Source organism: Phoxinus phoxinus, assembly GCF_949152265.1.
Source record: "Phoxinus phoxinus genome assembly, chromosome: 1".
In the NCBI taxonomy this organism is placed as follows: domain Eukaryota; kingdom Metazoa; phylum Chordata; class Actinopteri; order Cypriniformes; family Leuciscidae; genus Phoxinus; species Phoxinus phoxinus.
Window position 1 is genome coordinate 43,897,060 of NC_136876.1, and position 288,358 is coordinate 44,185,417.

Genomic DNA, 288,358 nt, shown 5'->3' on the forward strand with positions numbered 1-288,358 from the left:
CACAGACCGTTCACCGTTCTGCCCTCCTGGGTGGCACCCCAGCCTGTTAAGGACGCATCTGTCGTCACAACTTTCCGCATCATAACCGTCCCCAGAGGGGTTCCCTGTGCGTAAAAGTCTGCGCTCTACCAGTGTCGCACGGCTGCCGAGCAGGCGCGCGTCTCTATTACAGAGCGGCAAAGATCGCGAATTGGGCTGAAATGTAGTGACAAAACCCATTTCATGAACGCTCTCATTCTCAGGAGTCCCAGTGGCACAACTTGGATGGATGAAGCCATAAGCCCCTGCAGCCTGAGGCATGTGCGATATTGCACTCTCGCCCCCTCTCTGAACTGCGACAGACAGTTCATTAGAGAGAGAACACGCTCTTGAGAGAGACGCGCTCGCATGGAAACTGAGTTCAACTCCAAGCCCAGGAAAATGACATTCTGACTGGGTGTAAAATTGCTCTTGCTCACATTCACTCTGAACCCGAGAGATGTGATGTGCGCGAGCACACGGCAGGTGTCCTGCAACACTTTCTCCTTCGATTTGGCTATTATGAGCCAATCGTCTATGTATGTCAGAATCCTCAGACCAGACATTCTCATGGGTGCTAAACCCGCCTCAGCACACAGACAGAAACTGCGAGGGCTTAGACTGAGCCCAAACGGCAGAACTGTGAATTCGTAACATATGCCTTGGTAGGCGAAACGAAGAAACTTCCTGTGTGGCGGATAAATGCTTATATGGAAGAAAGCATCTTTCCGGTCTACCGATGTGAACCAGTCGTTCTGTTTTATGGTGCGGGCGAGCGAGCCATGAGTTAGCATTCTGAAATTGTATTTCCTCAAATGTTTGTTCAACACACGAAGGTCCAAGATAGGGCGGAGAGAGCCCTCCTTCTTTGGGACCAGGAAATAACGAAAATAAAATCCCTGATTCATCAGACTGGGGGGCACCACCTGAATAGCTTCCTTGTTTAGGAGGGAGGATATTTCCTCTTTCAGAATGTGTGAAGCGTTCTCTTCCGTGTGTGAAGAGAGAACGGCGTTGAAATGCGGGGGTTTCATTGCAAACTGCAGTCTGTAGCCCTGCATTATAGTACGCATCACCCACTCGGGAGCTGAAACAGCTTGCCAAGCCCGTTCGTGACTCGCGAGTGTTCCCACCCGAGCCGAAGCGGGGCTGTGTAAGCCCAGCTGACTCATTTGTGATGCAATGGCGCCCTCTAGTGGACGAACTAGGGGTGACATGCCGGGGTTTAGAAAGATTTTCTCTCTCTGCAGGGAGATGAACTCTCTCTGCGGAGAGAGATCCTCTCTCCGTAACGAATTCATTTGATTCGTTTGTTTTATTGTGTTTTTTGTTTTTTTTGTGTGTTTTGTGTTGGGGGAACACTGGGGCCGAAGCCTTTAATAATTTGGTGAGGGGAAGTGAGTGTGTGCGGTGTGGTGACACTGCTTTTTGACTTTTCCTCACAACAGACCCCTCGAACGTGAGGGGGGAACACACAACGTTCACCAAACACATGGGCTGGGCAGCCTCGCGAGAGACCCTGCGTCTTTTGGACAGGGGTTCTTGGACATGAAGAGAGTCCAAAGGGCTCGTAGCCCGTGAAAGTGGACTCGATGCCCCCATCGGCCGAACATCAGGCAGGCCTCTTGCATTTCGAGTCGGTGGGGGTAGGGTTAGATGGTCTTCCAGCCGCGGCCGCGGCGGGAGTAGATTTTCCCCAGTGCTTAGCAGGCGGTGGGTTATTCTGCCGTGGGGCGGGGGGTCTTTTGCGGGGCCTTTCCTTGCCCTGGTGGAAATGTCGTCCCATGGCAGGTGGGTTAGGCAAACGCGCAGGGGGTGCCTGGCGGGGGGTGCCTTCCTAGGAAGGCATAACTTGAAGGCCTCATCCTCCTTCTTTTTGTCGTCACACCGTTGTTGCATCAATGCGACGGCGGGGCCGAAGAGAGCCCGGCCGGGCTCCACCGACGCGCCCGCGATGCGCCGCTTCTCACTGTCAGGAAGGCCCGACAGGTTAAGCCAGAGCGCGCGCTCTCCCACCACAGAAAGCGCCATAGAGCGCCCACAGGCTTGGACGGCCTGCCGAGCGTTACGGAGGACGAGGTCGTTCACCGTGAGGATCTCCTTCCACAAGGTTAGAGAAGGAGTTCCCTTTTCCAGCTGTTGCCCTAATTCGTCCAAAATCTCCGCCTGGTAAGCGGAGAGGAGTGAAGAGACGTTCAGGGCCCTGACAGCCAAGGCCGAGGATTTGTATGCGGCCTGGTGAACTGAGGCAGAAAAACGGTCCATCTTGTTGGGCAAGACCGGCTTCGGGGGAGCGAGCAGCCCTCCCTGAGCGGGGTTAAGGTGCCTGGCGATGGAAGGATCGATAGCGGGGGGGTCACCCATACCATGAGCTGCCATGTCCTTCACCTCAAGACCAGTGAGACCGTGTTTGAAGTCGAGGGGGTCGCTCCAATTGTGCCTCATGTGCTTCGCGCACGCTGGAAGGACGGGGAAGAGTTGTTTTCTCGGACCGGGAGGGGGTCCCAGCACTTTCCCGTCGTAAATATCCCTCTCCTGGTCGGTGGCGCTCTGTGGAGCCGGCCATTCCATGTTGAGGCGAGCGGCCGCTCGCTCACAAACTTCCAGGAGGATGGACTGAGGCAAGGCCGTGTGGGCGCTTGCCTGGGGAAAGCCAGAGGGCGGCCGGTTCGTCGACGAGCGTGAGGTTGCCCGCGAAGATGTCCTCTTCGGGGAATGCGGGATTGGGCTGGTCAGCCCAAATGAGTGAGGTGGCGCCCCGGGAGTCCCCCGGTAGCGTGTCGTCGTCACCGTGTCCCCCATCCGAGTCAGAAAGGCCGAGCTCAGAGCACTGGGTCGCTGCAACTTTCAGACGACGTCGTAAAAGCTTCTTGGGCAGAATAAGGCAGTGACTGCAATTTTCCGGGTTCTCCAAGGCTTCTTGAGCGTGTTTAAGGCCCAAGCAGACCACGCAGAACGGGTGAAGGTCCTTAGCGGCGATGAGCGCACCACACGCGGCCGGGCAGGCCCGTTATAGGCTGTTCCCCGGAGAAGCGGCAGGTTTAGACAGCGACATTCCGGAGAAGAACTCGGAAAAATCCGTGGCGGGCAGCCGTGGAAGGAGGAGCAGGTGAAAACGGCGAGAGCGCGGGCGGCTCCGAATGCAGAACACAGCAGAAAGGCTGAAAAGACGACTGTCGCGTCTGACGGAGGCTGATCAGGCGATATGTCCTCCTGAAGACACGAAGGTGAGCAGCGTAATCCAACCGAACTGTGTCAGTGCAGAGATCGCAGAAGCGAATGTCAACTGGAGAATAGCAGCGCTTGCAGGCGTTATATGCCCCTAGGTAAGGGGGCGGGGCCTTACCTGGCATTGGCTGCGCGCTTCTGTCTGTCTAGCCAGACTTGGTGCAATTGGATGCTTCTGCAGAGGTCAGGTACGGATGCCCTTCCCATAGGTGGATCTCGAACACGAGATGATGAAAGAGAACCTTTAAGGTTATGTCACACGTAATTTAAAGGTGATGGGTCATATAAATCCCATTACATAGAGACTCTTTCACCTAGATATCATCAAATTGAGACTGTGTCTGTTCCCCGAACAAGGAAATACAAAAAACTACCAAAACCCATTTAAGGGTAAAAATGTGATTGATGTTTCAACAAATAAAAAACAAATATAATGCAGATGAACAAATGATAAGCTCTGGTTACTGGATATGCGATCCCATTCTTCAAAAGCACTTTTTGTTTAATGATATGATTACAGATCATAACCTAGATGTGCTGTGTCTGACAGAAACTTGGGTAAAACCAGACAATTACATTACTTTAAATGAGTCCACACAAGGCTTGTTTAAAAGGAAAGGGGGAGATATTGCTGTAAATTATAGCAATATCTTCAGTATTACTCAGAAATCTAGTTTCAAATATAATTAATTTGAAGTGATGGTGCTTTCTGTAACGTTATGTAGCGTAAGTGATAAATCCCGTTCGACTTTTGTGCTGCTAACTATATACAGGCCACCAGGGCACAATTCAGATTTTATCAAATGATTTGCTGATTTTCTATCAGAGTTAGTACTGGCTGCAGATAAAGACCTAAAAGTTGGTGATTTTAATATCCATGTAGATAATGAAAAAGATGCATTGGGATTGGCATTTAAAGACATTCTGAACTCAATGGAGTTAGACAACACGTGTCAGGACCTACTCATTGTCGTAATATTGTCACATGGAATAAATGTTGATGCCGTTGAAATTCTGCAGCAGAGTGATGACATCTCAGATCATTATTTAATCTCATGTATACTTAATTTAGCCAAGGCTGCAAAGCCGACTCGTGTTATAAATATGGTAGAACTATCACTTCTGCCACTAAAGATTGCTTTATAAATAATCTTCCTGATCAGTTTCATCTCATCAGCATCCCAGATAGCTTAGAAGAACTCGATGTTGCAATAGATATTATTGACTCTCTCTTGTCCATCACTTTAGACACAATTGCTCCATTGCGCTTATAGAAGATTAAAGAAAATAGTCCAACACCGTGGTACACCGAGCACACTCGGGCCCTTAAGAGAGCAGCCAGAATAATGGTAGCTGGAAGAAAACATTGAAAAGTCATGTATTCGTGCTAGTCAAGTGGTGGGGGTGGGCAGACACCCTTAAAGACTTAAATCATTTATGGTAGGGTTGGTGTCATTTATGAGAATCATTGCCATGCAAGGCATCAGCAACAAACTCAGGCTTGGCGTCTGTTGAGAATCCATATGCAGAAGTTTATTGAAGCAGAAAATCCAAATCGACAGGAGAAGCAATGGTCAAAGATACAGGCGGGGTTCAGTGAACAAAAATAGACAGTCCAAATAGGCATCCAAGTCAACAACAGTAATCCAAAAACGTGATATCCAAAAGGCAGGCAAAAGGTCATAACAAGAAGCAGTAACAATGGCAATGGATAGAACGCTCATTAAGGCAGGTAAAACTGGCAATACTTCGCAAAGTGTTAGTGGAAAGCATGGCTCTTTATTCAGTCAGTATTCAGGTGAAGGCTCCCTCTGCTGGTTGGAGGGAGCAGATGTTACAGAATGTACAGATGTCCGTCGGTTACGATCATGTAAAGAATAAGGTTTTTCTAAAAGCACTTCAGAGAGTTTCACTAACGTTTTTTTGGAAAGTTGGCTGTTATCCTGGGGTTAAAACCCGGCGTTTCTATAGAAACTGTAAACAAACCCCATGAAAAGCAGGACAGTCACAACTACAGCATATGCTCCATTTCAATCTGGTATAAGAGGAGGGTTTTACACACTGTTCGTGTACACTGATATAATTGACTACCAATCAGTCGGCGACTCATATGTACCTTTATTAAGCACAGTACACATTTATTTCTATTATGCATTATTGACATTTCTTATTCAATGTTAAAAACCGTTGTGCTGCTCAATATTTGTCTGGAAACCATGATTAATTTTCTCTGGATTCTTTGGGGAATGGAAGATTCAAAAGAACAGCATTTGAAATTGAAATGTTTTGTAACATTATAAATGTCTTTACTGTCACTTTTGATCAATTTAACACTGTATTGTAGGTTATACGGTAGTTCTGATTGGTCAATACAGTCATGCTTTAGTAGCCTACATCGTCTAAACTAGTGGTGTGCAGTGGTGTTTTAAAATGAGGAGGCAAAGTCCTCACATTTTTTTTAATATAGCCGAGCAAATCTATGTCCCTGTTACACTTAATTTTCCTGGTTAAATAAACATTAGGCCTACATTAAAAAGAGAGACCAAATTTCATTTTATTTATTTATATAGCACAAATTAACAACAGAAGTTGACCACTGTGCTTTACAAGGCAAAAGTCCAGGAAACCATAATTGAGATTTAGTGAAATGCCCAGTCAAAACTATGTATAATTATGCAAACGATGCCAATAGAATTCTATTTAGCAGTTTTAACTAATAACTAAAGGCTGTAACAACTGAAACAACATATATTACTTGTGAACTGATGTTCAGCTTTCCTTTTTACTAGTCAACTTATTGTCTGCAGTCATCAAGCTTGTACACACTGGTCACAGACACTAAGATTCACCTTTCATTTCCACAAGCTGATTGCTCACTAAAACCTCCACAGTCATCATGTTTTCAGGCCATTTCAAGTTTGATTTTGAAGAGACAAAAAGCGGTGATCTAACTGACTTGTTTACTTACTTTTAATTAACACTGTATTGTTCAAGAGACAACAAATAAAGAGAAAAGGAATGGCTGGTGCTGGCGTCTTTATTCCACGTTGAACACACAGCATATCTCAATTACAACTCTCTTCCTTAGCAAATGCACTTCATCTTATAGGCCTACAACACATTACTGCCACCTGCTGGACTAAACCAGTTCTCATCACATAATAGATGACTCATTACAAACACCATCATTTTGTTCATTCAGGCTGATTTGAGAATGAAAGTAAAAGGTGGAATTTATCACAGAATATATCCAACATCATCATAATACATAATACATCATAATACATAATATATCCAACATATGATCGTCACAACCGATCATATCCAATCATAGCGTGATGAAAGCATTGCCTCCTCGTGTGACTGACTTTCCCTCATTCATTCATTCAGAGGAAGGCTTCTACGTTACACTGCCATGCAACGCATCAGTAACAAACTCAGGCTTGGCGTCTGTTGAGAATCCATATGCAGAAGTTTATTGAAGCAGAAAATCCAAATCGACAGGAGAAGCAATGGTCAAAGATACAGGCAGGGTTCAGTGAACAAAAATAGACAGTCCAAATAGGCATCCAGGTCAACAACAGTAATCCAAAAACGTGATGTCCAAAAGGCAGGCAAAAGGTCATAACAAGAAGCAGTAACAATGGCAATGGATAGAACGCTCATTAAGGAAGGTAAAACTGGCAATACTTCGCAAAGTGTTAGTGGAAAGCATGGCTCTTTATTCAGTCAGTATTCAGGTGAAGGCTCCCTCTGCTGGTTGGAGGGAGCAGATGTTACAGAATGTACAGATGTTCGTCGGTTATGATCATATAAAGAATAAGGTTTTTCTAAAAGCACTTCAGAGAGTTTCACTAACGTTTTTTTGGAAAGTTGGCTGTTATCCTGGGGTTAAAACCCGGCGTTTCTATAGAAACTGTAAACAAACCCCATGAAAATCAAGACAGTGACAACTACAGCATATGCTCCATTTCAATCTGGTATAAGAGGAGGGTTTTACACACTATTCGTGTACACTGATATAATTGACCTCCAATCAGTCGGCGACTCATATGTACCTTTATTAAGCACAGTGCACAGTACACATTTATTTCTATTATGCATTATTGACATTTCTTATTCAATGTTAAAAACCGTTGTGCTGCTCAATATTTTTGTGGAAACCATGATTAATTGTCTCAGGATTCTTTGGGGAATGGAAGATTCAAAAGAACAGCATTTGAAATTGAAATATTCTGTAACATTATAAATGTCTTTACTGTCACTTTTGATCAATTTAACACGTATAATGCAATATTCTCAACTGTATTGTAGGTTATAGTTCTGATTGGTCAATACAGTCATGCTTTAGTAGCCTACATCGTCTAAACTAGTGGTGTGCAGTGGTGTTTTAAAATGAGGAGGCAAATTCCTCATATTTTTTTTTAATATAGCCGATCAAATCTACTTAATTTTCCTGGTTAAATAAACATTAGGCCTACATTAAAAAGAGAGACCAAATTTAATTAAATTTATTTATATAGCACAAATTAACAACAGAAGTTGACCACTGTGCTTTACAAGGCAAAAGTCCAGGAAACATGAAAGGAAGAGCAAAATAGGCTACCATTAACACATAATGTAATAACCATAATTGAGATTTAGTGAAATGCCCGGTCAAAACTATGTATAATTATGCAAACGATGCAAATAGAATTCTATTTAGCAGTTTTCACTAATAACTAAAGGCTGTAACAACTGAAACAACATATATTACTTGTGAACTGATGTTCAGCTTTCCTTTTTAATAGTCAACTTATTGTCTGCAGTCATCAAGCTTGTACACACTGGTCACAGACATTAAGATTCACCTTTCATTTCCACAAGCTGATTGCTCACTAAAACCTCCACAGTCATCATGTTTTCAGGCCATTTCAAGTTTGATTTTGAAGTGACAAAGCGGTGATCTAACTCAGCGGTCCCCAACCTTTTTTGCGCCATGGACCGGTTTGATATCAGACAATTTTTTCACGGACCGGCCTTTAAGGTGTGGTGGATAAATACAACAAAATAAAATGATATGATCGGCATAAAAACTGGGGTATTATTTAAATATAATCAGGGTGCGATTTGTGAAAAAAACAGAGGGGGGGATGTTTTGAAACATTTTTATTCATAAAAATAGATCATGAGAACATGAACTTCATCACTGCATTTGGAGGAATTGTAAAATCTTTTTTCTTATTAACTGAAGTAGCCTAACGTAATATTTTTACTCTAATAGCTTATCTTTCCCCACACATATGAACTGTGATCATGCAATAGCGTTAACTTTACATCGCGATCAGTGTTGTGCATGAACGCAATGAACGTGAACGAGAGCGGCGCTCTGGCAGGAATGAGCAGCACGCGCAGTTCACGTTCACGCTCATTTGAAAAGTCAGGTTTTACCAGGGCTTAATCCTCGATCGTTTCACTCAGTGGAAAATGTCAAAAAGACAGGAAAGTTTGCTTAACTTTTTCAAATACGCTGGACAGTCAGATCCCAAACAAGCAAACATCGTTTCCGCTGATCAAAGAGGAGACCACGGTGGACACAGTAGCCTAGTGTCGATATCTCGTTATTTCGACATAAATAAGGGGACGTTCTAATCTGCATGAAGCCACATTAAGCGTTCTTATAGCCTAATGGTTTTCTATGGGAGGAAAATGCTTAACCGTTCATATTATGGGCTCATCTGATTTTTTTGTACATAGCATCGCCTATTTGTTAGGATTTTAGTATCATAATGATTAGGCTAATAAATGCATGCACAATTATCCGTGAACTTGATTTGAACAAATGCCTTTCAACTTGTGTGTGCAAAATTCAGAATTAAATTAATGTGCAGAAATGTGTACAAATAGGCTAGAGAGTAGGATATGTAGGCCTACTGTTGTAGCCATTAAAAAAAGCGCGTTTCATATTTGTTAAAATATTATAATGTTTTTTGTTTTTTTTTCATTGATTTCCATTTGATTTATGAAAAGTGAACAGCACGACCGAGATAGGATGCGCAATATGAGACATGCGCGGGTCAGACATGATTTTAACCGTTGAAGTTGAAGTTGTTATAGAAAGCCTTTCTTTAAAGTGAATTTCGTTTTGTATAAATTGTATCTTAATTTTAATAAATTTTTCATCAACCAATTGCCTGTATTTAATGAATAGGCCGACGAAACAAATATAGCCTAACGGAGGCGCCCGCGCGCTCACTTGCATTGCACGTGAAGCACATCCTAACTTAACGAAACTCAGTGTAGGCTATGCTTTACACAGACATGACAAATACATCAAATACACAAAGCTTGAAATGTCTTTAAACGAAATAATTAGAAAAAGGCTACTCTCTGATTATGTAATCCATTATTAGGCTTATGTTCATTTCTCTCTATAAGCGCGTTCACACGGAGATGGCGATCGTCAACTTCATCTTTGCAGCTGAGTCGACACTTTTAGAGAAAACACTTGTTTATTAGCCTAATAAAAATCAATACACGCGTCACCGGATTTACAGATGCACGCACACATATTATTTCGAAATAACGAGATATTGTGTTGAAATAACATTATTATTAATAATAGCCTACATCTTTGTTAAAATAATTTAACAAATGAACGTGAACTATTTCATTTTTAGATGTGAACTTAGTTCATTTAAAAAAAAAAAAAGAACTATGAACATGAACTAGTTCATTATCATCTGTGTGAACTGAACTTTGAGCTAGTTCTTTTTAAGTATGAACTGGCACAACACTGATCGCGATGCTGAGCTACAGTGAAATGATAGAAAAGACATGATCTGTGTTAGCAATTCGCCTCATTCGCGCAAACTGGATGCGCGTTGCTATGCGCCAAGAGAGATTCATAGACGGATGTAACGGAGAGATTTTATTATTTTAAAATGTATTCTTTTTCTAAATAAAACATCGTTCAGACTCAGATAATAAATAAAATAAATAGCCTAAATTTTTTTTTTTTATTTTTTTTTTTTTTGGGGGAAATAATGCAAGTTATTTATTCTTTTTGTGCGGCCCGGTACCAAATGACCCACGGACCGGTACCGGTCCGCGGCCCGGGGGTTGGGGACCGTTGATCTAACTGACTTGTTTACTTACTTTTAATTGTTCAAGAGACAACAAATAAAGAGAAAAGGAATGGCTGGTGCTGGCGTCTTTATTCCACACAGCATATCTCAATTACAACTCTCTTCCTTAGCAAATGCACTTCATCTTATAGGCCTACAACACATTACTGCCACCTGCTGGACTAAACCAGTTCTCATCACATAATAGATGACTCATTACAAACACCATCATTTTGTTCATTCAGGCCGATTTGAGAATGAAAGTAAAAGGCGGAATTTATCACAGAATATATCCAACATCATAATAATACATAATACATCATAATACATAATATATCCAACATATGATCGTCACAACCGATCATATCCAATCATTGCGTGATGGAGGCATTGCCTCCTCGTGTGACTTTCCCTCATTCATTCTCAATTACCCCCCATAAAACAATCATCATTATTTTCAATCACATGTGTTAATTTGTCATCAATTGTCATGGAAACTCATCTAATCATCACACCTGTTTGTTATCATCTCATTATCACTGTGTATTTTAGGGTACGTTTTCACGACAATGCTTAAAAGCGGAGATGTTTTTCCTTTGAGTTTTGTCAAAATGATCCCCATTCACACAGATCTGCGAAAATGACTAAAAACCCTGTATTCTGCTGCCAGGCTACTCGTAGTACGCATGTGCATGACGTTATCGTCTTCAGAGTTTTTGTTTACATGGAGACTTGCAAACTTGCACTTTGAAACTCGTTTTTAAAACTTTGCATTTTCAGGCACCCAAACCGCCGTTGTCGTGTAAACAAACGGTCAAAACGCATAAAAGGTTTTAGTTGAAAACAGTGTTGTGTAAACAGCCACTTTTGAATAAGAAACGATATCAAGTCTATAAAACACGTCAAAACTCCGCAAATCACAAGCGTATATCGGTGAGAACACTCGTTTAAACAGCATCTGAACTTGACTGCACATCATTTTTGACATTATTAATACTGCTTTCAATCGTAATGCAACGGAAAACTGCTCGGAAAGCAACATGTTTCTTGTCAATAGCCGCATTTCCGTTACCCTTCAAATTGCGCAAATTGAAATTGCGAATTGAAAATGCGCTCAATGGAAACGCGGCAATTTCGCAAAAACTCCCATTTATCGCAAAAAAAGTTTTTATGCTCGCATGAGGTGGTTTTTCAGGCAATTCGAAAAATAAATATTTCACAAAACTGCAATGGAAACAGTTTTTGGGCATTTAGGTCACCTGACGTAGATGACGCGAGGTGTTTGGACAGAATACGAGACTGAGTTCTTTATTAAATTCATAAAAGACAAAAGAATTACAGGAATACTGGATTCTAAACATCAAAGAAATGCCACAATCAAGACCTCGAAGCAGAAATGAGGGAGAAACTCCCAGAAACACCTCATATGTGCAGCTCTCAAGTAAGGGTCTTTCCTTGCCATTAATGATTGGATAACACACATCTGTCTCCTTCCATTAAAGTAGTGGTATAATGCCCTTTTCACAAGATGTAAAATAAGTGTTTGATGTCCCCAGAGTGTGTATGTGAAGTTTTAGCTCAAAATACCCCACAGATATTTTTATTTAACATGTTAAAATTGTCACTTTTTGAGGGCGAGCAAAAACGCACCGTTTTGTGTGTGCCGCTTTAAATGCAAATGAGCTGCTGCTCCCGGCACAAAGGGCGTTCCTGCCCAATTGGGCGTTTTTTAATTTGATTGTGTGGGTAAAAAAGGGTTTGGGGGGCTGGACAATATTGGTTGGCTTGGGGTCAGTTCGGCGGTTTTCAAACATCTACATTTTAAAGTAGAATTGGTTAAAAAACTGAACTAAAGTGTGCAAGTAGTCCATAAAATCAGTCATCATGACATTACAACACACACACATGCAGGGCAGAGTCAGCTGGCAATCAGCAGGAAGACGCGATTTAGCGCGATAACTTGTAGCTGTATATTCAAGTGATCGCTAATGCAAAAGTGACACACACACATACAGTAAGTTGTATCTACAGTAAAGAGTGAGATAGTGAGCAACTCTATAAACGTACATGTGGTGGGAGATGACTCGATGGTGAATAACTGATGAGGAGAGCACAGTTGAATGACTTGAATTGAAATTGAATATGGGACGACTCCTGTCCATGACCATGTGCACACTAGCCTAACCAGACATCTCCAACTTCTACACCGTCCAGACTGCATGCACTCTACTTGTCCCTGACAGCGGCTGACAAAGGTTTGAATCAACGATGAATCAGTTTTGACTGCTAAATTCTGCGTTATGTTCTGCAGTGTGCACTTCCGAGAGTTAAAGTCATCGGTTCATTTCTTGATTGCCGTTTTGACAGTGTCACCTGGACATTTTAGTCATATTTGCTAATTCTCCCTAATTATTTCCGTTTTGATCTGTTTTCCTGGGATTTTTTTTTATTTTTTATTTTTTTTTATCATCATTATTTTGTTTTAAGGAGAAACAAATTGTGCTTATCAACCTTGAATGACATGGTCATAAAATTAAATCACATTATTTTGGTAGTAAAATTTTGGGCGTTTTTTTTCTTGGAGTAGGCGGGTTTTGGTGAGCTTTTGGCCTGGAAATCACCATCCCAATCTGGCAACACTGAAAGGGCAGAGCTTCAAGAGCTTGCACTCACACACACATGCACTGAAAATTTTTAAAACTTTTATGTTCAAACTGGATTCAGACAGTGATGGAGAGACTCAAGAAGAAGTGACAACATGTATAAGCAACAGAACATTTCTGAATGGTTAGTTGACGAATTTATGTGGCTGATGTGTAGTTATCTTCTAGTCATTGATTAGCATATTCTGTCTTGATAATCTATAAATCGTGTTCAGGGGGCGGGGTTTATGTAAATTTAGGGTTGGTGATGTCACTAACCCGGGAGGAATGTAGTGTAGTCCATATGCCAGCCGTTTGTTGTACTCCTTAAACTATTTCTTTAAAAGCAAATATCTCCCGTTGCTTTGAACTTTGAGCGTTGTAACTTTGCAGATGTTGTTTATGCTCAACCAGCAACATTACACACTAACTGAAGAAATCATAATCAACCACCCCTTTAATAATAATGGCTATTGTGGTGGCTGGGATATACATAAACCTAATGTCCGTTGCCATGATTTTTGCAATGACTTATCGCGAGAGGGGAAAATTATGTTTTAGTCGCACAAAATCGGTTAATGGAAACGCCGCCGCATTTTTTTGTCGACATTTAGAAAAAATCGCAAAAAGTTTTGCGCAAATCGGTAATGGGAACGCGCCACGACACGACAACATTTTGGGAGTCAAAATCGAGTAATCTGACAGTGACTACAGACAAAAAAATTGTGTAATCTAAACCAGGCATTAGGCCTTGTACACACTTATGGTTTTCTTTGAAAACGCCGTTTTCGCGTTACTTTGTGGACTGTAAAACCGGAGGTATTTAAAAACGATGACGTAAGTGTTATATGTACATTAGGCTATATTCCTAATGATATTCATATTTATACACCGGTATGTGCCTGTTATGTGCTATTCACTTTCACACGGTTGCTAAATGTTGGGTCAAGCGCATAGACTGTAAAAAAATATGGAAGTAGTGTCCGTGACGTCACCCGTAGGTTTCTGAAGAGCATTTTTTAAGCCTAAAGTAGGCGGAGCCGGCCGTTGCCATCTTGGCCTCGCGTCACCGCTCGTCACTCCCGGATAACAGAATATGGGCAAAGGGTGGAGCCTGTGGAGCCTGGCTATCTGAAACCACGCCCACCTAGCGCGACGTTATGGAGTTAGCTCCATGATTAGCTCAGGCTTGGGAGCTAATGCTATATGCTACTCACAGTACCAAGTCTGCGACTGCACAGGGGCTCGCGCTAAAGTGACACTGACAGTTGATGATTAAAATCAGAATGCCAATTAAAAGGTCCTGTTTTTGCCCTTCGAAATATTATAATAGTTAAAAGACATAGCTACAAGTGAGACTGTGCATCGTGATTCTGTAGAGCTATTCTGCTAGTTGAAAATGTATTATGCAGTAACTTTACAATATTAGGCTACTCTGAGAGTGTGTGTGACCGTGATTATGTGCATACATGTCAGTCACTCTTTTATTACAGTCTATGGTCCTTCAGCGCGGCATCGCTCGTCAAGTTCGTAGAGAGCTTTATTATTCAGTCCATTTTAAATTCTGATTTTGGCCGCATCTCAATTCTCAAATGCGTCAAAAACATAGATTTAGTTCAAGTAAATGCGCTAGAAATCCACGCTCATTCAAGGATGTGCATTTATTGCATGGACGGAGAAAGCGCCGACACTTGCAGGATTTTATCTGACGGTACATAAGCATATTATAATCTGTTCCAGAGCAACGGCACCGCAGAACGAGTGTAGCCTTATATCTATAGACGTTTTTAAATCTGAAAACTCCAAAAAGCAACGAAATTGTCAGACATCCATTAGTGCATGTGCACAGAGGAAAACAACTGGAATACAGCGCTGGTTGTTCTCTCGAACGATACTCGACGACAACGGCGGAATCCAAAGCCGTGGGCGAAGTAATGGGTGTATTAAATTATATGAAATAATCCCGAAAAAAAGCACAAACACGGCAGAGATGGCAAGTTCAGCAGCTGGAATTTGCTGAGGTGAAGTGACGGCTAACCGGCTAGCATTTACATCAGCGGGAATCCACCTGTCACTCAAAAGTGGACACACCCTTAATTTTGCAGAACTTTAAATATGAATCAACTAAACGGGTGAGTTATGAAAAAAATTCACCCCCCTCACAGTTGTTATGAAGGGCCAAATTAGCTGTATAGACCAAAGCCACAGAGAGAACCAGGCTGTAAACATGTTTTTTTCTGCTGTAAAGTTGGGCATTTTAACATGCGGGAGATACAGATTTGACTCCCTTCTGCAGCCAGCCTCAAGCGGCCAGTCGATGAATTACCGTTTAATTCACTTCCGTGTTGGTTTCAAGAGAGAGACAGGGAGGTTGCCGCTTGGTCAAGCGTCATGAGAGGCCTCGCATCTGCTGCTTTTGCCGCAGAGCAGCCAATAGGCATGCAAGCTGTTCCGCCTGAGGCTGTATGCTGCTAGCGTTTTACATTAATACAAAATTAAGGATTAATTTTTTGTCTTCAATATCTCGAGAAAGAATCTTTCCCGTAGCGTCTTCGATGCAGTACTCGTTTTCTGGGATTTTTCAAAAGTTTCTCATCCACATCCACTGAAACGTCGGGAAACACCTGAAAACGCTAATGTGGACTGAGAGTGTTTTTAAACGAAAACGTCGTTTTCAAATGTATCCAGATTAATGTAGACAACCTAGCCTTATTGCTCTGTTTCACCCTTCAGTTGTCGGTTGTTGTTCGTGTTTGTGTGCAGATGTTACTTTGCAATCATCTCGTGCATTACCCGAGTTTGTTTTCATTAAAGAACCCTTTTTGTTAATTGAAACCTTTTTGAACTCTCCTTCATCTTCTTCGTAACGCCCATTACACGCTTTAGTTTAGGCAGGGGGTCTGTTTAAAAGCAAACCTCCCAACTATACCTGCGGGTGTCACTGTTGGACAGTGTTACTGTAGAAAAACTAGTGACTTTTACACCTTTTAATGTCACATTTTGTAATATTTGCATTTTTTTTCAGTTATGTTAAGGATTATTTTCTCATCCAGTATTTTTTGTGTCACCTTTATTCAGAGTGGGGGAAACAATTAGCACATTCATAATGGTAATTCAAGAAGAGAGATTCAACAAACAGAATATCAGCAAGGCACCATTTGGTCGATCGATATATTTACATAAGAAAAACAGCATGCAGTTTGGTTAAAACCTACATTGAATTCAAGTTAATTTCCATTCTCTCCGACTAAAACAATGATAAAATCTGGTCTATCTAAAAAAAATCTAATTTAGCAAAAAAAGACTAACTCTCATACAAAAGCACATAATGATTACATATGATGAAACGGTAAAAAACAAACAAACAAGAAATCTTCCCTGTAATGTCCAAAACATGGCTTCAAATGTCCTTTTTAAGCATATAAATCGGTACAGAATATCAATTGCTACTTTGGTATGAGATGAACCGGCCATCTCTGAAAAATGAAACCTGAATAGACTTTTATTTGCTTCCTTAATAAATGTCACTACAGTGTTATTGTGTGTATATATATGTATGTGTATATATTACACATATATATTAGTTGGTATCAATTATATATAACATTTGTAGGCGTGGAAAAGTCACGTCAGTATATTTCTATATAGAAGCAGTTTGATGCTGGTGTTAACAGAGACATAGAACTTAAATTCTTGCATAATCTTGTTCTCTCCCTTTTTCCAGTAGTGATGCATTATATTTCTCCTCTCATTTAGTGTGCTAGTGCAAGTTATTGCATAGGTCAAGTTTTGTTGGTGTCTTTTGCAAGCACGGCGTCCACACACACACGTCTGCTCCTCCAGTGTCAGGCTGAGCGATCACCGATAGCTCAACAGCTGTTCATTTCCACGCCGAGGACGGACTGCATTCTTCCCTTTTCCGTGAGTGCGTTTAATGAACAGGGTTATTGGGATCCTGTGAGTCTGTGATGGGAGGTAGAGCTTCATAAGCAGGTAAATCTGTGCCGGGCTCAGAGAGCGTAACCGGACGCTCCTCGAGTGACAGGATGTCAATGGACTGGACGGACTGACGAATGCTTTCCTCGTATGTGGGAGGCAGCTGTGGTGAAAACAGAGATAAAGCACGACTTAAACCTTTATGCTTGACACACAAGACAAATGCTGAACACATTTTTAGTGTTTAACCAAAAATACAAAACTCGCATGCTTCACGAATTACATTTAGGATTGAAGAAATGATTTATAATTATTGAAAATTCTCTTTATAAATCCTCACATTTGTCTCCACCCTGAAATAACCATATATGGATCTTACAACGCCTAGTTTTACTAAGCATAGCCTCATCTGCATATCATTTGCATATGCATATTCATCCATGTGATACAAACAGTTCAAGACTCATTACTCGTCACATTACCTTGCTTAAAATCATTTAGTAGCTTATCCTTGCCTTGTTTTTGAATTAATAAATCAAATAGTATAAAATACAATTTCAGAGAAAGTTTTTCTCAATCTTTTCCACTGGCCAAATAGTAACTTTGTAATTTTAATAGAAACAGATAGGCCTTATTGTGCATTATTGATCATTCTCAGACCATGAGTTCTGCTATTATCATGCGCTAAGCAATCCTCGCCGTAGTTAAAACGTTAAAACACAAATGCAGCGCATCCACTACAAATATTTCTACTTATTAGAATATAAAAATGGTGTAACTTCTTGGTAATGATTTCATATAATCTAAGTGCTTAACTCCATTAATGAGAATGACATATTTAATCTAAATGTGTATATCAGATCTAAAGCATAGTTTAAACTTTCTTTTTTTAATTTAAACTGTTATTGTGAACATGCGCTGTATTTATGATTAGGACTCATAATGAAGATGAAGTGGTCTTCCTTTATCTGCCGTCAGTCCCTCAGCTCACCATCGGTGTCTCCAAACCGTGTCCAAAATGTTTGTGCGCATGACTCAGAGTTTGCGTGCAGCTGCCTCGCAAAACTGTAGGAGGAGTTTGTTCATGTTATCTTAAGGCCTTTGTGACGTTAAATTGCGAAGATCTTGAGTTTTTGGCGGCCTGACAAATGTAGATGTGCACACCCAAATTTCATCCTTTGGGTGATATATGCATCATCAGATAAGTTCTATATTAATATTGCTTGCAGTTCCGATGTTGCTAAGCAACCACAAACAGCCGGCAGTAACACAGGCATACAATGCCCAATCTGCCCCAAACTTCACATGTTTCATAAGAGTCCTGTCCTGAACACATCTAAATGACAATATTTAGTTATAGTAATAGCGCCACCTGCTGGTAGCAGAAAGTGTGGCAAATACAAATGACTTTAACCAGAGCCCGTCTACGGAGAGCCTGTTCACTCCCTATTAAGTCCTATTGTACCGAATTTTGGTTGTAGTTCCACCAGAGTTCCACTGGGGGCGATCACCCGAGTGCAAAATGAATGGGAGTCTATAGGGCTAGACGGCTAAATTTGTCCCTTTCAGCCGATTGCCGTTGAGAAATCTCAGATTTGATTGTAGGTTTTGCAAGTTCAACATGGGTTATAGGTCGAAAATTGAATGAACGAGTACTTATGTCCTTTCGATTTCTTACAGGTTGAGTTGTTGTTGCCCATAACACGCTAGCATTCTGCTTATGAACGCTGATTGGTCAGTGAAGGACTGGTTACGACCAGAGATACCGCTTGATGTTATCGTGGCATCCGAAGCGGGAACAGAATGTATTCTAGCAGAAACTCTTCTAGCACGTGTATTTACCTGTGTCAGCTGTGCTGGCGATGCCTCGAGAGAAAATAAAGTCCAGAGCGCGAAAGCACCACAGTGACTGAAGGATTGCCGTAAAGCAGTATCTCTGGTCGTATGATGTGTATGACGTCATTGACATTTTGAAAGACTTTTTAAAGCAAATAAGTGACTCTAAAAAATCTAACACCCAGCAATGTGCAATTTCTTTGCATCTCCTTTCGAATACAACATTCAAATTACTAGACAAAAAATTATATCTTGAGAAAAGTGGATTTTGAGGGGTATAGCTCCATAGACCTCCATTCATTCTGCACTCGTCCTGTGAGCGCCCTCATATGGAATCAGAGTGGAACTGCAACCAGTCAGAAGCCGGAAGTGTAGCGAGAGTGAACCTTCTCCCCTTATTAGACATTCTCTGCTTTAACATAGTCCTCCTATATTTACATCCTGCTCACCGTGCTCTGTTTTCCTAAAGCCACCGGGTGGCAGTGGCACGGGTGCGAGGGCCCTTTTCATCGCTGCTTGCAATGTACGTTGTAATGAATTAAATAATTTCATAAATAATTGCAACCAAAGTTAAAATGCATTATAATATTTGCACATTCTTTGTTACATCTGAAATTGGCTGTGTGTCATGTGTTTTCCTGCATTATACTTTATAAAGGTGTAACAATGTATTACAATATAACTGCGGTCACGCTTATTCATGAAATCATAGAATGCGTGATACGGTGCATTACAAGGCATAATTAATGCATTCAAAATACTTTTACAATGCATTATACATAAAGGCTTTAAATAAAGTGTTACCAAAATATATTTTCTTATTATGTAATATTTCTACAGCTTAGCAGGTCAGGACTTTCCCACAAGATAAAGACCTTTGCACTATGCTAATTCATAATACAGCGCTCAACATTTATTTAAACAAATTCAGCTGGTGATATTACTGCCATTTTATCTGTCTCTCCTTCACTATCTCTTTTAAATGTTTAATCTGTGAGCTCCGAGCCTTCCCTTTAGCCTCCTAAAAATAAACAGAGCTATTATAGGACAGACAAAACTGTAGCCTTTAGATGAAGAACAAGCTCTCTTAGCTCAGGAACATGGTTAATTGGAGAGAACGATCCACCCATTGAAACTTGGGGGAGTGCAGGAGAGGACAGACAGACAATGAGCCGTACTTTCTGTCATTGTTTACCTTTCAAGACAGTTATTATGTTTGATGTGCATCAATTTCCCTTAGTGTGTGTACTCATGCGTTTCCTGGCACTGAGTCAACATAAAAGGGCCATGAAAAGCGGGCAGCATGCATGCGTCACGGCATCAGCGCAGGTGATGGATACTGGGCCTGTCTGTGCGGCACTGAATGGCCATTTACATGATACGTGATCATGTTACGGAGCAGAAAATAGAGGGTTATTCATATTGAAAACCTATTGTTTCGTTAATTCAGTTAGACTACACCTGCCGTAGATAACCAGCTTATACTGCAGCCACACACTGCTAATAGACAACACTGTCACAGCTGGCCTTCAATAAAGCAACTACTGCTTAGTTGCCAAACATTAATCTTTTTTATTTTTTTTGCATTATCTAAAGTTTATATCTGAATGTATATTTGTAAAAGTGTATTTTTTAGATGCTGTGACAAGTAATAAACTTTGATTCCAGCAGTTAATTTCAAAGGTCCTCCGGTGTAACAGTTTTAAAAAGTGCTAATTTTCCATTTAGTCTATTTAACAAATTAATTTTCACAAGGGATCCACAAGGCTCCATAATGCAATTGTGCAGAATTTTTACAGTTTAAAGTCATTTGTAAATTCATGACCAGTCATACTTGTGTAACGCTTTGGTTTCTGTATGGAGTTTTAGGCCCCGTTTACACGATGGGAAAACGCAGATATTTCTCGGCGTTTTGGCCTGTCAATTACACGAAAACGCCGTTTTTATCCCAGAAAACGATTGTTTCTAAAAACTCCGGCCAAAGTGGAGATTTCTGAAAACGCCGGTTATATGTTGTCGTGTCAACTGGGAGAAACGGGGTTTTAGGTTCTCTCTTGTCGATTCTGAGGATTCTGATTGGCTTGCATGCCTTTATCCTTCTCCCTCTACACTGCCGCCCATTAGGTTTGGCATAGTTATAATGGCGCTCGACGGCGTATTTATGCGGGTTGTGTGCACGATGTTATTATTGAAAACGGAGGGGGGGAAATATTCGTTTCTCTAAATACCCGGCTATGTGTAAATGTGGCCTTAGTTTGTAACTCTTTGTTTTCTTTTTGTTTCTAAGGATTCTAGAAGGTTCTCATTTGTCGTCATGGCAACTCATTGTTTGATTGATTTGAACCACCTGATCCTTGTTTAGCTTTTTAGTTACTCTGTGTATATAGCCCTCCCAAGTAAAAAAAGTATACTTTAATCATGTAATGCGTTATAATATTGCGTTACTCCCTAAAAAAAGTAACTTATTGTATTACTCAGTTACTTTTCATAGAAAGTAATGCGTTAAGTAACTTTTGCGTTACTTGTTTTATTTTTTTAATAACAACAAAAAAGAGAGCAAAAGTTATATTTTTTTGGCATTTGTAAAGGCCCTTTCACACCAAAATTGATATTAATAAGCTTTAGGCTGAAGGAAATGCAAATTCACACCTGTACACTATCTACTAAAGCTCATTCATTTCACTTATGGTGTGAAAAGGCCTTTACATTTGCCAAAAAATATAACTTTTGCTCTCTTTATGGGAACACATGGGAAATCAAATCAATGTAGCTTACCTTACTTATTTGAAAAAGTATCTGTAATGTGTTACTTTACTAGTTACTTGAAAAAAGTAATCCGATTACGTTGCTCAGGTTACTTGTAGCGCCACACCCCAACACTGAATATGATGACTATGGCTAAATGATTCACCTCCGTCACAATAGGTCCGCTGAGGCCGAAGCGGTCGGCTATCATCATGTGGATCTGCCGTTGTCTGTCTTTCTTGCGCACACTCTCGTACGAAGGCAGGCGAGGATGAGGAGGCTCCAGTGAGGACAGGTAGTAGCTGCTGGGCACACCGATGAGGAACAAAGAGCCTGACTGACAGCCACAAGCAGAAACAAAACGGATGAAATGAGGAACTGAAAGTAATGACGACAAGCTTTCACCCTAATGTTGTTCCAAACCTGCATTCCCATCAAGACAATGACCACACACAACAAAAGTGAATGTCTTTCCATTCAGGAAAAGTATTTTGGTGCCTATTGGTCATACAGGTTTATAACTAAATGAGGGTGAAATACAGTACAGGACGCAGGTTCTTTCATAGCGCTTACCTGTGCATTGACGTTATCATGACCGGTGTCGTGTGTTTGCTCAAAATCAGATGAACCAACTAGAGTCTGTCTGCTGTGGTAGTACTGAGGAGGAGCTTCCTGTTCAACCAAGAAATGACAAGCCACTGTTAATACACTGTAAAAATAAAATAAATAATCCTGGCAGCTGTGGTTGTCAGAATAATCCTGTACAAAAATACAGTAAACATATTTACAGAATGACCGCCAAATTTTACAGTATACACCTGTAATTTACAAGAACATTGCAATGTAAACCGGTAAATCCATGACGCACACTAGTAAAATCTCTTTTGTACCTTTAACATGTACTGACAACCAGCATAATAACAGTTGGTAAAAGAGAAATTCATCACACAAACACAAAACACCATCATGGTAACACACAGACACTATAACAATGTAATAAACATTCATTAAACAACAGATGTCGTCAAATACAACCCAAATAACTGGTAAATAATTATTTAAAGAAAATACTTTTAAATGTGAAGTGTTACACAGGAAATTGTGGGAATGCCAGTTTATAGTTTTTCGCAGTAAATTATTATTTGATTAGCTTTTTTATTTCTAAAAAAACAGCATTTAACAGTATTTTACTGTAAACATGACATGAGATCTTTTACAGTCTTTTCCCTGTATATAATAAGAGAACTGTTAACCTATAAACAAGTTTCTTTTTTTACAATATTCTACAGTTAAAATCACAATTATTTTTTTTATTTTATTTTTTACAGTGTTTGACATTTACCGTTCAAAAGTTTGGGTGAGATTTTTTTATGTTTTTGAAAGAAGTCTCTTCTGCTCACCAAAGCTGCATATAGTATATGTGATCAGAAATATAGTAAAAACGATAATATTGAAAAATGCTTATCAGTTTTTTTATGTGAATATATTGCGAAATGTAATTTATTCCTGTGATCAAAGCTGAATTTTCAGCATCCAGTCTTCAGTGTCACATGATCCTTCAGATCCTTCAGCTAATATAATTATTTGCTGCTCAAGAAACATTTCTGATTATTATTATCAATGTTGAAAATGGACTGCTTCATAGTTTTAAGCTTTATTGTCATTTCTGGAGCTCAACCACCAGCATAATAGTTGCGATGTTTTCATATTGATTGCGAGTCAAACCATCACCAAAATCTTGATTTAAAGTCTCACACCCCCATCTTTGTCTTCTGCAATGTCTCTCCTCCTCTTCCTACTTCTGCTACGTTTGGAGCCAGACCTCTGGATGGTCATAAATTACGCCGCTAAGGAGAAGACCACCAAGCGACTTCCTCAACGGCTCCCTCCCCTCCCATCCAGCGCTAGATTAGGCAGGCGGGCCCCGCGTGAGGCCGAGGAATTCCTCCAGCCCAGCCGGACACCCAGTGAATACCCATAGATGCCTTTGTGTCCCGGGACAATACAGTGTCTTACTGCGTCATCAGGGTGCTGAGTAACAATCCCCACACTGGCGTTTTAACGGTCTGCCTCTGTTTTGCACCCTTGTTTCTGCGGCAGGTACTACTAAACGAGCGCACTCCCTTTTACAAGCCCATATGTCACCCGGACAAGTCAGTTTACAGTGTTACAAGTCATTAGTGCGCTAGTTGGACAAAATATGCAGAGAAGGGTTGGAAATTAACCAGGGCTTGAGGTAAATGCAAGCAACAAAATGCCACTTGATGTTTTTTTATTGTTTTTTTTTCTGTTATTTACATAATTTCACATCAAAAATTTTAAGAAAAAAAAATAAGAAATTATATTTTGGTCCTGTTTTAAGACCATTAAGACGTTATTTTTTCTTTACAATTACTTTGTGTGATAAATTTCTACCATGACTGTGTGAGGACATTTTAATTTGAGTGAGTTATTCCCATTATTACATTATTATTTTTTCCTTAAATAATGTAATACATTTTTACACGAAGTTCTACCATAAATATACTTTACCAATGAAATATTGTCACAACGGCAAACATTTTTTTTTAATAGATTTCATTTACTTAATTTCAAATATAATTTTTTGTAAATTTGTGTACAAAACATGTAGATGAGATTCAACCTTATGTAAAAAAAAAAAAAAAAAAAAAAAAGTTTTTTATTTTGCAATAATAAATGTCTGACTGCATCAAAAAGTGCATGGTTTAAAAAGTTTTGCTTTAAAGTACATTTTAAATCACGTTTTAATAATTATTTTGATGTGTTGACTACCAAAGCAGGCTAACATACTAAAGTTCTTGATTATCATTTTAACTGTAGTGTGTTATTCAATATTACATTTAAAGTATATTTTAATATATCTGTGTCGAAGATAACAGAAAAAAATTATGAAACTACATATGCAGATGTACTTAAGTCTCTCAAAAGTTCAGCTAATAGCATTTAATGTAAATTTAAACTATAATACATTTTCATTTCAATTAACATGCATTTAATATCAGTTCACACTGATGTATATTCTTAAAAATATACCAACAAAAAAAATACTAAAGTTTATTCTTTTAAATAGACAACATGCTTTGTGTTTATAAATTGTTAGAAAAAAATGCCCCTGTCAATCAATTCCACTAGTCAAATATCGTCCCTTAAAGAAAGCGGGCCCTAATCTGAGACACAGCTGATGTCTTGGACTCAAGGCAAGAGCTCCTGACAGCTCTGACATCACTCAGAGTGACGTATTTTGACCTTTCCCATCACCCCTCTTATTCGGGACACCGGGAGACACGTTTAGTAAATGTGAGGTCAGGGGTCACCTTCCCTCGCTGGTTTTCCCTCTCAACAGTCCCGGAGTCCCCCCAATAAGAGAGACGTTCTTTTGTTTGCTCCTCTGATTCAGGCAGTGTGAAAAAGCAAAAAGCGTGTAAAATCAGCCCTGAAGTCGGGGGAGGACCTCTTCAGCGGTGTGCCTTTTTCAGTGCCTGACCTAAAGTAAAACCTTTGTCTCCTGTGATCCCCCCCACCATCAAACCACTGAACCTAACGATCAGATGGTGAAGACCCCTCAGTAAGAGGACATATGTGACCCTGGACCACAAAACCAGTCACATGGGTACATTTTTTTCAATTGAGATTTATGCATCATCTGAAAGCTGAATAAATAAGCTTTCCATTGATGTGTGGTTTGTTATGATAGGACAATATTTGGTCGAGATACAATTATTGAAAATCTGGAATCTGAGGGTGCAAAAAAATCGAAACATTGAGAAAATCGCCTTTAAAATTGAACATTTATGTTCACGATTGTGCTGCATCCACTCACAAAAATAAATGTTTTATATATTTAAGGTAGGAAATTGACTAAATATCTTCATGGAACATGATCTTTACTTAATATCCTAATGATTTTTGGCATAAAAGAAAAATCTATAATTTTGACCCATACAATGTACTGTTGGCTATTGCCACAAATATACCCGTGCGTCATGTGACTGGTTTTGTGCCAACAGCATCCCAAAGTTGTGTGGTCTGAACGACAGCTCTCGACCTGTGGCTAGAAGAAGCAGGGTTTCTTGTTTTCATGACATGTGGACTCAATAAATCCTTATCTTGAGCAATAAATAAGCAAGCTGACGTTCAGTACAAATACAATCTGTATATTTTATTTTCAAAATATATACAAATGTCATTTATGTCTATTAGTGTGTCAAGAGATTTAAATCGCCGCTTTTGAAGAGTGCACGTGTGCGAACGTGCTCTAGTACGCAAGAACGATACAATCTGTAAATAAAGCGAAATAACTAAAAAAAATTAGAAATAGTCCCCAGATGCCATGTCCGTAATTCTTTAGCAAAAATTCTGCCATTAATTCAATCTCAAACGGATTCATTAAAAGATTAATTCCTTCACCATGTGCGTGACATCATTAACCAACATGGTTAAACAAAATGGCGACAATAAGGTTTCGGTTACGGTCGTGATGAGCTAGTTAATTTCTTCAACGTTACATCATATGCTATAGTAGTTAAGCAGCGAGTTACGTCGTTGTACTGGAAATGCAGCCCTATTTAGTTCCTGATTTTTAGCCCCTCTTGCTGAAAAGCAAACTGTGCTCTGATTGGTCGGCTGGATCAGTGTGTTGTGATTGCTCAAGCGTTATGAGGGTGTTTGGGAAATGTCCCGCCCTATTACCATAACCGCGAGTTTCAATGCTCTACTAACTCACTCAACCAGGCCCCACCCCCTTTATCCTGTGTATTAACTATTTAAATGAGAATTTTTGTGATGTGTTCGTTCCCGGGAAGAAAACTCAAGCCTACAATTCACCTTTGGCTAAGCCCCAAAATCAAGGAGCAACACTGTTCATGCAAAGTTGGGTAGGTCTCTATAACGTTACACTTCTATAATCGTTATTACAAAGCAAACGGACTACGCAAGTATAGTTGTATTTATTAGCAGCGTGTGCTAGCGTATCAACAATTAGGGCAGAGAACCGAAATCATAACCTAAAACTGTCTAACTAGTATAACTTCACAGTAAGGTTAAAAGCAAAATTTATCTTAGAGCACAAAAGTGAGCTTGTTGATCCTTGAGGGGTTTCGCTGACTGAGGACGTCCACACAGTTTAATCCAAAGACGACACTTGTCAGGATTTGATTTCGGTTTGGGAAGGGAAAAAAACAGACACCCCCCTCCAACCTCTCTGGGAAACGCGTATCTGTGTTACAAATGCCCCAGGCACAACCATATTTTTTATCAAACTACGACGGTAATAGCCTGCCGAGACCAAAAATATGAGACGCCTGTGTTAAAGTCAATGGAGCGCTGTGAAAAAGTGTCGGACCGCTGTGGGAGCTCGTTCTTGCCTGCGCTGTGATTGGTCAATCTACATTCTAGGGCGTGGCTTAGCCAAAGGGGAATTGGAGGCGTTTCAGGGAGTTCAGAAACACTTGCAGATGTAAAGAACAACTCCCGCTGGAGGGACCTTTTTCATGCTCAAAAAGCAACTTTACGCACTAAAGACAGCTGAACATGTAAAAAAGCGAAACAGCAATTTCTTGTTCACAGCCTTTGCGGTGGTAAACCATTTCAGAAGTGACTGCTGTACATTGTGCACACATGCAATGATACTTTAGATCAGGGGTGCACAGTTTTGCTTCTGGAGATCTACCTTCCCATAAAGCCTTCAATGAGGTCATGTACAAAGCATGTAACCGTTCTCCTTTATCAATTTGGGGTCATAAACGATCGACAGATAGATTTCACCCGCATATAAACACCTTTACCAGCGTTCTTTCGTCTTATTGAAGTGCACACGTGTGAAATGTGACAGGAAAGCGCCCTTAAGCGCATCTAACTGGAACAAGTGTTTTGCGGTGAGGAAGAGCAAATAAACTGTACATGCTGCGGAGATATGGTACAGTCGTAGAAATGGCATGCATGAGAGGAAAATGTGAGTCTTTACACGTTTCTCACTGACATTTAGCAAAACTGGGGGTTTAATGCTTTGTTTAACACCAAAATGAGTGCAGTTGAGAGCTGCAGGGATGATGTATTTCCGTAGACCAAAACCCAGAACCGAGTTGCATTTTAGCACTTCAGTTCCAAGTCAATGTAAGGTTTTTTGGGGTTAAATGGCGGAAATAATGTCTGTGGTGAACACAAGCTCAAGGGATTTCAATGTTTTATTCTACTACATAAAATAGATCAGTAATTAGCCTGGCTCCGCCCTCCTACGTACTGTACTTCCGCTCAATTTTCATTTTCCTTCAGTACTAGGTCTGGGATTGTGGTGTATTCTTGGGTTTTCTCCGGTCAGTTTTTTACCGGTCCAATCAGCGAACAGAGGGAGTGGCTGAGAACGATGACGTTGAGGTTGTGCGCTAGTTTGAGTCGTCATACGTCACGACCAAACGTTAGCGATTGGTTATGGCAGATCCAGAGTGACTCTGGGCAGATCCAATAGTTTTAAACTTCAACTGAGGACCCGCCTTCAAGGAAGTTAACGCTGGTCAATGGAGAGACTCTCTGTACAAATGAAATTTACGAGAGTCTGGTATAACCAGGCTAGATCAGTAATGCCCTCTTGTGATTGTTTAAGCAATTACTTGTCTTGTAAAAGGCGGTTGATAACAAGTGTCTAAATGGGACTATACAGAGGTTGTCTGGGACATTAAACGCCATCATCCGAACAGGTATAAACTCATCATCTCACTAGTCGCTTTCACAGCCCTATTGTGAGCGCCATCGCGCGCTTGCAAACTATTATAACTCCAACTTTCAAGCTTAATGAAAAAGCTTTTGACTTCTGCCGATTATATTTAGGTTTCAAAGTTGTGTTCATTTGTGAAGATCACCATGATGGACAAAACGTGCAAGAGTCATAAACCTTTGGTCAGATCACAGAGCTTATTCACTGCAATAATCCAAACCCCAGAGGAAAAATCAGGATGATGCTTAACTTACAGTTTGCCCAACAAAAATAAATCTATACATGAAAACTGACAAATAACATTCAAGTCTCGTAAACGTGCACTTCTTGCTTTGCCAGGTTATTGGTTTGCATGAAAGCTGGTAAAACAGGCCATTTCAATTAACAGATTTTTGTTGTCAGCGTATTGGTGTGCGTGTAAACATGCTCGTTATCTTATAAGTGTTTTTTGTAATGTGTTTTAAGAGAACAAAAATTCATAAGTCGACACCATTGCTGAGTATTTTCTCCTTAAAACTGCAGTGAACCAAAGACAGTCTCAAAAACGCGGTTCGCAGGTGTTTCTGACGTCACACACTACCTTGTAACCAATCAGACCAACGTGTGATCGTCAACCAGTGGATCTCTGAGCTGGTGTGAGTGAGTGGAGACGGGGCTCATTTGCATATTTAAAGAACCACGTATATAAATGAGGCAAGGGTGTAGAGTTACATTCAAGCTATTTTAAGACATGAATATTTTTTTTCCAAGGAAAAAAAACTTGTATATATGTTTTTTGGTGATCAACGATTAGTTTTAAGGGATCAAATTATTGACTACATGGGGACTTTAAACCTTGAGGAAGGCGGGTCTCTAGGAACGGAATGGGAATGGGAACCATTGATTTAGTGGGTTTAAATATGGTGGTCACTCCCGAAACTTTACAGTGCGTACATGGTCAATTGTGTGTGTGGCTACCTCATGCCTATCTTCACCACAGGTTAACTTAGCAGACATGCATTTGCATTTCCTCTCTGTGGAGGCAGTTTCCCTGTGTTACTAAGATAAGGTTAAAGTTCCCCCAGGGGGGACGATTAGGCCTGAAAGTGAACAGGAAAAGGAAATGCTGAGGATGAGGCATGACTTCAGGCTGAAGTGTGAGCAGATAAACGCCGCACTCTCTCTCGGTCTAATCTAACATCTGCTCTCACGACACACATCCTGAGCACTGGGCACATTAGAGGAGAAAAGCTCTGACATGAGGTGAGGCTTCACAGCCCACATTGGAAGGTTCCTGCACTTTACTTATGTAATTAATTACTCAGTAATGAGCTACACCCAACACTAAAAGTGAATATATTTTAAATGTACTAAATTGATACTTTGTCTGTCATTACAATACAAACGTGTAATTACAAACATATTTTAATACACGACATACATCTTTCAGCAGAAATTACATTAGTATATTTCAGTTTGCCGTTAACGCTTGTCATTTTGAAGCTCACTTTAACTATATTTCAAAGACAATGTACAGGTGAAACTCGAAAAATTAGAATATGGTGCAAAAGTTTATATATTTCAGTAATTCAACTTAAAATGTGAAACTAATATAGTATATAGACTCATTACATGCAAAGTGAGATATTTCAAGCCTTTGTTTGTTATAATTTTGATGATTATGGATTACAGCTTATGAAAACCTTTTCACAATATTCTAATTTTGAATTTGGGGGTTTTCATAAGCTGTGAGCCATAATCATCAAAATTATAACAAATAAAGGCTTGAAATATCTCACTTTGCATGTAATGAGTCTATATAATATATTAGTTTCACATTTTAAGTTGAATTACTGAAATAAATGAACTTTTGGACCATATTCTAATTTTTCGAGTTTCACCTGTACATATAATTATGGAATTACATAGAAAGATGTCGTACTTGAGTGTGTCAGAAACACTCTACAGGTCAACTAATTGCAATTTAATATAAATTTAAACTATTATACATTTTAATTTAATACAATTTATATGCAATTATTTTTTAGAAAACATTGTATTTAAGTACCGGTATATAATTTCCAATTTCCAGTGCTTACATTTTTTATTTTTTTTTAAGTGTACGAGGTCAGACAGCTTTACTCCTCCACTAAGTTTAAGATCTGATTACTGTGTAACTTCTCCAGGGCACTTGTGACCATGTTAGTCAGGGGAACGGTCACGCTGTATTGTGCTCCTCTCTAACAGAACGGCTTGTTTGTCTGACTCACGTAAACCTGGACAGTTTGTGCTCTTCACAGTCAAATCTTTGAGTTTTTGGAAGCTTTCTTGCTTACGTTCCCTGAGTTTGTTTTGCTTAATATCGCAGCTGACGCTGACAACATGCAAACTGAGTCACGGTGTTTGCCGAAGCACATGAAAGTTTAGCAGCACAGAGAAAGATAATATGTAATCTCTGATTGTGTGTCGGTGTACTGAACAGTGGGAGATGTTCTTCATTCGCACAAAAAAATATCAAACTAGGTCAGCTGTAACTCTTCAACTACATTTGACACTTTCATTCGCTGATTTCATGTCCTATTGGAAAAGAAAATAACAAATGGCATCTTATTAATATCTCAATAGTCCCTCATAGGACATAGAGATGAAGTCTCCAGCCTCTTATATTTTATTTTTCCCTCAGTAATCTCACATGTCTCCTCTAAAGTTTTAAGAAGAAATCTCAACAATGTCTCAAACTGTGTTCAGAGAAAGCCAGAGGTATGATTTGTACCGAGACTATGTGCAAGCCTTGGGTTTGTAGGAGAAACACTCGACCTATAAGGCACTCAATGAAAGTATGAAAGCTTTGACGAATGAGATTTCCCTCACCATGTCAGTACGAGATTCCTGGCAAACCCTCATTTTGCAGCAGAGAGGAACCTTCCGGTACAGGATCAACAGCAGTACCACGATCATGAAGAAAAACACCAGACAACAGACTGGAGAAAGACAACACACACACCGAACACGTCAGTCCGTCTGCAGCGTGTGCTTTCGGAAACACTCGGGCTGCTTTTTCTGTTTTGAACTTTAACATTAAAGTGTACATTTCTAGATTCGTAAAGATTAAAAGACAGGCACAATTTATACAATTTCAAAACATTTAAGCATAAAGCATGAGTCTTTACAATCTTGGCAAACATATTTTCTGCATAATAAAGTGTCTTAAGGACTCATGTTATATATATATATATATATATATATATATATATATATATATATATATATATATATATATATATATATATATATCAAACACACACACACACACACACATATATATATATATATATATACAAACACACACATATATTTACATAGTTTTGTTAGATACAATTAATCGCGATTAATCGTTTTGACAGCACTAATAATATATATATATATATATACTGTATACACGCACATATGTATACATATATATAGTACATACACACACACATATAGATCTAATTACTTCTATTGTCTTTGAAATATGGTTAAAGTGAGCTGCATAATGATAAGCGTTAATGATAAACCGCTGAAAATGATAAGCTGCTGAAAGATGTATGTCATGTATTTACATATATTTTTAATTTCACGTTTGTAATGACAGTTGCAATTTAGTATATTTAAAATATATTAACTTTCAGTGCTGGGTGTAGCTCATTACTAAGTAAATAGGCTAATTACTGTAATTTAATTCCTTATTTGAAAAAGTAAAGTACGGGATTATACTGAATTTTTTTGTCATTTAATTACAGTTACTTCTGATTTAATTGCATTAAATACTGTATATAGAACAACTGTATATAAAAACAATAGTATCAGAATGTAACGTCTAATATTAAAATGTATGTTTTTATTGTAACCTTCTCCCTTTACACACTTTGGTCAGTTCAAGAATAATTAATGCAATTTTATATTATTTATCTGAAATAATTAAAATGTCTATCCTTATTTTGCTCAACTGGTCGAGATTGAAATGTGTTTAGAAAGTAATTAGAAATCCAATACTTTTATAGAAAGAGTAATTAATACAGTAATCTAATTACACTGTTGAAGATGTAAGTATACATTACTTTTACAGTAGCTTACCCAACACTGAACACTGTAGTAAGAACAACCTTTAAGATATTTTACAGTAATTTATGGTCTCAACCATATATACAAATAGAAAATACTACTTGACAAATGATAGTATCATTTTCAAGGAAATTTTGCGACATCATCAGCCCAATTAAGACATGTAACATCGAGAAATACAGTATTTATATGGATATTAAGTACCCATCTGAAGGTGATACTCACATGCGCCCACGACGACTGCCCGCTGGTCCGCCGAGAGGCTCGAGGTGGAGGCGACAGTTGGGGACACAGTGCTGGACATCTCGGACAACAAATACAACTCTCCTAACAAGCTGTCTCATAGCAAGCCATCACGAGAGTCCTCTTTCCTTCTTCCCAGCTTCATCTCAGATTCAGAGAGACACGAGAGGACTTCAGCTGAGTGAACTGGACGTCAGTCACGACTCACATCCTAGTCATCGGTATAGATACATTGTTGCCGTCGGTGAATGAACGGAGAATCCTACTATGGGGAAGGCGTGGCTCATGAATATTAATGAAGCTCGTGACTGGACGCTGCGGGGAAGTTGCTAGACAACGGCTGCAATGACTAATTAATATTCATGAGCTGAGACTTCGCCGTAGTAGGATTCGTTCATTTCGGCTAGGGAGCATGTGAAATAGACACAAATAAAGTTGGGAATTTTGTTTATGTCTTAGTTTAGGAATACATAAACTTTATTGTCTTTAAAAATAATAATAATAATAAAAATGATAATTAATTATGCCATCTCAGTCTCTTGGTCTCTTCCGTATCGCTCAAATAAACGAGCTGAAACATTCCTTGAACGTTTACTGGTTGTCTTGGAGATAAGCAGGACTTTGCGCTTTTATAGAGCGCCACCTAACGTTAGAAAACTAGCAGAGCTAGCAATATTTATACGTTCATTGATTTATCTTTCTCATTCGAATGTTTTAATTCTTCGGAAAATACTTAATATATTTAATATAACTACATGTTGATACTTAAATATGTGAGTATTAGGATGACAGGAGGAGTTGAAGAATTGTGCATTTAAATTGTTTATTTGTTTATTTTAAAAAGCAACATTAGGCTATATTTTAAATCAGTTTATATTAAAAAAATCCGTCGTGAATTTGTTAATCGTACACTTTATTTATAATATTTTCACAACCACCTCGGCATCTCCTCTCTGAACATGGAATCCGATCAGTTTGATTCAGTTGAATTAGAATCTTTTGGTTAAAAGACTCTGAACCGCGAATCTTTCTCAACGGTTATTGACCGGTTCACAATCTGATTCACTGAGTCGACTCCCTCCAGTCTGCGACTCGCGGCTAACATGACTCGCTGCTGTGTGTGCGATTCAAGGGGGAAAGATGGTCGCGAGCACCCGTGTACAGAAGCTCCTTAGACGGTATAAACTCCCGATCGCGGCCGGTTTAACGATCCTGCTGATCCAGGGGCTGGTGGTATGGAGCCTGCGGAGTCTGGAAGAGGGAGAGACGGAGGTAAGGTGCTGTTTCATGCGGGTAAATCTGTCCTCCGCGTCTCAGTTGCGCCGTTTGATCTGAAGGTTTATGATAGCATGCTAAGCTAAGCCAAACACGTCACTCCAGTCTCAATAGATGAACTGTAATTCCAGTAATAGCGACACCGAGCGTAAACAAGCATGTTTAATGCATTACCTGAAAAAAGTCGTAATGTATCTATGAAACATATTTGAAGTTGTTGTTGTTGTCAAGTGTTTTGTAGGGCAGGCGGTCATTTAGAGTGGTTTGTTTTGACCGGCGTCAGGTTTTAAATGACTGGACTGACTTCACCCATAAGAAACTTAGTGAGATGTCTACGTAGGCATCATTTTGTGTCGTCTTAACCAAGAGGGCCACATACATAGACAGCATTTTTAGGCATCATGGTCTTATATTCCTGCCTTTACACTCAGGATTTTTTTGGGCTTCAATGTATGCAACATTATGCAACTCTAGTGAGCCTCCTACCTTGGCCATCCCCTGGCCATCTCTAGGGCTAGTCTAAAGTGTCCTACCTAGACAGCACTTTTTTAACACCATAGGTCACTGACTTTGACTATGATTCCCAGAAATGCTGACTACACTCCTAAAAATAAGGGTCCCAAAAGGGTTGTTTTGCAGCGATGAAAGAAGAACCGTTTTTGGTTCCCCCAAAAAACTTTCAATGAATTCTTCTTAAAATAACCTTTTTTTTCTTAGTGTGAAGAACATTTAGAAAATCTGAATAACTTTTTTTTTCACAAAGAATCTTTTATGGAATGGAAAGATTCCATGGATGTTAAAGCGTCTTAATGGAACGATCAGTGCCGATAAAGAACCTTTATTTATTGTTTTAAGTTTCCGTTAACTGAAGTTTTTTAAAAGTTAGCCTTTTCTATTTATGACGTATATATGAGAGTGAAACGGTGAACAAGAACAGATGTAGGGCGGGGCTTGATTTTGTCCATGGGGAATTGATTGGATGGTTGTGGTTTGCTATTGGCTGATCTCATGTGAGTGACAGGTTGCCCCGCCCTCACGCCAGTAAACGCATCATCAGAGAAGAGAAGAGCTGCAAGAGGGAGGGGAAGGGGAACTTATTCTTATTAAAAAATATGAGGCACGTCATGAATTAATGATGTGCATGGAAAAATCACTACTGTACCAGCAGCGCAATGTTATTACGCAGCGCCTGAAAATAGTCCCCAGCTCAGTAACTTCCAACGTGGCCGGCACTAAGTTTGTAATATCATAATATCATATCAGTTCCTTGATTATTACACAGGAATGAGAGTATAGTGCACTGTACGAGCTTTGATGACTCATCTGTCTCTCATAATTATTAATGATGAGACTGAGCTTTCATATCCTATGAGAAGACACTGTCTCTTAATTATTCATGACACCACGTGGATCTTTCCAATGATAGACATGTCAAACTGTGATATTGCGTAGTCGATGAGCGATCATGGGACGCAAGTGTTTGTATTCGTGGTGCAATAGTTCAAGTGCGTTGCATATCTTTCCCCGCGATGCTAGGCTTGACTCTGGCTCCGCGCGGTTGGTTGGCCGGCCATCCACCGCGGACACTTCTGTTGCAAAATTAGACGTTAATGAATAAAAACGTTATGCTAATTTCCGGTCTGACTTTTGCCTGCAGAAGGGTTTTTGTTCTTCTCTGATTAGTTACCCACCATTCTGACACTTCTCCCATCCGCGCGGCCTCCGGTTCGTCCATGTTTTCCTCCACAGTCACGGCAGTGGCTAATAATGGTTCAAATAGATAGGGCTGTACATTTCTATGTCACTGTGTCCATCTTTATTATTGGGGTCCAGGGGGCGCGTAGATCGAGGCTATATGCACGGAAAGTTTATTTTTTTTTAAACGGAACATTTTTTATTTTCAAATATATGCATTTATAGTGTGTATATAAACAACTACCGTATTTTCTGGACTATAAGTCGCTCTGTAGTATAAGTCGCATCAGTCAAAAAATACGTCATGAAGAGGAAAAAAACATGTATAAGTCGCACTGGACTGTAAGTTGCATTTATTTAGAAATTTAGGCCTATTTCACAAAATCCAAGACCAAGAACAGACATGTAACGTTAATCTGGAAAGGCAAGTTATTCAGCTCCACAGTAGCACACAGAACAACAGCTGAATAGATGTCCTTTACACATTAACAGTTATTCAGCTGCACAATAGCATAAAGAACATATATCTGGGAGGCTGAATAGACTAAATTAACATTAGCCAGCGAGTCCAACAAGTTACCGGTAAGCAAGTTCACCAAGTTCACAACACTGAATCCATTGAGTTCTTCCTCGGTGTCGCTTCTGAACAACTCCGCCAACTAGAGCGCCCTCTCACGGCTGTAGACGGCAATGTTTTCTCTTGGTTCATCTCAGTCAGAATGAATTAAAGTCGCACCTGACTATAAGTCCCAGGACCAGCCAAACTATGAAAAAAAGTGCGACTTATAGTCCGGAGAATACGATATATATTTTATAATGACATTGTAATTATACATGTACATGTTTTATTCAATATAATTAGATTACAGGGCGTTCAGTTACTTTTGAAAGGACAGAAATAAGATGTGTCAGTGTAATTCATTAGACTTTAACTTTGCCAGCTGTAAAAAAAAAAAAAAAAAAAAAAAGGCATTTTTTAACTCACGTTTTACCACAGATTTTTAATGACTGTCGATAATGACGTTATCCCTGCCGTGCCACACCCACTCCACTCCCTTCTCACAGCCATCCACGCACATTAAGTTGCATTTTTCTAAAATATTGCGAGCTAGACTTGAGCTGAAAGAGGGGGGGTTTCATGACCCTTTAAAAACCGATAGTGAACTACCTTTCTAGACTAAAAATGCAGCTGACAAGGAATGTGCCTGTGTGGCCCAAATCCGATTTTGTGCTTATTTGTGTCCGTTTTTGTCATGACCGTGTGAACTGCACAAACCACATGATGGAATCTGATCTTTTCAGTTCTGATCTGTGCCACTTCCATATGTGGTGGTACTAAATTACTTGCGTATCTCTAGACCAACATTCATAACAATTCTGCGCTCATCATGGGTGTCATTTCAAAGATATTGCATACCTGACGTTATCAAGACAGTAGTGAAAGATAGTCAGTGACAGACAGTGATGTGTCAGAACTCATAAGTATTATAGTGACAGCTAAGCAAAACACGAGGGCCTGTGTCTTAAATGTTTACAACTGCTGACCGTGATCTATTCACACTGGAATCTGATATTGGCCACATTCGCACTAAGGCTTGCAGTGTGAACATAGCCAAAGTTGTTGTCTAAGAGCTTGCTTGTTTTTTGAGACACAACCGACAATTAAATCCAGCTGTTCATAGATTCAATGTCCTCCTCAGGCTTTATTAAAATTCACCCTTAAATGGATGTTATAGATATTATTCTGAACAATTGACTGTGCAAATGGCAATGCGAATTAATATAAAAACATATGTGACCCTGGATCACAAAACTAGTCACAAGTCGCACGGTTATATTTGTGGCAATAGCCAACAATAATACATTGTATGGGTCAAAATTATCAATTTTTCTTTTATGCCGAAAATCATTCGGATAATAATTAGTAAAAATCATGATCCATGAAGATATTTTGTAATTTTTCTACCGTGAATATATAAAACATTTATTTTTGTGAGGGAATGCAGCAAAATCGTGAACATAAATGTTCAACTTTAAAGGCGATTTTCTCAATGTTTCGTTTTTTTTGCACCCCCAGATTCCAGATTTTCAAATAGTTGTATCTTGGCCAAATATTGTCCTATCCTAACAAACCATAGCATCAATGGAAAGATTATTTATTCAAAAAATGGACCAATGTGACTCGTTTTGTGGTCCAGGGTCACATGAATTATTTTTTTTTAGAAAAAAAGTAAGGGTAAAGGTCCACCCCTTAACCTAAATCTCAGTGGCGCAAACAAGCAGATTGTACGAAAACGTACAAATGAGATCGTACAAATTCATACAAATTAGCCTCCAAATCTTGGCCACCCGGAATGTGGAAGAAAAGATCTGTCCCTACTTATTTCATCACGACTTTAATGCCCGGTTCACATTGTATGATTTTGGGCTGTCCCAGACGAAAAATGACAATTGTGGCGATTTATATTTTTTAAATATAAAAATGTATATAATACGTGTAAATATTTTTTAAATATATACATACGTGTGTATAAATAATTTCATTATTTTACACAGTACACTACACGCATATATGATGTAAACAAAACTTTTATTCTGCAAATGATCAGTTGCGATTAATCGTTATGCAGCCCTAATATAAATACACACACACGCATGTATATATTTGAGAAATATATTTTTATATGATTTATATTATATATAAATAGAACAATTTTATTTATAAATAACACATTTTTCTCAAATATATAAATGAAGGTGTGTGTATTATATACAAAATAATTATACACACACATATTATGTAAACACAAACTTTTATTTTGGATTCGATTAATCGTTTACAGCCCTACTACATCGTACAGTGAGAGCGGTTCAAAGACGGACGTTGTCACGGTTTTGCGACCAAAGATTACCTGCGATCATTTTCTGTGAGAAATTCAGCAAGATCATCTCACAGTGTGTGTTTGCTGCTACGACCTACGTCTACTGACTAGCCAATATACAAATGCGACATGAATTGATTCAACTGGAGATGGTGCTACAACTTAAACTGCCAAAGTGCGCTTCATCTTACTCTATTTGTTTACCACTAGCGCACGCGTTTTATTCTTCTATAAACTAACTTGCGGTTCAATAGGTGTCGTCATCATCGTACAGTCTACATGCATGTCGTACCCAAGTTTATCAGATCCATGTCGTAGTCTGATGTGTAATGATCTTATAGGATTGCCGGAATTTCTTTATTTCTATCGTCACAGACAGGGTTTGTAAACTGCTGTTAATTAAATGAATCATGTGTGACCGTTTTGCTGCTCTCGTCTCGGATGACTGCAGCTAATAATGTGGTGTAGTGTTTAAACATCCAGGCGGATCAAACCCCAGCAGGGGGGTTTCAGGAATGATAATCATTGTGCTCTTGATCAAAACACAACCTCAGGTTAGTCCGGGATGACTGATCCGGTAATAAATTAACTGTAAGTAAACTTTAAAGAATCCTGCATAGCTAATTAGTAAATGTTTAACTGTCTGCTGTTCAAGGGCTCTAGAGCAGCCATTCCCAATCTGTGGTCCGCAGACAACTAGTGGTCCGTGAGGGTACTGCAGGTGGTCCGTGGAAAGGCAAAATAAAATATTAAATTATATATTTTGTTACCTTCATTTTACCAGGAAATACCCATAAATAGTAAAAAGAATATGTAGGCCTATATTGATATAAAATTAAATTGTCAAGTTATTGTGTGATTACTAATATAGGCTAGTGGCGCTCGGCCGTGACGTTCAAGTTCAGTGCCGTTAGAACCACAACATGGATCGGTGGATAGCAACATGTTCTCTGAAGAGAAAAGAGGCAGAGGTTACCAATAATGAAGAGATTGACAGCGAGTCGGAGACATCTACGAGCCAGATTCCTCATAAAAATAAAAATAAATGGCAAACATGTTCTCATTATCACATCACACGCATAGCCTTTAGGCAGTTTATATGAAACGAAATGTTTATGAATGAAATGAATAAGGCCTGTTATTATTTTAATTTCCAGTTAGTTTCTTGATCTCGCGTTTCTGAAATGTTTTGCGGATGTGCTGTTAAGTGGGCAAACTCAAGCCTACTTTTTGAGGATTTGTAAAACTCTGAAGATTAATAATCCCCTAAAATCGCCAAAGGTTTTGAAATTTTGACTATATCCAAGTGTTCTTATCATACTCCATTGCTATGGAAATATACGCCTGTTGTTCAAATGAACCTGATTATGCCCTCGGGCGCTTGAGTAAATGCATACATAAAATATGTGGCAGCTGTTGTGTGCAGTAAACTTTCTTTTAACAAGCCTGTTGTACTGATGTGACGACCAGTTATAGTTTTAGTGCTAGTAAGCCTATTTAGAGGTGCAGATTAATTCAGGTAGGACTGTGTGTAGACATATTTTATTGATAATTTATCATTTATCCATGAAAATTCTTGATTACAAATAGTGGTCCACACTCAAAAAAAGTTTGAAAACCCCTGCTCTAGAGCAATATGTGAATACATTTGGGAAAGGAGGTTACGAGTTGTGACGAGTATCAGGAATGTGCTGTTGTGTCTGGATTCCTGATCCATCTGCACTTCAACCTGCAGTCGAATAGATTCCCTACATGATCAATGAATGTATTGAGCAAAAAAAGTTCTTCAGTAAAAAAAAGTTCTTCAGTAGTCAAAAGTAAACTGAGGGTACGTTTACACGATAACGATCTGCTTAAAACGGAGTTTTTCCTTTGAGTTTTCCCGCGTACAGACGACACCATTGTCAAAACGATCCCTATTCAACGGATGATCCGCGGAAACGACTAAAAGCGCTGTATTCTGCTGCCAGGCCAGTAGATGGCGATGAAACACTATAGACTGAACACGTAATACACATGTGCATGACGTCATCGTCTTCATTGATTCGCGTTTTTGCTGTTTAGGCTACACGGAGACCGTTTTCAAAAACATGCACTTTGAAACCCGTTTTTAAAAGTTTGCGTTTTCAGGAACCCAAAACGCCGTTGTCGTCTAAACGAACGGCAGAACTAGAGATGCTCATTTCGGTTCATTTTCCCGACCGACAACCGCCGCTCGTTATCCGATTATTAACCGTTAACTGATAAGATTATAATATTGAATTGGCATTAAATAAAAAATTAAATAAAATAGGCCTACACTAAATATATTATATTTAGTGTGGTTGCATGTGCCGACGCACCCCGTGAGTTAACAAATATAGGCTATATAGTTTTTTTTTTTTTTAACCATGCAGCAAACAAACAACTACAAAAAAAAGCTAAAAATATATATTTATTTTTTTACTTTTAAACCATTTAACTGATAGTATTAATCGGTCAAAATTTTGACTTTCAGTTAACGGTTAAACGGTCAATATGAGCATCTCTAGCCAAAACGCATAAAAAGTTATAAGTATAAGTATTATTTTTTTTCCATTATATTTTACAGAAAACGTATTCCATCGTTCACATGTTTGGGGTCAGTAAGACCTTTAATGATTTTGAAAGTCTCTTCTGCTCACTAAGGCTGCATTTATTTGATCAAAAAGCACAGTAAAAACAGTAACTGCTTTCTATTTTAATGATAATAATAATTCATTAATAATCCGTTACATTTATATAGTGCTTTTTCTGAGACTTTACATAGAAGGGGGGGAATCTCCTCAACCACCACCAATGTGCAGCTCCAATTGGATGATGCGACGGCAGCCATATTGTGCCAGAACGCCCACCAGACACCAGCTTACTGGTGGAGAGGAGACAGTGATGAAGCCAATCAGTATATGGGGATGATTAGGAGGCCATGATGGACAGAGGCCACTGGGCATATTTTGGCCAGGATGCCGGGGTTACACCCCTACTCTTTTTCGAAAGACATCCTGGGATGTTTAATGACCACAGAGAGTCAGGACCTCGGTTTAACGTCTCAGGACAGTGCTTTTTGGCAGTATAGTGTCCCCGTCACTATACTTGGGTGTTAGGACCCACACAGACCACAGGGTGAGCGCCCCCTGCTGGACTCACTAACACCTCTACCATGTAATATGGTGGCAAAGCTGAATCTAATGCACCATCACTCCAGTCCTCAGTGTCACGTGATCCTTCAGAAATCATAGACTCTTTTTTTCCATAGACTCGAGGTTAAAGCATTAGTGAAGTAAACAAAAAAAAGCTTACAGTACCTGGTATTCCCAGGCGGTCTCCCATCCAAGTACTAACCAGGCCCGACCTTGCTTAGCTTCCGAGATCAGACGAGATCGGGCATGCTCAAAGTGATATGGCTGTAAGCGAAATCTGCTGCCAAAAACGGGCTATTTAAACGGTTAAAACATTAGTGAAGTAAACAAAAAAGCTTACAGCACCTGGTATTCCCAGGCGGTCTCCCATCCAAGTACTAACCAGGCCTGACTTTCCTTGGCTCCCGAGATCGGGCGTGCTCAAAGTGGTATGGCCGTAAGCAATATCTGCGGTCAAAAACAAGTGACTGAAATGTAATCGAGTACACTTGTTTCTTCACATTGAGTTGACAGTTTGAACATTCTTGTTGGCAAAAAACCCTGATTCAAAAGGAAAATATATCCTTACCAGAAAGATACATTTCTTTGATGAATAGAGACCAAGGCCAATAACGGGCCACGTTGAGATGCTTACGTGTGCACAAGTCTAGGAAATTTGGTTTAAAGATGTGTTAGATGTGCCACCCTGAGAAGCTCCCAAAGTTTCTGTCACACACACACACACACACACACACACACACACGGCACCGGCGCCGCCCTTCCACTCACGTCACTTTTTTTAAAATCCCCAACAGCGTGAAACATGAGTCCCGCAAACGCGGCGCCGAGGAGCTTGTATGTAATCGGCGGACAAATGGCTCCTTAGTTTCGAAATGGTTTGGGTACAAGGTGATCGCGTTGAAAATAAAGGCGTTTGTCTAGCGTTAGCAGCTCATTTGAAACATTGCCGCGGCTCATTTCAGAAAATGACAGCTCCGAACCGAAGAGACGCGCGCTTTAGTTTGAGGTAGTGCTAACAATAATAAAGAAAGATGATGATTATCATCACCTTATCTGTTACCACTGAAATGTATTTGTAATGTATTTTCATATTTAAGCACTGTATCACACAAGTTGCAACTTACGTTACATCTGTGTCATTCTGTTTGGTGAAATGGTCCCACACACTACTATTTTCTGCATGCTTCCTCCTGTCGTCTGCCCTGGCGCTAACCTCGAGTGTGTTAGCCTGTAGCCTTTACTTTCTGCAAACCTTGTGAGCGCGCGAACCCAAACGCTGTGACCTCGCGCCGAATGTTTTTATTGGTTTATTAAGTACAAACGGGTGAGTTATGAAAGATTGAGTGAGAGGGATTTGTTCACTTCACACAAAAAGATCTTGTAATGAGATGCTAACTGTAGTAGCGTTTAGTCCACTGTCTATAATAGACTAATTTAGAGATCACTTTTTTTTTTTTTTTTAACCGACGGCCGAAAACTTTGATCGGTTAACGTTGATACGGTCAACCATCGGTCAAACGGTCATCGGTTAACATCCCTATGCTGGACACCTACTGCAGATATTACAGCCGTACTGTTGCAGTACGAGTCAGTGTTCTCTGATTCTTTCAGGAACAATGCTTGTTTGATTAAGAAGTATGTTGTGTCATTCAGCCTGTAGGAATCAGCCTGCAAAATGTAAAGCTCACAACAGGATTTAAGCCCAAACTATACTTCAGTTTTTACGTGAACGTTTATTGACGCGGTACTATGTTTTTCAATTTAAGTATTGACTTGGTACCAAAGTGCGAGAGCTGAGTCACGATTCTTTTGTTTCAAACAGAGATTTCTGCATAATTTCACCACTTCCTAGATGCATTTAATTTTTTCCTGCAACTAACTGACTAATAAAATCTTGGTTGACGTTTAGTCTACTATTAGGGGGCAGCCCTAGTTGCATGCATACATTGTGTGCATACTAGGCTATGTTGATAAGGAAATCTATGGCTGTATGCCTAGCGCATGTGTAAAACATTAAGTACTTTAGACTTTCCAGAATTAGGTTTTAAAGGCACATTTGCCATGTTTTCTTTGAACAGGAGGTGCAAAATAGCCAATTGGCAGTGGCATTGTTGGGGAATGTTAAGTTTTTTTGTTACTCTCTTAAAAATGAACTAATTCACCAACTGTCACTGAAAGACTTGTTGCCGCTTTGTTAGCAAATTGCTGTTTGTGTGAACTTATTGACCATTAGTAGCACGCTGAAATCCCCTCTGAATGACTCTATATTCAGTCCTTTTACAACACCACCGCTAAAAAGTAATGAAGAACCTTTACGCACCAGCCGACTAACTGATTGTTTGATGACGAGTCAACCGTCCTAACTGATCCCTACACAAGAAGTTCTCCTTCTTCCATCCACAGGCTTCTTTGACCTCTGTCTCTCTCTCTCTGTGGCGAGTCTCAGTGTGATGTGAGGCCATTGAGTTTGCAGCCTTTGGTCTCTAAGACTGGAAGAATCAAATACTGCAGGTCATGTGATGTTGCTGTGACCTGTGCTGCTTAAAGGAAGTTAACGATTCTGGGTCCGATTCAGATTTCTCTTTAAAAGAAAAAGACTTCTTTAAAAATATTAGTACTTTCGGGAAATATTTCTTATCATTTTCATTGCATTTACGACCCTTAGACTGTTGCCAAGTGATGATCGTTTCAGATTTCAGCAAACCGGGTCATTACAATCAGAAATAAAGACTTTAATGATAAATCCAATCCAACATATGGCCATGGGTGTGTATTAAATGCAAATGCTAAAATAAAAATGCATTCATTAATTTATTTTCTAATGTACTGTCATATGAACAACTAGTCAACAACTTCACTGATTCAACTGTCTGACGCTTTTGCATGATTTGCCTTTTGCAAGTAATTTGCCTCTGGGCTCTGAATAAGATCTATTTCTTTGTTCCTTTGTCTATAGATAACGTGTAGGTTCCACCCAGTGTAGGCGCATTTGACAACAACTCAAACATTCCTGTTTTGTGGGTTGATTTTAAGGTTATGAAGTTTGGTGAGAGGCATGTGTGGACAGCTATCATCTGACTGTTAGCTATAAGAGGATGTTGTTTAAAGTTGCCCTTTTTGCTGCAAGTCTTGTGCAATCTTGTGGGTATAAAATACATAACACAAGCTTTATTCCAACATTGCTAATCTAACAGCCCAATATTCTACACGGCACATATTGGTAAAATCGTCAATTACAATTACATTATTTGTTATAGTACTTTTCTACAATTGAATGAATTATATTAATATCATGAATATTCATCCATCCATCCATCCATCCATCCATCCATCCATCCATCCATCCATCCATCCATCCATCCATCCATCCATCCATCCATCCATCCATCCATCCATCCATCCATCCATCCATCCATCCATCCATCCATCCATCCATCCATCCATCCATCCATCCATCCATCCATCCATCCATCCATCCATCCATCCATCCATGCATCCATCCATCCATGCATCCATCCATGCATCCATCCATGCATCCATGCATGCATCCATCCATGCATCCATCCATGCATCCATCCATCCATCCATCTATCAGCAAAATAAAGTAAACTCTGACATAGCCTATTATACCCAACAATCCTTCATACAGTGGACTACCAATAAACGGTATAAAAATTTGGGATTAAAAAACACGTTTTGCTTAAGTGTTTTTTTTTTATTGCTAATGTAACCTTTTTACACCACAGACTGAACAAATTTAAGCATTGCTTGGTGATAGTTTGACCTAAATTGGTAATATCTAATTGTGTACTCAAATTTAACAGCTGACCGCTATTCAACCGAATTCATTTGTGAGACAGTCTAACAGAAGGATTGCCAAAACCACTGAAATATCAACAGATTTAATAACTCTGAGTTCTTGTCATATTTTATTACCATTTTCTAAACCATAGCGAATAAACTGTGAGAAATGTTGAAGGTGTCTGAATAAATTTTGGTTTGTACATAAACACAGTAGGCTATATCAATTATGTATATGTATGTTTGTAAGGATTAATTTCCCTGAGCTGACTACATTGTATTCTGGGATCACCTTCACAAAGAACACATACAATGGTGCTGTGCTGTCCTTGTGAAACAGCTTTCAGCTTTGGTAACAAGTCTATGCTAACTCATGTTTTGAAACAACGATGTTGGTTCACTTTGAAACGATTGAGCTTAAAAAGCCAAACGATTGTTTTGTTTTTTGTGGGCGGCAGATGTGTGGCATAGACCCAAACTTGCTGTGTAATGATCCTATAGCAGGAAGTGGTGGGAATTGCTTGTTATTTCTCTCTCTCTCACATTACATACTTCCAGCACCACATTAGCATGCCATGCGGTGTTGTGGTTTGCTTTTTTTCTTAGCACAGGACTAGATTGTTTCAGTTTGTTTGCATATGTCCTTCTTTTTGCAACATTGGAAGCTAGTGGTCGACCAATATAATTTTTTTTGATGGCCGATATAAATCTCACACAAATAAATAACAATTTTGTGAATATTTGCTAGATGTCTGAGGTCCGATCAGGCCGAGCACCACAACACTCGTAGCCAATCAGCAGTAGGGGGCGTATTTGCCCATTGAGGGGGAGGAGAGAGAGTGAGCAAGTGGGATATTTGTAGAAAGACTGTAGAATGATAAAGCTGAGAATGAGATTACCAATGAGGAGAAGCTCAGAGGAATATCACTGGAAAAAGAAGGGTTATGATCAGGCAAGATCTTTAAGACTCGTGTTAATACTGGAGAGACCCAAGCGGGAAGGCCTGATAATAGTAAATGTGGAAGTGTTCATTGTTAGTCAACATTAACTAATGTTAACAAATGAAACCTTATTGTAAAGTGTTACCAATTTCTTTTTTTTCTTTTTTTAAATAAACATGGTCTTGGCAGGTTTTGTGAGATTCAGCCTTGCACCCCTGTAGATGCTGTTTGTGATAATGGCACTGAGTGTTTTTCTGCGTTGGCCGAGCTGTCTCTGATTCCCGCCACTAAACGATGCTAAAAATAACCACAACTAGAGACAGGGAAACAACAAACAGGAAATAATGCAAACATGTTGTGCCTCTGTGCTCCCTGAAACGTCAGCAAGTTTGTTCTCGGAGAGGAAATCACCTTGTCTGTTCTAAAACAGATTTGATCTTGTTTTCGCTGATGCGCAGATCTATGTGGAGGGATCACATCTCTGATTTATTTACTGATTTGTTTCCTTCTCAGCGGAAGCACAGGCGGTCGAAGTTGCCCGACCACAATGGGCAGGAGCAGAAAATGGACCCTGTGGCCTTTGATAGGCAAAATGCCCTCTCTGGGGCGAACCATGTCCATTGGAGGCAGCGTCAGGATCGGCCCGCCGTGACCACCATCATCAGGAGGGTGTCTAGACGGAGAAGCAAGCCTTTGTTGAAGGACAAGAGCCTTGGCGGGCTGGAAGATGGAGTGGCGGTTGAAAAAGTTGCCCATTACGATCCCTCAAGCAGCCGTAACTTCAGCGAGACTCAGCGAGGGGAAATGGCCAAGATCCATCTAGTGGCGCCTGGAGAGCCAGGCAGCGTCGAGGGTGCTCCTCAAGTCCCAAACAGTGACTTTGTGCCCAAATGTGAGATCTCGGGCAAGGACGCCCTGTCTGCCCTCCAACGTGCTGGTTCACGACAGTGCAGACAGGAGATCGCCAACATCGTCTGCCAGCACCAAGCAGGACAGCTCATGCCTCAGTCTCTGCCTCAGTTTTGCCCACAGCATGGTAACTGCACTCTTTCATCCGTCATATATCTACATCCAGTCATGTCTGAAAGGTAAAGGGATAGTTAACTTCAAAATCAAAAACATTTAAAGGACAAGTTCGGTATTTTACACTTAAAGCCCTGTTTACAGATCGTATCTGATGAAATAGAACGGTTAAGATTAAAATTTGGACACATGCTCCTGTCCCGAGAATTTTAGTTTTATTTAGCGTTTGTGGACCTATTTTGCCAAACGCGTCACACCCAGATTCTTCCGTTGAGAGCTTGAATAATAGACACCAGTTGGTGGCGATAATGCACCTTTGCCGATTGCAAGCAAACCGCTGGCATTTCATTTAATACACAGAAGAAGCAGAAGAAGAAGCGGCGGAGGAATAACGTACCTCACACAGCACATTCAATACAATCAATGGAGTTGGACAAACACTACGATAAAACCTGTTGGAATGCATCCTTTTCAGCGTTTTTTTTGGGCCCGTATCAGTGAACACCCCTGACCACTCGGTGAGTTTCACGTCTTTGTAAACGAAAGTTTAATGTGTTTTAGGAAGGAATCTTCCAGTGGCCATAGACAACCATTGTGTGGGGGTGGGGGGGAAGCGAAATAAACCCAAAATTCTCGGGACTGGAACATGTGTCCAAATTTTAAACTTAACCGTTCTATTTCATCAGATACGATCTGTAAATAGGGCTTTAAGTGTAAAATACCGAACTTGTCCTTTAATCACCCTCAAGTTGATATTTTGAAGAATGTCGGTAAGCAGACAGTTGATGTGCCCCATTGACTTCCATAGTAGGGAGAAAAAAAAAAGGTCAATGGGGCCCATCAACTATTTGGTTACCGACATTCTTCAAAATATCTTCTTTTGTGTTCAGCAGGAAGGAAGAAATTCATACAGGTTTGAAACAACTTGAGGGTGAGTTAATGTTTTATTTTGAAGTGAACTATTCCTTTAATTGACCGTTCGCAAAGACCCGCCCCCTTTAGTTACTGTCGCTATGTCCGACAAGCTACGCCGCTCTCACGCCACACCATGTTCTCACGCATTGAAAAATACATTGCGGAGCAGAGAGGACACTGACAACGCGCTGACAGACAGGACAGACCAGGTTACTTTTAATATGAAACAAAGTTTTGTGGCTCTTTAATGTGTCGTGACAGATCGCTGTAGAGCATCAGTTAAAGCTGCTCGTGAATCGATCATCTCCTCCTTCTAGTTATTTTATAGCATCAAATAAACACGAATGAACATGAGAAGGAATGTTGTCTTAACCGTGGAAAGGCGTCAGTACACTCCGGTTTTCAAGTTCAAATCCTCCCATGTTAATCATCTAACTCTCCTGACTGCTTTGTTAGACAAAAATGGTGGATGGCGGATTATTATTGGTCAGATTGCCTGTCAATCAAACTCCCTGCGAAGGGTCAATTGGCATGTAATTCAATGCTGAACTTACTTAAACTTACTTGAGCGTAAACAATCGTTGTTGCAATAATTTTGTATTATCACTGTAAACAATCTTGTAAAAAGCGTTATATTTAATAAAGGTGACTTGACTTGACATGTATAGTTTGTTTGTTTTCTCTCTGTCCATCTTTAGTGATCTCCAGTGCCATCCAGCATGCAGATTTTTCTGACACCGACCTCTCCAAGGTGGAGAACCCGGTCAGGGTGGTTTTCGTGCTGGTGGTTCATGGACGAGCAGTCCGACAGTTGAAACGTCTCCTAAAAGCCATCTATCATAAAGACCACTTTTACTACATCCATGTGGATAAGGTAAGTTGGAAGACCCCAACTAGATTTTTTTCCAAATTGAAATTTTGCTCAGAATTGATATGCATCTAAGAACAGCCTCATGAAACATTAATACAATTTAAGGTCTCGATTTGAGTTGGACATGACGAAAGTAACGATTTGCGGTTCATTGAGTAAAGCTGCAGTCACATTTACCGTTGTTCTGCAAAGTTCGATAGAAATCCACACTATTGGGAATTTCGCGTGAGGGCGAAAGATTTTTCCCACAAAAATTTCGCAAAGTTTTAAAGTTGTTCACGTGGTTTCGCCACATTGAAAGCTGCTTTGTTTGAGAGTGACTTCTGTGTGAGCCGAGCTTCATACATTGCTACACTGCTACACTTAGCCAAAGTTTTGCTAATGTGATCTTAAGTCAAGAACAATTGTAATTTATTGCGTCATTTCAAATGTTTATTTTTTTTATATGCAGTTATCTGTGAATTTAAACTACTTTAACATTTTAAAATGGTTAGAGCCTGTATGTTATAGACCTTATTCCGAGCCGCGCCATTACAGGAATGAAAGCGAGGGATACAATTACCGTGTTTTCAATGCCATCCATCCGCTGTATAAAGCACCAGGTCACTTATTTTGCACAGCTCATGTTGCATGGGGTTTTTTGTCTCCTGAAATTTCTCTGAAAGATATTTTTGCAGTTTTTTTGTCAGCAGAACAATCCAAAAACATCTTATATAACAGTACAATCCACTGAAGAGAATCATGTCTTTCCCTCACAGCCTTGTTTTCTTTCCCGCAAAAAATTAAGATGGCACTGATGTGAGTATGGCCTATTGTGAAGTAACACCAATTAAAGAGAGGTTGTGTAATCATTTATATATAAAATATAACAATAGTATAATTATATCACACAAAGGCTATTTTAAAATTAGCATTGGTTTCCGTTTTTGGCTCTGCAGGTCCATAATTTTTGGTTGCTTTTGATTTTGATGCATTTCTAGTTTCAGACTTACTGCGAACCACACCAGAGTTCAAACAGTCAGGAGTTCAGAAAGCCACTGTGACCCCAAAATAACCAAACTCTGACATCAAATGGATGTCTCCGTTCCATGCCAAAAGCTTTAGTGCCCTTAAAGACAGCACTGTGTGTTTGATTCGTGATTGAAACTTGAGTGTTGGAGACACTCAGTGGCCGTCAGCTCACATGCTGGAGTAAGAACAAAGGTGTGTGTAGAGCTGAGGTTCGTCACAACTTGTGGGAAACCAGGTCTTTCACTGGAGGAATACTTCTCACACCTTGATACGATTTGGCACAACATCTGCTCTGTCTCTCTTCCTCTCCACATGCCTGTCTCGTTTGATTCTACCATTTCATTTGAAGTTATTTCAGGTTTTAGCCTCTTAAAAGTAAAGTTCTTCAGAGTTAAACTAAACTCCTGTCAAGAAGTCTTCCCTCACCCAGCAGCAGAAGAATTATGATAGCAAAAACTACTCCGATGCAGTTACATGCTTGCTGAACATTTTCATCATAAACTCATCGTTAAAGGGTTTTTAAGGGCTTATTCACAGTCTTTCCTACATTTACATAGGTGGGCAAATGCATTTTTGTCTCAGTGCATGCATTGTTTTAGTTTGGCAGGGTCGCCGCTAGCTTAGCTTAGCTCACCCTAATATAGTCCCAAGTCAATATCTGCATCGCTATTTGTACTCGTTGTGAATACCCAGGCCACAAGAAGTAATTAGGTGTTTTTATTTATCACTTTTACTCAGGACATGCTAGCTGGCAACAAAGGATTCCATTCATTATGCTAAGCTAAGCTAGCGGTGATCCTGCCAAACTAAAACAATGCATGCACTGAGACAAAAATGCATTTGCCCACCTTTCTAAATGTAGGAAAGACGGTGAATAAGCCCTATTTAAAAAAACGGTGGAGAGTTCCTTTAAGATCATTAACCACAGTTATTTTGTCCCTTACAGCGTTCAAACTACATGCATCGGGAAGTGCTTCAGATGGCGGAGGTCTACTCCAACGTGAGAGCCACGCCCTGGCGCATGGTCACCATCTGGGGCGGGGCCAGTCTGCTGAAGGCCTACTTGCACAGCATGCATGATCTGCTGTCCATGTTGGACTGGAAGTGGGATTACTTCATCAACCTCAGTGCCACCGACTTCCCCACCAGGTCAGCATTGCCTTAGGTCAGGGGTGTCCAATCCTGTTCCTGGAGATCCTGCGAAGTTCAGCGCCAATCCTGATCAAACACAACTGAACCAGCTAATTAAGATCTTCTGGAGCACTTAATAATTAGAGGCAGGTGTGTAGGGGGTAGATCTGAACTTTGCAGGTAGGCAGATCTCCAGGAACAGGGTTGGGCATGCCTCAGGTCATGACAACTCTCTAACCGGCATTTATTGTGGCATGCAATGTACACGTGCTTGATTTTGGTAAATGAGATCTACTATGATTTGTTCAGCTTAGTTAAAATAACATGCGCAATAAGGAAACATGCGGCTGCAAGAAAATTAGAGAAGACCTATACAGGTGGAGCTGGGGAGGAGGAGGGTAAAACAAGAGTTTTTTATATCACGCTGCGGCGCTAGGGAATGGTAATACATTAATATGTGGATTAGGAAGTACATCTGATTGGCTACGTCAATGGGTTTAGAAGAGCCAATCAGTGCTCGGATAGTTTCATGACTGAACTGGATTTTCTTTAAAAGGGAAAAAACTAGATGAACTAGTTGACCACACTAATTGACTAGTCCAGGATTTCCCAAACATTAGTGTCAGTTGTAAACTTTTAAGTTAAGATTTTAATAATTTAATGACGGATATTCATGGTTCTCTAATGATGGTTTATGGTCACGGGACATGCAAGTAAACATAAAATATGTAATCTCTTTTGGTAGTTTTTTTAAAACCATTTTATTAATTTTTAAAATAGATATTTTTTAACAAATATTTAGTTTTAACTCCAATTGTAAGTGATGACAGAAATATATTACTGTTGTAAGTTAGAATTGCACTACAAAGCTACAAGTTACAAAACTCCTATTGAAGTCTTAAATTCTTCCCTTTTAAAAGTTCAAACCCTCAAGCTGTAAACATTCAAAATCCCTGAGCTTTTATTTCGGCGTAATACTGCTGAACTTCAGTCCACAAATATGTCTGGAATTATGCGATTGTGTAAATAAAGAGAAACTAGCACACATTGTTATGTGCATCTGGGAACACAGAGATGGCGTTTGAGAATCAGCACTTGATGTGAATAAAGTCGCTCTGAGATCACTGCACCATTAAATTGCTGCTTTCGGTTTGGTAATTGCACTAAGCTATTCCACAGTTAGATTAATTGTGCGGCTCTATTTATTTGTTGCAATTGCAATTGATTGGGAAAACCAAATTAGATGAAGCCATTCCAAAAAGATAAAAAGGGACGATGCCTTCAGTGCCGTCTTCCTGGAGAAGGCAATCCCAGAATTCATTGCAATGAGCTGAGTGGAAAAAAAAACACTATCTGAGATGGATTGATGATACTGATTTGAGAGATGTGTATCGAGGAGCCTTCTCGTGAGTTAATGCCTGAGCCGTTCTCATTGTGTGCGAGCGTGATGTTCCTGGCTAATCTGTTTCGGGAGGATTTCTGCAGCACATCAGAGCCTTATAATTTCACAATCCCTCCAGCTGTTGATGCTTTTAAAGTGAGCTAAATAAGCCAAATCTGTGTTCGTGGCCCGATGCACATGTAGACGTTGATACCGACCAAAATCCTGTCAGCAGCAGCTAATTCCTTCCAGATGAAGACTTCACCCACGCCACCCTGCAGTCAGCGCTTGGGCTTCTGACATAATCCCTCGTTTTTATCTCTTCTCTCCTCTCTCACTATCGGCCTAAAACAGGACCAACGATGAGCTTGTGGCTTTTCTCTCCCAGAACCGTGACAAGAACTTCCTGAAGTCTCACGGCAGAGAGAACGCAAGGTAAGCTCATTTTCAAATCAAACCCTGAGGTTATTCCAGGTAGTGTTAGCATATGGTATCAAATGTTAGCATACTGATATAGGCTACTGTCCACATCTAGTGAGGCTCTAAAATGGGTAGGGATTATGTAAATTTGGGATCAGAGTTATGAATTCATTCATTAAATCATAGAATGAATCAAACTTACCAACTCTTGCACTGATTTTGCTATTGAATTTTAAATCAGAATCCTTGTTGACAAAATAAATTTCTCGATTTTAAAAGCCTGAAACAAAGCACAATGCCTGCCATAAACTTAAAAAAAACCCCACCATCTTACCTCCCCTTTAGTACTAGTTACAGCATTAAATAAACATGGGTGAACATCAGAAGGTATGTTAAAATATACATTAAAAATAATTGAAATCCTGTCACATGTAATCGCTCAGTGTTTCGACCAGGGAAAGACGTAAATAAAACCGCTTGTAAACAATGCCACATAACGTCACGTTTGACCGTAAACTCAATAGCTAGAAAAATCAACTTTAGAGAGCAGAATTTAGCTAAATATATGCACTGTATTCCATATTTATTATAGTTTTACTTAACCTATTAGTGGTGTTTTCATTATTTAATATACGTTTGAATAAATCTGTCTTAAAAACAAATTATTACAGCCAACATTTAAATGCATAGTTCATTTTCACTTCTGAAATTTAATTTGTCCATCACTTCTAAAAAAAAAACAGTTTTCCATCACAGCAGGAATAGATTACATTTTAAAAAATGGTTTAAAATAGAAAACACTTATTTTAGACTGATAATATTTCACAATATTACTGTTTTTGCTGTATTTTTGATCAAATAAATGCAGCCTTGGTGCACAGAAGAGAAAATCTTAGTGAACCCACACTGTTGAACTGTAGTGCATATCGCCGCAACAATTTATTATTGTAAATAGGCTGTAAAATTATTACAATTATTCAGAAAAATCTTCCAGCTCCATTTGCGGGTCCATGATAAACAAGGATGTCCGAGACGATGAAAAGAAAAGGTTTAAAATCCCAATTCTTAAAAATGTGATCTTTCTTTTCATGCATTTGAAGAAAATAAAAGCACTACATTTGATTTATAGACTTACTAATTTATTTACAAGTGGTATAATAAAGTAATAACTACTTCATTACACATTGAATACACATTTTCAAAAAATATGAAATTTTTTAATCATGAATATCAAAGTTTTATTTTTTTCAAAAGTACCTTTAAATACTTAATGATCCTTTACACACTAGTCTACAATTTCCTGTTTGTTTGTGTGTGTGTTGGTTTTATGACACTGAATTTGGTCAGAATAAAAAAAGCAATCAAATAGCTTGAGAAATGCTAATAAAAGTCTGCACCGAACTACTTTTTGTTTTTACTCACGAATTCCAGCCTTTTAATGAGACTCCTGTTGTCATTCATTATGATTTCTAGATATTTCTACCGTCTTGACACTTTTGGCATGCCTCGCTTACATAATAATGCAGCCGTGACAGTGTTTGCGATGACATCAGTCATCATCCTGCTCTCTCCTGTCACGCAGGTTCATTAAGAAGCAGGGTTTGGACCGCCTGTTCCACGAATGTGACAACCACATGTGGCGCCTGGGCGAGCGCAGCATCCCTGAGGGGCTGGAGGTGTCAGGAGGCTCGGACTGGTTCTCCCTCACGCGGAAGTTTGTGGAGTATGTGGTGAACTCGCAGGACGAGCTGGTGACGGGGCTCAAGCAGTTTTACACCTACGCTCTGCTGCCTGCTGAGGTACTGCCTCACTTTGGGACACATGTACATCTTCTGGTCGTGCCGGGACAAAAAAAAATCCAACTTTTTTTTTTTTTCACATAGAGGTGAAACTCAAAATTTCAATATCGTGCAAAAGTTCATTTATTTTAGTAATTCAACTTAAAAGGTGAAACTAATATATTATATAGACTCATTACATGCAAAGTGAGATATTTCAAGCCTTTATTTGTTATAATTTTGATTATTATGGCTTACAGCTTATGAAAACCTTTACAGAATATTCTAATTTAGAATTTGGGGTTTTCATAAGCTCATCAAAATCATAAAAATAAAGGCTTGAAATATCTCACTTTGCATGTAATGAGTCTATATAATATATTAGTTTCACCTTTTAAGTTGAATTACTGAAATAAATTAATTTATCGATATTCACATTTTTCGAGTTTCACCTGTAGTAAAAAATATGCATAAAGAAAATGAAAACTATTTTAGGACTTTTAGGATATATAGGTGTGAATACATTTGACAGGTTTTTTTACAGTGGGGATTTTGGATGTCTCTACTTATCACGTAAAATGCTGTCAACAGCCAAAAATACATTTCCACTATTTTTTTAGGGAATCAGGAAAATTATATATTGACAAACCCCTCTGTAAAAACCTTGTTCTTGTATAGATAAGAATACAACGGTTAAGTTTGGTGTATGTAACTGCTACTGAAGTGGAGATTTCTGGCTCAATGTAGGAGGAAAAACTCATTTTGAGAAAACGGCCTTTAAAGATATACACTGTAATTAAAATCTACAGACGCAAATAGATAAAGTTCTCTAAAAGATAGTTAAATGTGTATTTTGAATGTTTTCTTTCCACTATTCTGAAAAAAAAAAAAACACCATGTAAAGCCAAAAAGCCCCAAATCTCAAAATTGACAGATGCATGAAAAACACTTTTTTACAGTGCCAAAAACAGTCTTTTTTATTTAATTTTTTCTTCAAAAAATGGTGAAATGACCCCTTTAAAGAAGCAAGTTGTATCATATCCTGCACATCTGGCCACTGTTATTGTGTATTAAATCTGACTCATAAATTCATAAGACTGTTGATGTGATACTCCATGTTAGTTTATTTAATTTAATTGGTACGGCAGTGAGGAAGTAAACATTAAGCGCTGTGTCCCTGAGGGTATATTATATAATTCCTCTCTTGTCTGGTTTTCAGTCTTTCTTTCACACGGTGCTGGGAAACAGCCACATGTGTGATTCTTTGGTTGACAATAACCTGCGTGTGACCAACTGGAACCGGAAGTTGGGCTGCAAGTGCCAGTATAAGCACATAGTGGACTGGTGTGGCTGTTCACCCAATGACTTCAAACCCTCAGACCTCATCAGAATACAGGTCTGAACTGATAAATGTTCCCTTCAGACACGCAGTATTTAAAGGATCACAGTGGGTCTCGTTCACTAAGTGCATGCGCATGAAATCTGCGTACAAATGTTTTCATGATTCATGAAATGTTTTCATTGATAACATAATCTGGGTGGCCTTATATCCATATTAAGATGATGTTTAATCGTACATATATTACATCATAAACAGTCGAGGCTATACGCTTACATTTCCTTTTAGAAGCACAGTCCTTTTTTGTAGGGACATTTTTTTATAACCTTATTAAATGTCATCTTTTATGTCAATTTCTTACATTTATATTTATTTAAATGAATTTTATTTAAATTATTTTGGATTTAGAAATATTAAATGTTTAAATTAATTGAAACGATACTTTAAACGTTTAACTTAAAACCGCCAGTAGGTGGCAACAAGTCACTGAAGCGCTGACTCAACCGATTCATTCAAAAACGCAAATTCATTCATCAAAACACCACTGTGTGCTTGCTTAGAGATGCTTAGAACTTATTTAATTGATGAAATTGAGCGAAATCAGACAATAATGTGCCTAAAATGTCACTTAAGTGTAACTTTGTCGATTTTGAACCTGCTCCGTATTTACACAGTGTTAGTATATGTAAATTGACAATATTTACTCGCTCTCCGTGTTACCTGAACCGATAAATTCATGTTTATTTGTTCGCAAAAGACTTTTGACAGCTCCAGGGCTTTTGTGGAAACTACAGATTATTGTTCTGTTATATATACACCTCAATTAAATACATTTTGAAATAAAATAATGATAATAAATGAGGCTCAACTTCCATTTTGTAACAGACATGCGTGTTTATTTGAGCACTTCCGTCAATGAAACAACACACTAAAGCCTGTAAAGCATTGAAATAAATATCAGTAAATAATATTAACTTAAATAATATAATAAAGTTTTTAAAAAAACATTTGTTTTATATTTCCACACAAACTCGCGTGATATAGCCTAAGCCTACCGCTTTGAGAGGGATGTGTTACACAAGCAGAAAAGAGACCATATCTTTCCTAATATCTTCATGTTTTCTACTTGTTGTAAAAAGTCTGAAGAGCGAATGTTATCTTCCACAAGGGCAAGACATTTGAGCTATGTTTGATTTTGCGCTGCCAGAGAAAGCGAAACTAAAATCACCCGCGCTTTAGAAAGAAACTTGACGCGCCTTACCAAGTATAACAACAAGCACAAACTGTGTTAAAAAGTATTTGACGTGCAAGTAAAAAGGTAGGCTATCTTTCCTACAGCGTTTTTTCTTCTTTACCACAGTAAAAAATGCGAATATAATAGGCCTACTTAAAAGCGAACCAAAGGAAGAAAGGTTTATAATCCCCTGTGAAAATGGTGAAGATTTGGAAAAAACATTTGGGAAAATTCCATGTCCAGTGGAATAACTAATGGAATATATAATGATAATCGGGTGATCGGATCGCAAAAACAAAATACAAAGCCGACAAATCTTAAATTTATGAGTTTAATTTATTAAACTCTCTCATTCTTCACGAATCCAAATGTTTCCATGGCTACGATGTAACATTTAATTGCTAACCTGTTACTTATTTTGTAAACAAAGCTGTGTGCTTCACTTGTCATATTCATGTAAAACAACATTCACATACAAAATAGTATGTGTTTTAAAATAATAGTTTTGGCGGACCACCGCCGGTGCTACTCAGCCACGCCGGTGGTGCTTTACAACCGCGGTGGTGTTGTCAAGTTTACCGGCACAGCCCTAGAGTCCTTCAACTGACAAAACACACTGAATCCTTCACTAGAAACCGAAAGAAACTCACTCCCACTAAACGTTTACTCTTTGAATTGTTGAATACATGTTGACGCCATTATGACTACAAGTTTACTAAGTATTTCCTACTAAAGCAAGGTGGTATTTGACTCAAATGAAGTTTTCAGATACATATATACATCAGGCTAATGATAGGTCTGTAATCTGTGTCTGTATAAAAAGGAGTTTTTGTGGTTTTGAGGATGGATCCTCAAGCTGCGCTGTGAGATCGTCTTTAGAAAATGACTTGTTTGCTGAGAGTGACGGAAGGCTGTAAAGGAAAGGTTGGGCTGAAAGCCCTTATATGGAGATTGTTTGGGTGAGTTATATGCAAATTACTAACCTCTGGCACATGGCCGCTTATTTAGAAAACTCTAAATTTATTTTTAGAACAAATTTAAGAACAAATTCATTTGTGTATGTGTTGAATTAGGGAAAAGTGTTTTTTTGTGAGAAGTTACAAATTATCCACACAATTATTAGTGAACGAGACCCAGTGTCTTTCTTGGAAATTGTCCTTACATCTGGCACCAGTTTAACCCCACACTTTTTTCCCCCCACAACAGCAACTAACACGGCCTACGTTCTTCGCCCGTAAGTTTGAGTCCACTGTGAATCAAGAGGCTATTGAGATCCTGGACAATCATCTGTATGGGCAGTACCCGCCAGGCACGGTGGCACTGAAAGCATACTGGGAGAGCCTGTTCGAACAGGCTGATGGGGTCTCATCCCTCAATGATGTGGCCCTCACGGCATACTCCTCCTTCTTTAGACTGGGCCTCCATAGGCCGGAGACCACTCAAAGCAGTTCTGAGGCCTGCAGGTGACAGTCCAATCCAATTACATTTCAGTCAATTCTAATTCAGTCCGGTCCCATTCCAGTCCCCTTCAATTCCATTCCAGTCCCATCCAATTTCATTCCAGTCCCATCCAATTTCATTCCAGTCCCATCCAATTCCGTCCCATCCCAGTCCAGTTCAGTCCCATCCTAGTCCAGTTTAGTCCCAGTTCAGTCCAATTCCATTCCAGTCCCATCCAATTCCATTCCAGTCCCATCCAATTCCATCCCAGTCCCATCCAATTCCAGTCCAGTCCCATCCAATTCCGTCCCATCCCAGTCCAGTTCAGTCCCATCCTAGTCCAGTTTAGTCCCAGTTCAGTCCAATTCCATTCCAGTCACATCCTAGTCCAGTTCAGTCCCATCCCATCCCACTCCAGTTCAGTCCCATCCCAGTCCAATTCCATCCCAGTCCCATCCAATTCCATCCCAGTCCCATCCAATTCCATCCCAGTCCCATCCAATTCCAGTCCAGTCCCATCCAATTCCGTCCCATCCCAGTCCAGTTCAGTCCCATCCCACTCCAAGTTCAGTCCCATCCCAGTCCAATTCCATTCCAGTCACATCCTAGTCCAGTTCAGTCCCATCCAATCCCATTCCAGTCCCATCCAATCCCATCCAATTCCGTCCCATCCCAGTCCAGTTCAGTTCAGTCCCATCCCAGTCCAATCCCATTCCAGCCCCATCCCACCATCCATGCATTTGATTAATGTTTTTTTTTACCCACAGGTTTGAACCCATTGGCTACCCCATCTCGGTGCACCTGTATTTTTATGATGACCGATTCCAGGGTTACCTGGTCAGGCAGGAGGTGCAGAATGGGGCGACCAGGTCCCGTGAGATGCTGGAGGTGTGGGCTGTTCCTCAAGCAACACTGCAGCTGGAACACAACCTTCATGAGTTTGAGCGCCTCAAACACCTTGAGGTGAGAGGAACAGGGATACAGGATTTTGCACACATCAAAGCGACAGATCATTTCTTCTGCATTGTGGCACACTGTAGTGAAACGGGCTATCGAAAAAGTAACAGGGTTGTTGATTGGATTGAGGCAGATCTGAATGTGAGGTCAGTTTTAAGAAAGTAAAGTCTTGCATATGCATTAGGAAAGAAATTAAATATTACAAGGTCAAAAAATGTAAATAATGAAACTGATTGATGGATGAATAATTCACGATAAGATCAATAACATGCATATAGAAAATAGTGGATTTCCATTTCATGCCAACTTTGCCAAAGTCAACATGAGAGACCATTCGCAACTCATTCTGTAACTCTCTAACATTAATTTATTGTGTAGGTCTTGTTATATTTCACTGTATTTTTTTTGTTCATGCTGTTTTGTACTAGGTCGGAACTGAGTGGGATCCAAAGGAGCGGATCTTCCGTAACTTTGGGGGCGTGATGGGACCTCTAGATGAGCCGGTGGCAGTTCAGAAGTGGGCTCGTGGGCCCAACCTGACAGCCACTATTGTGTGGATTGATCCAGCACAAATAGTAGCAGCCTCCTATGACATCAGCATAGACATTGAGGCAGAGTTCACGCAATACAAGCCGCCCCTACAGCGCCCCCTCAGGCCTGGAGTGTGGACGGTGCGTGTGCTGCGGTTGTGGGAGCGTGTGGCAGAAGCTCGCTTTCTGGTCATGCCTCTGGCCTTCAAGGGACGTGAGCCCCTGCGCACAGGTGAGAGAGACATTAATGCAGGGCTCAACATAAAAAAAAATCCCCACTGGCCCCCCGGGCCAGTAGATCAGAGTTTTGCTGGCCCCTTCTAGATTTTTACTGGCCCTGAAAGAAATGTAAGGAAAAGCATGGGAAACCATGCTTAAAAACGAGGTTACTCGCTGCATGCAGTTCACTCGCAGACTGCCGCGCAGAAGTGATACGCGGGTCAATGTATAAACAACCCGCACCCGACCGACGTTTTCAACTAACCCGCCCGCAACTCGGACCGCAAAAAAAAAGAAAGAAAATATTGTACCCGACCCGCTTCCTGACCTGCGTTTTTTTAAAGTAGCTATAGTAAATGCTCATCGCGTCATGGGCCATAGACGGAGGAACTAGGGGTGCGCATTTTTCAGAATGCTGTATGATCGCCTAGTGTTTTGTAATAAAGGCTTGATTTATTCATTTATTTCGTTTCATTTTCTTAACAATTAAGATGCTGCATGTGTTTATCCAGTCTAATCGAAGTGTGCGTCTCTCCCCGGACTTTCCCAACAAAAACTCTGCCCCCTCTCAGCAAATACATAAAACTGATATTACTGAGCTATATGCGTTTAAAAGTAGCCTATTAAAATGGCACAATGGCATTGCTCAGTTCAACGTGTTGGGAAATCGGGCATTTTGTCCCGCGTCAGCTTTTATTCAAAAGTTAATAACGCGCTCAACATTCAGGTAAATAAGGATTTCCCGCTGTCATCTCTGCTGCAGACTGAGCTCGTGCGTCATCCTCGCGCAGTTATTCAGCCAATAAAGTGTAGACCTATGTATTTCATAGAACATTATTGTGTCTAGTAGCTACTATATACATTACAAAGGTTTAATTGGCATCTTTATTTCAAACGACCCGACCGACTGCGACCCGAATATCATTAAAAATATTTTTGGATGACTCGTAACCCGCGGGTGACCGCAGGCACCCGCTCATTTTGGATCAACCCGCGCATCACTGCCGCGCAGGGGCGGACTGAGACCAAAAAGTGGCCCTGGACTTTCTGACCCACAGCAGCCCACCACATCCCACATCATAACACATTGGCTCATTAATGTGCAGAATAATTTTTAACACTACTTATAGCATAAAAATATTACACAATACAAAAATAAATGCTATTTAAACATATTGCGATATTGAGAACCATAACTCCAGGCTAAAGACAAAAATTACCATTCCATGATATTAATAATTTCACTATAAGCAAGCTTCATTACAAGTTGAAGTGACAAAAAGGTCACTTAGCTGCTAATATTTTATTCCAAAATTAGAACATTTCTGTAAACACAAAAGGAGAACACATTTTTAAATAAAACAGCAGCTTTACACCAACCCCCTGATTGGTTTACAACAATATAACTTAAAATAAATATATTTTTTATAAAACAACTTAAGCATTTTGGTTCACAATCTTTTAAGTCAACTTTTCTTAGCCAAAGTAAAACAGTGTTGGTGTTGGTCATCAATCATCATAATCATATGAAATAAACAAAATGATATCAAACTTTAATATATTTTGTATTAAATCTTCTAAACAGATTAGAGAACATGTTTCTGTAAACAGAAAAGCCGAACACATTTAAACAGCAGCTTTACCGCCTCTGTCAGCGTCGCCGCTCCCACCACGCGCATCAAGAGCTGAGGGAGCACCAAAAAAATAGCCTAATGAAAAATCAATAATTCTAATGCCGATATTATTATAGATACAGACATCCCAAGTCTCCCGGAAGTTCCGGGAGTCTCCCGCATATTGATAGCGGCTCACTGATGCCCGCGAATTAGTTAAAATCTCCGGAATCTAGAGCGAGCGCGCCCGCGAGACAGAGACTGTGCTCCAAACCGCGCAGCGCGTGCACGGCAGAGAGGGAGAGAGAGCAAGAGACCGCGCGCGTGCCTCATGAAGCGCGTAATATCTCCCGCTGGTGCTACTACCCTTCACATCGCATGTTCCGGTGATGTGACTATCGCTCACTCGCACATCGCGATGTCGATGTTAAAATCGAATATCGTTCAGCCCTACTTCGCGCCACTGTGTGTGACGAATTGCTGTTTGTTTTGCTGATGGCCAGTCACTGGCCCGCACGGGCCAGTGACTGGCCAATCAACTAGCCCGACATACTCTTTTACTGGCCCCGGGCCATCGGGCCATTGCTTATGTTGAGCCCTGATTAATGTGAAATATTATTATAATTTATTTAAAACTAGGGCTGCACGATTAATTGCAATTTACATGAAATCGCACTTAAATCAATTTGGCTTACCGCGATTTTGAAATCGCAAAGGCTGTGACTATTTTATTTTTATGTGCAGCTTGTCAGTGACGTACGGCTCTGTGATCAGCAGTAAATACTTTTGAGTCACTTATAACGTGCATTTGAAAAAGAAACCCGCGTCAATCATCTTTCCAAACATCAGACGCATTTATGAACCTCTTGTCCAGCAAAAGACAACATTTAATAACATGCTTTTACTCCAAACTCACTTCATTTGAAAGTTGAGCACCTTCTGTGAGATGATGTGGCTTCTTACACAGAATAAGGCAGTTGTGTGTTTATTAGTCATGTTTAATCAATCGATCGTGTGTGGTTTCATTGCAAATAATTGCGCAGCCCTATTTAAAACAACAGGTTTTTTTTTTAACTATTTTACTTGCATCAAATATTTTGAACCTACTTGGTAACACTGACTGTTGTTGGTACCTCTGAATATATGTATGAAATCTTAGAATAATTATATATTTACATTTAATCATTTAGCAGATGCTTTTATCCAAAGCGACTTACAAATGAGGAGAGCAAAAGAAGCAATCAAAAAAACAATAGGGCAACAATATGCAAGTGCCGTGACCAGTCCCCAGTTAGACCAGCGCAACACACACAGCCAGGGTTGTTGATGTTTTTAATAGATATAGAATAGTAAGTGTTCGTATTAATGGGTCAGGTGGGCAGGTCATTCCACCAGCTTGGAACAGACTCCGGGTAAAGGTCAGTGATTTTGTGCCTCTCTGAGATGGCACCACAAGGTGTCGTTCAAGCTTCTGGATGGCACGTAGGTCTGGAGTGATGAGTTAAGATAGGGGTGCAGAGCTAGTGGTTGTTCTGTAGTCAAACATCAGTGCCTTGAATTTGATGCGAGCGGCAATTGGCAACCAGTGCAATTTTTTTTAAAGTGACGTGTGCTCTCTTCGGCTTGTTAAAGACCACTCTTGCTGCAGCATTCTGGGTCAGTTGCAGAGGTTTAACAGTGCAAGCTGGAAGACCTGCCAAGAGACCTGCCAATAGTCCAGTCTGGATAGAGCAAGTGCTTACAATAGTACACAGGGTTTTTTCAGGCTCAAAAAGAGGCGGAGGTGGTAAAAAAATTGTTCATGACTCGTATTTTAAAGGTCCCATGACATGGGGTTATTATATTATTTTATAATGTTTCCTGGGTTGCCCTTATAATGTTAGTATGTTTTTTAGATAGAAAATAGTCATAATTTAGAAACAAAAGGCATTTTTCCTAGCCCAGTTTTAGCCTCTGATTTGAACGCTCTGTTTGAAGGGGCGTGTCTGTGTGAGACTTCAGTGTAACCGGCCACTGCTGTGATTGGCTGACATGCTTGCATATGAAATAGCTACTTATTACATGTGAAACTCTCTCGAATACTTTTACTACAGTTATTATACGTTTTTACTATTACAGCTATCGAGATTAACAAATCGTCAGAAGTTTTTTAAGTATTTAGATCTATTCCCATCACATAAAATGTTGCGATGAGCATTGCGCAAGCAGAGTCTGTTGTTGATCGCGAGAATAAAGATCTTATCATTGCAACGCAGTTTCTGCACTCTCTCTGCTTTCACCAATGCAAACACGATGATGTAAATACAGTAAGAGCTTCATGTGCAGTGTAACGTGCGTCATTGATTTCATAACGAGTTTGGCAAGTGTCAGATAAACTCGATCGCGCTGTGTCCATGAGAAAATGAGCTAGGAAGTAGGAATGCGTGCGCGCGATTCCTACAAAGATTGTTCTTTGATCGCTTTCTGTATATAATTTATTCACAATTTAAATACGATTATTTTCATCCTACTAAAAGAAACGATGTGAAGTTGATATTTTAGTCACTGGCTTGACTTACTGAGGCATAAACAGCAGTATTGAACGATTTGAGAGAAAGATTACCTGTCTGAACTTGAACAATTACACATCAGAAATTGTTGCTCGGCTCGATCGATTTATTTTCAGACGTTCGTCGAGGCCAGCTCTGTAGTGATCCAAGTTGAGGAAACAGTCGTCGGTGAAATGTGTGCCGCAAAAAACTTTGGGGAGTTGTGTCGGCGCATTTCCAGAGGAAATGAAATGAATCCACTGGTTCTTCTGGGGCTTGGATGAAGGAACTAAAAAAAGGCTTCGGTGTTCATTTGTACATCCAATTATTGAGCAATTATTATGCTTCGCTCGCTCAAAAGCCATGATATCTCCGTGGACAAACTAAAATCGCGTGCACGCGTTCCTACTTCCTAGCTCATTTTCTCATGGACGGGAAATATTCTCTGGGCGGGCAAAGCAGAGAAAGGGGAGGTAACATTTCCTCCGTATGACGTCATACGGAGGAGATTCAAGATCAGCCCGATTGAGCTTCCACTTTTTCAAAGGCAGAGAAAGATAGCAAAAGCTCGATTTACACCGATTGAAATTTCTAGAAACTTGGGGACCATATACAGGCTAGGGGAACTCATATTAATGTTAAAAAACCTGAAAGTTTTTTTTCACTTTTTCACCAAAAAGTGAAAATTTCATGTCATGGGACCTTTAACAATAAGGTAATTAGATTGTTATTTTAAGGACACTATCATATACTGTGTTTCCCACTGGATTTTGTGAAACTGTGGGTGGACCTTGTTCCTGCTATGGGGGTCAGGGGGCAAGAGAAGATGCTCTAGGAATGTTTTCCTCGATTGCATTTCCCTGAAGAGAGATGCGTTGTTGTAAAAGTGACGCACGTTCGTTGCGTTTTACCGTGAAATGAGAGTTCCGTGTCTTACATTAATGATTTATATCCCATCGACCCGCGACCAACCCACAATTAATTAGTTATTTTTTATAACTTGGCCCGTTTGAGCCGCAGATTATCTCCAGCATCCGCGGATGTAACCGCTATCCGCACATCATCATCGAACTTAGAGAAGGGACATAGGCCGGGAACCCAAAACAGAACCATGTCGGTGGAAAAGGGAGCATGTGACTGTAGTCCATAGTTTCGTCGATAGACGAAATACTCTGATAGGAAAAAAACCCTGGTCCAGTCTGGACAGAACAAGAGCTTGGAAAGATAGGAAGAGCCTGATCCTCCTAATGTTGTATATCTTGAGTATGATCAAGGTTATTGCATCCTGTTTTATTCTGAATGCAAATAAATATTCATATACTTATCTCTCCCTTCAGAAGACCACGGCTGGGTACACGCGGGTCCTCCAGGTAACGTGTACTTGGAGCAAAGCTTCCAGCAGCTCGCCCGCGTGTTGAAGCTGCCGCCCAGCGAGCCCGCCCTGCAGGAGGCGCAGAAGAAGACCTCCCTGGTGGGGAAGCCGCTGGAGGCCTGGGTGGACAGCTCTGTGGGGGCTTTCTGGGTCACTGGAGATATTTGCTCTGAGCAGACCTCCTCCTGTCCCTCCATTGGACTCTGCACCAAGACCTCTTGGAGCTCCTTGTCTCCTGACCCCAAATCGGAACTGGGGCCAGTCAAAAGTGGCGGTCGTATCAGGTAGCCTTACAAGCTCGAATAAACAGAGCAGAGCGGCGAAGGCCCTGAAGAACAGTCCGTAAGAGTGATGTTTACGAGTCGTGGTCTTTGAGACCATCCCATTACTAGTTGAGGCACCTCCTACCGAGGGTTTGAAACTGGTCGAGGGTGAATTTATGAGAGAAATTTGCACAAAAAGACTGCCAGACGTGGATATGTACGAGTCTTGCTTTTATAAATCAATGTTCAGATGTCACCTAAATACGTTGTTACAAGGTTCGGAGTCTTAGCACCTAGTTTTCGGTGTGGGTTTATGAAACAAAGACCCAAATCTCAACAATTTTACATTTCTATTCTTTGTTAGAAGAAAAAAAAAAAAAAAAAAAAACTGTGCACATTATTTTATTCTGTAAAAACAGTGGCCAAAATTCGTATTTGAAGCTGTTGGAGGCAAGTTGCTGGAAACCTCTGGCTCTATTGCTATGCTTATTTTGAAGCATTAATATCAAAACTTCAGAAGCAAATTGAAGTGCACTTTACTGTAAAGCAGAGCTTCCTTCTGATTGGCTGAATCTCAGCAGAGGAGGCGGAGCTTGTTGGATCATCATGAATTTCTGCCAATGGATCGGTGCGATTGCTCACTTAACATGTTTCGGATGCAGCGTTGCATGGAATTATTGTATACAGCGACACAATGAACACTAACGAAAGCCGCCTGTCAGGAAACAAGAATCTGAGTTTTGTAATACTGTGACTTTGTCTTTATGTTGAATGTCCTTTGAGTTGAAAAACACCTCATCTGGAGGACTTGCTTCGTCTGTTACTGCAAATTTTGCTCAGCCGCACACAGATTGCAAAGTACGAAGATGTGGATATACATATTTGAGACTGCCTGAACTCACCCTGCTGAACATCAGTCTGTGATCTGTCACTCACTGGTCTTGTTACAGTATTTCACACTTAATTCTGGTCTTCCACCAGTTTGGTTCTCAACTACGCATCGTTTTTCACTCTATTTCTTGATCTGCAGTTGGTGTTGAACAGCACAAGAGCTGGAGACTTAAGTTACGCTAGCTGCTGTTTTGTACCCCTTTTTTTTTTTTTAAAGGAATATTTCAGCCAAAAATGACACTCATCCTTATGTCAAATCTACATGACTTTCTTGTGGAACTCAAAAGAAGACCGTAAAAATAATGTTCACATTGTTGAATGGACAAAAAATGACTCGTGTGCAATATTTCAAGTTATTTGCTGAAAATCTCTCCTTACTCCATATCTACAAAATTGCATTCACACTAGTCTACATACTGCATTACGTTTAGTTGCGTGACGCGTGGAACAGCGGCATTTGGTGTCATTGGATGTAAACCCAGCAAAATTTGACCTTTTTAAGCACATTTTCTGAAAATGCAAGTTTCCATCACCGTTCACACACACCACCCATTTTCAAAATTTGCATTTTAATGGTTATGAACCTGCACAAAAGCAAGGTTTAATTTCAGTTTTAATGGAGAGTTAGCCATTTATAAAAGGGTGAGTTCACCCAAAAATGAAAATGCAATCAATATTTACTCACCGTCATGTCATTTTAAACCGTAAGACCTTCGTTCATCTTTGAAACACAAGTGAACAGTTTTAAAGAGGCCCTTTTATGCCCTTTTTTGGGAACTACTAGAAAAGGTTTTCATGCTTGAATGTTCAATAAAACACATTATATTTCCCATATTCGACATAGTTGGAGCTCCTCTCCCCCCAGTAGTTCCTCTTCTCTATGAAGCCCCTCCTTCTGAAAACACTGTGCTCTGATTGGTCGGCTGGATCAGTGTGTTGTGATTGGTCAACCGCTTCCAGAGTGTTTTGGGAAATGTCCCACCCCTTACCTTAACCACGAGTTTTAACACACTACTAACTCACTCAACCAGGCCCCGCCCCTTTATTTTGTGTATATGCCTTGGGCGGGAATTATTTAAATGAGGAATAATTTGTGACGTGTTCGTTCAAGACTACAATGGAGGCGTTTCAGGGAGTTCAGAAATACTGACACTGATATAGAGAATAACTCCCGCTGGAGGGACTTTGCAGACCTTTTTCATATTCAAACAGCAACTTTACACACTAAAGAAAAAGCATAACCTTCAAGGTTTCTCTTCTTTCAATGAAGGTACATTCAACCCAAATCTAAACCACTTCTACATAGATCGTTCACAAGAGAAGTGCACTCTTACATGCTCTCACTGATTTCTTTCAGCTCTGGTATTCAGGAATCTCACACTGCGAAAAATAAACGAAGACCTAAAGCTTCCAGGACAGTATCGTGAGGAGGGCATGACTCTCATGAGATCTATGGGGAAGTAAAGATATTCGCGTTATAAAATCGGGATTAAACCACTGGAGTCACAATTGCAATGACATTTTTTTAAGTGTGTGAAAATTTTGGTTGAATGGACTTTTTAATGGAGGTTTCATCAAAAATATCTTCATCTGTGTTTCAAAGATGAATGAAAATCTGATTTGAAATACAGTGCACGAGTCATATGAACTGTATGGGGTCGTCTTTTTTTTCTTTACTTTTTATTTTGGGGAGCCTGACAGCACCAGGATGTAAAACATCAGCTTATATACATTCTGCTTCCTTTTGCCTTCCACAGAAGAAAGTATTTAGGTTTGGAACAGGAGGCTGAGTAAATGATGGCAGAATTAACATTTTGGGAGAACTGTCCCTTTAAATAACAAAACAGTTGCAAAATATCCGTTTCTATTTAAATGTGTCATGGCTGGTTGCCACTTTTTTTTCTTTTTTTTTTAACCACCCACATTTGTCCATTTCTTGTTATGTTTGTGCTATTTTGCTTTCTCGCCTTCCAACGAAGACGTCACTAAGAAACATAAGTCAAAACAAATGTGTCTTGTGGGACATGCTGCTTTTATTTGACTCATTTCATGCTTCTTCTTTTTGCGGTAGATTTCAAGTGTCCCTGTGTTTCAAAAGGGGTTCTTTCAGGTTTTGATTTACTCGTCAGAAAACTCTAGTTAGGTTTTTAAAGTGTACTTTTTCTCTTCGTGTGAAGCTTTTGTGTTATCAAGAGAAACAAGTGGAATGAGGATGTAATGAATGAATGAATGCTATTTTTGTATTTAAAAGTCTTATTTTAACCCTGTCGGTGAGAGTTTTTGTTTTACCTTCATCATCATCATCATCATCATCAGTCTCACCGGGTCTCTGTGGGACGCAAACACCAATCCTAAACTAAAAGTTCGGGACACACTGACCCAGAGCCTTATTTTAGTGCTGATGGACGGCAACAGATGACACATGATGGCACAATAAAGATGTGAAATCAAGTCAGTCATGCCTTGTTTATTTGTTGTCTGGCAAAGTTGGACTGTAACCGTCAATCCTTCATTCATTTTTTAAAGCTTCCTTGTTCAAAAGGTTCAACACGGCAGGAATGACCCAGAACGTTTTGTACTGCACGCCACAGGAAGCACTACTGTTAAATATTCATCAGCGTAAACTTCGTCAGGTTATAAGAGACTCCGGCGTGAGTCACGCAGCAGAGACGGGACGAGATCAGAGATGACTGTGAAAGATCTGCTGGTGAGGAGCTCCTCGCGCATGGAGCTGGAGATGGAGAGCTCTTCGGACCTGGAGCCGGTGGAGACGGTGGGACGGGGAGAGCCGGTGGAGCCGGGAGATCCCGCTGATCCTGACAGCGCTTACGGCTCCTCTCCGGTGGACACCGACACAGAGGAGGGACAGACCAGCTCACTCTCCACCTGCTCACTCACACTCACATACAATGAGCAGCTCATGCATAAGGTGAACACTACCATCCTCGTATATCTGTCTGTCTGTCTATATGTATCTATATACAGGTGAAACTCGAAAAATTTGAATATCGTCCAAAAGTTTAAAACAAGTCCTGTGTTTTTGAAGCTTTGATTGGGTTTACAGTGTGCAATATAACATGTTTTGTGTGTAAAAAAAAACAGTATTTTTCACAAAATGTATTTATCTGTATACCGCTGTTTTCACTGTCCTAAAAACGGGCTGATGACTTCCTTGTTCCATGAAGTCCCTCCTTCAGAAATACGTAACGAGTTCTGATTGTGCCAGCGGTTCCTGTGTTGTGATTGGACAGCAGCTTAGCGCACGTTGCACGGAAAGGTCACGCCTCTTACCATAGTGGAGACGCATGCGCTCAGTGTTATTGTAAACATGGCCAAACAAAGGTGATTTGACTCCGGGATGAAAAATAACAGCGTCTCGACGACATGGCGACAAACACACTCTACAAACGCAACTCTTCATCTTCTCCGTAGGAGCGCAACAAGACCACGCCCCCTTTTTTTGTGTGTATTCCTGTGTGCGGAGGTTAGTCTAAAACTGTTCTAGTGACGTCATTAAAGCAGGAAGTAGAGGATGTAGTCCAAACCGGCCGTTCGCTGTAGGCTTCTTACGGGGACTAATGTTAAATCAAATATCTCGCTTGGCATTGAACTTTGAGCTTTATAATTTTACAGGTATTATTATGCTCTAACGGCAACATTACACACTAGCTAAAGTTAAAAAAATGGGATCACGAAGAACAGGACCTTTCATTTATTTCAGTAATTCAACTTAAAAGGTGAAACTAATAGACTCATCACATGCAAAGTGAGATATTTCAAGCCTTTATTTGTTACAATTGTGATGATTATGGCTTACAGCTTATGAAAACCCCAAATTCAAAATTTGAATATTGTGAAAGGTTTTCATAAGCTGTAAGCCATAATCATCACAATTGTAACAAATAAAGGCTTGAAATATCTCACGTTGCATGTAATGAGTCTATATAATATATTAGTTTCACCTTTTATGTTGAATTACTGAAATAAATGAACTTTTGCATGATATTCAAATGTTTCGAGTTCCACAATTGTCTGTCTGTCTGTTCTGCTAGTTTCTATTAAAAGCTGAATCATCTGTGATTATGGCTCTCGGGCAGGAAGTCACACTCCCACAGTCTCACACTACAGAGACTAAACCAGCACAGCACTGGACACGACTGCATGATTTACACACCGCCTTTATAGTCCATGGAGGCCAACTACTTATATACCCTAAGAAAAGATTCAAGTTCAATCCTAAAACAGCCCGATGTGACTGAAGAACCTTTTAAAGTTACTTAACTTCTTATTCTCTGGTTCTCTCTAAATAGATACCAATAAATTGGTCTGAAGAGTATACATAATGTAATGTACCTAATGTAATATCATGAATTATTCAACAGAAGAACCAAATTCAAGTTCTTAAGAAGATTAAATTTTTTAAGAATGTAAACCTCATATTGAGCTATTGTTTCCAAACTTGAGGTGTAGGCCCTACTGTGTTCACTACATATAACTACAGATGATTTGTTCCTTTTTTCAGCATTTGAACGTGGACGTGGTGAGGAATGACAACAGGAGATGAATTTATTAAAGAAACATTAGATGTGAAACACATCAGTTGCTCTGCGTGAGGGCGTTATCTCTGTTTCATGTTGTTGTTGTTTTCTATTATTTAAACGCTACATGGAAAAACTTTCACTAATCGTTCGTGACACTCGGTCAGAACTGCTTCGAAAACGTTTTGTGTAACGTTAGTTATTCAATTAAACAGCAAAGTGCACTGCAATGAGATTATTTTAGCTGAGATGATTGGCCATTCTTCACATATTACAATGCTTTAGAACAAATATATTTGGGTAGGCCTAAATATTGCTGATTATTCCTATGTATCACATTGTGAATGTCTATTTTTCAAGCTTTCAGGCCGTGTCACATTGTAATAATGAAGTATCTCAGCAATATTATCGACAGAAGCAGACTTCGACGCTCTGGCTGCGGAAAAGCACGCGTCGCCATGGTGATGGCATCCCGTGTCCCCCGTCACGTGCCTCGTGTGGTGGTTTGTTCCGTTGTGCTCTTCCTTAATCACGCATTTCAAAGCTGAATGAGTAATGAGGGATTTAAGGAATGTCAAGCATGGATGAGATTCGTATGAAATAATAATAAGAGCTTGAAAGCCCGTGGGCTCTGTGTTCGACACTCATCTCCTGAAAGCATCCCGCAGGTATTCGTTTGTTTAGCCGTGTAAAACAATGCCCTGTGTGACTCTCAAAGCTTCCTATATTCTAAACTAAACGATAACATCGTTTCTAAAAACAATCATCAAAGATCTATTCAACGCAGAAAGAGTCACCGAAAGTAATATTGTGGCTGCCTGCGGCATTACACTTGATTAAACTAAACGGAGAACCACAACAAATCTGCCCTCCAGATGATAAATGCCGTCGAACATGTGTTTTTGTGTGTGGTAACCATGGCAACCAGTACAGGAGGATGCCCACGTCCTCGGTCAGACCCCACAGAGATGTGGCGCTTTTAAAAGGGGGGCGAGTGTGAGACCTGGGAGAATTGAACCCTTGAAGGGCACTTCGGGAAGGGGACGCCATTTGAATGGGATTAATCGTTTCGCAGCCCTAATAGGGTGACCACGTGGTTACAGGACAGTTGATTATGGTTATGTGGGAGTGGGAGACGTGTGTGTGAGAGATACATTTACTATGGGGTTATTATTGTTGCAGTATTCCAAATAAATAGATTAATATTCACAAATAAATGTAAAGAGATTCACACAAATGTATCGAATTCACAAATAAATAGATTAAGATCCACAATGGATCTTCACAAATGTGTGCAGCGATTTACAAATGCACAGAAAGCGGTTCACAAATAAATGTCAGGCAGAGTTGTGTTTGTAAAATAATAAAACATTTGTAAATATTTTATTTATTTGCATATTGTGAATTTTATCATTTTTTGTGAAACTCTTTACATTTATTTGTGGATCTTAATCTATTTATTTTGGAATATTGCAACAATAATAACCCCATATAGCCTACTACTATTATACTATGTAAATAATCCCAGCAAGCAATGTTGCGTTTAAAAGACGTCTAATAGCCATCTAAACACAACGTCTAGGCTAAAACAAGGAAAGATTTGGGCTGCCAGTGAAAATGTAATTATGGACATCTAAACCATAGACCAAGAATAGACTAGTCATCAATTAGATAACAAAGAAATTAAATGAGTGAAGAAATGAAACCAAACACCTTGTAATCACTTTTTACTTTGCTAACATGATGAAATATCGTACATCTCACAAGTTATTTTGGCAAAAACGACATGTAACCAAATTCAATGTTATTTTGGCTAAAAGTGGGATAAATTATGTGTTAAATTATTCGCTTAATTGTCTCACTGACCTTAACACTGCTTCAGTTTTAGGCCTACTTATAAAACTCTGAGAGTGTGGATTATATAAACTCTGAGCAGTGTTAATTTAACACTGGGGATTTTGCTGTGTTGTTGCCAGGGTATTGCTATGCACACGTGAAGGTGTTCTGATGTTTCTAGGGGGGGTTTGATGGTGTTCCAGATGTTAGGGCATTTATTTGTAGTGTTAGTTTGGTTGCTAAAGCATTTATAAGGGGTTATGATATACTGGGTGGTTGCCAGAATGCCAAGGTGTTGCTATGCAGAATTGCAGATGTTCTCCAAATGCTCCTAGGGCATTTCTATGTGGTTGCTAAAGTGTTCCAGATAGAAATGTGGGCATTTTGAGGTAGTTTTTAGGGTGATGGGCATCGTAGTTGCTATGATGTACTGGGTGGTTGTCAGGGTGTTGCTATGCAAATGTCAATTTGTTCAGAAATTTGCTAGGGCATTTCTAGGTGGCTGCTAGATTATGCTTGGTGTTTTAGGGCATATCTAGATGGTTACTAGGGTGTCTCGCCGTGTTATGCTGTTTCTAGATGTTTTAGGTTGTTGCTAGGGCGTCTCCAAGTGGTTGCAAGAGTGTTCTGAGAAGTTCCAGGGTGTTGCTATGCAGATTCTTAGGTGCTTATGGTTCTGGGTTGTTGAAGTGATTGCTAACTGGCCCGAGTCAAAATAACCTGCCCTCAGGTCTCACAATCTATGATATTCTTGTCTGTAAATATCACACAGGTCCTTTTTAAAACTCTATGCCATGGTATGTTGTTTGGCTTGCTTAGTAAGGGACATTTAATTTCAATATTCAACAATATTATTGATCTGCCTGCATTGACACCATTAGAGAACTGAACTGAGCTGGACGATTACATTATGGTTTTCTCCAGAGCGATATAAACGAGGCCTGAAAATGGCAAAAAGAGAGGAAGTTCAAAATGGCTGACTTCCTGTGGTGTTTAGGGCTACGTTCCAAGAGCCTTTTTTGTAGGTATTGGGTCATTACATGTATGTTCTGAATTTCGTACACGTACGTGAAACGTAGCGGGAGGCGCACGCCGTTAAATGTTTATAGGTGCCGCTATCGAGCCATTTTGCCCCGCCCAATTCTGAAACCCATATCAGATGTAAATTTTCAATGTTCCCCAGTTCTGACGCGTGTGCAAAGTTTCTTTGCAAGAGTTTTCGAGCATGTTTAGGCCCTCAAAAATGCGATTCGCTTTGGAGAATAATAATAGCAATTCCAATAGGCTCCTCACACCATCGTTGCTCAGGCCCCAATTAACTATATTAATAACTTTTTTACAACAAAAATGAAACATCACTGAACTTACTTGCGCAGGACTGTGACGCTAATAATTTCTTCTGGAAAACAAACTTTGTTGTATTATTTTCCTGTTATCTCTGTAAAGCTGCTTTGAAACACTCTGTATTGTAAAAAGCGCTATAGAAATAAATGTGACTTGACTTTTTTCACCCACTTTATTATCCATCTGGTCGTGGTTATAGTATCTGAACATCCCTCTTCAAACGCTACATGATTTCATATGTTAAACCCTACGTATGAGCAACGGGCTAGTAGGAGTAATGCTTGCCTTTGAAAACCCCCGGACTGATCTCTAGATGAGAAAGCTGTGAGTGAGCAGAGCTGCTTTCTGTCCCCACAACTAATTCTTGTTGACGCCAGTGGTAGCAGGTGGCAACATGAAAGTGACTAATCTGTGTCTACAACACTAGCTATGATCATCCCTCCCGTCCTGAAGCTGACGCTCGTTTTTCTTCACATTTAAATCACGCTACGGAGATGAGAGAGCGCAGCAAAAGGGAAATTAAGACATTTGTGACCCTGGACCACAAAACCAGTCACATGGGTCAATTTTCTGAAATTGAGATGTATACATGATCTGAAAGCTGAATAAATAAGCTTTCCATTGATGTATGGTTTGTTAGGATAGGACAATATTTGGCCGAGATACAACTATTGAAAATCTGGAATCTGAGGGTGCAAAAAAATCTAAATATTGAGAAAATCGCCTTTAAAGTTGTTCATTTATGTTCACGATTGTGCTGCATTCACTCACAAAAATAATTTTGTAATATATTTAAGGTAGGAAATTTACCAAATATCTTCATGGAACATGATCTTTACTTAATATCCTAATGATTTTTGGCATAAAAGAAAAATCGATCATTTTGACCCATACAATGTATTGTTGGCTATTGCCACAAATATACCCGTGCGACTCGTGACTGGTTTTGTGGTCCAGGGTCACATATGATATGTTTCTGCATCTTCTTCACCTGTGCTTTGATCAGGAGTTCCTGTACTCTTTCAGAAGATGTGTAATAGCGCCCCCTACTGTATAAAGTGTCGTTCACACTGAGCGCGTTTTTCTATTCCAATGCGCTGCTTTTTCATTTGTTTTTTTTTCTATGTAAACACGCCGTTGCGCTCGTGTCTTGCGTCTTTTGCAGTATCTCGTGCGTGACACGGCGTTATGCCAAAAATCATTAGGATATTAAGTAAGTATCCATGAAGACTTGAAGGAAGTTCCATGAATATATTTTGTAAATTTCCTACCGTAAATATATATAAAAATATATTTTTGTGAGTGAATGAGAGTGAATCGCGAACATAAATGTTCAACTTTAAAGGTGATTTTCTCGATGTTTAGATTTTTTTTTGTCAAATATTGTCCTATCCTGACAAACCATACATACTGAAAATGGAAAGCTTGTTTTTTTTTGGTTTTGTGGTCCAGGGTCACATATGTAATCATTAACATTAAACCGTTTATAAATACAAAATGTCACTGAATGAAATGTCGACCCAGGACGAGCTTTAGGACTGTGAAGCTTAAGGGGTGTTGATGAACTCAATCTGACGTTACTCTCCATCTGTGTTTTGATCATAATTTTGAATCCCATCTGGATGTATTCTTTGATGTTCTTCTTCTGCTTTTTTTTTTTTTTTATGAAACATGCAAGTGTTGATTATACATGAATGCATGAAGCTAGAATAAAACGGGTTTCGTTGTTTAAACGCAGAGGCTCTGTTCTTTCTTTTATTATTTTATATATTGCATGTTCAGATATTCATACAACAAAATATTCCGGGGGCCATGAAAACTTTGTGAAAATGATCAAAAACGCGAGCAGGGAAAGAGTTAACTATGATCCACGAATGTTTGATAACCACAAAAAGTGTCACAATACCTTTCTCTTCTGTTGCATGCCTGTCTGTTGCAGACTATACTAGTCGGAGACAGTGGCGTGGGGAAGACGTCTCTGTTAGTGCAGTTTGACCAGGGTAAATTCATCCCAGGATCCTTCACTGCCACTGTGGGCATCGGCTTCACGGTGAGTCCCTCAGCGCACCTCGGGTTAGACACTGCAAAATAAACACATCCTCAAAACGAGATACTTTCACTCAAGAAGCAAAATGAACATTTAATATTAAAACTTCACATCACTGCTGCATCACTGTTATGCTTTAAACAAGACGTATATATATATATATATAACAATACTTTAATCATAATTTGCATTACAGGTGAAACCTGAAAAATTAGAATATGGAGCAAAAGTTCATTTTTTTCAGTAATTCAACTTAAAAGGTGAAACTAATATATTATATAGACTCATTACATGCAAAGTGAGATATTTCAAGCCTTTATTTGTTATGATTTTGATGATTATGACTTACAGCTTATGAAAACCTTTTTACAATATTCAAATTTTGAATTTGGGGTTTTCATAAGCTGTGAGCCATAATCATCAACTAACATGAACAAACAATGAACTGCTTTATTTTTATTAACTAAAGTTAACAAAGATTAATAAATACAGTAACAAATGTATTGCTCATGGTTAGCTCATGTTAATACATGAACTAATGAACCTTATAGTAAAGTGTTACCAGGTTGTTGTTTTTTCAGCACAATGCCATAGAAGAGCTATTTCGGGGTAATATTCAGGGAAATATTCCCCAAAGAATACTTTCAGTGAGCAGTGAACATTTTAATAATCTAAAGAATCTTTTTTGCACACTATTAAGAACCTTTTGTGGAATGGAAAGATTCCGTGGATGTTAACCACTTATATTGGCACCACAGCCATTACATATTTAAAACCGTAATATCCTATACTAAACCTAAACTAATCTTGACAAACTATATATCATTTGAAAGCTTACAATCTCTAGTTTACATATTCTGTGACTGATTTTCAAAATAAATTACAGAGGAGCCGTAATTTATCAATTTGCAACAAGAATATTGTCATACTCCTAAGGCGTGTTCAGACCTTTATTTTGAAATAGTGACGAACATGAAAAATCATGAAAGAATGGTAGAAACCTCAGTTTGTTTTCATGCCAAGAGTTCAAAAGATAGCATCCATTCAATTCTTTTAGAAAAAAAGGTCTGAAAATGATTTAAATATTAAGAAAATAATAATAGATTCAGCATTTGTGATGTGGCAGCGAGCTATAATGCACATACGTGTTCTTCTTGTGTTTCTTAGAGGTTGAATTCATTTCTAAATCTGCCAAACTTCCAATACTACTTCTGAATAGGATGTCTACTTCATAAATTGTATGAAAATTGTAAAAATAATGGTTCAGATCACTCAAACAACATATGGAAATGGAGGCGCCCTTATATGTGCAGTAATGTCAACTAGTGGAAGAGTTTGGTACTGCGCCCAAACTAAATCTCACTGAAAGCTTATTTTTTGAGATATCAACCTACAATTTGAAACACAACTTGTTCAGATTTTTGGCTTTGATTTTTTTTGTGTGCATTTTTAGAGTCCACCAGGTTTTGAAAATATATATTTTATATAAAATATGAATAATTACATTTTTAACATACATTTTCATAAACTCAAACTTCTATAACGTTTTTTCTGTTTAACTTTCTTAATTTATTTCACTTCTAAAAAAATCGGCCAAATGTCTTCTGTAAAACAAGACCAATCTTACATCTATATTCCAAAGCATTCTTGAATTACAACCATTTAAGTTCATAATGTGCATTTTCATGTCTATTAAAAAAGGGGGGTGCCGCTTAAGGGGTTAAGGGTTCTTTATGGAACTATAGGTGCCAATAAAGATCCTCCATTAAGTTTGTCTTAAATTTAAATTGTTTAATTCTAATTCTTTCAATTTAATTATTTGACTGTGATTTGAGTGACCTAAACTGTTTAATGTACTTTTTTTTTATATCGGACAAACAGCAGAGACCAATATTAGGCCTACAACAGAACTGCTGGGAAAGTAAGAAGGGAGCAGGACACAAAGTGCTTTTCCTCAAATATAAATAATATTATATTGTTGCATTTAAATTTAGGCTATATTAAGTATAAATTTAGGGGGGGGGGGGGGGGGGTGGGGGGGGATTATGATTTTCCCTATAGTAATCATATAAGCTAAACTCAGATATATGTGACTTTGAATAGTAAACACGTGCGTGTTTGTGTGTGTGTGTGTGTGTTCCCTCATCTTTCTCATATCTCTGAAAATGTTGATTGGCACACACATATCAATATCTTCCATGTTGGTTTTGCTTTTCCTTCTTCTGTCATAACTCCCTGCAAGGAGCCGGCGGGGTTTCTCAGCACACAGCGTCTGATTACAACAATATGATAACGATCACTTTACTGGGGGCTCTGATTATAATTACAGAGGGATCTGTCTGGCCTCGCTTGGATCATCGCTGTTTGTTGTTTTTCAGCATATTTTTTATAATTAGTCTCTCTCTGTGTGTGTGTGTGTGTGTGTGTGTGTGTGTATAACATTAGCAGAGTATATTCTGGAAATACATGATTAAATATCCTATTTAGGGCAGATTGTGCCAAGACTGAGCTTAAAGAAAGAAAAAAAAAACATAGTGGAGTGAGTTACTATATTCAGATATTGATTAGCTACAGTGCATATGAGAAAAATCATTTTTTTTAAATGGCAAACGGTCCTTATAGCCATTCCAGCACAATATTCCTGCAGATCATGGATCATAACATGATGAAAACATACTGTTAAACATCATCATCTATTATTAAAGTGCATTATTTTTTATTAGGACTATAACTTTGCTGTTTTATGTAGGCTATTTTATAAGATACTGGCACTGGATGTCATTCCACTTGTTGGTCAGTAGGGGGCGCACTAAACACGTGCTTTTTTTTTTTTCTTAAACAAAATTTTAATTAATTCGTAACACAAAGGCCTGGTTTCACAAACAGGGCTTAGATTAAGCCAGGATTAGGCCTTAGTTCAATTAGGGCATTTAAGTAGCTTTTCTAAACGTGTCCTAGACAAAGAAAACATTACTGATGTGCATCTTGAGACAAAACAATGGCACATATTTTATTAGGCCTATCTGTCAGTGAAGTTGCTTTCAGTTAAAACAGCTCAAACGTGCATTTTAGCCTTGGACTAGGCTTAAACCTGGTCTATGAAACCGGGGTGTTTATGTTGTGGAAGTTGTAAAATACACAATTTGAATAGCCTACCTCCCTACCACTACTTGATGGACTTAGTCGTGTTAGACACCTGCAGAGCAATTCCCTCAACACGAATGAAATCGCAAAGAGGTGTTCATGTGTCAGGTAAATTATATTAGTTATTCAAAACTACAGCTTTTCCAGATTTGATATTATTACCATGTTCTGCATTCTGTCAAACCTCATCTGCTTTGGCCGCAGGCGTCGCGACAAAACACAGATATTCGGCGAAACTCTCTCTCTCTCTCTCTCTCTCTCTCTCTCTCTCTCTCTCTCTCTCTCTCTCCTCTCTCACACACACACACGCACACACAAACACACACACACGCGCACACACACACACACACACACACACACACACACATACAGAATAAAAATGGTAGAATGGCCGTTGACATTACGAAGTGGGCGGGGCCTGGCATGTGTATTTTACTCTAATTGGTCAGCTACGATGATTCCAAACAATAATTATTATAATTTAACGCTTGGTGATTTATTTTAAAATCACAGAAAGTTATTAAATGTTATCTGGTTTATTATTCAGACATAAATAATTAATGTACAGATCTTCTGGTGCACCATGCAAAGACACTGTTGTCACGTGGTACGTGGTACTTTTCACAGCACTGTGTAGGATGGACCAACCACAGTCGTTTGTGGGGGCCTTTTTTACATCATATAATGTTTTAGAGATCACTTGGGAGGATTTTAATTTGTATGTCAGTTTTCAATGCATGGAATGAATAGATTCGAATGATTATAATTTATTGTGCGAAAATGCCTCTAATAAAGCGCAACCCCCCCTGAGATTTGGATGAGGTTGGATTGAGGATTTGGCTCTCGGGGCCCTTGAGCGCCCCCTGCCGAAAGAATGGGTTTACGACACACGAGAAAAGACGCTGGGCAGCGTTTGTTGCCCCTTGACAGACGCGACGCGACAAAAACCACAACGCTTTACATCAACATAGCCGTGCGCTCGCGGCAGCTTATAATGGGCGCGTCTAGTTTTGTCACGTCGCTTAATGGTTGTCATTGGTCGGTCTCCTCCTCTCAATCAGTGTGATCTCGCACCTGTCTGTGTGTATGTGTTTGAGTCTGACCCACGGGAGCCTGTTGCTCATGTGTGTTTTGGAGCGATCTGCTTCTTTGCCGTGCGTGATTATGCGCGCAACTGAGCGATAACGCTCACTGTGTTTTGCGTCTTTGCGCGTTAATAATTATGAAGAGGACGCTTTTCGGATAAATGCATGTTTTGTGTCTCTTCATGCTCATTGATCTCCATCCTCATCCTCCGCCAGCATCCGATGAAGTTTGGGCGCGTTTTAGATGCACTATGTGATGCATTTGTGATATAGTCTCCGCGGCGCGTCTCGAGAAGAACATCGAAAGCAAAACATCCTCGCTATTTGTTTCCGCGATGTCAATCAAAAAAGCAACATTGATGGATAATGGAGTTCAAAACGGGACATCGAGAAATATGCTGGAGCGATGCGCCTCGGTCAATGAGTATTTTGATGTTGCCTTCAAGGTGTGAGTTATTTTTTTATTGTCTGTATAATTCATTGTTGTTATCACGAGTGTTGTGTCTGAAACATGTGCCCTGTGTTAGTTGGCACCTGTGGCGCGCGTGTCTTCTACTTTAGTTTTCAACAATGCAAAGGCATGCTAAGTTAACCGCCATGCAACTATCAGTATTCACTTTAAATGGCTGCAAACATGGAGAATAAACATGTGCACTGTGTATAGCAGTTCTTTCAACTGGTTACTTTTGGACCAAACGCATAGCCTACTAAAATATGTATTGCACCAAAGTAAAGACAATTGTCCTGAAGATTACAATCAACGGCGCACAATGATTGACATAAAATAGTTTTTCTCCCTTTTAAAAGTACAGTACATCATTTGTCTTCATGCATGCTGTCTAGTATTTAAGTAATGTCCATATTTGACTTTTACTCACTGGAGGATAAATATTGACCCAAGGAGGGAATCATTTCTACTCATTTAAAACCCCATTGATGTACTCTGAAGAAACGCAATGATATATAACTAATTAAAAAAGTGTTGGTTTAACTTAAAAGTTACCCGTTTGCCTTATAATTGAGTTCATTGAAGTTAAAATTAATACACCAAAGGAGATTGGGTTAATAAATAGCAACTCAAAATATCTAATTTGATATGACAAAAGATAATAAGTTGTGAAAAATCACGAAAATAATTTTTTACAGTGAAAATTTAGTATTTTAGTCCAATAAGAGGAGCTGTTTTGTAATAAGGAGAGCGCATAGATTAAAAATGATGAACAATTTTTAATGTCGGAGTTGAGCAATAGGCTAGTAGTTTCTGAGAAGAATATTATGCAATACCATAAAACGCAATTGGGTAAACACTCATTTCACAATTTAAGTTTCCTGTTCGTTACAATGCATTTTCTCCTTTTAAAACAACTGCGTTGGTGTTAAAGTCAACATGAAGGCAGAAATGACCCCGTTTCAATACTTGTTCCTGGTTTTAGTGTGCATGATTTGTCATTAGCTGTTTTTACTTGGACTCTAATAATCAGATTGTAGTCGCATTGGGATAAAAAAAGTCGCATGCATCCATGTCAATCGAAATGAATTGGCCAAATCCGATTAAAATTTCATTCGGATTGAAGGGGTGTTTTAAACCTGTTCAAATCCGATCGATCGAGAGGACATGTAAACACTTGATAGTCTGATGTGTGGATCGAGCTTGAATAAAGTGTCATAAATGACTGTCGTGTCATTTTCAAATTCTCCTTCCACTCATCTTATGTGAAGTGCAGCAGGACAGCGTCCCAGCTTTCCTCTTTTCGGGCTCTCATCCTCAGGCGCCTTGTTTTGGACGCGGCGAGGGGCGTTTTTACGGCTTGATATGATATATAAGCAGCACGGCACAATGGTTCATGTGCTCGATGTCTCCTAATTAGGACCCGGGATAGATAAATATATTGCTCTTTATAACGAAGAAAAAAGCAATGTAGAAGAAAAGCATGCGCAAACAGCGGTAAACTCTGTATTCGATAGCATCCCAGACAGCAACATAGTGTCAGCCCACATCTGGTACGCATCCACATGTACCAGATGTGGGCCGGATCTGGGCCGACACTGTTGCTGTCTGAGATGCATATCCGGACATCATCTGGGCCAACTATGGCACATATGGCTCAGTTCTGGCTGTGGCCCACGTACATCAAGCCGGTTTTAGCGTGAATTGTGGCTTGCTGTGTGTGGCCCAGATACAGATAGTATGACCTTTTCCGCTGCCAGACCTGTGCCATAGAGACCGAGCGTATTTAGTCCACGCCCACCGTCCAATCGTCTCCATTGACTTTGCATTGCGAGAGGCTGACTCCTGGTCATTTATTGCTTCTAACTAAAGACAGAAAATTGCCTAAAAGCTGCTGTGTGACGAGGTGTACAGCAAACAAGCTAAGAAACCCAGAAATAAGTGTTTATAAGCTGTCGACCCCCAAAAACGAGTGTTTAAGGACATAAAAGTGGATCAGGCAGTTGCGACGGAGCGTAACGTGTCTCATTACTACCTAACGTACGCCCGCTGGAGGAGAACGTAATCGGCAACACAGGATCGCTTATCTTACAGAAATATAATATATAAAACTGACATTTGGATATTTGACTCACCAGTGACCAAATGTTGAACTCACTGCACACGTAACTGTATTTTTAGTGCATACTGAGTGTCAGGATCCCACAATTTACCCATTCGTTCCAGCCTGTATCCACTTTTAAGTCCTTAAACGCTTGTTTTTGGGGTCAACAGCTTATAAAAACGTTTTTCTGGGTTTCTTAACTTGTTTGCTGTACACCTCGTCACACAGCAGCTTTTAGGCATTTTTCTGCCAACCACACTTGAGTTATCGTCGTCATGCTATGCGGGATGTGGGCCACAACTGGACCAGATGTCATTTGCTATCGGGATTGTGACCAGTTCAGACTGTTAGTCCAAATCTGATTTTTGTGAATATCCAATTGAAATCCAGTCAGATTTAGCTAGTGTGAAAAGCCAAAAAAAATCACATGAAATACAAATCTGTTTCGAGCTACATTCCTTATGTGGTTTGAAATCCTATTTAAATCGCATTTCTGGAAATCAGTTTCAGTCCGATCGGATTTCGCATGGTGTAACGTTATGTGACTTGCTCACGCCGCGTAAAATGTAAACGTCAGGCGTTGTGATAGGAAAGTCACTGCAGAAACAAGATTGTGTTGTTACAAAGTGTCGAACGAGCAGAAAATTACAATATAACGGAGACTAGAGTTGTCAAATCTAAATGTACCAATTATGATGCTTTGAGCGCTGTTGAGCGGATTCATAACCGCCTCTCATTGGCCATTGTGTTCACGCGCTCATCGGATATGTCTGTGATTGCCTACAATAATCAACGCACGGGAGCGTGTGAAAGTGTTGAAAAAAACACGTTTGAATGGACTGGTACGCTGATATTTGTAAACTGACGGAGGCGACAGCACGTAATAAAGCCATATCATATCAGCCGGCTACGCACTGTCATGTTGTGAATAATACAACATCTCTATTGCAAACCCCCTCCATTTTGTTTGGCGTTTACCTACCAATCCAATGTCATTGCCATAGAAACCAATGCAGATATTTTGGAAAACGAAAGAGCGGCATGGACACTCATCGCATTTGCGATACACAATGTGGACATCAATCATCTTAGATCGGATTCTAATCGGATACAGAAATAATTGGATTTGGACTGACAGTAGTGTGAACATGGGGATATAACAGTTCACTATTATATCCCTATTATAATACTGTTGAGGTGAAGTCCATTATATGGGGTGACTTCACTCCAAACGGTTCAAGGTCCAAATGACAGTGCCGCTTCAAAGGGCTTTAAACGACACCAGACGATGAATAAGGGTCTGATCTAGCGAAGCGTTCGGTCATTTAAAAAATAAAATAAAAAAGTTTAAGTTTTATAAGCACAAATGCGCGCCCTGTTCTGTGATGCGCGTTCGTGACGTCACGTAATACGCAATTACGTTGACAAGGTCACGCTTGACGTAGGCGGAACCGAGTCACTGGCTGCTTCCGAAATCGCGTACTGTAAGTGTTTACAAGTTGGTTGAACATGCAAACAAAGTCAAATGCCGTTTACAAGCGTGACCTTTTCAACGTAATTGCGTATTACGTGACGTCACGAACGCGCATCACCGAACAGAGCAAGGCACGCATTTGTAATGTACATCTGGACATCTGAATTTGCGCATGTATGATTTGACGGAAGTAAAGTGGGTTGTGAACGTCATTTCATGTTGACTTTAACATGGTTTTGGAGCTCATTAAGCCAAAGCAGGATGTGTGTACTCGAGGGGTTGCAGGCCTAACCGCTGTCTCTGACCCTGGTGCCTTTAGGTGATGCTGCTGGGAGACTCGGCAGTGGGGAAGACCTGCGTCCTGGTGCGCTTTAAAGATGGTGCCTTTCTGGGAGGCAACTTCATTGCAACAGTGGGGATAGACTTTAGGGTGAGCTAGCAGTGGAAGGAGCTGGTTTGCTTCTCTTTTTACAACATTTCCATATTGTTTAAAGCGGTGGTTGATTATGATTTCACTTTTCTAACTTTAGTTAGTGTGTAATGTTGCTGTTTGAGCATAAACGACATCTGCAAAGTTACGAAGTTCAAAAGCAAAGGGAGATATTTTCTTTTTATTAATTGATTTTTAAGGACTACAACAAACGGCTGGTAGGGACTACACGACATTACACCCGGGTTAGTGACATCACCAAACCTAAAATTTGCATAAACCCCTCCTCCGGGAACGCGATTTATAGATTATCATGACAGAATATGCTAATCAGTGACTAGAAGATAACTACACATAAGCTACACAAATTCAGCTAACCATTCAGAAATGTCTGTGTTGTATTCTACATGTTGTCATGTATTCTTGAGTCTCTCCATCGTTGTCTGACTCCGGTTTGAACATAAACATTGACATTTTCAGAGCGTGTGTGTGAGGTAAAAGGACAAAAACTGTTGTAGCTCCGCCCCCTGTGCCGGGAGCAGCAGCTCATTTGCATTTAAAGGGACATACACAAAAACGGTTACATTTTAAAATGCTATATAAAAATATCTGGGGTATTTTGAGCTAAAACTTCACACACATACTCTGGGGACCTCAAAGACTTATTTGACATCTTGTGAAAAGGGCATTATACCACCCCTTTAAAGGGTCATATAGCCTACATTTTTTGATACCTTAAATAAGTGTGTTTGATGTATTGTAGCCTAAGTGTCGGAGTTCAAAGCTTTTCTCTAGTCCAAAAAATCGCAGTATTCCTGATTTGATGTTAACAATCAATTAGCAAATATTATTGGAACATTACTTTTGAATTTTCTCTAAATGTTCTGAAACGAGAACATTCTCTAAATTTTTTTCCCTTAAATTTTTTTTTGATGAACGTCCAGATAAAAAATCTCAGACTGAAAGCAAACCTTAAAAAATAACTTAAAAAAAGTTATAGATTTTTTTTTATTGTTATGAAGATTCACAAAAATAAGTTTGTACATTTTTACATGAAATGTATGTATTTTCCAAAACATGTTTTACTCTAAACCTGCCTGAAGATCAAAGCCATAAGTTGTGTTCCAAATTTGAGCTTGATATCTAAAAAAATTAGCTTTTAGTCAGATATTGTTCGGGCCTCAGTACCAAACGTCTCCACTTTTCAGTCAAGATGGACCGAATAGCACCAGAGGGTTGAATAGATAGATACTTCACCCAAAATTGACTGTTAGTCATTCCAAACCTGTATGATTTTTTTATCTATGGAACGTAAAAAAAAAAAAAAAAAGATATTTTGAGAAATGTCTTTGTTTTTGTCCATTCAATGGGCACCAAAACTGTTTGGTTACCAACATTCTTCAAATATATTATAATTGTATATTATATTCCAAAAAATGCCTCTTATAATCTTCAGGCTCAGTGAGAGGGAGGAAAATCTTCCTCAAAATCTAATATTACAAGTGGACCTCAATTATTAAAATATAATGCTTGAAAATGATCTGTTTCACACTTAGTGTCAGCATCTAATCAAAAAGCTGTTCAGACACTCATCATAGTGTGTGTGTGTGTGTGTGTGAGAGAGAGAGTCTATCAATTCACTGTCCATTGGCGTTTAACTGTGCAAATCTCTGTGGTCTTCTGAAGTGTTATTGGTCCAGCAGCCTCTCAAATCTGTGAAGTCTCTGTACCACTCCAGACGTCTTGTGTTCGGATCTAACAGGCCGATCTGATGCTCGTTCACGCTTCAGTCTGGCTAAATGATTAACCAGTCGCCCCGTGACATTTGGGGCCTTGAGCTGCACCTGCCAGCCCTTGTTGGGGAGGAAACGAGCTGTTTTTTGGTTAAAACTTACCTTGGGGTGTTTTCAAAGTTGGCATGAAATTAAATCCATTCAATTCATTCCAAATCTATTCATCCAGGCATATGTTTATTATTCATATTATTATTTTTTTACAAGTTTTTTTTTTTAAATGTCAGACTTCTCTCATCACGGCCCCCTGAAATCAAAAATACGTTGTTGTTTTTTGTTTGTTCTTTTTTAGCTTTTAGTTATGAATATGTTAGCCTTGAGGTTATGAATAAGCAGCTGTTGTGTTCCAAAACAATGGACAAAATTTGCATTAGGGAGATGCGAAAAGGGATCATGGATTTTTATGACATCACTGCGGACTTCAGCTTCTCATCACATCTTCTGTCCAATCAAATGCTCTCTAGAATCTAAAGCTCCGCCCCCTATGTTATAAATAACACCTGGCCAAGGCGACCGTTGAAACGTCACAGAGCAATATGGGTTGGATATGTGAGTTCGGTTGTTCAAAGGCTCGAGTTTTATTCCATTTTCCCACTGTACGTTGGTTAAATTAAATGGCTAAAATGTATTCACACCTCTGCTATTGACCTATGGCTAAGCCACGCCCCCTCCACTCACTCGGACAGACAGTCAACATTCGGTGACGGGCGCTATGGCAGCGGTCACAGTAGGAGACATTTCACATGGGGCAATTGATGATTTTGGAGACAGACCGATTATCATCTCGAAGTCACCAAAAGGGCCTTACCTATGCATTGGAGGGTTATATATTAATAATTTTATTGTTGAGAAGGACGATGAAAAGCTTCCGCTCCAGGCAAAAATGTACAGGTCACAGTGTAAACGTTCAGCACAACATTGCTAACATTTGTTATCTCGGTTATTTACAGATACGTTAATGAAGCTAAGTCAGTGGTTCCCAACCTTTTTTTGTCTGAGACCCCCTTTTTCCCAAGACAATATTTTAGGGCCCCCTTTCACATTTAATGATATTATCGCTCTTGTAAGCTTGTAGCAAGGATGACCAAATATGTTGTTTTCAAACAAACGGTATGTTTACTATAACCAGATATGTTTATGCACAAATAATAGCCTATAATATTGAAAATACAATAACAAAAACATCAGTAGGCCCTTTGTAATTTAAAAACGTAAGCCTATGAGTAGCCTATAAACTAACCCTATTTGAAATGCAATAACAAAATTATTCACACTGGTGTGTAATAAATAAATAAAAAGTATATAGGCTATTACCAAATGACTGCTGTCTGGGACCTCAATACTTGCATGTTATTTGTGAGGCTTTATCAATGTGAGGCTTTAGGCGCTATAGCGAGCGATAATAAACGTGCGTTAATAAACAGAATAATGCGTCTTTCGGAAGAACATTGTAGCCGGAACTACTTCTCTCTGTGTACGTCTATGACGAGTCACGCAGGTCCTGGGCTACTCCGCATCCGAACCAGTGTAAATTAGTCCCAATGTAAACACTTATTATAGGAGTACCATAGTGGTTCAGGATAAGACAGAAACACAGATTGGAAATAGGATTCATGATGAACTCGCACATTATATAAATTTTGTAAATTTTTAACAGAAAAAAGTTAAGGACTTTTACTTAATGCTCATTGGTTAACATTTTTTCAAAATACAACGCGACCCCCCACAGAGCTCGCTGAGGCCCCCTTGTGGGCCGCGACCCCCCTGTTGGGAACCGATGAGCTAAGTGACATGATGTACAACGCAGCTAGAAGCTAACGTTACCGTTTTCTAATGTTCGGCTAACGTTACGTTAGAGATGTTAAAGATAACGTTCAAATACGCTGTTGACTTTCCTTAGAACAGATCTTGAGAAGCGGACTGTACTGACGCCTTTCCGCGGTTAAAACAACATTCCTTCTGATGTTCATTCGTGTTTATTTGATGCTATAAATGAACTAGAAGGAAGAGTTGATCGGTTTACGAGCAGCTTTGATTGAGGCTCTACAGCGATCTGTCAGGACACATTAAAGAGCCACAAAACGCTATTTACTGTTTAAATTTCTTTTAAAAAATGACCAAATTTGAAAGCTGAGACTTTAATATGTTTAATATCAAAAGTAACTGAAAAGTAACCTTGTCTGTCAGTGTCCTTTCTGCTCCACTATGTATTTTTCACTGTGAGAACATGGTGTGGCGTCGTAGCAAGAGCGGCGTGGCTTGTCGGACATAGCGACAGTAACTACGGGGAGTGGGTCTTTGCGAACGGTCAATTGTTAGGGACATTCTCAGTGTAGAGAGCATCTGATTGGACAAAAATAATGTGTGTACGCCCCTAAGTGCAAGATGAGTCATCCCTATATTTTGTTTATTTTCTCAGAGAAAGAGAAAGCGTTTTGGTGGCTTTGTGTTTTGAGTCATCATGGTAAACACACCAACAGTTGTTATTGCAGAGGCCGTTCTGTCAGTTGGCGTTAACGCCATGTGTTTTATTGGAGGAAAATAAAGTTTGTCATGCTCCACAAATAGATATATGCCCTCAAGCCAAGACAGTCAGTTTGGTTTCACAGTATGTGTTTCTGCAGGGAAGTGAAGGTTGGCTAAAGACCTTGAAATGGTCGAGGTTTTGCATGTGGCGTGGAACGGATTCTAGCGTCAGAATCGAGGAGAAAGTGCCATGCTTTGAGACAGAAGGTGTCTTTAGTCTTTAGGAAGTTTAAAAAAAAAACTATTTTAAAGCCTCATTCTTTGATTGCCTGCCAACAACGTTTAAAATTAGTCGGAAATGAAGCATTTTATCTGCCGTGGCTCAGGGAAACAGTGAAGCGTTTCAGTGCTGGTATTTTTTTTTTGAATGGCACAGCGGCAGCACTATAGCCTGTGTCTATTTTGGGCTCTTCCTTGTAGCACTTGCTCAGCATGAGGATGTGTGGGAGCCAGAGCGGAGCAAGTCTGATGCCAGAGAAATGGAAAGCCATTACAACAAATTGATGGCTATGGTTGATTTATGCTGCAGAGGCCATGAAAGATGTATGCTTTTCATAAATCGATATCCTTTCCAGTGTCAAAAGGTCCTTGAAACTGATACCATTTATTTGTCCATTTCTCAAATAATAGGTTAAGGCTTGGATAGATCAAGCCGGTTCCTAGAGCAACTGTCTAAAGAAAAACCTATAGTCATATATCATCATCACTATTATGAATGGGAACGGTAAAGAAATGAATGATTCTGGCTTTGATCCCGGTCTCTTAACATTTCCATTATTGATTTCTTTAAGTACTTTCGAAGAAGTGCCCGTCGAATGGGCAACGATTAATCGCGATTAATCGCATCAAAAATAAATGTTTGTGTTTAAATAATATGTGTATTGTGTATAATTATTTTGTATATAAATACACACACATGCATGTATATATGTAAGAAAAATGTGTTATTTATATAAAAAAAAAAATATTTCTATATAATGTAAATTATGTATAAATATATAAATGCTAATATATGGTAATATATATATGTATGCATATGTGTGTATTTATATACAAAATAAGTATGCACAGTACACATGCATATATTATTTAAACACAAACTTTTATTTTGGATGCGATTAATCGCGATTAATCGTTGCCTATCCCTATTTGTTTCTGACCGACACTGATTTAAAGGGATAGTTCACAGAAAAATTACGATTCTGTCATTTTTCCTCAACCTCGTGTCGTTCTAAACCTGTATCTTTTCTCAATCCCCACTGTAAAAGAAGCACAATTATCCAAAAGACTCTCACAAAGTCATATAATACCAAAAACAGACCAAAAATTTTATTATTCACTGAAAGTATTGGTCACCATTCTGTTTATTTTATATGGAAGGGTAGTTTACAAAGATGGCGCGCGCACTCATATTACTTATGAATGGTAGAAAGTGCAACCCGTAATATGTTGGAATAAGTCCCGCCTTCTAAATTAAAGAGCCAATCACCAGTTGGTAGTGTCATCGTTGGAAGCTCCGGTTGCTAAAGAAACTGTGTTCTGAGGCGCGAGCTTAAGACTTCACACGCGCATTGGCTCGTCCAGGTCTTAATAACTATTCTACCCTAGAAAACTATTAAAACTACATCCCGTGACGCCATCATTTTACAAGTACGACTGTTGTTGTGTTTGCTCGTCCGCCATGACACTCGCTGTGAGAAATGCTGCAAGTGGAGTATTACAAACAGTGAAGCGGTTCCCATGGTGACACTAGAATATCACATGGCTGGAAAAGGCTCTCAGCCAATCAGATTCGAGAACCAGAACGAGAAGACTTTTTAGCACCGTCTGAGCATAAATTTATGAGACAGCTGTTGTCAGATTTCATTGGTGATTTCATATATGAAATTTAATCGTAAGCTTGGTGAACAGCTTTGAAGAATCTGATGTTTCCTAATTCTAAGAGATGGGAGCTGTGCTTGAATGACTGGAATAGCTGACTAAAGAAGACCGCTGAGTGAAATGACGTGCCTTAAAGGGACTTTGCTTATACCTTTGCATTTTGTGGGACAAATAATGTCATACGGGTTTGGAACAACTTAACAATAAATGAATGAAGAGTATTTAGTTTTATAATATAACTAAGTCATACACTGATACAAATTATTTTGTGGTGAAGTAAATACTATAGAAAAAACAATGTAATTTACATGAAAAAGTTCAATTCAATTGTGTAGAAATGAAAGCGTGAATATCAACGTTATAAAATTAAGTAAAATTACTCCACTTTTCTGATACTGGTGTTCCCATCATGCACTGGGCCTTGAATAATTAACGAGGTTGATTTTTCACTGTTTTCCAGGTTATTGACACTCTTTTATAATGTTTTTTGTTGTTGGGATTAGTAACTTGCCATTTTGTGACATTTGGAGTTTTCCATTTTCCAATTTTCTAATCAAAATGACACATTCAAACACAAAAACGATCTATCAATGTGACCATAATTGTGTATTGTCTACAGAGTGTATTAAGCTCTCTGCGTTCACACCCACAACTTTTGAAATGTAGATATGGTAACAAACAATATATCTATTGTATTAAATACTTCGATGTTTCTAAGTAAAGCATACACTTTGAAAGTGTGGTTTAATTAAATGTTATAGTGTCTGAGTAAAATGTATGGCAAAGGAAACTTCAACTAAATAGATATTACTCAACCTTTTACTAGCTAAGTTAAAATTACTTATTTTCTTCGTTACTTTCACTTAACTTAGTTAAGTAGAGTTTACTTAATTCCATATGTGAAATTTACTTAAAAAATAAGCGTGTGAAATTTACTTATAAAATATTAGTGCAAAAACGTGCCACTTATTGTTTTTTTCAGTGTAGGACACACACACACATATTGATTGTATTCATCTTCAATGCAAACAAGTTCCAGAAAGCATACAATCAAGAAGTGTTAACAGAACATTATGAACGGGAATGTTCCTGCAGTTTTTTTATAACCGAAACCGTTCTGAAAAAGCACTTCTCAATTCCCGAGCCTAATCATCACTACCAATTTTGTCACTGGATTTTCAATTTATCTTGTTCTGCAGCTTGTGATGGTTTTGCCCTCAGAGAAAGAATGAGACATCTGAGCTCCGCTGAACGCAGTTCTGTCAAGAGAAAGAATTGTGTTTTCATTCCCGTCAGATATGCATGAGCGATTGAAGGAACAATAGAGACATACCTGCGCTCTTATTGAACCGGTTCATGTTCTTCTCAAATGGCTTTGTGCTGTGCTCCGATTTCATCTTTAATGCAGAACTTCCTGGAAGGTGCTTTAATGCATTTGTGATTTGTTTTGTCATCATTTACTCCCCTGTTGCTCCAAACCTGAATCTGTGAATCACAAAAGGAGAAATTTAGCAGAATGTGAAAATCATATCTTCCACTTTAGTAACTGTAATTATACTGTGCCAGCTTTGTAGTTTAATTGATATGTGTAATTATATTAATGCAATATATATATCAAATTGGTTTGGCGCGATCACCGACTGTTACAATGAGATGAATTAATTAAAGAATACATTATTTATCGGTCATTTAATCCTGACATAATATTCGACCATGACTTGTTCCTGTGTAAAATAATGTATCGGGAACCGCTAGGTAACGCCGTTGATAACTACTCATTATTTCAAGGTAATGTCATTCCTAAATTTGACTCATTTGGACAGTCATGTCGAGAAAAAAGAATTGTGTAATAACAGTGTTGGGGTAAGTTACCATACTTTTTAAAGTAATGCATTATTTAGTTACTTTTGTGTCGTACTTGGTTATATTTTTATGGAAAGTAATGGGTTATGTTACTTTTGTGTTACTTTCTCTCACCTGAGCTGGGCTTGTTTGTTTATTAATAAGATTTTTTTTATTTTTTTTGGCAAATGTAAAGGCCCTTTCACACCAAAAGTAAAGTGAATGCGCCTCAGGCTGAAGGAAATGCAACTTCACGACTGTACAGGCGTTTTTTTATTATTATTGTGGTCTGTGTGGGAACTAACGCCCCAGTGTAGTGACGGGGACACTATACTGCCAAAGAGCGCCGTCCTTCGGATGAGACGTTAAACCGAGGTCCCGACTCTCTGTGGTCATTAAAAATCCCAGGATGTCTTTCGAAAGAGTAGGGGTGTAACCCCGGCATCCTGGCCTAATTTGCCCAGTGGCCTCTGTCCATCATGGCCTCCTAATCCTCCTAATACACTGATTGGCTTCATCACTGTCTCCTCTCCACCAGTAAGCTGGTGTGTGGTGGGCGTTCTGGCGCAATATGGCTGCCGTCGCATCATCCAATTGGAGCTGCACAATTGGTGGTGGTTGAGGAGATTCCCGCCTTCTATGAAAAGCGCTTTGAGGTCTCAGAAAAAGCGTTATATAAATGTAACGAATTATTATTTGAAAAAGTTGCTCAGATATTTTTTTGTAAATTTAAAAGTAATTAGTTACTTGAAAAACATAATCTGATTATTTTTCTTGCATTAATTTTACTGTAATGCATTACCCCCAACACTGGTAATAACCACTTCGGTCTTGTTTTATTCCTGGCCCTGGTTTGATGGAAAGTAAATGAACCCGAGGAATTGATTCTCACAACTCCTGCAGTTGGGAGTCGACTTAAAAAAAACTGGAATTGAACTAAATTTTTGTACTTTAAGTTAACATTATTATTTTTAGTTGCCGAGACCAATTTGAACTGTTCGCTTGACCCCTAAAGGCATGAATGTTTCGAAAAATCATTATTACTGTAGGCTATATATTCGGGTCTTTAGCGACCTGGATCTACATCTAACACGGATAGATCTATACCTGTCGCGATAATATAAAACTCTCCTGATATTAGAGTAACAATTACAGAAGAATAAAATAAAGCATATTTTGTTACCTTTAGAAGTTTTGACGGGTTCGGTTTGAGCAGATGTTATACACCATCATCACTGTCCTCATTTCCCAGTACATTCAACATCTGGCTCAGATTCGCCATCTCAAACATATTCTCAAAACTATCATTTTCAACATCTTCAAAATCAATATTCAGTGACACTAATATCTGATAGTGTTCAGTTCATGCTCTGCTGTTAATCACGGAGTCATTTCAAGTTTTGCTGATGATATTTCCTATTCTTTTGTTTTCTGCCTGCTGTGACTATGAGTGAAACGTCACTTCATCATTGTGTATCAGATATTGACTGTCATCAAAGTCATTAATTCGGTCATCAAAGATTAAATTATTGTTGTGCAGAAAAAATATACTCAAGTTTTTAGCGACCCTATACACTTTTTACGAAAAAAAGAAAGAAAAATAATTGGGAAAACGGGCATTCTTTTATCATTTTATTTTATTTTTCTTGAAATGGATTGAGGAATACTAAGAAGGTTGATGACCCGAGGTATGCCTTTAAGGGTGAAGTTTGTTTTTCATTTAAAATGTATATTTGATTTTATTTCAATTACCATTTCAATTTATAGTTTAAGTTTCTGTTAACTATATCAACACTGTGCTCGAAGTTATCATATGAACTGCCAAGAAACAAGTCATACTACAGTACCTCTTATTACATGCTTTTTTGGTTATATTTAGGGATTTGACCGCTTCCCCTTTACCTTTCAGCCGTGTATGTAAATGAGCAGCCTGAACGGTCTTCGAAATTTCTCCTTTTGCGTTCCACGGAAGAAGTCGCACACGTTTGAAACATGAATGTGAATAAACGATGGCAGAATATGATTACAGAAGAAAGCGATCTAAATCAACAAAGCAGGCTGTAGTGTCTCAGACGAGGATTTGAGTTACAACTGTTTGATAATGGAAATTACGGATGATGTACGGTAACGTTCAGTTGTGTAATTTCTATTCAAACTGGCGGCACCTACAGTCCAAATCCACATGCTTTTTCAGTCGTGTCTGCCAAGAAAAGAGAGAGTAGCGAACAAATGACACACTTCAGATTTAAACACCTACGCTTTTTGATCCGTCCGCATTAACTACGCTGAATGATTGGTCGGGCCTAAATGGGTTTCCTGTAGATGTATGTGAATGTCTGCGGATGATAATTATTCATCTCTGGAAATCTCACTTCCATTTGTGTGACTGACGTCTCTGATTGCACTGCCATTTGCTGCATGAAAACATCAGATAAGTCTGGTCCTCTCAGTGCAGGAGGTGCAATTTTTAAAACGTTTTGCTCACAAAGGAAGTAACGGCTGACGTCAACAGGAAATCAAGCAGGGAGCTGGTCTGTTATTTCATCTTCACTATATAATTAAGTCTGTGTGGAGAGACTGGCCACACAAAAGCAAAATAGCACAGTTAGAGATCTCACTTTAGTGTAGCTAAATTGTTTTCCTATTTGTGTGTGTGTGTGTGTGTGTGATTTCCTTGAATAGCAAAGAATCCACTGTTCATTATTGTGTGGTTTTAATGGGTGTTTCTTCTTCCTGTTTGCCTGTAGAATAAGGTGGTGACTGTGGATAACATGAAGGTCAAACTCCAGGTAAGCAAACACAAGTTCATAGTCTATTTACATATTTAAACCTCTAGTTGGTGGTGTTTGCTGACACAAGCATGTATTAAACTCGTCCTGAATGGTGTTTCAAATCATGTGACTTGAACAGACGTCTGCCGCCAGATAAAAAACGGATTACTAAAATCTCATCGCTGCTCTAATATCGTGGAGGTGTGTGTCTTGCACAGGCAAGCTCCACTCACATTTATTTCAGAAAACTGAATTTGGTTGGCCTCCTGCCGGTTCAAAGATAAGGTTTATTACATCAGGACAAAATATTCTAAATGCATTTTAGGTTTCCCTCTTTGCCACATTTGAGATCCCAGACAGCAACATAGTGTCGTCCCACATCTGGCTCGCGTTGAATCCTCATGTACCAGATGTGGCCCGGATCTGGGCCGACACTATGTTGCTGTCTGGTTCATGTTGGTGTGTGTTTGACGTGTGAATGAAGCCTCATCTGTTAACGCTCCTCTCCTGCAGATTTGGGACACGGCCGGTCAGGAGCGGTTCCGCAGCGTTACTCACGCGTACTACAGAGACGCTCAGGGTAAATATCACACCTTCACTGAGATATCACTGACACGCCACCGTCTGATAGGCTTCGTCACTGGTGCCGCGTCAAATGAAAGCCGTACGTCACGAGAGGCCGTGCATTATCAGGATTTTACCATGAGTCACGGCGGTTCTTGTGCCTGAAACAGTGGAGTACAAATAAAAGTGCCATTCTTGTTTTTTTTTTTTTTTTCTTTATTTAATTTTTCTTTCTTATCTTCTTTATTTTTTGTTTAACTTTGCGTTTTTGTTGTTCCTTTTTTTTTTTTTGCTCTGTTAATTTTTTTTTTTTTTTACTTTGCTTTAAGTGTATTGAATAAATATTGCTTAAAATAAATATTTATTCCTTTTCAGCAATTGTTAAAAAGTGTGTCATTAAAAATGGCTGTTCTTAGGTGCACCACAAAGAGGAGTAAACTGGTAAAATCAATCAAATATTCAGCCTCGAGTGAATTAATGCTTAAATAGTGGTAACAATAATATAATTTAATGCTTACTACCAATGTTCAGTAAAAAAAAAACCGATAATATGGTAATTTCCATTATTTTATTGTTTTCAAAGCGTTGTCGGGATAATTTCGGTTTCGCGTATCTACCCCTGAAGTGATAAAATTCTATTTAAAAATTAAGGCCAGACAAGTAGTTTGTTTAGGCTTGGTTTGTAGGGAAACCTGCGCACATATATTCAAATGTGCATAACTATAAAATTAATTCTTAATGCGCACTTGAGCGCCATCAGCGTTTCTCACAGGTTCCCGTTTAAAGTCTGTGTAGAGAGAACGATGTTGTCTTAGCGGTCTCTAATAACTAATGATCGTTGCGACGGAAGTGAATCAATTAAGACTAAATTTAGCTGGAAAATATATTTATTCAAGAACCGCTATAAAGCTAAAACAATCTCTGTTAGCCTACCTTAAAGTGTCCGTTTATCTCTGTAAAGCCGCTTTGAAACAATCTACATTGTTAAAAGCGCTATATAAATGAAGATGACTTGACTTAACTAAATATAGCCAAAAATGCATGTTCATTGCATTTGAGCAATTTTGTGTAAATTGTTCTCTTATTAAAATATGCATTTACACTCATTGGCGACTTAATTAGGTAGACCTCGCTAGTGCCGGTTCGGGACCCCCTTTTGCCTTCAAAACTGCCTCAATTCTTCGTGGCAGAGATTCAACAAGATGCTGGAAACATTCCTCAGAGATTTTGGCCCATATTGACATGATAGCATCACATTTGTCGGCTGCACGTTCATGATGCAAATCTCCCGTTCCTCCGCATCCCAAAGCTGCTCTTGGATTGAGATCTGGTGACTCACTGTGGAGGCCGTTTGAGTTTAGTGAACTCGGTCATGTTCAAGAAACCAGTCTGAGATGATTTGAGCTTTGTGACGCGTGTTATCCTGCTGGAAGTATCCATCAGAAGATGATTATTAAGTGATGGACACGGTCAGCAACAATACTCGGGTAGACTGTGGTGTTTAAACGATGATCAATTGGTACTAAGAGGCCCAAAGTGTGGCAAGAAAATATCCCACACACCATTACACCTCCAGCAGCCTGAACCGCTGATCCAAGGCAAGATGAATCCATGCTTTCATGACAAATTATGACCCGACCAACTGAATGACGGCAGAAATCGAGACTCAACGTTTTTCCAGTCTTCTAATGTCCAGTTTCGGTGAGCTTGTGTGAATTGTATCATCAGTTTGCACAAGGTGTCACCGGTGTGTGTCTTCTGCTGCTGTAGCTCTTCTGCTTCAAGGTTGAATAAGCTGTGTGTTCAGAGATGCTCTTCTGCAGACCTCGGTTGTAACAACTTGTGCCTTTCTATCAGCTGAACCAGTCTGGTCATCCTCCTCTGACCTCTGGCATCAACAAGGCATTTCACCCACAGAACTGGATATTTTCTCGGTTTCGGATCAATCTCTGTAAACCCTAGAGATGGATGTGTGTGAAAATCCCAGTAGATCCGCAGTTTCTGAAACGCTCAGACCAGTCTTACACTAACAACCATGACACAAAGTCATTTAAATGACCTTTCTTCCCCATTCTGATGCTCAGTTTGAACTTCAGCAGATCGTCCTGACCATGTCTAGATGCGTTGACTTACTGCTGTGTGATTGGTTTATTACACGCTTGCATTAACTCGCAGTTGAACGCTTGTACCTAATAAAGTGGCCGGCGAGTGTATATTGGCATTATATCAGTCATCATTAGCTCTGCTCTCTAGTTATTGGTATTTCTTCGATCAATGAAAAGCTCATAATTGGTCGTCCACTGGTCTGTTGCCATCAATCTTTACACAGTTTCACTTGAGTCTCAGTCTCTGTGTAAAACGTTCAGCGACATCTGTACAGTCTCAAATCCTGACGAGCACTGCACACTCGAGTCAGGGTTTAACTACGGATAAAGCTCAGCTCTGAATCATATACAGCGTGACTTGAACACGCTGTCCTTTGCATTTCAGCTCTACTGCTGCTGTATGACATCACCAGAAAGGCCTCCTTCGACAACATCAGAGTAAGACCAACAAACATTTCAAAATGTGTTCATTTGAGGTTCTTCTTTTGTTAGCGTGGGATGTGAAAAGACATTTCTACTGGAGATGCGTTTCTTGTCCTTCAAAGCGTGTGTGTTTGTTGCATGTCTATTGCTATGCAGGCCTGGCTGACTGAAATCTATGAGTACGCACAGAAGGATGTGGTCATCATGTTGCTTGGCAACAAGGTAAGTGGGACTTCCTGAAAGGAGTGAACCGAGATAAGCAGAGCCTCTTGAAAGGTACAAATAATGCTTTAATGCATATGCAGGCACAGAGCCAAAAATCTGTTTTTCACCTTTAAAAAGGAAAAAGAAAAAGTCCTTTATACTGTATTGTCATTTTAGAGAGTAATTAAATTTTGCCCTAAGCATTTTTACTACACGCCCTTGGTTATCTTTCTTTCATTGTTTGATATGTGGTTTGGGTGTGTTCTGGTGTAACTGCACTAACTGGTTTTGCGCTGGATTAGATAGCGCCCCCTAATGGACAGATTGAGCCAGAAAGCCTAATTTTATATAATAAATCACCGGTAGTGGACACACAATTATTGTAAAGGGACTGGGAATATATAAATGCATACATTGTCCACAAGACTTAATGTTATTTATGTCAACATGAGCATGTAAGTGTTGAATAATTGGAAACGCTGATGTTTTTTAAATTAATGACCGTACAAAAGATTGCTAGTCTGAGAAGGTCAAACATTGTATTGATATTAACATTACCAGAGGTTAACAAGTGATGTAAAGAAACATTGATCATTGTCAGTTTGTGCATTGATATTAACAAATGCGATATTAATGTTACCATATTAACACTTATAATAAGTTCGGGAATAAAGACAAAAACAGGATTTTAAAGATGGATTTATGATGTACATTATTTAACCTTTTATTAATTTTAAACAAAAAAACGTTACATAAGTGATTCCATCCATATTTAAGTGATCAAGTATCCGTTTATTGAAAACACAAAGGCACAATATATAATAATTTTGTATTAAAATATCCAAAAACCACTTGAACAATGGAAATAGTTGAAAATATACAACAAATATATTTTGTTGACTTGTGTACTTACATTATCCCAAATGTTTCCAACAACGTTTAAATACAGAGAAATCTGATATTTTAACCAGTGTAACGGTTAAAATGTTATTGCATCGCCTGTCAATGATGTCATATCCGCGCTACCCTCGATTTCCTGTTTACTTCTGTAGAAACACCAACAACGCTTTAAAATATTATGTTTTATTAGACAGGTGAGCAACTGTTTGGATACTTTTATCAACAGAAAACGAATCATTGTTATACATCTCAACACGGCTAGTCGTATTGTTTGAATCTGTTGACTAAAGTGTCCGTTACGAGTAGGAATTAAACGTCTGTTTAATTAAAATGAAATAAAATAATGAATTTAAGTGATCAAACGTAACTGTTATAAAATTCACGTTTAGGGACGAATGAGGCTACACATATTGTTAAAGCTACAATATGTAATTCTTTTTTTTTTCGCCGCTAGGGGTCGCTAACCTCTTACAATAACAAAGGTGTAGGTTTATGACGCAGTGACGAGCTGAATGCTGGGACTTGCCGTCAAGCTGATGGATCTAATAATGTTAATGGATGAGTGAAAACATTCATGTTTTTAATATGGTATGAAGCAGGTCGTGATTGCTAATAATAGATATCGTACGCAAGTCCCGCGGATATAAAGGACAAATTATTAATTCTACCGAACTACCCGCAACTGCTGAATTACTACTCACACAGGTCAGTTTATTAGACGAGTGAAACTTGTGAGGTAACGCAGCGCTGTTTCACTCGCTCTAATGTAACACTATCACACTAAACAGCATGTGTTGAAAGTTATAATGTTATTCGATGTGTTAGTTCGTTTGCTATATGAAACTAGCAGCTTACTAGTAAGCCAGATCAACATTAGAATAACATATAGATCATATTCTAACATTTCATCATGTTGACCTATATATACCATTGATTTGTTTTATGTACATTTGCTCACCTGTCTAATAAAGTATTTGCAAGAGCGGTGTCGCTGTCAAGTCCTGATTCGTGAAGCTCTGTCAAGTCCAAATTGGTCACGGACGTGGAGCTCTCAGCATCTCGAAAACGCCACGCCGATATTGAGCCTAATTTTAGTTTTTTGTCCCAAAGTCTGCTTGCCATGGTCCTTAATGTTTGAACGTAATAAGAACAGCGTGCCGCTAAACGTTATGCACTTCGCAGTTGTCCACGTCTGTCGCCATGGTTACGCCATGGCTATAGCAGTACGAGCGGAAATCGAGGATAGCGCGGATATTGCGTCATTGACAGGCAACATTTTTTTTCTGGGACGGGCCATTATTTAAAATTGGAATTTCTCGGAAATAAAAAATCTTTGGAGACTTTTTTGGGATATTGTAAATAAAAAACTGCTGGAAATATATCACACTGTGCAAGTGATTTTTGGATATTTTATTAAAAAATTCTTACATATTGTACCTTTAATCCTAACTCTAATCGTAAAATAAACATAACGAAAAGAAAGGAGCCACTGCGGCATATAAGCATAATAAAAACAGCAATGTAAAATGTCCTGCGGCTCTCGTTTTGACGATGTAAATAAAACAGATTACTGATTAATTTTACGTTTAATTCAGCGTGTTACTTGCCAACATTGTGAATGTTTAAAGAGAAAAACTGGTCATCATAAACTAAACGACTGAGGATGACATACGACAGACTTTTATGCCGTTCTGAAAACGAACTCGCGCAGAAGCGCACGCCTCGTTTCTAGGAGACGCACGACATATGACGACAATGCATGTTCTGAAAATCAGCTCAAAATAACAAATATGTTTAATATCCTATAACTGGATGAAATCAAAGTCTGAAGGTAGAGCATCAGAATCTGTGCCTACACTATTACCCTATTATTACATTGTGTATATGTAATGTTTATCTCAATGTTTCTTTAATAAAACCATAACAGCATATTAAAAACTGGACCTCTATTCACACTCTTGTTGGTTAGCTTGACTTTGTAGGATAACAAGGATATGTATATCGGTAATAAAATGTCTTTTTGATGTGTGCTTGTGTTCCTCCAGTCAGACATGGCTGCCGAGAGGGTCATCACACACGAAGAAGGGGAGAAGCTGGCGAAGGTACGAGTGGACGCGTGTATTTGACACGCATACAAATGATCAGTGAACTGTTATTTGTATTGAACTTCAACACTTTCTTTTTCTTTACTAAAGCAATATGGAGTCCCTTTCATGGAGACAAGTGCCAAGACCGGTGTCAATGTGGAACTCGCTTTCCAAGCCATAGCAAGGTCTGAGACTCTCTTTATTCATTATATGTGACCCTGGACCACAAAACCAGTCATATGGGTCTTTTATTTATTTATTGAGATTTATACATCATCTGAAAGCTTTCCATTTATGTATGGTTTGTTAGGATAGGACAATATTTGGTCGAGATACAACTATTGAAAATCTGGAATCTGAGGGTGCAAAAAAATCGAAACATTGAGAAAATCGCCTTTAAAGTTGAACATTTATGTTCACGATTGTGCTGCATTCACTCACAAAAATGAATATTTTATATATTTACTGTTGGAAATGTACAAAATATCTTCATGGAACATGATCTTTTTTTAATATCCTAATGATTTTTGGCATAAAATAAAAAATCGATGATTTTGACCCATACAATGCATTGTTGGCTATTGCCACAAATATACCCGTGCGACTCGTGACTGGTTTTGTGATCCAGGGTCACATATACTAAGTGATTTTTAACTTTTAAAACAAGTGTCACTATTACTATTGATCATATGTATAATAAAAATCTTCTGGTCTTTAGCAACTCTTAAAATTTGGTAAATACAACCTCAGATGAACAACAACACATGACACATTACACAGTGTCATTATTTATTTAACAAAAATAAAGCCAAAATGAAGCCATGTGTGAAAAACTAATTACACCCTATGATTCAATAGCTTGTAGAGCCACCTTTAGCAGCAATAAGTTTAAAGAATCGTTCTCTGTGTGACAGCATCAGTCTCTCACATTGATGTAGAGGAGTTTTGTCCCACTTTTCTTTACAATGTTGCTTCAGTTCATTGAGGTTTGTGGGTCTCTTCTGAGGTCTGGACTTTGACTGGGTCACTGCAATGAACTTGAACATTTCACATGTTAACTGAGGCCTGTAGAGTCTGAGATGAAGCTCTTGGGTGTTTTGTGTTTTCTCTGTTTGCTGGGACGTCCACTCCTGGGAAGATTAGCAACTGTCTTGAATGTTTTCCACTTGTGAATAATCTTCCTCGCTGTAGAATAATGGACTTCGGATGGTTTGGAAATGGCCGTATAACCCTTCTCAGATTGATGGCAGCAGCAACTGCTTCTCTAAGATCATTGCTGATGTCTTTCCTCCTTGTTATTGTGTGTGAACACACACACCTGAATGATCCAGACCTGCAAACTGACAACACTTCTGCTTTTATAGAGGAGATCACAATCAAAGACATTTGATCAGCAGAGACCGATTGATAATTACTCTCTTAATTCATATGGAAACAGTGAGGCTGTGCTTAGTTTGTCACACATGGCTTTTCCATTTTGGCCTGGTTTTTGTTAAATAAATAATAATTGGCATGCACGTAATGTCATGTTGTTCATCTTTTTCACACGGGCCTTCAAACTACATTGACTTAAAGGTGTTTTTAAGGCTTTGTCAAACCAACACTTAAAGTTTGCCACACAACATTTCAAAAGTCTCTCCGTAATCTCCACACAGAGAACTGAAGCACAGAAACCTCCAGCAGCCCCACGAGCCCAAGTTCAAGATCCACGATTACATCGACTCACAGAAGCAGAAGTCCAGCTGTTGCCGCGTGTGACGGACCTCCTCCACGTCCAAGATATTTCTATACGAAGATGTGTGTGTGTGAACGTTGTTTTGATGTGTCCGATGATCCCCCCCAGACCCCTCTTTGCTTTCTAGTCAGGAATATACAGCCAAAATACTGCTGAGGTACATCAGAGTAATAAGCCTCTGGTTTCTGCTTTATAAACCGCATTAATCCAGGTGTGTACAGTTTCCAGGTACGTCTGTCTGTGTAACATGATTTTTCTCTGATGGTTATAGCCTCTGTCTACACACAGCATCAAATATATTGGTGTTACATTACATTATACGCCACGCAAATGTGCCGGGCAGTGAGCTTGTGTCTAGTGTTTATAAAAGCCTGTATATTTGAGTGTCTTGCAGAGTCAAAAATATCAGCTTCTGTTCAGTATTATGTTTACAATCAGTGTATATATTGACTTGAAAACAATCATAGCACAGCTTGACTGAGTCAGGCCTTGATCATGACGTAATATGGGTTTCATTTCACATGTCGCACTCACTAGTATGATTGTCTGATATGCATAGGGATTTATGTGAATACTTGGCCTATTGTAAAATATTATTTTTTCACAGTGGTCACAAAGTGCCATGAGAAAGTTCAATGTAACCACATGTGTATTGTAAGAGAGGGCTTTTTGTTTTCAGTGCTTTGTTTGGGTGTTTTCCATCGATTCATTTGTTAGTATTTAAAGCCACAGGGGGGCGGTGTTACACACCGAGAATTACGAATAAATAATGAGTTTATCGATTTAATTGTTGCCTTATCTTTCAAGTTTATATGTGTCCTGTACTTTTAAATAAAGTGAATTAGGTGAACGTCAGGTTGACGGATGGGTCTCGGAGAAGATGAACAAGTCTTATTTGAATGAGCAAATGCTTGTGTTGTACTATGTACGTTGTTTTGCATAAAATCATCTGCCAGATTAATAAATGTAAACGTTATTTGAGCTTGGCGAGACATTGGTCTGTGGACTGCTATTGGTTATTTTGAGTCATGTGACCGCACTGCACCTGTTTGCTAAATATCTTGCGACTCCGTTTCTGTTTTACTGATCTCAGACTCAGTAAAGGCTTCCTTTCTTACACTAAATCTGACATGCGATTAAGACGATCATTTGGAAGATCGTGTTTTTATTTTATTTTGTTTTTTTTTACATTCGCTAATAGGCTTGAGTCACTTTTTCAAAACTCTTCACAGTCACACATTTCTCAACTTGCAGCTCGATCGGCACAACAGTTAATTTCACATTCAAAATGCACTTCGTACATGTCTCAAATCAACTCAATCTTCCATAGGCCTATAGCAAAGTTTTTTAAGCAACAAACACACTTAAAGCAAAATCATAAAACAATGGCCCAAAGGACATAACAGGAAGCATTATGCGCCGTTTTCTTTTGTAACGTTATTACAAAACAAGAATGACACCCTCTGATGTTTATCATGCATTGCAGTGTAAAAATGAAGAAGTTATGACAATATAGGCTATGTTTTTACATTGTTTTCATTACATGCATTGTTTTTACTCGTCAAAATAAGCAATTTCAACTTGTTTTAAAATAAGTTAACCAAGATTCAAGTATTTTTTCAAAAAATAAGTTTAATGGTTCATTGGCTCGTAATCATAGGGGAACTACTTTAAGTGCCATATAGCACCTCACCTTTGTCAAATGGTGCTATGTAGAACCATAAGAGCACCTCAAAGAACCGCTGAAGAACTGCTGAAGAACCAAACTGGGCTTAACAGGTTTTTAAAATGGCAGTGGTGCTATATAGCACCATAAGCACTGCAAAGAACCGCTGAAGAACCACTTTTTTTTAGAGTGTGGCATAATTTAAGTTGATTTGACTTAAACATCCAAGTTATTGGTACTAAATTTAAGGCAGCAACCTTTTTTTAGTGTAGGCTAGTCCATTAGTGCGACATGTGGTGCATTATGGTGTAAATTGTCACAGTGGAAACACAGAACCGTAGTTTGCCTCAGAACCATATTACTAGCTTATATGACAACTAGCTCCAGTTTCCCATAGCAGTATTGGAGGAATTCAGATAAGTATTGGGGCGTTCTAATGTGTAGCCTACATTTACTCCTTCATAGGGCAAGTCAGTGTGCACATTTTGATACTGTAGCCTATTAAAAACCCTCTGGTGTGATTTTTTTTTTTTTTTTATCGGAATGGTATGAAAGTTTTGACCCTTGCTATGTGAAAAAATAAATAAAAAATAATAATTCACGGACATGATTCGAACAGATTAAAATGTCCTGAAAAAAAAAAACAGTCACACTTGTGCTCTTTGCGATAAAAATTACAGCATTGGAAATTAATGGGAGACTAGTGACGATTTCACCTAGACGTTTTGGCGACCATACAAAAGCTCACTGAAAGCTCATTTTTTGAGATATCAACCTCAAATTTTGAACAAAGTCTTGTTTAGATTTATGGCTTTGATTTTCTCACAGTTTTAGAGTAAAACATGGTTTTGAAAATACATTTCATATTTTTCATAACAACATTCTGTAACTTTTTTTTTAAGTTCACTCTTTCAAACTTTTTTTCACTTCAGCAATAATCTGTCACGTGTTGTCTTTTTGTCTTTGGCTCTATTTAAGATTTATGACGAATTTTTCAGGTCTATGCTCAAAAAGTGAATAAATAGATTATAAATACAGCGTAAATATAAATGAGTAGGCTACCATAGAATCCCCTGAAAATACAAAATCTTAAAAAAAATCTTAAATTAACTTAATTAAAAAATGTCTGATTGCATGCTTGATGTGTTTAATTTCTGTAAAAGACGAAAAAACTGATTGTATGGATGACATCACAGTAAACAACAGTGCAAAATGGAAAGTGCGAGGGAAAAAAAAAGTCCCAGAGAATGAGAAGACCCCAGTTCACCCTGTCCTGACATCCTGAGCGTGCAGCAGAAGAGGAGGAGGAGGAGGAGGAGGAGGAGTCACTCCTCCATGGGCTGGATTTGTATATTGATGTGCTCTGTGCTGCCTATCAAACTCTCGAACACTCGAACTTTCTCTTCACACTTTATCAACAACAAATCCCTTCATTTACTGAGACTGCGCGGGTTAACATGCTTCACCCGTGAGCACCTGAGCGCAGGACCCTCAGTTATTCTTCATTTCTTATTTATTTAGGCTGTCAGATCCACAGGTGAACTCGCGTGATGCCCAGCCAGACTCAGCGCCCGCGCCTGTGCGTCCTGGACAAGGGCGAGAACGGATACGGCTTCCATCTGCACGGAGAGAAGGGCAAAAGCGGGCAGTTCATCCGCCTGGTGGAGCCCGACTCCCCGGCCGAGTTGGCCGGGCTGCGCGCGGGCGACCGGCTGGTGTTCGTCAACGGAGAGCGCGTGGAGAGCGACAGCCATCAGCAGGTCGTGGCGAGGATACGCGCGAGCGCCGGGAACCTGGAGCTCGTAGTGGTGGACGTGCACACCGACCTGCTGCTGAAGAAACACGAGCTGAAGTGTGTGAGGGAGTTCGTCACGGAGGGGATTCCGGTGCCCGAAAGTGACGATGAGCCCGAGATCAGCGACGAGATGATGCGGGACGACACGCCGCCGCCCCCGGTGCCGGAGAGGAACGGAGAGATCATCCCCGTTTACATTCCCGCGGTGGAGAAACTCAGGACATCCGTGAGCTCGGATACGGTGAGAGACCACGCGCTGCTAGGATGATTAAAAAGTACATTGGCATTCTTAGAAGTAAATTTAGTAATCATTCAGTAGGCTACTCTTGCAATATTACCATATTTACCATAATAACACTTTTTGCGAGGATGTGCACTGTTTATTGTAAGTTTTCATGAAATAACTAACAGAAATGCACCAGACTGGTATGTTTTTTGTATACTCGGTAGTTCCATGATATTCTTTTATGTACTTTAATGCATCATGTTTATGATTATAGTCATTTTACCATGGTGAATAGTGAACATAAAGGATCTAAACCCTTGTGAAAAAATAAGTGTGCCTTATTGTATTGGGCTTAATTGTATAATTGGAAGATTTAAAGTTTACTTGTAGTGTAGGCTACTTAAAATCATAAAAGTATGTATATTAAAAAAAAAAACTGATAATGCAGATAATATTACTGAAATAATAGTCCACTTAAGTGCACTTAAAGAGAGACACTTTCATGACTATTTTAAGTAGACTTAAGTGTAATAATGCCAAATTACAGGTTTTAAATCATTATGTTACAATAATCTTTTTGTCATGCTTTAAAGAAGTGCACTTATTTTGGTGCGTTCACTAACATGCCAAAGCACTTGATTATGATGTTAACTCGTGTGTTATTCGATATTACATTTAAAGTTCATATATTTTAGATGCACTAAACTTCATTGTTACAAATGTGTAATTACAAATATATTTAAGTGAACAATGTAAAGTACATTAAAGTATATTTTAGTTTATCATAAAAATGCCAGTCAGTACATGAAATGGTTATTAACCATATTTAGAAGACAATAGAAGTAATTATGAAGTTTTTTAAAGAGTCCTACTTAAGTGGGTCAAACCTGTGACCTGTAACTAATTTCATTACATAGACATTTAAACTAATACATTTTCATTTAATTGCACTTAACATGCAATTAAGTGTCTGAAAACATTACTGAAAAAAACAAAACATTCTTATATACACTTAAGTGTATGCTTGTTATATTCATAGTAAGTGCTCTTTTTAAAAGTATGCTAAAGTGTACTTCTTTTTCACAAGGGAAGTTATGTAATAATTAGAATCAACCATTGAACAAAAAGTATTGGTTGAACTCAAATCTGAATATCTGTGGGATTGTAATGTCCTTAATATATTAAAATACAATATTACGACAGTACTTTTGTGAGTGTACTGGTACATTCATGCAATGTCTCGTTAAAATACACCAACAAAGTACTATGATATGGTATTTTGTACATGATCCATGGTAATTCCATGATAGTCTTTGAACTAGTACCTTTGAGCACCATGCAAAAAGCATGGGTGGGTGATGAATATGGTAAATGTATATTAATGTAATCACTTTACCATGGTACTGCCACAGTTGAACCCTAAACCTAACCCTTAAATCTAAATTTGGGTGTCTTTACATCCACCATACTATTCAGTTTCATTGCTTTTATATTTTTTAGTTTTTTTTTTGTCCATGTGCAGTTGAAAAAATGGCTTTGTATTCCTCGAGCAATTATAACAGCGCTACAACTGTGAAACACACACCTACACACTGTAGTGCACTTGGCAGGTCGCACACCTATAGTGCTCCTTCAGTCATTGACTGTGGGTGGTTGGCATGTCGAGGACGACCTCCACCGCGGGAAGAGTTAGTTCTCACAGAAGACAAACAACTCCATTCTGCCTCCATCCTTGAGTAAACACTTTTAATACACAGTTCCAGGAGGAACATTATTACCGCCGTTTAAAGCCCATCGTATGATGAACAGATCATCTGTGTGTTCACAAGCTGGAGGATTATTTTGTCCAGCTGTCTGAGAAAGATCTTGTTGTGGTGTTCTCACGCGTCGCTCTATTTTCTGTTCAGACGGTTGTAACCGCGGTGTCTTGTGTGTGCGTGTGTGTGTGTGTGTGTGTGTGTGTGTGTGTGTGTTGCTGCCGTGGTAATGATTTGCACATTACTCAAGGAGGAAAAAGGCCAGACTCCAGAACAGCTGGGCTCCCCATGGTGACAGTCCTGTTTACCGCTTAGACCCCCTATTCATTCTCATGTCATCTGCATAACCAAATTACCCAGAATGCCCTATTGGCATGATGATCTGAGTGTGCGGATCTGTTCTGTAAGCCAACTGCCCTCGGTGAAATGTTAATTGCTGTAGTTAATTTCATTAATATGAATGATTATTTATTTTAAAATAGGGTTGAATGAATGATATAGGGCGCTTTCACACTAGCACTTTTGGTGCGGACACGGGTTCGAATGACGTCAGAGTTCGGTTCGTTTGGATGATGTGAACGCTGTCTTCCGAACTCGGGTGCGCACCCGCGAACTGTACTCGAGTCCGCTTAAAAAGGGTGGTCTGGGGTACGGTTCATGTGAACTCCAGTACGGTGTGCTGCTGATATGAACGCAATCGTACCAAATCGCGGAAGTGAACCGCTATTGATGACGTATAATGTATAATGTGGTCGACAGGACAGTCGTCAGTGTGTGTGTGTCACTTACCGTGAGAGATGATTTATGCGTGCTTGTTGCCTCCGCAAAAATTGTCTTCGGCGGACAGCCCGCTGTCTTTGGAACGATTTAGTACTTTTGCGGCAGACAGACGCAAGTGTGTTTCTGTATCTTTTCTTTGAAAAACCAAAGGTTTAAAAAAAGAAGAACAAATGTGAAGCGAGCAATTCTATCCATTTTGACGCCTTTTCATTCATAGCGGCGCCGGTTACCAAGCAACACGATTACGTGCCAGCTGCAGCTTGAATGAATGATTCAATGACTCACTCATAAAGACTTCACTTGTTTCATCACTGGATGAATCTGCGTTTCTGAACGAAGTTCTTGAATGAATGATTCAATGACTCACTCATAAAGAATTAACTTGTTTCATCACTGGATGAATCACTTGAATGAATGATTCAATGACTCACTCATAAAGACTTATGAATCAGCATTTCTGAACGAATCTCTTGAATGAATGATTCAATGACAAATACATATTTTAACAGTCACTTGTCGCCACCTACTGGCTTAACGATGTAATTGATACAATCTTTATTTGAAGCACAAAGTTACTTTCAAAAGGTGATTTGCTCTATTTTGATCGCTATCGTAGACATCAGTGTTTATATCCGAACTATAAACTTTTATCCCAGCATTTCTGTGGTCATTTAAATATTTGTAACACAGAAATAATGATACTATGTGGTTGAACATCTGTTTCATACCTGTACATGACAACTGCTCTCTCTGGCTCAGCAGCAGCGCCAACACGGATGTGTCAGTGTGATTTTGTCAAAGGTCAAGGGTTTAATAGACAAAGGCGAATCATTGTCATTTAGGAATGAGATCGCGTTGATGTTTGAATCGAGATCGCGATCTTTTAACGATTAATCGTGTGTTAGAGAGAATATAGAGAGAAGCTACAGTGATCACATTTTTGATACTGCTGCTTTAAACAATACAAACCTCCAATTATGTTGGCAAACGTTGCTTGCATCAAACTCGTAGCTGATAATCTAAATCTTTCCATTGAAATCTGGTGACTGTTACTCAAATCCAGTCTGTCTTATTCTCATCCTTTCAGAAGACATTTGCTATCGCTAATCAAATACAATTAAGCGCACTACTTTTTCTCAAGGGTGTACGACCTTCAAACTTGCCTCTTCAAAGATAAAACAGTTTGAAGGGAAGTTTGAAGGTCGTACACCCTTGAGAAAAAGAAGTTTGCTTAATGGTATTTGATAAGCGATAGCAAATGTCTTCTGTTAAAACGATACAGTCATGTTGTGTTACGACACATTGAGTCCCAATACTGTCCCTTGCGCTTCTCCAAATCTTTTCTCTCAAGTGGCAGAAGGCCAGAAATACACCATATAATGTACATGGGACTCCACAGGAGTTTATCCTCATTTAAAGAACCTGCTGATTTTGCAACTTCCATCTTTTGGCCTTTGTTGATACCGTATACAAGAGGTGTAAATCTCTATTGTGATACAACAGGAGTGACTGAATGAAAATAATTGAGAAAACCTGGTCTGTGTTCCGATGTTTTCCCGACCACCACACGACTCTTCCCATGGTTTTCCTTTTAAAAGCCTGTTGCTTTCCTGCACTGCTCCGAGGGGAAGTCCGAATGTGAAGATAGCAGGGCTGTTTTTCAGATGACTGGTCTTACATAAGCCGTTTCTCTGAGGCAATTACTTGCGTGGAAGTGCTTTTGTGTTGGGTGAAATCGACTGTGACTGTCCGGGTCAACTGCTGTTTCTTGCGTAACGCCTCTGTCAGGAAGAAACACGGGTATGTCACCCTGTGGCATATTTACTCTGGGATCTTAGTGAAGCTCCCTGATGTACTTTCTGTAAGAGCAGGTTGACACAAAAAGGTTTTGCCTTGATTTTGACTTTGATCTCGGACATTTCCTGTCATAAACCATCCTGGAGGCTGGGCTGAACTGTTGTTTTTGTTCAGAGGAACCACCAACAGACATCGATTCAAAATGAATCAATAAGAGCTAAAACTAAGATTAGATTAAACTGGAAATATAGTTGTCCACATTGTTTTTTTATTTTTTTATTAACAAAATGAAAATGTAATAACGTTTATTTTCCAATGTATCAAAGCAGGACGTGGCGATGAACTACAAAACTATATATGAAACTGTAAAAAATTCCACACAGAAACTTCTATGAACACTTTTCTGAGTGATGATTGAATCAGAGTTTTGAAGCAATTCAATTACATGGACAGTTTGAACTGAATCACAGAAATGAATCTAACTTTTCTAACTCTAATGACATTTTCAATTGTGTACACTATTAAAACTGTCCTACAGGTCACAAAACTAGTGTAATGATGCAGGCTATAAGAATTAATCACTAAATTTTTTTTTTTTTTAATCATCCCTATATTCATGGTCTTTCTCAATATTATATACAGCTACAGTAGCTTGCAAAATCAACACCATATTGTGAAAATTCAATAGTATTATACTGTAGATATTTCTAGTTATGCTTAGCACTAACAACATATTTATTTTCTAAAAATCAGAGTGGACAATGAATGGAAAATTATTGGTCCAAAGCAGTGTTATTGAGATTCTATCATAGTTTTTATTAACATTTCGATGTAGTTTTTTTTTTGTTATGTTAAGCAATTTTGTATGTGTTTTTGTCATTTTAATTTGATTTGATTTATAAACATACTCAAATATTTTAAATATATTTTATTTCAGTTTATTTTAGCACATGAAGTTAAACTCATTGAAAATGAGAATGACAGTGCCTTGTCAACTTGCTGAAATAAATTACTTTTTCTTTCTTTTTTTTCTTTTTTCAATTTACTATAATAAGGATAAAAGGTGTCGGGACCCTGTGGGATTTATAGGCTTCATTCTGTTTCAAATGAACTTCAATACATTTTGATTTCAAGCTCTTAAATATAATCACATTTATAGCATAAGCACTGCGTGGAGAGACACGATCATGTGATCAGGGTGTTTTTCTGAAAGCGGATCTTCAAAGAGGCTGTAGTCAGTCTGTGGGAATCTGCTCTTGGAGCCGCTGACAGAACAGGCACTCCAGAAAGCTGAGAGTGGTTTCCTCTGATTGTTTTTCATGGATGTGCAGATATCACACACTTCCCCTGTCTGTAAGCACTGATCTAGGAGCAGTGCTCCCACCCTCGGGCCACCAACAACGACAAGAACATCTGACCCTGAAGCTGTCCTTCTTATTAATTACAAACAAGCTCAGGATCCAGACAAAGGAAATACTTTTGGTCTTGGCTACATCCGTGTCACTTACATTCTTTAGTTTGTCTTAGTATTTATCCAGAAGTATTTGTTAGTTGTAGTGTGATCAGCAAAGCTTTTCTTTCCATGTAAATAAGTTTTATTTGAGAACTTGCAACAAACCCTTCCGTCTTCTGATGGTTAGTTTAGTTGGTCTAGTGCTTAATTTGACAAAGTTCACTTTTTAAAAATGTCCTTAAAAGACATAATTGGTCTGTACTTAAAGAACAGAAGGGGGCCATGTATTGAACCCTGGGGTACTGAACTGGTTTCCATCTTCTGATGGTTGGTTTAGTTGATCTAGTGCTTAATTTGACAAAGTTTACTTTTTAAAAATGTCCTTAAAAGACATAATTGGTCTGTACATAAAGAACAGGAGGGGGCCATGAATCGAACCCTGGGGTACTGGACTTTAAATGGTTTCCATCTTCTGAAGGTTGGTTTAGTTGGGAACTTTCACAATAGAGCTTTTGATCTGTTTGACATCAGAGATTGTTTTGTTTGGTTGGTATGAAACCAGTTTCTCTGTTGTGCACCAGCAAACCACACTAACTCTCACGCTGGTACTCACATTGATTGATGCTGTTCAGACATAAAGTACAATGTGAAACAACATAAAACTCAGACACATGCACACAGAGTGTTCAAACCAAAAGTATTTTATTCTCGGTGGTACATCTCGGTTTCATTTAGCCTAGAACATCTAGTAATGTTCATGTCCTAGATTTGTAGCTTTTATTTACGACTGGCTACAATGTTGTCATTGTGAAAGCAAATGATTCATGTTACACTGTACCTTTAATAAACAATCACCAGTCTCTGTGTGGTATGGCCTGAAACGGATGATTGTTAGCATGTAAACACAGACTGTATAGATAGAGTTGGGTGGATGCAGGTTCCTCTGAAGGTAGTCAGGATTTCATGCGTGTGTGTGTATGTGTGTGTGTTCTCTGTCTAGTGCCAGGGGTGGAGCTCAGGTCTTTCTATTGTGCCACTGGGCCAAACCCACCTCACATTCACAGGCAGGTCAGTGGTTTTGGGTGGCTGGTCAGAGGAAGGGCAGATGAATGGGGGTTTTGCCTCTTGGGGTTTGTGGATAGCAGCTACTACACTGTTACAGTCCATTTCCTCTTCTATGCAGGGTTCACAAACTTCTTCTGACAATAACCTTTTCCTTTAGAAAAGCCTGACTGGAAAGTGGAAGTCTATCAATAAATCAGCATCTCCACCCTGGTCAGTGGCACTGTTACAAGCACAGCAACATTAAAATAACTTGTATAGACCAGCTCAGGTCAGGATTATGAACACATTTGTGACCCTGGACCACAATACCAGTCATAAGTCGCACGGGTATATTTGTGCAATAGCCAACAATACTGTCAGGGTTTGAAACACGGAGAGAGATGACGTAAGTTGTAAACACACTTTTATTGAACAATGCAGTTGCGGACACACAGTGGAATGGTAAGTGAGACAGTCTATGGCAAATATGGAGAGTCTTAGCTGAATGATTGATTCCGTGATGTGTATTCAGGTGTGGATCCAGGAGAGGGAGTTGAAGAGAAGGAGCCTTGATGACTGGACTGAGACGAGACGATGGGATCCGAGGAGGAATGCAGGTAAGCTCGGGTAAGTAGCGGGTTAGCATAGGAGAGTGTTCACGGTGGGTCTGTGGTCAAGTAATGACGAGATCAGACCACGGAGGTGAGGTGAATGCTGGGTTATAAAGGGAACTGGTGAAGAGTCACAGGTGATGGGAATCAGTAATCAGGGGAGTGTGAACGGGTAATTGAAGGAGTGGGAGGAGTCAGTGATGATCTGGGAGGTAATGGAGAGTGATGTGAAGGTGGAATCCTGACAGTACCCCCCCCTCCCGAAGCGGCTCTTGACGCCTGTGAAGGATGCTGTCGGCGGCGAGGTCTACCCCGACCTCTGGGTGCTGGTCGATTGGGATGTTCCTCGTGAAACTGGGAAAGGAGAGTGGGATCCATTACGTCGTCGCGCAGCACCCAAGAACGTTCCTCCGGCCCGTAATCCTCCCAGTCAATGAGGTACTCGAGACGGGGACCTCGCCGCCTGGAGTCCAAGATGGAACGGATCCTATAGATGGGCTCATCCTCCACAGGCACCGGAGGAGGAGGAGGTACGTCAATGGCAGGTGTATCTGAAGGAAGAGGAAGGACAGGGTCAACGTACGGTTTTAACAATGACACATGGAAGGATGGTGAGATGCGATACTGCCTTGGGAGTGTGAGTCTGTAGGTGACCTCGTTCAACTGCCTCTCGATGGGGAAAGGTCCAATGAATCGAGGACTCAGCTTACGACATGGCAACTTGAGACGAATGTCCCTGGTGGACAACCACACCTTCTGCCCAGGCTGATAAGAGGGAGTTGGTAGTCTTCGATGATCAGCCTGGGTCTTGTGTCTCCTTATTGCCTGTTGGAGATGAACGTGAGCTGAGTCCCATACCCCCTCGCTCTGCTGGAACCAGAAGTCGACAGCTGGAACCTCAGATAACTCCCCAGACCAGGGGAACAGAGGAGGTTGGTAACCGAGAATGCATTGGAAGGGAGTAAGACCAGTGGTGCTTTGTCGGAGAGAGTTTTGAGCATACTCAGCCCAGGGAAGGTAACGGTTCCAGCTGTCCTGGTACTGGTGGCAGTAGGTCCTTAGGAAGCGACCGATTTCCTGGATCTTGCGCTCAGTCTGGCCATTGGTCTGAGGATGGTATCCGGAAGAGAGACTGACAGTGACCCCGAGGAGCTGAAAGAAGGCACGCCAAACTCTGGAGATGAATTGGGGACCTCTGTCAGAGACGATGTCCTCCGGGATTCCGAAGTTACGAAAGACTCCCTGGAAGAGGGCTTCGGCGGTTTCCAGAGCAGTCGGCAGTCCTGGTAGAGGGATTAATTTACAGCCCTTAGAGAAACGATCAACGACTACAAGTACCGTGGTGAAACCATCAGATGGAGGAAGGTCGGTCATGAAGTCGATACCGATATGGGACCAAGGACGCTGAGGAATCGGAAGGGGCACCAATTTACCCTCTGGCAGTCTCCTCGGGGTGTTGACAATGGCGCAGACTGAACAACCCTTGACGAACCTTGTTACATCCTCGGAGATGGTTGGCCACCAGTACCGTTGACGGAGAAGCGAGAGGGTACGCTTGCTACCCGGATGTCCAGAGCCCGGTACGGAGTGAGCTGAGTCCAGAAGAGGAGTTCTTAGATGTTCCGGTACAAAGGTACTCCCTTCTGGACCTCCCGGCGGAGCAGGATGGAGACGGTTTTCTTGGTGGATCTGATTGTCAATGTCCCACACAATCGGACTGAGAAATAAGGCTGGAGGGAGGATAGGCACAGGTTCACTATCTTCGTGAGGGACTTGATGAATTCTGGAAAGAGCATCAGCTCTACAATTCTTGCTGCCTGGACGATATGACACCTTGAAGTCGAATCGAGTGAAGAAGAGGGCCCAACGGGCTTGTCTCGGATTTAGTCTACGAGCTTCTCGTAGATACTCCAGGTTTCGATGATCCGTGATGACCTCAAACGGATGGTTAGCTCCCTCCAGCCAGTGTCTCCATTCCTCCAGGGCTAACTTAATAGCCAGTAGCTCACGATTCCCGATATCGTAGTTTAACTCCGCCGGGGCAAGCTTTTTGGAGAAGAAGGCACATGGATGAAGTACGGAGAGATCCCCCTGCCGCTGAGACAAAACGGCCCCCACTCCTGAGGATGAAGCATCGACTTCCACGATGAATGGTAGATCAGGATTAGGGTGAGTGAGTATTGGAGCAGAAGAGAAGGCTTCCTTGAGCGATTGAAAGGCCTGTAGAGCCGCAGGTGATAAGGACAGAGACTTGGGCCGACCCTTCAGAGCAGTGGTAAGTGGAGAGCTGAGTTGACTGTAATCTTGAATGAAACGTCGATAGAAGTTGGCAAATCCTAGGAAGCGCTGGAGTTCCTTTACAGTAGATGGTAAGGGCCAGTTTAGAATGGTCTCCACCTTCCTCTGGTCCATCTGGATTCCATCTTGGCTGATGATATAACCGAGGAATTGAACAGTAGTGATGTTAAACTCACACTTCTCCAGTTTGAGGAAAAGCTGATGCTCGCGTAGTTTCTGGAGCACTTGAACGACATGATGATGATGTTCAGCCTGGGAAGATGAGTATATAAGTATATCGTCGATGTAGACGATCACGAAGCGATTGAGGAAGGGGCGAAGGATCTCATTCATATACCCCTGGAATACTGCTGGAGCATTTGACAGTCCGAAGGGCATCACCTGATATTCATAGTGACCGGAGGGAGTCACGAAGGCGGTCTTCCATTCATCTCCGTGGCGGATACGGATGAGGTTATAGGCGCTTCGAAGGTCTAACTTGGAGAAGATTTGGGCGCCTCGGAGCTGTTCCAGAGCAGCCGGGACCAGAGGAAGAGGATACCGAAACTTCACTGTCTGAGAGTTAAGCTGACGGTAATCGATGGACGGCCGTAAGCCTCCGTCCTTCTTGGCCACGAAGAAGAAGCTCGAAGCGGCAGGGGAGATAGATGGTCGGATGAACTCTTGCTGTAATGCCTCTTCTACGTACTCCTCCATGGCCTTCTGTTCCGGGATGGACAAAGGATAGATACGGCCCTTAGGTAGAGTTGGATCGGGTAGCAAGTCGATTGCGCAGTCCCATGGTCGATGTGGTGGTAATTTGGTGGCCAGCGCCTTACTAAATACGTCCTGGAACGCCCGGTACTCCACTGGAATTTCATACTGACGTTGAGTCTCAGGGCTCTCCACTGAAGTGGAATGCAGTGACACTTCTGAGACATCAGACGAGGATGGAGGGATAATATCCGAAGAAACTTCTGAGGAAGGACTCTCTATTTCAGCGGATGACGGAGAAGGGGTAACCTTGGTGATAGTGGTTAGACAGGAAGAATGACAGTCCGAACCCCATTGGAGGATTTCACCGGTCTTCCAGTGGAGATGGGGTTGATGTTGTATTAACCACGGGCGTCCCAGGATGATTTCGGCTGTAGACTCCTCCAGCACCATAAAAGAGATCTCCTCAGTGTGTAAGCATCCAATCTGCAGAGTTAACATGGGAGAACTGTAACGGATTCGACCCCTTCCTAGCGGTTTACCTTGGATGGTATGAATAGCGAGATCGTACTCAAGTCGTTTCTTGTTCAGATTCATCTTCTGGAGACATTGGGAGGAGATGAAGTTTCCCGCGGAACCGGAGTCAATGAGGGCTTGTACTGGGAAACAGAATTTGGGGGTTATTAGATGGACTTGAGTTTTGATAAGATGTTCGACGCTAGGAGGATGGTAGATTGAGCTTACCGCAAGGCGCGGAGGTCGAATGGGGCAGCTGTTGAGTAGATGTTTGTCAGAAGCACAATATAGACAGAGATGGGCTTGCATTCTTCGTTGTCGTTCAGAACGGGTTAGTCGAGAAGAATCAATTGCCATAGGAATAGGTGCTGGAGGAGTAAGATGAGCAGGTTGGGACGCCGGGGGCGGAGGAAGTGCAGTGGGTATATTGACGTCACAAGCAGTTAGTAGTTGAGAGACTCTGATAGTTTTCTGAATGAGCGCTTCTATGCCCATGACGTCATCGTAAACCACGACCAGCTGACGGATCTTCGGAGTTAATCCTTGACGATATGCAGTAATTAAAGCGGGTTCGTTCCATCCACTAGCAGCAGCGAGGGTTCTGAATCGAAGGGAATATTCAGTCACCGAAGAACGGCCTTGTTTTAGATGGAACAGCTGATCGTGGATAGAGAGGGAAGCCACGGACTGTCCAAACACATCCCTAAAGTGTTGAATAAAATCCTTGCATACACGAATGGTCGGAGAATTGGAATTCCAAAGAGATTGAGCCCACTGGAGGGCGGAACCGGTGAGTAACGAGATGATGAAAGCCACGCGGGCGGCGTCATTATGGAATTGTTGTTCATTCATAGTGAAATATAAAGATACCTGGAGGAGGAACCCACTGCAATCCTCCGCCTCGCCGGAGTAAGGCGCTGGTTTGGCCATGGGACTGGAAGAGGCAGTGAACGAAGCAGCGGGTGAATGCGGAAGTGGATCCGGGGATGGACTGGTTGAAGCAGACGCTGATGCGGTGGGCACTGGGTGAGGAACAGCGTCTCGTGTATCCGATTGCATGTTGTTGGTCTGATCTTCTGTCAGGGTTTGAAACACGGAGAGAGATGACGTAAGTTGTAAACACACTTTTATTGAACAATGCAGTTGCGGACACACAGTGGAATGGTAAGTGAGACAGTCTATGGCAAATATGGAGAGTCTTAGCTGAATGATTGATTCCGTGATGTGTATTCAGGTGTGGATCCAGGAGAGGGAGTTGAAGAGAAGGAGCCTTGATGACTGGACTGAGACGAGACGATGGGATCCGAGGAGGAATGCAGGTAAGCTCGGGTAAGTAGCGGGTTAGCATAGGAGAGTGTTCACGGTGGGTCTGTGGTCAAGTAATGACGAGATCAGACCACGGAGGTGAGGTGAATGCTGGGTTATAAAGGGAACTGGTGAAGAGTCACAGGTGATGGGAATCAGTAATCAGGGGAGTGTGAACGGGTGATTGAAGGAGTGGGAGGAGTCAGTGATGATCTGGGAGGTAATGGAGAGTGATGTGAAGGTGGAATCCTGACAAATACATTGTATGGATCAAAATTTCTGATATTTCTTTTATGCCAAAAATCATTAGGATATTAAGTAAAGACCATGTTCCATGAAGATATATTCCTACCTGAAATATATATAAAAAAAATATTTTTGTGAGTGAATGCAGCAAAATCACCAACAGAAATGGACAACTTTAAAGGCGATTTTCTCAATATTTCGATTTTTTGCAGCCTCAGATTCCAGATTTTCAAATAGTTGTATCTCGGCCAAATATTGTCATAGTCTAACAAACCATACATCAATTGAAAGCTTATTTATTCAGCTTTGTATAAATAAAAAGAGATGATATAAATTAAAAATACCCATAAGACTGATTTTGTGGTCCAGGGTCACATGTAAATGCAGATTACCACATTCTTCGATCATTGTTCAATTCACGTTTGGCAAAATTGACACATGTCGTATTGCTATTACCCTTTATTATCATTGCAATTAGTTGAATTTAAGAGTGCTTTTTTACCCACTGAAGTAGGACTTATAATACATCTGAGCAATTCCATAATTACTTCTATTGTACAACTTTTAGTTTTACAAGGTGCACTTTTAAAAATTGTACTTAAGTGACAGTCACAATGTGTACTTTCTGAGTACAATTAAGTGGGATTTCATTTCATGAATAGATTATTATTTGCAAATACAGTTGTCTAAAAAATCTTTTAAGATTTAGGGTACATTACAAGTGCACATTCAATACAATTAAGCACACAACGCTATTAGAAGAATATCATGGAACTACCAAGTACAGAAAAAATACTTGTAGTACTTTATGGTACCTTTGTGTTATTAAGTTTGAAGTAAACTACAAGTGCACATTCACTACAGTTACTGTAAGCCCACTTCTTTTTCACAAGGGAAGACAGCAACATAAGAAGCACTACAATCCAAAGTGTTATGATATAAGAGATAATTAAGTAAATAACTGGTCCCAGAGAGTGTATATAAAGAAGATGAGGGGGCCATGTATCAAACCCTGAGGTACCACGAGTGGGTTTCTGATGAAATTTAGGTTGTTTTCTGTTTGTGCATTTGAGTCAGAGCCATGGTATGCTTGCTTCGTCAACTTGAATACTGCCATGAGGCAGTGCTAGTTTCCCTCTAAAGTGACTCAAAAACGCTAGTGGGAATGTACCCTTAGATACTCCTCCCTTCCAGGATACCATGAATGATCTACCCATGAAGTCGGACTCAAACTAGTCGAGTGGAAGGAGAGTGATAGATTTGCCCCAGATGAGAGGAATAGTCTCTGGGCTATCTAGATTCAGTTAAAGACACAATAGGGCTCAGTTGTGGGACATGTTTGCCTATTCAATAGCTCTGATATCATTCCCGGGAAAGATCAGAAATAGACCACCTGCTACCAGAACAAGAATACAAGATCATTATTGACTTAAGAGCACATGCTGTTTGTTTTTGATTTACGTCAGCTGTAGTCATGTAGTCTAGAGCTGGGCATGCTTGACAGTGAGGTTGATAATTTGCAGGCCATTTAGTCTAATATGGGTGAACTTTGGACCCGGCAGGGTGAAATGAAGCTGTTTCACCTTGTGGAGAAACATCTTTAATTTCTGTGAAGAAAGCTGTAATTTGACTTATCAAGCCTTGATATCTCTGAACAGATGTGACTTGTGTCATAGAGTCACTAGAGGCTATGTGTAAATATTTATTGTCAGCTGGTTTACTTGGTCAAGATTGTTGAATAAGAAAACCCACAGAGAATACAGTCATCACATCCCATCTACCATATGTGTCTAGATTATACACCAGTGTTTTTCCAACCCTGTTCCTGAGGCACATCAACAGTACACATTATTATGTCTCCCTCATCTTACCCATCCAATTCAGGTTTTAAAGTCAGCTGATGAGTTGAATCAACTGTTTGTTTAGGAAGGGTTTGAAAAGAGTTTGGTGTGCCTGTTAGCGTGCCTCCAGGAACAGGGTTGGGAAACACTGGTAAACCACCACAAATGTTTCCCATTTACTGCTTGCTCTATAGGGTCACAGTAATGCTGGAGCCTATCCCAGAGTCACGGGTCTTGGACAGGGAAACACCAGTGTTGTAGTCCAGACTCAAGTCTTGAGTCCAAGACCATATTTTCAGGAATGGTCACTCGGTCTGGACTCGGACTCATAGAAACTGGTCTCGACTGTTCATATAAAGTGTGGTCTTGGATTTGAGATGGACTTGAGCCACTTGTCCAAACTCGAGTACTACAACACTGGAGGGACAATTGCAGAGTTTAGCTTCAATCCAAATCAAACATACCTAAACCAGCTAACCAAGGTCTTCAGGATTAGTAGAAAATCCCAGACAGGTGTAATTGGTCAGGTTTAGTCCTTCAGGGAGTAGGGTATTACTGTAATACTGGAGGCTTCATTTTTTAGGACCGCAGTCCTAGGACCGCATTTCTAGGACCCTCTTTTTATTTACTAGCAGTTTATACCATTTGAGAGCACTTACTATTCTATTCTGTAGTTTTATTATTCATTTTTAGTAATGATTTAGTTGTTCAATTATTTCAATTTATTTGTTGTCCTAACCAACCCCTAACCCTAAAGACAACCTTTGGTAACCCTCTTGAAATATTTAGCCTAATTAGTTTATATATATATATGAGGCTCTATATTCTGGTTTTAAATTCAGTTTTGCTGTAAAGAGCAACCTTGTTTTTTTCAACACGTAATCAAGATATTTTCTGTGTACGTACGACACGGCGCCTCATCTAATGTGAGGCTTGAAAACGCAAACTTGAAAACTGGTTTCAAAGTTTTTGAAAACGACACCGTTATCAACTCTGCTTAAACTACAAAAACGTGAATTTGTGAAAACGGCGACGTCATGCGCATGCGTATTACGTGTTCAGTCTATAGGCACGTAGTGTTAGTGAAACTTTTTAGTGACATCGCCATCTATTGCCCTGGTACGAATAATACAGCGGTTTAATCCATTTTCACAGATCCGTGTGATCGGGGAACAGGGACAACGTTGTCACCTGTACGCACCTTTTTTATTGCAGGAAAATAGTATTGCCAGGAACAAAGGATGCAAACTCCACAGAGAATAGAGAACTTTTTTTTTTTTAAAGTTCACTTTAAAATGAAAATAATGTCATCATATACTCACCCTCAAGTTGTTTCAAACCTGTATGAATTTCTTTCTTCTGCTGAACACAAAGGAAGATATTTTGAAGAATGTCAGTAACCAAACAGTTAACCGGTCCCATTGACTTCCATAGTAGGAAAAAAATAATTGGTTACCAACATTCTTCAAAATATCTTCCTTTGTGTTCAGCAGAAGAAAGAAATTCATACAGGTTTGAAACAACTTGAGGGTGAGTATATGATGACATTATTTTCATTTTAAAGTGAACTATCCTTTTAAGTATGTAAGCAATGTAGGGGTTTCACATTCATTGATGACATGACAGTAGAATTAGACGACTGATAAACATATCACAGAGTAAACAGCCAGCTAAACACTAGCACTCCTTTGCTAAATGTTTGCCTAGTCAAAGCTGCATAGTATCGGGTACAGTCATTTGAATATGTAAAGCTATAATTAAGGCCGGTTTCAAACATTATGATTCACTGTGTCTACTGTGTTGAGTAATGTTCTGAGCAAACTTTAATCGGGGAAACTCCAGTTATCAAGGAATCCAGTTTAGCAAGAGCTATAGTAAATAGGTTTATTTCCACTCATCTGCATTTTTGCTAGTGCTGCATAGCATTAGTAAATAAAAGTTTATTGGAGGACATTTTACAAGATTTTTTCTTCAAAATGTCACATTTAATAGTGTGTTATACTTAATTGTAATTATTGAAATTTACTGGAAATTTCACACTGAAATTTGTTTCTACACCAATTCTTTCCAGTGTAGCAGGAAACATACTTCAGCTTTCCGTTGACATCAAATCAGCTGACTCAGTTTACAAAATATGATCTTGCTGTGTCATGAAATTCATGAAAGCCATGAGAACATATTATAGAATCTGCAGAAATGGCTTGTTTGGCTGCACAAAATATGATCTGCTCTTTGTCTAATTCATTGTAATAATACATAAATGTTGTTACTATACAGTATACAGTGAGTTAACTTGGCGGTCAGAATATCAACGGCCTCTAGACAGGCTACATAGGTATCGTAAATGCAGTGGTTTTATAAATTTTGGTTCTTTAGTGCTGATGCAGCAAAAATAAAAAATAAAAATTCGCAATGAATGCACATTAGTCAGACCAACCAAATTTTTATTTTTGCTGCATCAGCACTAAAGAACCAAATATTACTCTGTGTATGTTTTTTTCTCTGTTTATGCACGAACAGAGATTTACTACCATGTTTTGGATCTTTTCTTGGATTTTGTCTGGCCCAAACTCAGCTGTGTTTTCAAATCTTTAGGCTTTTTGACACAATTCATTGGTCCCCAAGTGGTTAAAACAACCCAAATGCCTGTAAGTACTTGCTCCCTCCATGTTTCAGAGTTTGTAAGGTCTTCTGGTGTTGGCAGCTGCAGTGATTGTGTCGGGTTGGCAGGGCTGATCTCAGGTCAAGGCCGAGGTTGTGTACACAGGATGTTCTGTTGGAGCCAAACCTTGGTTCCTCCCATTTTCTTTTCAATGGTTCCTCCTCACGAGATGGACAGGCTTTTGTGATTGCAGCAGATTCCTCAGATTCCCTGCCCTCTCTGAGATTCCTGCACACGAGACACACAACACATCCTCTGTGAATCGGGGATAGATGTAGAGTTGAAGCTGGGCAGTGGGATCTGTCTTTTCATTTTGATTGGGGGCCTGAACAATGAATCGAAACTGCGATATGGCTTAGTGACATTATCCAATAGCTGCGATTTAATTCAATAAATATATGCGCAATGTTCATTTGCACTAGCAGTTCATGATCTGGTGTTTCGACATCTCAGAGTGGCTTATTCACAGTAAATGCTCTAAACTGTGAGTTTGGGTCTCTTATAAAGTGCATTTGGGAACGCAACATGCAACTACCATTTCACCAGATTTATATTGAGAGGCGTTTATAATACTGTTGCCAACAAAGAAGAGGCTTGACCCCCTGTTGTTTTCTGCCAAAATAAAAGCTTGATGATTTCATCTTTGAAAATGAAGAAATTAAGACAGCCATAATTGGTACTGCGATTGTATTGTTATTCTGTAAAAAAAAAAAAATTATATATGTTTTATTCAATAAATGGCTGGAATTTTGTCAGTCAAAAGTAGTCGATCTCCGAATGCAACGTAATGAACTGACTCCAGTTCATGTTATGAGGAAATGTTATGAACTTGTAATTCCAATGAAAAGCATGATAACTTAGACACTTAGCTCATGGCAATATCTCATGGAAACAAGCTTTAAGAGCTTTCCATCTTTACTGTCCTCATGTTACGTTGCATTCGGAGATCGACTACTTTTGACTGACAAAATTCCAGCCACCGGAAACACTAACTGATAAAGTGAGTCGTACAAAGCCTTTCTTTTTAGTAAACTTTATGTACACAAACAATGTAGTCAATGCTGGAGTTCATGTGTAGAGCCGCTGGTGATACTTCAAGCACAGTTTCATGTTGTGTCGAGCCTTCTTAGTGTTTTTAAAATAGTGATTTTAATGCTATCATTGTAGTGCCCTTAGCACTCCCATTTAAAATGCATTTTGACCGAAAACGAAAATACGGTCAATCTTAAAAGTGGCGTTTCCATTCTAATTATGCTTTCACACGAATGTTTGACTCGGGTAGATCAACAAAAATAGCCTAGGTTCAATTTGGCGAGAGTTACTATTTAAGAGCTATTCAAGTCATTGGGCCCTATCATACACCCTGTGCAATGGCGTGACGCAAGTGTTTTTTGCTATTTTCAGTTTCGGTTATCATTGTTTAAATAGAAAATACATTTGCGCCCATGGGCGTGCTGGTCTGAATAACGAGATGCTATTTTGAGGGCAACTGAAATAGACTGAGCCATTGACCAACTAAAACCTGGTCTAAAGTCAGTGGTGCAGTCTATTATTTTGTCGTTTAAAGGGCGCATTAGTAATGTGCGCCTATAGGCGGGTCCACAACGCGTGTACACTTTGTCCCGTAGATGATCTGCTTGTACGCTTTAACCTCGCGCACGAGCAGATCCGTTTCCTCTCTGGAGACTCGTTCAGTTTTTCCGCTTGCAAATTCCTCCATGTAAATAGCGAATCCGCCATGGCTCGAGCGCAACTGGCTTTTAAAGGGAATGGGAGATGAGACTCTGATTGGTTTATTGCACGTTACGCCCAAAACACACCCATTGCTCATTACGAGAATAGAGACAACCCTTTTAGACCATGCGCTTAGATCATTAAAATAGGGCCATATATCTTTATCATTATCGTAATAGTTGTGGTGTGCTATTCTTTTACATTCAGAACCATTATTAAAACCTCATAGTTATAGACATCGTTCTTGGTGTGAATGAGACTTAAGAGTTATGCGATTAAGCGATATACATTATGTAACCAAATTTAGCACTGGTGTTTTCAATGCGTTTGATCCATAATTTTACAATCCACTGTGAAATGTCTGATTGGTTTAATCAAGTGGGGAGAATGATCAGCTCCTGTTGTGTTGTCATTTATTCGTAGATTGCAGAATTGAGGCGAAACGAGGAAGAAGCAGAAGCAGAGCTATTCGTCAGGGCAGGCTTCACCCCTCACAGACTGATTCGCCTCCACGATGTCCTGACTGACGGCGCTGTGCTGGAGCGTGTGAGTTGTGCCGTGGTTCAGGGCGGGCGGTGTTTCCGCATTGTTACTGACAGGTGTGGTCCTCAGGAAGTCCGGCTCTTCCTGCGCTTGAGCCGAACAGAGAGGAAACGCTGCCGTAAGCACTGTGTGTAAGAGTGACAATGCTGGGAGGATTGTAAATGCTAATCATGTTCAACTCACTGCGACCGTTGCTCATATTTGCAGTTAGCCAGACCAATTCCCCAAAGGATTCAACTTTTTAGACTCTCCCAGCATGGTCTGTGCTACACATATGAAGAATAATTTGCGTTTGCATCAAACTAAATATGGCGCAGACTCTGAATAATGATAATCGTACCCACCAGGGCTGAGTTGATCGTAGAGAACATAGATGGCCAATAATCTTGAAATCTGTGTGTTTTTGTTCATTGTACAGTTCTCTTGGCTAAATTTGATTTGATTTGATTTACTTTATTAATCCCCCAGGGGGAAATTTAAATGCAATCAACAGCGGTTAAAATGAGCAGTTAAAATGATCAAATAGCAGTTTGAATCACTGTCCAAAGAACTATAAAAAGACCCAACTTGCTGAACGTAGCGGAAGGGTGTTATTTTCCTGCATGACAATGCTCTGAACCGTGTGCCGCCTGAGAACAGTGAGGGGCGGCTCATGATCAGGTGACCTCATCTGGTGCGCCGTCTACTTCCATCGCGTTCAGGACAAAGAGAAAACATCCTTCTGTCTGAGGATGTTCTCAGACAGTAGTCTATTCCTCTGTCCAGTACAACAACCCTTGTGAAAACGAAGTGTGTTTCGAATGTGCATTTAGTGTCATTCCAAACTTAATATCATTTACAAAAATCAATGAAATAAAAGACCACTTAAGTGCACTTAAAGAGAGTTTACTTTCTTAAGTGTCCACAATAATGTCAAATTAAAGTTTGATTTTAAAGGTACGTTTTAAATCATGTTTTCTTTAAAGGGATGCTTCACCTCTGGACAGATGGATGTGTATTTAAAATGGGTAATTTATGTAGTAGAATTATTTTTGAATTTGGAGCCTTCTAGACTGAGAAAAGCCAGAAAATGTATTTGTGGCTTATGTGGATGAAAGACAACAACTCCCAGAATGCACTTGCTTCGCTGCCCTACGAGGCCACGCCTACCGGTAAGAGCGCAGCTAAACAACAAGGCTAGGCTACTAGTGAGTCTCCGTGACGAGTCTGCCAAAAATGTCCAGGATTCGGCTTTTGCGTTCTACAGTCGCCATTCATCATGTTTACTGTGGCGAGCAGGACGAGACTGACGGCCGCGGGAGAACGATATATATATTTACTCCAGAAGCTAACTCTTCGAACATGGAAAACAGTGATAGATACGTCTCTTAACCTTTACCCAACTTTGAGGGGACCAAGAGAAACATGATTATGTATTTCTGCTCAGCTAGCAACACATCCAGTGTTCAACCGCACGGCGTACGCTAATATTACTGTCTACTTTCTATGTATAACAGTTCGATCTAATAACGTATTAGACAGGACTGTTAGACAGATCGTAAACTAATGAACATGGAGAATGCGAGCACTGTTTGGCTCTGGCGTTCTCAGCGCCGTCAATATAAAAGTCACAACAACAAGCGCGGCTTACGTCACTTCAGAGTTCCTACTGGCGGTGCGAATGCAACCAGGAAAACTTTCCTACGAGAACCATTAGTTCTCTGGGAACCACCTTGGTGACAGAGCCTTCTCCGTATTTGCCCCTAAGCTGTGGAATCCGCTAGCTCAATCTGTTATCTGCTATCTTCTTCTTTATTATATGCATTTCACTCATCTCTGAAAATGTATATATTTTTTCTCAGGCCTATTCATAGCTTTGGATATGTTAGTCTTAGTGAGTAAAATTCTTAGTCTTGATTTTAAAATGGTTTTAGTTGCTAATTTAAATTTGTATACTTGTAAAATTTTTGTTTGACTGTTAATTTTATCGTGTTTTTGTGACGCACCTTGGTCAGCAGAATTGTTTGTTTTAAGGTGCTATATAAATAAAGGTGACCTTGACCTTGCTATTTGAGATAAGACTATATTCTATAAGATGAAAGGCACAGACATTCTGACGCCGAACTTCCTGCATTCCAGTGCCACCCGCTCGCTTGTGTTTCATTGTGCTGACTTTGTGTTTGTTGTGTTGTGTCTGTCCTGCAGGACTTGAAGCCCGAGCTCAGACCGCGGCTCTGTGCCATCAAGAAAGGCTCCAATGGCTTCGGCTTTAACCTGCACAGCGAGAAGTCCAGACCCGGCCAGTACATCCGAGCTGTAGATGAGGACTCGCCGGCACAGATGTCCGGCCTAAAACCCAAAGACCGGATAATACAGGTACAAGACACACTTTCTCAAGTCTAGCTTTAACCCTCTGGGGTCTAAGGTGTTTTTGGGGTCCTTGAGATGTTCTGACATGCCCTGACATTTGTGCTTTTTTCAGTTGCTTATAAACATATTAATGGCAAAGGTGTAATTACACTCTATTCAGTAGGGCTGTAATCTCCCAGTCGATTAGTCGATTATTGGTTGATGCGTTCTGGATTTTTTGCCGCGTTCATTTCATCAGTTTTGCCGCATTCATTTCATCAGGTGGAAAGCACTAATTGCTAATGGGGGTGTTTTCAGAGCACCGCTGTTTCACAGGTAACAGTCTGTCTTCAGAACACCCCCCTTGTTTTCACTTCTTTTGGATTAACCCAACCCACTGGAGAAGAGAGACAGATTGAAGAAAGTAGGCAAAGCACGTGTGCTTTAGTATATTAGTATTATCCATACATCAAAATATCAAAAACATTTGCATTGTTTTAAAATGTGCGTTAAAGTTAAACTTAATTAGACATTATTACAAAGTGCATTTAAAAAAAATGACACTTAAGTGTGTTAAGAAACATGCATGTGTGCTCTTTTTAAGTGCACTTAAGTGTGTTAAGAAACATAAACTTGTGTTCTTTTTAAGTGCACTTAAGTGTGTTAAGAAACATAAACTTGTGTTCTTTTTAATGCACTTAAGTGTGGTAAGAAACATGAACGTGTGCACTGTTTAAGTGCACTTAAGATATATAAATAGATTTTTTATTTGTCCTCGAGAGGAAATTTGTTTCCACCATAGATGCGTACATAATACAAACACACATAACATATTAAAAACTATATTAAGAAACATGAATGTGTGCTCTTTTTTAAAGTGCACTTAAGTGTGTTAAAGGGACACTAAGTATCTTTTTAGGTATTTTATTATCTAAAATCAATATTTTTATTCATAAATATGTCCTCAATGGTGTACAAATACCTCTGCCAATTATCTGACTTATCCTTATAAATGAAGAATTTATTATCTTTATAAACATGGGACGGGTAGGTCCACGGAGGCTTCCATGTAGTTCCGCCATCTTGCAAAACTATAATAGCAGAGAGGGACAAAAAGTACTAAGCCAACGCGTTTCCACAACGCGTTTTCGTTCAGAGCCAGCCGAAACCAGCAGAAACGCAGGTGCAGAGCAGTGAGAGGCGCTTGAAACTGCACCGGCAAGTTTAAAAGTCTGGATTGCATTGTTATTATGGACCATACATATGCCAAGCCACAGGAGAAGAAAACATCGTCGCCAAAAAAGTCAAAAATAGAACGTAAAATGCGTGGGATTTCCCCCTTTCTGGTCAATGTATCCCTGCCTCTGCTTAATTATTTTTATCCCCGGTGGGGATTTATCCTCCCATCAAAGTGATCATAGTGCTACTACATAGTGGCGAGACGAATCACAAAACTTATCACGGATCCGTGGTGATGATTACTCACTCTCTTGAGCGTCTGGCGCGAGTGATTTCAATGTAAAGACGCGTTTATGCGCATCTAGAGGTCCTGCGGCGCGGTGTTTAGCGCGGCGCGGTAGACGCGAGCCTCATTCTACTCCAGTTTGCGCGAATGAGGCGAATTGCTATCACAGATAATGTCTTTTCTATCATTTCACTGTAGCTCAGCATCGCGATGTAAAGTTAACGTTATTGCATGATCACAGTTCATATGTGTGGGGAAAGATAAGCTATTAGAGTAAAAACATTGCGTTAGGCTACTTCAGTTAATAAGAAAAAAGATTTTACAATTCCTGCAAATGCAGTGATGAAGTTCATGTTCTCATGATTTATTTTTATGAATAATGTTTCAAAACTTCTCTGTTTAAGTGCACTTAAGTGTGTTAAGAAACATCAACGTGTGCTCTGTTTAAGTGCACTTAAGTGTGTTAAGAAACATCAACGTGTGCTCTGTTTAAGTGCACTTAAGTGTGTTAAGAAACATCAACGTGTTCTCTGTTTAAGTACACTTAAGTGTGTTAAGAAACATCAACGTGTTCTCTGTTTAAGTGCACTTAAGTGTGTTAAGAAACATCAACGTGTTCTCTGTTTAAGTACACTTAAGTGTGTTAAGAAACATCAACGTGTTCTCTGTTTAAGTGCACTTAAGTGTGTTAAGAAACATCAACGTGTTCTCTGTTTAAGTACACTTAAGTGTGTTAAGAAACATCAACGTGTTCTCTGTTTAAGTGCACTTAAGTGTGTTAAGAAACATCAACGTGTTCTCTGTTTAAGTACACTTAAGTGTGTTAAGAAACATCAACGTGTTCTCTGTTTAAGTGCACTTAAGTGTGTTAAGAAACATCAACGTGTTCTCTGTTTAAGTACACTTAAGTGGCCTTTAATTTTAGTAGTATTATATTATCTAAAAGTACACTTTTTAAAAAGTGCACTAAAAGTAGACATTCAATAAAATTAAGCACAATTATTTTTCCCAATGGCTTGGTTTTACTAAATAACTTTGGTGAGAAAAGTCTTTGGTGTTAGAATAAAACATGATAGATTTACTGTATTCTTTTCCAAGTATAGTGTTATTATGACTTGGAAACACTGTTCCTGGAAGGGAAATTTGTACATTGTGCCACTTTTTTTAAAAGCGTATCCTGTTTGAGAACAGAGAAGCAGAGACAAATGGGACAGAAGTGGAACATGGGCAAGAGCCCTGGAATCGAGCACATCACCCTCATGAACATTAGAGAGTCAAACAAGAAGCCATGAGCATGACTCAATAATCATACTACTACTATAATGAAATCTGAGACTCTGCTTGTGTTCTTGTGCGTGTACTGTGTGTGTAGGATACACCACACCAGTCTGAATTTATGTCAGGGCTGTCTACAAACAAAAATGTATAGTAACTTGAGGATTGGCCACCTTTTTTCGATTTAACACTGCTATAAAAAACACTTATGATGACACAGCATAATGAACCAGTTTCAAAGCCGATGTGATGTAAACAATTTAAATTTGGTATGAAATCCTGCTTTTCAAATCCCTGTCAGATCCTCATATTAAACAAGGGTTTAAGGAAAGACACTTCTGGTGAATAGTGAGAATTTTAACTAATTGCTATCATCATACAGTACTTCCCTAGATAATCACAGTACATGGAAATTAGTATGGAAATTAGGCATTATCTAAGTAAATATGTACCAATTTGCATAATTTACCAGAACAGAAACCGGAACATTGAATAAAGCCAGGTTAAAAATTCACACGAATTGTTGATTCCTCTTTTTTTCACTCTGTCAACGGCCAGAAAACAAAAATATACAGGTTTTTTTTTTGGTATACAATCGATAACAAGCGAATGATATATACACTGTAAAAAACCTTCAGAATATAGATTGTAAAGAACTGTGAAGTTTGGTGTATGTAAGTGCTACTGAAGTGGAGATTTCTGGCTCAGCCTGTCAGGATAAAACTGTCATGAAACTCTAGAGGGCGCCGTCTGATCGGTCCTTTACCTGCAATCTGCAAGCAATCACATCATTACCGCATGGCACAAGCTGATTGGCCTCTGCTTATCCTGCAGCCAATGAGATTGCTTGCTCAACATTAAAATAGTCTGGTTCAGTGTTTGCTGTAGCTGCTCTGAACCCCTCCACCTCCCCAGCTCCACCTGCCTAGATCTGCTACTGGATTTATGTATATGTCTATTTATGCAGCAACAGCAGGAAATCTTACATGCTCACAGCAGTGTGTCTGTGTATCTATTAACAGTAGCAAGTCCATACTTGGATATCAGATCTAGTCCACAAAGACCAAATACACAAACATCGCAATGTTTATTAAGATGCTAAAACTATTTTGAGAACTGCCTTTAAAGATACTGTATGTACTGTAATTGAAATCTACAGATGCGTATAGACAACAGAATCACATGAACGAGTGCTGTGTTTCTGCTTAACGGAAAAGAAAACATGTGACATTGAATTTATATAGCCTACAGGTGAAACTCGAAAAAATTTAATATCGGGCAAAAGTTCATTTATTTCAGTAATTCAACTTAAAAGGTGAAACTAATGAATTATATAGACTCATTACATGCAAAGTGAGATATTTCAAGACTTTATTTGTTATAATTTTGATGATTATGACTTACAGCTTATGAAAACCCCAAATTCAAAATTTGAATATTGTGAAAAGCCATAATCATCAAAATGATAACAAATAAAGTCTTGAAATATCTCACTTTGCATGTAATGAGTCTATATAATATATTAGTTTCACCTTTAAGTTGAATTTCTGAAATAAATGAACTTTTGCACGATATTCAAATTTTTCGAGTTTCACCAGTATTACAGCCCAACAAACACACAAACAAACAACACAAACAAAAATTGTGTTTAATATTAAGAAACTTATATTTTAAACACAGTATTGTTAATATTGTCTGTTTTTGCTCTATTTCGCCAACGAAAATGGTTCAAAACAAAGCCACAGCAGAACTGTTGTTTGCCTTCGAGCACAGTGTGCATTTCGTTCCCTTCTACGTAATAATCCTGTAGACAATGCACATGATACTAAAAATACTAAAGAGTAGGTGTATGTTTCTGTAGGTTTTTCTCTGTCCGGTTCTTGTCCGAGATGTAATTCTTGAGTCTGGCCGCTCCATCCGGAGCGAGAGCCACGGAAAGGCCACCAGTGAACGAGTGAAGGGAGGGAAGGAAGCAGAGGGATGGAGGGGTCTTTGTTGTCCCCGAGGGGCCTCCGGGCCTCCTCCTGCGAGCCGGGCTCTTTGTGTCGGACAGGGAGCTATTGTTCCTGCTGAGCGCACATTGTCCGTTTCCTCTCTGGGACTGAGCTCCACTAACAGACACACCCTCATTCCACATATATAGAAGCACAGGCGGGCCGATCTGTTCCCATTGCGCCACCTAAACTCATTTCAACATTCCTTCATCAAAAATGAAACACTCTCAGAAAAAAAAAGGTACAAAAGCTGTCACTGGGAAATTCAAAAGGGTTCTTATATGTACCATTTAGGTACTAATATGTACACTTTTGGTACCAATACGTACCTTTGAGGGACTAATATGCACTCTTTAGGTACAAAGGTGTACCTTTTGAAAAGGTACCACCACAGGGACAGCTTTTGTACCTTTTTTTATGAGAGTGAAGATACTGTCTATAAACCACACTCTTAGAAGAGAAGGGTCTGTATGGGACCTTAAAGGGTTCTGTCAGGTGCTTCATATATAGAACAGGTCAGGTGCATTTCCTACGAGATCAGAGGATCATTTTAAGGATTTAGTGTAATTTATAACATTGACAGCTAGTGGTTGAAATGGGTACAGCAGTCCAAATTCAAAATATTGGAGAGTTGTTTCCACCATCCCCTCCTCCTCGACACTCATGCGGGTTGCCAGATTGAGGAAATAATGCAATTGACAATGGAAGGCGACAAGCCTTTTATCCGCATTTTAAAGCTACACTGTGTAGGATTTTCTCCCATCTAGCGGTGAAATTGTATATGACTACCAACTGAATATTACTTTCTAGCCCCTCCCATTCTGAGGGTGTTTTATTCCAAGATTAAAGGAGAACTCCGGTCAATTTTAACATTGAGCTCAATTTTTAGTAAATTTGGAGTGCTGTCAATACAGAGAACAACGACAAAAATCGGTGTTGCCTACACTGTGTTATCCTATTTTTAAAATTTGCACCCTATTGACTTGAATGGGGCAAGTTTTAAACCTGCTTTTATCCTCTTAACATATTTGATGTGTCATTACAAGTGCCCAGCCATGTTGAGTGATTCCTTAAGAGTGAACACGAGTGAATCTGACTGCAGTAGATGTGAAAAATATTCATAAAAATGATGTTATATCAGCCAGCGCAAATACCTGTATTTAGTTCCGGTTTTCGGTGGAAGTCCAAAGTAGTCGATTGTCGAGTTCACGCGCGTGATCATAGTAACTAAACCTATGCGCGTGAACTCGACAATCGACTACTTTGGACTTCCACCGAAAACAGGAACTAAATACAGGTATTTGCGCTGGCTGATATAACATCATTTTTATTCATATCTTTCACATCTACTGCAGTCAGATTCACTCGTGTTCACTCTTAAGGAATCACTCAACATGGCTGGGCACTTGTAATGACACATCAAATATGTTAAGAGGATAAAAGCAGGTTTAAAACTTGCCCCATTCAAGTCAATAGGGTGCAAATTTTAAAAATAGGATAACACAGTGTAGGCAACACCGATTTTTGTCGTTGTTCTCTGTATTGACAGCACTCCAAATTTACTAAAAATTGAGCTCAATGTTAAAATTGACCGGAGTTCTCCTTTAACATGGGTTCCTGTTCAACTTCGTCCATGAGTGTCCCTTCAAGTGATGAGGTTACCTAGACGTCGTTCTAGCGTTATGCACAACCATGCTATAGTTAGCCGAGCAACTATAAAACGTTGAATTGACACAAATAGGCTGAATTACCTGTCGAGAAGAAGGCAGGCAACTTCGGCGCTTCGGCCCTTTTAAAATCCTTGCTCCTCATGAGCTCTTTCCATCTTGGAAAAGCCACTCCAATATTGACTTTGGTCTTGTTGATTTGCCTGCCACTGAGTGTAAAAGCGTGAAAGGCGAAGATTGAATTTCCAGGTATGTCCCTCTTTGTCTAATGTATTTTCAAGATGGAGGCGCAACATGGCTTCCGCCGTTCGAGCGACTCGCTCGTATGTATTATAAATGGCAGATTCTACGCTTACGAGAATACTTGATTAGTTGGTGGAAGTAATTACATATGAATGAGCACATATCATTTTGAAAGAACAAAGTGTTTTTTGCTAAGAATCAACTTAAGGCGAGACACGGCAGGCAATGCATTTTTCTGGCTATTTGTCATCAATAACATGTCTTCTTTCAGACTTGTGGTGAAAAAAAGTCCAGAATACACATTTAGGTCTTTATTTTACTACACTTTGTCTATTTGCGTCTGTAGATTTCTCCTAAATTCAACAAAAGTTGGCGTTCTAAATCATCTCGCTGCTCTGCGATTTCTGTCTGCTCCCCGTCATCACACACCGTTGGGAAGCTCTCTCTCTTCTGTACAATGCTCTCGGATCCAAATATGGTCATTTCCTTTTTATCAGCAACCAATCGTGAAAGTACAATGGGCATTTAATTCTAAAAGCGAAATCTCATTGGCTGATGACAATTTCTGACAACGTGATTCGTTCAGATGCATCATGTGACGTGCTCTGACATTCAGATGTGTTTGACTTCCTTTCTGTTCAGTTGAAGGCCATAAATGCTGTGTTATAAGTTTTTATGTGATTTAGGTGCTTTGTATTGTTGTTGCTAATGATGCCTTTTTCGCCTTTTTCTCAAAATGAGTTTTTTGTCATTCTCCAGTACAAACATCTAAGCCTATGTACTGTAGCACCGATGTACACCAAACTTTCCAGTTATACACTTAGCAGTACTCTGAAGATATTTTCAGAGGGATTTGTTAATAAATCATTCCTGGCCTGATTTATGTGTCATTTTAATAAAAAAAATATGGCGAAAATGTATTTTTTTAAGGCTATGGACAGTATATTTTGATTTCCTAGGTAATGAAAGCATATATCCTGCAATCCCTCTGAAATTCATCTTGTGTGTAAACAAAATGAAAAAATTATTATTTTGCACCTGGCTTTATCATATGTTCAGATCTATTTACCGAAAATATATGCAAAATTTCGCATATTTAATGAGATAATGCATAATTTGCATAATTAAACATACACATTTCAAAAACTTGTAATACTTTTTTATATATATACTTGTGTAAGTAATCAACTGAGGAAGTTTCATGGTGATATCTATTATTTTAAAATTTGACCCTATTCACCTGTAGTGTCTCGCCTTAAAAAAACATTACACAGTGTAGCTTTAATATGCCTCTGGTAATAGAGATTTCTAGATGAATGCCGAGGCTTTTTAGGTTGGGTTGAATCTGCGATCTCTGACCCAGTTTGTTTGCCGGCTTCCATCACTGTAAAACACTGTGTTTTCCACCAACTGGCAACCTGGGGTGTCGAAATAATATTGGGTAAACTGGCAGCTGGTGGAAGCACACAGATCAAAATAAAAACAGACATTCGGAAACAGAACGCACATTTCAAAGCAGAATAACAGGATTTAGCATTGTTTTTCAGAGAAACAAGTGTGAGCGGGTTTCCTAAATATCTGCAAACTTTTTTCCCATAACAGAACCTTTTTTGCAATTGAAAGGTTCTTCAATGCCAATAAAGAAACTTTATTTTTTTAAAGTGTGCCAAACCTTTTTGGCATAAAGGGTTCTTTAAAATTCTTTAAAAGAGACAATAACCCAAGGTTTCTAACTAGAACCCAATCAAACCTCCTTTTTTTAAAGTGAAACACGTACTATTAAAGTGAGCTCCTGTTTATTCCACCCCTGGCTTGTCTTTCTCAAAGTTTGGCAGTATATATAACCTTGTACTTTCTTTGTGTTTCAAAGAGGAAAGAAAATATTAGGTCAGAAAACCCAAACGATGAGTAAAGAATGACAGAATTTCCATTTTTGTGTGCACTTTTTCCTTTAAATACCACCTGAAATGAAACATACGTTGATTTCTCACTCATATTCATATTTTATGAATAATGAATCAGTGTTTATGAATATTTCATATTGTTAAATATTAAATGATAAATATTTCAAAGCACAATTTTCTACCAAACTCATGCCTCACTGGTATCCTGTCAGATTTGCCCTTGACATTCCTCCCCGTCTTTTTTTTTTTTTTGGCAAACGTGTATTGCATGAATGTTTGTGAACTGAAGACACGGGATATCCGTCCCTCGGACAGCAGGAAAGGAGACTGATAATGTTGAAAAATGAATCCAAGATTTGATAAACACTTTCTTTGTTGGAACAATGAAGATGTGAATACCGGTAATGCATCTAAAAATAGATTTCAGGGTGATGCCAAGAAGTAAGCGTTGTCTTATTTTGAGCTGAATAAAGAAATCTCTGTTGTAGAGTAAAGTAACTAGAGTAGAGTTGCATATACTATACTTATCCTACATACTGTATACTGTGCATAATATGCAATTTGTCTGTATGCATGGGACATCACCAACCCTAAAATGTACATAAACCCCGCCCCCGGGAACGCACAGTCCATGTTGAGAAGAGGAAAAGTTGTTGTATAAGAGCACATTTGTGAGTCAGCTCAAACTTTAGCATCCATCTTTTCACATGCAATAGAAAGTCACTCTGTGTGCATCTCACAACAGTTCCTATACAAGCGATTTATAGATTACCATGACAGAATATGCTAATTGAAGATAGTTAACTCCACATTAGCAACATAAATTCATCAACTAACCATTCAGAGACGTCCTGAAATGTTTTGGGTGAACTGTCCCTGTAAGCGTGAGTCAGTGACTGGTGCGTGTGAAGGTCTTCTGATGTGCTGTTTGTCCTCAGGTGAACAAGGTCTCAGTGGAAGGGAAGCAGCACGCAGATGTGGTGGCTGCTATTAAAGCCGGGGGGGAAGACACCACACTCTTTGTCGTAGATCCAGAGACAGATGCTTTCTTCAAGAAGTGTCGAGTGACGCCCGCTGCAGAACACCTCACAGGTACATGCACAAAACATGAAGCTGTAACTCTCCATGGCATCTCTCTAGGTGGCGTCTGACACCGAGTCATTGTCTGGCAGCGGTCGCTCAGGCAAGCGTGTCTCTCTCGCTGCGCTGGTTTTGGGTTTCCTATTAAGCAATTAAGTTTGTCCGTCTGGTTTCGTTACCCCGTGCCAACAATCTGCAACAGTGCCAAATGCAGCCATGGAAACTGTGTGTTTGTGTGTGTGTGTGTGTGTTTGACAACTAGATTAGTCATGAGTGAGTGGAGACACAATGTTTACTCGTTTTATTTACCTACAGTAGCAAGTTGTCGGCGTCAGCACTAGTGGAAACTCTCCTTCGCTGCTATCACTGCTAATACGTATTATCAGTTTGAGTAAACATCTGCGTGAGTAAAAATGTCAGGATTGACCAGATGAAGGCTTTTAGGACGTCTCAGGTGCTGCTGTTCTCGTTTAATACTCATGATCAGTCTGCTTTCTGCCAGAATCACTGGATTAGCTGTCAACAGGGGCAGGAGACTGGGAGCACTAGCTAACAACTAGCAACCCAGCTAACGGGGAACGTTCTCATAACTTTGGCTAACGTTCTGGCAAGGCTCTCTCAAAGTTATGAACAGTCTTCCAGTAATGTTAATAGAGTGTTTGTTCAATAGTATCTGGTATTCTGGTATAATGTTCTCAAAAGGTTAGCTCAAAAACGTTATTTATTTGTTTGTTATTTAGTTAGTTATTTAAATGTCTTCATTCTTTGAACGTCCTTCAAATATTAAAGTTCTCTTGTGGTGAAAATCAAGTTTTTAATGTTGTTTATATGTCTATGCGGGGCTCATTTGCATATTCATGGGTCCGCATATTTATTTGAAACAGTAAAAAATGGCCACAAGATGTCGTTAGTGTGCACTTAGAGTAATGAACCATTTTACAATACACTTGAGGAGAAAGCCTCAATGCTTCACACAGCTTAATTTCGCCATTACTAATAAAATTATTGACTACAGGAAGGATCACTAACTTTCTGGTTTAAACAATGGCTAAAGATTGGATGCTTCACAGCAAAATCCTGTTTAAAGGTACAATCTGTATTTTTTTTTGCCGCCAGAGGTCGCATTTTCAAAACAATAACAAAGGCGAAGCTTTATGACGCTGTGAAGGAGAGTGGAACGATGGGAGAATGTGTTTTCACCATCCAGAGAATTCACAAATCATATAAATTACATATCAGCGAATAAATTAGTTTTTTTATTACCTGTACGTTTGATCACACTCTTTTATGTCATCGTAATGAATTAGCTGCAAGGAACGTGAAACGTAATGCTATAATAGCCTGTTACTGAAATGTGACTATTTGTCAAATTATTTGGTGGGTTATTGCTTCGCAGTTTTACACATTTAAAACAATCGTACTAAAAGTACATTTGAACAAACCCATAGTATTTGCAAGTAATGGCTAAATATGTATTTATTTATTTTTTCACAATTTAACACATATTACACACATAAAACATTCACAAAAAACATCAAAGAGAATACTGCCAAATATATCGACAAGACACAAAAAAAGAAAAAAAAGGGAAATCTACACTACCACAGTCGGTTATTCCATGTAAGTTTATCATTTTATAGTCTCTGTATAATTTAGTACTAAGGCCTATGTGGATTGGAACTCTTGCAGTCTTGAATGCTGTTTACTTGTAATTTCTTCAATGGGCAACAAATCTATTATCTGCTCCAGCCATTGACCCAGTGTGGGTCCTGACTGGGAAATCCATGCAGTAAGTTTTTAGCAAATTAAGAAAACATTGAAAACATTTCTTATAAAAGGAAACTTATTGTCCATATCATAATTCAATAAATATAACATAGGGCATAGCTCAAAAGTACAGTTACACATATATCTTGGATTACTTTATGAATCTTCTCCCAAAAAGAAAAAACAGCTTTACAATACCGACACATATTTAATTTCACTGCCTGCCATAGACTTGGTCACCAGACTTGATAAAAAGCGTTACTGAAGTACAAACAAAGTGCAATATAAGAGTGTGTAGTAAAATATATATAATATATAATAATTTGCTTACCTGACTATTAAAACGCATGCGAGAGCAGTGTCTCTGTCAAGTCCAAGTTTGTTGTGAGCTCTCTCCATCTCGAAAACGCCACGTCGATATTGATCCTTGTTTTATTTCTCCGTTTGTCCCAAAGCCTGGTTGCCTCATTTGTTCTACGTTTATGTTTTTTTGGATTTTCTATAATCGCCAAGCAATAATCGTGAATCATGATGACTGAACGAGATACTGTATCATATATATATATATATATACATAGAGACCCCATTATAGTAGCTTACGTTAGCGGCCCATTGAAACTCCCTCTCATGAGGCATCTGTGTATTATGTCTATGGTTTCTATAAGGGGAAAGGCGGAAACCGAGGATATCGCGAATATTACGTCATTGGTATGCGACAATGACAAGGGACGAACCGTTATTTAAAACTTTAATTTCTCAGGATTTACAAATCCTTGGGAACTTTTGGGATAATGTAAGCACACAACTGGATGAAATATATGAAATATATCACAGTGTAAAGTGGTTTTTGAATATTTTATTACAAAAATCTTACATATTGTACCTTTAATGAACACTCACCATGACCTTTAGTGATGATGACGCCTGATGTTAATGAGTAAAATCTCTGAACAAACATTTGAAGTCACTATTGTGGTGATCATAGTTGGGATCTGGACCCTTGACTGTTCTGTTAGTTTGTTTCTGGCTGCTTCAATACTGTGTTCAGAAAAATTTAATTTGATGTTGGCTGTTAATTAATGGTGACATCATCAGGATGTGGTCTGATTCAAGGATCGCATTTGAAGTCTAATCACTGATCAGAAGTGTGTGTTTTGTTATTCATGCGTTTAAATATTGTGCTGCTGACCACGTGATGCTCAGACTTGTGACAATCAGACTTTCTGAAAAATGAAAACATGTAGTGAGCAGGAAGTTAGAAACTACAGTGTTATGTAGAGACTCACAGTCATCATCAATCAGCATATGAAATTCAGCAATCGTGACATGTTTCATGCAAGCATACACGACTCAGTCATGGCTCCCAGCATGCATTGCGGTATAAATAAATTATGCAGCTGAATTCTTTTACTATTTATATTTGAATATTTTTGATTGTCACCATTGTCGAGGTTTGCATGATGAGTGTTGATGTTAAGACTGTGTCTGGAAGTAAGTTGTAGTTTCTGTTCTTGTTGTTTCTCTTTCCTTCAGTGATTCTGCTTGTTAACAGCGGGTGTTCCAATGTTTCAGGAACATCATACTAACCTTTAAATTATATTCTATTTACATTAAGGAAACTGGACATTTTTATGTTCTTGGAACGTTACAAATCAACATTACTAGAATGTTGAGTTGTTAGTAAAGATTACGTTGAAAGAATGTATCAGGAACATCATACTAACCTTTTAAAAAACGTTCCACTAACATCAAGAAAACTGGACATTTTAACGTGTCCATTACCAAAACACAATGTTTGGAAAACATTCTTAAAACAAAATTATTTTTTTTCCAATTTTTCTATCTGAGTGTGTATGTGAAGTTTTAGCTCAAACTATCCCAGAGATCTTTTTATATAGCATGTTAAAGTTGTCACTTTTTAAGGGTGAGCAAAAATGCCTCGATAGTGTCTGTCCCTTTAAATGCAAATGAGCTGCTGCTCCCGGCACAGGGGGCGGAGCTTCAAGAGCTCTTGTCCTTAGCAGCTTCGCTTACCTCACACAGAGACGCACTGAAAATATCAACAACTTTGAGTCAGAAAGATGGAGAGACTCAAGAAGAAGTGACAACATGTAGAAAACATTTCTGAATGGTTAGTTGATGAATTTATGTCGCTTATGTGTAGTTATCTTCTAGTCATTGATTAGCATATTCTGTCTTGATCATCTATTGTGTTCCCGGAGGCGGGGTTTATGTAAATATTGAGGCTGGATGTCACTAACCCGGGAGGAATGTCGTGTAGTTCCTACCAGTCGTTTGTAGTCCTTAAAAAGCAATTTCTGTAAAATAAAATATCTCCCTTTGCTTTGAACTTTGAGCGTTGTAACTTTGCAGATGTTGTTTATGCTCAAACAGCAACATTACACACTAACTAAATTCAGAAAAGTGAAATCATAATCAATCACCGCTTTAAAATATGATGTGTTTTTTAAGAACTGTTCACTGAAAGATTCTTTGTGGAACCCAAAATGGTTCTTCTATGGCATGTGTTTTTCAGATTGTAGGATTCTGTTCTCTACACAGTCGTACATTCAGCTGTTTTCTCTTCTCTTTCACACACACACACACACACACACACACACACACACACACACACACACACACACACACACACACACACACACACACACACACACACACACACACACACACACACACACACACACACACACACTGCTGCTGCCTGTCAGCCAAGTTTAGGAGGAGGATTTGTGTGGTTTCCAAGGAGCTGGTCTGGAGTGGCTCTCAGATTGCCGTATTGGGACTGAAGGGCTTTTGAAGTGTCCAAACAGCCAGTGATGTGTGTTTTGTGCCGATCAGGGGCCAGATGGATCTGTGTTATCATACCTTCCCTGCAGTTTTCTTCCACTCGTATATCCTTCAGACGGCAGCAGAAAGATAGAGATTTAGAGACAAGAAGGCGGTAAGGGTGTCGGGATTATTTTCCAATTCTGTTATCTGCCGTACTGCTTTACTCTTCTCTCTAGAAACTCTCCGGAAAGAATAGCTGGTGGTAGGGACATCTTCCAAAACATATTTAATATTACATAAGTACAAAGTAATGTATATTTTTTATAATCCAATCACTTAATTACTTTACAAATGAAAGGTACTCATGATGATCACAATACATTTTTTGACTGCACATCAATTCAATTATTTTCATTCAGCAAATTGTGACACTTCAAATCTAAATAATCACTGACTATAATTTTGATTTGTCCTGTGTTTACAGTAAAAGACTTACAGTCGTGGCCTATCAGGCAAGTGTACAGCACCACAAGTACATGTTTTAAAGTCGCAACTCTCACACTGTTTGGAAAGTATTCTTACAGAGAAAATGCGGTATCATTTATTATAAGTGTGAATTTACATAAAAATGTATACATTCACACCAATGTATACCTATATGCAAACCATATAGTTTTACTGGGAAAAAGTATTTTTCTTAAAAATAAAGGCAATTGTCATGTGCAAAAATATAATTTTAAATCTGAATTTTTTTATCTCAGAGTTGGGGAAATAAATGTATTTTTAGGAAAGAAATGCGGTAAAATTTAATAACGATTTCACTTTTCTTTTTTACTGCTAACTTCCCCTAAACATACCGATATTCAGACCACTGCAAAAAGCAGGCTTTCTTCCTTAAATAAAGGTAAATGTCATGAAGTTTAACCTGAGATGTCCATAAATATACATAAATATAATGAAGTGATTATTGAGCATCAGTAAAGACACCTGATGATAACAAGCAGAATCACTGAAGGAAAAAGGAACAGCAAGAACAGAAAACAAGATTATTTTAACTTACCCCATTGGCAGATCATTGTGTTTGATTTAGGCAAAAACTAACTTTATTTATTTATTTTTTCTTCCGAAAACGTCATTTTACTTGTCTGGCATCTTGATTTAAGTTTTTATATATATATATATATATATATATATATATATACACAGTATATACCTACAACCGTGTTATTTGATATTACATTTAAAGTTAGTATATATTTTAAATGTACTAAATTGCAACTTTGTCATTACAAATGTGTAATTACAAATATATTTAATAAATTAATGACACAAGTTTCAATAGAAATTATATTGATAAATAATAATTATATAGTTTTAAGTATAAGTATTAAGTATAAGATGTTTGTCAGTACATTCAGCCGTAACTTTAACCGTATTTCACAGACAACAGAAGTAGAAGTATGTACTTCCTTTTCACAAGCGAAGTCTCCTCCGATCTCCACATACGTCCTTTATCTCTCATGTCAAGTTCATTTGTTGAAGTGTAATCCACTATGAAGGCCTCTAGATTTGGTTCCCGGTGGAGTTGTGGGGGTCGACGGGTATCACGGATCTCACCACGGTGATTATCGGCATCTGAATAATAAATGAAGTGAATACCTGTGCTGCAGTATGTAACAGAGTCGACATCTGCTTACCGCAACCCGAGAAGGAGTGGATGTCATGCTAGCTATTCTCTTGGTGTCCGGAAGCGTCTTGTTTAATCTTTGCGTCCTGGCCGTGTCTGATGAGGAGCATTCTTGGAGAAAGTGTCCCGTCTGACAGATGCAGATGTACTAGGGGCAGTCGTGTGGTCTGTGACTGACCTGTGCTGCTTCTCTCTGCCCGCAGGACCGCTGCCTGAACCCGTGGTCAACGGAGACATGGAGGACAAGGTAAGACAACCGATCAAATGACAGAATACTAGCAGGCCGTCTTAAGGGCATAATTCACCCAAAAAAATTTAGTTCTGTCATCATTTTCTCACTTTCAGTCGAAGATATACAAAATTATCCTGGCGTAGTATACAGTACTTGGTTTATAAATACAGTTTATAATGTAGTTAATTTCAAGTCTACTTTGAGTACAAAAAAAAAGCCCAAACCTAGTAGTATAGGCCGACTTAAAATACAAAAAACTATAAATATGCTTTTAAGTTCACTTAAAGAAAATGTACTGTAACCTTGCTGTGTAAAATCTATTAGTTTACTGAGAGTATTCTTCAAAGTGTACTTACAGAAACTAAAAAGGGAGCTTGAAGTATATAGCTTGTAAATGAACAGTATACCTGAAGTGTTCTTGTATTATAGTTCACCGTATAGTTGCACTAAAGAAGAAAATCTTAAAGTCCCCCTGTGGTGAAAATCCAGTTTTTAATGTTGTTTATGTGTCTATGTGGTGTTTTTAATATGCTTTAAGACAAACTATGTGCAAATTCATAAGTCGACACCATTGCTGAGTATTTTCTTCTTAAAACTGCAGTGAACCAAAGACGGTCTCAAAAACGCGGTTTGAAGTCGCTGGTGTTTCTGACGTCACAAACTACCTTGTAACCAATCAGATCAACGCGTGATCGTCCACCAGTGGATCTCTGAGCTGGTGTGAGTGAGTGGAGGCGGGGCTCATTTGCATATTCATAGAACCACGTATACTAAATGAGGCAAGGGTGTAGAGTTACATTCAAGCTATTTTAAGACATGAATAAGTTTTTCAAGGAAAAATCGCTGAAATATGTAATTTTGGTGATCAAAGATGAGTTTTAAGAAATACATTTATTGACTACAGTTTTTTTTGTTACAACTTTAATGTTGTAAATTAGTTGTGTACTAAATATATATATTTATACTACAGGGCCGTTGAATGCTTGAATCTGATTGGTTGACAAACGTTCTACGGTTTTCAGGGAACCGAAAGTAGTTCCGGCAGGTCTTGACCGCATTACAGTTCCATATCACTGTGCCTACTTAACTGTAATAATGGAAAATAGGATACAATTCATAACAAGAAAAACCATGCAGCCCCATGCGCTTGATCTGCAATTTTCAATGTCTAACTTCACAATCAATGGAAACATGCAGTTTAATTTTAATAAATAAAGTATAGGCCTACAGTCCTATACATAATCAATAGAAAATTAAACTGAATATTTAAATAAATTGATAGTCCTGTTGCACGGGTTTTCGCAATTATTGAAGATAATATAACAAATAAATAAAATTGATAGGCCTATACTTGTTAAAAGGGCTTTATGTTTCATTTTTTAGTCTAGTCTACTGTCACTAATAGAAAAAAAGAATGAACGAATTAATTAAAACGAATTGAATTAATTAATTAATAATAATATTGATGCACATGCTTCTCTCTAAGGCCGGTTATGAATGTAATTTGATACTTATGACTGATCATGCACGCGTTTTCAGCGCGTTCAGTCTGTGTTCACAGCGGTGTTTAAAATCTGCTGCATTCACAGTCAGAGAATGTTTCTAGTCGTTAAGTGTGTGTCCAGCATTACTCTGCTATCAGCGGCTCAAACCTCCGCTAACTCTACAATGACGTTTTGGGATTAGCAACGGAGCATGGGTTTAGATGCGCAAGGAATTAGTCATACATACAAGAGCGTTTTAATGACAAAAACTTTACAAACTTCTTGAAATACATCATCTGAACAATATTTCGAGGTGTGGTAACTGTAGTATAAGCACACCCGAGGAATATTGACGACAGGCCGTTGAATTATTAGAAAAATAATGCACAACTTCCTGTCGTCAATTATTCCTTACATATATATATTTTAAAGAATGTTGGTGCTGTAACCAGTTTTGGTTATTATTGACTATTATTGATTGATTTTTGACTATTATTGGTTATTATTGAGCCCCACCAAGAAAAAGGCATAAAAAAAAAATCAATCTCCTTAGTCGCTAGTAACCAGAATCAGTCTTTTTTTTTTTTTTAAACATACTAAAGATTTTCATGGCACCAAGTAACATAATTTTGTAAAGTTAGGGCTCTTACAGTGTAATATGTCCCAAAAATATGCTTACCTTGCAAAATTTCACCAAAAACAGTTCACATGGCAGGAGCATAGGGGCAGGAGTGATTTTTGTTTTGTTTCTGAAATCCATGTTTGAGGAAGTGCTGTTGATTGACACAGTGACATCTAGTGGATGTTTTGTCTTAACATACCTTATCTGACAGTAGAGATGGCTCAATCAGAGTCAATGAGTTGTCATAATTGAATTGCAAATATTTTAAAATATGCACACATTCACTCTTAATCATATGCCTAATATACTGAAACCGGCTCTGGTAATGTTTCTTGTCTTGTCAAATTCAAATTAGAGATTACTTATTTTCTTACACTTTACATGGTCAGCTGACCAAGAAAAGATAACATGGTAGCATCCTCACTGACTCCAGTTATCAACATTCAAGATAAACGTTGCTAATATTATAATGACATGGACAAAATCTGATTAGTTTGTGATTAAATATCATGCTTTCAAATGTTTTATTTAGTAAAAACTAAAAACTTTTGGTATTAGATGTTTTGAGTCTAACCAGCTAGAAATAAAATGAGCGAATACTGCATGGATATTGAGATCTATTTTGTTCTCAGTTCTTAGCCATGTACACTTTCCTGTTGGGGTTTTATTTGTTATTCCGTGTGCTCTTTAATAAATAAATACAGCAACTTGAATTGTTTGTATTGGCCTATGCCTGAACCTAGTTCTCAAACACAATTACAACAGCAAGTTTCTCAGAGGTTATTGGAAACCTTTACATGTTTTGCTATTAGCCTACGGTATTATTGAAATACAGTATTAGCCTATTATTGGGTTCAGTAAAGTCATCCCAAATATGAAGGGATGCCTGCGGCTAAAACTGTGTATCATACACAATTACCTGTGATTATGCCAATGACGAAAGTTAGAAAAGGATTTTGACAAAGGCATGACAATCCTTTATTCAGAAATTGACATGATTAATCGCTATCCGCTGGAGGGATTTCATTTAATAATGCTTTGAGCTGCTGCACAGTAAAAGGACTCCATGTGGTGACATGTGTGCAATATTTCTCACATTATGCCACCACAATGAAACCTAAGGAACATAATCATGATATATCTGTCCTTTTCTGTGACAGGAGCGGTTCGACTGCGAGACGGAGACGGCCTTGTATATGTCGCCGCTAGTGACACTGTGACTTGCGCTGTTCGACACTAATATGCAAGACACGCTGTCATGCAGGCTAAAAAAATATATTTTCAATAAAAATAAGACGAGATTATGAGGCAAACATACAACTTTGTGGCCGGCAATACTTATTTTACGTCAATTTTTCTGAATTCACCTTTTTGCGCTCATACCGCTTGAGTTGGCATGGACGGATCAGCCACTCATTGCTGGAGTTAGTAAGTTTTGAGACCGTGTCTCCAGAAAAGAGAGAGAGAGAGAGATAGATACACGCTGGGGACGGTTTCTCTAAAGAGGGAAAGTATTCTGCTTCTGGCTAATGGCTGACGTGTTAGATGTATCTGGCTGGAGGGAATAAGGGGGCGCTGTCAGCTGTCAGAGGAGGAGTATTGATGCCTGGCTAACGCTGCCCACTCATAGAGTTAATGAAGCTCAGTCTCAGAGACACACACACACACACACACACACACTGCAGCTGTCCCACGGTTCTACACAGGCTCAAGTCTGACCCCTAGTGCACAAACCACAGGATGGGCCCTATCATACAACCGGTGCAATGCAGCGCCAGGCGTGATGCAAGTGTTTTTTGCTAGTTTCAGCCCGACGCAGTTATCATTTTCACGTGGGTGTGCCCATGGGTGTGGGTGTGCCCATGGGTGTGGGTGTGCTGGTCTGAAAACGAGGTGTGTTCAGGTGTGTTCAGGCGCATTGTTGGCGTGTTGCTATTTTGATGCAATAATAGACTGAGCCATTGAGCAAATAAAACCTGGTCTAAAGTCAATGGCGCATTATTTTTATTGTTATTTAAAGGGCGCATTAGTAATATGCGCCTATAGGCGGGTCCTCAACGCGCGTACACTCTGCTTATTACACACACAGGGTAATATAACATCAGCAGCACACAAACATGCTAAATGTTAAACATTAAAGGAACACAATGTAATAGATTATTAGTGTGAACATAAAGATATGGTGGAACCTGGCTTGTCCCGTCGATGGTCTGCTTGCGTACCTTAACCTCGCGCACGAGCAGATCCGTTTGCGCTCTGGAGACGCGTTCAGTTAGCCTAGAAATCTAGACGCACCCTAGCGGCAGCAACATTTATTTTGCAACCAGGGTAGTCTAGTTGGCTTTCGAGCTGGAAAAAACAAACTTTAGTCAGGCCAATCACATCGTGTATAGAGTCGGCGGGCGGGCTTAACATAATGACGGCATAATGAGTTGCGACGAATCCCTGCTACTCGAAAACAAAGAATGGCGGCTGTGGCTGGCGAACAGCGGTCTTTCGAATCGCCTTTGGCCGCGACTCTGGAGGACTTGGAGTTAAGCTTTTCTTTGAGAAAAGATTAAAAAACGGCACTGAAGTCATTCTTAAAAAACGAAGATGTGTTCGGAGTTTTGCCGGACCGGATCTTTGCCGCTCTGGCTTGGTTGTAGCGCTATCCTATTGCGTGCAGAGGGAATTTGATAGACAACCGTTTATCCCGCCCCTCGGATTGAGCCCTGCCAATGGTGAGTTCCCAGACCCAACATCTTGATGTGGGTCCGGCTTGCCAGGCTACCGTTCAGTTTTTCCGTTTGCAAATTCCTCCATGTAAATAGCGAATCCGCCATGGCACGAGCGCAACTGGCTTTTAAAGGGAATGGGAGATGAGACTCTGATTGGTTTATTGCACGTTACCAAAACACACCCATTACTCATTAAGAGAATAGGGACAATAATAATTCATTAAATTTATATAGCACTTACATTTATATAGACAACCCTTTTAGACCATCAATTTTCCCCATTGTTTAACTGGCAAAAGTGGATTCGGACACGACCTAAGTGCACTTGCTTTAATGGTTAAAATAGGGCCCTATATCTCTCACAGGATATCTGACTGAAATCTGCCTTCTGTTTAGGTAAATGGGAATGTGGCCAAAGAGGTGGAACTGAAGGACTCAAAGCTGTCAGTCAGTCCGTCCCCTTCCAACGCCTCCTCCAACGCCTCCCTCGTGACTCCGCCCACTGGGACTCCGCCCCCTGAGGTGAGACTGAGGACATACTACTCTCGCTGTTTCTGCCTTAGAAAGACATGGGGGAAATCGGTTCTGAATTCAGCACGACTGTATGCACACTGTGTCCACAATACAAAGCGTTACATTTCCAGTGTAACGAATAAAGTGGAAGTAATAAATATTTTCTCATGTTTTTGATTCGGATATGATTACACAAAAATGAATGAAAAATGCAAAATAATGTTATAAACAGCTTACAAGACAGTAACCAAACGACACTTGCAGAATTAAACATGCACAATGCAATAGACATTATGAGATAACCATGCTCTTTATTTTTTTTAAAGTACTTAATAAGGAAATAATATACTTAAGTGCAATTTGAATGTAATGTTTTTTAGACTTAGTTGCATGATAATTGCAATTCAATGAAAATGTGTTATAGTTTAAACTTATTTTAAACTATATTAGCTGAACTTTCAATTGTTTTTTTTACCCAACATCATTATATGTAATTTCATAATTACTATTATTGTTTTTTAAATATGGTTAAAGTTACTGCTGAATAAACTGACACGCATTTATGATAAACTAAAATATACTTTAATGTCATTTCTATTGAAACTTGTATGTTATGCATTTAAATATATTTGTAATTACACATTTGTTATGAAGAAGTTGCAATTTTTATCACATTTTAAATATATGAACTTTAATTGTAATATTGAACACTACACACTACAGTTTTAATTATAATCAAGTACTTTAAATGTGCTTTAGTATGTGTACTGACAAAATGTTATTTAAACATGAAAGTTTTTAGCATTATTACAAAGTGCAGGCATAAAAGTCTACCTAAGTGTGATACAAGCCATGAAAGTGTCTATCTTTAAGTGCACTTAAGTGGTCTTTTATTTCAGTAATATTATGTTATCTGCACGTACGGTTTTGTTTAACAAAAAAATAGACTTTTACTATCTAAAGTGCACATTCAATACAATTAATCACATTTTTCACTCTTTGACATTTATGCATACTATTTTTTTTTTTTTAATAGTCAACAGTATACAGTAAAAACTTTCTGCAACTACCCTAATGAGATGTAAGGTTGTTTCACACACTTGTAGCAGATCCTGAAGGTGACTGTTGTAGGGTATTTCATAACTTTATGTTTGTCTGTCTCCGTCTCTGCAGACTGTGGAGCCGTCCATCAGAGATGCGATCCCAGAGCTCAGTCTGTCCTTACAGCAGGTGAAAGAGCGCGCGCACCAGAAGCGCTCCAATAAGAGAGCGCCGCCCATGGACTGGAGCAAGAAAAATGAACTCTTCAGTAATCTATAGACCTCCTGACCATTGTCCGTCCACTCATCCATCCATCCATCCATCCCAGAAGCAACGTAGTGTCGGCCCAGATCCGGCACACATCTGGGCCGTGTGGAATCCGTGTGTACCAGATGTGGGCCGGATCTGGGCCGACACTACGTGTTGCTGTCTATCAGCTCTGTTTAAGTCTTGATGAAACAGAGCAGATCTTATAATGAGGTTATCATTAAAGTAGGCTCAATATGATGTGTGTACAGTGTGTGTGTGTATATATATATATATATATGCACACAGATTTATATGTATTCAGAATTATGTATTTGAATTACTAACAGATTATATTAGTACATCAGCTACGGGGCAAATGGAATGTAACATTCTACAACTGTGATGTATTACAATCACTGGCTTTGTTCAGAATGGAGTACTTATTGTAATATTACCGCTCACTAAATACTGTGCATTACACATTGAATACTGCTTACCATAGTAAAACAGTAGTAGGAGCGTTATGCTGTTCTGCATACAGTGGTGTGCTATACTGTTGTCACATGACCACTACATTGCATGTTTAATTTAATGGCCAGTATCCAGTTGTCTTTTTGAAAATAAAGTTTATTTTTTATTAATTCAATTTTGTGTAAATATGTATTTTAACGTCTGGCAATTTGATTCATCCATGAGTAAAAACAGATGTTAAAACTCTTGCCTGTAGTATTCATTTGTCACACTGTAAATGTGTGTGCATTCAATACAGAATTAGTGGTATTATCTTAGTATGCTATTCTGAACAGAGCCTAATTCTCTCTCTCTCTGTGTGTGTGTGTGTTTGTGTGTGTGTGTGTGTGTGTGTGTGTGTGTGTGTGTGTGTGTGTGTGTGTGTGTGTGTGTGTGTGTGTGTGTGTGTGTGTGTGTGTGTGTGTGTGTGTGTGTGTGACTCAATTTAAAGAACCCTTTATGCCAAAGTTTCTATATATGAAGTGCCTGACAGAACCCTTTAAGGTTTTATATAGAACCGTATCTTCTTCTATTAATGATTTCTTGAGCCGCCCTAAGCTCATTTCTCCACCAGTTCTGTTGAGAAGGATTTCATTGTCTTATAATGAAGGAACAAATGAAGACTTGCATCCTAAACTCCCGACTGTCCCTGTATTCACAGGAATCTCACCTTTACTATTGTAAACAGACACAGTGGTGTCCAAAAGTCTGAGAAACCTATAAGCAATGAAGCATTTTGTATTAAATACAACATTAATAAGAGAATGGGATTTTCACTAGTGGCCTGAGACGTTTCCCAGACAGCAACATGGTGTCGGTCTAGATCCGGGCCACATCTGGTACATGTGGATTCAACGCGTGCCAGACGTGGGCCGGATCTGGGCCGACACTGTTGTTTTCTGGGTTGGAGCTGTAAATTCCTGTTAGTGTATCACGGTCTTGTTCCAACCAGTGATGTATTTTGAGACACCTGCTATTTGAATTTTTGTTGTTGTTGTTGTTATCCTGCACTTCTGATCACTGCGTTGTCATGTTATTTCATATTTATGTTATTTCTATATTATGTAACAATACCTTTATAGAGTGTCCCAGTTTGTTCAGAAATATATTATAGCCTAGTGGACAAATGATTTCTGCAGTGTATGCTTTTGATATACCAACACTGTAGGCTTGTTCGACTTGAACCGGCGCTGCACAGACCGATCGGTTTATGACATCAAATACGGTTTATGACATTTGCCGATCGGTCTGTGCAGCGCCGGTTCAAGTCGAACAAGCCTAATATCTACCAGAGATGGGAGAAACAAAACGAAGCTTTTTAAAGCTTCGAATCAATTTAACCAATTGCGTCACAAATGATTCACTGTTTCGAAGCATTCGAAACTCCAGACTCTGGTGACTCCTGCTGGTCAAAACAGTGTAAATACAACAAAAACTCAGGCCAAACATGCATAAAACACCTCTACCTAACCCACTGCAAATGTTTTATTGAAAGTAAAATCTAATAAGGTCTGACCTAATCATCTAATAAGAATAAATATCACGTGTCTGTAGCCTATGGGCCCTATTTTAACGATCTGAAACGCAAGTGTCAAAGCGCAAAGCGCAAGTAACTTTGTGGGCGGATCCCGGCGCTGTTGCTATTTTCCCGGCGGATAAACGACTCTTGCGCCCAGCGCAAATCTAAAAGGGGTTGGTCTGAAGTAGCTTCATTATTCATAGGTGTGGTTTGGGCGTAACGTGACATAAACCAATCAGAGCGTCCTCTCACATTCCCTTTAAGAGCAGACGCGCTTGTTCCACGGCGGATTGCTATTATAACGGCAGATTTGCCAGCGCACGCCAGGAGCAGTTCACAGCCAAACAGACCGACGTTCTCGTCAGGGCTGTAAAACACAGAGAAGTGACACTGGGGATGATGGGAGAAACCCACCCAAATTAGCTTCGGTTAAACAGGCGTATAATTCGGGTAAATGTGTAGCCTAATCTAGTTTTTTTTTTTATCTAGATAGATCTTTTTAACATCTTCACGGACACAACCTCCCTCGTGTGTTAATATTTTTCCTTGTAATAATGCATGATTTGCAAAAATGAAAACTGCTGCGTCTGTTTATAATTATTAGAGAATCAAAGTGGATGCGCGTTAACACACTGCATTATGGCCAAGCACGCGCCCTTAAAATACCACATCACTAACGCGCAACGCGCCACTGTCTTTAGACTGTTTTTTTCCTGGTCAGTGGCGCTATTGCTTTCTAAAACTGGAAAATAGCACCATGGAAGTTTTGCGCCGGAACACGCCTCCTCTTTGCGCTGAACCGTCCCCGCGAGCGCAAGTTCATTCCCTAATTTACCGACGTGCGTCTGTGGAGGGAAAAGTCCGCTGTGCGCGGGTGCAAAATAGGAATGATACATGCGTCGGTGTTCAAAGTCAATTGCGCTGGGTGCAAGATAGGGCCCTAAGTGTTCTTTTATAAACTCCCAGTGCTTGTTTTGTTTGTTCTGTGGATGGCTTAGCTAAACAGACCAATAAGAGACTATAGGCCTACTATTCATTTTAATTATGCTAATGTCTCATTAAAATGTCTACAAATGTAGGCTATAAAATCGACCAGAGATCAGGTAAGACCAGACTGTAAAAAAAAACAAGGTAAGAGACCCATAGACAGACACTTGAAACATGTAAAGCCTCGTTTACAGAAATCATGTGACTTCGGCAGTTTGATGCTCCGAAACGCTGATTCAAAACAAAAGGTTCGTAAAGGTTTGAGAAGCTTCATAAAGCAGTGTTTCGAAAGCGCTACTTCTGAACATGAAAGACAAATTTAAGAAATGTTATGTCTGATCTAAGGTTGTTTTTTTTTTTTTTTTCATAAATGTTCTCTATTGACGAAAATGTAGGCAACATTTCATCTTTTTCACGATACATTATTGACATTTAATCTGACTTTTCACCACATTAACTACTGCGGCAAATTGGCTCAAGGGAATATCAATAATTAATTATAGCCAAAGGATATGCTCTTTCATTTCATCTGGAGAAACAAACCTCATACAATGTATATTTATTTTGTTAATTAATTATCTGTTAAAGGATAATTCCGGTATTTAACACCTTGAGTCTATATTGTAGTTTGTTTTGGATGAACAAGAGTGGTGGACAACATTTTTTTGACAATGGTTCCTCTCTCGAGTTTTTGACTATAATAGAATTGGCCATGGACCCATTTAACATTGGAGTCAATGGGCATGTCCGAAAATGTCATAAAAACAACCTTTAACATTAGTTTTCAAAACTGTGCAACTCACCGAGTGATTAGTGATGTTAGTTGATGTTCCAGAAACAAAAAGTGTTGCGAAATACAGTTTCTGTCGTGTTTTATTCGTCATTTTGTAAAATCCCATTGAATTCTGTTGAAGGACTGAGTGCTCGTTATTATAAATGCGCTACCGGAAACGGAAACGGGGCTGTTTACATTTGGTCGATGTAGTCTTTTTGCTCGCTTCCGTTTCTCATAAGGCTAGCGAGCAGAGCTCTAAAGGAACTTTACCGCAGTTTTTGACCGCACAAATTCTAACCATATTGAAAGACGTGACCACTGACCAGTGCAATATGAAGTTGAACTCGACTGTGACCGTGAGTGTCCCGCGAGACATAAACATCGGTTATCGCCATCAAGTGGTCGGGAGTGTGCTAACGCTTCAGATTCAAATATTGAGCGGAAGTTACACGGTTGTGAAGTGTCTGAAAAAATAGTTCCACTATAGCAAAATAAACGGATTGGAATCATATATTGCGACGATATATTGTTTATAATCATCAACGAACACCACTAACCACTCGGTGAGTTTAACAGTTTTGTAAACGAACATTATTGGCTGTTTTAATGACATTTTCGGACATGCCCATTGACTCCAATGTTAAATGGGTCCATGGCCAATTCTATTATAGTCAAAAACTCGAGAGAGGAACCATTGTCAAAAAAATGTTGTCCACCACTCTTGTTCATCCAAAACAAACTACAATATAGACTCAAGGTGTTAAATACCGGAATTATCCTTTAATAAATTCCTTGTTAATAAATTATCTGATGGTGGGTTAAATGTTCTTGATTTGATTATTTTCAACCAGATTCTAAAAGTTAATATTAGGCTTAAAAACTTGTTTAACCCTAAAATGGGCAATGTGATCTGGGTGTAATAGTTTGTGTCGTCTTTTTTGGGGCGTAAGAATAATTTTTTCATCAAATCCTTTTATCATTTATCACAGCCTGGTCTGTCTTGAGTATGTTGGTTGTTTAAAATATTTTGTGATTGATTAGTCAGCCTGATCTAAATCCAACATGGCTGCCAGTGGTGCAGGACATTCAGATTTGGAGTACATATATATTAAACTTTGATTTTGAAAAAATCATACTAACACTGCAATAATTATGAACATTGTCTTAAGGTGCTGAAAAATAAAATTTATAAAAATGTTGTTCATGTTTTTATTTAGCACGTTTTGAAATATATGTTACACCTGAGTCACATCGCCACTTTTGGGTATAAGAAAGGGATTAACACTACTTTTGACCATCTTTGTATTCTGAGGATTTTTTTTTTATTTTTTTTTTACAAATTATAAAATTTACAGGTTAAAAATGCAAGAAAAATGGACCAATGAATATTTTTTTTGCTGCAAATAAAAAACAACAACAATATTACAAACCTGTCATCCCCCTTTTTGAGAATATATGTAATATTGCACTATCCAAATTTAAATGGTTGTAATTCAAGAATGCTTTAGGATCTAGCCACTGGGTGTTATTTGTAACAAAATAATTTATTTTTAGTCTCAATACAGTCTCAGACCTTTCCGACGATATGTGTTTTGTAAAGATTAGAAAAGTTTTATTATAAAGTAGTTAAAAGAAATGTTGTAATAAGAAACCTGACACCACCCACTAGGTAAGGAACTCGCTAAAAGGTGGTAACGCAAGGTCCGATTTCAAAACGGTTTTCACAGGCTGAATCTTGAGTTTGTAAGCTTTCCAATGATATATAATATGTCAACATTATATGAGTTGAAGTATAGGATATAATTGTTTTAAACATGCAATGGCAGTTACAATTATAGATTTGGTCCTTTTTTTAGGCAATGTGATCTGGGAGTCACAACTCATAAAGTCCTAAATTATTTTGGATATGATTTGCTTAAGTCCAGATGATATAAAAAATGACATGAAATTATTTGTTGCTTATCATTTTCTACTCTTGCCTGTTTAAGGGTTAAAAATCAAACAAGTAAATTCAATATAGTCCCATATTTTTTATTTGAAAGACTTGGAGGATTACATTATTTGTGGCAGTGTCCTTATATAACTGGTCAACTTCCAATTGCTTTGGTCAATTATCACAAACAAGCATTACTGTTCTGGTCACTTTTGTTCAGACACAATGTTTCTCCTAGCCGGTGTTTTATGTGGAACAATGCTAATATAATTCATAAGAAGTTATTGTACATGGAGAATTGGGTTCGGCGCAACATTTTAATTGTAAACCAGATTTTTGACAAGAATGGGGAATTTTACACGTACCCTAATTTTATTTCAAAATATGGTTTATTTGTAAATAAAAAATAATTTAACAAAGTAATTAATGCACTAATAATCTGAACCAAATTCTCAGATTTAGATATTAATAATACAACCTTACAAAATCCTCAACTCTTTGTAAATGGTCTCTCCTTATTTAAAAAAGGTTTTAATAACAATTTTATAAGAAATTCCTTTAATGTCGGATCCAGTCCTCCATGTAAATCAACATTGCTTAAACTTTATTGTATATTATGGCACAGCATTTGGACATTACCCAGTAAATATGTTATATATAATAAAGTAAATAAGTAATGTACAAAATTATTCATAGATGTTATCCTGTAAATGCAGCCATTAGTGGATATATTCACTGTTTGTGATAAATATACTTTTTGTAACACAACACTTGAAGATATTGAACATTTATTTTTGTATTGCCCTTTTTCTATTTCTTTTTAAAATAGACATGACAAAATTATTAAACAGAACTCTTCATTTAAAACCTCATGACATTTTACTTTGTTTTCAAAACCCATATTTTTCTGAAAAACTAAATTATATTATTAATCTTTTAATTATTTTGGCAAAGTTTTATATTCATAAGACAAAAATAACTCAAAGAAACCCTGGAATATTTCCTTTTATAACCCGATCTCACAATATACTTTGCAACTCTTTCAAACATGAGATCACAAAACAAAAAGCTTATAAAAAACAATACAAAATGTAAAGCTTTTCAAATTCATATAACTGCCCTGATATTATAAAGCACTTTTATTTCTGTATTTTATTACTATAATTTTTTTAATGTATTATTATGATTATTTTTTTTTACATATGTTCATTTTACTCTTTAGTTGTTGTTGTTAATCTTAGTTTTATACATTCTGAACTGACAGGAGAATAATGACGACCAAACAGCAATTAGAGTCATGTGTCTCTCCCTGCCCTCGCCACACACACACACACACACACACACACACACACACACACACACACACACACACACACACACACACACACACACACACACACACACACACACACACACACACACACACACACACACACATACATACACACACACACAGAGTAGCAAGAAGAAGACAGAACAGAAAAAGCACAGAGTGAATATTTTCGTGAAGCTGCACTTTTCTTTTCCTTCATTTAATTTGCATCTTTTTCATCTGGAATTTTTTCTTTTTATCCAGAACTAGAGATCACCGCTTTTACAACAACAACACTGACACACTTCTCCATATCTGGACACAACTATTTTACATCAACAACTTTATCAAACGTTGTGAAAGTCTTTCATTTCTTCTACAGAGTTCATGATTTCCCTTGAGACCCAATATCTAAGATCTCAGAAAGTGCTTCTTCATCCCTCATCTTCATCCCTCTTCTTCATCCCTCATCTTCATCCCTCTTCTTCATCCCTCATCTTCATCCCTCATCTTCATCCCTCATCTTCATCCCTCATCTTCATCCCTCTTCTTCATCCCTCATCTTCATCCCTCATCTTCATCCCTCATCTTCATCCCTCTTCTTCATCCCTCTTCTTCATCCCTCTTCTTCATCCCTCATCTTCATCCCTCATCTTCATCCCTCATCTTCATCCCTCATCTTCATCCCTCTTCTTCATCCCTCATCTTCAAACCTCATCTTCATCCCTCATCTTCATCCCTCATCTTCATCCCTCATCTTCATCCCTCATCTTCATCCCTCTTCTTCATCCCTCATCTTCATCACTCATCTTCATCCCTCATCTTCATCCCTCATCTTCATCCCTCATCTTCATCCCTCTTCTTCATCCCTCTTCTTCATCCCTCATCTTCATCCCTCATCTTCATCCCTCTTCTTCATCCCTCATCTTCATCACTCATCTTCATCCCTCATCTTCCTCCCTCATCTTCATCACTCATCTTCATCCCTCATCTTCATCACTCATCTTCATCCCTCATCTTCATCCCTCATCTTCATCCCTCATCTTCATCCCTCATCTTCATCCCTCTTCTTCATCCCTCATCTTCATCCCTCTTCTTCATCCCTCATCTTCATCCCTCTTCTTCATCCCTCATCTTCATCCCTCATCTTCATCCCTCATCTTCATCCCTCTTCTTCATCCCTCATCTTCATCCCTCATCTTCATCCCTCATCTTCATCCCTCTTCTTCATCCCTCATCTTCATCCCTCATCTTCATCCCTCATCTTCATCCCTCTTCTTCATCCCTCTTCTTCATCCCTCATCTTCATCCCTCATCTTCATCCCTCTTCTTCATCCCTCATCTTCATCCCTCATCTTCATCCCTCATCTTCATCCCTCTTCTTCATCCCTCATCTTCATCCCTCATCTTCATCTCTTCATCTGTTTAATTATTTCAAATGAAAGGTACTTTTAATAGTAATATTACAATTATTATGTGTCACTACAATAAAAACTAAATGAATATGATGTAGCGTTTGAGGGCGAACCAAACACAAATGAATTTTCCAGGTGATTCGTTCAAACATAATTCCACACAGAACTCAACACTCCAGACCCCGGCTCCTGCCAGTCTACCATAGCCAACGAAAACCCCCCAGTAAGGAATTTATGGCCTTAAGAGATGAGCCCAACAACGAAGAACGTTGTCAAGTTAGATAGTTTGGGAAAGACTGATTGGTTCAGAGATGGCACGGCTCTGGCACCCACCAAGATTAATGACATGTAAAACAGACCTCCTTTTCTTTGAGGACCTTTGAACGACCTCCTCAAAACCCACAGAGACTAAGACTTTACATATAAAATTACATAAAATCATCCCAAAACAATTCTTGATGAACTTCTTACCAAACATAATCCAACTACATAATTATATATTGTGTTTACAACCTCTATATGTGTGTCTATGCTTAGATCATATAAGTCATGTAATGGTTATAACTATTAGATGTTTGAATGAAAGTGTGTCGTGCTTCCTATCCGTACGATCATATGTTCGTAATTCAGAAGATGGCTTGATTGAAATCTGTGTAAAATGTTTTGTATTCTTATAATAGTAATGATGTCTAAACTGTGGCCTCTGTACTCTGTAGAGTAAAGAGATCACAGATAACGCATGATTTACGACGTGAGGTGAAGAAAATGCCACCTCTCAAATAAAGACAGTGCCTAATTGGCCAGAACTCATCCAGGAGGCTGGACAAACGTTTGAGCTTAAAACCCGAACAAAGATTCAAAAAAAAAAAGGAAGAGAAAGAAGTTTAGAAAGAAGGAAGGAGGAGTAGAAGAAAAAAGACCGTTAGCGGAAGAGCGGATTTACTCCCTCCAGACAAGTAACCATGTAACGTTAGACGAGCGGACGAAAGAACCCAAATCAAGATCAGAAGAACATGGGTTAAACAGCTTCAGTCAAGCCATCTAAACTCGCCTCACTTTTCTTTATTTCTCTTAGTTTTCTTTTCTTTCCCGTTGAAAGTCTCGGTTCTAAGTTAAGTTTTGCTGCAAAGTTTCGTTTAAACGATTCGACTGTGAAGCCCGCTTCCAACTTCAAAGACTTTCCATCCATCCGCCAACACACCACGTGATTGGCCGCCCAAGACATCTATCCAGACACGAGAAGACTGCCAGCCAATCAACGAACCCGGGAAACCCCCTTTTACGCCAACAAAAGGAATCCCCAAAGGAACGCAAAAACAAGCAAGTAACCTCCAGACTCTTAACTGAACTGGTGCATTAATATAAATTGAATAACCCGCCTAAGAAACGATAGAAGGGTTAAATTAAGGATTGATGGTTCGTTCAGGTCATGTCTTATAAGTGCATATAGAAACTTGGGATTTCATCACCTTGCTCTTAAAACTCATTCTTTCCTCACTCTCTCTCTTTCTGCAACTCGTATGAATGTGTGTGTGCGTGTGTTTGTGTTAGATATTAGTTTTATGTATTAGAATAATCAATAAAGTCTTGCTTTATTTGAAAGATAATTGTTCTTGTGTTATGCTTACGAATTTAATGTCTTAAACTGCTGATCTAAGTTACCTTGCTAATAAATAGTGTTTTCACTATAGTTTGGATACTTATATCCGCTGCAGAGCTGCAGTTACGGCCCGTTCAAATGAACGCTGAACGAGTCATTTGCTCGGCCGTATGAATGATTCTTTTGAAGATTCCCTATAAATTAATTCATAATTCCTTTGAGCTAAATTGACCCTTACAAACGTATTATACATAGTAAATGTTGTTACAGGTGTTTCATGTATTCAGAGTTGTTTACAGTGTTAAAGAGATGGATACTCATGCTAATAATGGCCAAAGTTTGAAAAGTTATTTTGAACGAATAACAGAGAATTTCTGTGCTGAAAATCATACTTCCGGGTTGCAACATGTTTCGGCTGGTTTTTTTCTATCGTAGATCTAATGACGTAGACCAGAGTGGAACTCCTTATATGAGCATTGCTCTCGGAAAAGCGCGTTCACGCACACGTCGACCAGAGGAGAGAAAGACCGCGCTCATCGACACGCTACTACTGGAAATCATCATCAGCAGCGCTAAATAGTAATGGTTGATGTCAAGAATGTCTCCAAAAAAGTGTGTTTTGGGATGTGAGGGAAAGTTTACCTTGTTCCGCTTCCCAAAGAACCCAGTGTTTGTTACTGCTGGCTCAAGCTGCTCCCGCTTGACTCTATAGCTCCGCCCACGCCCAGAATCAAGGACCTCGGCTTTTTCCGGATAGAATCGGAAAGGTGTATTTTTATTTTATAAATATGATGAAACTAAATACTTTTTGGAGATATGAAGGACGCACTATTACTCTATAGGTACTCAAGATTAACATGAGATTGACTGAAACTAAGTATTTTACCCCCCCTTTAATAAACACAAACACACACACCATTCTTACTGAAGGATTTAATACACACATTTATTCTGTTATTTCTGTGGCAGAAGTTACGCTATATTAAAGAAATTTAATAAGAGTCTCTGTAATATCTCACTGTTACTGGTTTATCGAGCAGCTCAAAGTATTCTGGGTAAAATCTCTACAATCTGTTCATCAACACAGTTTCACTGATGATCCAGGACAAACCCAAAACCCAGGATAAAGCGGCTGAGTGAATGTGGTCTGGACTGTGTGGATGAGGATCATTGTGTCAGAGACGCTGTAGAAGGACAGAGTTCCTGCACTGTGATCCACACACACTCCTATTCTTCTGTCATCCACACACACTCCTATTCTTCTGCTGGTGGGCTTTACAGGGAGATCAGTGTGTATGTTATTGTGTCTGAATGTGAAACTGGAGGAAGAGCAGTGCAAACTCCAGGACTGATCATTATATCCAAACAAACACTGATAACCCGATCCCTTCCTGCTGATGCTCTTATATGACACTGATATAAACACACTCATCCCAGTCCACTCAATCTCCCAGTAACAGCGTCCACACACACTCTCTCTACACAACACCTGACGATAATGATCAAATCTGTCTGGATGATCGGGATACGGCTGCTGTGTGTCAGTGTCAGTAATAACTCTGTTCCTCTCAGACAGACTGAGGTGTGTATTCGCTGTGTTCAGATCCAGAGTGAGCTGATGGGAATCTGATGGAGAGAAAACACATCAGAAACAGGAATTATGAATCTGTCTGATCTTTTAATGTGTCTGAACTCTTCATGAATCATGTTCAGTGTATCATCAGTGTCTCAGTGCAGCGGACCAAATATCCTGTGCAAATCATCATTTACATGATCAATTATAAACTCTTCTATCATGATTTATTTCTCCTTCTACAGGAAGAACATGAACACATTCAGGAGTTTTTCTGCTGGTTTTCTAGAGACTCACATTGTAGGAAGTCGTTCCTGGTCTTGGGATTCATGTTGGGGAAAGTGACTGTGGAAATAAACATGAACATGTGAAGAGAAATGACAAGATACAATACATTCATATCTGAGATATTTATAATATGATGCTCTATGATATTAGATGATGGACTCATTTCTGAATAATCTCCTCCATCATGTTTATATAAAAGACGACCTGTTATTAATAAACTGAGACGCATTTAACCTTCATATGCTCTTAGTTTCCTGTTCACACTCAGTGTGACCCCAACATTTATAGAGTGATTGCAAATAAATAAAAAATCTTTTTTATAAATAAATACATTTTTAATAATACACACAATATATATATTTTTGTTTACTTCTCATCTATACAGTAATGCTGTGTTTAGTAATAAAGTACTTTTGTACCTATTTACCACACAATTCCTCAACTATACCATTAGCTTGCATGTAAAATATACATTGTTATGACAAAAAAATGCTTAAATGATTATCTAAATGAAATATAAGTTGTGTCTGGATATGGATCTGGGTGTTGGGTGTATAATTCTGCCGTCTGTCGGTTAAAGGAATTATAATTTAATAAAGAAATAGTTTTGTGCATAAATACTCAGCAGAGGGCGATAGAGATCCGTTCATTTACTGGATGTGGCCGACTGCTCATATCATCATTTGTGTAATACATTTAGTGAATTTATATATGTATAAAAATGAGACATTACAAATAAATATTCTTTCAAATAGTATAATTTTTTAAGTTTTCGATGCGTTTTGAAATGTCTTTTTTTTTCTGCAAAATACAAAATGTACAATATTGTAGAGAACAATGCCACATAAGAAACACGGAAGGACAAGACTTAGAGTCAGATTGTAGTTGCATATTATTTATTTTAATGAACCAAATGTTAAAAAAATTGTTCTAATTTAGTGTGCTTGTGTGTGTGTGTGTGTGTGTGTGTGTGTGTGTGTGTGTGTGTGTGTGTGTGTGTGTGTGTGTGTGTATGGCGTTCCGATCGGTTCTTTAATATGACTTTGCAGCACGCACTCGTCTCAATGAACGTCTCACTCAACGTCTTAATTTTTTTTTTTATTCTGCTATGTATTCCATTCATTTTAAGACGCAGACGTGACGCAGACGTCACGCAGACGTCACGCTGACGTCACGTAAATCACGCGTAGCAGTGAAGTGTCAAGTCAGACGTTACACGTCATTCACGTGTGGCAGTGAAGTCATTTATTATAATTTTCTCTTACACGCACTGCACACGCTACTCAGCACTGCTCAGTGCAGTGCGCCAGCGATTGCGATCGGTTCTTTAATATGACTTTGCAACATGCACTCGTCTCACTTGCGTCTGCCTTATAACGTGACGTCTGCGTCTGTGATTTATAGGATTTATATATAGGATATTTTGTGTGTGTGTGTTCTTGTTTAACCCACATTTTGAGGGCCAAATGCCCCCACAAAGATAGAAATATGAAGAAACAAAATTGATATAGGCTATTTCATTTTTATAGCTTATTGTTGGGGTTGTTATTATGTTTTTAATTTTTTTATAGTTTTAAAAGGCCTATAGGCTACAGCACTAAACTAGAAAACAGACAACTCGATCGCACAACCACTGTTTCTGTAGATCCTTTAAATAGAAGAATATAGAATTGAAAAAGACTATTTTTATTTTTTATATAATCCGTTTATAAACCGTTCTCACGAATTCTCAAACTGTTCCCTCGGTTTAACAAATCGTGCCCACTGATTAATAACCCGTATTAAACATTTAAAATATTCACAAATTAATATGTTTTTTTTTTTTGTTTTTTTTTACTGGTTATCTAATGCCACATTTATTTTCCCCGCAGTGCTGAATGAGAATAGCCATCTCTGGAACCATACAGAGAGGTGATTTATAGGTGGTTTATAGGCTAATGATACTAAATGTGTCTGAAAAGAAAAAATAACGAGGCATATTGTTTTTTATTAATAAACAAGTAGCCTAGGCCTATTTTGTAAATCAGTGTCGGCTGCAAACATATCTCCATCTCCGCTGTAAAGCAGATGCGCCTTTATAGAAATGCACCGTTCACGGATTACATAATCAGACAGTATTTGCTTTCGATTCGAATTTGTTCGTTTAATAGTGGACATTTCAAGCTTTATTTTGTTTCAGTTCATTTTTGAGACGCGCTCATGTTCACGGAGATCATGAAAGCACGCCTGATTGTTTTCTTTTATTTTCTGTATGACCATAAATTATGAGTATTTTAAGTTGTTTACTTTCCACTGTTGATAGGAAAATACAAGTGTTCGCGCCCGCGCCTCCGTGCCATGCAGTGCGCGCTCCACACCGCACAAACCCTTGGATATGCGTCAAAATCTCGTGTTTGTTTGTGATAATCAAATAAAACCCTGTATTATTATTGTCTAACCTTTATTATGACTGACATTTGACCAATTGCTTGTTCCTTTTTTGGATAAAAGCGTCTTCTAAATATTGTTTGTTCTTTATTTATTTGTATTTTTTGTCATTCTTATAAATAACAACGAAATAACATCAGATAATCCTACAATAGGCTATAAGTGCAATAAAAAGTCGATAAAGTGCAATCCGTTATATCACCAGTCGACAGGGACATAACAATTAATGTCCGTATAAACAATATGTGAGATGTAGTAAATAGTACAGCAATGCATTCCCAACTACTAAAGTTGTGTATAGAGAGAATTGTGGTGTGTTGTGGCGGGCTGGGTATAAATATTCAACAGTCTCACTGCAACTGGGATAAAAGCTGTGGGCCAATCTAGCTAAATATGTAGCCTTGGGCTGATAATATTAATGATAGGCTAATTATTATTATTATTAGTATAAGCAAAGACATTTAGGCTGAATAATAATAATGAACTGTGCTCGCATTTCTCCTGAGGTGCAGGCCTATCTGTTTTTAAGTATAATTCTGATGATAACTGTCAGACCGCCTGTCAATCAAACTTCGGCGAAAATCTAAAACTAAATATTACAACTCTAAAATTAAACATTACAAATATTATATATGTTAGTTAAATCAGCCCAAATGTTTACAACTACGTTCTTTTGTATTGGTCAAGAGACTCCTAGTGGTGAATAGTAGGCTACATACATGCTTTTTTATGATTTATTCATAAGTAGGCTATCTGTGGATATGTTGACAAGAAACAATGGAAAACACAAATTTTAACATGATCATTTGTGTAAATTAATATTTACTATTTGGAATAAAAAGCTATACATAAGCAAGGTAAAATCACTTAATTGCTAATGAAAAATACAATTGAAGATCAGTGGGGAAAAATAATAAAGAACGAATAAGTGTGTGGAATGTGCTGGAAACCAGCAGACGCAGACGAGACGAACGAGTGATGTGGCAAACGCAGACGCAGACGAGACGTTCGGAAGACGCAGACGAGACGTTCGGCAGACGAACGAGTGATGTGGCAGACGCAGACGAGACGTTCTGCAGACGCAGACGTCACGTTCGGCAGACGCAGACGTCACGTTCATTGAGACGAGTGCGTGCTGCAAAGTCATATTAAAGAACCGATCGTATGGCGCTCCAAATGTGTCATTCGCCGACGAGACTGACAAGCACGACAGATAACACACGTGAATACGTGCGTGTACGTCTCCATTGGTTTTATATGGAGACGTACACGGAAAAATCACGTCACGTAGACACGTCAATAACGTGTACCTGTTGATCTATACAGACGTCACGGCGGCGGTACGTTAGAAGTTAACGTGTGGAGAACGTCTGCCCGTCTGCCCGTCTGCACGTCTGCCCGTCTGCACGTCTGCACGTCTGCCCGTCTGCACGTCTGCACGTCTGCCCGTCTGCCCGTCTGCCCGTCTGCACGTCTGCACGTCTGCCCGTCTGCACGTCTGCACGTCTGCCCGTCTGCACGTCTGCACGTCTGCCCGTCTGCCCGTCTGCCCGTCTGCACGTCTGCACGTCTGCTATACGATCTAATAATGTATTAGTTTACAAATGTTCATTGACTTGGAGCTAGGCTCTGCATTGGTTTTAGCCTGAAATTGATATTAACTGTGAACTTATTCCCCTGAATGTACTTTTGCAGTTTTTCTCAGTCACTTTGGTACATTTTTGAATCATCCTTAAGATTTTTAAACCAGTAAATGTATTTAAAAAAATAATTCATACTAGCAGCACCACACAATGGAAGTAAACCTGTTAAAAAACCTGCTCAAAATCCCTAGTTCATCTCTCAAAAGTAAGTATTTATGTGAATGAACATACTAGTGCCATCAGAATGAATAGTCCTTGTGTCATTGTTCACAAACAAGATAGTCAAAATGCTTCGTCATGTTGTCAATAATAAAGTGTTCAGTATTTTCAGATTTAAACTATGGCTACGATTTATATTTATATTCTTTAAATCACAATACATACATTCATATACAGTATATAGCCTATCCTGATGACATCGCTAGGCTATCATTATGGAGGGTATCACTGGTTGTTCCCTCATCATAGGTCACACAATCACTATTCAATTAAAATGTATAAAGTTTATTAAATGGCAAAACAGAGAGAACAAAAATATTTAAGAGAGATAGAGAGGGAGGCTTATATCCAGGGCTTCCAGTGCAATGCACTTGTGCAAAACGAAAACGCTTGTATTTTTAAAGCGCAAAGTTAAACAACAAAATCTTAATTTGAACTATAGGCTACACCAAATGCTGCGCAAAAAAATACATATAGACGAATTTTTGTTTATGACTTATTGCCCCTTTATTAAACATTTAAAATATTCACAAATTAATATGGATTTTTACTTTTTTTCTAGGACAAAATTAGAACCTGGAAATTATATTTTTCCCGCAGTGCTGAATGAGAAGAGCCATATACAGGCCTATGTCTCTGAACCACAGCCTACAGAAAGGTGATAGGCTAAAGATAATAAATGTGTCTGAAAAAATAACGAGGCATTTTAATTGTTTATTAATAAACTATTGTTTTCTAAATCAGTGTCGGCTAAAAACATCTCCATCTCCGCTGTTAAGCGGATGCGCCTTTAGAGAGAAATGCTCCTTTCATACGCATTACATAATCAGAAGGTATTAGCTTTCGATTCGAATCGAATGTGTTCGTTTTAAAGTGGACATTTCAAGCTTTAGCCTATATGCTATATTTAGTTTCAGTTCTCGCGCTCCAGTTCACGAAGATCATGCGCGCCTGATTGTTTTATATTATTTGACAAAAGCACAACGCTTTCTTGTTATTGTGAGTTTACACAAATAAAAGTAGTTACGAATAATGTATTATTATTTTCTGTACGACCAGAAATGATAAGAGTAGGCTATTTTCAGTTGTTTCCACTGTTGATAGGAAAATGAAAGTGTTCGCGTCCGCGGCTCCGTGCCATGCAGTGCGCGCTCACACTCCGCTCCCCACAAACCGTTGGATATGCGTCAAAATCTTGTGTTTATTTGTGATAATCTTAGTCCTATATTATTATAGTCTCACCCATATTATGAATGACATTTGACGAATTGCTTTGTTCCTTTTTTGGATAAAAGCGTCTCTAAATATGTAGCCTAATAAATGTTATAATAATGATGATAATTATTAAATTATTTTTGCGTACACTGACCCCAAACACACCGCGTCTTCCAAGTCAGGTGACTGTAAATGCGCAAAAACTGAAATATTCCTTTTTCGAATTGGCTGATAAACGCAATTTAGAGGTGGATAAACGCAATTTAGAGGTGGATAAACGCACTTTAGAGGTGGATAAACGCACTTTAGATGTGGATAAACGCACTTTAGATGTGGATAAACGCACTTTAGAGGTGGATAAACGCACTTTAGAGGTGGATAAACGCACTTTAGAGGTGGATAAACGCACTTTAGATGTGGATAAACGCACTTTAGAGGTGGATAAACGCACTTTAGAGGTGGATAAACGCACTTTAGAGGTGGATAAACGCACTTTAGAGGTGGATAAACGCACTTTAGAGGTGGATAAACGCACTTTAGATGTGGATAAACGCACTTTAGAGGTGGATAAACGCACTTTAGAGGTGGATAAACGCACTTTAGAGGTGGATAAACGCACTTTAGAGGTGGATAAACGAAACACATAATGTTTCACTGCTGGGGAACAGAAATATATATATTTAAATGTAATGAAAATTAATTACCAACTGAGACACAAAGTTGAGGAAAAATTACAAGTAAAACACAAATTTGTAAATATTTGTTTGAATGTTTCTGTGTAATGAGCAGTTTTTAGCTTAAAAAAAATAATATTAGGAAATCATTGTCTAAAAGGAGTAGTTGTGTCCAAGCCTGCGTTTTTTAAAACAAAAAACAGTAATATTGTGAAGTAATATTACACATTAATATAACTGTTTTTTATTTGAATATATGTTAAAATGAATAGGTTGAACATTAACCAGTCATCTCAATAGAGCAGGGTCTTGGCGCCATCTACTGGCGATTTTATATTTATATTTGGTAGTTTCATATTTATTTAGCCTCCTTTCATTTCGGCATTTACAACTCGGTTTAAAATAAATGAGCTTGCTAGAAGTTCATAGAGCGATTTTTTATAACATAGAAATAGTTAAGTAGCCTAATGCATCCACTCATAGAGCTTTTTATTATTATTGTAGCCTATAGCCTATCTTATTCCCATGCATGATCGTGCATAATTTATAATGTAAAATACATTCAAATCTTTTTACTGTTGACATTCGTTGATTTTTTTATGTATACAAACCTAAATAGTATTTTCTTAATATTGTTCGAGGATAAAGATATAGGCTAAGACCTATGTTAAATAGCTATTAATGTGATTTTCTCTGTTGAAAATTCTACTAGCCCACACTGTTTGAACAGTGTCTCAAATAAGAAAAGTCCATCATACAAGTAGCTGCATAAAAATACCTGCGCTATTTTTATATTAACCAAAGGCATGTTAAGTATTGCGTTCAGACGTGCAGACGAGCAGACGTGCAGACGGGCAGACGTTCTCCACACGCATATCACACGCACGTTAACACGTCTTTAAGCTTGGTTAGGAAAGGAATGACACAAAGCGAGAGCCATAATCGGAACGCCATATGTGTGTGCGTGCGTGCGTGCGTGCGTGCGTGCGTGTGTGTGTGTGTGTGTGTGTGTTAGGTCTCACCGGTATAGATAGATAATTTAGAAAAAGTCACAACATTGTAAATTGTAATCCACTGAGATGAAGGGAACCATGTTTTTATAATTAAAGAAAAGTCGATCGGGATCATACTGACCCCAAAGCAAAAATGAGGGTTAAGCACATTTTTGTGAAAATAGACGTTTTATAAATTGAAGGAACATTTCATAAACTGCTGTACGTTCAGATTTGGGATGTTTCTACACACGTCTGTATAAACGAGGCGCAGGACTTTACCTCCGTCTGAGATCTTCTTGATCTCCTCTTTGCAGAAATCCTGCAGTTTGTCTCTCAGCTGACGGACAGATTCTCTCACGCCATCAAAAGAGGAGAGAGAACTGAAGGAAACGTCGGGTTCGTCTGTAGATTCAGGAGGTGCTGAGAGAGACTGGAAACTCTACAGAAAACAGAAATCATAACTCATCATCTCCACACTTCAGCCAATAACCTGCACTATATCAGATCTGAGCGGCTCTTGTGGACTCGACTTCTCTTCAGTGACTCGCTTCAATCCAGCACTTTCACACACTCAGATCATTCTTCTCATATTCAGCATTTAATGCTACACACTCTAGTATTTCACACTGATATATAATAAAATAATATATATAATATAATATATCAGACCATCCATTTAAACAAATTTTCCCCAAAAAGATAAAAAAGTTTATTCCAAAAATCAGATAGGTATATACAATTCCTTTAGATTTAACTTTGTAAGTATGTCAATCATGATTAATTTCTTAATTTTTGCTATAAATTAGACTTTTCTATGTGGGACATGTTTTGTCCCGACTCTCAAGAATCAGTGCTTCTCATATTCAGCATTTAATGCTACAAACTCTAGTATTAGACACTTATATATAATATAATATAATAATATAATATAATAAATAATACAATTATTTTAAAATTGTAATTAAAATAATTATTTTAATTAAATAAATGTATTACAATTTAGTCAAAATTTATATTAAATGCAATTAGCTAATATTTAGAGAACTTTTTAACCCACTTAACTAGGTATTAAGTATATTTAAATGTAATTTCAGAATTACTTCTATTGTCTTTGAAATATGGTTAGTTTTCTGGATGAACTGACACACATAAACAGAAAACTCACACAAAAACTCGTTGATACTATATACTTGGTATATCAATTAGCCTGTTGAACATGAATTAGTTCTGGTTGACGTTTTGTGCACGGTTAGGATTATTCCTTTGTTAATAAAGTCTTTTGTATCAATCTTCTTCGTCGTGTGGTTAAGTGCACATTTAATTAATGACACTTCTTTTTCACAAGGGACTATGTGTGAACTTTCCAGGTGTTTGGATGATAAAACATCTGCATGTTGAGAATTGAGGAAAAGCAGTTCACAGTTTCACTTCGTGGACTTGAGCAAGATCCAGTTATGACAGAGAAACATTTCATGAGAGCAGAATGAGCCGTTGACTGAGATGTTGTCAGGAGTTCAGTCAGATTCAGTCAGTGTTGTGTTATCATATAATCATCAGTCAGACTCTCATCTGATCATCTTCTGTTTAAAGAGACACACTTACAAAGCCCTGGGGAATTTAACATTAAATATTGACTCAATGTTCCTTCTGGTTTCTTCTGTCTTCATGAAATCAGTGAACTTGATTGGCATCAATATCCAGATTTTTCATGCTCTTTTTAATTAAATCTTTTATTTCTACTAAAATATTTTAAGTAATTGTCTCCAATTTTGGGTCAGGTGATCTTTAAAGCTGATAATATTGATTTTTATGTTGATAACTGTTTACCTAAAACACTGATGAATTTGCCCACAAAGACTCCAGACAGGAAGTGAGGTGTAAACAATGCATATAAAAACCCAACAAAAGCTGACCTTGGGATCCTTAAAAGTCCTTGTGAAGTTTCAGTGTCACTAACCAGCCAAAAACAACATATGATATATGATCCTGTTCTCCTAGATCTGTGTTACCTGCAGGAACTGGATGTGATGGTGTGTGTGTGAAAGCTGCTCCAGCTCAGCGTCTCTCCTCCTCAGATCATTGATCTCATGCTCCAGTCGCTCCAGTCGTCCTTCAGCTCGACTCACTGCAGTCTTTTCCTGATCTCTGATCCGCTGTGTGACCTCAGAGCGGCTTCTCTCAATGGAGCGGATGATCTCAGTGAAGATCCTCTCACTGTCCTCCACTGCTGTCTGTGCAGAGCGCTGTTACACACACATCACAATCACACAGTGGCTTCAGCAGGACTGACAGAGTCCAAACTGAGACGTCTCACACTTCTCTTCTTCTCCAGACTCACCTTATGAGACTTCACAGCCTCTCTCAGATGCTGAAGATCTTTCTGTCTCTGCTGGATCCTCTGCCGGATCTTCATCTGCGTCTCCTTCAGCTGTTTCTGGAGGACACACCAGTGACCGGGAATCACACATAAAACTACTGTCACACACACATTAAAGTTACATGAATCCAGAGTTGCTGAAGTGGTTAAAGATCTTGCATGGTAAGTTTTTACTGTCTGGTTCAAACCACAGATTCATGGTTTCCTGAAATGTCAGCATTATTTCATCAGTAGTTTTATATCATTAGTATCATCATTTACTCTTCCTCAAGTCTCTCCAAACCTGTATGACTTTCTGTCTATTGTGAGACACAACAGAAGATATTTAGAAGAATGTCTCGCTGTTTACAGAGACAAATAAAATATGGTGACTATTTGTGAATCACAACTTGGCTCTTTTAAAAGTAGCATATTTTGGAAATAATATACTAATATAATTGTGAAATAAGTGTGAACTGAACGTAATGTTTTCAGACACATAATTGCATGTTAATTGCTATAAAAATAAAATAAAAAAAGGAATTATAGTTTAAATTTAAAGTAATTAACTCAACTTAAGAGTGACATTTTGACCTTAAATATAGTATTTATGTAAACAATGTAATTTCATAATTCTATTGAGTTAAATTTAAATATTAAATATTATCAAAATGTTCTCTAAAACAGAACTTAAGTAAAACTTTTAATTTTACATTATAAAAAGGTGTACTTTATAAAGTGTACTTATGAAACAGTCATGAAAGTTTACTATCTTTAAGTGCACTTAAGTGGCCTTTCATTTAATGTAATATTATATTATCTGCAAGTACACTTTTTTAAAATATACTTTTAATTTGAAGTACTCTACAAGTGCATGTCAATACACTTAAGCGTACTTCTTTCTTTAACCACAAGTTGTTTAGATTACTTTTATGCTTTTTCTCCTTTTTGGAGCTTGAAACTTTTTTATTCCATTGACTTTCAATGTATAAACTAAAATATATGAGACATTTTTCAAAATATCATCTTTTATATTCCACAGAAGAAACTCAGTAAAACCGGTTTGGACCAGCATGAGTAAATGAGGAAGTAAATAAAGACACTTTCATTTCTGTGATCAATCGCTCTCAGTTCATACCTGTGTCTCTGTCCTCTGTGCTGCAGTTGATACAGTGTTGTGGTTTTTATGTTCACTCTCCTTACACCACACACAGATGCACTGTTGATCAGTAATACAGAACATTTCTAGCTCTTTATCATGTTTACGGCAGATCATGTCCTGCAGTCGTCCAGTGGCATCGATCACTTTGTGTGGTTTACGAGAGTGATAGTCCTCATGACGGTCAAAATGAGTTTGACAGTAAGATTCCTGACACACCAGACAGGACTTGACGGCTTTGTGTTTTCTTCCAGTACAGACGTCACACTCCACGTCTCCAGCTCCAGCGTAACAGTCAGCAGGAAGTTTAGTCTTCTTCAGTTTCTCCACCAGTTCAGCCAGAATGGTGTTTTTAGCTAAAGCAGGTCTTGGACTGAAGGTCTGTCTGCACTGAGGGCAGCTGTAGACTCTCTTCTCATCCTCCTGATCCCAGCAGTCTGTAATGCAGATCTTACAGTAACTGTGTCCACAGGGAATGGCCACTGGTTCCTTCAGGAGATCCAGACACACTGGACACATGAACTCATTCTGATCCACTGAAATTCTGGCTTCTGCCATTTTACTGCATGAATACAGCGAGATACAAACACACAACAGCTCAACAATACTCCAGTTTCGTTTTCTCTGAACTGAGGAGTTGAAATAGTTCCTGCTTGTGTGTTTGAGTGACGTGTGTAAAACAGGAGTGTCTGTAAAGCAGCTTCCTCATTCCTGGTCGAGGAGAGCCACTTTACTGCTGTGTTTATGTGCTCTTCAAGTGGAGTCGAAAACATTGTAATTACGAGTTCATAGTCAAGTCAAGTCACCTTCATTTATATAGCACTTTTAACAATATAGATTGTTTCAAAGCACCTTTACAGTGATCATAGGAAATTAAAGTAACAGAGATTGTTTTGGCTTTACAGCAGCTCTAGAGTAAAGTTATTGTCCAACTAAAGTTAGTTTTGATTGATTCACTTCTGTCGCAACGATCATTAGTTGTTAACTTAGGGGCCGCTAACACGACACCGTTTTAACAGAAAACCCTTAATGCGATCCGGCCGCTCATTTGCACAAAACAGTGCCTGTTGACTCGAGAACGCCTTGAACAAGCCTTGAAAAATGTATAATACAGAATTTTTTTTATCACTTCCGCGTAGCTACGTTAACTGGAATCATCCCGACAACAAGTACATCAGGATTTATTGGAAGTGTTCCCGGTTCTGGCTGACCTAATCTATGCAGCCTAACATTGAATTATAGAAGTCTATAATGCATTATGTGAATGCTAGGTCAAAGAGATGTGTTTTTAGTCTAGATTTGAACTGACAGAGTGTGTCTGCTTCCCGGACAATGTTAGGAAGACTGTTCCAAAGTTTTGAAGCTAAATAGGAAAAGGATCTACCGCCAGCAGTCGATTTTGATATTCTAGGTATTATCAACTGGCCGGAAATTTTGTGGTGACAGACTTTAATGCGTTAAGAGCTCGCTCAAGTACTGCGAAACTAAACCATTTATTCCTTTGTAAGTAATCAGAAATATTTTAAAATTTATACAATGTTTAATAGGCAGCCAATGCAGTGTTGACAGAACCGGGCTAATATGGTCATACTTCCTAGTTCTGGTAAGAACTCGAGCTGCTACGTTTTGGACCAGCTGTAGTTGGTTTATTAAGCGTGCAGGGCAACCACCCAGTTGAGCATTACAATAATCTAGCCTTGATGTCATGAACGCATGAACTAACTGTTCCGCATTTGTCATTGAGAGCATATGACATTATTTAGACATATTTTTAAGATGGAAAATGCAGTTTTACAGATACTAGACACGTGACTTTCAAATGAAAGATTGGTATCAAAGAGCACACCCAGGTTCCTAACCGACGACGAAGACTTAAGAGAGCAGCCATCAAGTGTTAGACAGTATTCTAGGTTATTACGTGTGGAAGTTTTTTGTTCAATACTTAGAATATCTGTTTTTTCAGAATAAAGTATTCAGAATCCAGTTTTTTATATCACCTATGCATTCCGTTCATTTTGTGAATTGGTAAGTTTCGCCAGGGCGTGAAGAAATATAGAGCTTAGTATCATCGGCATAACAGTGAAAACAGTGAATGCCATGCTTGCTAATGATATCTCCCAAGGGTAGCATGTACAGAGTGAACAGCAACGGTCTTAGCACTGAGCCTTGTGGTACGCCATACTGAACTTTTGATTGATATGAAATCTCTTCATTTACTGCTACAAACTGATAACGGTCAGATAAGTATGATTTAAACCATGCTAATGCAATTCCAAGGCCAACATAATTTTCAAGTCTATTTAAAAGAATGTTGTGGTCAATGGTATCAAAGGCAGCACTAAGATCAAGTAACACTAATAGAGAGATAAAACCACGATCAGATGATAAGAGCAAATCATTTGTGACTCTGATGAGAGCTGTCTCAGTACTATGATTCTGTCACGACACGCATACAAAAAGGGTGATAGTCCAAGTGCAGTTTTATTGGGTAATCCGTAATCATAAATCCAGGAACAGGAAAAAGGTCAAGGTCCATGTAAGCAGTCAACATATCTCTGTACCATGCAGTGGCGGACTGGGACAATAATTCAGGCCGGGAATTTGACTCCACTGCCAGGCCACCTCTGCTGCTGCAGTCACCACCACCCTATTCATGTAATCTACTGGACTGATAAACTTGTAGGCTAACCCTATTAATGTAACAGGTAGACTACCAGATGCAATATAAATGAATAAAAAAATAACCCTTAAAAACTCACTGTCCACCACCTCTAGCTCAACAGCAGGAGCATTGGCAGCTCTAGTGCTACTGTTGCTTCCTTCGTCACCTTTTCAAAATAAATAAATAAACAAACAAACATTGTAGGCTACATATTGTAGACTAGAAATGAAAAATCTAAATAACTAACACTGTATTCTTTTCCATACCATCTACTTGATTTATTTATTATTTAAACAATTTGACCCACTAACACTATTCTGTCTACTTTTTATAATTTTTTATTTATTATATAAAAAATATGCTACATGTAGACGAAACGAGACTTGACACAGCACCACTTACATATTGTTGCTCGTTTGTTGGTTTAATTTTATCTATTGTGATTATCTAAGTGATTTGTATGTAGTGTTAATTTTGTCACCTATTTTTAATTTAGTCTTAGTCTTGTGCCAAATGTCTTAGTTAGTCTTAGTTTTAGTCAACTAAAAGTCTCGTCATTTTAGTCTAATTTTAGTCAAAAGAAACTCAAGGTATCTTAGTCAAGTTTTAGTCGACTAAAAGTCTCGTTATTTTAGTCAAATTTTAATTAGTCTTCTAATTTTAGTCAAAAGAAACTCAATATTTCTAAGTTTTAGTTAAAACATTTTAGTCTTTAACAAATTATTTCTGAGATTATTTCTGATAACCATTTCAGTCAAATAGTGTTTCACACATCTCAAATATTGGTTAAATGTCATAATTATCTGAAAAAAATGTAATAGATTTTTTTAATGCAACTAGTTTTTAACATTAATCTGTTCATAACAGATGAATATTCTATCTCCTGATGATGGCAAGTAGAGACGATTGGAGACGAAAATGAAGAGAGATTTTATCTTAGTTTTTATTTTATGCAAAACATTCTCGTCTTTTTTCGTCAACAATAATGCATGTTAATTTAGTCTTAGTCAGCGTTTTTGGACATTGGTGCAGTCTCGTCATCGTCTCGTCTCAGTCATGGAAAAAAGGTCGTTGACGAACATTTTTAGTCTCGTCTCGTCTGACGAAATTAACACTATTTGGATGAAAGCGTTCATCTGCCAAATTATTACAAATATAATGTAAATGTAATCTTGACCGACCTGTTCCCTTTACTGACGAACATGGGTGAGATTTTGCAGCAGTTTGCTGCGTCTGTGGCCAGGGCTTTTTTCCTTTTTAAACGCTCCCTCTCTGCTCCTCCTTTGCGTTTACGCTCCATTTTTTGAACTATTTAGTCAGATATTAGGCAGTGCTTCGTGACGTTGGGTGGGATTGTCATTTTCACTCCGCCAGTATGATTCGTCGATTGAGAGATCCGTCAATTAATTCGTAGTTGTACACCAGCCTATCACATGCCAGGCTGATCGTCTGCACTTTTTTTTTTTTTTTTTTTTGGCAGCCGGCAGGCCAGAGCGACCGTCAGGCCACCGGGAAATGTCCCGGTGCTCCCGATGGCCAGTCCGCCCCTGGTACCATGTAAAACAAGAAATAAACATTTAACCAAACCAAGACTGATTCTGGGAAGCGGGTGACAACATACAAGGATTCCAGAACAAGTGATTAAACAGACAGGGTATAAATAGACAGACACTAACAAGGTGAGTGGGAACAGCTGAGTGTGATAATGAACAATGAGTCTGACAAGGGTGGTGGGGATTGTAGTCCAAAAGTGACTGACACCTGTGGGGGAAGAGGACCTCTAGTGGCTACCCAGGGGACATCACCCAGACATTGTGACAGATTCGGTTTAAATCCTGAGTGGAAATCCTCGCAGATACCAGTTCTTTCTAAAAAAAGGCCCATAGCTGTCAGGATACTGCCTTTTCTAGTATCTTTGATAGAAAATCAGCCTGTAATTGACTAGTTCTGTAGGATTAAATTCCATTTTTTTAACAAGCGGTTTAATCATAGCCTGCTTAAACATTTTTGGTACGTATCTTAATTGCAAAGATGAATTAATGATATTAAGAAGAGGATCTATGACCTCTGGAAGCATCTCTTTTTATTAGCTTAGTCTAATAGGGTCTAACATACATGTTGTCGGTGAAGGATAACAAATTTTAAGAATTATTTCATTTTAGGTTTAACTGATGATTATTGAGTTTCCAGCAGTAGATTCCGGCAAGACTTGTAAATGAGTCAAATCATTGAGATCTCTCACCTTTTGTCTTTAATGGCTCTGGGATGGCCCTGGGAACCGGAGTTCCTGGCCAGAATCAGCATGTGAATAGTTATGCTGATTCCTAGCTCAGACGTTGAAGCATCAAGATGATTGGATTAGCTGATTGGTTCTGGAGCAATCCAGATGCAATACAGGTTGTTCACTAGAGAGAATCAACTCCTCCCTGCTGTCGCTCCACCCCCAGAAGTCTCCGCCTCTATGTAATCCCTCCCCCTTGGAATGTATAAATTTCAATGTAAACTGCTTTACAGTTAGACTGATTTTGGAACCCGCAGCTGTGCTCAATAAATAACAACTTCTGAACGCGATCCCAACTGTCTCACTGGTCCTTGCTTCGATGAAAGAAAAACTTTACAACATCGGTTTAGATGATTTAACGAGTTTATACAAATCTTCCTCTCCTATAGCAATGAATAAATCAAAATTTTCCTCAGGGAGACTACAATGCACTGCCTGATGCAATACTGTAGTAGACGGTTCCATAGTTATAATTTTCTCCCTGATATTATCCATCTTGTAAGTAAAGTAGTTCATAAAGTCACTACTGCTGTGCTGCTTGGAAACGTCTGGGGTTGAAGCTTTAATTTTTGTTAATTTAGCCACTGTTTCAAAATAAATACCTTTGTTTATTTTCTTCTAATAGGGTTGAAATATAAGCAGATCTAGCAGCTTTTAAGGCCTCCCTGTACGCAATCGTGCTCTCTTTCCATGAAATACGAAATACCTCCAGTTTTGTTTTCTTCCAGTTGTGCTCCATTTTTCTGTCTTCTCTCTTAAGGGCCTGAGTGTGCGCGTTGTACCACGGCGTTGGACTATTTTCTTTAATCTTCTTTACGCGCAAAGGAGCAACTCTAAAGTGCTGGAAAAGAGAGTCAAAAGTTTCTGTCGCAATATCGAGTTCTTCTAAGCTATCTGGGATGCTGAGATGATGAAACTGATCAGGAATATTATTAATAAAGCCATCTTTAGTGGCATATTTGTAACACGGAGTCTACTTTCCAGCCTTGGATAAATTAAAGGGCACCTATTATGACATTTAAAATGTTCCTAATGTTGGTTTGGGAGTCCCCAACAACAGTTTTACATGCATGCAATGACAAAAAACTAGGGCTGTCCGTTAAACGCGTTATTAACGGTGTTAACGCAAACCCATTTTAACGGCGTCAATTTTTTATCGCGAGATTAACGCCTAGCAAACTTTGAAGTTTTTTAACATGCTTTTGCAACAACTATAACGTTATTAAAACTACAACACCACACCGGATCTAGCTAGACCAGAAACAAAACAACAGACACGCCGCACACACTTGTTTGGGCTTGCGATCCGGCCAAACGAGAAGCGCAGCGCCAAGCCGCGTCTAGGACAACTGAGCGCGTCTAGCACATCGGACGCACACTTTCTCAGTTTATGGCCAGCAATAAAAACGCTGAATGGCGCCGCCGGTGTGTGTACAACACTCATAGAGAATGTGTTCGAATTTTAAATACGAGGTGCTGCGCGACGCGGCGTTTCTCGTCTGAACGTTACGTTTTGAGTGGATGAATGATGAGCGCGAGACGCCGAAATGCCAATAAGATTCTGAATGGAAAGTTTACTTTTAAAAAGTTGCCAAATGGTTCAATTGACAAGACCAAAGTGATCTGTGTGTTTTGTCGTTGTGAACTGAGCTATCATCGCAGCACGTCCAGTCTGAACATGGCCAAGCACACACACACACAGCTAATGCGTTTCTACATCAGTAACGTTACCTCATCAGTATTTCTTTCACCCTTTTATTGATGGACATTGTTACATTGTGTGAGAGATTATTTGCTCCAAGTGAGAATGTTAGTGTGAAATTGAACACAGTATATGCCAATGTTGTTTAAAAAAAAAAAAAAAAACATTTGCACAAAGCAAGCCTATCCACTTTTCCATGTTGATAAGAGCATTAAAATGAGAAAAACGTACTCGGTTACTAACGTAACCTCGGTTCTCTCTAGGAGAGGGAACGAGTACTGCGTCGAAGAACGCTACGGGAAAGATATTTCTTTGTCGAGATTGAAGCCAAAAATTAATCCTTAATTTTGTAATATTGTAAAACGCTTTTCTGAAGCATACAACCTAGGCGGAGCAATACAGCTCACCCATTGGCTGCTCTGCCAGAAAAGCACAGCCTATGCGAGGCCAGGACGCTGACCAATGAGGGCGCTTCGCGCCCTTCTGCGTCACCTCCCGCCCAAACAGGCGTGGCCTAGGCCTATAAATACGAGCATAGCTGTCTAACACGCCGATTTTCGTCAATGAAGCGACGCAGCGTGGACACGCACGGCATGAGACGCAGTACTCGTTCCCTCTCCTAGAGAGAACCGAGGTTACGTTAGTAACCGAGTACGTTCTCTTACGTAGAGTTCTCTCATACTGCGTCGAAGAACGCTACGGGAACCCCATGTAAAACGCCGTGCGTGCTCTTGGACCGACACAGACACCTAAGGGCGCGCGCGCCCTGGTATACAAGTGCCTACCCCAAGAAGTATAGGGAGAGCGGCTAAAATAGCATCATCCCTTATAGTAGTGCCTCTTAAGGCATAATAGCATATATATGTAAATATAGAAATATATGAGGGGTAATCGCATGCTCATGGGACACATTGTCAGTGAGTGATGCTTAAACATTGAAGTGACCTGGGCCGCAGCGCGGGGCAGGAACACTTATACATATTAGACATTGAAGTGACCTGGGCCGCAGCGCGGGGCAGGAGCACTTGTACATATTACCATCGAAGTGACCTGGGCCGCAGTGCGGGGCAGGAACACTTATACATAGTCTTCTAGACCGAGAGCAGTTTAGCCTGCAACGCAGGAACCTCTAGGTTATAGAACCTAATAAATGTAGACGGGGAGGCCCATTACATCATCGGCTGTGGCCGGGACACCGTGTAGCACAGAGAGTACTGTCTATCAGAACCGACTGACCGTGCATTCGTTTCGTTTTTACAGAAACCACGGGACATGCAGTGTGTAGTGATTGTGGGCACTAAAAAGCGGGCACGTTCACTAACTTACATGTATTGCACAATCGACACGAGTCGATTTTATGTGTGCAAGCCCTGTATTGTGCAGGGCTGTGCTTGTGTGTATGAATGGGCACTGAGTCGTGGGCATTACGGATACACACATTACACCATCGGCCGTGGCCGGGACACCAGAAAATACATTTTCAGATTTACCTGGGGCGTCGTGAAAACGGCGTTTGTGTGCAGGCAAACGAGCATTGATGCTGATTTGGTGACTGCAAAATACACTGGCACGGTCGCGTATGTTGGGACTGTGCGAGCGAGACATTTTAGTGAAATCCGGCCGCGGCGGGATTTTAACACTGTAGCTTCCCTCGAAGCAGAAGTGCGCATCCTGGCTAAAGACGGGGCTTTCCGGGACTCCGCGCTTTCTTCGTGAATTCAGGAAGAAAAGGGCGCGGGTCGTGAGGACGGTAACGTACGTTCCTCTGCAGAAAAACAGCCATCCAGCCGGTAAGCGCATCGATGCTGGTCTTTCTCCGTCGACGCTCATGAGCGGCGGGGGAGGGGAGATCCTCGGAGCTCGCCCATCCGAAGCGGGAGAGAAAAGCAGTCTTCCTCCACAGACGCGGCTTCACCTTCCTCGTTCATGACGGACGCGGCGGCACACAGCGGCCCTTGTCCGTCGATCATAGAGTCCAGCGAAGCGGGCGGAGAAGCTGGCGGCAGCAGCGGCGAGCACCTCGTGGTGAAGGGAGGTTCCGGGCTCTGCTAAGCACGGCGCTTTTCACGGCGCGGCACTACAGCAGGCGGAAAAGATGCAGCTTCAGTAAATGAACGCCAGGCGAGTCCGCAGAGTCACCGTAGGCATCAAATTACAGCGATGGCAGCCGCCATCGACGAGAGCTGAAGCTGCGTGATACTCACAGGCAGGAAACACAAGCACGTGGTCCCTGTCGCTGAGCGGGGCTCTACACGAGCCACAGGAGGTGCGAGGCATCTTGAAAAAGACGCTCGGCTCTTTTAGTGGTGGAAAAACTGTGTGTCGCGACGGCGAACACACACACAAAACACACACACATAATGTAAAGGATATTCCACGCCGGAGAAGCGCAGCAGGGAACGGCGGCTGAAGGCGGCGAAGACCAGCGGCTTCAGGTAAGAGGCGCGTCCTGCTGAGGTGCTTGTTCCAAACAGCTGTGGCGGCTCGAATCCAATCCAACGATGCGTGTAGCTCGTGAATTTTAGAAAATCGGCGTGTTAGACAGCTATGCTCGTATTTATAGGCCTAGGCCACGCCTGTTTGGGCGGGAGGTGACGCAGAAGGGCGCGAAGCGCCCTCATTGGTCAGCGTCCTGGCCTCGCATAGGCTGTGCTTTTCTGGCAGAGCAGCCAATGGGTGAGCTGTATTGCTCCGCCTAGGTTGTATGCTTCAGAAAAGCGTTTTACAATATTACAAAATTAAGGATTCATTTTTGGCTTCAATCTCGACAAAGAAATATCTTTCCCGTAGCGTTCTTCGACGCAGTACGAGAGAACTCTACGTAAGAGAACTAATGGGACAAAAAGAAATCAAGAGACATTTAGAATAGATAAAAATGTGCGATTAATCGCGAGTTAACTATGACATTAATGCGATTAATCGTGATTAAATATTTTAATCGTTTGACAGCCCTACAAAAAACACTTTTGTTGTCGTATAATATGCATTTATTTTTACCTGATTTGCTCACCGACTCCCAAATGATTCGTTCAGCGACTCATTTTCAAAACCCCTCCTTTGCGTGACGCTAATCTGCGTTGATTGGTCAGATGACCCAGCAGTGTTTACAGAGATATTAGATAATACTTATTGTTTAACACGGAGTACAATGATGCTTTTATCAATTAAATTGCGTTATAATAATGATTATAGTCCACTGCTTTGTAGTTTGTAGTAAAAAACTAAAAATAAGATAAAGAATTTAATGTTATGTTAGCGAGCATAGCCCAGAGTTCATATTATAAAAGCACAATCAGTCTTTGTTTGCGTTAGCCCGATGCATAAACATAACGTTTTTACAACAACAAAAAAATATGCAGTTATGTTACTAGCCTACGAGGTAAGACAACTCCGAAAACAACGACAAACACTTCACATATCTCAATACAATTGTCATAGATAGCAAACTGACATCGAATCAATGTGGAAACAACGTTTCTCGTGACATTGAAACAACATCGTTTTGCTCATCGAATTAACGTTGAATCAACGTCAGACACGCCATTCAACCGCATTTCAATGTTGAATCGATGTTTTATTTTCGGTGTAATAACGTTCTGAAGTTGATTCAATGTTGAAATTTGAAATTTTCACCATAGCAAATGTATTTTTAAGACACAGCTACCGCAGCCAAAGAAAAATTAATGTTCAAAGGTCAAGAGCCCAACTAAAGCAAACACTGATCACCATCATGGTAACATCAAATGAAAATAAAATGACATTAAACCTCTGCCACCTTTCAATAAGTCCTTCTGTAGATGTAAATAAAGTCAGGTTAGTAATAAGTGAATCTGGTAATGCTTTTTGTGGAGTTGTTTAATCCTCCTCTGCTAAGATCTTTTGCTAAGATTTTTATGTTCCTCTTGTTCTGATAGAGGAGTGATTCTGATTGTTAACAGCAGGTGTTCCTCAGTGTCTCAATTAACTTAGAAAATTAACTGAATTAACTATGAAATTATTCACTCAGTCAAGTAGACTGTATTAGTGAACTAGGCAATAGTGAATGAGGGTATAGGGTGTGATTTTGGAACACAGCCTCTGAGAGTCGACTTTGAGCGCTGTTAATTCACAGTATATTCCTGTAGGCTAGTTTCTCGAAAACGACAAATATCACCCAGAAGGCATTTTTTTTTACGGTATATTACTGTTTTAATGAAAAACAGTATGTTACTGTAAAATTTGGCTTTTTTTTACAGTGTAGAGATCACAGCTTTTACAACAACAACACTGACACACTTCTCCATATCTGGGGCCTGTTTCAGAAAGGAGGTTAAGTGAAAACTCTGAGTATATTAACCCTGAAATGAGGGAAACTCTGGGTTTTCCGTTTCAGAATGGGAGGTATATCAAACCCGAGAAAGCAGGGTAAGTCAAGCCCGTTTCTGAAAGAGGGGTAACTTATACTCAGAGTCAGTTACAATGGGAACTTACTCTGTGAACCTAACCTGGTCGGGAGCAGGTTTTCTTCGGTAAACCCAGAGTTTCTTGCGGTCTCCTCCCCTTTTTTAAAGAGGAAGCTGTAATATCTTGAGGTCCGAATAAAACACTGAAGACGGTGGTTGTAATAACTCAGTAACGTTTACTGAAGAACTGACAGAGAACAGCCGCATACATACAACACAGCTCTGCAGCTCACTTCTGAGCTTCCTGATTACACTGAGTCACGTGACCTTAAGAACTAATCACATCACAGCATTTCACAACATGAGAACCCCAAACATAAGAAACCCAGTCTATTACATTCCTCCCCTTTAATATTAAACCCTGTTTACCAAAAAATAAACAACCTTAACTTACTAGCTCTTCTTGAACCCGGAACAGTACTTCAACTATATATATTTTTTTTTATATATAAACCCTGCCTCTATCTGACATCTTACAAGTCCAGTCTCTTGGGAGCATTCCTGAGTCTCTCTGGATTTCTCCTTGGCTCCACTCCGGAAGATACAGCAGTGGTGCTGTTATGGCTGCCCGGAGTAGACGTCACATTGCCTGACAGTGCTGGACCCAGGCAGACTCCCTTCTCTGAGGAGTCGGAGTCCGGCAGTTTCACTCCGCAGGCCGATACTGGGTCAGGCTCTGGTGAAGCCTCTGAAGTAAAGTCTCGGCCCTCAAAAAGTGCACATGACTCCCGTTCCTTGAGTTCTCCTCTTCTCCACAGCATGTGGTCCACATGAACTGACCGCTGTCTGTTTCCTTCCCAGACACGGTATGTCACAGGACCTAAGCGCTTTATGACAGTCGCGGCAGTCCATTTCTCATCTCCTCCCCTGAAATTTTTCACTCGGACTTGGTCGTTTTCCTGAAACTCTCTCAATTTCAGTCTCTCTTTGTCATGATACAGCTTTTGTTTTGCCTGCTGGTTCTCTATAGTGCGCGACAGATCTGGTCTCAAAAGACTGAACCGGGTGCGAATCTCTCTCTTTAAAAACAGCTCAGCAGGAGAGCGACCTGTGACTGAGTGCGGCGTAGCCCTATACATGAGCAGAAAGTTTGACAGCCTGTGCTGCAGCGAGATGCTGGGCTGTCCACTTGCGTCCAGAACCTGCTTCACAAGAGACCGCTTCAATATTTGCACCGACCTCTCAGCCGCTCCATTCGATGCTGGATGATATGGTGGTACCAAAGTTTGTTTTACTCCATTTTTGTCAAGGAACTGCTTGAATTCTGCGGAGGCGAACTGGGGTCCATTATCCGACACGACCTCTTCAGGAAGACCATATGCAGCAAATAGGTTGCGCAACACCTCTATGGTTCGGCTAGACGTTGTGGAGGTCATGTGGAAAACCTCCAGCCATTTAGAATGACTATCCACTATCACCAGGTAGTACTGTCTATCCTTCTCCGCGAAGTCCAGATGGATTCTCTGCCACACTCTGACAGGCCACCGCCAGGGATGGAGCGGTGCCACTGCAGGTACCTTCTGCACGGCCTGACACACAGCACAGTTTTGGACTAAGTTCTCAATCTCGCCATCCAACCCTGGCCACCATACATAGCTGCGAGCTAGGGCCTTCATCTTACAGATGCCGGGGTGTTCATGGTGCAGATCTTTGAGAATCTGCGGCCGGTGCATTTGAGGAACAATGACTCTGAGACCCCACAAAACACAACCTTGATCGGCTGACAGCTCATGCCTCCTGAGAAAGTACGGTTTCAGGCTTTCATCATTCAGGTAGTTAGGCCATCCATTCATGGTGAAGCTCCAAACCTTGCTCAACAACGGATCTCTACTGGTGCCTACTTTTATGTCCTGAGCGGTTACTGGCAACTCTTCCACGTGTGAGAAGTAGAAAATGTTGGATTCCTGCGCTGTGTTGTCCAACCCGGTCACGGGAAGTCTGGACATCGCATCAGCATTCAGGTGGTCCGACGACTTTTTGTATTCTAGCTCATAACTGTAAGCCATGAGAATCAACGCCCAGCGCTGCATGCGCAAAGCTGCCAATGTAGGCACCGCTGATTTTGGCCCCAAAATAGCCAGCAAAGGTTTGTGATCAGTGATGAGGGTAAATTTGCGTCCATATAGATACTTGTGAAATTTCCTCACTCCGTAAATGATTGCCAGTGCCTCTTTTTCTATTTGCGCATACTTTTGCTCGGCCTCCGTAAGAGTACGCGAGGCGAACGCAACTGGTCTCTCGTCCCCATTGTCCATCACATGAGAAATGACTGCCCCCACCCCGTACGGGGATGCGTCACATGCCAATCTCAACGGCTTCTCTGTGTCATAATGTACCAGAACCGTGCTGCTCAGCAACATTTCTTTACCTTTCTTGAAGGCTTCCTCACATGCAGGTGTCCAGCTCCATTTTTCCTCTTTTTTTAGCAGAGTGTGCAATGGCTGTAGCACACTAGACAAGTTTCTCAGAAAACGGCCATAATAGTTCAACAGCCCCAAATAAGCACGCAACTCAGAGACATTTGTGGGCTTTGGGGCATTTACAATAGCCTCCACTTTGTGCTGAGTGGGGTGCAGGCCTTCCTGATCTATCCGATGCCCCAAATACTCTACACTTGACTGTAGAAATCTGCACTTGGCCAACTTTGCTCTCAAACCATAGCGTGCAAGAGAGCTCAACACTGCATCCAGCCTTTTTAAGTGCAAGGCTTTTGTGTCGGCTGTGATCAAGATGTCATCCAGGAAACAAGTCACCCCTTCTTGCCCTTGTAGAATCTGGTCCATCACTGATTGAAAAATTGACGGTGCGCTGGCAACCCCATAGCTGAGACGATGGTAGCGGTAAAGTCCTCTGTGAGTATTAATGGTTAAATACTCTTCCGAGTCTTTGTCCAATCTCAACTGCTGGTAAGCATGAGAAAGATCTAACTTTGAGAACCACTTCCCTCCTGCTAGAGTCGCAAATAAATCCTCAGTGTTGGGCAGGGGATAAGTCTCTACTTCCAGCTGGTTATTTATCGTGACCTTGTAATCCCCACAGATGCGGATGGATTTATCGGCCTTCGGTACAACTACGATCGGGGCCCCCCATTTGCTACGATCCACTTTGGAAACTATTCCCTCTTTTTCTAACCTATCCAGTTCTTTTTCCACAGCCTCTTTCAATGAATACGGCACCGGCCGGGCTTTGCAAAAGACTGGCTGCGCATCCGGCTGCATTCTTATTGTTGCTCTGAACTCCTCTATGGCACTGACCTTCTCCGAAAACACCACAGAGTGGCGCTGCAGTACTGCTTGTAATTCCGGGTCGCCGTGTTTAACTCCTTTTTCGATTGTGAAAATATTCCTCCAGTCCAGCGTCAGCTTCTCTAACCAATTTCGGCCAAACAGAGCCGGCCTATTTCCTTTCACTATGATGAGAGGCAGTGTAGCTTTCTGGTCCCCGTACTGCACTGGTGCCTGAACATAGCCAAGAAGGGGAATTATTTCTCCGGAGTACGCTTTTAATCTGATGTTGGACTTTTCAATGGGTAAATGCGGAAACTTATTTTGATGCAACACTTCAGATGCAAGAGACACTGCCGCACCTGTATCCAACTGCATACTAATGTCCTCCTCACACACTTTCACATTAACTTTAATGCCTCCATCTCCACTGGATGCCATGTAAACTGTAAAAACCCCTAACGGGTCATCTTCACTGTCTACATTGTGATCCTCCATTTCCACGTACTGGGCCTTGGCAGTCTGTCTCCTATTCCGACATGCTCTGGAAATATGCCCTGTCTTGGAGCACGCATGACATTTCTCATTTTTAAACCGGCATTCCTGAGGTGAGTGTCCCCCTCCCCCACAACGGTAGCATCTTTGTTCGCTGTCCCCTTCCTGATAATTTTTCAGTTTTGGATTCTCATTTCCATGTCTAAACTGGCGTTGTCCTTTGCTTCCAAGATATGATTTAGAGACTTGATTTACAGCTGCAGCCTGTACTTTTCCCAAGATTTCAAGAGAATTTTTCGACGCCATCTCCATTGTCAACGCTATCTCACATGCTCGGGCAAACGTCAGCTCTCTTTCCGCCAGTAATTTTCTTTGAATCGATTCAGCGGACAGTCCACTCACAAGGCGATCTCTCAATGCGTCATCTAAATGAGTTCCGTATTCACAATCCTTCGACAATTGTCTTACTGCCACTATGTAATCCGTCACTGACTCCTTCTTTTTGATCACGTTTTTGAAAACGGAATCTCTCCGCTATGACCAAAGGCTTCGGCTGATAATGTGATTTCAATGTGTCCGTCAACTCTTTATAAGTCATTTCTGCGGGCTTCTTTGGTATTACCAAGTTCTTCAGCAGTCCATAAGTTTCTGGTCCAATGCACGCTAAGAATACACTGACCTGTTTTTCTGCTTTTATTTCGTTTGCCAGTAGCCATAGTTCAAATCTCTCCAGGTAGGAAGCGAAATCCTCCCGCGACTCCTTGAACTCTTCCACTCGTCCTATTAGCGCCATCCTCGTCGCCAATGTAATATCTTGAGGTCCGAATAAAACACTGAAGACGGTGGTTGTAATAACTCAGTAACGTTTACTGAAGAACTGACAGAGAACAGCCGCATACATACAACACAGCTCTGCAGCTCACTTCTGAGCTTCCTGATTACACTGAGTCACGTGACCTTAAGAACTAATCACATCACAGCATTTCACAACATGAGAACCCCAAACATAAGAAACCCAGTCTATTACAGAAGCGGTGTTTAAACACCTCATTCATTCTTTCTGTACATTTATTCATTGCTGTTTTTACTGTTGTTGTTTTGTTTTTTTAAATATAAGATGAAGTATAACTCCTTAACTGGCAACTGAAAATACAGTACATTAGAGTTACATCATGTAGTTCTAAACAAATTCTACAGAATTAAACTGTGGAATTTACTGAAAATCACTTGGGGGATAAGAATGTCCTTTTATACTTAGATATAAACTTCGATTCTATAGGCTACGCCACATACAAATGTGAATGTGTAGATTGTCTGTGTAGACACATAATATTAACATTACCCTGTAGGCCTCTCTGTGGCGCAGAAACTGTTTCTTCATACCCATCATCCTGTGAAGATGAGCATGTGTACACTTTATAACACTATTTGTCATAATTTCTGGTGTATTGAGTAGGCAACTTAAAACTGTCTGGGGTTCTGTTGGGACATGAGGCTCCAAAAGACAGATATTATAGATATTAGTCCCAATAGATATCAGAATCTATTGGGACCAATGAAAAACCCAACCCAAAGTAAAATAAATGGAAATATCAAAAATACCCTATATAAAAAATAACACATAGACCTCTTACATTTTATGAAGGCCCTTGGATCTTCGGGAGTGACCGGCTCTGATGAAGGAATTCCCTCAGCCAAAAATGCTGCTGCACTGCTAGACACTGGATGCTATTTAGTTATGTAATATGTCAAATGTTTGTAAAGTCAGATAGCCTACACCCACGATATGCTCAAGCCTTACCTGATTGAATTATGTTTTTATATTTTTTTTATTTTCAGCTGCTGCCACATTATTTTAATGCCTGCAGGATTGCACCTAGCCTTCATGAAAATTAAAATTAGGTTGAATAACTGTTCTTCCAGTTTCACCTGATATTATAACAGTTACTCTAAAATAGTTATTAATTACTAACTACAAATGACATCTTCAACAGTGTAATTAGATTAATGTAATAATTACTATTTTTAGAAAGTATTGGTCTACTTATTATTAATTACTAAGTCCCATATCAACCTCAACCACTTGAACAATACAACGAGGAGAGACAAGAAACTGCACTTTTAATGCTTTCAAAATTAACAATATACAATTGCATGAATTATTCTTGAATTGACCAAAGTGTGTAGAGGGAGAAGGTTACATTCAAAATATACCTTTTAAAAATGTATGTTAAATCCACTGTTGTTTTATACAGAATTGTTCTATAGTCTATGCAGTAGCCTATTTAATGTAATTACATCATATTTTATTTTAAATTACAGAAGAATTAAGAGTAATCCCTTTAATTAAATTACAATATTTAGATTACTTGGTAATTAACTACACCCAACACTGTATAACAGTAATTCCTCTTTGTGTCTGGCGCTGTTGCCATGGTGACTCATAATATCTGCGCTCCATTGATAATGGCTTTTTATAGTTGTGGTGCACACGCTCAACTCAGAGTCAGTCAGAGTTGATTGAACTAACCAATTTCAGCTGATCTGAAACCGAAAACTCAGAGTTTCCCATCTCAGGGTAAGTCAACTCAGAGTTCAAGTTTTAACTCAGAGTTGGTTGAACCTCCTTATTGAAACAGGCCCCTGGCAGTGGCGGACTGGCACCAAAAAGAGGCCCTGGCAATTTTAGCAGAGAGGCCACATTTGTCTTCTCAAGTCATCATTCACTTGTCAGCTTGTTTGAGATGAGCAAAATATGCGCAGAACCGATCACCGGTGATCAGCGCGAGATGCATGCCGGTTAGAAAAGTGTCCGAGAGCTGTCCGCCTGGCTCTGATGTCATGCTGACGTATGTCAAAACACTCTCGCGATCGCAAGGCGCACGTGTCGGATTCTGCAGTTGCGCGCAGTTGCTCTCCACCGACTGCGCAAAAGCACGATGGGAAACGACTTGCTGACGACACAGCTTAATGCTCATTGGTTTAAACAACCGTGATGTATTGTTCTCTTTTAAAATGTTTGAATTTAAAACTCTGATTTCGTGTTTTTATGTATAAATTATGTGTGAGTATTCCCAAACTCTCTGACCAGATAGTGATCTCTATATGATTGTTGTCATATTTATTAATTTTTTTTTATAAAACATATGTAATTAAAGTAAAAATTATTGATAAACACGTCTTTGGTATGTAATTAAATAACAAGTACTTTGGTGTGTCTTGTTCATTATATTTATTTTCTTATAAAAGAAACAGAACTTAAATTAGATCAAGTTTATTAGCAACACTGTGCACGAGCGTGAATCCCGCGATATCCATCTTTGATCTCACAGGTGTCAGATCCACTACGGGAAGAGAGAATTGTCCGGCTTGCCTGCACTTTTTTCACTCCTCTCCTCAACGACGCCGCCTACTCTCGCATACATTTCAGGTGAGGCAAGGCGCATCTCAAACAAGCCTAGTATCTATCATCTCATCAGGTCAATGATCGCGAGAAATTCCTTCGCGAATTTCATGAAGTTGAGATCGCGAGAAATTCAAAATACCTTATAAATAGAGAGATTACATACATTTAGGCTATTTGTCCTTTACAGGAAAAATAGAAATAAAAAGTCATTATTATTATTTAGTTCATAAGGCTATTATTTTCCAGAGATAGGCCGTGGTGTTTGTTTGTTTGCTTTTTTCCTTGTTTTTTGTGGCCGCCTGCAGCTCCGCTTAATTTATAATTATTTTATTCATATTTACATTTACATTTATGCATTTGGCAGACGCTTTTATCCAAAGCGACTTAAATTGCATTCAAGCAAGGTACACATTTTTACATTTTGTCAGTTCATATATTATACTTTATTTATTTATTTAGCCTTTTTATATGGTTGTGATGAGCGGCGAGCGAGCCGCTGGTGGTGCTGCCGCTTGCAGCCATTGCGCCAATAGGCGGCCGCTTCCTCGCTTTATTTAGCCTATTTATTTGTTTGTGATGCGGCCACAACAAGTGATGAGACCAGGCGGCCGCAGTGGCATTTGCCCACATTGCCCAATGGCCAGTCCGTCACTGGCCCCTGGACAGAACTATTTTACATCAACAACTTTATCAAACGTTGTGAAAGTCTTTAATTTCTTCTAAAGAGTTTGTGATTTCCCTTGAGACCCAATATCTGAGATCTCAGAAAGTGCTGCTTCATCCCTCATCTTCATCCCTCATCTTCTGCATCAGTTTCTCACATTTTGAACTGATTGTTTTCCACTATTTTCTCCACTACTGATGTCATTTCCACATCTTCACTCCTTACATTGTTCACGACTGATTCTATTATTCATTATTCAAAACCACACTATCCTCAATCTGTTCAGTTTGTTTGTGTAATTATTGTTTATTATTGTAATTATTAATTGTACTTTTGATAGTAATATTACAATTATTGTGTAACTACAATAAAAAGGTATGATTTAATATACAATAAATTATGATTTCCAATACAATTACAAACACACACACACACTTTAAATAAGAGTCTCTGTGAAATCTCACTGTTACTTTTTTCAATATTCAAAACAACACTATCCTCAATCTGTTATTTTGTTTGTTTAATAATTTCAAATGAAAGGTACTTTTAATAGTAATATTACAAGTATTATGTGTCACTACAATACAAACTAAATGAATATGGTTTCCATCAATACAATTATAGCTTAATAAACACAAACACACACACCATTCTTACTGAAGGATTTAATACACACATTTATTCTGTTATTTCTGTGGCAGAAGTTACGCTATATTAAAGAAATTAAAATAAGAGTCTCTGTATCTCACTGTTACTGGTTTATCGAGCAGCTCAAAGTATTCTGGGTAAAATCTTTACAATCTGTTCATCAACACAGTTTCACTGATGATCCAGGACAAACCCAAAACCCAGGATAGAGCGGCTGAGTGAATGTGGTCTGGACTGTGTGGATGAGGCTCATTGTGTCAGAGACACTGTAGAAGGACAGAGTTCCTGCACTGTGATCCACACACACTCCTATTCTTCTGCTGGTGGGCTTTACAGGGAGAACAGTGTGTGTGTTATTGTGTCTGAATGTGAAACTGGAGGAAGAGCAGTGCAAACTCCAGGACTGATCATTATATCCAAACAAACACTCATAACCCGATCCCTTCCTGCTGATGCTCTTATATGACACTGATATAAACACACCACACCCAGTCCACTCAATCTCCCAGTAACAGCGTCCACACACACTCTCTCTACACAATACCTGAAGATAATGATCAAATCTGTCTGGATGATCAGGATACGGCTGTTGTGTGTCAGTGTCAGTAATAACTCTGTTCCTCTCAGACAGACTGAGGCGTGTATTCGCTGTGTTCAGATCCAGAGTGAGCTGATGGGAATCTGATGGAGAGAAAACACATCAGAAACAGGAATTATGAATCTGTCTGATCTTTTAATGTATCTGAACTCTTCATGAATCATGTTCAGTGTATCATCAGTGTCTCAGTGCAGCGGACCAAATATCCTGTGCAAATCATCATTTACATGATCAATTATAAACTCTTCTATCAGGATTTATTTCTCCTTCTACAGGAAGAACATGAACACATTCAGGAGTTTTTCTGCTGGTTTTCTAGAGACTCACATTGTAGGAAGTCGTTCCTGGTCTTGGGATTCATGTTGGGGAAAGTGACTGTGGAAATAAACATGAACATGTGAAGAGAAATGACAAGATACAATACATTCATTTCTGAGATATTTATAATATATTAGGCCAAGATGGGGTGCACAAGGAGGAAGCAAGTGGAGCAACGCACAGAACCAGTGCTAAGCACTGATCCTGGTGAGACGGAGGAGGAGCAGGAACCGGAGTCACCCCATAGTGTCCAGCACCTCCATGCTCGCCATGCTTCACCTAGCAAACCATCAGAACATCGTCGGGTATTATGGCCCGCTGCAAACAAGGAGGCCGAGTGGCGGCAATTTGACGAGGATGTTGAGGCTACTCTAGATGCATCATGCAGAGGAGAAGTTGATCAGCGATTGCAGTGGATGAGTACACTAATCATCAGCATCGGTGCAGAGAGATTTGGCATCAAATTACCGAAGGCTCAGAACATCGCTAGACCAAACCGGCGGGAGATCAAGATCTCCCAGCTCAGGAAAGAGCTGAAGGCCCTAAGGCGTCAATATAAGAGGGCGAGTGAGGAGGAAAAGCCAGCCCTGACAGAGCTCAGGGACATCTTGAGGCAGAAACTCATCTCGATGAGACGGGCTGAGAGGCACAGGAGGAGAGGCAGAGAGAGAGCTCGCAAGCGAATGGCGTTCATTGCAAATCCCTTTAGCTTTACGAAGCAGCTGCTGGGGCAAAAGCGGAGTGGGACCCTGCGATGCCCAGAGGAGGAGATCAATCAGCACCTCAGTGACAAATACAGTGACCGCAAGAGAGAGGAGAACCTGCCCACCTGCAAAGAACTACCCACACCACCAGAACCCGCTTTCCAGTTTAATACCAAGGAGCCCACTTTGGCAGAGGTCAGGAACATTCTACGAGCTGCACGCTCCAGCGCAGCCCCAGGCCCAAGTGGAGTGCCATACAAAGTCTATAAATATTGCCCGAGACTCCTGGAGAGGCTGTGGAGACTCATCAGGGTAGTATGGCGGAGGGGGAAGGTGGCCCAGCAATGGCGTCATGCAGAGGGTGTTTGGATACCAAAGGAGGAGAACACGAGTGACATCACGCAGTTTCGTACCATCTCTCTGCTCAGTGTGGAAGGCAAAATCTTTTTCAAGATTCTTGCCAACAGGTTATCTGAGTATCTTCTGAGGAATTCCTACATTGACACCTCGGTGCAGAAGGGTGGAGTCCCAGGCATGCCGGGCTGTTTGGAACATACAGGAGTGATCACCCAGTTGATCCGGGAGGCAAGAGAAAAATCGAGGAGACCTGGCAGTCCTTTGGCTTGACCTGGCCGACGCCTACGGATCAATTCCACACAAGCTGGTGACAACAGTTCTGACGTTACACCACATCCCTGAGAAGATCACTGAACTCATAAGGGACTACTACAACAGTTTCAACTTGAGATTCACCTCGGGAACAGTAACATCTGCGTGGCACCGCCTAGAGAAGGGCATTATCACAGGCTGCACCATTTCAGTGGTATTGTTTGCCCTAGCGATGAGCATGCTGGTCAAGGCTGCTGAGGTGGAATGTAGGGGTCCCCTGTCCAGATCCGGCATTCGCCAACCGCCAATCCGAGCCTACATGGACGATCTGACTGTCACATCAACATCAGTGACAGGGTGCAGGTGGCTCCTCCGTGGTCTGGAAAGGATCACGGCATGGGCAAGAATGATGTTCAAGCCCGCCAAGTCCAGATCCTTGGTCCTGAGAAAGGGGAGAGTGGAGGACAAATACCGCTTTTATGTGAATGGAGTCACTATTCCAACAGTGTCAGAGAAGCCCGTGAAGAGCCTAGGAAAGATCTTCGACAGCACCCTGAAGGACAAGGCAGCGGTGGAGGCAGCCCACATGGAGCTGAAGACTTGGCTATCAGAGGTGGACAAGTCCGGTCTCCCGGGAAAGTTCAAGGCATGGATATACCAGCATGGTAGACTCCTGTGGCCGCTACTGATTTATGAAGTCCCAGTATCCATTGTGGAGGGCTTTGAACGTAATATCAGCCAATATCTGCGTAGATGGCTGGGTCTGCCGAAGAGCCTGAGCAGCATTGCTCTGTATGGGCACAGCAACAAGTTGCAGCTTCCTTTTACTGGCCTGACTGAGGAGTTCAAAGTCACCAGAGCCAGGGAGGTGCTGCTTTACAGAGACTCTGCTGACACCAGAGTCTCTTCTGCCGGTATCAAGGTCAGAACTGGGAGGAAATGGCGAGCGCAAGAGGCAGTCGAAAAGGCAGAAGCAAGGCTGAGACATAGTGTCTTAGTTGGCGCTGTGGCAGTGGGAAGAGCGGGTCTAGGTAGCCACATAAAACCACGCTACGACAAAGCCCAAGGACGAGAGAGACGCCAGATGGTGCAGGGAGAGATTCGTGCTGAGGTGGAGAAGGATCGCCTAAGTAGGACCGTGGCAATGCGCCAGCAAGGAGCGTGGACCAATTGGAATCATGCAGCCGCCCGGAAGATTACCTGGACAGAACTATGGAAGTCAGAACCCGCAAGACTTAAGTTCTTGATCCAGTCGGTGTATGATGTCCTCCCAAGTCCATCTAACCTTCACATTTGGGGCCTAGCAGAAACACCAACATGCCCTCTGTGTCCGGCTCGTGGTTCCCTGGAGCACATCCTGAGTTGCTGCTCTGTAGCACTAGGACAGGGGAGGTACACGTGGCGCCATAACCAGGTGCTGAAGGTAGTAGCGGACACCATCTGCACTGCAATCCGGGAGTCTAAACATCAAGTCCCAGTGAGGCACAATATCTCCTTTGTTAGGGCAGGGGAGAAACCTCAGGGAGAACGTAAGGCCTCAACAGGACTGCTAGCCTCGGCCCGAGACTGGCAGTTGCATTCGGACCTTGGGAGGCAGTTAAAGTTCCCAGAGCACATAGCAAGGACATCACTGAGGCCAGATCTGGTCTTAACATCTGATTCAACAAAGCAAGTTGTGCTAGTGGAGCTTACTGTCCCCTGGGAGGACAGGATGGAGGAGGCATTCGAAAGGAAGAAGGCCAAATATCTCGAGCTGGTTGAGGCATGCAGAGGGAGTGGATGGAGTGCCCGCTGTGAACCGATAGAAGTGGGATGCAGGGGCTTTCTAAGTCAATCTGTGCATCGGGCATTCGGGCTCCTTGGCATCAGAGGGTTGCGTGAAAGAAGAGCCACTAAAAACATCAGTGAGGCCGCAGGAAAAGCCTCTAGGTGGTTGTGGATCAAAAGGGGAGAAGTATGGAGTAGCGCGCTGCTTTGACACAAACCGGGGCCTGATCAACCCCGGTTGGGTCGCCCAGATGAGGGTGTCTGAAGATCAAAGACCCGAAACACCCTATGACCCTGGGTCCTTCACTGAAGATGTGTCCAAGCTGCACCTTTAAGGTGTTTCAAAATCTGATGCTCTATGATATTAGATGATGGACTCATTTCTGAATAATCTCCTCCATCATGTTTATATAAAAGACGACCTGTTATTAATAAACTGAGACGCATTTAACCTTCATATGCTCTTGGTTTCCTGTTCACACTCAGTGTGACCCCAACATTTATAGAGTGATTGCAAATAAATAAAAAATACATTTTTAATAATAGTGTGTGTGTGGTGTGTGGTGTGTGGTGTGTGGTGTGTGGTGTGTGGTAGGTCTCACCAGTATAGATAGATCATTTAGAAAAAGTCACAACATTGTAATCCACTGAGATGAAGGGAACCATGTTTTTTTAATTAAAGAAAAGTCGATCGGGATCATACTGACCCCAAAGCAAAAATGAGGGTTAAGGACATTTTTGTGAAAATAGACGTTTTATAAATTGAAGGAACATTTTGGAAACTGTTGTACGTCCAGATTTGGGATGTTTCTCCACACGTCTGTATAAACGAGGCGCAGGACTTTACCTCCGTCTGAGATCTTCTTGATCTCCTCTTTGCAGAAATCCTGCAGTTTGTCTCTCAGCTGACGGACAGATTCTGTCACGCCATCAAAAGAGGAGAGAGAACTGAAGGAAACGTCGGGTTCGTCTGTAGATTCAGGAGGTGCTGAGAGAGACTGGAAACTCTACAGAAAACAGAAATCAAAACTCATCATCTCCACACTTCAGCCAATAACCTGCACTATATCAGATCTGAGCGGCTCTTGTGGACTCGACTTCTCTTCAGTGACTCGCTTCAGTCCAGCACTTTCACACACTCAGATCATTCTTCTCATATTCAGCATTTAATGCTACACACTCTAGTATTTCACACTGATATATAATATAATAATATATATAGTATAATAAATACAATTATTTTAAAATTGTAATTAAAATAATTATTTTAATTAAATAAATGTATTACAATTTAGTCAACATTTATATTAAATGCAATTAGCTAATATTTAGAGAACCTTTTAACCCACTTAACTAGGTTTTAAGTATATTTAAATGTAATTTCAGAATTACTTCTATTGTCTTTGAAATATGGTTAGTTTTCTGGATGAACTGACACACATAAACAGAAAACTCACACAAAATCTCGCTGACACTATATACTTGGTATATCAATTAGCCTGTTGAACATGAATTAGTTCTGGTTGATGTTTTGTGCACGGTTAGGATTATTCCTTTGTTAATATAGTCTTTTGTATCAATCTTCTTCGTCTTGTGGTTAAGTGCACATTCAATTAATGACACTTTTTCACAAGGGACTATGTGTGAACTTTCCAGGTGTTTGGAGGATAAAACATCTGCATGTTGAGAAGAATTGAGGAAAAGCATGTTCACAGTTTCACTTCGTGGACTTGAGCAAGATCCAGTTATGACAGAGAAACATTTCATGAGAGCAGAATGAGCCGTTGACTGAGATGTTGTCAGGAGTTCAGTCAGATTCAGTCGAGTGTTGTGTTATCATATAATCATCAGTCAGACTCTCATCTGATCATCTTCTGTTTAAAGAGACACACTTACAAAGCCCTGGGGAATTTAACATTAAATATTGACTCAATGTTCCTTCTGGTTTCTTCTGTCTTCATGAAATCAGTGAACTTGATGACATCAATATCCAGATTTTTCATGCTCTTTTTAATTAAATCTTTTATTTCTACTAAAATATTTTAAGTAATTGTCTCCAATTTTGGGTCAGGTGATCTTTAAAGCTGATAAGATTGATTTTTATGTTGATAACTGTTAACCAGTAAAACACTGATGAATTTGCCCACAAAGACTCCAGACAGGAAGTGAGGTGTAAACAATGCCTATAAAAACCCAACAAAAGCTGACCTTGGGATCCTTAAAAGTCCTTGTGAAGTTTCAGTGTCACTAACCAGCCAAAAACAACATATGATATATGATCCTGTTCTTCTAGATCTGTGTTACCTGCAGGAACTGGATGTGATCTTGTGTGTGTGAAAGCTGCTCCAGCTCAGCGTCTCTCCTCCTCAGATCATTGATCTCCTGCTCCAGTCGCTCCAGTCGTCCTTCAGCTCGACTCACTGCAGTCTTTTCCTGATCTCTGATCCGCTGTGTGACCTCAGAGCGGCTTCTCTCAATGGAGCGGATGATCTCAGTGAAGATCCTCTCACTGTCCTCCACTGCTGTCTGTGCAGAGCGCTGTTACACACACATCACAATCACACAGTGGCTTCAGCAGGACTGACAGAGTCCAAACTGAGACGTCTCACACTTCTCTTCTTCTCCAGACTCACCTTATGAGACTTCACAGCCTCTCTCAGATGCTGAAGATCTTTCTGTCTCTGCTGGATCCTCTGCCGGATCTTCATCTGCGTCTCCTTCAGCTGTTTCTGGAGGACACACCAGTGACAGGGAATCACACATAAAACTACTGTCACACACACATTAAAGTTACATGAATCCAGAGTTGGTGAAGTGGTTAAAGATCTTGCAACTTGGCTCTTTTAAAAGTAATATATTTTGGAAATAATATACTAATATAATTGTGAAATAAGTGTGAACTGAACGTAATGTTTTCAGACAAATAATTGCATGTTAATTGCTATTAAATAAAATAAAAAATGTATAGTTTAAATTTAAAGTAATTAACTAAACTTAAGAGTGACATTTTGACCCACTTAAATATAGTATTTATGTATACAATGTAATTTCATAATTCTATTGAGTTAAATTTAAATATTAAATATTATTAAAATGTACTTTAAAATAAAACTTAAGTAAAACTTTAAATTTTACATTATAAAAAGGTGTACTTTATAAAGTGTTCTTATGAAACAGTCATGAAAGTTTACTATCTTTAAGTGCACTTAAGTGGCCTTTCATTTAATTTAAGATTATATTATCTGCAAGTACACTTTTTTTAAATATACTTTTAAATTGAAGTACTCTACAAGTGCATGTCAATACACTTAAGCGTACTCCTTTCTTTAACCACTAGTTGTTTAGATTACTTTATGCTTTTTCTCCTTTTTTGAGCTTGAAACTTTTTTATTCCATTGACTTTCAATGTATAAACTAAAATATATGAGACATTTTTCAAAATATCATCTTTTATATTCCACAGAAGAAACTCAGTCAAACCGGTTTGGACCAGCATGAGTAAATGAGGAAGTAAATAAAGACACTTTCATTTCTGTGTGATCAATCGCTCTCAGTTCATACCTGTGTCTCTGTCCTCTGTGCTGCAGTTGATACATTGTGGTTTTTATGTTCATACTCTTTACACAACACACAGATGCACTGTTGATCAGTAATACAGAACATTTCTAGCTCTTTATCATGTTTACGGCAGATCATGTCCTGCAGTCGTCCAGTGGCATCGATCACTTTGTGTGGTTTACGAGAGTGATATTCCTCATGACGGTCAAAATGAGTTTGACAGTAAGATTCCTGACACACCAGACAGGACTTGACGGCTTTGTATTTTCTTCCAGTACAGACGTCACACTCCACGTCTCCAGCTCCAGCGTAACAGTCAGCAGGAAGTTTAGTCTTCTTCAGTTTCTCCACCAGTTCAGCCAGAATGGTGTTTTTAGCTAAAGCAGGTCTTGGACTGAAGGTCTGTCTGCACTGAGGGCAGCTGTAGACTCTCTTCTCATCCTCCTGATCCCAGCAGTCTGTAATGCAGATCTTACAGTAACTGTGTCCACAGTGGATAGTCACTGGATCCTTCAGGAGATCCAGACACACTGGACACATGAACTCATTCTGATCCACTGAAATTCTGGTTTCTGCCATTTTACTGCATGAATACAGAGACACGAACACACAACAGCTCAACAACACTTCAGTTTCTGTTTCTCTGAACCGAGGAGTTGAAATAGTTTCCTGCTTCTGTGTTTGAGTGACGTGTGTAAAACAGGAGTGTCTGTAAAGCAGTTTCCTCATTCCTGGTCAAGGAGAGCCACTTTACTGCTGTGTTTATGTGCTCTTCAAGTGGAGTCGAAGACATTGTAATTACGAGTTCATAGTCAAGTCGTCACCTTCATTTATATAGCACTTTTAACAATATAGATTGTTTCAAAGCACCTTTACAGTGATCATAGGAAAAGTAACAGAGATTGTTTTGGCTTCACAGCAGCTCTAGAGTAAAGTTATTGTCCAACTAAAGTTAGTTTTGATTGATTCACTTCTGTCACAACAATCATTAGTTATTAACTTAGGGGCCGCTAACACGACACTGTTCTAACAGAAAACCCTTAATGCGATCCGGCCGCTCATTTGCACAAAACATTGCCTGTTGACTCGAGAACGCAAACCATGAAATAGGTTCCAAGGTACAAGCCTTGAAAAATGTATAATCCAGAATTTTTTTTATCACTTCCGCGTAGCTACGTTAACTGGAATCATCCCGACAACAAGTACATCAGGATTTATTGAAAGTGTTCCCGGTTCTGGCTGACCTAATCTATGCAGCCTAACATTGAATTATAGAAGTCTATAATGCATTATGTGAATGCTAGGTCAAAGAGATGTGTTTTTAGTCTAGATTTGAACTAACAGAGTGTGTCTGCTTCCCGGACAATGTTAGGAACATTGTTCCAAAGTTTTGAAGCTAAATAGGAAAAGGATCTACCGCCAGCAGTCGATTTTGATATTGTAGGTATTATTAACTGGCCGGAAATTTTGTGGTGACAGACTTTAATGCGTTAAGAGCTCGCTCAAGTACTGCGAAACTAAACCATTTATTCCTTTGTAAGTAATCAGAAATATTTTAAAATTTATACGATGTTTAATAGGCAGCCAATGCAGTGTTGACAGAACCGGGCTAATATGGTCATACTTCCTGGTTCTGGTAAGAACTCGAGCTGCTACGTTTTGGACCAGCTGTAGTTTGTTTATTAAGCGTGCTGGGCAACCACCCAGTAGAGCATTACAATAATCTAGCCTTGATGTCATGAACGCATGAACTAACTGTTCCGCATTTGTCATTGAGAGCATATGACATTATTTAGATATATTTTTAAGATGGAAAATGCAGTTTTACAGATACTAGACACGTGACTTTCAAATGAAAGATTAGTATCAAAGAGCACACCCAGGTTCCTAACCGACGACGAAGACTTGACAGAGCAGCCATCAAGTGTTAGACAGTATTCTAGGTTAGTATGTGAGGAAGTTTTTTGTCCAATACTTAGAATATCTGTTTTTTTCAGAATAAAGTATTCAGAATCCAGTTTTTTATATCAGCTATGCATTCCGTTCATTTTGTGAATTGGTAAGTTTCGCCAGGGCGTGAAGAAATATAGAGCTTAGTATCATCGGCATAACAGTGAAAACAGTGAATGCCATGCTTGCTAATGATATCTCCCAAGGGTAGCATGTACAGAGTGAACAGCAACGGTCTTAGCACTGAGCCTTGTGGTAAGCCATACTGAACTTTTGATTGAAATGAAATCTCTTCATTTACTGCAACAAACTGATAACGGTCAGATAAGTATGATTTAAACCATGCTAATGCAATTCCAAGGCCAACATAATTTTCAAGTCTATTTAAAAGAATGTTGTGGTCAATGGGATCAAAGGCAGCACTAAGATCAAGTAACACTAATAGAGAGATAAAACCACGATCAGATGATAAGAGCAAATCATTTGTGACTCTGATGAGAGCTGTCTCAGTACTATGATTCTGTCACGACACGCATACAAAAAGGGTGATAGTCCAAGTGCAGTTTTATTGGGTAATCCGTAATCATAAATCCAGGAACAGGAAAAAGGTCAAGGTCCATGTAAGCAGTCAACATATCTCTGTACCATGTAAAACAAGAAATAAACATTTAACCAAACCAAGACAGACTCTGGGAAGCGGGTAACAACATACAAGGATTCCAGAACAAGTGATTAAACAGACAGGGGCTGCATTGCAAACCGCATACTTCCCTACTATTTAGTATGGGGAAAAGAGTAGGCGAGCGAAAAAGTATGTATGAATCCAAAAGAGTAGGCGAGAATTACCTGGGTGACGTATTAATTATCGCGAGATTCGGACTTAAGTGCGTTCCAATATGCCTACTTTCCTACTATATAGTAGGCGAAAACAGTACGTGAAGGAAGCAGTACGTTCGAAACATCAGTATTCATAAAAGAGTAGGCGAGGAGGTTCCCGGATGGTTTACTGCTTCCGGCCCGATTGTTGAGTGCTCAACCGATGGGTACTCTTCTATCCCAGGAGGCCACGCGAGGGGATACGTCATTATCAAACATCACGGAGATCAGCGACGCGCGGGGTTTCAAATGTGAGTAAACACGGTTCCTTGTGTTAAAATAGCATGTGTTAAACTACTATAGAGTAAACGTTTTAACTGTTAAAGGTGTAAAGGAGTTAGACAGTATAGTATGATTGTGATTTGGCTGTAAAAACACGTTTTATTATGTATAACGTTAGCTCTAGCTGACAGGGGAGTTCCAGTAAGGACACGTAAGTTATGTCTCTAAAGTGGATTTACATAAACCATAAACATCTTAAAGACGCTTATTTTAAACGTCTATTTACATCTGACAGGAACATCTTTTATAAGTATTGCAGAAGAGCACATCACAACATGAAATATACATCTGAGTGATATGTGTGCTATTATGTAGAACATATCTATAAATTAACTAAACATAAGTTATCTATTTTATTTGTCCATTAGTACTGTTGATAAATTGAGGAACATGTATGTTGGATAAAAAGTTAAAACAACCTCAACATGTAAATGTAGTGTTGAGCTCATAAATCACAGAGGTTATGTGAATCTTGTCTGGATGTTACAGGGACAGATGAACAGATGTGGGTTTATCCGGTGGAGAGAGGCTCATGAAGCTGATGCTGTCATTAAAGGCTTTGAGTGAGTATACTACAGAAATGAATAATAATTTAAATATTAAGTTGTAGTTTATTTTAATTATTGTAATTTCAAACAGAGCTATTACAGCACTTTTCTGATTCTTGATTTCTGTGCATTTGCTGCACAGCTGTTGTGGTGGAGCAGGACCTGCAAGGAAAGATGATGGCGGCATTTGTGGGAAAAAAACGTTCTTGTCTTCTAAATAATACTGAAATCAAATTACATTGTGCTGTTAAAATGACTGCTTTTGTGTTATGTTTGTTCATTTTTGTAGGATGTGAAATGTCAGCAGACTGGTGTGAGCACTGAGGATGAGGAGCACAGAGCTGAATCCTGGAGATGGTGCCATGGATGAGATCCTCCATGTACGAGTCCCTCCATCACTCCACCGGCCCTTATTGCCTCAGATTGTGAAGCACAACACATCACGCAACAACCTCCGGCACGGCTCACCTCTGGCGGTCCGCTGGTTCATCAGAATAAAGCCGCAGAAGGGGAACTGCTGTGTTGAGATGGCAGTAGATGTGGTTCAGCGCCTGTAGTCTACATACATGATTGTAGTTTGAATAAAGCTTTCTTTCATGTGTTGTCTTGTACCGGTATATGCATTTGTTTATTGTGTGATGGTGACTTTCATTCATTAATTTACTCATTTATTAATATTTATCATTGTTGTCAGTAAATAAAATATAATTAATATCATTAATTGTTTGAATGAAAATGTAGATATGTTCACAATATACACATCTAGAGTGTATTCATGCATAGCTATGTCATATGACATACATTACATTTTGTTTGTTTTATTGATTTTTTTCAGTAAAAAGTAATATAATTAAGTATTGGTCAGTATTTGTCGTTGTTATTATTGTATGGTTTGGGGTGGGATAGCAATGCAATTCATTCTGGGGTAATATTGATTTTTAATATTAATAATACGTATAAAATCAACAGTTTTCTCCAAAGGCTAATCTTCACACAGCTGCCCAACGTCTCCTTTGCAACCCGTTACAGACGCTGAGGAAAACCGTTCTGTAGGGCTGTCGAGTTACTGATGTTATGAGGTGTATATATATATATCATGGGTTTGCATACATAATATGAGATTTTATACACAGGAAAAAGGTTGAATATCTTAATATATATTTTCTTTAATAATTATTTACAATACATTCAAAAAAATGTTTTTTTTGTTATTTATAGGTCTGTCTGAGGGATGAAACGACAGAAAAGGAGGAAAACAGCATTAAGCCACTTTTGCTTGTGGATGAAAATGTTTGGATATAAAATAAAGAAATGAACAACATATTCAAGAGATGACAATTTTGGGATTTCGTAATAAAAATAAATAACATCGTTAAGGATAAAACGGTGGGTCACATAAGTAGGGTTAAATCAACCCTAAATGTATTCTCAAAATAAATGGGCAGCAGTTTCTTCAAAAAGACCATAAAATGAGCAAGTTTAATCAATATCAAGATATTTACAGATAGATTAATTAAACGTGTCGTTCAAATCTTTTAAAGCTACACTGTGTGATTTTTACCCCCATCTAGCGGTGAAAAGGTATATGACCATCCAGTGAATATTAGTTTCTGTTCCTCTCAATTCCGATTTCGTTTTAACTCCTACGGTGGCCAATGTAGTCCAAGATTAACATGGCTTCCAGTTCGACCTCGTCCATGAGTGTTCCTTCAAGTGATGAGGTTACTTTAGAAATCTATTATAATTTGCAGTAATTTAATTTGTCAGTTAACATATAGGTTATGACATCTATGTAAAATGAATAATAGTTTTATGTTTTCGTTATTTTTTTATCATTTCATTGCTAACATCAGCTATGAGGTTCCCAGACTCGAAGTTTACATTGTAGGCTATATCATTTTCTCCTTGAGCAGAGATCAGCTGATGTGACGGAGAGGGAGAGGGAGAGGAAAAAATAAAAACATGGCCGGTGCCAGTGAATTGCGGAGACGCAAAAGGCGAAGCTTGAATTAACGGGTATGTCCCTCTTTGGCTAATGTACTTTCAAGATGGAGGGGCAACATGGCGACCGACATTCGAACCCCTCACCCGTATGTATTTTCAATGGCATATTATACACTCACGAGAATACTTTATTACTTGAACGAAGTAAATATACATTAATGAGCACATATATTTTTGAAAGAACTAAGTGTTTTTAGCTAAGAATAAACTAAAAAAGTTACACAGTGGAGCTTTAAGTTGTTGCACTTGTGATAACGCGTCGTAGGTCACATGATAACGTCAACATGGCAGATGTCCGGTTCGCATTCATACTTAACGAGATTTGGCTATAAAGTACCTACTCTTTTAGCGCTCGTTAAGTAAGTACTCATTGAAATTAAGTACCTACTCATTGAGTATGCGGTTTGGAACGCAGCCAGGGTATAAATAGACAGACACTAACAAGGTGAGTGGGAACAGCTGAGTGTGATAATGAATAATGAGTCCGACAAGGGTGGTGGGGATTGTAGTCCAAAAGTGACTGACACCTGTGGGGGAAGAGGACCTCTAGTGGCTACCCAGGGGACATCACCCAGACATTGTGACAGATTCGGTTTAAATCCTGACAGGAAATCCTTGCAGATACCAGTTCTTCAGAAAATCAGCCTGTAATTGACTAGTTCTGTGGGATTAAATTCCATTTTTTTAACAAGCGGTATAATCATAGCCTGCTTAAACATTTTTGGTACGTATCTTAATTGCAAAGATGAATTAATGACATTAAGAAGAGGATCTATGACCTCTGGAAGCATCTCTTTTTATTAGCTTAGTCTAATAGGGTCTAACATACATGTTGTCGGTGAAGGATAACAAATTTTAAGAATCTATTTCATTTTAGGTTTAACTGATGATTATTGAGTTTCCAGCAGTAGATTCCGGCAAGACTTGTAAATGAGTCAAATTATTGAGATCTCTCACCTTTTGTCTTTAATGGCTCTGGGATGGCCCTTGGAACCGGAGTTCCTGGCCAGAATCAGCATGTGAATAGTTATGCTGATTCCTAGCTCAGACATTGAAGCATCAAGATAATTTGGATTAGCTGATTGGTTCTGTCCAGATGCAATACAGGTTGTTCACTAGAGAGAATCAACTCCTCCCTGCTGTCGCTCCACCCCCAGAAGTCTCCACCGCTATGTAATCCCTCCCCCTTGGAATGTATAAATTTCAATGTAAACTGCTTTACAGTTAGACTGATTTTGAGCCGTGCTCAATAAATAACAACTTCTGAACGCGATCCCAACTGTCTCACTGGTCCTTGCTTCGATGAAAGAAAAACTTTACAACATCGGTTTAGATGATTTAACGAGTTTATAAAAATCTTCCTCTCCTATAGCAATGAATAAATCAAAATTTTCCTCAGGGAGACTGCACTGTCTGATGCAATACTGTAGTAGACGGTTCCATAGTTATAATTTTCTCCCTGATATTATCCATCTTGTAAGTAAAGTAGTTCATAAAGTCACTACTGCTGTGCTGCTTGGAAACGTCTGGGGTTGAAGCTTTAATTTTTCTTAATTTAGCCACTGTTTCAAATAAATACCTTTGTTTATTTTCTTCTAGGGTTGAAATATAAGCAGATCTAGCAGCTTTTATGAAACTGATCAGGAATATTATTAATAAAGCCATCTTTAGTGGCATATTTGTAACACGGAGTCTACTTTCCAGCCTTGGATAAATTAAATATACACAAGACTAGATAATGATCTGAGATGTCATCGCTCTGCTGCAGTATTTCAACGGCATCAACACTGATTCCATGTGATAATATTAGATCTAGAGTATGATTACGACAATGAGTCGGTCCTGACAGATGTTGTCTAACTCCAATAGAGTTCAGAATGTCTAAATGCCAATCCCAATGCATCTTTTTATTTTATTTTTTTATCTACATGTATATTAAAATCACTAGCAATTATGAATTTATCTGCAGCCAGTACTAACTCTGATAGAAAATCAGCAAATTATTTGATAAAGTCTGTATGGTGCCCTGGTGGCCTGTATACAGTAGCCAGCACAAATCTCAAATGTTATTTATCATTTACACTAGATAGTCTTACATTAAGCATCAACACTTCAAAATAATTATATTTAAAACTAGACTCAGTAATTCTGAAGATATTACTATAAATTACAGCAGCACCTCCCCCTTTGCCTTTCAGACGAGGCTCATGTTTATAACAGTAATCTTGGGGGGTGGACTCATTTAAAGTAATGTAATTGTTTGGTTTTAGCCAGGTTTCTGTCAAACACAGCACATCTAGGTTATGGTCTGTAATCATATCATTAACAATAAGTGCTTTTGAAGTAAGGGATTGAATATTCAGCAACCCGAGCCTTATCATTTGTTCATCCGTATTATATCTGCTTTTTATTTGTTCACACCAATAAGAAAGGATTTTTTTTTTATGTCCTAATTCGGGGAACAAACACAATCTCTATATGATGATATCTAGGCGAAAGAGTCTCTGTATGATGATATCTAGGCCAAAGAGCCTCTATGTGATGGGATTTATCTGACCTCAGTGACGCATAGGCGTAGGTTTGATTTTGAGATTGGTGGGGACATCCCCGGAAGCTGAGGATTCAGGAAATGATTTTGTGTAAGACTGTAAAAATTGTACTACTCCTTAACATATTGTTAAATGACTCTCTTTATTTGATTATTACTTATTTAAGTTACAAATATTGTATATGCAGTTGCAGGGGCGTTAGGTTGTAAAACATTAGGGGCTGAGCCTGAATCATCAGGGCCTGGGGGTGGGTAATAAGATAACATTTATTTGATACAGTGAATGTATATTGTAGGCTTATACGCAGGGGCAGACTGGGTCAAAAATTCAGGCTTGGCAGCACTGAGCCACACCAGCCTACATTACTACACTCACGCACATTCAAACGCTAGGTAGTTAGTGGTGTTCGGGGGTTCTCCCCCGAGAAAATTTGGATTTCTCGGACCTACAGTTGTGCATTATAAGGTTTTTGAAGGCCAAAAAATTTGGATAACAATAACTTTAAAAGCATGTCAGTGCAGTAGCATAAATTATTTGGCAAGCAGATAACAGATTCTTGAGAATGAGGATAAATGTTGCAATGAATGATCCACACTACAAAATGGAAAATGCAGAATGTTTCTGCTTATTGTTGACAATACACAATCACATATTCCTAACAGGAATGGCCTCAAATGAGAAATCTTTCAAAGATTATTTTGCATAGATGTTACATTTCAGTCAAACACCAGTGCAATCTTTTTGTGTCCAGAGGCAAATCATGAGCAATTTATATTAGTATTAAAGATTGGTTTCAGCAACTTGTTTATTTCCTGAGATAATCAATGCTTTTGGCACTAATCAGTTCAATTAAAGCTTTGTTCAAAAGATTGTGCCACCATCAGTTTTGAACAAAACATTGTTAACCCCACCCCTAAACACAACCCTTACAGAAACTTGTGCAAAACACTACACACTAGAAACAAGAAACATTAGTCAGATACACCTTTTCAAATAGCAAGAACATATAAAATAGCCTGTTGTCATGATCTTTCACTGTAAGTGCCCATCACAAAGTTTACACACACACATTTTTTATACTGTAAAAACTGTCAAAATATTCTACATGAACCCTACCCATAACAGAAAATTTTGTGCATTTTTACATTTACAAAAAACATCACTTAGATAATTTATAGGCTGTTTTCCTCTAAGGACAAGGATTTCGGATATTGCCATTGAGGGGCATTTTGCCCCCATAAGGGTTTACCAGGACATACAGAAACAGAAAGACAAACACACACTCCAACACACACACACACACACACACACACACACACACACACACACACACAGTTAAGGTTTCCTAATTATCCAGCCATTGTCATACATTGAAAAAAACTGCACTGTCTCAGAATTTTTGTTCACAGAGCTGTTGATTTCTCCCAAACTTACCGGTTCTTCTAGGTTTCGGAGGAACTTTGCCGCTTCTCACAACCAAATTAAGCTACAGCCTCTCACAAGTTAGAAAGAAAAAGCAAAGCCAATCGGATTAGCGATGTAGGTTCGCGAGTCGGGACTTATAATAGAGAACGAGATCTATTAACCATTTGTGTACCAGGAATTTCGCCTTTTTCCCAGAACGCTCTTGTAAGAGTGGTTTTATATTCAAATATATTTTAATTTATATGTAAAATTGGTTTTATATATAAACATTTTTAAATGTTTGATCGAAATTATTGCAAGGGACAAATCAGTGGTCATTTGATATTGGTAGGGACACGTCCCAAGCATCCCTACTAAATTCTACGCCCCTGCAGTGACGTGAGACAGCTAGCAGACGGTCGGTTTAGCCAGTCTGTCAGCTTTCTGACCTGGGCCCCAGATTGTCATGTTTGAGCTCTAAGACTATGTGCCAAATTACTAGAGAGAAGCGCAGCACCATCCCATGAGGGATGAATACCGCCTCTTTGGTCAGGTCTGCCCCAAAAACTTTTCCAATTGGCTATGAATTCTATATTATATTGCGGACACCACTTAGACAGCCAGCCATTGAGTGAGCACAGTCTACTAAGTATCTCATCACTCCTGCGAACAGGAAGGGGGCCAGAGCAAATTACAGTGCCTGACATCGTACTTGCGAGTTCACAGACCTCTTTAAATGTTAATTTTAGTGATCTCCGACAGGCGAAGTCGAACATCATTTGTAACAGTCCAACTGAGAACTCCCAGAAGGGCACATCACACATCATTTTATAAGGGAGGACTCTATAGACTACAATGACTTTCCAGATTCAGAAACACTCAAACCATAAGTCCAAACACATAAGTAGTTGCTGAAGTGTTTATATTAAATAATGCACACAAAACCATACACACAGAGAGTTAACATGAAGATAGTCACATGTATGTTTTCTTTCACGTTTTGGTGAATAAAGATATAAAGAAACCAAGCTTATCTGGTCATTGTCCAAGAATTGGCTTTCCTTTAGAGGTCTTTGAGAATGGTGCAAGTGAAGATAGGGGTTTGTTAACCAAGAAAGGAGCAAACTGTCCGGTAGATCATTTCAAATCCTGGTTTCAATCTTCTCAGGCTTCAGTTTAGGGTACGTGCAAAAATGGTGTCCTTGTAGCAGTCAAACATCCCTGTTATCAGGTGATTTAATTTATCAATGATGACATCGGTATAACTCAGTAACATCCCATACGAAACAGTACAGCATAGGATAGAAGATGTCTCAACCAAGTAGAATAAGACATGAAACTTGTGGCTGAGGGATGTATGAGAAGTCCTTCTAATAGAAACATACAGGCTAGCATTAACACCAAACATAATCACATGAAGTGAGTCAAAATAAGATGTAGCCCACCAAATACAGTGTTAATAATACAAAAATGAACAAAACACTTACCGTATTTTCCGGACTATAAGTCGCACTTTTTTTCATAGTTTTGCTGGTCCTGCGACTTATAGTCAGGTGCGACTTATATATCAAAATTAATTCAAACTGACTGAGATGAACCAAGAGAAAACATTACCGTCTACTAGGGCTGGTATGGATTTTGTCTTACCGTGGTTGAAAAGCAAGAAATTCCCCTGGTATATAAATAAACTGCTTTAAATAGCTGTTGAAATAGTAAAATTTTCATCAGGCAGTAATTAAATTATATTCCATATTTATGTTTACATAATATAATGTTATTTTATTATTTTAATTTAATCTATGTTGATTACCGGTATATGAAAAGTGAACAGCATGAGTAGGATCATAAGATGGGTCAGATATTATTTTGACCACTTTATTAAGATTTGTTTTTGTAAAAAGCCTTTCTTTAAACCGTATTTCGTTTTGTATAAATTGTATCTTAATTTTAATCAATGTTTCATCAACCAGTTGCCTGGAATTAATAAATAAGAAGCAAATATAGCAGACATATAATCAGGACGCCGAGAGCTTTTCAAAGCTTCGAATCAATTGAACCAATTGCGTCACAAATAATTCACTGTTTCGAAGCATTCGAAACTCCACACTCTGGTGACTCCTGCTGGTCAAAACAGTGTAAATACAACAAAAACTCAGGCCAAACATGCATAAAACACCTCTAACTAACCCACTGCAAATGTTTTATTGAAAGTAAAATCTAATAAGGTCTGAACTAATCATCTAATAAGATTAAATATCACGTGTCTGTAGCCTATGTGTTCTTTTATAAATTCCCAGTGCTTGTTTTGTTTGTTCTGTGGATGGCTTAGCTAAACAGACCAATAAGAGACTATAGGCCTACTATTCATTTTAATTATGCTAATGTCTCATTAAAATGTCTACAAATGTAGGCTATAAAATCGACCAGAGATCAGATAAGACCAGACTGGGAAAAAAAAGGTAAGAGACCCATAGACAGACACTTGAAACGTGTAAAGCCTCGTTTACAGAAATCATGTGACTTCGGCAGTTTGATGCTCCGAAACGCTGATTCAAAACAAAAGGTTCGTAAAGGTTTGAGAAGCTTCATAAAGCAGTCTTTCGAAAGCGCTACTTCTGAACATGAAAGACAAATTTAAGACATTTTATGTCTGATCTATTTTTATTTTTTTTGTCATAAATGTTCTCTATTGACAAAAATGTAGGCTACATTTCATCTTTTTCACGATACATTATTGACATTTAATCTGACTTTTCACCACATAACTATTGCGGCAAATTCATTTAAAATATATATGAATCAGTTGTAAGCTGTGACAATCAGCGGCTGGAGTGCCCGCATGAGCCACTGGGGGGCACTCCTTCTCTATGTTTCACTCATTATTATGTTTTACTCTGGACTGATTAATGTTGATTTTATGCACCTGTGTTTTATTATCTTTATTAGCGCACCTGTCTTAAGCCTGAGTGGCCCGTTGCACCAGTGCTCAGTATTGTTTGTGTCTTACTGCATTACCCAGCGTTTTCCGAGTTCCTTTGTATTTTCTAGTTTCACGGTTCCTGGATTCTTTGCCTGTATTTGGTTTTCCCGTTTGCCTTCTCCCTGCATTGTACTTCTGATATTGGACTGCTTACCTGGTTTTGACCCCTGCCTGTTTCCTTGTACCTGTCTCTGGATTCTCCTCTCATTAAAGCCTGCGTTTGGATCACCTCTGTCTGCGTCCTCGAGCAGTTTATGACAGAATACTGAGCCACTACTGATCCAGCGGCTGAGAGAGACACGGACCTCGTCATGGATCCCACAGCGCAGATCGTATGCCTCCGTCAAGGGGAACGTCCTCTTAAGGTTTTTGTGACCGATTTTTTGAAGCTCTCTCGTCAGTCCTATTTAGATGATTTCTGTTTAATGATGTTCTTTCGGGGAGGACTGTCTGAACCGCTCGGCTCTGCTCTACCGTTTCCAAGTTCAAGCTGGACTCTAACCCAATATATTGACCTGGCCCTTTCCATGGGCGGTTCGCTTTTTACTGTGGATTTTTTGAAACTGTTGCTTCACAGAAAGCCAGACGATTCGCCATTGTACACTGAATCCACGCGTCAATTGTCTCCCGGTGTCGGTGAAGCAGCGATTCGTAAGGGGTCCGCCGTAACCACGCAACATGTGAATCCCGACGTTCGGACACTTCACGTGAGCTCAGTTGTATTCCTGCCTCAAGGGTTTTCTACTGAGTCTGAGCGCGTGCCAACCGAACCCACGCTTCACGTCAGCCCAGCCGAGACCGCGCTCGATGAACCAGAGCTTCACGTCAGCCTCGACGATTCAAGTGCATCCTGTGAGTCAACTGAGTCAAGTGCATCCTGTGAGTCAACTGAGTCAAGTGCATCCTGTGAGTCAACTGAGTCAAGTGCATCCTGTGAGTCAACTGAGTCAAGTGCATCCTGTGAGTCAACTGAGTCAAGTGCATCCTGTGAGTCAACTGAGTCAAGTGCATCCTGTGAGTCAACTGAGTCAAGTGCATCCTGTGAGTCAACTGAGTCAAGTGCATCCTGTGAGTCAACTGAGTCAAGTGCATCCTGTGAGTCAACTGAGTCAAGTGCATCCTGTAATGAATCAAGCCCAGTGAAGCGCCGTCGCAGAAGGAGGAGGACTCGTTGGGCTCGCCAGGCTCCGGAGGGCCTTCCCAGACTTCTCGCCCTGCCGGCCCCGCCTCTGCGCCTCGCCCTGCCGGCCCCGGCTCTGCGCCTCGCCCTGCCGGCCCCGCCTCTGCCGGCCCCGCCTCTGCGCCTCGCCCTGCCGGCCCCGCCTCTGCGCCTCGCCCTGCCGGCCCCGCCTCTGCGCCTCGCCCTGCCGGCCCCGCCTCTGCGCCTCGCCCTGCCGGCCCCGCCTCTGCGCCTCGCCCTGCCGGCCCCGCCTCTGCGCCTCGTTTTACCTGCGCCTCTTCCTGTGGCGGTTTCCAGCCTGGAGGCTTTAGCCTTAGACTTCCCCAAGTATTTTTTGGGGGGGGGCCGTAGGTACCCTGTGAGGGCCATGGAGGCGGCGCCTACATGGACCTTTGCACGTCCACCTTCGTCTGAGCTCTTGTCACTGGTCCTGTCCAGCCCTGTGCTCCCTACGTCTTGGTCCTGTGTTAAGTGTGCTCCGCCCTGGTCCCCTGTTAACTGTACTCTGCCCTGGTCCTGTGTTAAGTGGGATCCGCCCTGGTCGCCCACGCTCCACGGCCCAGGCCCGGTCTGCCTGTGTCCTGGTTCCGTTCCCCTGCACGGGCCTGGCCCTCCATCCCATCCCCCGTTGACCTCCCCCCGGAGCTCTTAGGAGCGTCTGGAAGCCGCTCCTTAGAGGGGGGGTTATGTGACAATCAGCGGCTGGAGTGCCCGCATGAGCCACTGGGGGGCACTCCTTCTCTATGTTTCACTCATTATTATGTTTTACTCTGGACTGATTAATGTTGATTTTATGCACCTGTGTTTTATTATCTTTATTAGCGCACCTGTCTTAAGCCTGAGTGGCCCGTTGCACCAGTGCTCAGTATTGTTTGTGTCTTACTGCATTACCCAGCGTTTTCCGAGTTCCTTTGTATTTTCTAGTTTCACGGTTCCTGGATTCTTTGCCTGTATTTGGTTTTCCCGTTTGCCTTCTCCCTGCATTGTACTTCTGATATTGGACTGCTTACCTGGTTTTGACCCCTGCCTGTTTCCTTGTACCTGTCTCTGGATTCTCCTCTCATTAAAGCCTGCGTTTGGATCACCTCTGTCTGCGTCCTCGAGCAGTTTATGACATAAGCTTACCGTAGCAGAATTATTGCAATTCACCTGTTCGTCCAGCGAACACTGCTTTAGGCTAATCATTTATCAACTCCCAGAAAGGTCATTTTCGTGGCCACAGAAAAATGACTCTTTATTGCTGGGCATTTACATGCTAGGATCATTTTGATTTGATTTGGAAGCAGTGACCACAGAATCAACACTCATTTGAATGTGCACAAATGTTTAAAATAAATCACAAACACTAATAGTCTAAACAAAGACATACACTCAAGCATACATGTATAGTTTGGGGGAAGTGAAAGTGAATAAATGAAACCGAAACAGGGGAATAAAGCATAGGCTAACAAGGTAAGAGCCAGGTAACCATCAACGGCCCTGATGGATGTCTCCAGTGTTTTCCACCCGACAGCAGCAAGAAGAAGAGAGAGGATCACTGAGATGCCCCTTTTAACTTCTGCAGAGGTCACACCTCTCGAGTTTGGCTTGACCAATGAAGAGGGTGTAATGAAGCTGACTCACTCATTTGCATGATCAGACTTTTGTGTGAAGCATGATCCCAGCTAACAGACTTTTGTTATAAGAACGTTCTCCAAACATTCAGTGTTGGTTCCGGGAATGTTAAAATGTCCAGTTTTCTTGACGTTAGAGGAACGTGTTTTAAAAGGTACACAGAAAAAACTCCAGTGTTAAATGGACTTTGGAGTCCATGGATTGGAGTTTATTTGGCTCCAGCCTCAAGAGTGTAAAGTGTTAAAATATGAGTGTTAAATTAACACTGAAGAGTATTAAAGTTAATGAGATAATCAAGTGATTAATTGAGTGATGAATGAGCATTATTGAAGACACCTGATGTTAACAAGCAGAATCACCAAAAGGAGAAAATATAATTGTTAAGTCACCATTATGGAGATCGGTGTTTGCTTTAGTTGGGCTCTTGACCCTTAAACTGCTAACTTTAAATTTTGTTTGGCTGCTGTATGAATTATGACAGCTGGATAAACAAAGAGATACTGTGATCAGGTGATGTTGGATGGAAATTTTCATCATTTGACCTGAGTCTGTCACGGTTCATGAATTCACTGGTTTCTTCGTGTCTCGTGTATTTGTTGTTTTGTGTGTGTGGATGTGTGTGAGTGGGCGTGGCTGCTCGTTTAGTTGATCAGCTCTCCACCTGATCTCATTCCCCTCATCAGCTACCATTAATCATCTCTGCTATATAAACTCATCGCACTCTCCTTTCCCTGTCAGATCGTTGGTTTTGGTGTCCTCAGTGTTTTGTCGTCGTCAGCTCTTCCAGTTCCTGTTCCAGTTCCTGATCGTGTCCTGTTCGGTGTTTTCGTGGTGTTCGTCGTGTTGGATGTTCACTTCACTGGATTCACCGTCACCTGTCTTCACCTCCACGCTGACCATCAAGTCCCTGCGCCACCAGCCCACCCGTGTGTTTTTGCTGTGTCTTCTGACCACCAATAAAGAGTTAACTTGCATATTGCTTCCGCCCCTGAATTATGACAGAACGATCTGACCAGACGATGGGAGCAGCAAGTGGATCCTCTTCGCTTGATGACTTCATCAGAGTAACCATTTCTCGGATAGAGGCTCAAGAGAGGACATCTATGGAGTCGGGTCGGGCCATTCAAGCTCTCGTGGCGCAGGTGTCCGAGCTCACCCAGCAGCTTCAACATATACAAGCTCCCACTGCGCCACCACCCACACCGGCCGCTCCCCCAGTTCCACCATCAAGCGCCTCCCAGTCAGAACCCCGTCTACCGGTCCCTGAACCCTACAGTGGTGAGCCGAATTTTTGCAGAGCTTTTCTAACACGCTGTACTATGCATTTCTCTCTGCAACCCAGAACCTTTGCCACAGAACAAAGCAAAGTGGCATTCGTACTCACACTGCTGACTGGGAGGGCAGCTCTGTGGGGGACGGCGGTGTGGGAGAATCAAGATCCGTGTTGTGCCTCGTTCCAGACACTCGCCGCCGAGATGAAGATGGTGTTTGACCGCGCGGTCGCAGGAAGAGAAGCAGCACGAACCCTGGCGGATCTCAAGCAAGGAAGCAGATCCGTATCAGATTATGCCATTGAGTTCCGGACCTTGGCGGCTGAGTGTCAATGGAACGAGGAAGCGCAGTGGGACATGTTCCTGCATGGGCTGGCTGACCGCGTCCTGAGAGAAATCTACGCGTTGGATTTACCCGCTACACTCAACGGACTCATCGACCTGGCGCTTCGCGTGGATTCTCGTCTCTCTCGTGTGGAACGGATGAAGTTACCGGTTCGGCCTTCAACCACCGTGGAGACCACGCAAGCCAGCGGCGGGGACGCGGTCAGCCCCGTCTACGATCACGAGCCCATGCAGGTCGGGCGAGCTCGGCTTTCCCGGGAGGAGAAGGAAAGGCGGAGATCCCAGGGCCTTTGCCTGTACTGTGGGACTGCTGGTCACTTCGCTTACAACTGCCCGGTAAAAGGGCAAGCCCGGCAGTAAATCTGAGGCTACTGTCGGGTGGGATCTCCGCTGAGAAGACCTCATCAACATCAACTCTCCTTCCGGTAAGACTTAGATGGTCAGCCAACACTCACGACTGTCTTGCACTTTTGGATTCCGGGGCAGAAGGTAACTTCATGGACTACACATTCGCTCACAAGATTCACGTTCCCCTGTTACCACTCACCCATTCCATTGCTGTGCACGCCCTCAATGGTCAAGCCCTTCCCACCATCGCATTCACCACTGGACCCATTACACTCACTGTTTCCGGCAATCACACAGAGACTACCTCGTTTTACATCCTGGACTCCCCCCTGGCACCTGTCGTTCTCGGTCACCCCTGGCTAATCAAGCATAACCCCAAGATTGACTGGCAGCAGAGATCAGTGTTGGAGTGGAGCAGTTTTTGTCATGAGTCCTGTCTTGCGTCTGCCTGTCCGTCTGTTATTGTTTCTGCTTTTCAGGAGGAGGCAGTGGATTTATCAAACGTGCCCACGGAGTATCTGGACCTGAAGGAAGTGTTCAGTAAGTCTCGTGCTGCTTCTCTCCCTCCGCATCGTCCCTATGACTGTGCAATAGATCTACTGCCAGGTACGTCTCCGCCTAAAGGAAAGCTTTACTCTCTATCTATTCCCGAGAGGGAGGCCATAGAGAAATACATTTCTGATTCTCTGGCATCCAAATTCATCCGACCTTCCTCTTCTCCTGCGGGGGCAGGGTTCTTTTTTGTGGGGAAGAAGGACGGTTCTCTGCGACCTTGCATTGATTACCGAGGGCTGAATAACATCACGGTAAAGAATACTTATCCTTTGCCGTTGATGTCTTCAGCCTTCGAGAGGTTGCAGGGAGCGTCGGTCTTCACAAAACTGGACTTACGTAACGCTTATCATTTGGTCCGCATCAGGAAGGGGGATGAATGGAAGACTGCGTTTAACACCCCCAGGGGGCACTTTGAATATTTGGTTATGCCTTTTGGGCTGTCCAATAGTCCAGCAGTCTTCCAGGCACTCGTCAATGACGTGCTGAGAGACATGGTCGATCAGTTCATTTATGTCTACCTGGATGACATATTGATTTTTTCTTCGTCTCTCCAGGAACATGTTCAGCACGTCAGACGAGTGCTTCAGAGGTTGTTAGAGAATGGTCTTTTTGTCAAGGCGGAGAAATGCGCTTTTCATGCACAGTCTGTTCCTTTCTTAGGGTACATTGTGTCGTCTGAGGGGATGCGCATGGATCCTGAGAAGGTTAAGGCTGTGGTGGATTGGCCAAGTCCAGATTCCCGTAAGGCCCTACAGAGGTTTCTGGGGTTCGCCAATTTTTACCGGCGGTTCATTCGCAATTTCAGCCAACTAGCCTCACCTCTGACCGCCTTGACCTCCCCCAGAACTACGTTCAGGTGGTCAGACGCAGCCGAGGCTGCGTTTGCCAAACTGAAAGGCCGCTTTGTTTCAGCCCCCATCCTAGTTACCCCTGATCCATCACGTCAGTTCATGGTGGAGGTCGACGCGTCAGAGGTGGGGGTAGGTGCAGTGTTATCCCAACGTTCTCCTACAGACGACAGAATGCATCCGTGCGCGTTTTTGTCTCATCGTTTGTCCCCTGCCGAACGTAATTATGATATTGGTAACAGAGAGTTGTTGGCAGTCAAGTTAGCATTGGAAGAGTGGCGTCACTGGTTAGAAGGGTCGGGGGTACCTTTTATCGTATGGACCGATCATAAGAATCTGGAATACATTAGAACCGCTAAAAGATTGAACTCTAGGCAGGCTCGGTGGGCACTTTTTTTCGGACGTTTTGACTTTACTCTCTCGTACCGCCCGGGCTCCAAAAACATCAAGCCCAATTCTTTGTCACGTATTTTTGACCATTCCGATCGCCCGTCTACTCCCGAGTGCATTTTTCCAGAGTCCCTAATTGTCTCCACACTCTCATGGGAGGTCGAATCGAAGGTCAGAACGGCCTTAGAAGGGGTAACGCCTCCGCCCGGTTGTCCACCGAACCGGTTATTTGTGCCAGAGCAATTACGGTCCAACGTCATTCAGTGGGGTCATTGTTCCAATGTGGCTTGTCATCCAGGAGTCAGTCGTACCACGTCTTTAGTTAAGCAACGATTTTGGTGGCCACGTATGGCTCGTGACGTTCACAGTTTTGTTTTGGCTTGCTCAGTTTGTGCCACTGGTAAGACTTCCAATCGACCCCCAGATGGGCTCCTTCAACCGCTGCCGATCCCTTCGAGACCCTGGTCCCACATCGCTCTAGATTTTATCACCGCCCTCCCACCCTCTCAGGGTAACACGGTAGTTTTGACCGTGGTGGACCGATTCTCGAAGGCGGTCCATTTCATTCCCTTGCCCAAATTACCCTCAGCCAAGGAGACAGCGGTAACAGTCGTTGACCACGTCTTTCGGCTACATGGCCTCCCGACAGACGTGGTCTCCGACAGAGGACCCCAATTTGTGTCCAAATTTTGGCAAGAATTTTGTAGATTACTGGGTGCGACTGTTAGTCTGTCCTCAGGGTTTCATCCCCAGAGCAATGGCCAAACTGAGAGAGCCAACCAGGATTTGGAGAGAACGTTGCGATGTTTGGTCTCCAAGAATCCTTCCTCATGGAGCCAACGACTGTCAATGGTGGAGTACGCCCACAATTCGTTACCAGTATCATCTACAGGCCTATCGCCGTTTAAGTGTAGTCTAGGTTACCAGCCACCAATTTTTCCTAGTCTGGAATCCGAAGTCGCGGTCCCCTCCGCTCACGCCTTTGTCCAGAGGTGTCGCCACACTTGGACTAGAGCCCGCGAGACTCTACTCCAAGCGGGAGCGCGCACCAAGGCTAAAGCCGATCGCCACCGGTCTAAGCCTCCCGTATACGTCGTTGGTCAAAAAGTGTGGCTTTCTACTAAGAACATTCCTCTCCGCTCCGTCTCTAATAAGCTAGCTCCCAAATTTATTGGCCCATTCACTGTCACTAAAATTATTAGCCCGGTGGCAGTCCGCCTCAAACTCCCTCCAGTGTACAGGAGGATTCATTCCGTCTTCCATGTTTCCAAAATCAAGCCCGTGTTTCGTTCTCAGTTTAATCCGCCCGTCCCGGTTCCCCCCCCGCCGCGTCTCGTAGAAGGGGAACCTACGTATTCGGTTAATCGCATTCTGGACTCAAGGCGGAGGGGACGCGGATTCCAGTACTTGGTGGACTGGGAGGGTTACGGTCCGGAGGAGAGGAGTTGGGTTCCTGCCAGAGACATCCTGGATCACTCTCTTATCGATGATTACAATCGACAGGTAAGGGAGTCTGGGGACGCCAGGAGGCGTTCCTAGGAGAGGGGGTACTGTCACGGTTCATGAATTCACTGGTTTCTTCGTGTCTCGTGTATTTGTTGTTTTGTGTGTGTGGATGTGTGTGAGTGGGCGTGGCTGCTCGTTTAGTTGATCAGCTCTCCACCTGATCTCATTCCCCTCATCAGCTACCATTAATCATCTCTGCTATATAAACTCATCGCACTCTCCTTTCCCTGTCAGATCGTTGGTTTTGGTGTCCTCAGTGTTTTGTCGTCGTCAGCTCTTCCAGTTCCTGTTCCAGTTCCTGATCGTGTCCTGTTCGGTGTTTTCGTGGTGTTCGTCGTGTTGGATGTTCACTTCACTGGATTCACCGTCACCTGTCTTCACCTCCACGCTGACCATCAAGTCCCTGCGCCACCAGCCCACCCGTGTGTTTTTGCTGTGTCTTCTGACCACCAATAAAGAGTTAACTTGCATATTGCTTCCGCCCCTGAATTATGACAGAGTCACTAAACCTATAGTCACATTGTTGATTAAAGCAGCCCTCTAATTCTACATCATATGGTTTTCAGCTTTTCTGTACAATCAAAAATAATGTTAACTAATAGTTGTTCTAATAAAAATAAAAAAACAGACTTTGAACCAGTTTATTTGTTTAAACACACTTGACATCAATAATCAGCATATGAATCTCAACAATGGTGACAATAATAAAGCATGTGCATTCTGGGTACCACCAATCAAAACTCATCCATTGGCTCCCATCATGCATTGCTGTATGAATAAATTATGATCTGAATTGTCTTAGTAATTTCCATTTCCTAATTGAATATTATTTTTGTCACCATTGTTGAGATACATACACTGATTATTGATGTCTGTGTGAGCCTAAGAGAAAGATTTTTTATTTATTTATCAGAATATTTTTTATAACAAATTTTTTGAATAAATGTATATCGTCAATGGATCTTATGATGTAGATTCACTGTGATGCTATAATCAATAATATTAATCTAAATCAGAGATTAGGCTCTAAATGAGGTCAAATGATTATTAAGTTAAGACACGACCACCATCACTTGATCACCTTTTTTTTGTCCATTTGTCTGTTATAACTCAGTTACAACAGCATAACAAAATCTAAAGTTTAACATGTAAGGGTCAACTGGCCAACTAAAGTAAACACTGATCTCCATAATGGTGACTTAAAATTCGATTGATTTTCTCCTTCAGTGATTCTGCTTGTTAACATCAGGTGTCTTCAATAATCCTCAATCATCACTCAATTAATCACATAATTATCTCATTAACTTTTACACTCTTGAGTGTTAATTTAACACTCATATTTTAACACTTTACACTCTTGAGGCTGAACCAAACAAACTCACAGGAGAGTTAATTTATAACACTGGAGTTTTTTCTGTGTACCTTTTAAAACACGTTCCTCTAACGTCAAGAAAACTGGACATTTTAACATTCCCGGAACCAACACTGAATGTTTGGAGAACGTTCTTATAACAAAAGTCTGTTAGCTGGGATACCATTGAGGCCACATTATCTAATAGTTCTATCATAAAACAGTGTACAATGGAAAAGACACTGTACAAGACAGTAATGATAATAATACACAATGTCCTGGAGATATGCATGTTCTTTCATAGAAAGGTTTGCCTGTGAATTAATGGAAAGAAGTCGTTTTTATGGGCCTTTATATATGGCCTGTGCTGTGGCCACCTTCCCCGATTGTCCAGCCATCCATCCCAGAAGCAACATATGTAGGCCGTGATCTTGGCCGTGTGGAATCCACATGTACCAGACGTGGGCCAGATCTGGGCCGACACTGTTGCTGTCTGGGTAAGTTTATTTACCATTAGCCATCACAACTGAATGGGCAGGCGAACTCATTCAATTGAACAAACTAAAGTGTGATTGTGCTCTCTTATCTTGTCTATGCTATCAAATGTAGCGCTATTTAGACATTTCAACATGTAGCTTAAAGGCAATGTTTTGCATAAACACTTTTTGTTATACTGGCTGAAACTCTCTTCACATCATAGCAATCAATAACAAGTGGTTTAAAAAAATTAAAATAAATAAATATACATATATGTACATATTATGTGGAAGTCTCAGGGCCAAATTTTTTTCGTCCGATCATTGCATTCGGTCTGAATACTACCTGCCAACATATATTTGCTTGTTTCGTAAGGTTATTCAGAGTTGTACTGTGGACCAGTCCAAATGAACTTGTCCACTTGCATTACGTATTTCCAGAGTTTTTCCAAAGTGTTCAAGTGTGCGTGAAGACCGCAAGTGTTTTAAGATTTGTATTTAATCAATCGGACACAATCAATCGCTGAGTGATTGTAGTGCTTCATTTTCAAATGTTTTACAAAATGTTTTACAAAAAATACATAATCTCTGCAGTCTCTGCACCAATACAATGTAAAACAATCTAATTAAAAATACTCTGGAAAGTTTTCCAAGACATGACAACAACAAAAGCATTTAAATGGCACCTATTATGACATTTAAAATGTTCCTAATGTTGTTTTGGGAGTCCCCAACAACAGTTTTACGTGCATGCAATGTCAAAAAACACTTTTGTTGTCGTATAATATGCATTTATTTTTTACCTGATTTGCTCACCGACTCCCAAATGATTCGTTCAACGACTCATTTTCCAAACCCCTCCTCTGCGCGATGCTTATCTGTGTTGATTGATCAGATGACCCAGCAGTGTTTACAGAGATAATACTTATTGTTTAACACGGAGTACAATGATGCTTTTATCAATTAAATCGTGTTATAATAATGATTATAGTCCACTGCTTTGTAGTTTGTAGTAAAAAAACAAAAATAAGATAGGCCTAAAGAATTTAATGTTATGTTAGCGAGCATAGCCCAGAGTTCATATTGTAAAAGCACAATCAGTCTTTGTTTGCGTTAGCCCGATGCATAAACATAACGTTTTTACACACAAAAAAAATGCAGTTACGTTACTACGAGGTATTATTCTATTCTTTAAGACAACTCGGAAAACCACGACAAACACTTCACATATCTCAATACAATTGCCATTGAAGACCTAGAAGCTAAACGGTGCTTACACAACAAACAAAATAATAATTAAGCATGCTACATAAAAGCAACAATTATTAATAACACTTACAGGTTGTGATACGGAGGAGGAAGCTGATGCAAATACACTTGGAACTGAACCTTCCTTCAATATCAGTCGGCTCGCGAATCCAAGTTTGATTGCATTTAAAAAGCAATCGTCTTCAAAATGGCGCGAACAAAGCACAAGGCTCGGACTATACTTCTGTGGTATAGTTGTATATATGAATTGTAGCCACTTAGTCTTCAAATGCTCCTCCTTGGGCAGATGAAAAAAGTTGGCTTTTGAGTCAGACTTCAGAAGTTCAGAACACAGCGTCTCGTCGCCATGATGTTTCCCTGCTGGCCTTGGAGCGCAATAAGTGGGCGTATCGTATTCAAATAACTTGACAAGTTGACGTCATCTAGTCAGAGAAAAAGCTTCGGTCTTCTAACGATTCATAAAAATGACTCCGAGTCGACTCTTACTTTTGAAAGACAATAACTTTATATACGGTGCACTTTCATATTTCAAACTTTGCAGGATGTTTTTGTTCACTTAGATCTATGTTACACACTACATGAAAGGTACATTTCAAAATTCCATAATAGGTGCCCTTTAACATCCTCATAGCTCACAGTTGTTCTGACTTAAAAAGTTGCCATTCAAAATCATTTCCCCTATTGAGAAAATGCATAATTGAAGGTAAATGTTGTATTATGCAACTATGGGCTACTTAAAAAAAAAAAAAAAACATACAACCTACTAGCTATTTTTTGCATTAAGAACAAATTGTGCAACTAAATTTAGAACAGAGTTACCACTAAAGTCCTCTAGTGTGGACATTAAGTTTCAATTTAAAACTTACAAATGGCTGACAGAAGACATTTCTATTTTGCAATGTAAATGCTGAAAACGAATGACAGACAAAAAATGGACAAAATAGCTAAATTCATTTAATAGAAAATGTTAACAAATTAGAACAAAGACGGGCTTGGTACTGAACAACCATATCAGTGTTATGTTCATCTAACCAAAAACATCACGAGTATATAGAATTAACATAAGTAAAGGTCTGTTCACAGCAAGGACTAAAACTATAATCACTATATTCGCATCCACAACAGTGGACGATAACCTTACATGTATGTCTGACAGTGATTCCAACAATATCGTTCCTCTGTGTCGTTATCATTATAGTTGTGAAGTGGACTTGGTGTGGCGGACACAATTCTCATAGAACGATCATTTTAATTTTTATAGTTAAAGTCCTTGGTGTGAACGGGCCTTAAATGCAATTCTAAAACTGGTTAAATGTTAAAAACGGCCTTCGGTTAAACAAATTACATCTTGGTTAATTGGGAGACAGAACCTGAATGTAACATCCGAATGGCACACAAGAACCGCGTGGAAATATTCCACATCAGATACGTCATATCAAATGATGTGCAAAGGGGAAATGCCACTGGGTTAAACTTCCATTAGTTTAGCTGCAAGATAAGTCTGCTAGCATTAGCATTATCCAACATTTGAATAAAAAATATACATATGCTTTGGTACAACAAACAGGTTTGCTTCCCAATCAAATATACCTTTAGTGAACAATATACATATTTTGATAAAGTTTAAATACTATTTGGACTAAAATAAGTTTAAAGATGTTCAAAAATAGTTCATGGTAACTTAAACCTGAATTGCTTGCTGTACATTGATCCTGCTCTAGTTACACACGGCAGTGTTACTGATTTCATTTCAACATGTTCCCTTTAAAAGCACACTTTCATACAAAAATAAATGTCAGTCATGTATTTTAACCTGCAAATCTTGCAATGTCATTAAGAAAAAATAAGACACAAGCACCAAAGGCAAGGAAATGGATACCTGGTTTACTTGCTGAAATGGATAAAAGTCATCTGTGTAAGTCTCCTTACAAAACCAGATGCTTTTTCGAGCTTAAATGCTTTGAAATGTAGTTATATTAAAGGAACAGTTCACTCAACAACAAAAAAATCTGTATTTTTGTCTGCTGTATGGAAAGGCAGCATACAATTAATTCAAAATGGTATGCTATTGTGTTACACAGACCGAAAAAAGACAATACAGGATTGGATCAGCATTAGGGCAAGTAAATGATGACAGAACTGTCACTTTTTGGGTGAACTGTCCCTTTAAACTTTCTAGAAATGTTTGGAATCAGTGTAGTGTTTTGAAATGTATATTGCTTTAGGAATGATTCTCCATTTCTTCTATCTGGGTCCATCATGTAAAGTTCATTGGGGTCACACTTAGTCAAGTCCATGGTTCAGCCCCAAAAAGAACAACAAATGACAGGACAAAATGAAAAACACAAAAACATATATATATATATGTATATATAAATGGAATATAAATGAACAACTACAAATGACACCACATTAGTCAGGTCCAAAAATGTATGTGTGGTCTTTGCAAATGGAGGTTCCCACTTTTGTGTTCGAGAGTTTTTCTCAGCTCTCCATCTGAAATATAAGGCAGAAGAACCCATGCTTCTTATACGTAGATCTCCACCCTTCTGTTTCTGGGCCAGCACAAAAAAAAAAAAAAAAAAAAAAGCCAAATTTTTAATCCAGCATAGCATCCAACTGATCAGCCAGGTCATCAAACATGTTCCCAATGTCATCCAGAATGTTCCCTGCAGTCTTCACTGTGTGAGAAGTGCTAAAAGAGACGCAACATAATGCTTAATTAGTGATACATTAGTAACAATTAGAGGGATATTTTAAAAACATGAAAGGAATAGTCCCCACCCCCCCATCATATTTGTGTGAAAGCTGGTGGAAAGTGTCTCTCACCCCACATTGTTGTTCTCAAGAGTGAGTTTCCTCTCCACAGCTTTTAGTGCTTCTTCAAGGGATGAGCTGGTCTTCTCCAGCCTCTGATGCTTCAGTGTTGACCCTTGACCATTTTCCACCAGAGCCTGGGGCCTTCCTGATGTCACACTTTGACTCTCTGCTGAGGGGGAGTACAGCACTGGAGACTGGGATGCTGCAAAGGCAACACTCTGTACAACACTGAGAGTGACACTGGAGCCGACAGCTGCAGACAGAAGAAACACAGAATAAATGCAAAACTTACAGTCCTCTGCATATACTGTAACTTACTAGCAAAGGGTTGCTCAAAGGGCCGAATGCGTCACAGCGGCACGATGAAGGCTGTCCCAATTCAAAGGCTCCTTCGAATGTTGTGAACCCTGTTTTGTTTTCAGACCAGTCCAGTACAAACTTTACAGCCGCTAGGCAACAAGAGAGGCTAGACCAGGGTTCCTCAAATCTGGCGCTGGAGGGCCGCTGCTCAAATCCTGATCAAACTCCCCTAACTGTGACTCTGAAGAGCTTTTATTAGCTTGTTTAGGTGTCTCTGATTAGGGTTAGAACTAAACTCTGTAAGGTAAGAACCCTGGGCTAGACCGCCCAATTAAACAATGCTCGGTTCGACCTTCGTAAATCTAACCATTTAGATGGACCTATTTGCTAAATCTAGCAAACAAATAAGGAATCTAAAATATGAGGTTTGAGGTAAATGAATTTTAGCAAGTTATCAACACTTCCCATGTAACAGCGGTATCGAGCCAGCTGACTTTATTTGTATCTGTAGGCTGTACCTGTTACAGGAGCAGGATGGGGTTTAGAGGTGTGCCGTGTTGGATTCAGGGGGCTGGGAGGTTTAGGGGCGAGAGGTGGAGGTGCTTTCACTGGTTTGGCTGGAAGATCCACACATGGCAGAGTCATATCCGTTTCACTGATGCGGAGCTTCACCGTGTCCTGAGTCTCTAAAACAGGTGCGCCATCTTCACTGCTGTCGGACGCTGTGTTTGACTGCTCTTTCTCCTTTGGCTTCTGCCGTCTCTTCACTGTGTCTGACTCTTTCAAGTTGAACTCCGGGACATCAGGGGTTTTGGCTGGTTTGGCTTTCTCTGGAGACTCTGAAGTGGTCTCCACCTTGAGTGGCCCGCCAACTTTGGGCCTCTGTTTGATGGTGAGGTTGCCTTCCTCCGCAAAGGGGATGCACTCACTGGAGCTGTTCTGGGGCGACGATGAGCTCTCCAGGCCAGAATCCTTCGTCCCATCATCTTCCTCTGAGTCAGACTTTGTTGCTCTATCAGTATCTGCTTTGGCTGCTACCTGGCTGGATTCACTCTGACTCAGAGGTCTACGCTTGGACTCTTCGTTGGTGCTAGAGACAGCTGTCGTGGTTTCCTGTAGGATGTCCACCGTAGGCACAGGTAGGACTGTTTCTAATGCAGCTGTGATGCTCTTTACACTCCCAGGTGTGCCGCTCTCGACTCCTCCAGAAGCTGGCGCTGGAGTTTCGACACTAGTGCTGCTGCTGACGGAGCTAAGGCGTTTCGGTGGCGGCGGAGGAGGTCCTTTACGCCGAGCCCTAATGGCGAAAGAGTGGCTTCGGCCGATAGACTGCTCAGGGGCGGACTGAAGACGTGCCAGCTGGCCCCGGGTAAGCTTGCGGCTCAGTGTGGCGTATGAAGGCATGGCAATGCTGGCTAGCTGAGCTGCTTCATCATCATCCTCTTCATCTGGTTCACCGTCTGACAAAGCATACCGGGACAGACTCTGTGTGCGCTTCTTGGTCACGCTAGGAGAGCGACGGTCGAGCGTGGCACTGTTATATAGTGCACGAGGATAATTGAGGGTTTTATGAGCAGGAGAACCTTGCGGAGAAGGAGCAGAGCCCAGTTTGGGTTTGGCAGGCACCGCTGGGTATTTAAAGCCTGCAGAAGGACTGAACGACAGCTGTTGTGGTAGCTGAGGACGTGGGACCTGGTCACGGCCTTCTGGAATGTTGCGCTCTTTACCAGGACTGCTGTCTGGGCTCGATAAGCTCTCTCGGGACAGGCTGTAAGGGGTCGCTCCTGAAGTGGAGGAGGGAGTGCTGGGGGGCTCCTGAGAGCGGCCGGAGCCTCGAGAGCGTGTGTCAATGCTCTCCTGACTGGAGGACATGCCTACTGCGTTCTTGATGGCTAGTCCTTCCTGGCAGCCACTGTACTGGGAGGACATGGCACTCTGTAGCTCAGTGCTCAGCTCACTGTCCTGGAAAGTCATCATCTTGGGCGTGTGGGGTGAGGGGAGGTCGATACTCTCAGGGGGCGGCTCGATAGTGACCAGGTCGAGGGCAGCAGGGGTTTTGCGCCGCAGAGTGCCGTGCCCTGATTCTGCCAGCAGAAGAGCCTTATGAACATCACACAACTTCTTCACCGCAAGCATCATCTTCTTCTGATGGCCTGTCAGAGACACACACATTTAATGTAGATGTCACACATGAACTTAACGCAACAGGATATACTTTACAGGATATATATAACTCACACCATGTCCTTAGCAGGCATAACACAACAACTTTTTCTCTCAATAAGTAATCTGTCCACATCAAAGGTGAGAATGCTGTGTGACCCTATACAATCTCAGGGCATATCTGATGCCGGATCAGTCATATGAAACTGGATCAATCGGATTTAAATGTGTACGGATCAACATAGCATGTTGCTGCAGGAATGGAAACCAAGTGAAACCTTGAACTAGAAATGTTGACTTGAAAATGCCATAGTCTAGGTAAGAACAAAAACAGGAAAAGCTACCCACCAGCTAAGACTGGTATATATACATACATACATACATACATACATACACAATTTTAACATATATGGAGGTTGAAGAAGAAAGTGTTCCCACACTTTTTGATCCATGTATTTCCAGCTATTTTTAATGGACTTTTCAATCGTTTATGACTAAGGGATAATGGTTTTTAAACGATCAAATTCACAATTCAAATTCTGACCATAATAATCATCCGAACCAGTGTGAACAAGTTCAACCTACTCAATGAAAAGAACTGACTCAAAAGAGTAATTTGTAAACAAATTGGACATTGCTTTAGTTTAAAATCAGGTTTTGTTCAACACAAAAGCTGTATTTAACAAAATAATGATTTAAAACAGCTCAACAAGAACACACAATTTTAACATTCCCTGTTATTCTTTGACTTTGCTAACCCTGTATTCAACTACACAATGCACTTAAGTTCTGTGTTCAAGTTAAGCTCACCTAGTTTGGTGATGCCAATCTCCTGTAAATCTTCCCATGTGAGATCTCGGACAATGTTTATCGAGTCATAGCCGTTCTCCGAGAGTTTCTTATGATACTGAGGCAGGCCTATGGCACTCAGCCACTCTCCAAGATCCTGCTAAGAGAAGAGATTTGACTGTGAGGGAACTGAAGACAACGCCATAGACACACATGTATGCATACAAGCTATAAATTACAATGACTTACTGGTATGTACTCTGGGAGCCATTCTGGAATGCTGAGGTTGCCGATCTCCAGGGAAATCTTCTTACGGTGGCCTGGTTTAGTCACACCAATAGCCGTGAGGTCCTGAAAAAGAGGCGTAATACTCAATCAACATCAACCCTACCTACGGCAATGAGACTGAACGGCATATCTCTTTAAAGCAACTGATCGTACTTCTGGGGTCATTCTGCTGATTGTAGGCACATCATAGCCAGCGTTGAGGAAGTTTGTAGTGTACTGCTCCAGCTGAAACTCACTCAGCCACTGATATATAGCCTCTGCGTCCTGATAAAGACATGGCATGACATGAAGGCAGCAAACATGATGCAGGAGAGAACTGCTGTTATATGAAACTTGTGTTCACTGATTCTGCTGTGTACAAAAACAATCGCAGAGCAGTTCTACTGGTACGCTGTACCATATTTGTGTTCAGGTTGGTGTTGTAATGGTGTTTCCTGACCTTTCCCTCTAGCAGCTGTTGAGGACGCACAAACTGTTGAGAGAAACCCTGCTCTCCTGCCCTCTGTGTGGGCAGCACAGGTCTGCGAGGAACTCCTTCGAAAAAACAACACACTAATATATGCACATGGATTCACCAAACAGCATTTTCAATGTCTTTGAATCAGCTGGAGTTTTGAAAGTTTTTTTTTTTTTTCTAACGCAACAATGCTCATACATTTTGCCCTATTCAGACAGGACTAGTTTTCATTTAGGACGTTAGAGAAATTTGTGTTTCACAAGCATACTTGTGTGATTTTAGTCCCATCCGAATCAGTGCTTTTCTCACACAACAACCCCAGTAACAAATTCCAGAACAAATTACCTACTGTTTTTCACCAACTCAAATGGTCCTCTGAGAAATTGAACCCAGTAAGAATGTGAATGTCTGTGATTGCCTATATTGTATTAAGGTGCACGCCATGCCGTAATTACAGTAATTACAAGACTTCTACTTGTAAAAAGCACTCACGTCCTTGTAGAACTCGTATTACAACTTGTAAGTTGGGAATTTTCGCCGATAGTGTTGCCATACAAATGCATAATTCCCAAATTACAAATGACGTTCAAAGTAGAAAATCACATGTTGTCATCTCAAAATTACAGTAATTACGACATGGTGTAATGCAGCATTACACTAACGCTTCTCCTCAAGTGTTTTTTGACCAACCTGAGCTACCGTTTGTGCACCAATGTTTCACATGCATTCACTTCATTTAGCCCTGTGTGAATATGGCTAAATGCCCAAATACTGTCACTTGCCTGGTCCAAATACCCACACTTGAGGTCTTGGCCACTTGAGAGCACGTGTACGCGACAGGAAGTATAAGTGTGCAAGACTGTCCCATGTCTTAAAAATGCCAAAGTGCAGTGTCCTTGATGCACACTAAACCCACACCATCTCTAGGCGTATCCCATCATGCATTATGTTCGGGAACTCACGTGCTCCGAAATCGCGAGATGTCAAGGAAAACATTCCACTGAAGTTTAAATTAATTAGATGCATATCATTTGGTAGTAAAAACATAAAGTGTTGCACATTTTATCGGCGCAAAGGTGAGTATGGTATGTGTGGGCCTATTTTGTACAACATTTGCAACTGTTTTTATCTCTTATTTAGAAGCACCACAATTTTAAATTTGTGTCTTCTGTTAGTTACATAGCGACTACTGAACAGACAGTTTATTTTAAAATGCAAAGTATTGAAAATATAATAAATAACTCTGTAAACACTTGCATTTTTTGCAAGACTATAACCATTGAGTAATCAAAAGTTCTACACACACTTGCAGTCTTTACGCCTACTTGAACACTTGGGACAAATAGAGGAAATACGTCATGCAAGTAGACAAGTGGTCAAGTGCAAAGACCGCAAGTGTGGGTATTTGGACAAGGCAAACGTAGGCTGTATACAGATGCACACAGTAAACATGTCACAGCTCATTACCTGTGGACGCGTCAGGATGTTTGTTTTGGTCTGGCTGTAGTAAATCCACAGCAGAGGGCGCCGCCTGCGTAAAATGAGAGAAAATGTACAAGACAAAAAAGAAAAACCTTAGCTATCAAACACATAGAAACAACAAGCATTGAAACTAAACGGGTTTGTTAACAGAAAATAACAGGTATTATAATAACTCTAATGACAGGGCTATAGTGCTTTTATAGCCAGGAGCAATATTTACTTTTACAGTTCCCAAAATGTGTAACCAATGAATTTCCTTTTTCCTTTTTCCAATTGAACTTTTCAACCATTTGTGATTACTGGATGTCCGGTTTGAAAGTGCAAGGCCGTACAGGGTTGGTCACTGGTTCATTTGTGCCATGTGTTTTTAATTATTGGGCATATAAGAGTTGACTTTTCATGTTCATTATGTTGTGAAGAAGAGTTATGGCTTCCAAAACCTTTCAAAGTAAAAATTTAACAAAATGGATGTATTTTTGGAGCTGTGATGTGCCGGCTTTTGAATTTCATTATAGTTATGTGTACAAATAAATTATAACAATATGATTCTTTTTGTATTGGAACAAAACATTTTACCTGCCAAAATAGCAACATTAGTACTTTGAGATGATCACCAAAATGTTTAATTTTTATTTGCTCTATCAATTTCATTTTCACATTTCATTATTTAATTTCACAAATGTCACAATAGCAACTGTCCTTAGATCATGACTCAATACTCTTAGGCTGAATCCGAAATTGCCCCCTAAACCCTCAATCCCTATTCCCTACATTAGTCCACTAATAGGCCTACGGTTCACTTGAGGGAGTGAATGAAAACGAGGGAGCGAATTCGGACGGTACATTGGCAGTACACTCGTTATCGCGTTGCAATGTGGGATTGAATGAGTGCACTCAATAACATCCACTATGGTTTCAGACACCACAACAAATGGTGTATATATGAGGAATACCGTATTTTTCGGACTATAAGTCGCACTTTTTTTCATTGTTTGACTGGTCCTGCGACTTATAGTCAGGTGCAACTTATATATAAAAATGAATTCATACTGACTGAGATGAACCAAGAGAAAACATTACCGTCTACAGCCGTGAGAGGGCGCTCTAGTTGGCGGAGTTGTTCAGAAGCGACACCGAGGAAGAACTCAATGGATTCAGTGTTGTGGAGTGAGATCGCGGGAGCTTGGTGAACTTGCTTACCGGTAACTTGTTGGACTAGCTGGCTAATGTTAACTTAGCATATTCAGCCTCCCAGGTATATGTTCTTTATGCTATTGTGCAGCTGAATAACTGTTAATGTGTTACGTTAACATGTCCGAATTCGCTAATTCCAAATGTCAAAACATTTACCGGTACTTGAATCAATGAACAGCACTAATAAAGCTCCAGTCTTACAGATCATTAACTAAAAAAAGTGGTTTCAGGGTTTAGTTACCCTTTGGATAGGTTAACATGCTTTAACAGGCAGACTGGGGCTTTATTAGTTCATTGATTCAAGTAAATGTTTTGACATTTGGGTGTAAAGTGTTTTAATTGTACAATATATGGTGTAAAATAGTCTGAGTGCTGCCCTCTTCAGGTTGAACGGTGGTTACTGCAGTTGAATTTTCCTATTGAAAAATACTGACTGTTGACTGTTATTGAAAAATACAAAAGAAATATAACTCATGATTAACAAGATCTTTCTATTCAAGGGAGAATTATTTTGAGTAAGGCAGAAGATCTTTCGAGAGCAGCGTATACCTTTTCTCTTCACTTATTGCCCCGAAGGATATATGCTCTTTCATTTCATCTGGAGAAACAAACCTCATACAATGTACATTTATTTTGTTAATTAATTATCTGTTAATAAATTCCTTGTTAATAAATAATCTGATGGTGGGTTAAATGTTCTTGATTTGATTATTTTCAACCAGATTCTAAAAGTTAATATTAGGCTTAAAAACTTGTTTAACCCTAAAACGGGCAATGTGATCTGGGTGTAATAGTTTGTGTCGTCTTTTTTGGGGCGTAAGAATAATTTTTTCATCAAATCCTTTTATCATTTATCACAGCCTGGTCTGTCTTGAGTATGTTGGTTGTTTAAAATATTTTGTGATTGATTAGTCAGCCTGATCTAAATCCAACATGGCTGCCAGTGGTGCAGGACATTCAGATTTGGAGTACATGTATATTAAACTTACTTTTCCTTTGAAAAAATAATACTAACACTGCATTAATTATGAACATTGTCTTAAGGTGCTGAAAAAGAAAATTTATAAAAATGTTGTTCATGTTGTTATTTAGCACGTTTTGAAATATATGTTACACCTGAGTCACATCGCCACTTTTGGGGATAAGAAAGGGATTAACACTACTTTTGACCATCTTTGTATTCTGAGGATTTTTTTTTTATTTTTTTTTTTACAAATTATAAAATTTACAGGTTAAAAATGCAAGAAAAATGGACCAATGAATATTTTTTTTGCTGCAAATAAAAAACAACAACAATATTACAAACCTGTCATCCCCCTTTTTGAGAATGTAATATTGCACTATCCAAATTTAAATGGTTGTAATTCAAGAATGCTTTAGGATCTAGCCACTGGGTGTTATTTGTAACAAAATAATTTATTTTTAGTCTCAATACAGTCTCAGACCTTTCCGACGATATGTGTTTTGTAAAGATTAGAAAAGTTTTATTATAAAGTAGTTAAAAGAAATGTTGTAATAAGAAACCTGACACCACCCACTAGGTAAGGAACTCGCTAAAAGGTGGTAACGCAAGGTCCGATTTCAAAACGGTTTTCACAGGCTGAATCTTGAGTTTGTAAGCTTTCCAATGATATATAATATGTCAACATTATATGAAGTATAGGATATAATTGTTTTAAACATGCAATGGCAGTTACAATTATAGATTTGGTCCTTTTTTTTTAGGCAACGTGATCTGGGAGTCACAACTCATAAAGTCCTAAATGATTTTGGATATGATTTGCTTAAGTCCAGATGATATTAAAAATGACATGAAATTATTTGTTGCTTATCATTTTCTACTCTTGCCCGTTTAAGGGTTAAAAATCAAACAAGTAAATTCAATATAGTCCCATATATTTTATTTGAAAGACTTGGAGGATTACATTATTTGTGGCAGTGTCCTTATATAACTGGTCAACTTCCAATTGCTTTGGTCAATTATCACAAACAAGCATTACTGTTCTGGTCACTTTTGTTCAGACACAATGTTTCTCCTAGCCGGTGTTTTATGTGGAACAATGCTAATATAATTCATAATAAGTAGTTATTGTACATGGAGAATTGGGTTCGGCGCAACATTTTAATTGTAAACCAGATTTTTGACAAGAATGGGGAATTTTACACGTACCCTAATTTTATTTGAAAATATGGTTTATTTGTAAATAAAAAATAATTTAACAAAGTAATTAAGGCACTAATAATCTGAACCAAATTCTCAGATTTAGATATTAATAATACAACCTTACAAAATCCTCAACTCTTTGTAAATGGTCTCTCCTTATTTGATAAAGGTTTTAATAACAATTTTATAAGAAATTCCTTTAATGCCGGATCCAGTCCTCCATGTAAATCAACATTGCTTAAACTTTATTGTATATTATGGCACAGCATTTGGACATTACCCTGTAAATATGTTATATATAATAAAGTAAATAAGTAATGTACAAAATTATTCATAGATGTTATCCTGTAAATGCAGCCATTAGTGGATATATTCACTGTTTGTGATAAATATACTTTTTGTAACACAACACTTGAAGATATTGAACGTTTATTTTTGTATTTCCCTTTTTCTATTTCTTTTTAAAATAGACATGACAAAATTATTAAACAGAACTCTTAATTTAAAACCTCATGACATTTTACTTTGTTTTCAAAACCCATATTTTTCTGAAAAACTAAATTATATTATTAATCTTTTAATTATTTTGGCAAAGTTTTATATTCATTAGACAAAAATAACTCAAAAGAAATCCTGGAATATTACCTTTTATAACCGATCTCACAATATACTTTGCAACTCTTTCAAACATGAGATCACAAAACAAAAAGCTTATAAAAAACAATACAAAATGTAAAGCTTTTCAAATTCATATAACTGCCCTGATATTATAAAGCACTTTTATTTCTGTATTTTATTACTATAATTTTTTTAATGTATTATTATGATTATTTTTTTTACATATGTTCATTTTACTTCTTAGTTGTTGTTGTTATTCTTAGTTTTATACGTTCTGAACTGACAGGAGAATAATGACGACCAAACAGCAATTAGAGTCATGTGTCTCTCCCTGCCCTCGCCACACACACACACACACACACACACACACACACACACACACACACACACACACACACACACACACACACACACACAAACACAAAGCAAGAAGAAGACAGAGACAGAACAGAAAAAGAGTAAATGTTTTCGTGAAGCTGCACTTTTCTTTTCCTTCATTTCATTCGCATCTTTTTCATCTGGAATCTTTTCTTTTTATCCAGAACTAGAGATCACCGCTTTTACAACAACAACACTGACACACTTCTCCATATCTGGACACAACTATTTTACATCAACAACTTTATCAAACGTTGTGAAAGTCTTTCATTTCTTCTAAAGAGTTTGTGATTTCCTGGAGACCCAATATCTGAGATCTCAGAAAGTGCTTCTTCATCCCTCATCTTCATCCCTCATCTTCATCCCTCATCTTCATCCCTCATCTTCATCCCTCATCTTCATCACTCATCTTCATCACTCATCTTCATCCCTCATCTTCATCCCTCATCTTCATCCCTCATCTTCATCCCTCATCTTCATCACTCATCTTCATCCCTCATCTTCATCCCTCATCTTCATCCCTCATCTTCCTCCCTCATCTTCATCCCTCATCTTCATCCCTCATCTTCATCACTCATCTTCATCACTCATCTTCATCCCTCATCTTCATCCCTCATCTTCATCCCTCATCTTCATCCCTCATCTTCATCCCTCATCTTCATCACTCATCTTCATCACTCATCTTCATCCCTCATCTTCATCCCTCATCTTCATCCCTCATCTTCATCCCTCATCTTCATCACTCATCTTCATCCCTCATCTTCATCCCTCATCTTCATCCCTCATCTTCATCCCTCATCTTCCTCCCTCATCTTCATCCCTCATCTTCATCCCTCATCTTCATCCCTCATCTTCATCACTCATCTTCATCACTCATCTTCATCCCTCATCTTCATCCCTCATCTTCATCCCTCATCTTCATCCCTCATCTTCATCTCTCATCTTCATCCCTCATCTTCATCTCTCATCTTCATCCCTCATCTTCATCCCTCATCTTCATCACTCATCTTCATCCCTCATCTTCATCTCTCATCTTCATCCCTCTTCTTCATCTCTCATCTTCATCTCTCATCTTCATCCATCATCTTCATCCCTCATCTTCATCACTCATCTTCATCCCTCATCTTCATCTCTCATCTTCATCCCTCATCTTCATCTCTCATCTTCATCCCTCATCTTCATCTCTCATCTTCATCCCTCATCTTCATCCCTCATCTTCATCTCTCATCTTCATCCCTCATCTTCATCTCTCATCTTCATCCCTCTTCTTCATCTCTCATCTTCATCCCTCATCTTCATCCCTCATCTTCATCCCTCATCTTCATCCCTCATCTTCATCTCTCATCTTCATCCCTCATCTTCATCTCTCATCTTCATCCCTCATCTTCATCCCTCATCTTCATCACTCATCTTCATCCCTCATCTTCATCCCTCTTCTTCATCCCTCATCTTCATCCCTCATCTTCATCTCTCATCTTCATCCCTCATCTTCATCTCTCATCTTCATCCCTCATCTTCATCCGTCATCTTCATCCCTCATCTTCATCCCTCATCTTCATCCCTCATCTTCATCCCTCATCTTCATCCCTCATCTTCTTCCCTCATCTTCATCCCTCTTCTTCATCCCTCTTCTTCATCCCTCATCTTCATCCCTCATCTTCATCCCTCATCTTCATCCCTCATCTTCATCCCTCATCTTCATCCCTCATCTTCATCCCTCATCTTCATCCCTCATCTTCTTCCCTCATCTTCATCCCTCTTCTTCATCCCTCTTCTTCGTCCCTCATCTTCATCCCTCATCTTCATCCCTCATCTTCATCCCTCATCTTCATCCCTCATCTTCTTCCCTCATCTTCATCCCTCTTCTTCATCCCTCTTCTTCATCCCTCATCTTCATCCCTCATCTTCATCCCTCATCTTCATCCCTCATCTTCATCCCTCATCTTCATCCCTCATCTTCTTCCCTCATCTTCATCCCTCTTCTTCATCCCTCTTCTTCATCCCTCATCTTCATCCCTCATCTTCATCCCTCATCTTCATCCCTCATCTTCATCCCTCATCTTCATCCATCATCTTCATCCCTCATCTTCATCCCTCATCTTCATCCCTCATCTTCTTCCCTCATCTTCATCCCTCTTCTTCATCCCTCTTCTTCGTCCCTCATCTTCATCCCTCATCTTCATCCCTCATCTTCTGCATCAGTTTCTCACATTTTGATCTGATTGTTTTCCACTATTTTCTCCACTAATAATGTCATTTCCAGATCTTCACTCCTTACATTGTTCACGACTGATTCTGTTATTCATTATTCAAAACCTCACTATCCTCAATCTGTTCATTTTGTTTGTTTAATTATTTCAAATGAAAGGTACTTTTAATAGTAATATTACAATTATTATGTGTCACTACAATAAAAACTAAATTAATATGATTTCCATCAATACAATTATAGTATAATAAACACAAACACACACACACCATTCTTACTGAAGGATTTAATACACACATTTATTCTGTTATTTCTGTGGCAGAAGTTACGCTATTTTAAAGAAATTTAATAAGAGTCTCTGTAATATCTCACTGTTACTGGTTTATCGAGCAGCTCAAAGTATTCTGGGTAAAATCTCTACAATCTGTTCATCAACACAGTTTCACTGATGATCCAGAACCAACAATAAACCCAGGATAGAGCGGCTGAGTGAATGTGGTCTGGACTGTGTGGATGAGGCTCATTGTGTCAGAGACGCTGTAGAAGGACAGAGTTCCTGCACTGTGATCCACACACACTCCTATTCTTCTGCTGGTGGGCTTTACAGGGAGAGAAGTGTGTGTGTTATTGTGTATGAATATGTAACTGGAGGAAGAGCAGTGCAAACTCCAGGACTGATCATTATATCCAAACGCACACTCATTACCCGATCCCTTCCTGCTGATGCTCTTATATGACACTGATATACACACACCCCTCCCAGTCCACTCAATCTCCCAGTAACAGCGTCCACACACACTCTCTCTACACAACACCTGAGGATAATAATCAAATCTGTCTGGATGATCGGGATACGTCTGCTGTGTGTGAGTGCCAGTAATAACTCTGTTCCTCTCAGACAGACTGAGGAGTGTATGCGCTGTGTTCAGATCCAGAGTGAGCGGATGGGAATCTGATGGGGTGAAAACACATCAGAAACAGGAATTATGAATCTGTCTGATCTTTTAATGTGTCTGAACTCTTCATGAATCATGTTCAGTGTATCATCAGTGTCTCAGTGCAGCTGACCAAATATCCTGTGCAAATCATCATTTACATGATCAATCATAAACTCTTCTATCAGGATTTATTTCTCCTTCTACAGGAAGAACATGAACACACTCAGGAGTTTTTCTGCTGGTTTTCTAGAGACTCACATTGTAGGAAGTCGTTCCTGGTCTTGGGATTCATGTTGGGGAAAGTGACTGTGGAAATAAACATGAACATGTGAAGAGAAATGACAAGATACAATACATTCATTTCTGAGATATTTATAATATGATGCTCTATGATATTAGATGATGGACTCATTTCTGAATAATCTCCTCCATCATGTTTATATAAAAGACGACCAGTTATTAATAAACTGAGACGCATTTAACCTTCATATGCTCTTAGTTTCCTGTTTACACTCAGTGTGACCCCAACATTTATAGAGTGATTGCAAATAAATAAATAATAATTTTAATAAATAAATACATTTTTAATAATACACAATATATATATTTTTTGTTTACTTCTCATCTATACAGTAATGCTGCGTTTAGTAATAAAGTACTTTTGTACCTATATACCACACAATTCCTCGAATATACCATTAGCTTGCATGTAAAATATTACATTTTTATGACAAAAAAATACTTAAATGATGATCTAAATGAAATATAAGTTGTGTCTGGATATGGATCTGGGTGTTGGGTGTATAATTCTGCCGTCTGTCGGTTAAAGGACAAGTTCGGTATTTTACACTTAAAGCCCTGTTTACAGATCGTATCTGATGAAATAGAACGGTTAAGATTAAACTTTGGACAGATGCTGCTGTCGCGAGAATTTTAGGTTTATATCGCTTTCCCCCCTCACCCCCACAATGGTTGTCTATGTGCACTGGAAGATTCCTTCCTAAAACACATTAAACTTTCGTTTACAAAGACGTGAAACTCACCGAGTGGTCAGGGGTGTTCACTGATACGGTTCCAAAAAAAATCGCTGAAAAAGATGCATTCCAACAGCTTTTATCGTAGTTTTTGTCCAACTCCATGACTTGTATTGAATGTGCTGTGTGAGGTGCGGTATTACTCCGCCGCTGGAGTGTCTATTATTCAAGCTCTCAACGGAAGAATCACGGGTGTGACGCGTTTGGCAAAATAGGTCCACAAAAGCTAAATAAACCTAAAATTCTCGCGACAGCAGCATGTGTGCAAATTTTAATCTTAACCGTTCTATTTCATCAGATACGGTCTGTAAACAGGGCTTTAAGTGTAAAATACCGAACTTGTCCTTTAAAGGAATTATAATTTAATAAAGAAATAGTTTTGTGCATAAACACTCAGCAGAGGGCGATAGAGATCCGTTCATTTACTGGATGTGGCCGACTGCTCATATCATCATTTGTGTAATACATTTAGTTAATTTATATATTACAAATAAATATTCTTTCAAATAGTATAATTTTTAAAGTTTTCGATGCGTTTTGAAGTGTCTTTTTTCTCTCTACAAAATACAAAATGTACAAAATTGTAGAGAACAATGCCACATAATAAACACAGAAGGACAAGACTTAGAGTCAGATTGTAGAGGCATATTATTTATTTTAATGAACCAAATGTTAAAAAAAATAGTTCTAATTTAGTGTGTGTGTGTGTGTGTGTGTGTGTGTGTGTGTGTGTGTGTGTGTGTGTGTGTGTGTGTGTGTGTGTGTGTGTGTGTTAGGTCTCACCAGTATAGATAGATAATTTAGAAAAGTCGATCGGGATCATACTGACCCCAAAGCAAAAATGTGGGTTAAGGAAATTTTTGTGAAAATAGACGTTTTATAAATTGAAGAAACATTTCATAAACTGCTGTACGTTCAGATTTGGGATGTTTCTACACACGTCTGTATAAACGAGGCGCAGGACTTTACCTCCGTCTGAGATCTTCTTCATCTCCTCTTTGCAGAAATCCTCCAGTTTGTCTCTCAGCTGACGGACAGATTCTCTCACGCCATCAAAAGAGGAGAGAGAACTGAAGGAAACGTCGGGTTCGTCTGTAGATTCAGGAGGTGCTGAGAGAGACTGGAAACTCTACAGAAAACAGAAATCAAAACTCATCATCTCCACACTTCAGCCAATAACCTGCACTATATCAGATCTGAGCGGCTCTTGTGGACTCGACTTCTCTTCAGTGACTCGCTTCAGTCCAGCACTTTCACACACTCAGATCATTCTTCTCATATTCAGCATTTAATGCTACACACTCTAGTATTTCACACTGATATATAATATAATAATATATATAGTATAATAAATACAATTATTTTAAAATTGTAATTAAAATAATTATTTTAATTAAATAAATGTATTACAATTTAGTCAAAATTTATATTAAATGCAATTAGCTAATATTTAGAGAACCTTTTAACCCACTTAACTAGGTTTTAAGTATATTTAAATGTAATTTCAGAATTACTTCTATTGTCTTTGAAATATGGTTAGTTTTCTGGATGAACTGACACACATAAACAGAAAACTCACACAAAAACTCGTTGATACTATATACTTGGTATATCAATTAGCCTGTTGAACATGAATTAGTTCTGGTTGACGTTTTGTGCTCGGTTAGGATTATTCCTTTGTTAATAAAGTCTTTTGTATCAATCTTCTTCGTCTTGTGGTTAAGTGCACATTCAATTAATGACACTTTTTCACAAGGGACTATGTGTGAACTTTCCAGGTGTTTGGAGGATAAAACATCTGCATGTTGAGAAGAATTGAGGAAAAGCAGTTCACAGTTTCACTTCGTGGACTTGAGCAAGATCCAGTTATGACAGAGAAACATTTCATGAGAGCAGAATGAGCCGTTGACTGAGATGTTGTCAGGAGTTCAGTCAGATTCAGTCGAGTGTTGTGTTATCATATAATCAGTCAGACTCATATGATCATCTTCTGTTTAAAGAGACACACTTACAAAGCCCTGGGGAATTTAACATTAAATATTGACTCAATGTTCCTTCTGGTTTCTTCTGTCTTCATGAAATCAGTGAACTTGATGGCATCAATATCCAGATTTTTCATGCTCTTTTTAATTAAATCTTTTATTTCTACAAAAATATTTTAAGTAATTGTGTCCAATTTTGGGTCAGGTGATCTTTAAAGCTGATAATATTGATTTTTATGTTGATAACTGTTTACCTGTAAAACACTGATGAATTTGCCCACAAAGACTCCAGACAGGACAATGCCTATAAAAACCCAACAAAAGCTGACCTTGGGATCCTTAAAAGTCCTTGTGAAGTTTCAGTGTCACTAACCAGCCAAAAACAACATATGATATATGATCCCGTTCTTCTAGATCTGTGTTACCTGCAGGAACTGGATGTGATCTTGTGTGTGTGAAAGCTGCTCCAGCTCAGCGTCTCTCCTCCTCAGATCATTGATCTCCTGCTCCAGTCGCTCCAGTCGTCCTTCAGCTCGACTCACTGCAGTCTTTTCCTGATCTCTGATCCGCTGTGTGACCTCAGAGCGGCTTCTCTCAATGGAGCGGATGATCTCAGTGAAGATCCTCTCACTGTCCTCCACTGCTGTCTGTGCAGAGCGCTGTTACACACACATCACAATCACACAGTGGCTTCAGCAGGACTGACAGAGTCCAAACTGAGACGTCTCACACTTCTCTTCTTCTCCAGACTCACCTTATGAGACTTCACAGCCTCTCTCAGATGCTGAAGATCTTTCTGTCTCTGCTGGATCCTCTGCCGGATCTTCATCTGCGTCTCCTTCAGCTGTTTCTGGAGGACACACCAGTGACAGGGAATCACACATAAAACTACTGTCACACACACATTAAAGTTACATGAATCCAGAGTTGGTGAAGTGGTTAAAGATCTTGCATGGTAAGTTTTCACTGTCTGGTTCAAACCACAGATTCATGGTTTCCTGAAATGTCAGCATTATTTCATCAGTAGTTTTATATCATTAGTATCATCATTTACTCTTCCTCAAGTCTCTCCAAACCTGTATGACTTTCTGTCTATTGTGAGACACAACAGAAGATATTTAGAAGAATGTCTCGCTGTTTACAGACGCCAGATACAATATGGTGACTATTTGTGAATCACAACTTGGCTCTTTTAAAAGTAGCATATTTTGGAAATAATATACTAATATAATTGTGAAATAAGTGTGAACTGAATGTAATGTTTTCAGACACATAATTGCATGTTAATTGCTATTAAATAAATTTTTTTTATTATAGTTTAAATTTGAAGTAATTAAGTAAACTTAAGAGTGACATTTTGACCCACTTAAATATAGTATTTATGTATACAATGTAATTTCATAATTCTATTGAGTTAAATTTAAATATTAAATATAATTAAAATGTTCTTTAAAATAAAACTTAAGTAAAACTTTTAATTTTACATTATAAAAAGGTGTGCTTTATAAAGTGTACTTATGAAACGTCATGAAAGTTGACTCTCTTTAAGTGCACTTAAGTGGCCTTTCATTTAATTTAATATTATATTATCTGCAAGTACACTTTTTTAAAATATATTTTTAATTTGAAGTACAGTACAAGTGCACGTCAATACACTTAAGCGTACTTCTTTCTTTAACCACTAGTTGTTTAGATTACTTTTATGCTTTTTCTCCTTTTTGGAGCTTGAAACTTTTTTATTCCATTGACTTTCAATGTATAAACTAAAATATATGAGACATTCTTCAAAATATCATCTTTTATATTCCACAGAAGAAACTCAGTCAAACCGGTTTGGACCAGCATGAGTAAATGAGGAAGTAAAGAAAGACACTTTCATTTCTGTGATCAATCGCTCTCAATTCATACCTGTGTCTCTGTCCTCTGTGCTGCAGTTGATACAGTGTTGTGGTTTTTATGTTCACTCTCCTTACACCACACACAGATGCACTGTTGATCAGTAATACAGAACATTTCTAGCTCTTTATCATGTTTACGGCAGATCATGTCCTGCAGTCGTCCAGTGGCATCGATCACTTTGTGTGGTTTACGAGAGGGAAATTCCTCATGACGGTCAAAATGAGTTAGACAGTAAGATTCCTGACACACCAGACAGGACTTGACGGCTTTGTATTTTCTTCCAGTACAGACGTCACACTCCACGTCTCCAGCTCCAGCGTAACAGTCAGCAGGAAGTTTAGTCTTCTTCAGTTTCTCCACCAGTTCAGCCAGAATGGTGTTTTTAGCTAAAGCAGGTCTTGGACTGAAGGTCTGTCTGCACTGAGGGCAGCTGTAGACTCTCTTCTCATCCTCCTGATCCCAGCAGTCTGTAATGCAGATCTTACAGTAACTGTGTCCACAGGGAATGGCCACTGGTTCCTTCAGGAGATCCAGACACACTGGACACATGAACTCATTCTGATCCACTGAAATTCTGGCTTCTGCCATTATACTGCATGAATACAGCGAGATACAAACACACAACAGCTCAACAATACTTCAGTTTCGTTTTCTCTGAACTGCGGAGTTGAAATAGTTCCTGCTTCTGTGTTTGAGTGACGTGTGTAAAACAGGAGTGTCTGTAAAGCAGCTTCCTCATTCCTGGTGAAGAGAGTCACTTTACTGCTGTGTTTATGTGCTCTTCAAGTGGAGTCGAAAACATTGTAATTACGAGTTCATAGTCAAGTCAAGTCACCTTCATTTATATAGCACTTTTAACAATATAGATTGTTTCAAAGCACCTTTACAGTGATCATAGGAAATTAAAGTAACAGAGATTGTTTTGGCTTTACAGCAGCTCTAGAGTAAAGTTATTGTCCAACTAAAGTTAGTTTTGATTGATTCACTTCTGTCGCAACGATCTTTAGTTGTTAACTTAGGGGCCGCTAACACGACACCGTTCTAACAGAAAACCCTTAATGCGATCCGGCCGCTCATTTGCACAAAACAGTGCCTGTTGACTCGAGAACGCAAACCATGAAATAGGTTCTAAGGTACAAGCCTTGAAAAATGTATAATACAGAATTTTTTTTATCACTTCTGCGTAGCTACGTTAACTGGAATCATCCCGACAACAAGTACATCAGGATTTATTGGAAGTGTTCCCGGTTCTGGCTGACCTAATCTATGCAGCCTAACATTGAATTATGGAAGTCTATAATGCATTATGTGAATGCTAGGTCAAAGAGATGTGTTTTTAGTCTCGATTTGAACTGACAGAGTGTGTCTGCTTCCCGGACAATGTTAGGAACATTGTTCCAAAGTTTTGAAGCTAAATAGGAAAAGGATCTACCGCCAGCAGTCGATTTTGATATTGTAGGTATTATCAACTGGCCGGAAATTTTGAGGTGACAGACTTTAATGCGTTAAGAGCTCGCTCAAGTACTGGGGAGCTAAACCATTTATTGCTTTGTAAGTAATCAGAAATATTTTTTAATTTATACGATGTTTAATAGGCAGCCAATGCAGTTGTGACGAGAGGCACTGCGGTAACTGACTACGCCACCCAGGGAGTTTCACCCCGGGAAGTAGAGTAAAGTTAGTTGGATAATTAAACCACCAAATTTACTAAAAGCACACAGGTTCGATTCATACACGAAGCCAGAGATGTAATTTCAGTAAAACAACAATAATTTTATTTATACCATTAAAATGAGCAACAAGAATAAAATACCATTCACACTAAATAAAGAAAACAAAGAAAAAGAGGGGAATGCTGAGGCCTTACCAGTGGAGGAGACCGGGTCAAAGGTTTGGGGTCTCAGGGGTTAAGGATTCCCTGATCACACATAAACACACCAAAAAATAACCAAACTCAAAATACACCGAAAGGGGAAAAACACAGCACACAGGAGGAGACACCACCACCGAGGACACCGACACCACCACTTCTGGCACTCAGCACTAAAAGAAAAACATTCAGTTAATAAAGAATCAAAAAAAAAAGAAAAGACATCAATCAATGAAAACAACCACAAAGAAAATCTTCTTTATAAACACTTGAATCAAAAGAAATATAAACTAATCAAATGTCACTCAATCAATAATAAAGTAAATTTCAAAGAATCAAACAAGAAACCATAAATCAATGAAAACAAACAAAGAAAATCTGTATCAGAAAGAAATATAAGCTAATCATAATCACTTAATCATAAGCAAACGACGAAACCCTCCCAAACACACACACACACACACGTACACATTAACGGACACAGGCGGGCCCCAGAAGGCAAAGCTATCTTGTATAGCAGTCACTAAAATACAAACAGGGCGAACGCCCAAATGCGCGTCGAGTCCCGCGCTGTATAGCGCGTCGAGGCGTTCAGAACCCCAGGAGGGCTCATATAGCTTTCTCCGTTAACAGTCCGTTGTCAAGCACAGTTGAATTGAAACTAAACCTCCGTAGAGACAAAACAGCAGCGAGGCGGGAAGGACGAGACTCGTGTAGACACCGGCAACAACATGTGCTTCACCGTCCTATCGTACATACAAAAATCACATTTAATAACAAAACACGATTAAACATACACGCAATGCCGGCTCGCATACATACGTACCTATCAGGGAGCTGCACGTCTATAGGCGATGTATATACCCCAATCGTATCGTTAGTACAGCTACACAAAGCATACAATACAACGGCCCATTAAACTCAGGTCCTGTAAATGTTTTAAAAAGGAAACGGATTCAACCTACCCGCAGCACAACCCGGTTCCGTTGCAGGAAAGGCCGGGTTTATGACAGGAGAAACACTGCAAAAGACATTGCACGTTGTAATGCCCATCGCGACACTAACAAAGTCTCTAAGCAGTGAGAAGGTTAACCACGCTACATTACCTGTCCAATAGCTACGACTGCCCCACGAACGCGAGAGAGAGGACCCACAGCGGAAATGCGCCTCTGACAACACCGTAGTGTCACGAGTGCTCACCCTCTGCCCATATAGCACGCAGCTACATCCTGATTGGTCCAAAGGGTGTGATGACGCCACTACAACCAATCAACCTGCTACAATCTACCCCACCCTTTGAATCGTCGCCCCGACGATTGATCACACCACAGGTTTAACCCCAGCTACTTCCATGGTCTAGAGAAGGCCAACACAGAATTTGCCAGGGGGTCTGGAAGGTCCACGGCACCACCCGCTGTTTCCCCAACAGCCCTTGGGAGGCGATTGATATTAGAATGGTGGCCTGCGGTTGATCGGGCTGTCCGACGAACTGCCGCATTACCGGAATCAGGATGGGTGGCCAGTGGAACTTCGTCCACAGTACTAGGAGCCCTAACGGGCTCCGGAGCCGGGGATACTGGGTTGCTTGGAGTTTGTTCTACCACAGGAGACCCCTGCCCAAGAACTAGTACCTCATTGTCACCAAAATACTCCTCTTCTGACTCGTAATGATCTAAGGGGGATGACAGAGGAGCAACGGGGTCTCCAGAAGGGTCTGACCTTACCACAGCCTTCAGAAGGGCACGATTAACATGCCTAATTTTAGTCAGATTATCTACCGGTGCTATGGTGTACACAGCTCCGCCTTCGGCTGGTGCCCTCAGGACCCTATACGACATAGAATCATACAGATCTTGGATCTTATGACGACCCCGGGTACTGAGGTTCCGCAACCACACCAGTTGGCCTACCTCCAAGGGACGATCTCGAACATGCTGATCATGATTCCTCTTGCGACGCTCAGCCGCACCCCTTAACCTTTCCCCAGCCCCTTCAAAGGCTATACGCAAGCGGGCCTTATGTTCCTGGATCCACTCATGAGTACTGCCACCACAAAGATCTTGTACTCGACCCAACAAAAAATCAACTGGGAGCCTGGGCTCTTGCCCAAACATCAACAGGAATGGAGACTCTCCAGTCGCCTGGTGAGGAGTGGTGTTATACGAGTACAGCACCTGTGGCAGACAGGAACTCCAGTCCCGCTTTCGAGACACCGGGAAGGTACGCAATAAATTGTGCAGAGTGCGATTGAAGCGCTCGCACTGACCATTACCACCTGGATGGTACGGAGTCGTACGAGACTTCTTGATACCATAAAGCCCACAAAGCTGTTGGATCAGAGCGCTCTCGAAATTGCGACCCTGGTCCGAATGTAAACGAGCAGGAACACCAAACTTAGAGAACCATTCCGTCACCAGAACCTGAGCCACAGTAGATGCTCTCTGATCACGGGTGGGAACAGCAAGCGTGTACTTGCTAAATACATCGGTCATAACAAGGACGTTCTCTAAGCCGTTATAAGTTGGTTCCAACACTGTGAAATCCATAGCCACAATCTCATTTGGCCTTGAAGCCAATAAATGCCCCATGAAACTACGAACGGCTGGTTGGGTGTCCTTAGCCACTTGGCACCTCTCACAGGCCCGACACCATTGTGCGACTGCAGAGGACATACCTGGCCAGTAACACCGCCTTCGTAAAAGCTCCAGTGTTCTCTCCACGCCCTGGTGACCATGGTCTTGGTGGACTTTGGTCAACACCTCTCCCCTTAAGGAAGCTGGCAAAATTAGCTGGAACACTACCTCAAGGCCATCAGGGCGGAAAGTCTGACGATATAAGACCCCGTCCTTTTCCATCAAGCGGTCCCACTGGCGGAGCAATGCCAAGGCAGGTTGTGAAGCCGCCTTTCGCTCCTCACCATTGGGACGACTTCCTTTCCGCCAGAAGACCAGGGCCTCTTTAATGACTGGATCTGCCTGTTGCAGGTCACTGAGGTCCGACAGAGTATATTCGGGCAAAGACACAACAGCAGATTGAACCGCTTCAACTAAGACATGCTGCAAAGGGTCTGGGAGTAACGTACCTGGAACCACAGTCTCTAGGTCCTGTCTACCAAAAGGATGTTGACGGGACAGGGCATCTGCATTTCTATTACTCCTCCCCGATCGATATTTTACTTCAAAATCAAAGGAGGCCAGCTGCGCTGCCCAGCGCTGCTCGGTAGCCCCAAGCTTTGCCGAGGACAAATGGCTAAGGGGATTGTTGTCCGTGAAGACGACACATTTATGGCCCAGCAGATACTCCCTGAATTTCTCGGTCATGGCCCACTTGAGCGCCAAAAACTCGAGCTTCATAGAGCTGTAGTTTTGCATATTGCGCTCAGTGGGCCTCAGACCTCGACTGGCATAAGCCACCGGCCTAACCTTGCCCAACTGCTCCTGGGAGAGCACTGCCCCAAGTCCCCCGTAACTTGCATCGACCTCAAGAATGAATGGTAATGAGAAATCGGCATAAGCAAGCACCGGTGCTGGACCTTGAGTGCCTCAAAATTACACTGACATTGCTCCGTCCAATGTCCTTCCATAGACAGTTCTGTTCTTCTCTTTGACTTGGTGCCCCCTAGTTGAGCTACCAGCCTATGCAGAGGGGCCGCCAGCTTGGCGAACCCCTCTACAAAACGGCGGTAATAACTAGCAAAACCCAGGAACGACCGTAACTCTGAGATAGTGGTAGGGGGTGGCCAGTTTGCCACCACCTGCACCTTACTGGGGTCTGTGGAGACACCTTTGTCCGAAATGACATGGCCCAAGTAGCGCACTTCCTGTTGGAAGAACGCACATTTGCTGAGCTTGGCCTTTAGGCCCTGTTGTTGAAGCCTTCCCAACACTACCTCCAACCTCTCCAGATGCTGTTCAACTGTGGACGAAAAAACTACAATATCATCAAGATACAAGAGCAATGATTGGCACTGTTGGTCACCAAATATACGTTGCATCAGCCTCTGGAAAGTACTTGGAGCGTTGCATAACCCAAACGGCATGCGGTTCCATTCGAAGAGACCAAATGGAGTACAGAAGGCCGTCTTGGGTCGATCCGCCTCAGACACAGGGACCTGATTATAGCCGCTGGCTAAATCCAAAGTCGAAAACCAGCGGGCACCCGTCAAGGCGTCCAGGGACTCATCGATACGAGGAAGAGGAAATGCATCCTTTCTCGTTTTATTATTGAGCTGTCTATAATCAACGCACATACGCATGCTTCCGTCCTTTTTCTTCACTAACACTATGGGACTAGCATAAGGGCTGCAGCTCTCCCGAATTACCTGTGCTTCCAAAAGTTGGTTGATGTGATCTTTAACTAACTCATATTCAGAAGGGGGGATACGCCTATGGCGTTGCCGAACAGGGACTTCGTCCAAAAGTGGAATATCATGAGCAATCAAATCTGTACAAACTAAGTCACCATCATGGGAGGCGAAGACAGATGTATATTCCTGTAAAAAGGACCGAACCCGGCCCTGCTCTTCTGCAGGTAATGGGGACAAGTCCATGATCTCAATCTGGTCTTGCACCCCGGAAGAAACAGCTTGGGACCTCACTGTGGCAACCACAGATGGCACCTCGGTGACCCCTGTAGGCAAGCTGACCACACGAACCTTATCCAGGGTGCCCACCACAGTACGCGGATACAGCATCACATCGATGGCTCCAACATTCACAATCGGGATATAGGCTGTACCTCCAGCCACTTGCACCAGAGCCGGGGAGGCCAACAGTCCAGCCGGTAAACCAGAATCCAGGGGCTCGAACAGTACTGGACAACCCGAGTACTGCTCGGAACAGGTCGCAGCGATGATCTTCATTGTGCCACCAGGGATGCGGCAGGACTTACTACCGCGAACCTTCACCCTACCTGGAACATCCTGAGGGGCCTGCTCACTGGCCTGGTGACACCACTGCAATGCCTTCACCACAGGCTCAGGAGCCCCAGATACCGAAGGTAAGTTGAACAAGGCCAACCCATACTGGCCGAACAGCTCTCTGTAGCACCTACGGATGATATTCATCCCCATCACACCAGGGACATGGAGTGGCATATCACCGGCAGGATCTTTAACCACCAACACCCCGCACCTTGTCATTAACTTGCTACAAAGTTTAACATTAGGGATGCACGATATATCGGCATAAATATCGATATCGGCCGATGTTCGTAATTTTTTTACCTATCGGCATCGGTCCGATGAGTAAAATTGGGCCGATAACCACAACCGATGTGTACCCATCTAGGGAGAGGGAGGGGGAGGGGGATTTGGTCGTGTGTAATTTGTTTGCGCACGTGAGACGTGACAGTGTCAGTGTCGACGACGGCAGCACATGATTGTGGGATCTTAAACTGAAGAGGAGAAAAAATGTCAGCGGTGTGGGCGTTTTTCACGGTGTCGAAAGAAGACACTCGAAAAGCAGTTTGCAACACCTGCAAAGTCGAGGTAATGCGAGGAGGGTGCCGCGTCAAGTCATTCAACACCACAAATTTAATATGTCATTTGAAAAACCGCCACCCAGACCTACACAAACAATTGCAGGAAAAAAATGCTGCTAACATTAGCCAGCAGGCAAAGACGAAAGCAGCTGCAGCTGGGAGTCCGATACAGCAGGTACTCGACAAGACCAAGAAATTTGCCAAGGACAGTGCAAAAGCCAGATCAATAACCGACAAGGTAATGGAAATGATTGCTCTTGACGACCAGCCTTTTTCCGTAGTGGAGGACCAGGGATTTCGGCGGTTGATAGAGCATATTGAACCCCGCTACAATCTGCCAAGTCGCCGCTACTTTTCCGACGTCTCCCTCCCTGCTTTGTACGAAGTCGTGGCCACGCATATCCACAAATTGTTGGACAATGTGACTGACATTAGCTTCACGACGGATATATGGAGCTCGGATGTAAGTCAGATGAGTATATTGAGCCTTACTGCTCAGTGGATTAATGAAAACTTTGAAATGAAGAGAGCCGTTTTACATGCGCACGAGTTTGCAGGATCGCATACGGGAGTCGCCATCGCTGGCGCATTTGACTGCATGTTTGCTAGGTGGAAAATTAAAAAAGACAATGTTCATGTTGTGCTTCGTGACAATGCGCGGAATATGCAGAAGGCAATGGAGGAGTGCGGCGTTAAAAGCCTGGGCTGCATGGCTCACACGCTACAGCTAGCAGTGCATGACGGAGTGTTAAGCCAGCGGAGCATTTCTGACTGTTTGGCGATCGGGAGGAAAATAGTCGGACATTTTCGCCACTCTCAACTCGCTACCTCTCGGCTGAGAGACATACAGCAAGAGTTAGGCATAAAAACCATGATGCTACAGCAAGATGTGGCGACAAGATGGAATAGTACTTTTCTTATGATGAAAAGTCTACTGGATCAGAAGCGCGCGCTTGGTGTGTATGGAGCAGATCATGAGATGCCTGTGTGTTTAAGTGCACATCAGTGGGGCCTCATTGAAAACATGACCACGCTTCTCGCTCCATTTGAACAATTAACGAAGGAGATCAGCTCACATCAGGCTACTACTGCGGACGTGATTCCGTCTGTTGTGGCACTGAAACGTTTGCTGAGCAAGACCGCTGACACAGACAGTGGGGTCCGCACAGCAAAGCACACACTACTGGAAGCTGTGAACGAGCGATTTGGAAGCGCCTTCTCTGAGCCGCTTTACTATTTGGCAACGATCCTTGACCCGCGGTACAAAGACCGTTATTTTGACACAGTCACCAAGCAAGCGGCGGTAAAGACGCTCCAGCAGCAAGTGGACAAAATGACGCACAGCGACAGCGCTACGGAGACACCAGACACAGAAGAACCGCAAGAGAAGATGATAAGAACAAGTGACGAGGGTGGAAAGTCGCTGCTTGACATGCATGATGAAATTCTGGAGGAAAACTCGACCATGGAACAGCAGGCAGGCCTGACAAGCCACATAAGTGTGCAGGTATAGTATTATCAGACCTAGTCTTTCATTCAAATAACGAAGTCTTATGTGCAGTTCTTTTTTATTATTAACGTGCTGTGAATTCTATAGAGTTATTAAAATAATAAATTTACTTAAATAAAAAAGCTAATTGTTATAAAGAATATTGTTTAATAATGCTTCTCTGCCCCCTTGATGTTGACCTTAAGCACTGGTCATCTCCTCAGAGCAAAGTTCATCAAAGCTCTTAAGGGGAGGAGAACAGTAATGTCTAGACTGCTGGTAATTGATCAGACATGCATAGTAATACACTTGTCTACCTTCCTGTAGGTGCATGGCTATCTGAGTGAGCCCCTCATCCCCAGAAATGAGAGCCCACTGCAGTATTGGAAAAGCAACATGTCTCGCTTTCCTGCCCTGGCTAAAGCAGCGCGCAAGTACCTTTCAGCTCCATGTACAAGTGTAGACAGCGAACGTCTCTTCTCTGCTGCATCACATATTGTTGATGAAAAGAGAAACAGGATCCAGTGTGAGAAAGCAGAAATGCTTCTCTTTGTAAAAAAAAACCTGCCTTTGGTGATGAAGTAGGTCTGGAGTCTCTGGACTATAACTTACTGCACAGTGTTAGGTGGAAACCCTGTTTGTTTGGGACATTTACTGTTGAGTAAATTGTTGCTGCTTTAAGTTGGAGAATGTACAAAGACCACCATGTCTTTTGGATTACGGTTATGTTACAGTTCTCATTTTTGTTTGAACATTTTTATAGATGGGTCTTAAAATTGACTTGTTTTTTTTTTATATTTGCTTGGTAGAAACCTTGTTCAGGGTTTGGACATTTACATAAAAATGTGCACGAACAGTCAGGATATGTGTTGGATATTTTGATTTAGCCTTTTTCTCAAATTTGAGTTTAGTGCACAGAGCTGAAAACATGTTGCCATGAATACTGGCATGCTTGATAAGTGGTAAAAGTTGGTTACTTATGTTTTATGGTAGCCCTGTAACCTTGTTATTTGGAAATAAAATACATTCTTTCTGAAAATAAAGGAAGAAATTCAGTATGTACAAACTTTTATCATCTCAGAAACATTTTTTAAAAACACATATCGATATCGGTAAATATCGGTCATCGGCCATAACAGAAAAATTAATATCGGATATCGATATCGGCCAAAATTTTCATATCGTGCATCCCTATTTAACATCCAACTCCAGGTAGCCGATATAAGGGATGGCCAACCCATTGGCCGCTCGGAGCTGCAGCCAGTGACACGACCGAAGTCTCTCTCCACCCCACGGCTCAAAATGCTGAAAGAAAAAGCTCTCCGTAACTGTGGACACCATTGATCCAGTGTCCACCAAGCAAGGGACATCAACCCCTCCCATCATCACGTCCAAACGTGGACAAGACGAAATCAACAGAGGACCTCCTTCCAAAACACTTGAACTACCCTCAGAGCCAATGACTGCCCCCCCCGAATTGTGACTCTGCAATTCGGCGGGCGCTAGTTTTCCGAAGACGGAAAATGACGCGACGGCCTACCGGGCTGTTGGGAGGCAGGCGAAACGGACGGAGCATTAGGTGGAGCACGTATCCCCTCACACTCCCTGGCAAAGTGGCCTGGTTGCTGACAGCGCCGACATATAACAGGGCCTTTATAAAATGGCCGGTTGCGCGGCTGGAAGTTCTGTAAGAGGGAAATACTATGAGTAAGCTGGTTTAACTGCTCTTGCTGCAACTTCAACATTTCCCTCATCTCACTCAACTCAGTGGCTGGACTAGTTGTACTCAAACCCTCAGGACCACACTGGACTCCAAACTGCATGCCCAAGGCAGAGGGGACAGAATGACTTCGACCCCTAGCACCTCCAGGCAACCCCTCGCGCTCCCACCGGATAGCCTCTCCCCTAACCTCGAGCAGTGTTGCAGTAGGTTTCCGACGCACCAACTGTTTTAACTCGCGGCGAAGAGCACCTTCAAGCACGTGCTCCACAAACTGGTCGCGCAACAATACCTCGGAATTTGGCATGCCATTGGGGGCACTCTGTTTTACGGAGGCCATAAGACTTAACAGGGCGAGCGAAAACTCTTGCAGTGTCTCTCCTTCCTGCTGCCGTCTAGAAAAGAAAGCTTCCTGAAGTGCTACATAAGACTCATAACAGCCATACATCTCCTTTAATACTGCTATAATTTTGGCTGGGTCACCTCGCTCTGTACTGGGGCGATGCTTTATTTCTTCGCGCGCTTCCCCCTCCAGATGGTCAAACAAGAAAAACGCCTGATCGAAAACAGACAGGTGGCGGGCCCTCATGCAGGCCTGCACCTCATCAAGCCACTCTGAGAGCCCTATACCTGATCTACCCTGGAACGTGGGACATTTTCTATCTCGAGGTACAACAATCAGTCGCTCGGTTACAGGGGCATTAACAATAGCATTAGTAGGAGCCGTAGCGCCAGGGCCAGGATTGTTGACATTCTGCTCCTGGCGCATCCTCTCATTATCCGCCTTCAGCTGTGCAACTAACTCCCTCAACTCCTGTAACTCCTCACCCATAACTAAACCCCACTAAGACAATGGAGCCGAAGAGGAAAAATAACAGCAGTTTGTCAAAAGCTGCAAGGAGAAGAGTAACGCCAGCTGCTGTTTTGTCTCTAAATCAAAAGAAATAATAAAAAAACAAGGTTAAACAATAACCCACAACACAATTACCCCACACAAATAAGACCGGAACAACGTCTCTGGCTTTCAAAAATGCACGATCCTGCCGACTACGCCAGATTGTGACGAGAGGCACTGCGGTAACTGACTACGCCACCCAGGGAGTTTCACCCCGGGAAGTAGAGTAAAGTTAGTTGGATAATTAAACCACCAAATTTACTAAAAGCACACAGGTTCGATTCATACACGAAGCCAGAGACGTAATTTCAGTAAAACAACAATAATTTTATTTATACCATTAAAATGAGCAACAAGAATAAAATACCATTCACACTAAATAAAGAAAACAAAGAAAAAGAGGGGAATGCTGAGGCCTTACCAGTGGAGGAGACCGGGTCAAAGGTTTGGGGTCTCAGGGGTTAAGGATTCCCTGATCACACATAAACACACCAAAAAATAACCAAACTCAAAATACACCGAAAGGGGAAAAACACAGCACACAGGAGGAGACACCACCACCGAGGACACCGACACCACCACTTCTGGCACTCAGCACTAAAAGAAAAACATTCAGTTAATAAAGAATAAAAAAAAAAAAAAAGACATCAATCAATGAAAACAACCACAAAGAAAATCTTCTTTATAAACACTTGAATCAAAAGAAATATAAACTAATCAAATGTCACTCAATCAATAATAAAGTAAATTTCAAAGAATCAAACAAGAAACCATAAATCAATGAAAACAAACAAAGAAAATCTGTATCAGAAAGAAATATAAGCTAATCATAATCACTTAATCATAAGCAAACGACGAAACCCTCCCAAACACACACACACACGTACACATTAACGGACACAGGCGGGCCCCAGAAGGCAAAGCTATCTTGTATAGCAGTCACTAAAATACAAACAGGGCGAACGCCCAAATGCGCGTCGAGTCCCGCGCTGTATAGCGCGTCGAGGCGTTCAGAACCCCAGGAGGGCTCATATAGCTTTCTCCGTTAACAGTCCGTTGTCAAGCACAGTTGAATTGAAACTAAACCTCCGTAGAGACAAAACAGCAGCGAGGCGGGAAGGACGAGACTCGTGTAGACACCGGCAACAACATGTGCTTCACCGTCCTATCGTACATACAAAAATCACATTTAATAACAAAACACGATTAAACATACACGCAATGCCGGCTCGCATACATACGTACCTATCAGGGAGCTGCACGTCTATAGCCGATGTATATACCCCAATCGTATCGTTAGTACAGCTACACAAAGCATACAATACAACGGCCCATTAAACTCAGGTCCTGTAAATGTTTTAAAAAGGAAACGGATTCAACCTACCCGCAGCACAACCCGGTTCCGTTGCAGGAAAGGCCGGGTTTATGACAGGAGAAACACTGCAAAAGACATTGCACGTTGTAATGCCCATCGCGACACTAACAAAGTCTCTAAGCAGTGAGAAGGTTAACCACGCTACATTACCTGTCCAATAGCTACGACTGCCCCACGAACGCGAGAGAGAGGACCCACAGCGGAAATGCGCCTCTGACAACACCGTAGTGTCACGAGTGCTCACCCTCTGCCCATATAGCACGCAGCTACATCCTGATTGGTCCAAAGGGTGTGATGACGCCACTACAACCAATCAACCTGCTACACAGTGTTGACAGAACCGGGCTAATATTGTCATACTTCCTGGTTCTGGTAAGAACTCGAGCTGCTGCGTTTTGGACCAGCTGTAGTTGGTTTATTAAGCGTGCAGGGCAGCCACCCAGTAGAGCATCAATAATCTAGCCTTGAGGTCATAAACGCATGAACTAACTGTTCCGCATTTGTCATTGAGAGCATATGACATTATTTAGATATATTTTTAAGATGGAAAATGCAGTTTTACAGATACTAGACACGTGACTTTCAAATTAAAGATTCACGAGTTCACACTTACGAATGATCAGAGAGTAAATGGTTATGCGTATTTGGCGTGCTGTCCGGGGGGAGGGCTCCGAGCTCGGAAATTGGGCCCGAACCCAGAGTACTCCCCCCGTCTCTGGTTAGGAAGATAGCCATGCAAGTGTGAGGAGATGGGGTGGTGGAGGGATGCTGAAAACTGTCGAGGAATAAGGGTGAGTTGACTGTGAATATTTATAGGTTTTACTCATGCTGATTGAGTGGATCTGTTGATTACTGATTGATGACAGCTGGTTGGAGTGACTTGATTGCTTGATCATTAGAACGTGTTCCTCCCGAACCTTGTTAATAAAACATCATTTAGTATCAAAGAGCACACCCAGGTTCCTAACCGACGACAAAGACTTAACAGAGCAGCCATCAAGTGTTAGACAGTACTCTAGGTTATTACGTGTGGAAGTTTTTTGTCCAATACTTAGAATATCTGTTTTTTCAGAATAAAGTATTCAGAATCCAGTTTTTTATATCAGCTATGCATTCCATTCATTTTGTGAATTGGTAAGTTTCGCCAGGGCGTGAAGAAATATAGAGCTTAGTATTATCGGCATAACAGTGAATGCCATGCTTGCTAATGATATCTCCCAAGGGTAGCATGTACAGAGTGAACAGCAACGGTCTTAGCACTGAGCCTTGTGGTACGCCATACTGAACTTTTGATTGATATGAAATCTCTTCATTTACTGCTACAAACTGATAACGGTCAGATAAGTATGATTTAAACCATGCTAATGCAATTCCAAGGCCAACATAATTTTCAAGTCTATTTAAAAGAATGTTGTGGTCAATGGTATCAAAGGCAGCACTAAGATCAAGTAACACTAATAGAGAGATAAAACCACGATCGGATGATAAGAGCAAATCATTTGGGACTCTGATGAGAGCTGTCTCAGTACTATGATTCTGTCACGACACGCATACAAAAAGGGTGATAGTCCAAGTGCAGTTTTATTGGGTAATCCGTAATCATAAATCCAGGAACAGGAAAAAGGTCAAGGTCCATGTAAGCAGTCAACATATCTCTGTACCATGTAAAACAAGAAATAAACATTTAACCAAACCAAGACTGACTCTGGGAAGCGGGTGACAACATACAAGGATACAACATACAACACTAACAAGGTGAGTGGGAACAGCTGAGTGTGATAATGAATAATGAGTCCGACAAGGGTGATGGGGATTGTAGTCCAAAAGTGACTGACACCTGTGGGGGAAGAGGACCTCTAGTGGCTACCCAGGGGACATCACCCAGACATTGTGACAGATTCGGTTTAAATCCTGACTGGAAATACTCGCAGATACCAGTTCTTTCTAAAAAAAAAAGGCCCATAGCTGTCAGGATACTGCCTTTTCTAGTATCTTTGACAGAAAATCAGCCTGTAATTGACTAGTTCTGTGGGATTAAATTCCATTTTTTTAACAAGCGATATAATCATAGCCTGCTTAAACATTTTTGGTACGTATCTTAATTGCAAAGATGAATTAATGATATTAAGAAGAGGATCTATGACCTCTGGAAGCATCTCTTTTTATTAGCTTAGTCTAATAGGGTCTAACATACATGTTGTCGGTGAAGGATAACACATTTTAAGAATCTATTTCATTTTAGGTTTAACTGATGATTATTGAGTTTCCAGCAGTAGATTCCGGCAAGACTTGTAAATGAGTCAAATCATTGAGATCTCTCACCTTTTGTCTTTAATGGCTCTGGGATGGCCCTTGGAACCGGAGTTCCTGGCCAGAATCAGCATGTGAATAGTTATGCTAATTCCTAGCTCAGACGTTGAAGCATCAAGATGATTGGATTAGCTGATTGGTTCTGGAGCAATCCAGATGCAATACAGGTTGTTCACTAGAGAGAATCAACTCCTCCCTGCTGTCGCTCCACCCCCAGAAGTCTCCACCTCTATGTAATCCCTCCCCCTTGGAATGTATACATTTCAATGTAAACTGCTTTACAGTTAGACTGATTTTGGAACCCGCAGCTGTGCTCAATAAATAACAACTTCTGAACGCGATCCCAACTGTCTCACTGGTCCTTGCTTCGATGAAAGAAAAACTTTACAACATCGGTTTAGATGATTTAACGAGTTTATAAAAATCTTCCTCTCCTATAGCAATGAATAAATCAACATTTTCCTCAGGGAGACTACAATGCACTGCCTGATGCAATACTGTAGTAGACGGTTCCAAAGTTATAATTTTCTCCCTGATATTATCCATCTTGTAAGTAAAGTAGTTCATAAAGTCACTACTTCTGTGCTGCTTGGAAACGTCTGGGGTGAAGCTTTAATTTTTGTTAATTTAGCCACTGTTTCAAATAAATTCCTTTGTTTATTTTCTTCTAATAGGGTTGAAATATAAGCAGATCTAGCAGCTTTTAAGGCCTCCCTGTACGCAATCGTGCTCTCTTTCCACAAAATACGAAATACCTCCAGTTTTGTTTTCTTCCAGTTGTGCTCCATTTTTCTGTCTGCTCTCTTAAGGGCCTGAGTGTGCGCGTTGTACCACGGCGTTGTACTATTTTCTTTAATATTCTTTACGCGCAAAGGAGCAACTCTAAAGTGCTGGAAAAGAGAGTCAAAAGTTTCTGTTGCAATATCGAGTTCTTCTAAGCTATCTGGGATGCTGAGATGATGAAACTGATCAGGAATATTATTAATAAAGCCATCTTTAGTGGCATATTTGTAACACGGAGTCTATTTTCCAGCCTTGGATAAATTAAATATACACAAGACTAGATAATGATCTGAGATGTCATCGCTCTGCTGCAGTATTTCAACGGCATCAACACTGATTCCATGTGATAATATTAGATCTAGAGTATGATTACGAAAATGAGTCGGTCCTGACAGATGTTGTCTAACTCCAATAGAGTTCAGAATGTCTAAATGCCAATCCCAATGCATCTTTTTTTTTTTTTTGTTATCTACATGTATATTAAAATCACTAACAATTATGAATTTATCTGCAGCCAGTACTAACTCTGATAGAAAATCAGCAAATTCTTTGATAAAGTCTGTATGGTGCCCTGGTGGCCTGTATACAGTAGCCAGCACAAATCTCAAATGTTATTTATCATTTACACTAGATAGTCTTACATTAAGCATCAACACTTCAAAATAATTATATTTAAAACTAGACTCAGTAATTCTGAAGATATTACTATAAATTACAGCAGCACCTCCCCCTTTGCCTTTCAGACGAGGCTCATGTTTATAACAGTAATCTTGGGGGGTGGACTCATTTAAAGTAATGTAATTGTTTGGTTTTAGCCAGGTTTCTGTCAAACACAGCACATCTAGGTTATGGTCTGTAATCATATCATTAACAATAAGTGCTTTTGAAGTAAGGGATTGAATATTCAGCAACCCGAGCCTTATCATTTGTTCATCCGTATTATATCTGCTTTTTATTTGTTCACACCAATAAGAAAGGATTTTTTTTTTATGTCCTAATTCGGGAAAAAACACAATCTCTATATGATGATATCTAGGCGAAAGAGTCTCTGTATGATGATATCTAGGCCAAAGAGTCTCTATGTGATGGGATTTATCTGACCTCAGTGACGCATAGGCGTAGGTTTGATTTTGAGATTGGTGGGGACATCCCCGGAAGCTGAGGATTCAGGAAATGATTTTGTGTAAGACTGTAAAATTGTACTACTCCTTAACATATTGTTAAATGACTCTCTTTATTTGATTATTACTTATTTAAGTTACAAATATTGTATATGCAGTTGCAGGGGCGTTAGGTTGTAAAACATCAGGGGCTGAGCCTGAATCATCAGGGCCTGGGGAGGGTAATAAGATAACATTTATTTGATAAAGAGAATGTATATTGTAGGCTTATACGCAGGGGCAGACTGGGTCAAAAATTCAGGCTTGGCAGCACTGAGCCACACCAGCCTATTACTACACTCAACGCTAGGTAGTTAGTGGGGTTCTAGAAAGTTTGGATTTCTCGGACCTACAGTTGTGCATTATAAGGTTTTTGAAGGCCAAAAAATGTGGATAACAATAACTTTAAAAGCATGTCAGTGCAGTAGCATAAATGATTTGGCAAGCAGATAACAGATTCTTGAGAATGAGGATAAATGTTGCAATGAATGATCCACACTACAAAATGGAAAATGCAGAATGTTTCTGCTTATTGTTGACAATACACAATCACATATTCCTAACAGGAATGGCCTCAAATGAGAAATCTTTCAAAGATTATTTTGCATAGATGTTACATTTCAATCAAACACCAGTGCAATCTTTTTGTGTCCAGAGGCAAATCATGAGCAATTTATATTAGTATTAAAGATTGGTTTCAGCAACTTGTTTCTTTCCTGAGATAATCAATGCTTTTGGCACTAATCAGTTCAATTAAAGCTTTGTTCAAAAGATTGTGCCACCATCAGTTTTGAACAAAACATTGTTAACCCCACCCCTAAACACAACCCTTACAGAAACTTGTGCAAAACACTACACTACCACAATGCGAAACATTAGTCAGATACACCTTTTCAAATAGCAAGAACATATAAAATAGCCTGTTGTCATGATCTTTCACTGTAAGTGCCCACCACAAAGTGTACACACACACATTTTTTATACTGTAAAAACTGTCAAAATATTCTACATGAACCCTACCCATAACAGAAAACTTTGTGCATTTTTACATTTACAAAAAATTGGCTATTGTCATACATTGAAAAAAACTGCACTGTCTCAGAATGTTTGTTCACAGAGCTGTTGATTTCTCCCTCACTTACCGGTTCTTCTAGGTTTCGGAGGAACTTTGCCGCTTCTCACAACCAAATTAAGCTACAGCTTCTCACAAGTTAGAAAGAAAAAAGCAAAGCCAATCGGATTAGCGATGTAGGTTCGCGAGTCGGGACTTATAATAGAGAACGAGATCTATTAACCATTTGTGTACCAGGAATTTCGCCTTTTTCCCAGAACGCTCTAGTAAGAGTGGTTTTTATATACAAAATATTTTAATTTATATGTAAAATTGGTTTTATAATTATTGCAAGGGACAAATCAGTGGTCATTTGATATTGGTAGGGACACGTCCCAAGCATCCCTACTAAATTCTACGCCCCTGCAGTGACGTGAGACAGCCAGCAGACGGTCGGTTAAGCCAGTCTGTCAGCTTTCTGACCTGAGCCCCAGATTGTCATGTTTGAGCTCTAAGACTATGTGCCAAATTACTAGAGAGAAGCGCAGCACCATCCCATGAGGGATGAATACTGCCTCTTTGGTCAGGTCTGCCCCAAAAACTTTTCCAATTGGCTATGAATTCTATATTATATTGCGGACATCACTTAGACAGTCAGCCAGCCATTGAGTGAGCACAGTCTACTAAGTATCTCATCACTCCTGCGAACAGGAAGGGGGCCAGAGCAAATTACAGTGCCTGACATCGTACTTGCGAGTTCACACACCTCTTTAAATGTTATTTTTAGTGATCTCCGACAGGCGAAGTCGAACATCATTTGTAACAGTCCAACTGAGAACTCCCAGAAGGGCACATCACACATCATTTTATAAGGGAGGACTCTATAGACTACAATGACTTTCCAGATTCAGAAACACTCAAACCATAAGTCCAAACACAGAAGTAGTTGCTGAAGTGTTTATATTAAATAATGCACACACAACCATACACACAGAGAGTCAACATGAAGATAGTCACATGTATGTTTTCTTTCACATTTTGGTGAATAAAGATTTAAAGAAACCAAGCTTATCTGGTCATTGTCCAAGAATTGGCTTTCCTTTAGAGGTCTTTGAGAATGGTGCAAGTGAAGATAGGGGTTTGTTAACCAAGAAAGGAGCAAACTGTCCGGTAGATCATTTCAAATCCTGGTTTCAATCTTCTCAGGCTTCAGTTTAGGGTACATTGCAATAATGGTGTGTCCTTGTAGCAGTCAAACATCCCTGTTATCAGGTGATTTAATTTATCAATGATGACATCGGTATAACTCAGTAACATCCCATACGAAACAGTACAGCATAGGATAGAAGATGTCTCAACCAAGTAGAATAAGACATGAAACTTGTGGCTGAGGGATGTATGAGAAGTCCTTCTAATAGAAACATACAGGCTAGCATTAGCACCAAACATAATCACATGAAATGACTCAAAATAAGATGTAACCCACAAAATACAGTGTTAATAATCCAAAAATGAACAAAACACTTACCATATTTTATAAGTCACACTTTTTTTCATAGTTTTGCTGGTCCTGCGACTTATAGTCAGGTGCGACTTATATATCAAAATTAATTCAAACTGACTGAGATGAACCCTTACTGTGGTTGAAAAGCAAGAAATTCCCCCGGTATATAAATAAACTGCTTTAAATAGCTGTTGAAATAGTCAAATTTTCATCAGGCAGTAATTAAATTATATTCCATATTTATGTTTACATAATATAATGTTATTTTATTATTTTAATTTAATCTATGTTGATTACCGGTATATGAAAAGTGAACAGCATGAGTAGGATCATAAGATGGGTCAGATATTATTTTGACCACTTTATTAAGATTTGTTTTTGTAAAAAAGCCTTTCTTTAAATCGAATTTCGTTTTGTATAAATTGTATCTTAATTTTAATCAATGTTTCATCAACCAATTGCCTGGAATTAATAAATAAGAAGCAAATAGGCTATAGCAGACATATAATCAGGACGCGGAGGCGCCCGTGCGCGAAACGAAGCTCTTCAAAGCTTCGAATCAATTGAACCAATTGCGTCACAAATGATTCACTGTTTCGAAGCATTCGAAACTCCACACTCTGGTGACTCCTGCTGGTCAAAACAGTGTAAATACAACAAAAACTCAGGCCAAACATGCATAAAACACCTCTACCTAACCCACTGCAAATGTTTTATTGAAAGTAAAATCTAATAAGGTCTGAACTAATCATCTAATAAGATTAAATATCACGTGTCTGTAGCCTATGTGTTCTTTTATAAATTCCCAGTGCTTGTTTTGTTTGTTCTGTGGATGGCTTAGCTAAACAGACCAATAAGAGACTATAGGCCTACTATTCATTTTAATTATGCTAATGTCTCATTAAAATGTCTACAAATGTAGGCTATAAAATCGACCAGAGATCAGGTAAGACCAGACTGTAAAAAAAATAAGGTAAGAGACCCATAGACAGACACTTGAAACGTGTAAAGCCTCGTTTACAGAAATCATGTGACTTCGGCAGTTTGATGCTCCGAAACACTGATTCAAAACAAAAGGTTCGTAAAGGTTTGAGAAGCTTCATAAAGCAGTGTTTCGAAAGCGCTACTTCTGAACATGAAAGACAAATTTAAGACATTTTATGTCTACATTTCATCTTTTTCACGATACATTATTGACATTTAATCTGACTTTTCACCACATTAGCACGTAGCAGAATTATTGCAATTCACCTGTTCGTCCAAATGAAACCGAAACAGGGGAATAAAGCATAGGCTAACAAGGTAAGAGCAAGGTAACCATCAACGGCCCGGATGGACGTCTCCAGTGTTTTCCACCCGACAGCAGCAAGAAGAAGAGAGAGGATCACAGATGCCCCTTTTAACTTCTGCAGAGGTCACACCTCTCGAGTTTGGCTTGACCAATGAAGAGGGTGTAATGAAGCTGACTCACTCATTTGCATGATCAGACTTTTGTGTGAAGCATGATACCATTGAGGCCACATTATCTAATAGTTCTATCATAAAACAGTGTACAGTGGAAAAGACACTGTACAAGACAGTAATGATAATAACACACACAATGCCCTGGAGATATGCATGTTCTTTCATAGAAAGGTTTGCCTGTGAATTAATGGAAAGAAGTCGTTTTTATGGGCCTTTATATATGGCCTGTGCTGTGGCCACCTTCCCCGATTGTCCATCCATCCTAGAAGCAACATATGTAGGCCGTGATCTTGGCCGTGTGGAATCCACATGTACCAGACGTGGGCCAGATCTGGGCCGACACTATGTTGCTGTCTGCGTAAGTTTATTTACATTAGCCATCATAACTGAATGGGCAGGCAAACTCATTAAATTGAACAAACTAAAGTGTGATTCTCTTATCTTGTCTATGCTATCAAATGTAGCGCTATTTAGACATTTCAACATGTAGCTTAAAGGCAATGTTTTGCATAAACACTTTTTGTTATACTGGTTGAAACTCTCTTCACATCATAGCAATCAATAACAAGTGGTTTAAAAAAAATAAAAATAAAAATAATAATTTATAGATGTCCAAATAAACTTGTCCACTTGCATGAGGTATTTCCAGAGTTTGGCCAAAGTGTTCAAGACCGCAAGTGTTTTAAGATGTGTATTTAATCAGTCGGACACAATCAATCGCTGAGTGATTGTAGTGCTTCATTTTCTAAATGTTTTACAAAAAAAATACATATAATCTCTGCAGTCTCTGCACCAATAAAATGTAAAACAATCTCTGGAAAGTTTTCCAAGACATGACAACGACAAAAGCATATACCATCGATTAACATCCTCATAGCTCACAGTTGTTCTGACTTAAAAAGTTGCGGTTCAAAATCATTTCCCCTATTGAGAAAATGCATAATTGAAGGTAAATGTTGTATTATGCAACGGTTACTTAAAAAAAAAAAAAAAGAAGCTTACAACCTACTAGCTATTTTTCGCTTTAAGAACAAATTGTGCAACTAAATTTAGAACAGAGTTACAACTAAAGTCCTCTAGTTAAGTTTAACTTACATTAAGTTTCAAATTAAAAACTTACAAACGGATGACAGAAGACATTTCTATTTTGCAATGTAAATGACAGACAAAAAAAAAGGACAAAATAGCTAAATTCATTTAATAGAAAATGTTAACAAATTAGAACAAAGACGGGCTTGGTACTGAACAACCATATCAGTGTTATGTTCATCTAATCAAAAACATCACGAGTATATAGCATTAACATAAGTAAAGGCCTGTTCACAGCAAGGACTAAAACTATAATCACTATATTCGCATCCACAACAGTGGACGATAACCTTACATGTATGTCTGACAGTGATTCCAACAATATCGTTCCTCTGTGTCGTTATCATTATAGTTGTCAAGTGGACTTGGTGTGGCGGACACAATTCTCATAGAATCGTAACGATAATTTTAAACTTTATAGTTAAAGTCCTTGGTGTGAACGGGCCTTAAATGCAATTCTAAAACTGGTTAAATGTTAAAAACGGCCGTCGGTTAAACAAATTACATCTTGGTTAATTGGGAGACAGAACCTGAATGTAACATCCGAATGGCACACAAGAACCGCGTGGAAATATTCCACATCAGATACGTCATATCAAATGATGTGCAAAGGGGAAATGCCACTGGGTTAAACTTCCATTAGTTTAGCTGCAAGATAAGTCTGCTAGCATTAGCATTATCCAACATTTGAATAAAAAATATACATATGCTTTGGTACAACAAACAGGTTTGCTTCCCAATCAAATATACCTTTAGTGTACAATATACATATTTTGATAAAGTTTAAATACTATTTGGACTAACATAAGTTTAAAGATGTTCAAAAATAGTTCATGGTAACTTAAACCTGAATTGCTTGCTGTACATTGATCCTGCTCTAGTTACACACGGCAGTGTTACTGATTTCATTTCAATATGTTCCCTTTAAAAGCACACTTTCATACAAAAATAAATGTCAGTCATGTATTTTAACCTGCAAATCTTGCAATGTCATTAAGAAAAAACAAGACGCAAGCACCAAAATTCCAAAGGCAAAGAAATGGATTCCTGGTTTACTTGCTGAAATGGATAAAAGTCACCTGTGTAAGTCTCCTTACAAAACCAGATGCTTTTTAGAGCCTAAATGCTTTGAAATGTAGTTATATTAAAGGAACAGTTCACTCAACAACAAATAAATCTGTATTTTTGTCTGCTGTATGGAAAGGCAGCATACAATTAATTCAAAATGGTATGCTATTGTGTTACACAGACCGAAAAAAGACAATACAGGTTTGGATCCGCATCAGGGCAAGTAAATGACGACAGAACTGTCACTTTTTGGGTGAACTGTCCCTTTAAACTTTCTAGAAATGTTTTGAATCAGTGTAGTGTTTTGAAATGTATATTGCTTTAGGAATGATTCTCCATTTCTTCTATCTGGGTCCATCATGTAAAGTTCATTGGGGTCACACTTAGTCAAGTCCGTGGTTCAGCCCCAAAAAGAACAACAAATGACAGGACAAAATGAAAAACACAAAAACATATATATATATATATATATATATATATGCTGGTTGATTAAAAAAATTGAATATAAACGAACGACTACAAATGACACCACATTAGTCAGGTCCAAAAATGTCTGTGTGGTCTTTGCAAATGGAGGTTCCCACTTTTGTGTTTGAGAGTTTTTTTCAGCTCTCCATCTGAAATATAAGGCAGAAGAACCCATGCTTCTTATACGTAGATCTCCACCCTTCTGTTTCTGGGCCAGCACAAAAAAAAAAAAAAACAGCCACATTTTTAATCCAGCATAGCATCCAACTGATCAGCCAGGTCATCAAACATGTTCCCAATGTCATCCAGAATGTTCCCTGCAGTCTTCACTGTGTGAGAAGTGCTAAAAGAGACGCAACATAATGCTTAATTAGTGATACATTAGTAACAATTAGAGGGATATTTTAAAAACATGAAAGGAATAGTTTCAAAAATCCCCCCCCCCCATCATATTTGTGTGAAAGCTGGTGGAAAGTGTCTCTCACCCCACATTGTTGTTCTCAAGAGTGAGTTTCCTCTCCACAGCTTTTAGTGCTTCCTCAAGGGATGAGCTGGTCTTCTCCAGCCTCTGATGCTTCAGTGTTGACCCTTGACCATTTTCCACCAGAGCCTGGGGCCTTCCTGATGTCACACTTTGACTCTCTGCTGAAGGGGAGTACAGCACTGGAGACTGGGATGCTGCAAAGGCAACACTCTGTACAACACTGAGAGTGACACTGGAGCCGACAGCTGCAGACAGAACAAGAAACACAGAATAAATGCAAATCTTACAGTCCTCTGCATATACTGTAACTTACTAGCAAAGGGTTGCTACGAATAGCTTTAACCGTTTATAAAATCAGAGCAGTATTTAGCTGCATCCCAATTCAGAGGCCGAATGCGTATTAAGGCTGTCCCAATTCAAAGGCTCATTCGAATGTTGTGAACCATGTTATGTTTTTTTAAGACCAGTCCAGTACAAACTTTACAGCCGCTAGGCAACAAGAGCTCCATAGGCTAGACCAGGGTTCCTCAAATCTGGCGCTGGAGGGCCGCTGCTCAAATCCTGATCAAACTCCCCTAACTGTGACTCTGAAGAGCTTTTATTAGCTTGTGTAGGTGTCTCTGATTAGGGTTGGAACTAAACTCTGGAAGGTAGGAACCCTGGGCTAGACCGTCCCATTAAACAATGCTTGGTTCGACCTTCGTGGACTTTGAAGTCTGTTTCCTTCGAAGGATGCAGCCTCTGAATTGGGACAGAGCTTCTGTCAAGGACTTCGGGGAACAACTAATAAATCTAACCATTTAGATGGACCAATTTGCTAAATCTAGCAAACAAATAAGGAATCTAAAATATGAGGTTTGATGTCCAATTAATTTTCCCCATGTAACAGCGGTATCGAGCCAGCTGACTTTATTTGTATCTGTAGGCTGTACCTGTTACAGGAGCAGGATGGGGTTTAGAGGCGTGCCGTGTTGGATTCAGGGGGCTGGGAGGTTTAGGGGCGAGAGGTGGAGGTGCTTTCACTGGTTTGGCTGGAAGATCCACACATGGCAGAGTCATATCCGTTTCACTGATGCGGAGCTTCACCGTGTCCTGAGTCTCTAAAACAGGTGCGCCATCTTCACTGCTGTCGGACGCTGTGTTTGACTGCTCTTTCTCCTTTGGCTTCTGCCGTCTCTTCACTGTGTCTGACTCTTTCAAGTTGAACTCTGGGACATCAGGGGTTTTGGCTGGTTTGGCTTTCTCTGGAGACTCTGAAGTGGTCTCCACCTTGAGTGGCCCGCCAACTTTGGGCCTCTGTTTGATGGTGAGGTTGCCTTCCTCCGCAAAGGGGATGCACTCACTGGAGCTGTTCTGGGGCGACGATGAGCTCTCCAGGCCAGAATCCTTCGTCCCATCATCTTCCTCTGAGTCAGACTTTGTTGCTCTATCAGTATCTGCTTTGGCTGCTACCTGGCTGGATTCACTCTGACTCAGAGGTCTGCGCTTGGACTCTTCGTTGGTGCTAGAGACAGCTGTCGTGGTTTCCTGTAGGATCTCCACAGTAGGCACAGGTAGGACTGTTTCTAATGCAGCTGTGATGCTCTTTACACTCCCAGGTGTGCCGCTCTCGACTCCTCCAGAAGCTGGCGCTGGAGTTTCGACACTAGTGCTGCTGCTGACGGAGCTAAGGCGTTTCGGTGGCGGCGGAGGAGGTCCTTTACGCCGAGCCCTAATGGCGAAAGAGTGGCTTCGGCCGATAGACTGCTCAGGGGCGGACTGAAGACGTGCCAGCTGGCCCCGGGTAAGCTTGCGGCTCAGTGTGGCGTATGAAGGCATGGCTATGCTGGCTAGCTGAGCTGCTTCATCATCATCCTCTTCATCTGGTTCACCGTCCGACAAAGCATACCGGGACAGACTCTGTGTGCGCTTCTTGGTCACGCTAGGAGAGCGACGGTCGAGCGTGGCACTGTTATATAGTGCACGAGGATAATTGAGGGTTTTATGAGCAGGAGAACCTTGCGGAGAAGGAGCAGAGCCCAGTTTGGGTTTGGCAGGCACCGCTGGGTATTTAAAGCCTGCAGAAGGACTGAACGGCAGCTGTTGTGGTAGCTGAGGACGTGGGACCTGGTCACGGCCTTCTGGAATGTTGCGCTCTTTACCAGGACTGCTGTCTGGGCTCGATAAGCTCTCTCGGGACAGGCTGTAAGGGGTCGCTCCTGAAGTGGAGGAGGGAGTGCTGGGGGGCTCCTGAGAGCGGCCGGAGCCTCGAGAGCGTGTGTCAATGCTCTCCTGACTGGAGGACATGCCTACTGCGTTCTTGATGGCTAGTCCTTCCTGGCAGCCACTGTACTGGGAGGACATGTCACTCTGTAGCTCAGTGCTCAGCTCACTGTCCTGGAAAGTCATCATCTTGGGCGTGTGGGGTGAGGGGAGGTCGATACTCTCAGGGGGCGGCTCGATAGTGACCAGGTCGAGGGCAGCAGGGGTTTTGCGCCGCAGAGTGCCGTGCCCTGATTCTGCCAGCAGAAGAGCCTTATGAACATCACACAACTTCTTCACCGCAAGCATCATCTTCTTCTGATGGCCTGTCAGAGACACACACATTTACTGTAGATGTCACACATGAACTTAATGCAAAAGGATATACTTCACAGGATATATATAACTCACACTATGTCCTTAGCAGGCATGACACAACAACTTTTTCTCTCAACAAGTAATCTGTCCACATCAAAGGTGAGAATGCTGTGTGACCCTATACAATCTCAGGGCATATCTGATGCCGGATCATCAGTCAAATGAAACTGGATCAATCGGATTTAAATGTGTACGGATCAACATAGCATGTTGCTGCAGGAATGGAAACCAAGTGAAACCTTGAACTAGAAATGTTGACTTGAAAATGCCATAGTCAAGGTAAGAACAAAACCAGGAAAAGCTACCCAGCAGCTAAGACTGGTATATATATATATATATACATACAAACATACACAATTTTAACATATATGGAGGTTGAAGTATTTGGAGGGTTCCCACAATTTTTGATCCATGTATTTCCAGCCATTTTTAATGGACTTTTCAATCGTTTATGACCACGGGATAATGGTTTTTAAACAATCAAATTCACAATGCAAATTCTGACCATAATAATCATCCGAACCAGTGTGAACGAGTTCAACCTATTCAATGAAAAGAACTGACTCAAAAGAGTCATTTGTAAACAAAGACATTGCTTTAGTTTAAAATCAGGTTTTGTTCAACACAAAAGCGGTATTTAACAAAATAATGATTTAAAACAGCTCAACAAGAACACACAATTTTGACATTCCTTGTTATTCTTTGACTTTGCTAACCCTGTATACAACTACACAATGCACTTAAGTTCTGTGTTCAAGTTAAGCTCACCTAGTTTGGTGATGCCAATCTCCTGTAAATCTTCCCACGTGAGATCTCGGACAATGTTTATCGAGTCATAGCCGTTCTCCGAGAGTTTCTTATGATACTGAGGCAGGCCTATGGCACTCAGCCACTCTCCAAGATCCTGCTAAGAGAAGAGATTTGACTGTGAGGGAACTGAAGACAACGCCATAGACACGCATGTATGCATACAAGCTATAAATTACAATGACTTACTGGTATGTACTCTCGGAGCCATTCTGGAATGCTGAGGTTGCCGATCTCCAGGGAAATCTTCTTACGGTGGCCTGGTTTAGTCACACCAATAGCCGTGAGGTCCTGAAAAAGAGGCGTAACACTCAATCAACATCAATCCTACCTACGGCAATGAGACTGAACGGCATATCTCTTTAAAGCAACTGATCGTACTTCTGGGGTCATTCTGCTGATTGTAGGCACATCATAGCCGGCGTTGAGGAAGTTTGTAGTGTACTGCTCCAGCTGAAACTCACTCAGCCACTGATATATAGCCTCTGCGTCCTGATAAAGACATGACATGACATGAAGGTAGCAAACATGATGCAGGAGAGAACTGCTGTTATATGAAACTTGTGTTCACTGATTCTGCTGTGTACAAAAACAATCGCAGAGCAGTTCTACTGGTACGCTGTACCATATTTGTGTTCAGGTTGGTGTTGTAATGGTGTTTCCTGACCTTTCCCTCTAGCAGCTGTTGAGGACGCACAAACTGTTGAGAGAAACCCTGCTCTCCTGCCCTCTGTGTGGGCAGCACAGGTCTGCGAGGAACTCCTTCAAAAAAACAACACACTAATATATGCACACAGATTCACCAAACAGCATTTTCAATGTCTTTGAATCAGCTGGAGTTTTGAAAGTTTTTTTTTTTTTTCTAACGCAACAATGCTCATACATTTTGCCCTATTCAGACAGGACTAGTTTTCATTTAGGACGTTAAAGAAATTTGTGTTTCACAAGCATACTTGTGTGATTTTAGTCCCATCCGAATCAGTGCTTTTCTCACACAACAATTCCAGAACAAATTCCAGAACAAATTACCTACTGTTTTTCACCAACTCAAATGGTCCTCTGAGAAATTGAACCCAGTAAGAATGTGAATGTCTGTGATTGCCTATATTGTATTAAGGTGCACGCCATGCCGTAATTACAGTAATTACAAGACTTCTACTTGTAAAAAGCACTCACGTCCTTGTAGAACTCGTATTACAACTTGTAAGTTGGGAATTTTCGCCGATAGTGTTGCCATACAAATGCATAATTCCCAAATTACAAATGACGTTCAAAGTAGAAAATCACATGTTGTCATCTCAAAATTACAGTAATTACGACATGGTGTAATGCAGCATTACACTGACGCTTCTCCTCAAGTGTTTTTTGACCAACCTGAGCTACCGTTTGTGCACCAATGTTTTGCATGCATTCACTTCATTTAGTCCTGTGTGAATATGACTAAATGCCCAAATACTGTCACTTGCCTGGTCCAAATACCCACACTTGAGGTCTTGGCCACTTGAGAGAACGTGCACGCGACAGGAAGTACAAGTGTGCAAGACTGTCCCATGTCTAAAAAAAATGCCAAAGTGCAGTGCCCTTAATGCACACTAAACCCACACCATCTCTAAGCGTATCCCCATCATACATTATGTGTGCTCCGAAATCGCGAGATGTCAAGGAAAACATTCCACTGAAGTTTAAATTAATCAGATACATATAATTTGGTAGTAAAAACAGTGTTGCACATTTTATTGGCGCAAAGGTGAGTATGGTATGTGTGGGCCTATTTTGTACAACATTTGCAACTGTTTTTATCACTTAATTAGAAGCACCAAAATTTTTCATTAGTGTTTTCTGTTAGTTACATAAAATGCAAAGTATTGCATAAGTGTGTCCCATTGAGTAATCAAAAGTTATACACACACTTGCAGTCTTTACGCCTACTTGAACACTTGGGCCAAATAGAGGAAATACGTCATGCAAGTAGACAAGTGGTCAAGTGCAAAGACCGCAAGTGTGGGTATTTGGACAAGGCAAACGTAGGCTGTATACAGATGCACACAGTAAACATGTCACAGCTCATTACCTGTGGACGCGTCAGGATGTTTGTTTTGGTCTGGCTGTAGTAAATCCACAGCAGAGGGCGCCGCCTGCGTAAAATGAGAGAAAATGTAAAAGAAAAAAAAGAAAAACCTTAGCTATCAAACACATAGAAACAACCAGCATTGAAACTAAAAGGGTTTGTTAACAGAAAATAACAGGTATTATAATAACTCTAGTGACAGGGCTGTAGTGCTTTCATAGCCAGGAGCAATATTTACTTTTAGGGTTCCCAAAATGTTTAACCAATGAATTTCCTTTTTCCTTTTTCCAATTGAACTTTTCAACCATTTGTGATTACTGGATGTCCGGTTTGAAAGTGCAAGGCCGTACAGGGTTGGTCACTGGTACATTTGTGCCATGTGTTTTTAATTATTGGGCATATAAGAGTTGACTTTTCATGTTCAGTATGCTGTGAAGAAGAGTCATGACTTCCAAAACCTTTCAAAGTGGACATTTAACAAAATGGATGTATTTTTGGAGCTGTGATGTGCCGGCTTTTGAATTTCATTATAGTTATGTGAACAAATAAATTATAACAATATGATTCTTTTTGTATTGGAACAAAACATTTTACCTGCCAAAATAGCAACATTAGCACTTTGAGATGATCACCAAAATGTTTAATTTTTATTTGCTCTATCAATTTCATTTTCACATTTCATTATTTAATTTCACAAATGTCATTATCACAATAGCAACTGTCCTTAGATCATGACTCAATACTCTTAGGCTGAATCCGAAATTGCCACTTAAACCCTCAATCCCTATTCCCTACATTAGTCCACTAATACGGTTCACTTGAGGGAGTGAATGAAAACGAGGGAGCGAATTCGGACGGTACATTGGCAGTACACTCGTTATCGCGTTGCAATGTGGGATTGAATGAGTGCACTCGATAACGTCCACTATGGTTTCAGACACCACAACAAATGGTGTATATATGAGGAATACCGTATTTTCCGGACTACTTCGCACTTTTTTTCATTGTTTGACTGGTCCTGCGACTTATAGTCAGGTGCGACTTATATATCAAAATGAATTCATACTGACTGAGATGAACCAAGAGAAAACATTACCGTCTACAGCCGCGAGAGGGCGCTCTAGTGAGCGGAGTTGTTCAGAAGCGACACAGAGGAAGAAGAGTTCAATGGGTTCAGTGTTGTGAACTTGGTGAACTTGCTTACCGGTAACTTGTTGGACTCGCTGGCTAATGTTAATTTAGTCTATTCAGCCTCCCAGGTATATGTTCTTTATGCTATTGTGCAGCTGAATAACTGTTAATGTGTTACGTTAGCATACCGGACACCTATTCAGCCTGTTGTTCTATGTGCTATTGTGGAGCTGAATAACTTCCCTTTCCAGATTACATGTCTGTTCTTGGTCTTGGATTTTGTAAAAATACATTTCTAAATAAATGCGACTTATAGTCCAGCGCGACTTATATATGTTTTTTTCCTCTTCATGACGCATTTTTTGACTAATGCGACTTATACTACAGAGCGACTTATAGTCCGGAAAATACGGTAATCGAATAATGTCCTATATGAGGGTATAGGGGGCGATTTCTGATTCACCCTTAGGGTTGTCTTTCTCTCAAAGCATCATGGCTGGTTACCTTGCTGGTGTCAGGGATGGTGGCGTGCTGGTGTTGTTGTGGTCCATTGGGGGTGCTGTTGCTTTCTGTGCTCTGGCCATTGCCTGCACTGCGGGTGCTGCCCACACTGCCAGTGCTGCCCACACTGTTCCTGTCCCCTGCTGCGAGATCGAGAGTAGGGAGAGAGAGAGAGAGACAGAGAGAGAGAGAGAGAGAGAGAGAGAGAGAGAGAGAGAGAGTAGGGAGAGAGAGAGTAGGGAGAGAGAGAGAGAGACGGGGGCATTAGTCCAATGAGTAACTGCAATCATAACATGCCCGCGGCTATGGCATCACAGCGGCCGTCTGCACTGCCATGCCAGCGTGCCACTCCACAGCCGTGAGGACACCGTACCCACTGGATTTCTACTTAAGCAGCAGGCAGGGTGGGGTGGGGGGAGCAGGGCAAAGCCACAGGCACGTGGTGATGGGGTTTACAGACGACAGCACACAACCTACGGTCTGCTACGGGAGCGGGAGGGTTCACAGTACGCTAACAGGGAATTGGCATCTGGAGAGACGGACACACCAGCTGGGTTTGTGTGGCGTCCGACAGGCCAGCCAATCAGGGGGTCTGTCTGTAGCAGGGAGGGGGGGTGACAGCCACTAGGGGGCGCAGGGGAGGAGCGTTTCAGGGAAAGGGGAGTGCAGCGGTTCTTACCAGCGCAGGAGTTCCGCAAAACCCACACGTCCTCCATGCTGGGGCTTATGTGCTGGGACAGACCGCCCTCGGGAGGCCCACCTAGCGGACACAAACACTTTTTTTGGGCCACTGGCCTCAGTCTAGTGGGGGAGGGTAATGTGGGTGTGCGTCCCAACTCAGGGCCTTCTGATGAGTGTGTGCCACTGTATAGTGTTTATATGCAAAGATAGTGTTTGTACAGAAGAACAAGTTGTACAGAAGAACCACAAGGTCTAAAACCAACCATTTGACAGCATTGGCAACCAATTGACCAACAAATTGAGAACACTTACTGGCTATAAATATGTCACAAGGGTCAATTTTTTTAAATTGAGATGTATACATCAACTGAAAGCTGGATAAATAAGCTTTCCATTGATGTATGGTTTGTTGGGATAGGACAATATTTGGCCGAGATACAACTATTAAATATATGAAAATATGCAATCTGAGGGTGCAAAAAAATCTAAACATTGAGAAAATCGCCTTTAAAGTTGTGCATTTATGTTCACGATTGTGCTGCGTTCACTCACAAAAATATTTTTTTTATATACATTTACACTAGAAAATTGACAAAATATCTTCATGGATTATGATCTTTACTAAATATCCTAATGATTTTTGGCATAAAAGAAAAATCTATAATTTTGACCCATACAATGTATTGTTGGCTATTGCCACAAATATACCCGTGCGACTCGTGACTGGTTTTGTGGTCCAGGGTCACATATGAGGTGACGTGCAGTTCAATGTTAGACGTATTTTGATACACCATATATATTGCTGTAGATATATTTGTGGAGCTTTTAGTAGGGCAGGACTTTTCTGCTATTTATAAGTGAGAGCAATGACAAATGCAAGATGTGTGGGCAACACCGCAACATAAATATAGCATTCAAAGGTATGTGTATATCGGCCATTTTACAGCTTAGTATGTATCTCGTCCAATCAGAATTTAGAGTCAGAACTATCTGCTTTAGTTGTACTGTTTTGAGCCTTTAGTTTTTAACTCAAGTGTTACATAATGTAAGACTGTACCGGTAATTCATTCATTATGAAACATCCTTTGGTTTGTATCCTTCACATATTAAAATGAGAAGAAGATGGTGCATATGATGCATTTTTATGTTTTCCTTTAGTGTGCGTGCATGTGTAAGATCTGCACAGTTACAAAGCTCATAGTCTCCCACAAAAGGATTTATTCTATCTAACAGAGAAAACTGATTCAGATCGAAGTTCAGATATTATTTTTGACTATTTGAACTATTTATACAAGTTCATATATTCCTCAAACATCTATGTCACAATGTGAAATATTAGCATAATGCCCACCAAAAGGCATACGCAAAGAAAGAAGGTGATGCTTCAGTGAACTGTGTTTGGATGCAAAAGCAATGAAAATGAATGAAATTACGGTACCAGTGGTGTTTAAGATTTATTTATAGCAGCTTCTTAAACTTAAGAGAGTACAACTTTGCCTAAACACACCTAAATAAAGTACAAATAAAGACAGACTGGGAATAGAGGTACTGCAAAATAATGTGTGTTTTAGCATTATTAAAGCATGTTAACCTATTCAAAGGGTGAATTTCTAAACCCTGAAACCACTTTTTTTAGTTAATGATCTGTAAGACTGGGGCTTTATTAGTGCTGTTCATTGATTCAAGTAAATTGATATCGGTAAATGTTTTGACATTTGGGTATAAAGTGTTTTAATTCTACAATATATGGTGTAAAATAGTCTGAGTGCTGCCCTCTTCAGGTTGAACGGTGGCTACTGCAGTTGAATTTTCCTATTGGAAGTTGTGGTGCCGCGTGACGAATGATGGCTCTGCCAGCGGCTAACTACCCACGCTCACGATTCTTTGCATTGTGAGAATATTCGTGTCACTAATATTATTTATAAACATTTTAAAATCTCTAAAATGACTGAATATTTCAAATATTGCCAGTGGGTGGAGTTAGGCTCTGACCAGGGGTTTAGTTAGCCTTTCAATTACACCCAAGAAACAAAACAATGAACTTTAAAAACTGTAATAGGCCTGAGGGATGAAACGAGAGTTAAATTCAACAAGAAAAAGAGGAAAACAAAGCAGTAAGCCACTTTTGCTTGTACGAAAATGTTTGGATATAAAATAAAGAAATTTACAACATATTCAAGACAATTTTGGGATTTCGTAATACAAATAAATAATATCGTTATGGATAAAACGGTGGATCACATTATTATGGTTAAATTTAAGAACTTAAATCAACCCTAAATGTATTCACAAAATAAATGGGCAGCAGTTTTAAGACAATAAAATTAGCAAGTTTAATCAATATCAAGATTTTTACAGATAGATTAATTAAATGTCGTTCAACTTGTGATAACGCGTCGTAGGTCACATGATAACGTCAACATGGCAGCTGTCCCGGTTCACATTAACAAGATCAGGTTATGAAGTACCTACTCTTTTAGCGCTCGTTAAGTAGGCTAAGTGCTTATGGAAATTAAGTACCTAACGTAACGTTACTCATTGAGTATGCGGTTTCGAACGCAGCCTGTATGACACAGACAAGGGAACACATGGCAGGACCACAAGACTAAAACCAGGGGATCACATGACAGACAAAAGACAAGAAACAAACACCCAAAATGTGACAGTACTATGGTATTAAACTTGTTAACTGAACATCTCCCAGATTTGAAATAAACCGAGGCATCCGACAAGCTTCCCACTTTCTGCATTCCTTTTTTATTTATTTATTTTGTAGCTCAAGTGTTAAGTTAAGTAATATGATAAACCAACTCCCCTTTAAAGGAATTGAAACTCATGAAAGACAAAATAAAATATCGCAACTTGCTGATGACGTGACAATCTTTCTTGGTGATAGTTCTGGTACCTTTGGCTCTGAATATGATTAATAGCTTCTCAAAATTCTCTGGATTGAATTTAAATTTGTCTAAACTTAAAAACAACAACCTATCCACTGTGTGTAATATTCCTGTTAATAGTACGGTAACCTATGTGGGAATTAACATCTCTAAAACCACTGATGTAATGGTCAACTCTAATTTCAGGACTGTTATTGAAAAATACAAAAGAAATATAACTCATGATTAACAAGATCTTTCTATTCAAGGGAGAATTATTTTGAGTAAGGCAGAAGGTCTTTCGAGAGCAGCGTATACCTTTTCTCTTCACTTATTGCCCCGAAGGATATATGCTCTTTCATTTCATCTGGAGAAACAAACCTCATACAATGTACATTTATTTTGTTAATTAATTATCTGTTAGTAAATTCCTTGTTAATAAATGATCTGATGGTGGGTTAAATGTTCTTGATTTGATTATTTTCAACCAGATTCTAAAAGTTAATATTAGGCTTAAAAACTTGTTTAACCCTAAAACGGGCAATGTGATCTGGGTGTAATAGTTTGTGTCGTCTTTTTTGGGGCGTAATAATTATTTTTTCATCAAATCCTTTTATCATTTATCACAGCCTGGTCTGTCTTGAGTATGTTGGTTGTTTAAAATATTTTGTGATTGATTAGTCAGCCTGATCTAAATCCAACATGGCTGCCAGTGGTGCAGGACATTCAGATTTGGAGTACATGTATATTAAACTTACTTTTCTTTTGAAAAAATAATACTAACACTGCATTAATTATGAACATTGTCTTAAGGTGCTGAAAAAGAAAATTTATAAAAATGTTGTTCATGTTGTTATTTAGCATGTTTTGAAATATATGTTACACCTGAGTCACATCGCCACTTTTGGGTATAAGAAAGCGATTAATACTACTTTTGACCATCTTTGTATTCGGAGGATTTTTTTTTTTTTTTACAAATTATAAAATTTACAGGTTAAAAATGCAAGAAAAATGGACCAATGAACAATTTTTTGCTGCAAATAAAAATAAAAAAACAATATCACAAACCTGTCATCCCCCTTTTTGAGAATATATGTAATATTGCACTATCCAAATTTAAATGGTTGTAATTCAAGAATGCTTTAGGAGCTGTACCAAAAATAGCCACTGGGTGTAATTTATGTTTAGTCTCAATACAGTCTCAGACCTTTCCGACGATATGTGTTTTGTCAAGATTAGAAAAGTTTTTATTATAAAGTAGTTAAAAGAAATGTTGTAATAAGAAACCTGACACCACCCACTAGGTAAGGAACTCGCTAAAAGGTGGTAACGCAAGGTCCGATTTCAAAACGGTTTTCACAGGCTGAATCTTGAGTTTGTAAGCTTTCCAATGATATATAATATGTCAACATTATATGAGTTGAAGTATAGGATAATATTGTTTTAAACATGCAATGGCAGTTACAATTATAGATTTGGTCCTTTTATTAGGCAATGTGATCTGGGAGTCACAACTCATAAAGTCCTAAATGATTTTGGATATGATTTGCTTAAGTCCAGATGATATAAAAAATGACATGAAATTATTTGTTGCTTATCATTTTCTACTCTTGCGTGTTTAAGGGTTAAAAATCAAACAAGTAAATTCAATATAGTCCCATATATTTTATTTGAAAGACTTGGAGGATTACATTATTTGTGGCAGTGTCCTTATATAACTGGTCAACTTCCAATTGCTTTGGTCAATTATCACAAACAAGCATTACTGTTCTGGTCACTTTTGTTCAGACACAATGTCTCCTAGCCGGTGTTTTATGTGGAACAATGCTAATATAATTCATAATAAGTAGTTATTGCACATGGAGAATTGGGTTCGGCACAACATTTTAATTGTAAACCAGATTTTTGACAAGAATGGGGAATTTTACACGTACCCTAAATTTATTTCAAAATATGGTTTATTTGTAAATAAAAAATAATTTAACAAAGTAATTAAGACTATCGCTAATAATCTGAACCAAATTCTCAGATTTAGATATTAATAATACAACCTTACAAAATCCTCAACTTTTTGTAAATGGTCTCTCCTTATTTGATAAAGGTTTTAATGACAATTTTATAAGAAATTCCTTTAATGCCGGATCCAGTCCTCCATGTAAATCAACATTGCTTAAACTTTATTGTATATTATGGCACAGCATTTGGACATTACCCTGTAAATATGTTATATATAATAAAGTAAATAAGTAATGTACAACATTATTCATAGATGTTATCCTGTAAATGCAGCCATTAGTGGATATATTCACTGTTTGTGATAAATATACTTTTTGTAACACAACACTTGAAGATATTGAACATTTATTTTTGTATTGCCCTTTTTCTATTTCTTTTTAAAATAGACATGACAAAATTATTAAACAGAACTCTTAAAGATACAATATGTAACAATTTTGTAATAAAAGATCCAAAAATCACTTGGACAGTGTGATATATTTCCTGCAGTTATGTACTTACAATATCCCAAAAGTCTACAAAGATTTTTTATTTAAGAGAAATTCCAATTTTAAATAATTGTCCGTCCCGGAAAAAAATGTCGCCTGTCAGTGACGCAATATCCGCAGTATCCTTGGTTTCCGCAATATCACGTGGACACATGCGTTAGTAAAAAAAAAGTTCCTCTAGCCGGGACACGAACTCGGGTCTCCCACGTTATATGATGGCACACTTGCCCACAACACTATCGTGATGCGATAGTTTATATCAACATTATAAATTATACAAGATTGTCGTCCGCGTCCCCGCACCCACGCATGTAATAGCCTATTATGATTTCCGTCATTATTGTATATTCTGTACAAGGTGGGCCGGCCCACATTGGCCGGCCAGTCCGTGACCGAGATTATGACCTAAGACGGTCATAATCTTCATCCCTCATCTTCATCCCTCATCTTCATCCCTCATCTTCATCTCTCATCTTCATCCCTCATCTTCATCTCTCATCTTCATCTCTCATCTTCATCCCTCATCTTCATCCCTCATCTTCATCTCTCATCTTCATCTCTCATCTTCATCCCTCATCTTCATCCCTCATCTTCATCTCTCATCTTCATCCCTCATCTTCATCCCTCATCTTCATCTCTCATCTTCATCCCTCATCTTCATCCCTCATCTTCATCTCTCATCTTCATCCCTCATCCCTCTTCTTCATCTTCATCCCTCATCTTCATCCCTCATCTTCATCCCTCATCTTCATCTCTCATCTTCATCCCTCATCCCTCTTCTTCATCTTCATCCCTCATCTTCATCCCTCATCTTCATCCCTCATCTTCATCTCTCATCTTCATCCCTCATCTTCATCCCTCATCTTCATCCCTCATCTTCATCTCTCATCTTCATCCCTCATCTTCATCCCTCATCTTCATCTCTCATCTTCATCCCTCATCTTCATCCCTCATCTTCATCTCTCATCTTCATCCCTCATCTTCATCTCTCATCTTCATCCCTCATCCCTCTTCTTCATCTTCATCCCTCATCTTCATCCCTCATCTTCATCCCTCATCTTCATCCCTCATCTTCATCCCTCATCTTCATCTCTCATCTTCATCCCTCATCTTCATCCCTCATCTTCATCCCTCATCTTCATCCCTCATCTTCATCTCTCATCTTCATCCCTCATCTTCATCCCTCATCTTCATCCCTCATCCCTCATCCCTCATCTTCATCTCTCATCTTCATCCCTCATCTTCATCCCTCATCTTCATCCCTCATCTTCATCCCTCATCTTCATCCCTCATCTTCATCCCTCATCTTCATCCCTCATCTTCATCCCTCATCTTCCTCCCTCATCTTCATCCCTCATCTTCCTCCCTCATCTTCATCCCTCATCTTCATCCCTCATCTTCATCCCTCATCTTCATCCCTCATCTTCATCCCTCATCTTCATCCCTCATCCCTCTTCTTCATCTTCATCCCTCATCTTCATCCCTCATCTTCATCCCTCATCTTCATCTCTCATCTTCATCCCTCATCTTCATCCCTCATCTTCATCCCTCATCTTCATCTCTCATCTTCATCCCTCATCTTCATCCCTCATCTTCATCTCTCATCTTCATCCCTCATCTTCATCCCTCATCTTCATCTCTCATCTTCATCCCTCATCTTCATCTCTCATCTTCATCCCTCATCCCTCTTCTTCATCTTCATCCCTCATCTTCATCCCTCATCTTCATCCCTCATCTTCATCCCTCATCTTCATCCCTCATCTTCATCTCTCATCTTCATCCCTCATCTTCATCCCTCATCTTCATCCCTCATCTTCATCCCTCATCTTCATCTCTCATCTTCATCCCTCATCTTCATCCCTCATCTTCATCCCTCATCCCTCATCCCTCATCTTCATCCCTCATCTTCATCCCTCATCTTCATCTCTCATCTTCATCCCTCATCTTCATCCCTCATCTTCATCCCTCATCTTCATCCCTCATCTTCATCCCTCATCTTCATCCCTCATCTTCATCCCTCATCTTCATCCCTCATCTTCATCCCTCATCTTCCTCCCTCATCTTCATCCCTCATCTTCCTCCCTCATCTTCATCCCTCATCTTCATCCCTCATCTTCATCCCTCATCTTCATCCCTCATCTTCTGCATCAGTTTCTCTCATTTTGATCTGATTGTTTTCCACTATTTTCTCCACTAATAATGTCATTTCCACATCTTCACTCCATACATTGTTCACGACTGATTCTGTTATTCATTATTCAAAACCACACTATCCTCAATCTGTTCATTTTGTTTGTTTAATCATTTCAAATGAAAGGTACTTTTAATAGTAATATTACAATTATTATGTGTCACTACAATAAAAACTAAATGAATATGATTTCCATCAATACAATTATAGCTTAATAAACACAAACACACACGCCATTCTTACTGAAGGATTTAATACACACATTTATTCTGTTATTTCTGTGGCAGAAGTTACGCTATATTAAATAAATTTAATAAGAGTGTCTGTATCTCACTGTTACTGGTTTATCGAGCAGCTCAAAGTATTCTGGGTAAAATCTCTACAATCTGTTCATCAACACAGTTTCACTGATGATCCAGAATCAACCCTAAACCCAGGATAGAGCGGCTGAGTGAATGTGGTCTGGACTGTGTGGATGAGGATCATTGTGTCAGAGACGCTGTAGAAGGACAGAGTTCCTGCACTGTGATCCACACACACTCCTATTCTTCTGTGATCCACACACACTCCTATTCTTCTGCTGGTGGGCTTTACAGGGAGATCAGTGTGTGTGTTATTGTGTATGAATGTGTAACTGGAGGAATAGCAGGACAAACTCCAGGACTGATCATTGTATCCAAACACACACTCAATACCCGATCCCTTCCTGCTGATGCTCTTATATGACACTGATATAAACACATATTCACCACTGCACTCAATCTCCCAGTAACAGCGTCCACACACACTCTCTCTACACAACACCTGATGAGGATCAAATCTGTCTGGATGATCAGGATACGGCTGCTGTGTGCCAGTGTCAGTAATAACTCTGTTCCTCTCAGACAGACTGAGGTGTGTATTCACTGTGTTCAGATCCAGAGTGAGCGGATGGGAATCTGATGAAGAGAAAACACATCAGAAACAGGAATTATGAATCTGTCTGATCTTTTAATGTATCTGAACTCTTCATGAATCATGTTCAGTGTATCATCAGTGTCTCAGTGCAGCTGACCAAATATCCTGTGAAAATCATCATTTACATGATCAATTATAAACTCTTCTATCATGATTTATTTCTCCTTCTACAGGAAGAACATGAACACATTCAGGAGTTTTTCTGCTGGTTTTCTAGAGACTCACATTGTAGGAAGTCGTTCCTGGTCTTGGGATTCATGTTGGGGAAAGTGACTGTGGAAATAAACATGAACATGTGAAGAGAAATGACAAGATAAAATACATTCATTTCTGAGATATTTATAATATGATGCTCTATGATATTAGATGATGGACTCATTTCTGAATAATCTCCTCCATCATGTTTATATAAAAGACGACCAGTTATTAATAAACTGAGACGCATTTAACCTTCATACGCTCTTAGTTTCCTGTTTACACTCAGTGTGACCCCAACATTTATAGAGGGATTGTAAATAAATAAAAAATACATTTTTAATAATATGTGATACATAATAATGTGTGTGTGTGTGTGTGTGTGTGTGTGTGTGTGTGTGTGTGTGTGTGTGTGTGTGTGTGTGTGTGTGTGTGTGTGTGCGTGCGTGCGTGCATGCGTGTGTCTATGTGTGTGAGAGTGTACATGTGTCTGTGTCTCTGCATATGTGTGTGTGTGTGTGTGTGTGTGTGTGTGTGTGTGCGTGCGTGCGTGTGCATGTGTATTAGGGCTCACCAGTATAGATAGATCATTTAGAAAAAGTCACAAAATTTGAATCCACTGAGATGAAGGGAACCATGTTTTTTTAATTAAAGAAAAGTCGATCGGGATCATACTGACCCCAAAGCAAAAATGAGTGTTAAGGACATTTTTGTGAAAAAAGATGTTTTATAAATTGAAGGAACATTTCATAAACTGCTGTACGTTCAGATTTAGGATGTTTCTACACACGTCTGTATAAACGAGGCGCAGGACTTTACCTCCGTCTGAGATCTTCTTGATCTCCTCTTTGCAGAAATCCTCCAGTTTGTCTCTCAGCTGACGGACAGATTCTCTCACGCCATCAAAAGAGGAGAGAGAACTGAAGGAAACATC

At 40.0% G+C, this 288,358-nt stretch overlaps 11 protein-coding genes and 1 long non-coding RNA gene across 20 annotated transcripts in view; 5 read left to right on the forward strand and 7 right to left on the reverse strand.

Annotated features, from left to right (window-relative positions):
- Positions 1–16,055: 16,055 nt before the first annotated feature.
- On the reverse strand, positions 16,056–32,877 carry LOC306997044 (uncharacterized protein). Its single transcript, XM_079610065.1, has 5 exons — positions 32,550–32,877; positions 31,092–31,201; positions 22,085–22,183; positions 21,678–21,848; positions 16,056–17,093 (listed from the first exon to the last, which is right to left on the reverse strand). Exons 1-5 carry the CDS (start codon positions 32,626–32,628, stop codon positions 16,926–16,928), a joined length of 627 nt encoding a protein of 208 aa, XP_079466191.1. The 5' UTR covers positions 32,629–32,877; the 3' UTR covers positions 16,056–16,925.
- Positions 32,878–33,678: 801 nt separating this feature from the next.
- On the forward strand, positions 33,679–69,150 carry xylt2 (xylosyltransferase II). Of its 2 annotated transcripts, none has more exons than XM_079624207.1 (11): positions 33,679–33,839; positions 46,833–47,355; positions 48,956–49,131; positions 51,086–51,288; positions 53,006–53,086; positions 54,654–54,870; positions 56,069–56,245; positions 58,629–58,885; positions 59,630–59,825; positions 60,248–60,581; positions 66,047–69,150. In XM_079624207.1, the coding sequence occupies exons 1-11, from the start codon at positions 33,708–33,710 to the stop codon at positions 66,367–66,369; spliced, it is 2,619 nt and encodes an 872-aa protein (XP_079480333.1). In that variant the 5' UTR covers positions 33,679–33,707; the 3' UTR covers positions 66,370–69,150. The 2 variants fall into 2 exon arrangements, with proteins under 2 accessions (XP_079480333.1, XP_079480334.1); XM_079624208.1 differs by having other exon boundaries at positions 66,050–69,150.
- A 664-nt stretch (positions 69,151–69,814) lies between these two features.
- On the forward strand, positions 69,815–105,497 carry LOC307004864 (ras-related protein Rab-37). Of its 3 annotated transcripts, XM_079624406.1 has the most exons (10): positions 69,815–70,164; positions 76,893–77,003; positions 85,575–85,685; positions 96,475–96,516; positions 97,012–97,078; positions 99,553–99,605; positions 99,747–99,812; positions 102,740–102,796; positions 102,890–102,966; positions 104,437–105,497. In XM_079624406.1, exons 1-10 carry the CDS (start codon positions 69,922–69,924, stop codon positions 104,537–104,539), a joined length of 930 nt encoding a protein of 309 aa, XP_079480532.1. In that variant the 5' UTR covers positions 69,815–69,921; the 3' UTR covers positions 104,540–105,497. The 3 variants fall into 3 exon arrangements, with proteins under 3 accessions (XP_079480532.1, XP_079480530.1, XP_079480531.1); XM_079624404.1 differs by lacking the exon at positions 85,575–85,685 and having other exon boundaries at positions 69,817–70,164; XM_079624405.1 differs by lacking the exons at positions 69,815–70,164; positions 76,893–77,003 and adding an exon at positions 80,964–81,675.
- Positions 105,498–107,551: 2,054 nt separating this feature from the next.
- nherf1b (NHERF family PDZ scaffold protein 1b) lies at positions 107,552–152,617 on the forward strand. 2 transcript variants are annotated; one of them, XM_079624830.1, is made up of 7 exons: positions 107,552–108,218; positions 127,364–127,486; positions 129,668–129,838; positions 139,298–139,451; positions 145,887–145,930; positions 151,138–151,263; positions 152,428–152,617. In XM_079624830.1, the coding sequence occupies exons 1-7, from the start codon at positions 107,733–107,735 to the stop codon at positions 152,572–152,574; spliced, it is 1,251 nt and encodes a 416-aa protein (XP_079480956.1). In that variant the 5' UTR covers positions 107,552–107,732; the 3' UTR covers positions 152,575–152,617. The 2 variants fall into 2 exon arrangements, with proteins under 2 accessions (XP_079480956.1, XP_079480957.1); XM_079624831.1 differs by lacking the exon at positions 127,364–127,486.
- A 6,366-nt stretch (positions 152,618–158,983) lies between these two features.
- On the reverse strand, positions 158,984–176,131 carry LOC307005448 (tripartite motif-containing protein 16-like). 4 transcript variants are annotated; one of them, XR_013799278.1, is made up of 7 exons: positions 175,124–176,130; positions 173,968–174,063; positions 173,639–173,872; positions 171,909–172,068; positions 164,466–164,513; positions 163,540–164,221; positions 158,984–159,778 (listed from the first exon to the last, which is right to left on the reverse strand). XR_013799278.1 is itself a non-coding variant. In XM_079625637.1 (6 exons), the coding sequence occupies exons 1-6, from the start codon at positions 175,700–175,702 to the stop codon at positions 163,674–163,676; spliced, it is 1,653 nt and encodes a 550-aa protein (XP_079481763.1). In that variant the 5' UTR covers positions 175,703–176,131; the 3' UTR covers positions 162,948–163,673. The 4 variants fall into 4 exon arrangements, 3 of the variants coding, with proteins under 3 accessions (XP_079481763.1, XP_079481762.1, XP_079481761.1); XM_079625637.1 differs by lacking the exon at positions 158,984–159,778 and having other exon boundaries at positions 162,948–164,221; positions 173,639–173,860; positions 175,124–176,131; XM_079625636.1 differs by lacking the exon at positions 158,984–159,778 and having other exon boundaries at positions 162,948–164,221; positions 173,968–174,057.
- Positions 176,132–194,383: 18,252 nt separating this feature from the next.
- Positions 194,384–202,903, reverse strand: LOC307005819 (tripartite motif-containing protein 16-like protein). Its single transcript, XM_079626292.1, has 6 exons — positions 202,226–202,903; positions 201,298–201,393; positions 200,969–201,202; positions 199,512–199,671; positions 195,594–195,641; positions 194,384–195,349 (listed from the first exon to the last, which is right to left on the reverse strand). The coding sequence occupies exons 1-6, from the start codon at positions 202,799–202,801 to the stop codon at positions 194,829–194,831; spliced, it is 1,635 nt and encodes a 544-aa protein (XP_079482418.1). The 5' UTR covers positions 202,802–202,903; the 3' UTR covers positions 194,384–194,828.
- A 2,234-nt stretch (positions 202,904–205,137) lies between these two features.
- Positions 205,138–206,562, forward strand: LOC307005897. The gene is made up of 3 exons (XR_013799352.1): positions 205,138–205,299; positions 205,820–205,893; positions 206,168–206,562. It is a non-coding gene; the product is annotated as an uncharacterized lncRNA (long non-coding RNA).
- A 20,848-nt stretch (positions 206,563–227,410) lies between these two features.
- LOC307010231 (caskin-2-like) lies at positions 227,411–238,958 on the reverse strand (the record flags this gene model as incomplete). The annotated part of the gene is made up of 9 exons (XM_079634733.1): positions 227,411–228,663; positions 228,798–229,041; positions 229,607–231,241; positions 232,062–232,200; positions 232,290–232,391; positions 232,482–232,592; positions 232,768–232,862; positions 234,253–234,316; positions 238,875–238,958. 9 exons carry the CDS (start codon positions 238,956–238,958, stop codon positions 228,567–228,569), a joined length of 2,571 nt encoding a protein of 856 aa, XP_079490859.1. The 3' UTR covers positions 227,411–228,566.
- Positions 238,959–240,971: 2,013 nt separating this feature from the next.
- On the reverse strand, positions 240,972–247,387 carry LOC307005707 (tripartite motif-containing protein 16-like). 2 transcript variants are annotated; one of them, XM_079626093.1, is made up of 6 exons: positions 246,693–247,387; positions 245,539–245,634; positions 245,210–245,431; positions 243,772–243,931; positions 242,027–242,074; positions 240,972–241,782 (listed from the first exon to the last, which is right to left on the reverse strand). In XM_079626093.1, exons 1-6 carry the CDS (start codon positions 247,269–247,271, stop codon positions 241,262–241,264), a joined length of 1,626 nt encoding a protein of 541 aa, XP_079482219.1. In that variant the 5' UTR covers positions 247,272–247,387; the 3' UTR covers positions 240,972–241,261. The 2 variants fall into 2 exon arrangements, with proteins under 2 accessions (XP_079482219.1, XP_079482218.1); XM_079626092.1 differs by having other exon boundaries at positions 245,210–245,443; positions 246,693–247,367.
- Positions 247,388–254,044: 6,657 nt separating this feature from the next.
- On the forward strand, positions 254,045–256,108 carry LOC307010238 (zinc finger BED domain-containing protein 4-like; the record flags this gene model as incomplete). The annotated part of the gene is made up of 2 exons (XM_079634747.1): positions 254,045–255,541; positions 255,851–256,108. 2 exons carry the CDS (start codon positions 254,045–254,047, stop codon positions 256,106–256,108), a joined length of 1,755 nt encoding a protein of 584 aa, XP_079490873.1.
- Positions 256,109–268,966: 12,858 nt separating this feature from the next.
- LOC307010244 (caskin-2-like) lies at positions 268,967–278,736 on the reverse strand (the record flags this gene model as incomplete). The annotated part of the gene is made up of 10 exons (XM_079634759.1): positions 268,967–270,753; positions 270,896–271,139; positions 271,827–273,461; positions 274,282–274,417; positions 274,510–274,611; positions 274,702–274,812; positions 274,988–275,082; positions 276,392–276,455; positions 278,024–278,163; positions 278,508–278,736. 10 exons carry the CDS (start codon positions 278,734–278,736, stop codon positions 270,657–270,659), a joined length of 2,853 nt encoding a protein of 950 aa, XP_079490885.1. The 3' UTR covers positions 268,967–270,656.
- A 7,648-nt stretch (positions 278,737–286,384) lies between these two features.
- The window catches only part of LOC307005628 (tripartite motif-containing protein 16-like), a 6,217-nt gene continuing 4,243 nt past the window's right edge, over positions 286,385–288,358 (reverse strand). Inside the window, exons 4-6 of the mRNA XM_079625968.1 lie at positions 288,244–288,358; positions 287,455–287,502; positions 286,385–287,210 (exon numbers count right to left, since the gene is read on the reverse strand). The exon at positions 288,244–288,358 is cut by the window's right edge and continues 45 nt beyond it. Coding sequence (XP_079482094.1) covers positions 286,666–287,210; positions 287,455–287,502; positions 288,244–288,358 — 708 coding nt within the window. The 3' untranslated portion in view covers positions 286,385–286,665. The remainder of the gene's footprint in view (positions 287,211–287,454; positions 287,503–288,243) is intronic.

Bases quoted from the DNA above. Each gene is read 5' to 3' on its own strand.
- LOC307005707 (XM_079626092.1), bottom strand. From the start codon at position 247,271: ATGGCAGAAGCCAGAATTTCAGTGGATCAGAATGAGTTCATGTGTCCA. The intron at 245,444-245,538 runs GTGAGTCTGGAG...TGTGTGTAACAG, and splicing joins AGGCTGTGAAGTCTCATAAG to CGCTCTGCACAGACAGCAGT. The intron at 242,075-243,771 runs GTAAAGTCCTGC...TTATTTCCACAG, and splicing joins GAAGAAGATCTCAGACGGAG to TCACTTTCCCCAACATGAAT.
- LOC307004864 (XM_079624406.1), top strand. From the start codon at position 69,922: ATGACTGTGAAAGATCTGCTGGTGAGGAGCTCCTCGCGCATGGAGCTG. The intron at 99,813-102,739 runs GTAAGTGGGACT...GTGTTCCTCCAG, and splicing joins TCATGTTGCTTGGCAACAAG to TCAGACATGGCTGCCGAGAG. The intron at 102,797-102,889 runs GTACGAGTGGAC...TCTTTACTAAAG, and splicing joins AAGGGGAGAAGCTGGCGAAG to CAATATGGAGTCCCTTTCAT.
- xylt2 (XM_079624207.1), top strand. From the start codon at position 33,708: ATGGTCGCGAGCACCCGTGTACAGAAGCTCCTTAGACGGTATAAACTC. The intron at 47,356-48,955 runs GTAACTGCACTC...GTCCATCTTTAG, and splicing joins TCAGTTTTGCCCACAGCATG to TGATCTCCAGTGCCATCCAG. The intron at 58,886-59,629 runs GTGACAGTCCAA...TTTTACCCACAG, and splicing joins AGCAGTTCTGAGGCCTGCAG to GTTTGAACCCATTGGCTACC.
- LOC306997044 (XM_079610065.1), bottom strand. From the start codon at position 32,628: ATGTCCAGCACTGTGTCCCCAACTGTCGCCTCCACCTCGAGCCTCTCG. The intron at 31,202-32,549 runs GTGAGTATCACC...GTCTTTCTCCAG, and splicing joins GGCAGTCGTCGTGGGCGCAT to TCTGTTGTCTGGTGTTTTTC. The intron at 17,094-21,677 runs GTGAATCATTTA...TTTTCACCACAG, and splicing joins GCGGACCTATTGTGACGGAG to CTGCCTCCCACATACGAGGA.
- LOC307005448 (XM_079625635.1), bottom strand. From the start codon at position 175,702: ATGGCAGAAGCCAGAATTTCAGTGGATCAGAATGAGTTCATGTGTCCA. The intron at 173,873-173,967 runs GTGAGTCTGGAG...TGTGTGTAACAG, and splicing joins AGGCTGTGAAGTCTCATAAG to CGCTCTGCACAGACAGCAGT. The intron at 172,069-173,638 runs GTAACACAGATC...TGTTTTCTGTAG, and splicing joins ATCACATCCAGTTCCTGCAG to AGTTTCCAGTCTCTCTCAGC.
- LOC307005819 (XM_079626292.1), bottom strand. From the start codon at position 202,801: ATGGCAGAAACCAGAATTTCAGTGGATCAGAATGAGTTCATGTGTCCA. The intron at 201,203-201,297 runs GTGAGTCTGGAG...TGTGTGTAACAG, and splicing joins AGGCTGTGAAGTCTCATAAG to CGCTCTGCACAGACAGCAGT. The intron at 195,642-199,511 runs GTAAAGTCCTGC...TTATTTCCACAG, and splicing joins CAAGAAGATCTCAGACGGAG to TCACTTTCCCCAACATGAAT.
- nherf1b (XM_079624830.1), top strand. From the start codon at position 107,733: ATGCCCAGCCAGACTCAGCGCCCGCGCCTGTGCGTCCTGGACAAGGGC. The intron at 139,452-145,886 runs GTACATGCACAA...CTCTGCCCGCAG, and splicing joins CGCTGCAGAACACCTCACAG to GACCGCTGCCTGAACCCGTG. The intron at 145,931-151,137 runs GTAAGACAACCG...CCTTCTGTTTAG, and splicing joins ACGGAGACATGGAGGACAAG to GTAAATGGGAATGTGGCCAA.